The 288358-nt window shown below is 38.2% G+C and overlaps 5 protein-coding genes and 2 long non-coding RNA genes across 11 annotated transcripts in view; 4 read left to right on the forward strand and 3 right to left on the reverse strand.

Annotated features, from left to right (window-relative positions):
• trappc9 (trafficking protein particle complex subunit 9) overlaps window positions 1-667 on the forward strand; it is a 250150-nt gene extending 249483 nt beyond the window's left edge. For all 3 annotated transcript variants that reach the window (XM_042506368.1, XM_042506370.1, XM_042506369.1), the window contains one exon: window positions 1-667. This exon is cut by the window's left edge and continues 1093 nt beyond it. The gene's annotated coding sequence lies outside the window, so the exon portion shown is untranslated.
• Window positions 668-25569: 24902 nt separating this feature from the next.
• kcnk9 (potassium channel, subfamily K, member 9) lies at window positions 25570-71839 on the forward strand. Its single transcript, XM_042506670.1, has 2 exons — window positions 25570-26185; window positions 70964-71839. The coding sequence occupies exons 1-2, from the start codon at window positions 25570-25572 to the stop codon at window positions 71836-71838; spliced, it is 1491 nt and encodes a 496-aa protein (XP_042362604.1). The 3' UTR covers window position 71839.
• Window positions 44092-113558, reverse strand: LOC121957879. The gene is made up of 3 exons (XR_006106797.1): window positions 113486-113558; window positions 81806-81852; window positions 44092-44232 (listed from the first exon to the last, which is right to left on the reverse strand). It is a non-coding gene; the product is annotated as an uncharacterized LOC121957879 (long non-coding RNA).
• On the forward strand, window positions 92474-164326 carry col22a1 (collagen, type XXII, alpha 1). 3 transcript variants are annotated; one of them, XM_042506667.1, is made up of 62 exons: window positions 92474-92631; window positions 95363-95511; window positions 96363-96929; window positions 100942-101022; window positions 110191-110302; window positions 112097-112220; window positions 112473-112748; window positions 112858-112938; window positions 115189-115305; window positions 119911-119964; window positions 120074-120127; window positions 120226-120279; window positions 121275-121328; window positions 121442-121486; window positions 125101-125154; window positions 125266-125319; window positions 125846-125881; window positions 127340-127369; window positions 127835-127888; window positions 128045-128098; window positions 134089-134142; window positions 134926-134979; window positions 135082-135135; window positions 135245-135298; window positions 136423-136476; window positions 136605-136649; window positions 136730-136792; window positions 137634-137687; window positions 138293-138334; window positions 138476-138508; window positions 139023-139076; window positions 140170-140223; window positions 140311-140364; window positions 141150-141203; window positions 141328-141381; window positions 141822-141926; window positions 144267-144311; window positions 144852-144929; window positions 145027-145062; window positions 145147-145200; window positions 146600-146644; window positions 147794-147829; window positions 147921-148034; window positions 148318-148371; window positions 149177-149230; window positions 149374-149427; window positions 149554-149607; window positions 149783-149836; window positions 149965-150018; window positions 150138-150191; window positions 150282-150326; window positions 153571-153624; window positions 156108-156161; window positions 156338-156391; window positions 160321-160392; window positions 160491-160526; window positions 160614-160658; window positions 161382-161561; window positions 161650-161716; window positions 161799-161981; window positions 162833-162910; window positions 163006-164326. In XM_042506667.1, the coding sequence occupies exons 2-62, from the start codon at window positions 95421-95423 to the stop codon at window positions 163197-163199; spliced, it is 4722 nt and encodes a 1573-aa protein (XP_042362601.1). In that variant the 5' UTR covers window positions 92474-92631; window positions 95363-95420; the 3' UTR covers window positions 163200-164326. The 3 variants fall into 3 exon arrangements, with proteins under 3 accessions (XP_042362601.1, XP_042362603.1, XP_042362602.1); XM_042506668.1 differs by lacking the exon at window positions 92474-92631 and adding an exon at window positions 92917-92991; XM_042506669.1 differs by lacking the exon at window positions 119911-119964.
• On the reverse strand, window positions 119674-129814 carry LOC121957877. The gene is made up of 4 exons (XR_006106796.1): window positions 129642-129814; window positions 120454-120631; window positions 120040-120107; window positions 119674-119944 (listed from the first exon to the last, which is right to left on the reverse strand). It is a non-coding gene; the product is annotated as an uncharacterized LOC121957877 (long non-coding RNA).
• Window positions 164327-169629: 5303 nt separating the features above from the next.
• On the reverse strand, window positions 169630-208174 carry LOC121958267 (collagen alpha-1(IX) chain-like). Its single transcript, XM_042507155.1, is given in 39 exon segments — window positions 169630-169832; window positions 171942-172028; window positions 172543-172737; window positions 172827-172881; window positions 174050-174196; window positions 174406-174438; window positions 174543-174587; window positions 174700-174735; window positions 174868-174939; window positions 175468-175521; window positions 175675-175728; window positions 175838-175891; window positions 176018-176062; window positions 177855-177868; window positions 177871-177907; window positions 178207-178260; window positions 178357-178410; window positions 178500-178565; window positions 178670-178723; window positions 179774-179827; window positions 179934-179987; window positions 180238-180291; window positions 182578-182634; window positions 182809-182847; window positions 183528-183599; window positions 184373-184426; window positions 184531-184554; window positions 185194-185229; window positions 185331-185375; window positions 185467-185538; window positions 187751-187786; window positions 188356-188445; window positions 188865-188882; window positions 191124-191204; window positions 191548-191944; window positions 196390-196519; window positions 197917-197988; window positions 201400-201485; window positions 208146-208174. Coding segments are annotated over 39 exon segments (2859 nt in total).
• Window positions 208175-214493: 6319 nt separating this feature from the next.
• fam135b (family with sequence similarity 135 member B) lies at window positions 214494-275427 on the forward strand. Its single transcript, XM_042507153.1, is given in 21 exon segments — window positions 214494-214547; window positions 226844-226940; window positions 232437-232516; window positions 243752-243891; window positions 248179-248249; window positions 249237-249410; window positions 251043-251169; window positions 258414-258573; window positions 260616-260665; window positions 261470-261533; window positions 261536-261624; window positions 263859-263932; window positions 264008-264162; window positions 264811-266794; window positions 268730-268896; window positions 270087-270178; window positions 270288-270385; window positions 272682-272833; window positions 273004-273114; window positions 273687-273800; window positions 274972-275427. Coding segments are annotated over 20 exon segments (4185 nt in total). The 5' UTR covers window positions 214494-214547; window positions 226844-226863; the 3' UTR covers window positions 275178-275427.
• The last annotated feature ends 12931 nt before the right edge of the window (window positions 275428-288358 follow it).

The raw sequence follows: 288358 nt of genomic DNA on the forward strand, positions 1-288358 counted from the left end.
TGAGTTGCACTGTCCAATTTTGTATTTTGCTGAAGTTTAAACTTTTCCACAAAATAGAAGCTGTATGGTTTGTATTGTCAATCATGGAACAGGAATTGATGCTACATTTGTTTTTTTATGAATTAATTATGTAAACATCTTTCTTTTCAGTGTGTGCTTTGCTAGCTAGCTAGCTTGCACACTAACTGATAGTCAGCTGACTGCTAGCTAACTGGGCAAGTCGCAATCAATTACAGCTAGGTCATGAAATGCAAATAGTCATTTTGCTACCAAGTTTCTGGCAACAACTGAATATGTCCACTTTTCAGTGCAGCAGAGCACTAATATCATCATCATCACACTTTTCCCTATCCATCACAGTTTAATTTGTTAATCACAGTGCCATTTATTGAGTATAGTTTTTAACTGGTATTGCGACTGGCAAAATAACTTTCAAAAGAGAAGGAAAAAAAATTATTCTGCAAACCAACACTGGAAAATGTGGTTAACCCGAATCTATAGCCAGTTATGTACACATAAAAAATATTTATTTCTACTGCTGTATGCACATTTTCTCTTTCTCTCTTTGTGCCAGCTGACACTGAATTACTGATGAATCTGACTGTCTTAGATTAGCCTATCATTACGTTTGACTTCAATTGTTGTAAATAAATGTCAAAAGAATTGACCTTTGTTTGTTTTGATATTATTTAACTCTTAACGTTTGTCTGTCCCCGCCATTATAGCTCTGTGTTCATCTTCATTTTCTGCCTGCTGAAATGACCTTTATCACCTCAGCATTTTGGGAAGCTCAAGTCTGACATTCACTTAGACCAAAATCCATAAACAGTGATTACCCGGCAAAACATTGCTGACTAATAATCCTTTTTAGCATTTGTTTGTACAGGGACTGAAAAATGTGCTGGTGTCCAGTGAGACTTTACAAGTCAACACAAACATTTTCTGTTAAGCTTTCTTTGACATTTTCAAACATCGGTGCATTAAATAATGTCACAATTGAAAAAAAAACCTTAAGTGGTTTATTAGTATATTGTGCTTTCTGATGAACTGGAAATTAACCAGTATACCCACAGAAATACTTAGAGTGCTACAAGTTATCTATCTGGGATTCTGTCCTCCAGTAACAATCTGACTTCCTTTAAGGTTTCAGCTAGTCCCAGCATTAGCTAATATAGTAAACTCAGAGCAGCCACGCCCGTAATTTTGCATAAATTAGAAATAAGCTGTAGAGACTGTTTTTTGTACCAGGCTGTACAAAAACCGCAAAGTTAAGCATTTTAACATGAGGGTCTATGGGGACTGACTAACACTTGAGGAACTGCAGTTTTTGTCACTACAGTGTTGGCAACAAAATGTTTTTCCTCCAATTCTGATTCTCAGTGATGTCTGAAGAATTTCTGATAGTCTTTCACAACACAGCGTCACATAAATTTTTTGCCCAAGTTGAAATATTTTAACTAACACAGACACATTTGGTGTCTCTCAGTGCTACATTTGCATCCATTCTTGTTTTGAGACCATAGTGACTATGTGTGGGTAGAGCTCCAAAAGAGTCAAGGACGGATCTGACTAAGAAGCTGAGGCAGACAGTGTGTCACTCAAAGCGACCCCGGCATTAGTTATCCTTAACTTTCAGCCTTAATAAAAACATAAACCTGTGAGTTATTAAAAAAAATTCACTCCAGTTGTCAAAAATCAAAATAATCTAAAAAAAAAATCTACATCAAAATTCGTTGTAGAGCCCAAAATCATATTTTGTACTGGACGGTAAACATGTTTATTCATGCTGTTAAGTTTGGCATTTTAACATGAAGGTCTATGGGGATTGACTCACACTTAGAGTCTCAAGTGGCCATTAGAGTCACTGCAGTTTTTGCCACTAATGCATTGGCGACAAAATGGTTTTCCTCCGTATCTGACTTCAAGTGATGTCAGGTGAATCTGAACAGTGAAAGGCTTTCGCAACACAATGTCACATGAATTTTTTGCTGATTTATGAACATGTTTTGCTGTCACCCAGCGCAAATTTGCATCTATTCATGTCTTTTGACCATAGTGATTATATCTGGCTAAGAGGGTGGAGCTTTGATGAGTTGAGGGATGGATCTGCCTGAGAAGCTGAGGACACTATCAGCAAACAGCTTGTCACTTTAGGTGACTCTGCCCTTAATTATGCCTTACTTTAAGCATTAATAAAATTTAAACGGGGGAGTTATACAAAAATTCTCACCCCGTACAAGTTGTCATGAATGTTGAAATTAGTTAGAGACCAAAACTGTTTATTGTACCAAGTTGCACATTTATTTCTGCTTAAAAGTTGGGAATTTTAACATGGGGATCTCTGGAGATGGACTCACACTAGGAGCCAACCCCAAGTGGCCATAAGAGAAACTGCAGTTTTTTGCAATTAGCATTAGCTTCATTTTTCAGCCCTTGAGGTTGCCACTTTCCTCCATCCCCATACTGGTGGACCAAATATGAACTGGGTGATAAGATGCCAAGGGAAGATTGGACTTGTCGACAAAGCTAAAGTGTCTGTGTGGGGGGAGAAATCCGAGGGTTTCATGCATATTTTTAAAAAAAAAAGAAAAAAGAAAAAAGAAAGAAAAGAATAGAAAAGAAGCTTATAATGAGAAAACACTTGATAATGTTTGGGCCTTGTGTGAAATGAGAGCTGAGTGTACTAAGGACAGGATGGTATCAGTAGAGTTTGACCCCCTGACACCTGGTTTGAGTTTGTATTTGTAACAGTATAGACGAGATAAAAGAATGCTGTTTTTGTAGATTTCTTTCAGCATAACTTTGTGTATTTTATCTGGTGTTCCTGATATGTGCACCATCATTTATCCTTGTAATAGCGTGAGAAATGGTGAGCATTTTCTCTCTGTATCTAGTGATGTGTCAGGTGAAGGTCACATTGGAAGTTTGGCGCCAAACAGCTTTTCCACTTGTATTAAATGTGTTCGTTTACATATGTGAATAATACATCAGTGAATCCACAGAGTTATCAGTTATGCATACAACACAAACAATTCCAAAGTCATGCCCTCCACGCTTATTAATTTGTTTATCTATTTGTTTATTTGATTAAGAATAGAGTGCATGCGTGTGGGTGTGTGTATGGTTTCAATTGGCTTAAAATTAAAAGCAGCTCTTGAGTAAGTAGACTTGTGCGTGCAACAATAGAAGTGGATTGTGTGATGTGAGAGTGTGGACCCTGGGCTGCTGTCAGTACAGGCCAACAAAGAACTCTGTATTTATGCAAATTTGATCTTCTGCATATTGTTTACTGACCCTTACAACTGTCTTTTTCGGTTAAGGTCACTCTGTTTTATAAGCCTAAATTACAAAGCAGGGCCGAAATTAAGAGTGTCCTATTCTCACTTATCGAAGCATAGATTCACCTTATTCACTCTAATTAAATCCTCGGATCTGGCATGGAAAGAAATGGACTTCAGAGCGACAAAACAAAGCCATCTAAAGCAAAAGGTAAGCACTCTGTTCAGAGATTCACAAACATTTTTATTACGCCTTTCAAGAGTTAGCAGGCAAACATTGCATATATTATATATGCTGTAATGCATTTTATAGTTTCCTCCCAGTACTAGTTGTGTACACCACACAGATTGGCAGAAGGGAAAAGTACTGTATGTCTTTTCTACTTAGTTACGGTAGTTATGAACTGAAATAAATTATCCATCACGTTCTCATCCAAAGACGTCACAAGTTGCCGCTTTGCTGTGGACTTCCATGTCTACATATTATGCTTTATGCATCCCTTTGCGTCTTCTGTTGACATTCTTGGATGCTGCTCCTGTGATGCCAACAAAAGCACATGGTGGGATTATGCTGCATATGGCTGTGTTTAAGCAACAAAAGCACATGGCAACTGTGTTGGGACGTCAACAAAAGCACATGCTGGTATACATGGTTAGGTTTAGGCAAAAATGGCATGCTGTACAAGAAAACATCACATTCAGACAGGAAGCAAACACCAGACTCCCTCATGAAAGATTTTTTTATTTTTTGAAAATGCCTGACAAAGATCTGTTGGATTGAGATGTTGCACAATTCAAATTTAGTTAAAATTTGCTTTACAGATTACAATTTCACCGTCAAAAATTAAGCAAATGCAGAGGTGCCAAAAACTGCAGTTCCTCTAATGGCCACTAGAAGCTGGCTCCAAAAGAGAGTCAATCCCTTTAGACCCCCATGTTAAAATGCCCAACTTTCAAGCAGAAATAAACCTGTTTACAGTCTGATATGACGGTAAAATGCCAAACTCGAGGCTTCAAAACAGGAGTACATAAGCCAGAGGGTGATGTCAGAGTGGCTACACCCATTATATTTTTACAATGTATACTAATACTTCATTTTCAAGTGAAATTTGTAATGTAAGATATTACTTGTGTTTTCTATGGGATACTTTTACTTAAATTTTATATACTTTTACTACTATAAATTACCTTCTGAGCAGGCTTAAATTAAAGTTTTTGCGTTAGATGTTAATGTTAAGTTTAAAATGTGTGTATCGGATCACATGGTTCTTCAACACGTTACCACCGCTCCAAACATTACGCTGACCTCCCCAGAGCTCAGGACACCCAGAAGAGACAGAGCATCTTGTCTGGAGTTTAAATAAGGTTTCTTATCAGAAAATCACCACTAAATTATTAGCCGCCTGCCTTCATTACCTTGCAGTACACCTATAATTCTGATCGTAATCGGTATAACAATCATCCATCAATCTGTGCTGATGTGTTTCCTCCCACCTGATATTATATGGTTAAAACAGTGGGGAAAATGAGACGTTTGAGAGCAAACAAGAGCCTTTCGTTTAGTGCCGAAGCAATCCCCCGAGGTGGTGCCTTTGACAGTATAGTGTGTCACTCTGCATGAAAACTCTCATGCAAATGAATCTCCAAGAAGCCAGAGTTCAATTAAATCCCTTTTTCCTCTCCTTCAGTATAGAGTGGTAAGTCACGTCCATTCATACACTCTATCTGCGACCTTGCTATGCAAATGATCTCAAGAGTGGCGCGATGGAGGGGTTACGGGGGGGATTAAGGTGTGTGCTGAAGAAAGACGAGCGATTTGACACCTGCGCTGCTCTTTCACTCTCATCGCCTGTAGCACTGCCAGAGGAGCGTGCAGGAATCCTCAGCCGCTGCATGTTTACTGATCCACTGTGACTCTCTGGCTTAATTACTACGCTATCTGCCACCGCACATGAGCTGCTAAATATGAAATAAACCCAAACCTGAACTCTAAAATGTGACTGCAGCTTGTGGGAGAGTTTCCTCCCAGTTAAAGTCCACATGAAATGAAAAATAAACTTTTTTTTCAACTTTGTTCACTTTATAACCTTCCATGTCAGAGTAGCGTGCGCCTTTATCACAATAACACGAGTGCGACAAAATAACCCGAACACAAATTCTACTCCAATGCCACTGTCTGATTAACGACAACTTGAGAAAAGGTAACGAAAAATTAAGTGATGGCAGCTGTAGATGAACTTGAAGCGACATTACTTTCCCTGTGCTGCTTTCAGATGCCTTTAATGTATTTAAAGTATTTAAACCTTTGGACCATGAGCACTGATGCAGTTTCTTTCAAAAACATGGAAAAGGAAAAAGGCCACGGGCCATGAGCAACGTTGTAATCAGTGTTTCACAAATCGCAAGAAATTAGAAGATTCAGAATTTTTTTAAAAAGGAAGGGAACTATGTCTATGAAACTAAAAAGGAAAAATACTTATTCAAGATTATGCCATTTCTGTGTTGTTTAAGCCACATAATGACTTTTTTTTTACATTTGGAGCGATGACTTTTTTCACCATTTTTCCCTGTGCTATAGTATGGCTTTTTTCCCATTCTATGCTTTGGCTCAAAACGCTCAAAATATTAACTTTTTAGACCATTTATTCATCAGGGTATAATATAAATGACCTAAACATGCTGTGCTATGATTTTTTTAAGCATTTTTAGCGAGGACTTTTTTGACTATTTTCCCTGTGCTATAGTATGGCTTCTGTGGTTTGTGTGTTTTGGCGTGCTTGTGTGTTTTTTTTGTCTTCTGTGTTTCAGGGGTTTGGGCGTGGCTTTCGGGTGCTGGAGCTTAGGGCACAGTCTCCTCAACTGCGCCTGATCAGTAATCACATCCTTCATGGCATTTAAGCTCCAGCTTCGCTCGACGTCGGCACCAGATTGTTTCCACTGCTCCTGTGGTATATTGGCCGTCTCTCTCATAAGATTTTCTGGTGTTTTTGTGAGACTTCTTCTGCCTCAAGCTTCTCGTACTCATCATGTTTTTTGTCTTCTTGCTTCCAGTGCCTCCCATCGAGCTCCAGCGCCTCGCCGCCCAGCCCCTCGCCTTTGTGCTCAGCCATCCACCTTCACCACTCTGATGATTTAGTGATTTACTTGTTGAGCATGTCTTCAGGCTTCATGGTTTACCAGTGGACATAGTTTCAGATTGTGGGCCCCAGTTCTCCTCCCAGGTCTGGAAGGCGTTTTGCCGTTCGGTGGGCGCAGCAGCCAGCCTTTCCTCAGCCCCCAGACCAATGGCCAGACAGAGTGGGCTAAGCAGAACCTGGAAGCGGCCCTGTGATGCGTAGCTGTGCAACATCCTGTTTCCTGCAGCACTTGTCTCCCATGGATCGAATACGTCCACAACTCTCTCTCCTGCTTTGGTTACCACCCCCCTTTGTTTCCTGAGCAGGAAGGAGCAGTGGCCGCTCGGGCTGTGGCCAACCATCTCCAAAGGATCAGGGGAGTTTGGTGGACGGTCCGTGCGGCTCTCAGTCGCTCTGCCGAGAAGAACAAGCGATTGGCGGATCTCCATCGCACCCCTGCTCCGGATTATCACGTGGGACAACAGGTGTGGCTTTCAACACGTGACATCCCCCTCCAGACAGAGTCCTGTACGCTCTCGCCCCATTTCACAGGCCCTTTGAAATTGTCAAGATTGTGAACCCGTCTGCTGTGAAACTGAAACTGCCTGCTTCTATGAATATTCACCCTGTGTTCCACGTGTCTTTACTCAAACTAGTGACTTGATAGTGACCTCAGCCCTCCAGCCGTTCCCCGCCGCCCCCCTGGCTCATTGGCGGTCACTCAGCTTTCTTGGTCGCCCGGATTCTGGATGTTTCCAGTACTTGGTGGACTGGGAGGGGTACATACCGGAGAAGTGCTCGAGTGTCTCCTGGGGGCTTATTCTCGATGGGTCCCTTCTCTCTGGCTTTTACTGCCTGCGTCCCCGTAAGCGAGGTGTCCGCCGTGTGGCTTCCCGTAGGGGCGAGGAGGGGTACTGTCGTGGTTTGTGTGTTTAGGAGTGCTTCTGTGATTTTTTTCTCTTCTGTGGTTCAGGGGCTGGGCGTGGCTTCCAGGTGCTGGAACTCAGGGCACGCTCTCCTGCGCCTGATCAGATATCACCTCTTCATGGCATTTCAGCTCCAGCTTAATCGGCCGTCTCTCTCATGAGATTTTCTTTTGTGTTTTTGTGAGACTTCTTCTGCCTCAAGCTTCTCGTACTCATCGTGTTTTTTTTTGTCTTCTTGCTTCCAGTGCCTCCCATCACCACTCTCAGAGGATGGTGAGGATCCTCACTACCCTCTCAGATCCTCACCATCCTCCGCTTTATCGGCCTCATCATCACCTCCTGCCTCACCAGCCCCCTCCACCTCGTAAATCCCTGGCTACCTTCCCCCCCAACCCATTCCTCAGTTCCCTACCTTGACTCCATTAAAATCCTGTTCATTGTTAACCCTACCCGCTCTTTGTTTGCTCTTGGGTCCACCTCACACTCACAGTTCACCAGAAGCTGAGCACCTTTTTTTTTTTTTTGCAATTCTGTAATTTGGCTCAAAATGCTCAAAATATTGACTTTTTGGACGTTTTTTCATCAGGCAATACTTTACACAACCTAAAGATGCTGTACTATGACTTTTTTTAAACATTTGGAGCAATGACTTTTTTGACCATTTTTCCCTGTGCTATAGTATGGCTTTTTTGCCATATGTGTACTTGTACTTAAAACATTCAAAATATTGACTTTTTGGACAGTTTTTTCATCAGGCAATACTACTTTACACAACCTAAACATACTGTACTATAAGTTATTTAAGCATTTGGAGCGTGACTTTTTTGACCATTTTTCCCTGTGCTATAGTATGGCTTTTTTTTTTTTACCATGCTGTACTTTGGCTCAAAACGCTCAAAGAAATGACTTTTTTGGAAAGTTTTTTCATCAGGGACTATACTTTAAACACCTAAACATGCTGCACTATGACTTTTTTAAGCATTTGGAGCGATGACTTTTTTGAACATTTTCCCTGTGCTATAGTATGGCTTTTTTTTGCCATATTGTACTTTGGCTCAAAACGCTCAAAATGTTGACTTTTTGGACAGTTTTTTCATCAGGCTATATTATAAACACCTAAACATGCTGTACTATGACTTTTTTAAGCATTTGGAGCGATGACTTTTTTGAACAATTTTCCCTGTGCTATAGTATGGCTTTTTTTGCCATACTGTATACTTGTACTTAAAACCGCTCAAAGATATTGACTTTTTGGACAGTTTTTGTCATCAGGCAATACTTTACAAACCTAAACATGCTGCACAATGACTTTTTTAAGCATTTGCAGCAATGACTTTTTTGAACATTTTCCCTGTGCTATAGTATGGCTTTTTTTCCCCCATACTGTACTTTGGCTCAAAACGCTCAAAGAAATTGACTTTTTCGAAAGTTTATTCATCAGGCAATACTTTAAACAACCTAAACATGCTGTACTATGACTTTTTTTAAGCATTTGGAGCGATGACTTTTTTGACCATTTTTCCCTGTGCTATAGTATGGCTTTTTTTTTTTACCATGCTGTACTTTGGCTCAAAACGCTCAAAATATTGACTTTTTTCAAAGTTTATTCATCAGGCAATACTTTAAACAACCTAAACATGCTGCACAATGACTTTTTTAACCATTTGGAGCGATGACTTTTTTTAAACAATTTTCCCTGTGCTATAGTATGGCTTTTTTTTTTTGCCATATTGTACTTCTGCTTAAAACGCTCAAAATATTGACTTTTTGGACAGTTTTTTCATCAGGCTATACTTTACACAACCTAAACATACTGTATTATGACTTTTTTAAGCATTTGGAGCGATGACTTTTTTGACCATTTTTCCCTGTGCTATAGTATGGCTTTTTTTTTTTTACCATACTGTACTTTGGCTCAAAACGCTCAAAATATTGACTTTTTTCAAAGTTTATTCATCAGGCAATACTTTAAACAACCTAAACATGCTGCACAATGACTTTTTTAACCATTTGGAGCGATGACTTTTTTGAACATTTTCCCTGTACTATAGTATGGCTTTTTTTTTTTTGCCATATTGTACTTGTGCTTAAAACGCTCAAAATATTGACTTTCTGGACAGTTTTTTCATCAGGCTATATATTATAAACATCCTAAACATGCTGTACTATGACTTTTTTAAGAATTTGGAGTGATGACTTTTTTGAACAATTTTTCCCTGTGCTATAGTATGGCTTTTTTTTTTTTACCATGCTGTACTTTGGTTAAAAACGCTCAAAATATTGACTTTTTTCAAAGTTTATTCATCAGGCAATACTTTAAACAACCTAAACATGCTGTAGTATGACTTTTTTAACCATTTGGGGCGATGACTTTTTTAAACAATTTTCCCTGTACTATAGTATGGCTTTTTTTTTGCCATATTGTACTTGTGCTTAAAACGCTCAAAATATTGACTTTCTGGACAGTTTTTTTTCATCAGGCTATATTATAAACATCCTAAACATGCTGTACTATGACTTTTTTTAAGCATTTGGAGCGATGACTTTTTTGACCATTTTTCCCTGTGCTATAGTATGGCTTTTTTTTTTTTACCATGCTGTACTTTGGCTCAAAACGCTCAAAATATTGACTTTTTTCAAAGTTTATTCATCAGGCAATACTGTAAACAACCTAAACATGCTGCACTATGACTTTTTAAAGCATTTGGAGCGATGACTTTTTTGAACAATTTTCCCTGTACTATAGTATGGCTTTTTTTTTTTGCCATATTGTACTTGTGCTTAAAACGCTCAAAATATTGACTTTCTGGACAGTTTTTTCATCAGGCTATATTATAAACATCCTAAACATGCTGTACTATGACTTTTTTTAAGCATTTGGAGCGATGACTTTTTTGACCATTTTTCCCTGTGCTATAGTATGGCTTTTTTTTTTTACCATGCTGTACTTTGGCTCAAAACGCTCAAAATACTGACTTTTTGGAGAGTTTTTTCATCAGGCTATAATATAAACAGCCTGAACATGCTGTATTATGACTTTTTTAAGCATTTGCAGCAATGACTTTTTTGACCATTTTTCCCTGTGCTATAGTATGGCTTTTTTTTTTACCATGCTGTACTTTGGCTCAAAACGCTCAAAATAATGACTTTTTTCAAAGTTTATTCATCAGGCAATACTGTAAACAACCTAAACATGCTGCACTATGACTTTTTTAAGCATTTGGAGCGATGACTTTTTTTGACAATTTTTCCCTGTACTATAGTATGGCTTTTTTTTTTGCCATATTGTACTTGTGCTTAAAACGCTCAAAATATTGACTTTCTGGACAGTTTTTTCATCAGGCTATATTATAAACAGCATAAACATGCTGTACTATGACTTTTTTTAACCATTTGGAGCGATGACTTTTTTGACCATTTTTCCCTGTGCTATAGTATGGCTTTTTTTTTACCATGCTGTACTTTGGCTCAAAACGCTCAAAATAATGACTTTTTTCAAAGTTTATTCATCAGGCAATACTTTAAACAACCTAAACATGCTGCACTATGACTTTTTTAAGCATTTGGAGCGATGACTTTTTTGAACAATTTTCCCTGTGCTATAGTATGGCTTTTTTTTACCATATTGTACTTGTGCTAAAAACGCTCAAAATATTGACTTTTTGGACAGTTTTTTTCATCAGGCAATACTTTAAACAACCTAAACATGCTGCACTATGACTTTTTTAAGCATTTGGAGCGATGACTTTTTTGAACAATTTTTCCCTGTGCTATAGTATGGCTTTTTTTTTACCATGCTGTACTTGTGCTTAAAAAACGCTCAAAATATTGACTTTTTTGGACAGTTTTTTCATCAGGCTATATTTATAAACAGCCTAAACATGCTACTATGACTTTTTTAAGCATTTGGAGCGATGACTTTTTTGAACAATTTTTCCTGTGCTATAGTATGGCTTTTTTTTTGCCATACTGTACTTTGGCTCAAAACGCTCAAAAAATGACTTTTTTCAAAGTTTATTCATCAGGCAATACTTTAAACAACCTAAACATGCTGCACTATGACTTTTTTAAGCATTTGGAGCGATGACTTTTTTGAACAATTTTTCCCTGTGCTATAGTATGGCTTTTTTTTTGCATATTGTACTTGTACTTAAAACGCTCAAAATATTGACTTTTTTGGACAGTTTTTTCATCAGGCTATATTTTAAACAACCTAAACATGCTGTACTATGACTTTTTTTAAGCATTTGGAGCGATGACTTTTTTGAACAATTTTTCCCTGTGCTATAGTATGGCTTTTTTTTTTTTTACCATGCTGTACTTTGGCTTAAAAAACGCTCAAAATATTGACTTTTTTCAAAGTTTATTCATCAGGCAATACTTTAAACAACCTAAACATGCTGTACATTTGGAGCGATGACTTTTTTAAACAATTTTCCCTGTACTATAGTAAAATTTTTTTTGCCATATTGTACTTGTGCTCAAAAACGCTCAAAAAATTGACTTTTTGGAGAGTTTTTTCATCAGGCTATAATATAAACAGCCTAAACATGCTGTATTCTGACTTTTTTAAGAATTTGCAGCAATGACTTTTTTTTGACCATTTTTCCCTGTGCTATAGTATGGCTTTTTTTTTTTACCATGCTGTACTTTGGCTCAAAACGCTCAAAATATTGACTTTTTTCAAAGTTTATTCATCAGGCAATACTGTAAACAACCTAAACATGCTGCACTATGACTTTTTTAAGCATTTGGAGCGATGACTTTTTTGAACAATTTTCCCTGTACTATAGTATGGCTTTTTTTTTTTTTGCCATATTGTACTTGTGCTTAAAACGCTCAAAATATTGACTTTCTGGACAGTTTTTTCACAGGCTATATTATAAACATCCTAAACATGCTGTACTATGACTTTTTTTAAGCATTTGGAGCGATGACTTTTTTTGACATTTTTCCCTGTGCTATAGTATGGCTTTTTTTTTTACCATGCTGTACTTTGCTCAAAACGCTCAAAAATACTGACTTTTTGGAGAGTTTTTTTTCATCAGGCTATATAATATAAACAGCCTAAACATGCTGTATTATGACTTTTTTAAGCATTTGCAGCAATGACTTTTTTGACCATTTTTCCCTGTGCTATAGTATGGCTTTTTTTTACCATATTGTACTTTGGCTCAAAACGCTCAAAATATTGACTTTTTTCAAAGTTTATTCATCAGACAATACTGTAAACAACCTAAACATGTTGCACTATGACTTTTTTAAGCATTTGGAGCGATGACTTTTTTGACCATTTTTCCCTGTACTATAGTATGGCTTTTTTTTTTGCCATATTGTACTTGTGCTTAAAACGCTCAAAATATTGACTTTCTGGACAGTTTTTTCATCAGGCTATATTATAAACAGCATAAACATGCTGTACTATGACTTTTTTAAGCATTTGGAGCGATGACTTTTTTGACCATTTTTCCCTGTGCTATAGTATGGCTTTTTTTTTACCATGCTGTACTTTGGCTCAAAACGCTCAAAATATTGACTTTTTTCAAAGTTTATTCATCAGGCAATACTTTAAACAACCTAAACATGCTGCACAATGACTTTTTTAACCATTTGGAGCGATGACTTTTTTGAACAATTTTCCCTGTACTATAGTATGGCTTTTTTTTTACCATATTGTACTTGTGCTTAAAACGCTCAAAATATTGACTTTTTGGACAGTTTTTTCATCAGGCTATATTATAAACAACCTAAACATGCTGTACTATGACTTTTTTAAGCATTTGGAGCGATGACTTTTTTGACCATTTTTCCCTGTGCTATAGTATGGCTTTTTTTTTGCCATACTGTACTTTGGCTCAAAACGCTCAAAATATTGACTTTTTTCAAAGTTTTTTCATCAGGCAATACTTATAAACAACCTAAACATGCTGCACTATGACTTTTTTAAGCATTTGGAGCGATGACTTTTTTGAACAATTTTCCCTGTGCTATAGTATGGCTTTTTTTTTGCCATGCTGTACTTTGGCTCAAAACGCTCAAAATATTGACTTTTTTGGACAGTTTTTTTCATCAGGCAATACTTTAAACAACCTAAACATGCTGCACTATGACTTTTTTTAAGCATTTGGAGCGATGACTTTTTTGACCAATTTTCCCTGTGCTATAGTATGGCTTTTTTTTTTACCATATTGTACTTGTGCTTAAAACGCTCAAAATATTGACTTTTTCTGGACAGTTTTTTCATCAGGCAATACTTTACACAACCTAAACATGCTGTACTATGACTTTTTTAAGCATTTGGAGCGATGACTTTTTTGAACAATTTTTCCTGTGCTATAGTATGGCTTTTTTTTTTACCATGCTGTACTTTGGCTTAAAAAACGCTCAAAATATTGACTTTTTTTTTCAAAGTTTATTCATCAGGCAATACTTTAAACAACCTAAACATGCTGCACTATGACTTTTTTAAGCATTTGGAGCGATGACTTTTTTGAACAATTTTCCCTGTACTATAGTATGGCTTTTTTTTTGCCATATTGTACTTGTGCTTAAAACGCTCAAAATATTGACTTTCTGGACAGTTTTTTCATCAGGCTATATTATAAACAGCCTAAACATGCTGTACTATGACTTTTTTAAGCATTTGGAGCGATGACTTTTTTGACCATTTTTCCCTGTGCTATAGTATGGCTTTTTTTTTTACCATGCTGTACTTTGGCTCAAAACGCTCAAAATATTGACTTTTTTCAAAGTTTTTTCATCAGGCTATACTTTATAAACAACCTAAACATGCTGCACTATGACTTTTTTAAGCATTTGGAGCGATGACTTTTTTGACCATTTTTCCCTGTGCTATAGTATGGCTTTTTTTACCATATTGTACTTTGGCTCAAAACGCTCAAAATATTGACTTTTTTCAAAGTTTATTCATCAGGCAATACTGTAAACACCTAAACATGCTGCACTATGACTTTTTTAAGCATTTGGAGCGATGACTTTTTTGACATTTTTCCCTGTGCTATAGTATGGCTTTTTTTTTACCATGCTGTACTTTGTGCTAAAACGCTCAAAATATTGACTTTTTTGGACAGTTTTTTCATCAGGCTATATTATAAACAACCTAAACATGCTGCACTATGACTTTTTTAAGCATTTGGAGCGATGACTTTTTTGACCATTTTTCCCTGTGCTATAGTATGGCTTTTTTTTTACCATGCTGTACTTTGTGCTCAAAACGCTCAAAATATTGACTTTTTGGACAGTTTTTTCATCAGGCAATACTTTAAAACACCTAAACATGCTGCACTATGACTTTTTTTAAAGCATTTGGAGCGATGACTTTTTTGAACCATTTTTCCCTGTGCTATAGTATGGCTTTTTTTTTTTACCATGCTGTACTTTGGCTTAAAACGCTCAAAATATTGACTTTTTTCAACAGTTTTTTCATCAGGCAATACTTTAAAACCTAAACATGCTGTACTATGACTTTTTTAAGCATTTGGAGCGATGACTTTTTTGAACATTTTTCCCTGTGCTATAGTATGGCTTTTTTTTTACCATGCTGTACTTTGGCTCAAAACGCTCAAAATATTGACTTTTTGGACAGTTTTTTCATCAGGCAATACTTAAACACAACCTAAACATGCTGTACTATGACTTTTTTAGCATTTGGAGCGATGACTTTTTTGACAATTTTTCCCTGTGCTATAGTATGGCTTTTTTTTTTTTACCATGCTGTACTTTGGCTCAAAACGCTCAAAATATTGACTTTTTTCAAAGTTTATTCATCAGGCAATACTTTAAACAACCTAAACATGCTGCACTATGACTTTTTTAAGCATTTGGAGCGATGACTTTTTTGAACAATTTTCCCTGTACTATAGTATGGCTTTTTTGCCATATTGTACTTGTACTTAAAACATTCGAAATATACACTTTTTGGACAGTTTTTTCATCAGGCAATACTTTAAATAACCTAAACATGCTGTACTATGACTTTTTTAAGCATTTGGAGCATTTGTACTTGTGCTTAAAACGCTCAAAGTATTGACTTTTTGGAGACTTTTTTCATCAGGCTATAATTTAAACAGCGTTAACATGCTGTAGTATGATTTTTTTAAGCATTTGGAGCGGTGACTTTTTTGACCATTTTTCCCTGTGCTATAGTATGGCTTTTTTGACATTCTGTACTTTGGCTCAAAACGCACAAAATATTGACTTTTTTTCAGTTTATTTTAGATGGTACACTTTGAAGAACCTAAACATGCTGTATTATAAGTTTTTTAAGCATTTGGAGCAATGACTTTTTTGACCATTTTTCCCTGTGTATGGCTTTTTTTTTACCATACTGTACTTTGGCTCAAAACGCTAAAAAAATTGAGTTTTTGCAAAGTTTAATCATCAGGCTATACTATAAACAACCTAATCAGGGTTTTGTATGACTTTTTTAAGTATTTGCAGCAATTACTTTTTTGACCATTTTTCCCTGTGCTATAGTATGGCTTTTTTTGTCATACTGTACTTTGGCTTAAAACGCTCAAAAAAATGACTTTTTTCACAGTTCATTCATAAGGCAATACTTTAAACAACCTAAACATGCTGTACTATAAGTTTTTTAAGCATTTGGAGTTATGAGTTTGTTGACCAATTTTCCCTGTGCTATAGTATGGCTGTTTTTTTTGCCATTCTGTACTTTGGCTTAAAACGCTCAAAATATTGACTTTTTGGACAGTTTTTTTCATCAGGCTATATTATAAACAGCCTAAACATGCCATACTGTACTTTGGCTTAAAACGAAAAAAAAAAAAAAAGACTTTTTTCACAGTTTATTCATCAGGCAATACTTGCCAACATGCTGTGCTTTGAAGTTTTTAAGCATTTGGAAGGATGACTTTTTTACCATTTTTCCCTGTGGTATAGTATTGCTTTTTTTGACATTCTGTACTTTGGTTGAAAACGCACAAAATATTGACTTTTTGGACAGTTTATTTATCAGGCTATATTATAAACAGCCTAAACATGCTGTATTCTGACTTAAGCATTTTGAGAGATCATGTTTTTTACCATTTTCCCCTGTGCTATAGTATGGATTTTTTTGCCATCAGAATCAGAATCAGAATTAGAAATACTTTATTGATCCCCGAAGAGAATTTGCCTTTAGTTACAGGTGCTCCCATTCAAAAGTCTTAAAAGAAGTGGGAAAGTGTAGAATATATCAATAAAATTTAAACATAAGAACTAATATAAAATAATCTAATCACTAAAGTATAAATACTAATGTACATTTTGTTCTTGTTTCTACCATGTGATAAATAAAACAACAGATTACCAACATTAGAATACAGCATTTTACACATGGATGTAGTTATTGCACCAGATTATTGCACATCAAGGTAGTTATTAAGGTAGTTAGAGTCCAGAGTAGACTAATTGACTCAGAGTGTCTGACAGTGAGGAGATGTACAGTCTGATGGCCACAGGCAGGAATGATTTCCTGTGGCACTCTGTGGTGCATTTTGGTGTTATCAGCCTTGTACTGAATGTACTCCTGTAACTGACCAACCTGTCGTGGAGTGGGTGGGACATTGTCCAGGATGACATGCAGCTTGGACAGCATCCTCCTCTCACACACCTCCGTCAAAGAGTCCAGCTTCACTCCCACAACTTCACTGGCTTTACGGATCAGTCTGCCACACTGTACTTTGGCTCAAAACGCTCACAATATTGAGTTTTTGGACAGTTTATTCATTAGTCTATACTATAAACAATCTAAACATGACTTTTTTAAGCATTTTGAGCGGTGACTTTTTAGTCCATTTTACCCTGTGCTATAGTATAGCGTTTTGTGCGATATTGTACTTTGGCTCAAATCACTCAAAATATTGACTTTTGGACCTTTTTTTGATCAGGCTATAGTATAAACTGCCTCAACATGCATTACAATCACTTTTTTCAGCACTTCAGGTGATGACTTTTTTGACAGTTTTTCTCTGTACTGTAGTATGGCTTTTTTCGCCATCACATACTTCGTGTTAAAACACTTAAAATATTGAGTTTTTGGACAATTTTTTTTCAACTGGCTATAGTAGAAACTGCCTCAACATGCTGTACTATGAGTTTCTTCAGTTTTTGTAGCAATGATGTTTTTGACCCTGTGCTATAGTTTGGCTTCATTCTACATATTGTAATTTGGCTGAAAATGCTCATAATATTGACTTTTTGGACCTCTTTTTTAATCAGGCTATGCTAGAAATATAAACTACCTCAACATGCTGTCCTATGACTTTTTTCAGCCTTTGGAGCGTTGTCTTTTGTGACAATTTCTCCCTGTGCTATGGTATGGCTTGTTTCCCCATACTGTACTTTTGCTTAAAATGCTAGAAATATTGACTTTTTGGACCATTTTTCACCATGGTATACAATAAACTGCCTTGGCATGCTGTACTTTGACTTTTTTCAGCATTTGGAGCGGTCACTTTTTTGATCATTTTCCCCTCCATTTGCTCAAAAAGCTGAAAAAAGGCATAGTACATTAAGTTAAAGCAGTTTAAGGTATAAAATGTTGAAAAAATGGTCCAAAAAGTCAATATTGTGAGTATTTCAAGTGAAAAGTACAGTATATCAAAAAAGCTATACTATAGCACAGGGAAAATGGTCAAGAAAGTGATCATTCCAAATGTTGAAAGAAGTAAATCTACAGAATTTTTAAGCAATTTGTCGTATAGTGTGATGAAAAAAAGATAAATATAGTGTTTCAAGCAAAAGCATAGTATAACAATAAAAGCCATATTATAACATGAGGAAAAATGGTCAAAAAAGTGATCATTCCAAATGTTGAAGAAAGTCCAAGTACAGCATGTTGAGGCAGTTTATTGTATAGAATGTTGAAAAAACGGTCAAAGAAGCAAATATTTTTCGCGCTTTAAGCCACAGTATAGTACGGCAACAAAAGCCAAACGATAGGAAGGGGATAAATGGTCAAAAAAGTGATTGATCAAAATGTTGAAAAACGTCATAGTAAAGCATATTTAGGCAGTTTATGGTTCTGCATAATGAAAAAACTGCCCAAAAAGTCAACATTCTTGGCATTTTATGCCAAAGTATGGTACATCTAAAAAAAAGTATACCATAGCATGGTGAAAAATAGTTAAGAAAGTCATCACTCAAAATGCTGAAAATACTCATAGGACAGCATGTTGAAGCAGTTTATAGTATAGCCTGTTCAAACAACGGTCCAAAAAGTATATTTTGAGGGTTTTAAGCCAAAGTAATGTATGTCGAAAAAAGCCATATACTAATATGGGGAAAAATGGTCAAAAATGTGATTCCTCCAAATGCTGAAAAAAAAGTCCTCGTACAGTACGTTGAGGCAGTCTTAAGTATATCATGCCGAAAAAACAGCCAAAAAGGCAACATTTTCCAGCATTTTAAGCTAAAGAATGGCACATAGAATAACACCATACGCAGGGAAAAATGAACTAAACAGTGATCGCTTCAAATGCTGAAAAAAGTCATGGTGCAGCATGTTGAAGCAGTTTTTAGTATAGCCTGTTGAAAAAACAGTCAAAAAAGTCATTATTTTGAGTGTTTTAAGCCAAAGCATTGCATGTTGCAAAAAGGGGAAACATGGTCCAAAAAGTCATTGCTCCAAATGTTGAAAAAAGCCATAGTAAAGCATTTTGAAGCGTCTTACTGTGTCATTTTTTATGATTTATGGACATCTTATTATACTACATTGTTTTTCATGATTTCTGGACGTTATACTATAGCTGTTTTTTATGATTGTTGGAGAACATACTATACTATATTGTTTTTTTTCTTATTTTTGGACAACAATTATTAGACAGCACAATGTATGTTTTTATAGTTATGCTAATGACACACAACTGTACATCTCTGCCAAACAAAATGAAGCTGCAGCCATAAACTTTACTGCTACCTGTCTTTTATCAATAAATAGATGGATGAGGTTACAGGTCTCAGTTTAATCCTAGCTTCAGATCTAAGCTTCAAGTGCCACATTAAACTGGTGACGAAAATATAATTTTTTTCACCTCAGACACCTAGCTAAGCTGCACCTATTTCTAAATCAAGCAGATGCAGAAAAGTTGATTCATCCCACATTTTTACAAGCCTCTCAAAGTACAGCACTGGAATTTCAGCTCATTCAAAACTCTGCAGCTCATCTATTAACCAGAACTAAGAGTGGAGAGCACATCAGAATAGTCTTAGCTTCTCTGCGCTGGCTTCCTGTGACATTTAGAATTGATTTTAAGGTCCTCCTCTCTTAATAACCTCAAACCAAGCTTCACTGTTAACTCCCTGGTAAACTATTCACTTTCTGCTGTAATCTGCTGCTGGTTCATTGGAGGTTCTCAGCAACAGCTAAAAGAAAATCAGGGGGTGCAGCCTTTGTCAGTTACACCCCAAAGCTTTGGAGCACACTACTTATAGATACAACAAGAAACAAAAAGCAATCTTCCCTTCTATGTGATACATATAAATCAATAAATATGTAAAAGCCAGTCAAGTAGAAAGCTTGTTAAAGTTATACAGAGACAAATGCTTATGTTTGATTATATGCGATAACGACACCAATTGTTGTCCGATGACAGAATCACACAAATCATTGATTCCAATTTAAAGTAACAAAAGAGTTAATGCGCTTTTTATATGAATCATTCAAGTTAAGACGACTGGATTCTGCATGTATTGATTTTGTTGATCTATATTGTTTACTGCGGAGCAACACGTTGCAGACACCTAGTTAGCACTGTTGGCATCGATGTGTGTTTGAAGAACGACACCTCGCCACAGAACATACAGTGCAAATCAGTAAGTGAAAATATTGGCCACAGTATGGATGTAAATCCTAGTCCAGTTTGTGCCGCCACCACGTGACCAGTGAAGCACTCGGCTGTCAGTCACTTCATCCAGCTGGGCCGAAGCTCCAACTTCTCTCATTCATCACTCCTAATTGTGCATGTCTGATGTCTGTGCTGTCACCTTAGATCATATAGAGAAACTGTGCCGTCATGCAGCCCTCATAAAAGATGCGTCTGTGCAGGCAGAGCGACCACGCTGTAAATTGGATGTCATTACCATGGAGACTAATCTAAGCAGTTGCCATTATTAAACTTTTCTCTCTGAGCTTCTCCAGAAATGCATTAGGAGTTCTGTAGGTGGGCTGAGCGGGAACTTGAGATGTGAGAAAGGGAGCTAAATATAGAGCGACTACAGATCCAGACGCTGTTGATTAGCGGAGCTGTTTAGACTCTAAAATGGCTGCATTTATGAAACACTGTGGTCGACTGCGTGCTCTCAACTTCTTAATGAGGCAGGCTTATTCCTGTTTGTGTTTACAGTAAGTTTCATGGAGAGGATGGACAATTTGCAGTGTTCTATTTTAATCCTAAATTTAATCTGACGGAAAAAAAGGATCCCTCATATCCTCCAGAGGAGGAAATTACATCATTGTGTATGAAAACAGCAGCAAACAAAACACAACATATGTTATTCAGAAGTTGATTAGCTTTTACAATTGCTTTTCTAAATGTTCTGTTCACTCTGGAGGAATGATTTGACTTCTAACCATATTTGGGATGCAAAAAAAGGCAATATTTACCTAAATAAAATAAAACATTTTCTTTTTTTCTTCTATCTAATGTGATGTCACCAACTCTGCCCAAAATCCCTTAATATCAGACTGAGAACTTGTATCTTTGTTCCAGGCAAAAATATAAAAAGTATAAGTAAAACGAAAATACTGGATAATGCTTTAGAGACATTAGTTGAAGTTTTGGCCCTGCAGGACAGCCATGATATAATTTTATCGTTTTATTCTCTAATTATCTTCCAAAAGTGAGAAAAGTATCAGTACATTTGCAGCCGCTTGAATGAGTCAGAGACCGTAGAGACAACTAACTGCACTCTGCCAACTAGAACCATCTTTTCACTCTTAAAAAGAACCATTAAAGAACCCTTTCTCCAAAAAGGCAAGTAGTTCAGGGTAGATCCTCTGCCGTTAAGGACAAACCCTTTTGGAACCCTTATTTCTAAGAGAGCGGCATTAAATCTGCGCAGTATGGTGTTGTTGAGTCGGTGGACATTACTTCCACTTTTTAGTGACACTAAATATAATGAGCATGGGAGCTTTTATAGCCTATTTACCATTTTCCCCTGAACCTGTACAGCTGTTACTGTCCAATCAACTGTAATGAGGTAGCTAAAACTGTGGACACTTTACATGTATTCAAGGGGATTTTCTCAAAACAGAAACTTTTCTTCCAGGTTCTGCTTCGTCCTAAGACTTTAATAACTTTAATTTAAGTTTAAAAATATAAAGAGCCTTCTCCACACTCATTGCCTCCATAACTTTTAAGTGCAGAACACCGTTTGCGGAGTTGTTAGATATCACCCAAACCGTTGTATGAGGATACATTAATATGAATTTTCACTGAGGAGAAAGTCACCACATTTAACCTTAATAACTAATCGTACAGCAATAATAGAATTGTGGAAACAGTAGGAACATTGTAAAAGACTGCAAATCACAACAGCACCAACAGACGAACAAATACAAAATAAGAGGTGTCCTACAGTTTGTTGCTGCAGTGCATGCTGGGAGGTTTCCTTCAATATAAACTAGAAATTTGAAGCTGACTCCAAAATCAATGTTTTATATTGTTCCTCTTACACCATTGTAATATAAGAAATAACACTTAAAACTCAAAAACAAAACAAAATCCCTCTAAGAAAAAACATAATGAATAATAAATAATTTAATTTGTCGGAATTACAAGAAATGAGTATGACTCATGTGCAGCAGCATTTTTATACATAAACCGAGAGATAATAGCCTTAAACAGAGTCTTTGGGGGGTCCTTTCACAGCCTCAAGATTATATCATAATCAGGTTTTATCTTACTTCAGTTTATGTTGCGCTTAGGTTGTGCATACATTAGGGTTACAGGTAGAATATTTTCACGGTATGATAACTGTCTCGGGAAATATCACAGTTTCAGGATGTATGGATATGGTATTACATAATTGCTATTATTAATAGTACAATGATCCTTAAAGGAATGAAAATTTTTTAAAGCAAAATGGTGTTTTTTGTGGGTTTTTTTTGTTAGTTAAACAGATCCTATTAACTTAAACTTGACAGCATTTATGTAAAAAGACGGACAAAGTCGTGCATGTGAGATTCTCCATTCAGTTGCATTTTTCTCTCAATACTGCAGACAATCTAAAGTTGATATTACTTATAATAAAATAATCTTGGAAACTGGTTGTCTTGGGGAAAAAAAGGAAGTTCATATAGCTATTAATCTTAGTTTATGTTTAATTTATATCTAATTGTTAAGTTAACTTAAAATGTAGTTTTATTTACTTACTTTTGTGAAGTTAGTGCAACTTAAAAATAACAAGTGAAATGAAGTATAAATTTGAGGTTGACACCAACACCATGTTTAATATTATTCCTCTAACAACAACATATAATAATTCAAATAAGAAATAACAAAAACTGTACAACCCCTGAAAAAAACAAACCCTCAGACTACAAGAATGAATAATAAATAATTTAAGACTGTTGGAATTACAGGATATGAGCATGACTCATGAGCAGCAGCATTTTTATACATAAACTGAGAAAATAAAAGCCTATAAAAGTGGGTCTGGGCCTTTTTATGGCCTCAAGATTAGATTGTAATCAGGTTTTACCTTAGGGACTGTGCTCTATCAGAGTCTTCTTGATTTCTAATATTATGACCCTCTCTGGAGCTACAAATATTTTGCCTTGAGCCTCCTCGAGTGACTGGGAGAAAATGCATGACCCTCCCTTGACCATAAATAACCATATTTCACAGTCTGTAGATGAATGCTGTGATATTGGAGTTTTTAAAAGCATTTTCAATCCCACTTGCAGGTTTGGGGTTCACAAAACCACATTACTCCCAACATTCCTGTCTTTAAGAGGCTGTACCAGGCTGAGTACAGAGTGATTATACCGGCATCATCTGAAACTAGAAGACCTAAGAAATCTATTGTTGCCAACCATGTCAAGCTAGCTTCTCTATAAGGAAGCAGAATAGCACTCCAAATTTAGTCAAAATTTTGGAATTTTTGAAAAAATGGCAGAGCCATTTCACAGGGGTCCCTTGACCTCTGACCTCAAGATATCTGACTGCAAATTGGTTTGATGGGTAAGGACAGTTACTTGAGTCCTTATATGGACTTCATAACTGTTTTTAAATGCAGAATAATGGAATAAAAAAACGTGATTAAAAACTCAAATAACTATAGAAATTCTTGGAAACCTGAGCAAATTGGTTTTATTTACTTCTGAAAAACATGGGAAGAAGGAAAGTTAGCAAGAAATTCGTATTAAGCAGAACATTACCTGAAAATTTGTTTAAAATATAATAAAGAAAAAAGAAAAAAAAAACAATTATGTAATATAATTTCTAATATATAATAAAAAAATATTCCCTATCTTTTTTCCTGGACAATATACCCTGCTTAAATATATATATATATATATATATATATATATATATATATATATATATATATATATATATATATATATATATATTATATATATATATATATATATATATATGTATATGTATATGGAAAAAACCCTATACTAGAATGATCATATTTTCAGTTACAAAATAATGTAACAGAATTGTTAATAATACTTTTTAAACACCTAGTCCAAGTCTTCTTTGCCTTGTTTTTATTGATTATTATTGTTAATATTATTATTATTATTATTATTATTATTATTATTATTATTATTATTAATAATAATAATAATCCTTCAAATTATTGTTAACTTTCTTCTACTTTTTACTAATTTCTTGCAAATTTTGGGTCATTTCTTCTTTTGTTGCTTAGTTCCGGTAGTTTCATGGTGGATTGTTTATAAAAAATCTATTTATGTACTCCTCCCTGTTGCATGCATCCTCAGAGTGCGCATACAATAACTTGGGCTGCACTGAGCGCGGCAGTGCATCTGTCTGTCAGCCTTCAGCACCTGGGACAGCACAGGGAAAGCAGCAGCAGCAGCAGCAGCAGCAGCAGCAGCAGCTTGGAGCGTTGTCTCCTTTCTGCTGCTGCCGGAATGTTAAAATCATTAATGTGAGCACCTGAGCAAACCCAGTCAGCCCCCTCTGTCCATATAATGAGTAGGAGTGGTCACTGTGGGAGGGTCGCACGGTAAGGTGGACACGGTGGGGGAATGCAGTCACTTGCACCCCAGCAGATTTTTTTTTTCTCCGGCGGAGAAAGCTTCCAGGCACATACTCAGGCCAGAAAACTGGATGAATCGTGACACTTGGGGGGGGGGGGGGGGGGACGGAGACAGGAGGAGCAACGCCCACGATTAGAGCCTGGAGTGTGTGGAGACATAAAATGTGGAGCCTTCAAAATACAGTTCGTGACACGCATGGTTAACTCAGAAGCCCCCACACGACGAGGGAGAACACGTATTTTTTTTCTTCTTCAAAATCAGCATAAACTCATCAGCAGACAGCACAGGAGAGGAGGTTTGGATGTGCGCAACGGAGCATCAGTGCCGCTGCGGGCACGGAGCGCGCTGTAGCGTTTTGTGAATCCGCTTATTCGATCTCTAAAGTATCTTCCTTCTTTTTCATCCTTTAAAAAAAAGATATTTGGGGAAGGTCTTCCTTGCGATGGAACCTGTTGTCGAGGATGTTGTTGCGTGCTTGGAATATTTTTTTTCTTCTATTCCTCCAACAAGTGGTGAGTTGATCCAGGAATAAAGCACGTGAAAAAAGGAGAATGTGAAAATGTTTGATGTGCGCACTGTGTGAGTCCCAACTTGATGCGATACTCCGTGACCCTCCCGTCTAATCGGCGACTCAGCACATTTCTGATGAGGATGTCCGCTCTTTGCGAGGAAGATTTAAGGATTTCACAGACACGGGATTTTTGTGTGTGTACTTGGGGGATAGCTGCTAAAAATAGCCTGAATGCTGATGAGGCTACAATGAACAGGTTGGTGTTTAGTTGAAACTTAGAGACAAGAAAGATGTCCACTTAGGACATTTTGAAGACGAAGTCAGAGGAGCACCTAAAAGGAAGGATCTATCAACGATTATTATTATTATTATTATTAGCTGGAAGATCTATTATTATTATTCGATTGGAAGAGTTTATTCAGAACACTTCACTTGAGGAGAAAAGAGACCAACAGGCGATCTTGGTAGCAGCTTGTTGATGGCACTGCGCACCGGGAGGACTTGGTTTGGGCAGGTCTTGCGCAGGGTCTTTCGGCTGCAGGGCTCCTGGTCCAGGCGATCGAGCAGTCTCTTGTGTCTCTCCGCAAACCAGGAGCAGGATCTGGGGGTCTGTCACCGGGATCACCACAAGGCGGGAGACTTCCACCACTGCTCCGACTCCGGCGTGCACCGCTGTCACCGTCACCGGAGCGCACCTTTCTGCGCCTCCGCCTCCTCCAGGCGCTGTGCACACGGCTTTCCCCACGCCTGCTGCGCCTTCCCGGGGAACCCGAGGGGACATGAGCCCCTCGGTCGCCGCTTCCTGTTGGCCATGAAGCGGCAAAACGTGCGGACCTTGTCCCTGATCATTTGCACGTTTACATACCTGCTCGTCGGGGCCGCAGTCTTTGACGCCCTGGAGTCCGACTTCGAGATGCGGGAGAAGGAGCAGCTGGAAGCCGAGGAGAAGCGTCTCCAGGGGAAATATAACATCAGCGAGGATGATTACCGCAAACTGGAGACCATCATCATGGAGGCAGAGCCCCACAGAGCCGGGGTGCAGTGGAAATTCGCAGGGTCCTTTTACTTTGCCATCACGGTGATAACCACCATAGGTAAGTCTCTAAAGCAACTAAAAAGCCCCTATAATCACCACAGGTGCCTCTCAGCGTGTTATCACTGTTGCGCAACAGGACGTGGTTTATCATGAGCACAATTACATTTTCGACTAATAAACCGACCCGTGGGCAGCAGTTACGCGAAAGCCCATGCTCATATTCAGTCACAAACAAGATTTCCACTGAGACCAAAGATAAAGTTTTAAGCAACACGTTGCAGCTGCTCTGAGGGGAGTTGTACTCGGTGGAACCCGAGGATATTTCTACTAAGAATGACGTAGCGCGCTCAAAATATTCTTAAAACACACTATCATTTCCGTCTCAGCTCTTTATGATTCAACTTCGCCAGTGCGTCACCAAGACGCAGTTTAAAGTCTGACAGAGTAAATGAGGGTGTTAGACACGCCGAGATTTCATCTGGAAGCTGGCAGAGGGGAGATGTGCAGGAGGATGACGAGGCTCGGTGAGCGGGACTGATTCAGAGCGCGCGTGAGAGAGGCAGCGGGCAGAGCGGTGGTGCTGAATGGACAGCTCCTCTGAGCGGCGCCGCAGGAAGGACGAGAGTTCAGAGTGAAATGTTTTTGACATTTAATACAGTGTTTTGGCCCTAATTTCTTATCTTAGACTTGCATTAAGGTTTAAGGGTGGTCTAATGGTTTCCTGCAAAGAGGTGTTGCAAGCTGTAACAAGATTTACCGGAAGTAAATTAAAAAAAAAAAAAGATGCACGAGAACAAAACTAAAAACCTTAAGAGGACAAACCTATCCATTTTTTAAGAAATGCATTTCTTGTGATTCCCCCTAAAAGGAGATACGTATGACATCAGTTTGACGTGATTTTGCGATGATGCGTTTGCGTCATAAAGCTTTAATCTGCACTGTAAAATCACAAGTTGATCTTACTAAAAGTAATCTTGGAAACTGATTTCTTTGAAAAAGTGAAGTAAATATAACTACGAATATTAATTCATGCTCACTTTATATCAAATTGTTAACTTAAAATGTAGTTGTATTTATTTAATTTGTGAAGTTGTTGCAATTTCAAAACAACACGTTTAATTAAATCAATCTTTCTAAGTTGAAGCAACTTCAGTAAACACAGTTTACTATGCTGTATGTCTGACTATTCTATAACCAGCAGAAAGAATATAATCATATTTATTCATTTTTTAAAAGTTTACTCAAAATAAAGTTGTATTTAACTAATTTTAGAAGTTGTTGCAGTTTAAAAATGACAATTGAAATTAATTGTTTTTTTATAAGTTTCAGTAAACTAAGTTTACTATGTGTATGTCTGTATTCTGTCTGCTGGTTGCAAAGTAGTATGTCAAATTTAAAACTATTGACGTTTCCTCAAAATGTAGCTGTACTTAATTCTGTGAAGTTGTTGCAACTTAAAAATGACAAATGAAATGACCTTGTTCTTTCTAAGTGTTAGCAATTTCAGTAAACCACATTAGTCTGAACTAAGCTGATCATCACAAAGAGGATTTCGTAATGATGAAGTTAGCAGATCTGCGAGTTCTGTTTTGTTAACATGTTTAAGAAAATGCAAATATGTTTGACTAGTTTGCAACCAGCAGAACAGATATATATCTCAGCAAACTTGGTTTAATGAGGTTGCTATAACTTGGAAAGACTGATTTTAATAAAGTAATCCTATTTAAATTTCTTTAATTAAAATCAACTTGTCAGATTTTACAGTGTGAGCAGGAGGGGTCCACTGAGTTTCTCTTTGTTTACGCTCCACAATCACACCACATTCGTTCTGCTATTTTAATCACTATACCAATGAATGAAGCAAATTAGTTGGAGATAATTGAATTCCTTCTATTACTAAAAACAAGTTAAAAGTCAACGTTTCAATCAGCTGACTTCAGATTAGAGTGGCAGGACATTTAAAAATTAACTTCCCTCCCTGCAGAGGTCACAGAGAAGCGCTCTCTCCATTATGGAAGTCAGATAGTGTTATTCAAGATGAGGACTTTTATCAGAGTGGGGGGGGTTAATGTACTAGGCCTGTCCTCCAGTTTGCCAGGCAACACTTAACAGGGACGGCTGCACCGAGCAACTGAAGGTGGATCCGCTGTTGTTTCTAGGCTACAGCAATGAGAGCCATTGTAATATTCATGTTGTGTGAAGTGGTTACATTCACTGCGGCGGGCTGGGGCGGCACTGTAGGAAACAGGACGCTTTTATGCATTAACATTCTCCCAATTGTAGTAAGAAGAGTTCACAAGACAGTCAGACTTTCCTGCAAAATGTTACAGGAACTGACCTTACTTTTATGCACTTGTGAATAAGAAGTTTTAGGAATTGTTTAATCACAGTGATTTCAGTCATTTGGTAAGAAGCAGATAAAGAAAGGAGAAAACAACTCTGGCAGAACAAGCTAGTTTTCTTCCTGATTTCAAATTCCAAATTACAGTGTTATTGAAAATGAGTGTGAGGTAATATTGTTTATAAAATCTCAGTGGAACAGTGTCATGCTGATATGAGCATTTTCTGTTATAATTTACCAAATTACTGTCTAAATGAATGAATTTAAGGAGATTGTAATTAAAAACTCACAAACTGAGTTTCTGTTTGAGCTGTTTTACACATTCATAGAGTTGTAAACCATATAAATAAAAGAGGAAAATAGTGTATTGCATTGGACATCAATTTGATATATGCCATATGATATATGATATGCTTTCAATGCCATTTTGAATACATACAGCATATTGTCATACAAATCAGAGTAAAAGAAAAAAAAAAACGTTTTACTGCTATTAGATAGACAAAATATCCTCCACAGAGGAGGAAGAACATCTCAATTTATCTTAAAAGGACAATTGTAATCTTACTTTATCCTCATCTCATTGAATCCAAACCCCATTAAAAATCATAAACAAACGATTAACTGATCCTACTAATATTATGTGCCATACAGCTCAATGTTGCTCAGAAACTGGTAAAAAAAATATCACTGATACACACAACTGTACTAGCAATTACTTCACTGCACACATCACATTTAGACAAAATATACATCCACTCTTCTGCTGCTAAATATTAACTATAGAGCAGCAAATTTGTATCCAGCTAAATATAGTGCCAAGAAATGCATGATTTGAGTAACATGTATCAAAAACTACAGTGCCCAGCTGATTTAAGAAATCATTAAGTCTATTTTAAAAATGAAGCTATAGATCCATGAGCCATTATTTAGGAGTAATATCTTTGGTAGGAGAACATGGTCTTAGGGCAGAAGGCCCAGAGCAAACCGATATACAGAACTAGTGACAACTGCTGTGTCACCTGACTTTGTTTGTGTCTCAGCCAAAAAGTTGAACACAATGCAGCCGACAGCCAACTATCATCTATGTTCTGACAGGAAATAAAGCAGTACCAACAGGTGGTGGTAGTCTGATTTTATAAGTCAGAGAAACCTAAAGACCATCTTGATAATAGTTAGCCAGTTAGCACATTAACAACACAATCCAATGCTGAAAGAGGAAAGCAAATTTGTCGTACACCAGTGAACAATAACACAAAACGCCATGAGACGTTTCAGCTAAAAAGCTCCATTGCTAAAGAAAAAACAATCTGACCTCATACAACAAGTTTGTTTTGACATCCCACCCTCTGGCTTTGTTTATTTTCACCACATTTGTTTCTCTTCTCCTGCGCTGATCTTATCTGATTTCATTCATCAACGCACTCTGTTGTCTCCAAAGTTGATTCAATATAATGAATCGACAAAAACAAAAGCCAACAAGGGCAAATGGTGTGGGACACAACAACTAGCGCGGCAGCCGATCGTTGACATCGTTGGTGTGTCAGTACAGCCAAGTTCTCACTCAGACTTCGTCAAATACATCCACTGTCAGTGCTTTCGACGTACAAGCATGGTGCCAAATGCCACCAAACCGGAACGCTGCTGGACGGCGTCAGATGAGAACAGGCTCAGAAAAACTAGTGGCATTATTATTATACACTAGTGGACAGCACTGGGCACGTCCACATGCAATACTCACGGGCAGCATCACTTGAGAACATGGCTGGATAGAAATGATCGCGTGTGCATGAAATGCTGAAGGACAGGATTAATGAAATGATGCTGCCAGTAACAACGCAATTTAAGGAATGCAAGTGTAGGGCGGGCGGATGGGGAGGTTGATGGTTCCCACAAATAACTGACTTTTGTGCGCGTGTCCAGAGTTCGCTTCCCCTGTAGATGTGAGGGTTTTTTTTTTTCACACCATACCATATGCTTCTTTTGCATATGGTACCTAACCATTGTAACAGTTGCATTGGTTGCCATGTGCTGCATCATCCCATCATGTACATTTGTTGCCATCATGGTATGGCATCCCAGAGCAGAAACAGCTGACGCATAAGGATACTTAAAACGTCATGAGTAGACACAGCAGCCTTGCTGTAGTGTGAGGCCCACTTTATGCATAGTTTATTGAAAAACATGAGGTAACTCTCCTTAAACCCCCTGGGCAAAGCCACCATCATTAGCTGAAACAGCACACAGTCATCTGATCATATTCCTGCGGGTAGGATGAGTTCAGTACCCTCAATGATATTACTGTAAGTCTGGGGCAGATGGAATTCTCTGATGCCTCAGACCATGAAGTGAAGACAATCACAGGAAAGTGTCTCAATATCAGTTTGATAACTTTTTCTGTGATTTGCCTGACCATCCAGACTGAATAAGGCCGGCCTATTTCATCTGGCAGGTTAAATCCAAAGCTCACAATTATTTGCAGGTCATATTTGACCCAGCCATCCATGTCTTTAGGCAGTGGAGCTTTGATTTGATGAGTTCACTCAATGATCGGAAGACCGTCCTCAAATATCTCGTTCAGTTGACAGCATGAGATTCATCACCTCACACTGCCACCTGTTAATGCCTCAGAGGGAAACATTTTTCTTCATAGAAATAATGAAACTGCGTTTATTCTTCTGCAAATAATTATTTCGGCAGCTAAAAGTGAAAGAATCGAATGAAACTTTGTGCAAAATGAAACTCTGCTGCAAAGATAAGGGAAACAAAATGGACTATGTCAACTATGAGCTGTTTGCGGAAACTAATTAAATTTGGTGTCGTCGTGGGACAGTAAAAATGGTGCAGAGATGTTTATTAAGATATGGAGCCACACGCTACCACACTCAATGCCAGTTGTGTACATATACAACAGAATAATTTGCAAAAAAAGATTAAATACCCCACAAGAAATGCAACAACACAGCTCACCACAGGAATCTGAGAGCCAACAGTATGTCCACAGAGAAAGCCGTGCACATTGATCATCCGTTCACTACAAAAAGAATGAGCTGTAACTTTCCTTTCCACTAAAGCTTTCTCCATTGTTATTATCAACTGGACATCCTATTGTATCAGCAAGACAAGATAGAAGCAGCATCAGGTGTCTGACAGGTTAAAGGAAAACCTCAATGGATGAGCAGAGGAACACAACCAAATAGAAGAGTCACACCAATGTGACTACACTCTCCAGCATGATCAAACCAGCACTGGAGAGATAATATCTTTTGGAAGAATGTGTCATGTTGGTTTTTGGGGCGCGTGATCATTCCGAAGTCATCACATACTGCCACTTGCAGTGCTTTTATTGTTAAAAATGTCAAAAGCCACCTTTTGCATCTGCATGATATGCCGCTGGATGTCATCAGCTGGGAACCTGACCGGATGGCCGGACATAATATGTAGACCATCAACATCAGTTGAGACCCAGCTGGATGGTACCTGTCCCATCTGCATGATATGCCGCTGAACGATGGCAGGTTGAAACGTTGCCAGTAACAAAATAATAGAAGGAGCATGAAGGTCCCTATAGGGTAGGTGGAAGAGTCCAACAAATCCTGGACTTTCATGCAATAGTCCAATGTTAGCTTCCTGTCCTAATGTGATGGGGGTTTTTCTGCACCTTCCGATGTGCCTCCTTCCCTAATCCTAACCATCTGTGCCGGCGTGTGCTTTGGTTGACGTCCTGGCATCAGTAGCCATGTGCTTCTGTTGCCTAAACAAAACCATGTGCTAGGTAATACCACCATGTGTTTGTGTTGACATCACAGCAGCGGCAACCTGGAATGTAAACAGCAGACGCAGAGGGACACCTGGAGTGTTATATGTAGACGTGTAAGTCCACTGCAAAGCAGCAATATGTGATGACGCTGGGATGAGAGCGTGTTGGATAAAGACTGTATTAGATGGCTGACAAGTAAAGGAGAACTTTAAAAACTTAGCAAAGAAACACAATAAAATTGAAAAGTCAGCAGTGTGTCTGATTTCACAGCAGTTGAGAAAATATCTATTAGAATGTAGTCCATCCAAACTTACAATAGTATTTACATGTAGATCTATTGTCACTTCAGCAACCTCATCTTCTCTTTCTCGCACTAAATAAAAAGAAAATCGTCTTTTTCACAAAATAAAGCTTTCTTCATTAAGACAGTACAGAATGTGGTACATTTTATGGGGATGTAAATAAACTAAAAGACTATAGAGTGAAAAACGTAAAGTTTGACAAATAAAGTTTTAGAAGTGATTTAAAGGCTGATTTAAAATTCTGCTAGACTCATGTCTTAAGGGATGTTGAGGCTGTTTTCTCAACTTAAGTCACAAGAGCTTAAGAGTAGTGGTAACATCAATAGTAAATATCGGAGGTAGAAGTTATGGCAAAATCATCTTCAGTATTTTAGTAGCAATAGTATTGTAGCAGCAGCATTAGTAGCAGCAGGTGTTGCTGATGAAGTACTGATATAGTTGTCACTGTAGCAGCAGTAGTAGTAGGGCACTAACAGTAGTAGTAGTAGTGGTGGCAGTGTAATGGAGACCTGGGGTTCCATTTCTTAAAAGGCTTTATTAATATCTATGTTAGATGATGGACATTCCCACAGATGTTGACACACAACTTTTGCAAACTTTTTTTGCTGGGTAGTTCCAGAGGGGGATTGAGGAAGCATGGGCGAACTGACTCTCCTGGCTGTATAAGAAGAAACCTCAGCCAGCAGTCATCACACTTTAAGGCATTTTATTGTTTATTGTTTTGTGCTTCTGCTCAGTGTCTTCTACAATCAGTATCTCAAACAGCAAAGTCAGACAAAGGCAGTACTTGCCTCTTCCTGGTTGTCTCCTCAGCAGGGGGCAGGGCCAAAGAGTGAGGCAGGTCAAGGCACCTGAGTAAGAGCACCAGGAGCAAACCATATAGATTAGGGTGGGGGTATCTGTGCAAACAATTAAGTTTGATGTGATTATTTTATGCTATTGAATTTATGAAAAGGAATGTGTATTTATATAAAAATTAATTCTTTGCATTCCATTTTGGTATGGTGATTTTATGAAAATATGTATTATTTCATATGATGTAGATCCCACCTAAATGGTCTTGTCCATTTAATTACATACAGGAGGGAGAATATGTAATGCAGGTAGTTGCTTTCTGTGTATATTTCGGTGTGGTGTCTTGTCATGTCTGTATGGAAGACCATAAATGCCACAATGGTTGCTTTGCATTTCATCTTTGTTTCATGACTCTTTGTGAGAAAACTTAGAGGCAACGCTGCACAAATCTGACAGGCAGCAGTAGATGTAATAGTAGTAGTTGTAGTAAGGCTTGGGTGGTATAAAATATTTCATTCCTTTACACCTTCCTGAAATTACCTATTTTAAGGTTTTCAGACTTACACTAAATGTTAAGAAAACTAATATTCTCACACGTATTTTCAGTTTTAAGCTGAGAAATACAACTGTACACTGTTTGAATTCAGCTTTCTCTCTGTCATGGAAGACCAAAGAGGCTTAAGTGCCTGCTTATCTTTATCATAAAACACACTTCATTTTAACTCAACAGACACAAAATAAACTCGCACACACCATCTTGGTTACTCTTTCTAGTAATCTAGTTAGTAGCAGCATTGGGGGCTGTATTTATCATTTTGTATTAAGGTTTTTGTCAGGTCTTCATTGTACATGTACAGTAAAGAACACAAACAAGACTTACTTTTAATCCCATCCGTCTGTCCGCCTGTCCGTCCGTCTGTCTATCCATCCATCCATCCAAATCAAAAAGCTCTCAACTAGGAATCAATCCGCCTTAAAACATCAAGAACCAGACAAAAAAGTTAGCACAACTTAACTGAGCGACAAAAAGACATTTTGCCACAGATATACAATATATCCAAACTGAATGAGGCACTTTAGTCCACTAATAATAGTGGCAGCAGCCGCAGTTTGTACCAGATTTCTTTGTCTTTAAATATGTGGCAAACAGAAACAGTATCCTGATGTTGGTAGTGGATCTACAGGCAGCAGTAGTGTTAATAGCAGTTATAGTGGCAGCAGTAGTACTTATGGTAATAATAGTAGTAGCTGCAGTCTGGAAAAGGTGGAATCTGAGGCCTGCATTTTAGATTTTGGATCCGAGGCAGCACACTCTCTCATGGAGGATTAAAAAAAATCTGTAATCCCCTGCTGCAGGCCTCACCTGACTGTGCTTTATTGATAAAAGACTAAACACAGTAAAATCTTCAGTTTTAGGGAACTTCTGTTGATATTCATCAGCATTCTCACCATAAAGTGCTCCAAAAGACAGAAAAAAAACCAAAAACTGTCAGGAGGTCTGAAACTGGTGCCCTGCTATGATCCTGTTAGCACATGTCATACCAGCTGTCTTCAGGCAGCCATCTCAGTTGCCATGATGAGACTGTAAGCACCCTCGGTAGCACCCTTTCCACCCAGATCGACCCTACAAGTTGACTATATTTATACCTGTGACTAATTGCGCTCAATGTGAGAGTTAGTGATGACAGTATGTGGTGAGCGGAAGGTGTTCTCACCCAAACTCTCAGAGGGAGAAAAGGCACCGCAGCATGTAGGAGTGCATATATAGACCTACCTTTGTCCCAGTGTTGAGCCGCTGATGTTGCCAGGAGACTAGAGACAGCTTCAAAGGTGAAAGTCATCTCTGGGAAATGTCTGGAAATATAAACATGTATCTATATATACAGTATATGCATTTTAGGGTATGACTGAGCCCAATTATGGTTTTAACCAGTAAGTAAATTACTGAAAGAGCTCAGTGTTTCCTTAATAACTTCTTGAGAGACCTTCTGAAACAGCATTGAAACTGTCACCAAAACATCAGCAAAACTCTTCCGAGAACCCAAACTAATGAAGTTTAATCAGAGTGAGCATCACTTTAAGACGGTTTTAAATGGCAGACAAAAAGTAATTGCTTTTTAATGAAGATATTTTTCATTACAAACAATGATGAAATGAAAAATGTGTTCAGATAATTCAAATAAATTGCAAATTTTGTTGTGGCTGGAGCCTCCATCACTTAATAAAACGCCAATGCTGGACAAACATAATGGCAAAAATACAACCTCAGGGCCACTGAAAAAGTATGACGTAATTAGAGTAACATGTTAACATAGCAGTGTTTGCTTAGCATGAGTGATAAAAGCTTGAAAAGAAAAAGAAAAAAAAAAAACTTTGGTTAAGGAAAAATCACAAAAAACTACGAACACAGTGACTGACAAACAAATATAAAGACGCAACAACAATGAGCCTTTTCACTTTTTTGTATCTGATGAAAAAAGACTGAGAATGATAAAGTAAGGAATAATGTGAGAAGCCAAAAAAAGTAGCATTTTGTCCGTAAAAGTTTATAGAAATTGAGAATAATGTATATGTAGATAAGTTGTAGATAAGAATGAGCCCATTACAATTTTTTTTTTTTTTTTGGAGGAACATTTGCACTGGTTTGGATCTGTGTTTCCTGCACACTGACAATTCTTCGTCCAATATTCACTCTCATTTTAGCTTGGTTTTGTTCTCCGCCACCTCGAGTAAAATATTTTTCTGTTTGGCCTCCAAACATCTCCAGTTTCTTTTTTTTCCCTTTGAATAGCCAGAGGTAGGGCAAGTCACACATGTGTAAGACATGAGGGAGTTTCAAGCAGCTGGTCTGCAGGGCCCTAATAAATTGCAATGTTTGTTCCCATTGCATTGCACTAGAAATCATGTTTCAAAAAGAAAGCGGAATTTCTCGATATATAAAACAATGCAAATATTTAACCTAATAAAAATAAGTCAAGTTGTTTTGAATCATATGTCTCAAGTTTTCACCTCTAGAAATAGCTGCCTGGAGATCTCAGGCTGCTGAGAACAGAGTTTGTGAGGAACTGAGGTGGAGTGTTGAATGATAATAATCTGTGGATTTGTCAATCTGAGTGAAACCTGTCTGAATACACGTTAATCTGATGATTCATTAACATAAAAATATCATTTAGTGCAGCTTTAATGTAATAAAACTGACACTGTCAACAGTCAGTGTCAACAGCCACACAAGAACGAGGAAATCCTCTGCCTTCACATGAGTCAATGGTTTGAAAACAGCATGATATTATTTGCACAACAGTATAGTAAAATGCCTCTATTTTGTATTGCTGTACAAGTCAATCTCTACATTCTGGCAGATAAACTCATCAGCCGTCCTCTCTAATGAAAGCCCTTTGCTTTACTAAAATGAGTCAGATGCCGCGTTGCTGTCGGACCTATTGTGCAAGTCACAGTTTCCATTACACTGCACAGCAAGTGCCACTTACAGATTTCTTTAATTGCGTTCACACATTATATACAGTTTATGTGTTAGTAGGACGAGTCCACTAACAGAGAGTGCACTATGAATCAACCAGCTCAAAGAAGCCATCATCAAATAAAAGGCTTTTTATAAATTACAGTTTGAATGTATTTCAGTAGATAATAATTATAGATCCTGCTGTAAATGATTCTTTAAGAAAAAAAATCTGTATTCCTTAAACTCTCCATATTTATTTATTATATTGTATTTTTATTCATGTATTTTTAGAGAATTAATGCACCTTTTGGTGTATAGCTTCCAATCCAGTTCAACACGTCTGGTTACAACAAAACTGGCCCCTCGGCACGGAAAGCAATGACAATCTACACGATTTAGATGTGATATAAGAAACATTTTTGACTAAAGGAAATGATATGGTGTTTATAAGGGTTAGGGGATTGAAATGTTTCCATGGGTCTATTTGCACACAATAGACGCGCTCTGTGATTTGTCTGTTACTTCACACGGGGCCGCAGGCTGCTGAAAGCTGCACTTTGCTTCTGCTCAGCTGTTGTCCTCTGGATGATAATACACACTGTGATCTTGATAGGGATTGTTTGGTGGAGTCCTGCAGATGCGAAGCATGTGGACAGTGATTGCTGTGTGTTCATGTGTGTGTGGAGGGGTAAGGTGGGCTGGAGGGTGGCTCGGTTTGGCGGAACACACAGATTGCCCATCTGCGTAGCATTTTGACAAGGACTGATTGAAGAGCCTGGATGTATAATTTCACAATGCAAGAGGGCAGTTTTCCTGGCAGGCATCAGACTCTTCTTATTTCCAAAGAGAACTTGTTCAGTCCCTCCAGGATTTCGCAATGTTGCAATCACAACAATTCACATGAAATCACACAATTCCTGTGAATTCTGCCCAAAATTGCAACTTTGTCCAATCATCGCAACTTCACTGCAAAATAGGGCTGTACACAACTCAGAATTATGTTTGTCAAATCAGATACGACCACTCAATTCAAATATGTGACTTTTTTCCCATAGAAAGTTTTTAAGTTAGAACAGAGCTCAGCGTGACAGCGGCATTCATGTAATTTAATAAACAAGCTAACAGCGCTAATGATGGACTGGCAATGTACAACAACACTTTTTGTAATACAGTAATAGAGGACTGTCAGCATCTGTCAGCATGTCCATCCTGTTCGCGCCTATTTATTTTGAAGAACCACGGCCAATGAGGAACAAGCGATGTCAAACGGTGCAACGTCATCACTCAGTCACAGGGTTTCCTGTTTATAGGCTGTAGTCCAGCCAACAGCCAACAGCCCCCCCACTGCTCAATTTGTAGCAGTTTCAGACTGACCCTGACTGACAATTTAAATCTTCGATTCTCGGGGGGGTAGCCCTACCACAAAATTTGATCAATTTCATTGCACAGCTATGCACAGCGTATTGATCCACTGCTGTGACAGAGACACACACCTTCACAGAGATGTTAGCAGCACGTCTTAATTTAACCAGCATTTATTGACCGTTATTGACCCGACTGGGTTGAGCCATTTTGGTGTCGCTGTGAACAGCACCAGATCATTACACTTAAAACGTGAATTTATCTTTGTCTGTCTCATCTGTAATTTAGCCTATTCTTCATTTAGATCAATGTCTTTATAATCAGTATTAGCACTGATATTGCATCATATCATGATGTCAATCTTATGTAACTGTTACTTTAAAAAAGTGCAAATTCTTATGATAAAAAAAAAAAAATATTGTTACTTGCATTGCAATTTGCTGCCAAATCATACTTTCCGGACGCCAAAAAAGCCAGAGAATAAGCCCACTTACTCATCTGAATTTTCTTGATGACATATAGGCTGTAACACCCCGGGTTTCCCATTACTTAGTATGGATTATGTAAATCTCCAATGCATCAAGGACACACAATTTCACGATTCCTTTTCTCCAGCAGCGCGTCAATCAAATGATTGAGCAAATTTTAAATCCAGGTGATTTGCTCCTTCATTATGCAGGAGAGTTTCATAACAGCTGCATATACCATGATTAACAGCTTATGTCATGTTTTTAATGGAGGAAGAAATCCTCAGAATAAAGAAATCATTTGTAAACGATGTGAAGGTTTTTTTTAAAAACAGATTTTATGTTGTTTTTGAAAATCTTTAGCAGTTACCTAAGCAAAACAAAATGAGCACATTTTTTTGAAAGCACTCAGATTTTCATTTGAATGGCAATAAAACACCAACTCAGTTTACCATACTTCAATAAAACGGCAGCCGCTCCTGCTACAGCGTGCCATTAACTCCTCTTCAGTCTTATTTTTTAGACACATTTGACTTTTAGGAATTTATGCAAAAACATATGGTTTCTCTTCAAGGATTACTTCATCAAAATGACTAAAAATCCGCCTGCAGGGGCATCAAGCAGACAGAACATATCTGTCTCTGAGATTTAAGCCTCCAATATTGAGCAATGGCTGTGACTGGGATTTGAAAGCACTGACAGCTTTAGATAGACATTATATCAATTTGTATGTCCCAATTACTTTGGATAATTAGAATGTGTTTTCAATCGTGTTTTACTTACTTCTTCTTTTTACAATTGCTATTTTTATGAAATATTTATCATAGAATAAGTCCTCCAGAAAAAAAGTTTACAATGAGATAGGAAGGACACGTTAAATTTGTCAATAATTTGAGCTGACAATCAAAATTCCTTTTACCTCTTTTTAAGTTTACCTAACAACACAATCATTATATTTTAGTTTTTTTTTATCCACCATTTCTATCCTGAATAATGTAGCAATTCAAGTACAAAGATGACATTTTTTTTGCATGATCCCCAGATGGTGAATCCTACACTGACTTTGAGATACCATGAATTTTCCTTTAGCTCATCCAGGATTTTAATAGCTTTTTAAAAAAATATTATTATTTTTTTTTCTTACACATTTCCAGTTAATTTGGGGGTAATTTCTTGTCAAGCTGCCCATTGTCTGCATTTGCAATGCAATGCATGTTTTTTTTTGGTGGTGGTGGGGGTACAGTGTTAAATCTGCTGTGAGCATATCTCTGCTGTTCTGCTGTTTCAGACTTCTTCCATGGTGGATTGTTCTTGTTACCACATCGTCTCACTGTGGAAATTATTTTTAATTATTTAATTATAGTAGCTCTTACAACTGGCCACAATGGACCACGGCAGCCCTACAGATCGCTCATGAATTCCCAGAAGTTTTAATACTATTACTTTCATGAATTTCCCTCAGGAAGCCAAATTCCCCAGGGATTAAATATCTGTGGGTGATCAGATTTTAGAATGTGGACACCAAACTCACTGTGTGAAGCACAGCCTATAGCACATTGTCTTTTTTTACTTCACTTTAAACTAATTTCATTTTCATTTTAATTTATTTTACCTGTCATAAGCTCTGAGTGGTTGATGACCCTAAACTGTCTGAATGTGTTGCTGTTTAACCCTTTGAAACCTGAGCAAATTAGTTTGATTTAATTGAAAAATGACCGACTTGGCCATAAATGTCCAACAAAATAAAATAAAAAAAATTGAGAAAGGTGATAAAAAAAAATAACCTCAAAATTAACTGAAAAAAGGGAGAAGGGTTGGAAATTTTTTAGAAAAAAACAGTAGAAAAAATGACAAGTCTATATTTATATCTACAATAATTTTATATAAAATGTACGTTACAGGAAAATATACATATATAGTTTTAAATCATTATCACAACTTTTTGGGGGTTATATTTTTGTTTGTTTTTTGTTTTACACTTTTCATTTGTTTTTTGTGTGCTTATTTTCAGGCACTTTTCTTGTAGCTTTTTTTTATTTTTTTTTTTATTATATATTTATTCATTTATTTTACTAATTTCCTGCAAAATCTTGGGCCATGATTTGGTAAGTTGCTCATTGCCCTCTCCCCATGCTTTTGAAAGAAATCAAACCAATTTTCACAGGTTTCAAAGGGTTAATGGCTCTGAATGAAATACTCCTTTGTTTCACCAGTATTTGCAGTATGTGTGCGGAAATAACGGTGTTTTATACTTTTTTACAGTTTGATTCAGTACTTTAATGGGGAAACATTGATTAAAGCAAAAATAAGGGAAGATTCTTGTGTTGTTATCCCCTCGATGCTTGTGCTACATTACCTGGACGTATCAAGCAGAATCTATCAATGATTAATGGAGTGTCGCCAAGGTGTTTAGCGATTTTGTTCACTCGAGATTTTATTTCCATGTCCCCAATTTGCGAGATCAAATCTGTGCTGTAAATCAACACCTTGCCTCTTGGCAGCTGGCTGTGATGTCTTCTAATGCTGGAGGGACTTGTATTCGCCTTTCTTCTTGGAACAAAAAAACTTGTTAATATATTGTCTTACCGCCGCTTATTGAAAAATGATTTGAGGCGTTCACCCGAGTTGCACTTTGTAGTCAGTAGATTATTTTCACTTTGCTGTAGTGTCCTGCTGGGAGCTTGATGGAGTTCTCCACACAGATCGATGGGAATGTGTTCCTGTGGTGCTGATGCTCTCTGTGGGAGTCAGTGGCTCTGGAGCCGGCTGGTCTGTTTTCACCGCTCAGAGGGTAAACTGTGCACACAAGGTCCCTCAGTGCAACTCTGTTTGTGCCAGCGGCTTTAACTAAAAAAAAAAAACCAAATGACATGAGATATTATTAGTCTGAGAGAGATATAAAAGACTAAATATCTGCTTCTTGAAGGGGCAATGGTTCAATTATACACATCAAAGCCACTTAAGTCGTCACAAGAAATAACACTCAGCCTGTGACGATGGTTGTAATGTGTTGTCTGTGGCTCTGAAGGAAGCCTCCCCAAAGTCCGAGAAAATAACTGATGATGTCATTAGAGGTTAGTTTCAAATGAAATCATCAAGGACAGTCTTGGCTTGGAGGCAACAAATTTATAACAATATCTTTGTTACACACTAGAAGTGTGGAGTGTGAGGTTTAAAGATGTCATGGTGCATTAGGGAAAATGTAGGATACAATGTTTTTTTTTTTTTTGGAGTAAGGGTGATTGACTGTAAACTAATATTGTGATATTTCAGATTTGCGATAACTATAACGGTTCTTGTTGATACTACGAAAATACTGAGAATATTTTGTTGTTAATTTCAAGAACATACAAAAAAAACTGAACAAAAATACTCTTTCTGTTCCTTATTGTAAAAAAATAACAGGAACTCATAGTGAGATTTAGATTCTGTGCTGAATAAAATAATAATATCACGACAACATGAATTCCATCAAAAAGTACACATCTAAATAGCTCTAATAGTACTGTTGACTTAACTTAATCACAACTAGACTTCCCTGCAGATCTGCAGATTTTCCAGTGACTCTGACTGCTGATAAATTCAGGACAATTCAATTCAAAATGTTAAAATATAATAGGTATAATTCATTTAGGCTCTCAGGCATTCTGAGTTACTTTCAAATATTCTCCTGTAGATTAACCTTTTCCAGTTCATGTTAAGACTACAGAGTCAATACACATGTAGACAAAGTTTTGTGTCCTGTATATTCCATCCATTAATTCAGATAATTATACTAATTCATAACCCCTGGACTTGGATAGATCATGTTTGTTTCAGCAAGATTTCTGCTTATTAAAGGTGTACAGAGACGTCATTATCTGTATTCAGATAACTGACAGGACATGGGTGAGGTTAATACCGTTAGCCTTGTTAAAACTGGTTAATGTTATTTTCTATCAAAATATCTAAGGGCAACTGTCTTGCCTTCAAAGCACAGACATCGATCAGTCAGACAGAAAAAAAATGCTTCGTAAATCAAAAGATTCTGTTTTGCATTGTTAATAGAAACTACTACAGGACAGATGCATTGACAAAAATCCTTCAGGTTAAGAGATTAAATTTAAATTCCAATGATGATGTGTTTGCATATCTTGATATATTAACATTACTTTAGTTTCCTCAGGAAAGGTGAATTACTACTTCAAAACAGCACAGCAATACATTTCCTTTTTTGTTTTTTTTGTGCCTGATTTAGTTTTTTAGTGTATTGTGTGGGGGCAGTGACTAATGTGGGACTACTGAGCTCCAGTGTTTTTCTCTCTCTCCAACATTAAAATGAACATGAATGGTGTTGAGTCCAAGCAGGGGTGCTATGTAATTGAAATCATTTTATCTTGTATTGCAGTCAATATTCATCTGTTTAAGGTGTAATATCTTAAACAGATGAATATTGACTGAAATAAAACTCATTTTTTTCTCTAATATATTTGACTTTGCAATGGACTGCATCTCCATATTAGGCTCTAGGTATCCGTCTGCTCTTTACGTTCTGGGATGCTGCTACTGTGATGTCAACAAATGGTGGGATGATGCAGCACGTGATTATGTTTATGCAACAAAAGCACATGGCAACCAACACCAGGACGTCAACAAACGCACATGTTTGCACAGATGGTTGGGATAAGACAAAGAAGCACATGGTTAGGTATGGAAAAAAACCCATCACATTCACACGGGAAGCAAACTCCGGACTCCTCCATTAAATTCCGGGGTTTGTTGGACCCATCCACTGCATCCTGGGGGACAAAACCTTTGCCACTGTTGCCCAAACCCTTTGGGACTCCGTCAATCCAAACATCCGCAACCTACAAATTGCTTCCCCAAATCTAAACTGTGATATCCTCTATAGTTCGTGTTTGTTATTCTGTTTCATGTAAGCATCTTTCAGTATTTTGTATTCCTTATTTTGCATTTGTTTTCTTTTTTGCATTTCATGTAAAGCATCTTTGAGTACTTAGAAAAGTGTTATATAAGTCCTAGAAGTTATTATTATTATCATTATTATACCTCCTGCCCACCTTATAATATGTCATTACTGGTAGCATTTTAACCTGACGCTGTTCAGCGGCGTATCATGTGGACACGACAGGTTCTGTCCAACCATCCAATGGCGTTTAATAACTCTTTGGTAATCTGAAAACAGTCTGAATAAAGTGACTGTGTAGCATATTTAGCTTGAGAGCACTGTTCTGTTCTCACTGCTTCCTCTAATGTTGTTAGTGTTCTGTCACATCATCAGTGGCTTGTGGCCAGCCGTTGTTGAGTGTACGGAGACAGAAGTCCTTTCCATAGAAATAAAATGCCCACAGAGGCTTCCTCTCACCCTCACACTTTCTTGGAGGATTCAAGTGTTGGCGACTGGCTGCTCCACTCCAGCGCAGGGCGAAGCAGAGCAAAGCGGGCACAGTGGGCTCATCCAGGCTCAAGTGGGCCAGTGTGAGAGTGGGGTTGGTGAGTGGTGGCTTGATGAACCGTAGTGCCTCTTCGTGTTTTGGGGGCCCGGGGCCAGGTGGTGTCGTTCTTAAGCAGCTGTCACAGAGGAGCCATGTTGGCTGAAAGATGAAAATGGAGGAAGACTGTGGCAGGAGAGGACAGAGGAAGAAACAATCAATAAATCAAGGGTTTATTGGGGATAATTTAAACCTTGAAAATCTGAAAATTTGTTTGAATTTTCTCAAAAATGGGGAAAAAGGCAGTGACTAACTTGGCAAGGAATGTCCCTCAATAAATGAGGAATAAGTAAAATAAAAAGTGACAAGAAATGACCCAGAAATTATTATGATTATTATTGTATTTTTATTTAATTGATTAAATTAATGATTTTTAAAAGGGGGTATATTTATGAAAATATCAAAGAAACTAGGGGGAAATAGTAAAAGAAAACACTATTCATAATATTTCTAATTCTTTCTTTAATTTTATGTCACAGAAAAAAAAAAGCATAGAACTTTTCAGCACTTTTTAGGGATCATTTCCTTGTTTTTTTTTCTTCATGTTTTTTGTGTGCTTATTTTCAGATAATTTTCTTGTTACTTTTAACTTACTTCTTGCTGATTTGTGGTTCAGGCCTTGTTAAGTTGCTCATTACCTTCTTTCCACGTTTCTGAAAGAAAACCAATTTGCTCAGGTGTCAAAGGGTGAATAGAAATAGGCATACTGGTGCTGTCCTGTGACATGATATTATTATTTAGGTTAGCATTGTGACTAAGCAGCTCTTTCAAAATCACAGTCGTTGTTATTGAAGTTCCTTCTAGCTACCCATAAAAGTAACCAGAACAGCATGTGCTGTCCAATGCACCGTGCCAGCTCTTACACGTGAACAGTGAACTCCTGCACTCTGCAATTAATAAAACAAGCACACCTTCTACCATCCTGGCACAATGTACAAGCGCTGAATGTAAAAGCAAATGCAATATTTGATAAAGACAGTGATCCACGTATAGAGAACAGTTTTACCAACAAACTGCAGTACAGTAACTACTTTATATTACTTAAGACCTTGATGTTCCAGCTTCTTAGCTTACTAATCTGAAACAACTTTGCATTAAAATAAAAATAACATGAAGGACATCTGCTGCAAATGAGGCCTGCTTATTAATTATACAAAAATATTAATGCCGTTATTTCTTTGAAATACTGATGTGAACATGCATGCTGCTCTATGTAAGGCTGTATATGAGGCAAGATGGAATCAAAGTAGAGTTTCTGAATTTGATACATTGCAGGGCATTTAAATTCATACACTAAATGTTATTTAGTGTTATTTAAAATAAGTCTAATGTATTATTCTTGTTTATTAAATTATGCGTGTTTGGGGCCATGTCTCAAAGGAAAACTTTAGCTTTACAACTTGGCCCTTATTCTAATTTCCTGGCCGTCATTAATATTGGTTATAATAAGTTTGTGTTTACCAGGTTAACTGCTGGAATCTGGGAAAGTCGCAATATAAATCAAAGAAGTCACATGGAGCAAGAAACATGAGCAGCTGGGCAATCGGATAAGCAGGTTAGCCAGGCTCACTTGAGGAGTAAATTAAACATATTATATAATTATTACCCAAACCGTTTAGACATCCATCAAAGTTTGCAGTTAATAGATATTATAACCAACAGTTTGTGTGTGCTCACTTTCAGTTTAGCCCCATATAAAGTGGTTTAGATGGTGTGAATACTCAGCTTGTTTACAACCATCACCTGTCTGTTTTCTCTAGTTGGGTCTTTGTTGTAGCGACCTATTGTTGTTGCCATGTTGGCACTGGCATTATTTTGAGTCAATCACGCATATACTGTCATGACGTTGTTATTGATAAATAGTGGATCAGATTTGTGCAGAAAATTATCCAACACAACTGCAATATTTCCAACTGTTTTGATGACATTTTATGAAAACTACAGCTGTTTTGGAAAATTAATGAGCCCTTTTACACTGTTAAATCATACAAGTAGATTTAAATTATAGAAATCTAAAAAACCGACTGCCTTGATAAATGGAAGTAAATATGACTATTAGTCTTAATTAATGTTTACTTTATCTCTAATTCTTGAGTGTACTTAAAATGTGGTTATTTTTACTTAATTTTGTTAAGTTGTTGCAACTTAAAAATGACAAGTTTAATTTAATCAATCTTTTTTGAACGTTAGAAACTTTAGTAAACCAAGTTAAACAGAACTCGCAGATCTCTGAACTTCATCACTGGCTAAATCCTCTTTGTCATGATCTATCTGTCATGTCCCCAGAGTTAGGCCACATCATGTGACTCCTCCTTAAACCAAATTTTGCCACTTTCACCTTGTATATAGCTAAAACATAGCTACAGTGCCCCCTGGATGGGACTAACACTTTGTTTTTGTTCTTTTCATTGGATTTGCTGACGAAAAAAAAAATAGAATAACACCATCCTCTGAACATTCTCAAAATACACCATCCTGTATTTTGAGAATGTTTTTTTTAAGGATTGGTGGATTTTTTAGACCTAAAGACCTTTTAAGCTTTATCACCTGAATCTAACGGATATTTCCCAGCAGTGGGAATCAAGCGGATGCTGCAACACATTTGACGTCATCAGCTCGTTGCATTCTGATCCACTCCGGCCCGCCCGAGGCTGTGAGTCAGCATGACACAGTTCCCAGCTGCCAAAACACTGTGTGTTCCTCCTTGCAGCTCAGGCACGAGACGGCTTTGCATCTTATTGTTATGCTCATACACTATGTTCCTGTAGTCTTGCTTCCCTCTCTGACGCGATGTTCCCGGCACATAAAACTCCCGGGTATTTTATGTAATTTTACAGTGGGTACAGGAGGAGTGCGGATGACCAATGCTACTCCAGCACTACCACCTGCTGTTAATTCTCTCCTGCTGGACCCTGACAATCATCTTCCCTCTGTAGCTCGGCACTGTAATGCACTCCCACACGGTCTTATCACAACCACTTTATTCCATCTGTAGAAAGAGTGGGAGTGTGTGGTCTCCTGTATGAGTTATTGCCACGGAACAGCAGCATGAAATCAGCGTTGGCGGCTTGTGCACAGTGTGTGGTCCGCTGGCGTTTTTTGATACACGAGTAGTGTCTCTGATACTAAATGCGGTTCCCCCGGAGGGTGGAAAACAAATACAGTGTGAAAGCTCAGTGACAGTAGAATTACATAGGTCGGAATAAAACAAGTAAACCAACAGGACGAAGGCTGTAATTGTTAGAACATCACCTTCAGCTTGCATGGCATTGTTGTGAATGCATGTTGACATTGTTAAAGGGATACTTCAATTATTTTCAACCAGCTTTGTATCAAGCGATGCAGATAGTAAGTGCAAATGAACTGTGGGAAACTTCCCTCCATCTACCCATAGTCTAGATATCCCTCCTCTACCCCTGGCAAAACTCAACCAGATGACGCAAACTGATGCAAAACCAGTCATCCAGCAGAGCTTTTCTGACTCTCTGGTTGTTGCTCAAACTACAGGCTCTACTTTGCATTTCATGTTGCCCGCCACCTATGCTGCCACTGCAGACACAAAGAGTATGGAGCTGGATCAAGAGACAGACCAAATTCCCACGTTTTGTCTCTTAAACTCAGACTGAAATCTAATCAAACGTTACAACGAGGTAATGCTGGCTATAAATCAAAATTATGTTAATTCACTGCCTATTTTTTGCCTAAAATGTTAACAAAAAGTGCCCTGTTAAGCTGTAATAGCAAGAAACTGTGAACAGGAAGTGGGCATCACACTGCTTCCTGCACAGTAAGACCGAATGGACGGAGATCAGTCAAACTCAGCAGCGCTGATCAACTTTAAAAGATTACAAGATACCAAGATTCTGTTACTGCATTGCCTTGTTCTCCCCTAAATGTTTTCACAAACATATTTTAGTGTACTGTTTAGCTGTAATATGAGATTGCCATTGTTTCACACACCATGCTGTTCTCACAAGCAGTTTGTACGTTTTTCTATGCAAAGTAATGCACCTAAATTTGTACATATCCCAAATATTTTGCAAGGCTGTGATCATGTGACCAATGTGCTCACAGGCGCAAAAAAGGAGGCAGTCCCAAGTGATCTTGTCAGGTTGCGGTGATGGATGGGCACAAAAAAACAGACTTTCTTAAACTGTATGTTAATTCTGTCACTTCAGGTTAAGGATGTTACATAATTTGTGGGGCGACAATTTCCATGATATCATACAAACTGTTCTGCATGCATTTTCATAGGAAATCATACCACCTGCTCTATGAGAATATGTTCCACATGTACAAATTCACATGGTTTTCTACCTCCTGAGCAAAAGTTTGTCTCATTGCTCATTGTCGCATTGATGGACTAGTATTATTAAAAGGCCACCTATCCATTAGTGAAAAACGTCTTTAACTGTAGATTTATTAATGCATGACAAATGAAAGGAATACAATGTTCAGCTGAGTTATTATTATGCAACATGATATGCAACATGCGCTCTTCAAGACTGCGCAGTTGCGTGCTTGCTGCAGCATTATGCACGCAGGTGTTCAGTCTGTGCTCTGTAAACCTGATGATTTATGTAAATGCAAAGCCTAATCAGTTCCAGCATGTGTATTATACATGCTGCAGAAATAACTGGCATGAAAAGTGATGCAAAGTCGACAAAAGTAAGGAGGGAGAGTCAGTGCTGTTCTGTTTGGCTGTCCTAAGTCCTGGGAGGCCAAACAAGCTGTAGCATAGAGCCAAGAGGCAACCAGCTGACCATTAGCGAAGGCTGCCCGGCTGCTGTGGGTCAACATTATCATAGACAAGCTGGGACTAACATCACGTCTTCGTCTTGCAAAAAAAAAAAAAAGACCCGAGACATCAGTTTGAGATGACCTTTTGACTAGAGCAAAACACATCCCTGATACAAGTGTGTCGGCAGAGAGGCAGCGGGGCAAAGCAAGCCAAGTGGTGTCCGTTTCTCAGGGGAGGTGATTTTAGCGAGAACAGCGCAAGGGGCCTGTTGCTTAGCAGCACTCAACAGCCGTATTTCCCGATGCTGGGCAATGAGCTTCATTAGGTGAGGCCTAACAGGGGATGTAGAGTGACACCTGGTACAGCTCATTGTCCTGCCAGGAGCAAGGCTGCAGGATGTGACTGTGACGTGACTTTAAATGTCTCAAGAAATTGTAATGATTGCACATCTGGATGGTGGACTTAGCTGCAACGCAGTGCACAGTACAATGCGCTTGGTGAAATGTTCTCTACAGAGGTTTAATTGACATTTTATACCAAGTGCAAAGAGATTATGCTTTGAAGTTAATGGTAGTTATCAACATTGAGCAGAGCCGATGCTGTGACTGTGCTCCAGGTTTGCCCTGATTCAACAGTTCATCTGGTAGAACATAATGCTGCAATTAATCTTGCCCGAAGCACTTTTTAGTGGCGTTTGTATCTCTAACAACAGAACTGGAGAGGGAAAAAAAAGTATCCTGAGGTGGAGCGATATCATTAATTCCATTTCTAAAATTATTTTGTATTCATTCACTTAGCCAGCATAAAAACACTTAACGGGTCAAGAAGCCCTAGACCTGTGCAGTGTACCTTCCACATAAAAATATAAAAGACAATGTGGACATGAACAGATTAAAACAAATACTTGTGAACACAAACTAAATAAAAAAAAAAATGAAAATGAGCTGAGCAATGCAGATACTTTCCATATGCATAAAATTTGAAATTAAAAAAAAAAAAAAAAAAAGTCAATTATGATTTCTAATTTAAATAGTTACAATAGTTACAAGCTCTTCATTATTCTGCATTTGTGCATCTTACCATCTCAGAGAATACTGGCCATGTCTGAACCAAGTCAGTTTAGTTTCAAATCATCGGTAATTATTATTGTTATAATTCTTTTTAATTAAAAGAATAACTTTACCCATAAACAGTGGTCATTTTCATTGGTAATGGTCTTGTTTGCTTGTGTAAGTGTTTGTACTGTATATTGTATTGGGTTGTACATAAAAAAGAGGATAGCTGTTATATTACAATGCTTTTTATATAAAATTGGGAGTTGTTTATATTGCACTGGGTTTTTTTTTTTTAATTTGGATAGCGATTTTTATTGTATTGGGTTGTATATAAAACTAGGATAGTTGCCCATAATGTAGCAGGTTGTATATCACATTTGGGAAGGCATTTATATAGAATGTGAATGTATATATATGGGTAGAAAAAAATAGGTTTGCACTTCTTACTCCTACTTTTTAAACATATAATAATATTTAAGTTTGAGTGACTTGATTTTTGACTTGATTTTTTTTTAACTTATTGAGATTGACTTACAGATTTTGTATAAGTCTTTGTAATCTTTTGTTTTTGGTTAACTGAACTGGGCCAAGAGGCTTGTTTGCTTTTGTGTATTTTGTTTTGTTTTGCTTATGGTTTTTTTCCACATGATTTTCCACAGATTTATTTACATGACTTATTTATATGAATTTCATTCATTTATTCATTAAAATGACCATTTTTATGTTAAACTGCTCATTGCATCTTAAATTCATTGTCGTTGTCGCATGCCTCCACAATGAAAGGGGAATCCAAAAAGGAGAACATTCTTCATGAATTGAGGTCATTGGGGACCATGTTAAACAAAAACCAAACTGTACCAAAATATCTGTTTACAGACACACACAGCTAATGCAGCATATTCCAAGTCTCAGTGATCCAGTCATATGTTCAATATTTCCCAAACACATGCAGTTATGCTATAACGTTACAATGTGAAAAACTTGCGCCTATGAGTAGCGTGCAGTTGCGAGTTCAAACACATGCTCATGCCCAGGCACAGTACTCAGCCGTGCATAAAACTGAAGCTACTCGTTTTAAATTAGCTTTTTTTTAATTCAAGGTAAGACACTGTGGGTAAAAGATATACAAATTATGATTTTGCAGGGGAAGTATTCCTCTAAGAATAAAATACAACACTATTGTGAAAGGTGTCACCATACACTAATTAGGAGCACATATACATCCCTACTCTTATGTTTTATACAAAGCTTGATTTTAGGTATTGTAATCTTGCAAATATCTGAGCATAACTGCATGTACAGTATGTACTAAACAGAACTCCTTCAGTGACAGAGAAATAACAACAAATTGTGTTTCAGTCTGTTAAATGAGGAACAAAGAGTGAGGTGTAACATGGTGGAGAAGCTCGCTCCTCAGTGATGAAGCAGGAATCCATACGGCTCGGGCACAATATTGTCAGCTAAGACCAAGTAAGCCTCCGCTGCATAGTGCTAATTACTGGCCTTTACATTATTGACAGGCCATTGACATTTTCCTTGACTGTTTATTGGTGAAATAACTAAAATTGGAGCAACTGTTGCTGGAAATACCTATTGCTTTCGATCCCTTTTGTCCCAGGAATCTGGCATCTAAATGACTTTAAGGGAGGGAATACGTTTTGCTGGACACTGAAAGGATTCAGTAGGAGATTGGATGAGGCGGTGTTGACTGCATGAAGCCCAGAAACCACATGGTCAATGAGGCATATTATCAACCCTGGTAACTGAAGTAAAACACAATATCTGTATATGATAACTTGGGTCTAATGTTTGTAGTTTTCAGTTGTATTGGTTATGCCTTTAAAAGTACTGTTTACATTCTGAGCATTGATATAGCAGCAGACCACTATTTGCTACATGAAGATATAGTGGAGTTAGAATGTGTGTTTTGCAATCTGAGCTTCTCTGTGGGTTGTTGTTAGTGCATGTGTGTATTCCACTGGCTCATTGCTGCCACTTTGCACTGGGCTTACAGCTAATTTCCACCAGATCCGTGTTCGGTCCGGCTCCGATCCGCCACGGCAGACGGAGCAAATAGATCACACTGTTGCGAATCGACTTTGTCCTAGCTCCGGCAGTCCAGACTCTTGTGGATCAGATACGCAAGGCTTCTATTTTTAGCAGATGCCGGAGCACTTTGCGTCAATTCAACTAAATTATGCACAGAGCAGACAGGAAATCAGACAGAGACAAAACATTACAACATCCTATTAATTTTCAGAATAAAACATTCTGTGTTGACCTCCTATTGTACTTCAGGTAACAACATCAACAAAACGTCACAATGGGTGCATCTAGTCCTGGAGTCGACAGGTCAAAGGTTTTCAGAGGTCACTACCAACAACATGGACCATGTTGCTGTGTTTACCACACATACATGACCACGCGTGGTTCTTTAAATACCACGGGAACTCTGTCTCGCCACTCCAGCTGATTGGGCAGTGCTGTGCCGTGCCGCACTCAAACCGCAACCAGTGGGAGTTGATGGAGGAGGGGGAACGGAGCAAAAACGCAACTTACGCAATGCACATGCAAGCAGTGGAACTCTATGGTTATATTGCACTCATACTGCAGTTACCCCTAATATTGTGACAGCAGCATCAAGAGTAACACTTTAGCGAGTTAGCTCTGTCAGCACTGTTGGCATTGTTTAGGCTGCTTATTGAGTTAGTAATGTTTGGCTCATCCATGTTGAGAAGCATCTGCACATCAAAGATATGCTCTAAATGTCACATGAAGCTCCTATCAACAACTGCTATTGGTCTCTACACAATATCCTTACTGTTTATTTTTGTAAGGTCACACTGGTCGCAGGATCACAGCCTTTATGATTACATGTGTTTATATGAATTCTGGTCTATTACTTTTTATAGGTAAATGTACAAACAATGCATGTGAACAACCTACACCTCCACATGTCAAATAATATGTAATGTTAATGCCAAACAGTGGTTATCATTAACAAAAGTCTTGATTGCCAAAATTCCGTAAACAAGACACAAGTAAAAACAAGCTAAAAGTGTCCTTTAAAGCTTCTATTTGACCACTCATTCAAATTGGCAGTGACAAACGGCAACAAAAGTAACTCTTTGAAAGCATGGACTTTCAGTAATCCTCTAAGTGGCATTAAAACTGCACACAGAACATTTCTGAACTTTTTTGTAGTAAAGGATGCATTTTTATTCCTTGATAACACAGCTTTTTACTAAATTACCACCTAATGTGGCTTCATTATCATGAGGACCAATGTAGCCCACAAAAAGAGCCCACACTGTGTGCTTCAAGGGTTTGGCTCCCTGAGGGTTAACACGGGTTTTACTCATTAATTCAGCCATCAAAACAAAGCATACATTTTTGACCTGAGCAACGTCTCAAACCAATTCTGCGGTTTGGCCGCCCGCTGTGAGCTCGCATGATCGCTGCAGCATGCCGCTGACAGCTCAGCATCTCACAGTAAAGTCCTCCAGTCATGTTTATCACTATAGTAGCTCCCTCTCAGTCTGAGATCAGTGGCACGGACAGAGGACATCACAAACCGTCTTCAGAGGGGAGACTTCAAAGACAGCTCACAGCATGCATTTAAAAAGGTGGAAATTAGTGAAACATCCTTTCAGATGAAATATGGAATTATGATTTGCCTTGAAGGTTGCAGAAGCATGAGTCACCTTTGTTAATACTCATCTCCCCTGTGGTGTTTTATCACTGAAATTGCTCTCAGACAGCATTGAGCTGGGAGCTTCTGAAAAATGCAAGATTGAAGAGCAGTGCTACAATGACTATCTGATAAGGTGTTGGGTGACTCATTGTTGATTAGTAGTTTTCAGGTGATAGGTAGGCCTCTAAGTCCCCTTTGTGAAAGAATGTGTGCATGTGCATGTGTGTGTGTAACAATGCATATAAGACTGTTAGAAAGATAAATAGAGAACTGTAGGAGCGAATCTAAGTTGGCAGCAATGCTATCATTTCAAATAATTCGTATTTTCAAAAGATGCTCTGTTATTCCATCTTATCATCACTGTCATCATAACCAGAACTTTTTAAAATATGATGCCAAAACTAGACATATCATGTCATTCATACACAGAAGGGGAATTATCTCCAGATAAAGGATGACAGATGATATTGTGAAGTGATCCTCAACTAATCTCTCCTGATCCTGCAGCATGTGTCCATTAAGGATGTTTAAAGTTGACTTACCACAATAATAAGTAATGTTCAGCTAATCCCCAGAAAAAATACTAGCAATGTGCATTTCTACAAACCACGGATATATTACATTTGTATGCTATTATGTAGGACTGTAACTTTACATTTGTTTGAGTGATTAGAAACCAAAAAACACTTAGTTATAGTTAGAAAAATATTAAGTAAAAAAAAAACATAGGCAGCACAATTCCCACTGACAACATGGTAATGTACCAAAACACTTTCCTTTTTCTTTTCAACTATTAACATTTAAATTTGACATTTAAATTTAAACATCATTTAAATATCACTAGAAATACAGCAATTTTGTGGTAGAAACAACTGCTTTTCATGCCACTGTCTCTGTTGGAAACAATTTAACAGGTCACAAAAAAAAAACCAAATAAACACTAGAACTGCAGTGATATCTTGGCAAACAGAAAAACCTTCCTGCTCCACCATAACTATTGGAAATTACACGATCACAATGAGTCACTAAAGACATTCATGTTTGGTGGCTAAAAAGCAGCTAGAAATGCAGCCATGACTCGCTAAAAAACCTAAAAATCACCCATAATTGGTGGCTTAAAAGCCGCTTAAAATGCAACAAGATCTCATTACAGAAAATTGTTTCTTGTGGCAATATCCCTGGTGGAAACACAATTTTGGGTCACTTAAAAACACCCAGAATTGGTAATTAAAAGGCTGCTAGAAATGCAGCGATGTCTCGGTGACAAAATAAAGCCTTTATTGCCACTATTCTTTCTAAAAACAAAAACAAAAGAAAACGTGGTGATGGGTGTCTAAAAAACACCCACAACCAGTTTTGTACTTTGTTTCTCCACCTCCCAATGACAAAGTTAACTCATATACTTTATCACTTTGAAAACGTTGATATGATTCATATGAAATGTACAAATGTTTGCAGAAACATACAAATGCCAACATTTTCTCCTGGCGACTGCGCTGGAATATTAAACCACATGCATTTGTCAAGACAGTTGTCAAGTTTTTGGCCCCTTCGACAGCTTGGCTGACTCATTATCAGCAGCCAGAACAACAAAACAGAACAAAGGGAGGGACAATAAATAATTCAGCAAAACTTGAAGCTGCACATGACAACTAGAATGTGTTCTGAGCAAAAATTTCGGATGTCTTTTTCATCATTGTTACTCTGTGGATATATGTTTCATCATTTAAGAGAACTACAGCCAAAAAACATCAACAATTAGCAGCAGTCCAGGCTTCAGTGAGAATGTAGCCCGAGTCTGTGTTGTTCTGCTGATAATCAATCTGAGCAGCTATAATGTTGTGGACCAGATTCAATTGGCTAAAAGGGTTATTGTACATGGTGTATGAAATGTCTTCAACTGCCTAGATGTTGAGCATACAAATGTTACATAACTGAATCAAACAGCACTGACACTGTCAGCAAGATAAAAACTACCTTAAAACACCTCAGTCAAACAGTGTAATCTGCTGTCTTGCTGTTTACTTCTGTTGTGCATTCTGCAACAAACTCAGGTGATGATGCATACTTAATTACAATGGTTCCACTCAAAACTGTGGCTGATTTGCTAGATAGCACCGGAGTTTCAAGAATCCCTAACAGAACTGAGGCAAGAACCAGAGTTGATTGACAGAAAAGGAGTATTTGAGGCAGATATGCCTACAGCACACACAAAGGTGCTTTGAGCTCAATGCTAACATGGTCACAGTAACAACATGCTGATGTTCAGTAGGTATGATGGTAACCACGCTGACAGTCTTATTTTTGCAAATTAGCATGCTGACATAGCTCTGAATAAGAACCACAGCTGCTAGGAGTATCATGGTTTTCCTGGTATTTGGTCATAAAGATTGTTAGTCAGAAGATTCGTAAAGTGTTTAATATCATTCTGTGGAGACATGAATGTGCATCCAAAATCTTTTACAGCATTCTATTCAATATTCCATTGTTGTGACATTCCACGCAAAACCACAAGTTTCATGGTGGTGCTAAAGTAAGAGACTATGACTATTTGTCCACATTTCATGGCAATCCCTCCGACATTTGTTGTAATGTTTCAATCCGGACCACAGTGGTGAAATGCACAACTAACAGACTAAAGGCTTATTTATACTCCCTTTATGTACAAAAGCTAATCACATTATAAAAGATCTCACTAACCATCTGCATAAGTCCCTCCAGCTACTACCATCAGGTCACTGCTACAAAGTCCTCCTGGCTGAGAAAAACACTAAAAAAAAAACTCCTTCAATCCAGCTGCCACAAACATGTTAGTAATCCATATTTACATAAACACTATGCCACTTTGCACATGGCAGTATACTGTGATTTCTATTCTGTCTAAATTATTGTATGAAGTATTTACTCTGTTTTTTTAGAAACACATGCTGCATGGTTATTGTCTGAGTTGGTGTATGCTGAGACTACGTCTAAGACGATTTTCTGTCATGACAGACAAAAACATTTTCTGAATCTGAAAAATAGATACGTTCGTTTCAAACGCTGTAAACATCACTGCCCTCAAAATTACATGTCCTTTTTGACAGCAAAGATACAGCCAATAGATGGAACTAGAGGTCAGAGTCACACCAAAAACAAGGCGGTGGAGGACGTTGTAGTGATATGCCTTTTAACTGCGGCAGTGCTGACAGACGCTGACAGTGGTTTTTAGGCCATTAAGTTAATTATGACGAGGATGGTGAAATCTTTTCACAATACAACAGGTTCATTCTGCTATTTTTTAAATATGTTCATGGCCATGTCTTGTCTGAGCAGCACTACACTGCCCATACGTTCTCTGGTGGTAATGCACCATTTCATCTAAATTCTTTCGCTTTCAGAAAACAAAAATATGGACAAAACAAACAAAGTACTGACAGAGAGCTCTCTCCGTCTCTGTATCTAATGTTAAACATAAATGAGCACAAACACTGTCATCCTAGATACCCAAGTGTGGCTAAAAATACCAGATATTGAATCTCAATCACATATAAAAATACAGGGAGTTATGAGATCACCAGTTTATCAGTCTTACCCATGATGCTCGTTAGGCCTTTGTCTTATTACTTCTGCCTACAAAACCCTGTTGTCTGTGGCTGTTTCCTCTGATTCTGCCTCTGCCATCCCGGCTCCTTCTTTCCTACTTTCTCATTACCATACTTTGTGATGGCATCTCTTGCCTTGTGCATTCTGTGTGTCCCATATCTTGGTGACGTGTGTCTGCTGGCTTCTGTTCTTCATAGCCGTAGGGGGTTGTTAGTTGCGCTTCCCCACTGAATCCTGCACTGCTGCTCAGATTCATCAGGGAACACACTCATGAGAAGAGCCTGTTTCACAAAATAGCAGTATAACCATTCATGGAATTAATGGATCCGCATCCTCTGATGCAAGTGTCATTAAGAGAATTAGGATAGACATAGCGGGACTTAGTCATGAGATGGATTACATACCTAGCATGCATTGGCTGTACCTCAAGATTTAAGGAATTCTCGAAGGAGTAACGTCTCCCACAGGCAATACTGAGGATTACCAGCTCCTCTGTATAGGCTGCTCAGCTTGTAGCTCAGACTCCCTTTTGTGTATCATCTACCTTGTCTCTCCAAGAAAAAAATTAGCTCTCAAGAGCAAACAGACAACTGAGGGACTACAGATTTGAGGCTGCACAATCCTTGTTGTAAATTGACTCTGCAAGGGTACGCTCACATTTCCTAATACAGCTGGCTTCACATCATCTACTGAGCACACAGATAAAACAAAATGACCTTACACAAACAAATTTTATTCATGTTTATTTACTTTTTTTTTTTTAATTGCTGCTGCGGGCAGTCACACACTTGCTCATTCAGAGACCTTGAGAACTTCCAGGAAATGTGTGAATAAAGATGCAAGCAATATATGTAGTTTGGCAGATGCTTCTTAAATCCTGTCATTGCATATGCCTCAATATTCACGTGGGGTCTGTGTTTGTCTTGTATTCCTAAACTGACGCATTTGTCAGGTCACCCTTGGGCATATGATTTGACACTTGGAAGAATCCATAAGAGTTTAAGGTAAAATGGAGATGTTTATCTGACATGAGTGTTTCCTCTCTAGAAACATATTCTCACTCCCAACTTGCCAAGTACTGTTATTTGGTCAGTGGTTATACATGACAACTGTCAACTTACACTCATTACATGCAGTGTCTTTTCAAAATAAACTTCTATTTTCACTACTGTATTATAAATACCATTTGGTTATTTATAGCACACTTGCAGCAAAGACATGTCAGCAGAACATCATGCCCATTGAAAGTGAAACTTAACCATTCATTCTACTGGATCAAAAACTTAACTTTCACTTATTAACAGGTGCAAACAGTAACTCTCAATGTATTTTCTACAAAAGAGCCAATAAAATAAAACACACATTAAAAAACAGTGTGATATAATTGTATGATAGTGATTAACAAGAAAAAGAAGAAAAAAGCTACCTCATGTGAAACAGATCTTGTCCCTATTTAGCCATCATGATAGTAGTATTGTTGAACCACAGCCATGAAATCTTAACCTAAAATAATTTCGACTTCAAGAACAAAATGTGATATTTTCATCACAGTCGGTATTTTCTAGGAGAGAGCAGCTAAAAACATTAGCGAAGCAGAAGCAATGTTTTTTGTTTTATTCCTTATCCATGATTAAATTGTTTTCTTTCTGTATGGCATTTAGCACTTTTTGTGTGTTCCAGATAAACCGAGAACATTCCTAAGCCAGAGTCCAATATTTCACCGCTGAAAAACTATAGTTGGAGTCATTTTTGTGTTAAATAAGTCGGTCGTTGAGAGCCGCAAAACAACATTTATGAAACCATGCTGGATGATGACAGTAAGGTGAATCTGCTATTTGTATGTCTTTCCCATGTTACTCTCTGTGATCTTGCACTTGCACATCTGTGGATAAAAGCACCGGACGAAACACTTAAAATGTAAATGTGATCTTTCCGTGCTGCAGGCGGGCATCTCTGATATCGGTGGAATTGCCTCTTTGTTGGCGCACAATTTTATGTTTGACATTTTTCCCCTTAACAATAGAGCTAAGACAACGAGCAGCTGAAAGACCATAACCGTTATGGCACCATAACAAAGTGGGATTGTGTGCAGACTTAGTGTTTCAAAAAGCACTGATAGTGAAAGGTCCCTTGCCTGTGGTAGGTAACCATGGTTTTCCCACTTCCCAGACACATTAAGCTCTTGTCGATGACGTAGTGGAGACTCAGGCAGAGAGCTGAACAAGGTGTTCTCACCTCTGTCCTCCCTGCTCTTCTTGACCTTCATTAAAATGCCATGGCCTGTGAGCAATTAATGCTGCTGGGGCACCTGGAGTAATATGAGGCAGATTAACCTACGGATCAAATAAGCGTTGATTTAAGCAACTGCTCGACACTTGTAGAGTAACTACCCAGGCTGTGTGTAGGTACTAATGAGGGACTACCTTGATAGTTTTATGAATAATGGATGGTATGGATTAAATAACAAGCAATGCATGAAAATGAGTGAAAAACAAAAGCGAGGTATCCTTTCCCTGCTGTGCTCTCTTGCAAAATAAGGTATTCAAAAGGTCAAATGTTAGGCAAGTGTGTTTCTATTTTAATTAAGTGTGAAAATTATATACTGTATTTATGCCTAAATTGGGTACATTGCAGTGGTTTTGCTTTAAAAGATTTTACGGAAAAATTAAAAAGTAGCTGATGAATTTAAAATGCATGTGCATCCCTTTGTATCATTCTGTGTCCCCTCTCCAAATTTAGAGGTGTTCGCTGATCATGGCACAGGTGAAGCTTTCCATGAGTTCTTTTTTTCCTCAGCAGCAGTTCGTGACTTAAGCGGTGGTTATTTTATTAGAGCCGGTCAGGTCAGATTGATTGATGAGACAGGCAGCTGCTGTGAGTGAATGCAAACTTATAGACCCAGCAGAATGAATGATTTAAGTTTCACTTTCACTGAACCTGGCATTCAGCTGCTCCATCTGTGCCCAGAGTATGCTGTGTGCTCTGTGAGTGTGGTGCAATGCATAACCAAACAAATATTTTAGTAGCGCTCTTGATGATCGGTCTAGCTCCAAAATTTGAAAATCTTTTTTTGGTAGCCCATGATTTAATTGTGGCTTGTCGCAATAAATAAATGTTGTAATGTTGTAATTAAATCAATGTGAGGAAACCCTGGTGTAACTTAAAAGGGGTCACTGGTATTGACAAAAACTAAAGAATAATCACCTCTCAGCTCCAATGAGCATTTTAGCATCTTTAAGCTCAATGTTTGGATTTTACACCCACAATTTTAGTGTTTTGGTTCATCAGCCTTGTTGAAATTAACACTCAGCTTAACAGGAAAAAAGCTTGAACAACCCCCCTGTACACCACCTGTACAGCACCAAATGGCTTGCAGGCAAAGTTGGCACCTAGCTGCTAGCATAAAGCTACATTGGAAAAAAAATATGAGTGATTTCTGCATTTATGTTTTTCTCTGTGCTTTTCTCTCAATTTCAAAATTTCGGTGCATTTGGATAAAGCAACATTTACATCCAAACCAGAATACAGTTGTGAGGTTGTTTGCTTGTGTTAAGGGTGGAGTCAATTTTAGACAAAGACTGTAGTATCTAAGATGTTAATTACCAACCAATCACCAGAATAAATGTGGTCATTGTGCATTTCTGCAAACCATTACTGTCTAGTGCATATGTTGAAACTCACAAAAGCGATTGATTATGGCCTGGAAAAGATCAAGTTTTGGCTTAAAATTCCCACTTTTCATGGCACTATCCCCACTTGAGAAACACTGATATGACGTACGAAATGCACAGATGTTACATATTCCTGGTTTGCAGAAATGCGTAATGCCAACATTTATTGTGACGACTGAGCAATATTTGCATTTCGTTACTATCTACTACTATAGCTCTGTTCCACGTGGGCGAGGACGTGGAAGAGGGAGAGTATCTGGCATGGTGTTGCGTGGCTTGTTCCAAACCTCTTTGTTTATTTCTTTACAGAGCCAGGGCTATGTATGAACACAGCATGCACAGAGAACAGACTGTAAGCAGACCATGAAGGGATATTAGCTGAATTTGACAAACCGTGTATGAGATAAAAAAAAAATTGCACAGCCTGCACCTTCAGACTGTGATGAAATCTTTATACACAACATCTACAGGTATTTTTAACTTAGATTTCTCTTATTTTGTAATGGATATTTAATGTTGCAGAGAAATGATTTCTACAATTCAGTTGCTTTTAGGGATTAATGTTGAATCACTTGGTAGCAGATGAGAGGCCGCTGGATCTCGGCGCCTGAACTCAAGATGTAGGCTGTTGGCTAATTCATTAAGCCATTACATGACCGTGAGATGTTCCTTTTTTTTCCTTCCAGTACAGAGAAAATTAAATATTTATGATATAATAATAGAATGATATAATAATTGGATTTAGGCTGCCGGCTGTTTCACTTAAGAGTATGAACAACAATGACTCACACTCGCTCGCACAGACCTATGGAGATCACATTGTGGGTGTGGGCAGACATTCAAAATAAGTCATAGTAAAGTGGATTGGAGCCAAACAAAGGTTGAGTCATGCAGTTTATGATAAGAGCTGCCTTGGTATATTCATAAATGTGTCAAACATTAGAGGCACTTGGGGATATGACTGTGGAGAGCCACTGGGGGTGCGATACATTTATTCAATTATAGAGTGAATTTTGTGACAGCTGAGAAATAGATGGCTGCATTTGGTTTGAAGGAGATTATGTGGCATCTGTTTGAATAAGTAGCTTTGATTTAGGGAAATATTTTCATGTATAGTCAAATCTGCTGTTTGGTTTTCAAGTATTATCTTGGTTAATAATTATAAGCCCTTTAAGATACACTGTTAGCCATGCTACAGACATTCACGGTCCCCAGAGGATACATTCACAATGACTATAGTGATCCCCTGACCTTTCTTCTAATCAACATGAAGTCAACATTTTTTTTCAGTAACATACGAACTGATCTCCATTATGTGATACAAATATTTATGGTTGTCAGAGGATGAATCAGTCACGTTTATTCATTCATTTGGCGGACACATTGCTCTGAAGCAATGTAAAAGTACGGTAAGATCAAAGCTACGGGAGCTCACAAAGAGTGCTTCATGGAATAACTGCCTCAACACCTGGTTCCTCAAGAGCTACAAGGCTTGCAGGTGCGTGAAGCAACATGTGAGTGTCTAGAAAAGGACTTTAAAAAAAGAGCACAAGAAAGATCAAGAGATAGAGAAAGACACTACACTACACTAAATGTTTATATGTGATTGAGAAAGTATGTATATGGCATGTGTCTTAAATGCATTTCTGTATTTAATTATCTGTTAATTTGCTTTGGGAACAATGTAACGTAAACATTCATGCCAATAAAGCTGATTAGAATTAGAATTTGCATTTGAAAGAGCATGGTGGGTGGGTACTCTCAGAGGAGGCAGGTCGAGCAATTTTTGAAGACGGACAGAGATTCTGCTGACCAAATTGAGCTTGATCGCTCACTCCATCAGCTAAGGAGCATACAAGGGACAAGTTTGTATTGAGTTTTTTTGTCTTGCAGTGATGGTAGAACTTGTCCGTTTGTAGATGGTTTTGAACAAGGAGGCTCATAGACCAAGTGGGTGTCATGATTTTGGACACTATTTGGCTGAGCATTAGTGAGTTGAATTAATGCGAGCACCCACAGGGAGCCAGGGGAGTGATGAAAAGTGGAGCAACATGAGCTGTTTTTGGCTGGGTGAAGACCAGACGTGCTGCTGCATTTTTGGACCGTTTGCAGAGTTTTTACTGTGCATACTGCTGGCCATGCCAGAGGGCTGTTATAGCAGTCAAGACCAGAGAGGAATAATCATAATGACTGATCCCCCGACTTTTAATCTAACACCACCAGCAGGTCAAATTCTTTACTTATGCCGTTAAAATTCTCAACAACTTTTGGATGGACTGGCATTAATTTTGCTCAGACATTCAGGGTTCTAAGCCCTGAAGGAAAACGTCTCCCTTTAGACTCTTTAAAAAACTGGAAAATAGTAACTGTGATGTCATCTATTGGTTTGTGGACTCTGGTTCAGAGTTCAAAATTTTGCCTGCCGCCATCTTGGATTTTTCAAGCCAGGAGTGACTATATTTGGACAAGAGAGTAGAACTTACCCTTACACTAGCTGGTAGCTTTGTTAGCATGGTGCTATTTCAACTACGGTTAATTGAGATAATGATATTTATTTATGCTTGTGAAAAAAACAAGTTAAAACTATTAAAACCAGGTGTAAATAAGTAAGTAAGTAAGTAAGTAAAGTTTTATTTATATTGCACTTTCTAAAACATGCAATTAAAAAAGTTAAAGTTAAATTAATGAATCAAGTTTCAAGAAGTTTCAATATGGAACACCAAGCAATGAGAAACTGACAACACAAAAACAAAACAAAAACATAACACACAGAGTTGCTCTATGTCTATAGTATTATGTATTTAGGCAACCTGAAAAACTAAACATTCAACTCTTTTGGGAGTGTTTTTGTACTACCAAACCCTGAACAAGACTTTTTTAGGTAACCAAAATGTTACAAGTAAGTTTCATGAACTGAAAACACAGCGACAGCTACATCTATGCCTACAGATGATGAGAAATTATTGATAGAGACTAAAATAGTTTTTTTGTACCACGTTGTAAACATGTTTATTTCTGCTGTTAAGTAAGACATTTGAACATGGGGGTCTGTGGGGATTGACTTGTTTGTGGAGCCAGACTCAAGCGGTATTTCAAGGAACTGTAGTTTTTGGCACTTCAGCATTACTTGTTATTTTTCTGCCCCAGCGTTTGCAGCTTGTTCTCAGACAATGTATCCCAATAACTATTGTGATCCTCTGACTTTACCTCTAGCGCCACCATGAATTGACATATAGAGCTGTTAATGATATTGCTTGATTGACATTTGGTACATGAATTCATGTTCTCCTTTGGGGATCTCCTTCTTTTCATTAAGTGCCACCATAATGTCAAGATGTAATTTTTATCTTAATGTTTTGGTTTACAACATGAAAAACTATTGACACCCAGCTGTTCTTTGTGCTCAGAGCTCATTAGCAAATGTTAGCAAGTTAACGCGCTAAACTAAGACAGAAAACATGGTAAACACACCTGCCACATGAGCATGTTAGCATTGTCAGCGTAAACACATCAGTATGCGGTCTCACAGAGCTGCTATCGGGGCTGAACACGTGTTCTTTAGTGGCTGGAGGTTGTAGAAAAATAAGACTTTGACATGGAAGTGTGTTTAGCTACAGTTTTTGCCTCTACCTACTCCCAGTGACTCTAAAAATATTTTCTTGAGGCACCTTTGTGTAGACGTGTTATCACACTTCCCACTCTGGTTTGTTCAAACATTTAAAGAGTGACTCAACAGATGTGCAGTGAAACAGAAAATGTTCCAATTGAAATGTTTTGAGAGAGAAACGGTTGCACTGGACTGACCTGGAAAGCTGTTTATTTTAACTAATACTAAGGTACAAAGAAAATGATAATTTTACTAAATTATTTTGTTACTAATTTTTTTTTGTGTGTCATTTTTTAGCAGATGGCCAGCAGATTTGGTTTTACTCCACTTTTGAATGCCAGGATTAGGGAGAAATGCTGACAATGATTTTCATCTGCAGTTGTTATTACAATATGTGTTTTTTTAGCAATCAGTTGTTGTATTGTTTATTATAATCCAACCTCCTCAAATATTAAGTTTCACAAAAGGAGGCCCAGAAAGATTTTTTTTTTTTTTTTTTATCAAAAATCTGTTTTGGAGACAATTTCTCAAAGACTACTAGTGAGCTTCCCCACATCAGAGTTACATGCTCACAAACTTACAGCATCTCAATTAGTCGATTGCAGAGCGCCTCTCTGTTGCAGACACACTTTGTGCCTCTGGCTGATAAGACTTGGTGTGTTTCTGCAAACAAATCTTGTCTGCTGCAGCTGGCAAGAGAATATAGATTGAAAATATGTTACGTCCTCCTCTTTAGGGTGCTTGCATGGCTGTCCATTTTCCAAATGTGTCTTATTATGTAATGTTTGAGTGACCAGGCCTTTTCTTATGCTTTTATCGTTCATTAAAGAGCGTGACTTTCTTTCCACTGCATACACACTGCACTGAACACACGTTTTCACCTGTGCACTCATGAGCACAAAAGCACCTGTGCGTGGCAAGGCTCTGTGTGGCAGAGCAAATATGTCTGTTCCCAAGACAACAGCAGATAATAGAGTCATTATAACAGGACAAACAGATTACAGAGTGCAGCGGCGCTGCAGAAAACCACACATCCCATCAACAACTTCAAAGAAATACTTTAAGAGACTGGCTCAGAAAAAAAAACAAACAAAACATCTTTTACTTATTTAGCGCTAAGCAATTACTTCTTGTGTGCGTTTTGTTTCACGAGAGACCATAGTTTTGCATCTGAACTTGTGCAGTAGTTGATTTTCCATAAAGAAAATAAAAGTTACCAGTCTAGAAAAGCAAATTGAAAACCTTAAGTCCAGTTTAAAGGATTTAGGGGGATATACTGGATATATTCTTTAATTGTATAATTACCTGAAAATAAGAATAATTGAAACTGTTTTAATTCAAGTTAATTCAATTTGAAGAAAAACACTGATTTGTGATGTGAAACTGCTTTATTTAGAGAACTCTAAAAAATTTGGCTCCAGGTAAAAAGCACCTGAGCTGCTGAACAGGGTGGCAAGTTGTCCACCCTTTGGGAGATTGGTGGTTCAATCCCCAGCTCCCCCATGTCAAAGTATCCTTGGACAAGACGCTGAATACCAAATTGCTCCAGATGGCTGTTCTACCATTGAGTGAAAGTTGAAAAGGATACTGAGTAGCAAGTGGCACCTTTTACAGTAGCCCTGGCCACCAGTGTATGAATGTGTGTGTGAATGGGCAAATGTGACAGGTGTCACAAGTGTTTTGAATGGTAAGAAGACAAGGAATGTGCTATACAATGTAGGTCCATTAACCTGAGTGAACAACAGTGAAGAAATTCTTCAGATGGTTGAAATCTGCAATCGTCACCACTAGTTGTCATCTTTATTGATCTATTAAAGACAGTAGCCAAGCGGACATTATCTGGTTCAAACACATCACAGATGATAACTTGTAGTTAATATCCACTCTGTAGGTCTGCAGGTCGTTCCTCTGAGACCCTGCTAATCCATGTTAATTATCCTTCTACATATTGCTTTGGAAATTGCAAAGACACTAATCTGAAACATGAGCTGCTATGACATCACTGTGGGCATGAGTTCAGAGCTTTTTATCTATTTGATATACTGCTTTCATGACACCCTGTGTTGTTGTTATCGCAATGCTATCAACCATCAGCACACATTGTCAGGCAATCATCTGTTTTAAACTTAAAAAGATTTTGGCAAATCTAACAGGAACACATAAGTGTGGTGACCCTGCAGTTGGCGACGGTTGAATCAATACTTAATACACTCCAGTGTGATTGCAGCAGGGGAGAAGCTGTTTAGAGCGACAGTCACACAGAAACCTCAAATGACTCGTCTAAACAGAAATAGTCTTTAGCTGGTATGATGTCTTCTAAGTGTGAGACATTATGTTGAGAGATTATCTGCGGAGGGGATTTGTGGTAATCTGCCCGCGCAGTTGAGTCGTCGCGCAAATCGAATGAAAGTTGTCGTCTCTTCCCAGCTGCCACTGTAATTCATTATGTCCTAATTACTGCACAAGAGAAAATTCAAGCAATAAGAATCAATATCAATTAATTTGCTAATTTTGAGCAAGGAGGGAAGAAGACAGATGGCTGGGTAGAATACAAATATGTCCTGCAATGTAATTAGAACTGACAAACAATTTTGGGATGCCAAAAGCATGTTTTGCTGCATTTCGCACGATCTTTACTTTGACCCCGATGGGTTTTTCACAAGCTGCATGCAAAGGTGTCAGAATAAATTGTGTGAGAACACTGTAGAGACTACTACTATGAATTGCTCATGTCTTGCAGAAAAAATAGAATCACAGAGTTAGATCATAAAAAAATGGAATGGAATGGAATCAGCTATAAAACACGGAATATCTTGGAAAAATGGGGTTGCAATCGACAAAAACAATGACAAAAGTTTCCTTTACCATTATGAGCATTTTTTTCACAGAGACTTGCAAAAAACAACAACTTGGAATAAATGTTTGGGTTTTTTATGGGCACATAGCTTCTGTCCTCTGCTATCGCTACCAAGACTTCCCTCTATTCTGCTTATGTTGTCTCCAACTTCAGCATTGGTAGGTTTGACAGGAAAGATATGCGACTGCTAGCTTGATCGCAGTCTTTTTTTCTCGGTCAGCCAAGCTAGGTCAGTTCCTGATCTTTTGTGCTTCTCGGGTCGTCCAGACTCCGGATTCAGCACCTGATGACTCTGCATCAAGGTAGCCCTCACACATATCTCCAAGGTCAAATGGATGTCGTCTCAAAAGCTCCTTTACTGCCTGTTCAAGGTGGAACTGCTGCACAGTTATGCCACCTTGCTGTTCTATATAAAAAGGTATGATTGCAAGTGATTTCGCCTTTAAGCTGCAATAGGACGTAGTGACAGCACCAAAACGGTTCCTAATAAAGAACAAAACAGCCGGCTGCATGGGACCATGGGCAGGATGAGCATGATGCTTCAAGGATGTGATATGTATGTGACCCACCGCAGGGGACTTAAAAAGCAGTAGCAGGTAGCAGCTACCAATAACCATGTCCTTTTTTTTTTTTTTTTTAAATAAGATGTTAATAATGTGTAAACACATTTGTAAAAATAACATTTATTGGGTTGTATTAATTATTATATTAATGCATTCACTAAGCTATGAGGAGAAGTGCAAAAAATAGCACAATGTTGTATTATATCCAATTCAGTCATGTTTGTTAGATTTTTAATTAATAAATAATCTAATTTTTAATTTTCTTATTCATTGATTCACAATGTGACCAGACAGTCTTCCTGATGACAAAATGTGCTTTAATCATAAAATTTTGATAGAATGAGGATGGAAAACACAGAATTTGAGAAAAAATAAAGTGGATTCTAGAAAAAATTTAGACAGATTTAAAAGGCCCTAGATTTGCATCATATTTGTCTTGATTAGCTCATTTCCACAAAGCATATTACTTTTATTATCCCTTCTGGTTGCATGAGAGAACAGTGGAGAATTGTGTGTTTAAGGCATTTTTTAACAAGGTTGCTGTTGTTGATAGAAACCTGTGGAAATACCGTTATGCGCTCATTGTCCGAGGAATTAACTCAGCTCATCTGCAGTCAGTGCACAGCAGTGACATAGTGTGCCGCCGCTGACCCGCAGCTGATCCTTCACCGTCCTGCACAGACCTCAAACTTCAAGGCTCCACCAGTAATACCACATCTTTCACCACAGTTAAATGCACTTTACATTTTTGTTTCACATTTTCCAGACCATGCCACAGCATTTTAGATTGTTTGCTGGCAGCCCACATTGTTCTATTCATTTCAGCTCGCTATGAACTATGAAGACTGAAACTTACTTTAAATACTGTAAATAATCCACCATGTTGGTTTGGTCTCCAAGGTCAAAAATTATCTATCACTGTTATGCATCATTGTGGATGCAGATAATAAAACCCACAAGTGCATTTCGAGACAATTTATCTTCACAATGCTCTGTGATAAACATAAATGGATGGCATAAGCAGGAAGGAAGGGAAAATGTAAAACTTTTGGAAGATATTTTGAAAATGGTTATTGGTATGGCAAAGTGTTAATGCTCTGTAGAGCATATTTCCTCACTGGTGTAACACCAGGGCAGGGGGTGGTCAGCTGTGGTCTGCTGTGTTTGTGTACACATGGCATTATAGTGCCGCAAAACATCACTACTGCTGCACAGGATGTAGAAGATCAACACTAGCTGGCAGGGAAAGCAGGATTATTAGAGTGAGTGAAGTTAGTTTTGAATGTCAGTAACAGCTATATATAAATATATGGCTTTCTCCCACTCATTTCAGATGTAGCAACATCTTGGGTTTTTTGTTTAAATGTAATAAAGTTTGGGTTGCAAAGGATGAGCACCATTATATATGGATAAGTGTTTAGTCATGGAGATACGATTTGGGTTTTTCTTCCACTTCCATTTGTTTTTTTAGTATTGAAACAGCATCAGATCTCTTCAACAGATTTTGCTTTGAATTAGGCAGCTACTTTCATACACTGGGTCCGAGATACAATCTATAGATGTTCTTTTTTAGCAGATACAAGGCTAAAGTGGATACCTATTAGTTTTATTTTTTATCATAGATGGAATAAATTACTACTTAGAGTCCCCTTCCACTCAAAATGATGTTTTTTTTCTGTTTATGTCCCCTAAAATCAGTGACCTCTACTTTATTGACTTGTATCAATTCAAGTTTGTAACTTGAGGTATTCTTACATTCCACTACTGAACGGGGCAATGTCTGTACACAACAACTAAGGTCAAGTTAAGACGGCAATCTAAGGCCAAGTTAAGACGGCAATGGCCCTACTAAAGACAGAAAAGTCTTTGCTTTGCAGAGATGACATTTTGTGTGTGTGTGTTTATGTTGTCCGATGCTCCAAAAATTATTAAAAACACTTTTCCTGTATTTTTAAACTTGGAAACAGGTCAATTTGACCCGCAACATAACAGGAGGGTTAAATGAATTTGGAACTCTGAAACTTTGTCAATTTCAATAAAGGAAACTGATACAATATAGGATCAATTATATAAATATCACATAATTAATTCTACCTTTCATACCTTGATAATGCATTTCTCCTCACAGTACTGGTACAGTACTTTTCTTTTTACCTCAGGCTGATAATACACATTGTACATACAAATAAGTGCCCTGGTTGCTCCTGCCAATAACATTGCTGCAGTCGAGTCGTTATTTTTTAAAGTGTAACTAAACACATGCTCCAGTGGGCGGAGAGCCATATGGGAAAACACAAAATCAATATCTGAGAGCGTAAAAAAAATACGAAACTTGCTCAGGACATGTCAAAAATGAATAAATAAATAATGCCATACAGTACACCAAAAATATTATGACTCCATTTGGAAGGCAGTTGTTGAATTGATGCACATGCCAGCTGAGGGTGGGCGTTTGCTGGCTATGATTTTAGTGTTTAATGCTCACAGTTATTGGCCGTGGTAGAGGAGCAATAATCAATACGACACTCTTTCTTTTTGTTTTTTCCCAGCCCTGCATATTCAACAGCTTCATTCATACTGTAATCTCCTGCAAAGCGCATCAAACAATTTGTATTGAATTTGAAAAATTAAACCTATCACAGTGTATGGATCCTATTGTTAGCCCCACAGGTTGATTTTTCAAAAGTCTGTTTGTGTGTGAGTCAGCAGTTTGTGGGCTAAAGATAAAGTTTAATTAAGCTAAAAGCTTCATTGGCTCTCCCATGACTCCTCTCAGATCCATCCCACAAACTCTTCTACCTCACCGGAAACTTCTGACTAATTGGACTGCCCCGCCCGCCATAATCTTTGAGTCCAAATAAGATTAATGAGCAGACACATTTCTGTGGCATGCACCTATTCAATACTCCTTTTGGCAGCGCTTGCAGACTCTTAAGAAGATTTCTTGCTTGGTCATGTTTGTAAACAAAAGCTGATATGGGGCTTTTTGAGTAGTGAATATGAGGCTTGCAACGCCACCGCCGCCTCGCAAGCGCCCGGTGAAATCTTTCACTAATGTGTGCTGTCTGTCTGCTCTCTTCTCAGGGTATGGGCATGCAGCGCCGGGGACTGACGCAGGAAAGGCCTTTTGCATGTTTTACGCCGTCCTGGGAATCCCTTTGACTCTTGTTATGTTCCAAAGTCTGGGCGAGAGGATGAACACTTTTGTCAAGTACCTCCTGAAGCGCATCAAGAAGTGCTGCGGCATGAGCATCACCGACGTGTCCATGGAAAACATGGTGACTGTAGGATTCTTCTCCTGCATCGGCACGCTTTGCATCGGCGCCGCTGCCTTCTCCCATTACGAAGACTGGAGCTTCTTCCAGTCTTATTATTACTGCTTCATCACATTAACAACTATAGGCTTTGGGGACTTTGTGGCCCTTCAAAAAAACCGGGCCCTCCAGAAGAAGCCCCTGTATGTGGCCTTTAGCTTCATGTATATCCTGGTCGGCCTGACGGTTATCGGGGCCTTCCTCAACCTGGTGGTGCTCCGCTTCCTGACTATGAACAGCGAGGATGAGCGGCGGGATGCCGAGGAACGGGCCTCGCTAGCCGGCAACCGGAACAGCATGATCATCCACATCCAGGACGAGTCGCTGCAGCAGGGCCGGCGGCGGCGCGAGCCATACCGGCCGGAAGTGACTGATTTGCAGTCAGTTTGCTCCTGTATGCACTACCACTCGCATGACTTCGGCAGCTCTGGGGGAGGCCTGGGCTGTGCCTTTTCCCATCAGAACTCATTCAGCTCGCAGCTGAATCCCAATCAGTACTTTCACTCGGTCTCTTATAGGATTGAGGAGATCTCACCCAGCACCTTGAAAAACAGCTTCTTCCCTTCGCCCATTAGCTCGGTGTCTCCGGGTCTCCACAGCTTCACAGACAATCACCAGCTCATGAGGAGAAGGAAATCCATCTAAACCCTTACACACACAGGACTAATGTGTCCATGTTTTATACACAAGGTCAAACATTTCCAATGCTGCTCCTTACCAAATCTTATTTCAGCACTTTTTTTTTTTTCCCTTTTTCAGTTGTGTGTAATATACAAAGTATTCTTGGGAACAGATGAAGAACACTGTGCAGAACAGCGTGGACACAATGGGATGCAAAGCATGAAGCATGGATGTCTATTTTTTCAAGAGACTGCTCCATTGAAAAACACAAACGACCTTCCTTGTTTCAGATTTACATGACAAAATTGATATATTAACTTTGGTTACATACCAAATGATGCACACTTGAGGGAAATGCTATTTTTCAAAAGGGAGTATGCTTGTTTCACCTTAACTTGAAGAAACTTTTACCGTTATGTACTACTCCATTGCCTCACTGCAGACAGAGATTTTAAAATGACTTAAAGCATCAGGTATTGTTTTCTATAAGCAATCATATATTCCAATGATTTCACCACACATCAAGCCAAAATATTGTTGCCAATATTAGCATGTGCATTAGATGTCATTTAATGAGTGTGCCATGGTTTTGTGACATTCTTTAGTCTGTTTGTAGAACAGCCGTACAGAGGTGTCTGCTTGTCTTGGATTCAAAGGATCATGCTGCTGTTATTAATCTTTCACCATCATCTGGAATCGGATCTGGCCACAAAAGCTTTAATTTCACCTACGGCCTTTTTCATAATGACATGTAAAATCGATCTAAAGGAGAATCCACTCTCGTCTCTGCTTTTAAAGAGATTTGCCAATTATGGGGTCTGTATTAATGGCTGGTTTTGTACTTTTCTCTCATTGGCACTCATACTGAATATAAGTTCCAATAAAGTACACTCCTCTTTACACTGATTATTTATCTCCGATATTATAGGTTTTTTCGATTGATTACACCAACCGTATAGGGGTAACTCCAATGTAAAAGAGGCCAGCTTCCTCATTTACAGTAAAGACCAGAATAGACCAGAATGCAATCATTCAGTGATTTATTATTCCATTAAGTTAGGGGACACACAAGACCGATTTAAAAACAGAATAATGCAGCCGAGGCTGAGACATTCTGACTTTTAGTCGCTATACTCTTACAAATAAGGGTTCTGAAAGAGCTCTTCCTGGAGGGCTGATGTTCTATCTAGATCCATTTGTTTCTAAAGAACCCTTTTCCGAAGAAAGGAGTTCTTTGTGAGACGAAGGGTTCAATTAAGGGCCATTTTCACCCAAGGAACTATTTTTGGCAGACAGAGTACTTCAACGTTTGTTGAAAGCATGGGTGTTAAAATATCCTCACTTCAAAATACTCAAACGTTTACCTATATTTCAAAATATATTTTGAAATTCAGATGTATCTGGAATCCCCTTAATCAATCTATTTTAATTATGTTCTGCCACAGTTGATATCTTTACTTTCATTTCATGACATACAATACCACATCTGACATTTTTTTCACAGGTAACTGGTACTTGCCATTTTGTGTTTGTTCTAATTTAGAACCATATTTCGGTTTGCAATCCTACTGCACCATTGAAATAGAAAAGAATCCCCCATAGCGTTATTTCACTAGAGCTCTTCCCTCTAATTATATAATTTTCAACCATACATTTAGAGTGGTGTGCTGGACCACATGAGCCCGGGAGCTTCTTGAAGCCTAAGGCTGCTGGACATGGTTCCCTTGGCCCCAGGTTAACTTGTTAAACTAATACCATGATTACTGGACGAGAGATCTGTGGGTCATGTAGTCAATTACTATTTTTAGAGCACCCTTGGATTGGTTCTAGATAAAACCCTTGGAATATAAAAGGACTTCCAGGAGAATCCCGTGAGTGGGTTCTTGTTAGCGCCCTAAGAAAGTAGAAAGGTTATGGACAAAGCACCCAGAGAAGGTTCTGGATGGAACCAATATTCCATAGAGGGATTTTCTGTAGAACCTCTCATAGACAGTTCTTTGTGGAACCTTTCACAGATGATTTCACCTGGTCCTCCAAAAAGGTCCCTCCTACAGGGATACAGTAAATAATCTTACATAGTTCTAGTTAGTGCCTTCATTTCTAAGAGTGCAGTAAGGCTCAAGCTCTAAAAACACTAGATCCTACTGTCTCCATGATGCAACTCAATGGCATCCTTCATTAGACCATCACTGCCTCCTAAATGGCAACTTTTTGCAAACTGTACATCTCAAGTTTGTCACGCAGTCTGTCGTTCAAAAAAATAAAAAAAATAAAATACAGCCCAAGCTAAGATGACATCACAGTGACATCATCTAGGTTATTTTCTCAAACTCACCACACTATACAACTCAGTATGCACTCAGCAATACTCCTTGTGACGAGAAAACTGAATGTCGTGTAAAATGTCATGTGCCCCTTCAAGGCGACCTTGCAGAAATGGTCACATGATCAAGACATGTTCTCTACAAACTACAGTGGCCAGGTAGCTCAACACAACCACCTATGGTTGGGTGCAACAAGTTCTCTGAGAGGTATTATAGAAAATGTACCTGATGAGTCAAGTTGAGGGAAGTGAATTTACAAGTTCTTGGAAAATTATCAAATGACTGAAGTTAATGAAGTGATGATATAAGACAGTGTAAGAGGATCAGAAGGTGGATTTTTCCTTTAACCTGCAGCTACCAAAGTGCAATTAAATGACTCCAGCTGAATTTCTAAGCAGTTTTAATCAAAGGACTTGCATGATTATGCTCCAAAGTCCTGCATAGTGTATGATGCATGCCTGTAGTGGCTGACCCTAGGTCTGCTGATGAACCCTGCTCGGATCTAACCACGCAATACTGGGAGCAGAACTGTTTGACGGAAAAGCATGCAGATCTAAACTGACAACATTGGAGGTTTGGGTGCACTTTGGAGCCATTAGGGAGACACGACCTGATAAAGGCATCAACACGGAGAAATAGTGAGTGTGAGTTAATGTGAGGGGACAGTTGGAAGATCACAGATAAGAAAAAGTTAATAACATCAGTATGATCCTTTCATTTTCTGTAAAATATCAGAAGAAGGAAAAAGGATAGGGATTTTTTATGTTTGAAAGACCTGATAAGTGCATGAACTTTGTATGATGAATGGGGAAATAATTTAATAACTTTAAACGTATCTTAATGGCAAATAGTCTTAAGGATGATTTACAATACGAGCTGTTTCTTTTGCCAAAGTCCTGCCATTCTTAAAGGGATATACTTTTGATTTCAAATGTTTCATTCAAACAAACTGTACAATAATGTTTGTTCTCAGGTTTGAATGAATCACTTTTTTGGGGGGTTTTTCTCTTTTAACAAACACAATCCCACAAGTGCAAGTGCATTGGCCAAATAATACAATGTACATATCAAATCCTCACTTCCAAATAGTAGGAATTTTTAGAGAAATGTGACTGAGATGCATTATCTCACTGAGGCCTGATGCAAATATGTACAATGTGGAGTCAGTTTGCATTATAGGCATCATTTGAGACAGGGTTGGAAAATATTTGGGCAATTCTGGATATGTGTGTTGATTACAGACCTGTTTTAAAGCTCAATACTAGCTGTCAAAGACAAAATATTCACATTCATCATTGACCTCCGAAATTAAACAGCGCTACATGGAATTTTGGCCTTTAAAGCTGCAAATGTGAATTGAGTTTATGTGGTTTGCAAAGATTGGGGTAAAGGGGGGCTTTTATAAGTAACGCAGGGTTGGCACCTATTTTAGTTCTTCTGCAAGCTATACCATTTGAAATCAATCAATATTTCTGGAAACCAACACCATTTGTGGACCTTGACTTTCAGGAAGTATTACCTTCAGTTTTTTTGTTTCAGCCTAGTGTTTAACAGGCTTCCATTAATTTCCTGGGTAGCTGATCATGCCTCACAAAGGGAATGCCACTCTGTTTGGACAAATGGTAAAATGCCATGGATCCCATTCAGTCGTGTCAAACCTAAGCAGGCGTGGAGTCTGAGATAAGTCCTACAAGCATTGTTTCATTATTGGAACTAATACCAGCTTATCTAAATATCCTGTACAATATGTTTATAACAACCTTTGGAATAAAAAGGCCTTTTCACGGCTGAGATGCATATGTATTTTTACACATTAGCATACGTGCCTTGAAGAAACAGCGGTCAGTGTTTCTGTTGAAAGTGGGCACATTTAAATGCAGCGGATCTGTTTGTGCTTTAGCAAACCTGTTGGAAGGTTATGGAGGTCTGGAGTGCAAATGAGGTTAACGTATAGACAGATCTAAGACCTGACAAATGAGTTCATATGAGGAGATGAAAATAGACATCTGACCTTACACCTACCGTCTATAACCATGTCCACACCAAGCGCCAAAGCAGACTAAATCTCTCCCTTATTTTTACAAGACATAATTGTCCTATAACAGCTTGAAAGATTGTTCCAGTTCATTGCAACTTGGGCCTTCTTTTTTATAGTTTTGGCCCCTAATACTTTTGGCCTACCAGTAATTGCTGAGATATGGGAATGCCACAACATTGCTAAAAAGACGTCAGATGGGTAAAAAAAAAAAAAAAAAAAAAAAACTGGATGATTAAGCAGGTTCAAAGGTAATGCTTCCGTGATCACCAATAATAATCCGGCAAAAAATCAAATCAAAATTCCAAAAACAATGGATGAATGGATCCTTATAACAAGTATTGGCAGTTGAGCTAAGGGCTGATCATTGTCCAAAACAATTAAAAACACATGGATGAGTCACACTGTTGCACTGACCTTTCAAGTGAACATCTGTGCATTTGAGTAACATTCACTAAAATATAGGACAAAACTGAGCCTACCTGTTTTTAAAGCTGCATTAATTGATTATTTTTGGCCACTAGGGGGCAGTACAATAAGTAAAACCCAACGTTGACATACTGTCACCACAGATTGTATATTATAATGGATGTAGCTACCGTGATGTCACCTAATAATTTGTGGGCTCTCATTTTGAAGCCTCCGGTTTGGCATTTAGCCATCACCATTTTGGATTTTTGGAGCTAGAAGAGACCATATTTGGGCAAGATGGAAGAGCTAAACCTATCTCTCAATGCTAGCTTGATAAGCACTGTGCATTTACCGCTATGGTTAAATGTGATAATGCTAATGCTAATTTTTCTAGCAAAAAAAAAAGAGGCTTAAAACAATTAAACAATATGTACTTACTAGGAAAACTAAACAAGACTTAAAATATTAAAATGGGTGAGATATGAACAAATATATTCCTGTGTAGTTGTCACAAATGAGAAAATAAGCTATTAAGACTCAAACACTTTTTTTGTACCAGTTTAACATAGTGGTCTATGGGTACTGATTTGCTTTCAGAGCGAACCTCAAGTGGCCATTCAAAGAACTGCAATTTTGGCACTTCCACGTTGACTTAATTTTTCAGCCCTCGGAGTTTCTGATTATCACAAGGTAGAAGGTAGATTTACGGATTAAGTTTAATACGATATTGGTCTGATATTGACATTGCTCTGATTGGTTGATTATTTGTGATCACACTTTCTTGAAAATTGGTTTAGATAATCTGTTTTAAGGTGTGGCCGTTCATTTCTTGTTCTCTGGACTTCTTGTTCCCAGGTTTCAGCTATTACTTAGGTGAATGCAATGTTATAATAATTGCTAAGAATTAAGTGCAAAACTAAGTCCCACATTGCAATAAACTGGAATTATTCTTTTAACATTTCCAATACAGACAGGGTTGAGCAAATACCTACTTAAGATATGTTTCACTGATGGTGATCAGTGTCGTCTACCCTCCTTCAGTTCAAACTTTTCCAAGCAACATTTTGGGGAATGTATCAGCCATAATGGATCTTTTTTTTCTTCCTTTTTTGAACGGAAGCAGCAAACAAATGAACTCATTTGCTTTTCATGAGCTGCAAGTCAGATCATTTCTCCCACCCCTCCCACACATATTACTCAGATTTGTCTACCATCATGCCAAATGTCATATTGATGGTCCTCGACTGAATGTTACTCTATAACACAGATGGCACAGAGAAACAGCCACACACGCCATTGCTCTCAAGAGACAAACAGTGGGACATTTTATTTTCTTGAGCGTTTCCCTGCCACGCGGCATCAAACGACAGAAAGGTGAATTTATTCCTGACAGTTATTGGTTTGTTTTTCGGCATTTGTACGTAGCTGTGCTTGGCTTCCAGGCGCTGTTTACTGCATGTGGCAGTATGTGCAGGCCATTTCTCTGTCAACAGTGCCATGTTTTCCGACAGGGACAAAGAGACACAAATTGCACTACTATCTGTGTAATACAATATAATAGAACGGCTGTGTTCCATAACTTCTATTTGTGAAATATCCTTTGCAATAGGTTCTTCTGTAGGATTTGATGAACAAATAATATCATGTACCATATTCCTTACAGGAGATTATATCCCATCTCGTTGGCATCCATGTGGTTTGGCGGTTATGTTAAACCAACTGACGTCTTCTGTCACAATTTTGAAACTGATGTCTGTACAGTACACTCCAGTGTGGGTCCCCCTCTCTTTTCACCACACAGAGAAGAGATTGTTGAGAATTGTTCAGAGTGAAATGAACATTTTACATAACATTTTACATTTGTATGTTTTCTTTTGGGTTTTTTTTTGGTGCGTGTGTGTGCATGATTTGGTGTGAATGACTTACTAGGTTACACAGCCTGAGTGAAGCCATGACACACTTGAATAAAAATGATGAGCCTCCTTCTGAAACCCTCTGTCTTCTTCTAACTGTCTCACATCTCAAGCTGCTCCACTGAAAAGTTTAATTCACAAATTTAATCGCAAATTTTCATTGTTAAAAAAACAGTACAATTGAAGCCTGGAGTCATAGCATTACATATTCATTAAAACAACCGTTTCAATGATTTCTAAATGTGCCGTAGGCCAGTTGGTCTCAGTTTAAATTGATTCAAAATCAGCTCTCAACTTAGTTATACTTTAAGAATTCATTTAAAGTTCCTCTTGGGTATATTTTATTTACAAAGCTTTGACTAATATTTTTTTCCCCAAATCACACTTTTTTTTAAGTCAAGGTTTGGACAAGTGTGGCCTTCTAACATGTCAAGCCCTCCAAGATGATCTGCTTATAACTACAAAGAGACACTGCAAGCTAAACTGAGAGTCTTAATTATTCAGCCTTTCAGGCGAGAATCAAATAAAAGTAGAAAAATCTTATCTGAAAGAGGAAAAAAAGAGATAATTTTATGCAAACTCAATCACTAAAGGTAACATTTATTCCCTAGACAAATCACTCTGAAGTAGTCATGGGTATTTATCAGCTACAGCTCTGGTAAGCTCTAATCAGCAGTGATAGAAATACTGCATTACAGGCATATACAACACTGGGTACAAAAGCTACCTTTTGGTGATTTTGCACCATCACGAAATACCGTCTGTCTCTGTCCAAGCAGTGCCTGAATACTGTTCTAAATTAGTCAGCACTGAGTTTGAAATAAAGACAGAATTAATGACAGATAGAAACTCCTTGGTGCTTCCCACTGTTAACTATCACTTTTTTCAGGTTTGTTTGTGATGCTGATTGTGATACACCAATAAAGAAAAAAACAGAAATGCATACTTGAGTACAACAGAGTTGTGTACACGACTCTGGTCTACTGGCAATGGAAGCAGTCTATTGCCTATGTTTAGCCTATACTTTGGTTATCTCACATTTAAAAAATCTGCATGCTAATTTGGGTTGGAAAAGGGTATTATTAACACAGTTTAATTATTTAATTCTTCTTGAATGCTTGTAATTGTAAGTTTTGGCACAAAAATGCCCACTGTCTAGAACACTGCTTAATATGGGCACAACTTGATGTAAAAATAAGTCTTGAAAACCTCATGTCAAAATGGCATCAAATGTTATGTGTCACAAATTCTGACTGAATTTGACTGATCTCTGCTGTCCAGTCACCTTCTTCTACTCTCCAAGTAGCCCGGGTAGTGCAGCTGGATGTTCAGTAGGTGGGAGAATGAGCCAGCAACATCCCTTTTTATCTCTTCCCACACCGCAATAATTATACTGTCAGCCGAGAACGTCAGGCAGCGCAGAGGGCGACACAATAAGAACAGTGGCAGAGGGGCGTAAAGGCCATCACTTGGCGTCAAGCCTGTAATTTTGCATCTTAAATGATCATGTAAGCGGAGCCAAGTTGTTCTGCAGCGGGACCGTCTCCACCACGCCAATGATATGATGAAGCTTTGCAATAAGCAGGTGCTGACATGCCGCTTTTTTGGGGCCCGAGGCCAGAGAATGAGACAACGGAAAACAGGAGATTTTCAGCCGTGATTGAGTCTGTCTGATGAAAAATGGATCTACTGTAGGAGGCACAACTGCCCGCTAATACCAGTCTCATCCATTGCAGGAAAACTCTGCGACAGTCTGCCTCTAAATATAATAAATGAGAGTGACGTGGGAGCGATGGAGCTCAAATTTAAAATAAGCTGCTGTCTTGAAGTGATTAAGATCTGCAGATATTCCTGCAGGCAACACACACCACATCATTGTCTTATCTGGCCTGTCTGAGGATATTTATTCTGAAAACTATTACCAGAGCCGGGACTTTGAAGGGAATTTGATCAAAGTTTCACATCAGTGAAAGCTGACAATATTTAGGACATCTGTCGGATATTGATTTGCAACACCTTTATCGACCATTCAGTCACTTAGAAGGTTACAAATCCTTATGTAACACTTAGTTTAAGTCCCTTCTCTTATTCTTTGTGACTGATTTGATTTATTAAGTGGAGAAAAAAAGAAATAAAGGCTTTAACCTGGATTCATCTCATTAGGTTTTTTGATGAAACAATGGGCATCTACAACATATCCTCATACAATGCTTCTGCTGATAACCTACAAAAATCCACAAACTATAGTTCGTATGATATCCTTACAATTACCCCCCCATCCTTATTGTGGAGTTATATAATTAATGTAACGCAACGTAGATTAGATTCAGATTCAGACAACTTTATTTATCCCAGAAGGGCAATTTAGTTTTACAATCTACCCAGACCAAACACAAACTGACAGACAGGAACAAGCAGCACTCGGTAGCAAGTCAGAGACATCACTACATGGGCAAATACGCACACTGGCACCTCATGTGTTGTCAGGGTAAGCCAATCAGAGGCAAAGCAAGGCAAAGTAAGACAGGCCATTTTTTTCTCTATCCTAGGATTCATAAATTACTCCCATTAGTGCATTGGTCATGTGATCACAGCCTTCCAAAATACATGGGTTATGCACAAATTATTGGTTCAAATTTGGGTGAGTTACTTCTCATAGGAAAACATGCAAACACTTCATGAGAACAGCCTTGTATCTCAAACATGCATCGGTGTAAATACAAGGCTACAAACACTATGCTGCTGCAGTATTTCACATTTCAGTTTTTGCTGTCTATAGGGTAAAACCTTAAAGGGATAGTTCACCCAAAACTGAAATTTCAGTCATTATCTGCTAATCCACATGACAATGGTAAGTTAAGTTTTATAGTCCACAAAACACTGCCACACAGAGGTTCATGGGGAAAAGGCACTGCACTCATCTCCTGATTAACTGAAGCAAATGGTGTCCAAGATTCATGTGTTGAAAAAATACAAAAATAAAAGCACAAAATGTCTCCATACTGCTGAAGTAATCAAAGTGCCCTGTAGCCCCCATGTGCCAAGTTGTTTTGAAAATCGTCACTAGTATGTTTTTAGCCATGTTGTAGCCTGTAGCTCCTTCTGTGGGAGCTGTGTTTACCTATGTGTATTACTCTTTTCAAACAGTAATTCCTCACACTACTTATTAGATTAATTTTCTGTTAGAAAATGTGGAAATTGTGTCCTTTGTACTCAAAATTCCAACTTTGCATGTTTGTCTCTGTGTGAATGTCAGGTAAAATCCAGTAGGTGTAGCCTAGACTAGATTGACTGCAAATGATTCTTACCTGGGGGTCTTCTGTTGCTTGTGACTGGTACTTTCCAAAGGATCTATCTGAAAGACAGAGAGTCAATTGTCAGAGATAGGTGACATTTTACCCACCACATATCCAGCAACGAGATTTATTAGTTCTCTATCACTCGTAGCAGCTGTCCACAATTAAAATTCAGTTTTGGTTGTTTAGCCAGTGTGGAGATACAGCTATTCTCCCCGGCCAAGTATTCATCTTCAACTTTACATTGTTTTGCATTAGTCATAGTAGGACCAAGAAAAATCCTATTCTCATCATCTTTCCTCTCAACAAAATCAAAATGATTGGAATATTTCCAGCAGCTGAATCAAAGTGTGCCCATTGGCCAAATTCGCTTGCTGCTTTGTGACATGCACCCAGCCAACATTTGTATGTGGGGCCCATGTGGGTAGTAAATGGGCTGAAAAATTGACCCTATATGAGATTGTTTAAGAGTTTCATAATGGCCCCGTGCCAATTGCCCACATGGGTGGGTTTACTCAAGTGGTTCTCAGATAAGATGCCTATTTGGGCCCTTACCTGCTTGGACAATCCCCCATAGCACCCATTTTAGGGCGCATTATTTAACACCCACATTGGCCCCACATACAAATATTGGCTGACAGATGCGAAAATAAATCTGCAGATGTGATATATTGTGGACATTTTAAATCGGCAGTGGGTTGACAACAAAAGCAACATTATGAGGAGTTATTTCTTTTGGGGGGGTAACTGTAAAAATATTACTGAAATTTTATTTGTTGCAATACTTTTTTATAAAACATGTATTATTATTAATGTAACGCATTACTGCCCAATATTAATGAGCAGTTCAGCCAGTGATTTTTTTTTTCTTGAAATGTATGAAGGATTTTTATAGGTCCGAAGAGGTGAAAGTATTCAGCATTTTGTAATAAAAGAAGAAATAAGCAAAATCATAAAAGACAAAATTCGTTTTGTGAAACACACTTATGTGATGACACCTTCAATAGTTCTTAGGATGCCTTGAGGGGATCCAAGCAAAAATGTAATTGGAAAAACAGAGTATATTGGGATAACATATTTATTTTTCATAAACAGGGGCAAAATATTGTGTGAGAAGGCTTTAATGTCTCAAAAAGCAAACAGAAACTGAACGGAAGCCCTGAAGTCTGGGTGAAATAGCTTCACACACAACTACAGTCAATCTACATTATAAAATGTGAAGGTAGACTGGGCTCATAAAAGACCATTTCAAAGGGTTCGACATGAGTCTCTGTTCTGCTGATCTCCACCAGCGTCCTGACAGCTGGCTGTGTTCAACACGTAATGATGATGAGGCCCCAAAGCTCCACTGTTAATGCTAATATGCAAAGGAGGTCTCTGGCACCATCTAGTGGCGAATAAAATGCAAAAGCTCCTGCTACATTCCACTTCTTCATTTACCCTATGAGTAGCAACTTGCCCTTCCTCTTATGTCAACATAAAGTTACACCATGCTGCCCGAAGACAACAAACTGGCCATGCCATGAGTGTGCACGTTGGCTGCCACTAAGCTGGAGATAATTAGAGATCACTACTGTGACCCTAATCTGCTTAATGACATTAGGGCTGCTAAAACCTATTCCAACTGCAGTGTCACTACCTTTCACTCAGGTGGCACAGACCAAACAAGCAGTGTTGCAAGAAGCGATTCAACTTCCAAAATAACATAAATTCAAGCAGGAGATGTTTGCCAAACCTGTGAGTATCTGCATATCACTAACAAATAGTTAACTAGTGTGAAATGGTTTGACACAAATGGACACAGCTAGTGTTAGTTTGAGTGAGGGAACATGCTTGTTATTGTACAGTGTGTACACTGTGCTTGTAATGCTTTCCATTTTGATAAAGGAACCGATATAATGAATCTTCTCTGTATTTCACCAGTGGTAAAATATTAATTACCTGTATTACTAGAAGTTGGGGAACTTTGGGCACTGATTTAACATTTAGAGCACTACGAAATCTTTACTTTGGGATTGGTCAAGATGCATGTGTTTATGTAATCACAGGATTCTCCATCCCAACTATGTTTTAGTATCACTGCCTAACAAGCATTACTCTATAATGGGTTTATGTTGTAACTAATGGGTTTAGTAATGCTTAATACATCATTTGTAAACGCCTTTTAATCAGCAATAGGCAAAAGTCAAGGGCAAATAGTTCCCTTTGGCTTGTGTCCAACAAAACTTGTCGTTTTAGCTTGTTCTTCAATTCATCACAAGCAGGCCTCCAATGGACTGCTCAACTGTTTATGTAGCCTCAAGGAAATTGGTTCCTAAATAGCTTTGCTTGTGATCCTAAAATCTGAAGGAATATCCTTTTACAGGTTGCATGTTTGCAAGACTGATTTGTAGTCATTTGTAGGCCTGAAGAAGTAAGATTACAGTGGAAGAAAAACATAAGTTTGCAGTAAAGTTTGTAAAATAATTTTGTGCGGCAAAATTTCAACTTGATTTCATGTCTGCTTGTCATATGTTGATAGTTGGGCAGGAGCAGCCTTTTGGATTGTATCTTGGTGAAGAGTGTCTGTGTTAAGGTTTAGGCAACAAAACTACTTGGTTAGGGTTAATAAAAGATTGGTCATGTCAGCCAACTCACACAACTAAAGACTCATGACAAAATAGCTCAGGGTTGACTTTTAATTTCACATGGGAGGAGAAAACTGGTCTCCTGGGTCAAAGTTTGGACTTGTTGGACTCATCCCTAAGTGAGAAGCAGATGTTCTCGTTGTAATCTCGACCGTTTATGAATTTCTGATAATGATGCCTATAGGTTTGCCACTGGAATTGGTTGAAAGCCTGTTGCATCTAATACAGATTGGGCTTTTGTATCTGCAGCTGAGGAAAACTGCCCAAGCTGTGTTTTTTGTCACTTCTCACTCGGAGCGGGTTGGTGGATGGGTCCAACAAGCACAGGACTTTGACCCAGGAGATCTGTGTTAGTTTTTCATGTGAAACTAAAAGTCAACAAATGATGTGACCAACATCAACCTCAATTTTTTTTTTAACCCCAACCAAGTAGTTTTGTCGCCTAACCCAAACTGTCAATCCCCTGCATCAACATGCAACACAAAAGGCTGCTCTAAGCATCATCATTGTAACTCTAGGGCTTTAGCCAATGCGTCAAAATTTGACTAGAAAGGATGACATCATTGACATTGTTGACACTGGAGTTGGTTGAAATCCCAATGCATCTCATACAGATGCTAAAAGGCACCTGACGCTGAAGGCCACTACATAAGCAATGTTTTTTGACACACTGGAAGTGAGACCAGGCTGAGAATTTAGACTTTTTTTATTGTCTACGGGGGAATAATTCTGTGACTCCATCATCTCATGACCATTTGTAAGTCTGGAACCAATGTTTAAAGCATTTGGGCCAAAATAAATTTGTTAAGAACTGCGGACCATGTTTTTTACAAGGTAAAAAAAAAAATTTAATCCTTCAGCGATAACTTTCTTATTTTAAATAGGCCATTTAGTGTTCAGTTGTAAATGTTAATCAATAGTTATTATAGTTAATAGAAAGAAGGGCTACTAGCCCTTTATATAATATGCCTTGTTAGAAAGTGGTGGTAATCTTTCTTAAGAATACTACACTTGTTACATTGAATGAGTCTTTTTGCATTATTGTAGTATATATATTTCTAGGTAGGCCACATTTCTAGGCCACATTGTAGTTTCTGTAATATTTATATGAGTCACTGATGTCTCTTTTGTTCAGGGGGCTCCCCAGCAAGAAGAAATGTTGAGCATCCAAGTTAAAAATACCATGTTGCATCTGAACGGTCAAAATCTCAGACTGGCAGCTAAAAATGGCCGCAATTCAAAAACACCTGGCCTCCATCTGTCAGCGACACATGGAAAGAAGGCAGTGGGTCAGCTTACGTCCTGCTCGGCGACTCACGAGGGCACGGCACAGTTGGATTTGCTCAAGTCACCCAGGCCTGACTCAGAGAGGGAGCTGGAGCATCGCAAAGTTAGACGCCCTCTGAAGCTTGCCCCGCTACAGCTGCCAGAGGAGGTGAGCGAGGCTCAGAAGCAAAAACTTAAGTTTATCCAGCAAGAAGCCAAACCTGCTTCCTGTAAGCTGGATGTGATGGCGAATGAGCCCCATATAAGGAAGGCGAAATCCTGTGGCAGACAGAGACTGGTAAAAGCTGCAGTGTGCCCTTCTGCTTCCACTGAGCCACTCAAAGCCCAACAGCAAAATGCATCCTCCAGGCCACAGCTGACACGCTCCATCCCCACAGAGCAGAACGGAGACAGGCATCTGGAGGATGTGGTGTGTCGAGGCACCCCAGCTCCTTTCCGCAGCAAGCCTGCCCCTCCCTTACTTTCTCTTAAAGCTCAGGCCGCACGTGGCACAGAGGTGGCATGCAAAACCCCCAGCACCCTCCAGCAAGATGCGGGGTGGAGGCGGTTGAGGCTGAGAAGAGCACAATGCCTAGAAGAGGATCAGTGCAATTCAGACACGTCAACAGGGGGATTATCTGCAGATAAAGGCAAGCTTGCCCAAGGTGGCCAAGGCAAAGGGCAGCGAGCGGAGAGGGCTCCGAGAGTCCAGCCGCATGCTGGAAAAGGCATCAAAGAGCCTCCTGCAGCCTTCTGGGAGCATGGAGGTGTCAGGAAAAGCCATCAAGAGGATTGCAGTCAGCAATCTGCAAGATGCACTCTGAATCTGCAGGCAGCTGAAGGTAGAAGCAGTGAACGTGTGCTTGATGGTATGAAGCCAAGTGCTTGTAACTGGAGATTAAAGAGGAAAAAACCCTTGATCACCAAGCATAACAATGCAGTCACTCTGGAACGTCTCCAGCTGTAATTACATTGGATATTTCACTTTTGCAGCTCAGGACATTGTGAAATGATGTCAATCTTTGAGAGATGCACTTGATGAGTCCCACTAAAAACAGGCTTATATCCCAGATTGGAAGCTGATTTATAGTCCTGTGATGTAAAGGACTGGAATATAATATGACTTAATAATATGTTTTGCTCGGCAGGTGTAAAAGCGTAGATAGGAATCAGAAAATGCTTTCAAAGCTGTGCCATTATAAACTGCTTTACACAACATGAGCAAATTAAGTTGATTTTAGAACCTTATTCTCAAGAGTTCCATCTCACAGTTCAGTCTGTAGTATTGAGATAAATTATTTGCACTAGATAATTAAAGGAAATGGCCCATAAAGTGTATTGTCATGAATTCTCTAAGGGAAAAAACAGCGGCGTAGCAGAGGTGTGTTTCAATAACGTTCCACTGGCACAAAGCCACACCGATCTCAAGTTCATTAATGGTCCGGCTTGCTTCCTTTGTGCTTCGAAAATAGAAAATAAATAAATAACTGAGCAACATTTCATAAAAGTGTATGCCAGGCTGCTCTAAGTTATGGATTGTCCCATTTCCAAAAGCTATTCCCCAGATCGAGTATGCGCCGATTCAATTAGGTGAAGCGGGCACGGCACAAAGCAAGGCTGCTGGCACATCACGGGGAGAGTTAAATCACTGTGGATGATCCAAGATAATGAAACAGCACAGAAAGTCTTCAGAGAAAAACTCTGTTATTTAACAGACACTTAGCCAACTGATTAACCAGGAGTCGATATACATCCCAACTTTTATCAGTTGAATCCTGCTTATAGTAATGAGTAGTATGATGTACAGTATATATACCATTATACATGTTAAACACACATAACAACCAATATAACACATTCTCACACATTCTCAAATATGGCAGCTTAGCCAGTGGCCCGATGTTTCAAACTATGATGCTGTAGGCACCCCTCTAGCATCATATTTGGACTAAGGGGCAGTGTGTCAATTTCTTCTTGTTACATGCATAGTGTCTTTTCAAAATAAACTTCAGTGTTCACAGGGAATTTAGGTTTTATTACCAAAGCTAATTAAGGTTTAGGCAACAAAACTACTTGGTTAGGTTAAGAAAAAAGATCATAGTTATGGTTAAAATGAGTATGGTTGTTACGTTACTTAACTTATGCAAGTTAACGAATACGCTAGAATGTCCTAATGGGATTGGTTGGCACAAATACACATGATGACTTTAATCACACCTAATTTTAGAAAACATTTCTTAATATTAAAACATTTTTTAAATAAGTGAGACCATAAGCTTTTGCTTGCTGCTGGTCAGAATATCCTAACATAAATAATGCCAGAGAAATATGGCAAAGACTGAAAAGTGTGCCAACCAACCCCGGTCTCCCCTGCTCCCTAACATCTGTAAACACACAGTGATGATTAACATCAGTGCAGTCATGTTATGACATGTCCACAAGCGTGTCACACGAGTCATTTACTAATAATACATCAGGTGAATTTGATTCTATTTTTTCTGTTCTTATTTTTTGTTTGTTTGTTTGGAAGGATGGTTGGGGTTTTTTGCAACACATTGCTTTTGCTGCTTTGTATTTATAAATACTGACTTTTTTGAGTTGGACAAACATTCAAGAGATTTCATTTATTTTCTTGTGAGTCCATTTGCTTTCTGAATAAAATGTGTTTACTCTTGGTGCATCCCTTTGTTATTGCCAGGAGGGTACTAAAGGCAAACAGAAGTCTTTGAATTTCCTCGTTTAACAAGGTCTTAGTATCACAGTCACTAATTATAATTTAAAATAGGTTTAAAGCTTAAACTGACTTTTATAATTTGATCCATTGTTAAAAAAAACAGAAAAAAAACATTGATTAAAGCAGGCTCTTGGGCAACCTGCTATATCTTTGAACTTTTCAAACTCTGCAGGAAAAACAGAAAAGTAAACAGTAAAGCAGAGCAGCAGATTTTTCAGCTTCCAAGGCTGAGAAACAAAGTCAACGTAGAAGTGCCAAAAACTGCAGTTCCTTGAATGGCCACTTGAGGCTGACTCTAAAAGTGAGTCAATACCCAGAGACCCCTGTGTTAAAAAGCCAAATTCACAGCAGAAATAAACATGTTTACACCCTGGTACAGAAACTGTTTTGGGTTTCTGTAGCTATTTTCACAATTCATGACAACTGTAAAGGGGCTGAATTTTACATAAATCACCCCTTTAAATGTTTTTAGGGCTTTAGGTTATTTATAATAAAGCGTATGACCACTGTCAGTGACAAGTGGGCACCATCCACTGACAAACTGCTACCATTGTGACAATGTCATCAGGTAATGAAACCATGGTGTAAACCCAAATCCGCAGAGTATATAGAGTATAGGCAAAGCTGTCACTGTTTCAGTGTGTTTTCAGTCTGTTTTCAATCTTATCTTGTTCAGCATTTGAAAAGACCCTCTAAGGAGTTTTTCAGCAATTACATTTTGTTTTAATGGTTTTAAGCCTGTTTGCTAGCAAAAGTTAGCATTATTACAGTAAACCATAGTTGTAAATGCACAATTCTAGCGCTAGGGTTAAACCCACCGTCCTATCCAAATATGGTATCTGCTGACTCCAAGAAATCCAAGATGGTGATGTCCAAATGCCAAACTTCAGGCTTCAAAATATGAGTCTACAACCTAATGGTTGACTGGCTATGTCCATTATTTTCATACATGGATCTATGAGTGGCATACAAAATGTAAAGCACTCTGTAAAAATTTGAGTTTACTAAATTTGAGAAGACAAGCTGAGGTATCTTTTTAGTAATTTGAAAACATTTTTTTCAACTTGAAACAAATATTTTTTTCCCAGTCTATTTTGTACTTTTGTGTGCAAATTAGTACAAAGAGAATAGCCTGAAAATGAGCAAAAATAAAATGGAAAATTGCTTAAAAATTATACTAATTCTGTGACATGGTTTTTAATATGTAATTATGATAATGCTGATATAATAATGATAATGTTTTTCTTTTTTCCCTAGACATTTTCCCCAAGTTGAGGTAGTTATTTTGAATGATACAACTTTTAATGTTTTTTTATGGTGTAATCTATACTTTTTTTTCAGAGAATTATACTACTGTGTTAAAATTGTGCGTGGCTATTACTTCAAAAGAGCTTAGTCTGCCCTGCTTGGACACAACTCACACATGAATGTTTTCAACATATTTTGGAAGAGGAGCCTCTCTCAGACGTGGGAGGTTGAAAGCTGGCTGTCAATCAGATGACAGATGGCTTTCTCCAACACTGCATGCTGCTCGCAGCCGCTCGCTCACCCTACAAGCTGGTCACCTCTTTAGCCCTCGCACATAAGGCGACAGACGGTTGCTTAGACTGACACCATCACTCATAACATGCATCTGCCTCGAATCATCAGACCGGCCCACTTCCCATCCACTTCACATGGAGCCTATACATAGCCTGGCCCGGGTTCACTTTCCTTGGCTACAAAAGCACTGTAAATAAGCCTGCATGTAATGGCTAACTTGTCTGTTGTCCGTGACATTCAAATATTGACACTGTGTTTTAGAGCTTTTTGGTGTCTCTGGAGCTCCACAGCAGATTTGGGTGTATTTTCTAATGCAGCAGAAGCATGTGGTGACAGCTGTAGGAGCACTTTGAAGAGGGAAGTTTAACTGAGTGTTGCCAACATGAGAATTGTCATGCAGAGGACGTTTGAGGAGAAATACGGTGTGTCTGCCAGACAGGGAGCTGGTGTGTTTCACTGCAGCTTCCTCTCCTGCCAGGGAGCATAACCGCACATGATAAGGACATCAGTGTACACAGAAAGGTGAATTACAGTCTGCCTCTAAATTCCTATATCAAATCAGAACACGCAGATTTAGGGGTCAGCAAACGGCAATGACTCTTCTATCAAGGAGGATGAGTTAGTAACTAGGAGAAAGCATCTCCAGAGGCCCCTGGATAAGAGATTAACACAATGTAATAGTATCATGATAGTTAATCCTTTGAAACCTGAGAAAAATGGTTGAATTTCTTTCAAAAACATGAGAAGAGGGTGTTGAGAAACAAAGAAAATAATAATTTCAGAAATGTTTAAATTACCTGACAAAAAAAGACAAGACAAGGCAAGGTAATTTCTTAATTATTTAACTTGTCTTTTAAAATTCGGTCAATTTAAAAATGTAAGGCAGCCCAAAAAATATGTTTTAAAGTTCAAACGAATAGTTTGTTTTGTCTTTTTTTTCCAGAAATTTGTACTAACCTGAACATGAGTAAAAATAAAATAAAACAAAACATAATAAAATAAATTAACATAAAATAAAATAACCTGGACACTTGCTTAAAAATTCTCATAATTCCCTTACATAATTTTATTTATGTAATTATGATAAATAGCCATAAACATATTATTCCCTCGCTTTTTTCTTTTTTTCTCCAGATATTTTCCCCCTAGCTTTTCAAAAATACTTTTGTTTTTGTGTATTTATACAATATATTGCGATAATATGCTGGATCGATGTAAAAAATATAAAGTTTTTGTAGTTTAGTCAACTTTCACTTTTACTCTATAACATTTCCTAAATAAAATGTATACTTTTACTCCAATACAATATCAAAAGTTTTTTTTAAATAAAAATGTTCAACAATAATTGATGCTGGATTTATAAGGTGGTGTAAGTTATGAAGAAATAAACTTCATTATTCTCAAAATACTGACAACTTGCATTTTTATTAACAGCATTTCTGTGTACTTTTACCTGAAATACTTACGTACATATACTATATATCAAATAAAATAAAAAAATAAAATATATAAAACTACTTTTGATACTTAAGTACAGTAAATATCAGATATTTTACAACTCAAGAAATATTCTAAAAAGTGATTTTAACTTCTACCAAAGTCATTTTCTGGTAAGAGATCTGTATTGTCACTTAAATATGGCTTTCGGGTACTTCATCCACTGCTGGTAGACACTGAGAAACTGCAAAGTGAAACTGAAAATGTGACTTTGCATCTATGAGTTTGTGTTTGCTTGTTGTAAATAAATAATAAGATCTCCAAAGTGGATATTACAGAATATAACTTTCATAGTCTCTGAGGAAATTGGGATATTGCAAAACAACAACAGTAAAATGTTCAAGAAAACAGAAAAAGGACAAGAAATAAATGGGGGAAAATCAAATAAAAAAGTAGACTAACAGCCAAGCAAGTGAAGAAATACAATAAAAGTCATATAATTCATACAAAAAAATATAAGAAAAAAAATGAAAGATGTGCGTCCTGACACAATTGTAAACTTGCCAAAACAGCACGACATGAGTAATAGAGATCACAGCGCTTTACTGTAATCCAGTGCGAGGACAGACATTCAACACAAAGCTGTGAGCACCAGTGTTCTGTAATCATTTCCCCAACTTAAATACAGCCCTTCTCCATAAGTGTGTGGCTGGTTGAAGCCAACGCAGCCCGGCCCACCACCAGCCCCAGGGCGGCTCCGCTGTGGCTATCACAGTGGCAAAGGCCGGACAGTTGAGGCGGTTGCCAGGAGGCCGTGCCTTTTTCTTTGAGGGCGACACTTCAGATGGGCGCAGCCATAAAGGAGAGAAAATAAAGGACAAAAATATCCAGAAAGTTGCGTCTATAATTGGCTGCGCCTGCTTTTTTTTTGTGTGTGTGAGCACGGCCCAGAGAAGAACAGTAGAAGCCAGTGAAACCTTACACTCCCCCCCTCACAGTTCCCTCCTACTCTGTCCAACCCAAGGTTTCTGAAGCTCACCTCACTTCACTTTTTAACAACACTCTACACTGGACTGTCACCCTGGATTCAATAATTTCATTTTGATTCCGGAGCCTGAGGGGGACATATTTTTTGGATTATCACCTGATAATGATGCTGCCCCGGTGCTGATTCAGGGTGTGACTGCTGGAGGCAGAAAGACACACCTTAGTAACTAAAAAGTGACAGCCCGGTTAAGAAAAAAAAATATTAATCATTATATATATTTTATATTTATATGCATATTTCACTGCTATCTTCCTTTAAAACAACTCTCATTTATTCCTAAGCAGTTTTGAACTGCTGGCAAGAGTTTTTTTTTTTTTTTGAGTATCTGCATGCTGTTCAGATAGTCTATCAGAGAATAGACTTTTTTTTTCTCTTCTTCTTGGGTTGCACATGGAAAAAAAAAGAAAAACAGAAACATTTTCTGTTTTTTCCATTTTGGGAATGACAAACGTGGTGCTTCTGTTTTAGACATCTACATTGCAGTCCCAGGTCTACCATTGGGAGAGGAAGTGGAAACGGGCCTGATGATACACACTCACAGGCTGTAAGGATTCTGGCCTCAGGTTCAGATGTTGACAGAGACACCCCCAGCTTGTGTTCAGCTTTACCTCGGATACTGAATCTGCTTGTAAAAACTGCAGATTAGCTCAATGCAGCGCTGGCAGAAGACATACAGTGTATTTAAATGTAATTAAAGATGAAAGACAGACAAATTAGAATATGTTAGACTCATGCAAAGTTGGGTGAAGAGGATTAAGATCCAAATCATGTTCAGACACTTTTATAGGGCGACTTAGATTTTTTTTTCTTTCCACTTAAGTCTCGCTGGGCTGAATTTCTCAGATTTTAAATGCACTCTAATTGGGGCAATTAGAGCGATTCCACTAGCGTGCTGACTCCGCTCATTAATAGAACCAGTGTAACCACGTAGCAGAAATAACCCAATGGAGAATCAGATAAGGAAACTCATATCTGGAGGCCAAAGCTCTTTGCTTTATCCACAGTGAATAATGCACTCTCTATTTCACAGCCTGTTCAGGCCAGGCCATGGCCAACAGGTAGCTGTTCTTAAATTAACTATTTCCTGGAATCACTCTACTGAAATATCTTTTTATTTCAAAATCATACCAGCATATCATCATAATTACACGTATTACTCCCACATAGTACTCCTACTTCAATTCAGGCCCTGAAATTCCACTGACCTTGTCAAAAACAGTTTAAAATATGCGAAAAAAGGCAACAAAATATTTAACTTTAAAGAAGGAGAAATAATGAGTGTTCTCCAGTTACAAACAAAGTACAACTGGGTATAATAACTTCTTAGCTCTAAATCATATTATATTATATAAATGATTAACTTGACTTTTTGGAAAATAAAAATATTTGCTTTTTTAGCAAGTAAATCAACACCATTCTAATTTCTTGTTGTTAAACATAAAGCTTCAGCTTATCTTAGCTTAATTTAGGTTAGCATAAAGACTTGTGCCAAGTGGAAACAGATAGCTTGGCTCTGTCCGACTACAACAAAATCTTCCGACAAGCACTTACTCAAATAAGCACAATGAAAGTCAAGATGAATTGAAAAATGTCATTTTTAAACCCATTTAGATCACATTTCTGGCTATAATGTGCTCCTGTTTAACACAATGTGCCAAAAAAAAAAAGTCATATTCCTATGCCAAAATCCAACCATGTTTCCTTCATGTCAAACAAAATATGACGTGCTTTTTAGCATTTTAGGTCATTTACTTTATTTTTTTTAACTTTTCTTTGTTTTGTTGCTTATTTTCAGATAATATGCTTGCAAATTTTTGATCATTGCCTTCCAGTGATTCTGATACCCTCGACAGCAGCCTGTAGATTTGGAGCCTGTAGAAAACAATATATTTACTGTAAGAGCACAGAGGGCCTGTGAAGGATGGCAAAGAACTTTGCAACACTCATATCAGTACTTTCCAAGTTCTGCATTACTCAGACCTTCCTCAACCTCCCCCAGCGCCCCCCCCACAATGAGACACTCTCCCCAGCAGGATGAATCCATGTTATGGCTACGGTCAATGCCACATCAGCCCTGAAGGCAGCCATCACAACCACTGGTGTACAATAGGAGCAAGAATAGTTTTGTGTTTATTTGACAGACACAACAGCCACATAAATGAGACCAACAAAGACAGACTGAGAGGTCCTTTGCAACATGCTGCCGGATCAAAGCTGCACAAATGTCACTCTAGCAGCTCCAAATGACAACTAGAAATACCTATGTGAATTTCAACATCTTTAGAAACATCAGTGTGGAAAAATCATGTAGTGCAACATCAGCAAGCTGCACAGTCCTAACAATATTCTTTTCCTTTCTTGTGGGTGGAGATGGTAGAAGAAAATTGTTTGGCAGCAGGTTCCAACAATCTTTGGTGCGTCCAGTTTTCTCTGGATTTAGAATTCACTTGCTGTTGTAGAGAGATGTTGTTGTTGTTTTTGCTTTGTTTTAGGCTTCAATTATCACATCTTGAGAATGGAGAACACTTCCTGCCAGCTTCCACACCAAAAATAACAATAAACAATAAAAATACTGGACAATGAGGGGGATGATTTTTTCTCTCTTGTTAGAGTTTCTCAATACATATAAAGTACCAAATGCAATCTGAAATCTGCTTTCTACCAGTTCCTTCTCAACATGGAGATGTGACAGCAGTCTTTGTAGGAGGCTTTTTTTACAGCAATCTCTCTGCACTACAGGAAGTACTTCATCCACTCTGGTTTCACCGTTGGAGAGAAATGATTCCAGATCCTGTTTGCCGAGCTGTCCCTTGGCAAACTGCATGACAATTCTTAAATGTCGTTTAATTCTGTTTTACATCCATAAAGTAACTAACTGTAGTGAACTGTTGATGTTTCCGCTGACCTTTCCACAGACTGGACAGCTTGATGGTGGTAATAAGTTAAACAAAACAAACTCGAACCAAGGCCGAGATGGAATTACGACTGGGATTTAGGATCACCCTGGTCTTGGTCACCCTGGCCTTGACTCTTTCCGGCAAGAGAGTGGAAGCACAGAGGGCAGGTAAGGCCATTAAGACTGAATATTTTAATATAATACCACTGCTAGAGCTTACACCATTCAGACACAACATTTAAACCGCTGACTGCTGAGGTGAATAACAGTAATCATCCTGTTAGAATGCAATGTTCTTGTGGGAAATTTCTGATCCTGGCATTCATGTGAAATCCACTAGATGCACTCCCCCCAGAGGGACAATGCACCATGTAACACCTCAAGAACTGGTCGGGAATGGCTCGAGGAATGTCACAAAGAGATCAAGGTGTCGACCTGGCCTCCAAATTCCTAAGATCCCAATCCAATCAAGTGTTTGTGAGATGTACTGGTACCCCTCCTCAAAACCGAAAGGGTTTCAAAGGATCCATGCCCTAGTGCTAGACACCACGGGACATCCCTCAGAGGCCCTGTGTTCTTGCCTTTGACTTGTTAGGGCCAAGTTCGGTCCACGAAGGCCCCATTGTGGATCGAGGGCACCTCTGGGGTACTGGCATGTCCGTCAAATTCTCGATTAGATTAGGATCTTGGGAATTTGGAGGCCAAGTTGACACCTTTGTCAATGACATCTTTGTTATGCTCCTCGGGCCATTCCAGAGTAGTTTTTCCTGTGTTACATGTTGCATTGTCCTGTCCCACTGTCATTAGGGAGTGCCATATCCATGATGGGAAGGTACGCGGCCTTCAGTGATGCTTGAGTGGATGGTGCCTCTCGACTGGCCAAAAGTTTCACATCAGAACATTGAACTGTAATGAGATGATCAGTGTTATTCACTTCACCCACCAGTGGTGTTAATGTTCGGCCAATTAGTGTATATTGACTTGATGTGACTAAATCCTCCTGTATTTACTCATGACAGGATGTAAAAACGTTCACTATGACTTGGCATTTATCTTGGACACCTCATCCAGTGTTGGAAAAGAGAACTTTGAAAAGATCAGGCAATGGGTGGCCAATCTTGTAGAGTCTTTTGACGTGGCACCTGACAAGACAAGAGTAGCTGTGGTTCGCTACAGTGACAGACCCACCACTGAGTTCACCCTAGGCAAACACAGGACCCTGGAGGAGGTGAAGCGAGCTGCCCGTAACATACGCTACCTGGGGGGAAATACAATGACTGGGGACGCTATCAGCTACACAACCACCAACATCTTCACGGAGCGTAATGGAGCTAGGCCCGCAGCCAGAGGCATTCAGAAGGTGGCCATCCTTCTTACAGATGGCCGAAGCCAGGATTATGTTCTGGAGCCCTCGAAGGCGGCTGCCAAAGCCGGCATCAGGATGTTTGCTGTGGGCATTGGGGAGGCTCTGAAGGTGGAGCTGGAGGAGATTGCTGCCGAGCCAAAGAATGCCCACGTCTTCCATGTGACAGACTTTAATGCCATTGACAAGATCAGAGGCAGGCTAAGGAGGAGGCTGTGCGAGAGTAAGTCTGCCATCAGGCCCGGTGCCAACACATCACTCACACTGCACGCTGCATTGCTGCTGTTTGAAGCCTCACTTTGAAGAGCTTGCCTCACCCTGAATGTGCACTTAATCAAATTGGACTCTTATTTTAACCCTTAAACACTATTCAGAGGAAAAGACCCTTACCACAAAACCCCACCCCAACCACAAAGTGCTAAGGCGCATGCATACAGTGCTATCATGGCTTACTGAAAGCAAGAGGGGGCTGCTGCAAAAACTGGCTTGTAGATGACAGTTTTCTAACCAAGACATTTCTGTGGTGTAGCTGCCTTTTTGACTGCTGCTTTGGTGCAGAGGTGTTTAGCACTGGAAAGCCTGTCTTATGCTAACCTCAACATTTTTTTTCTACTGGTGTGCTGAAAAAATCTTTCAACACATTGCAAGGGTTATAGAAGTAAGGATAACCCCAAAAAACCTACATAGACAAATAAATTAGCTTAAAAACAACTTGCAAATACAGCTTCATGTTGTCGAATAGCTGTGAAGAGAAGCAGATAACTATCTGACTGTTTTCATGGACAAGATGGATGCTTTGCACTCCAGCACTTAAATTCCTGCCTAAAATTAGCCAGACAGGAAAGAAAAGGATGCCACGAGTCTTACCGCAAACAGTAAATACAAAAACGGAAGTGACATGATTACATGGTTAAGCACACAGACAAGCAAAGACAAACTCTGAACCATCACTGTAATCTGGCTCTAAACTGTCAAGTTTGACGAGGCAAAAGTAGAGATTCCTCTGAAGGAAGTGTTGATTCAGGAAAAAAAAATCCTTTCTTCTTTTTTAAGGGCATATCGTCTTGCAGAGTAATACTGGTGCAAGGACAGCATGGAGATTTATTTTAAAGCCACTAAACTTTGACCTTGCTCCTTGACTCCATACATTTCCAGTCTGTCAACTAGTAATGCGGGTTATATATTCAACAACATGCTCTACATGCAGGTTTAGAGCTCTGTAGGACTAACCGAAAGCTAAATTTACTCAGTCAGAAAGTTCCAGTGTTTTCTTTCTGTAATCTCTAAAATCACCACGAGCGAGTCTCTAAGTATATCAGTGGTCAGTACAACTGGCTAGCTGCGCAAGCCAAGTTATTTTCACCCAGAAAATTATAGCTCTAATGTTTCAAGTGGGTCTGGTGCCGCCGCTCCAGTGTCCATGTCGAACATTTTCACCTTTTAATCTATAGGTTTAAAAATGGATGCTACTTATTATGTGCTGCGCTGATTCATTAGAGCATGTGTGGCCTTGCTTACCAAAACATACAGCATACGCTCAACCTCACGTGACCTTAGCAACAGAGAAATATCACAAGCTCTTGTCTAACACCTGCAGTGTGTTTAAAAAATTCAGCAGCCATAATGATGACAGGTAACATGGGTGACATATGAATTAAAAATGTATCGGGGCCTGGCTGCAAAAGAGAAAAATGGTGGTATCAGCTTCTTGCTGATACTATGAACCTGTGTTGGACATTCATTTCCAAAGGCAGGTTTTAACATTGCTTCCATTTTAACTCACAGCTGGATCCCTAAATTATAGCTCTAGGGCCACGAGTGCAGGGAGTAGTTCAGCTATCTAACATGCTAAGTCTCAGGGCTGAGCGACAACACCGTCTGTAAAAAAGGGGTGACGCACTTCCATTCATTCACAGCATGGTAATTTTTGGTAGACTCTCTGGCTTTATAAACAATAAAAACCAAGTATCTTTTCTGAGATCCTTAATTATCACTTCAAAAAAGACTAAAACAGAAAGGAAAAAGGACTCCTTTAACTGCTATCCAAACTGAAGACAGAAGACAAAAGACAAATTCTTATCAGCTGGAACAGGAAATAAATCATTTTTCACATGCAGAGATACCACTTGTAGAATTACTTACAAGTATGCAAGTGCCGGGAGTTAAATTAGCTGCTCAGATTTTCCTATTAGGCATGGTCTGGGCTTTGCATGGAGCAGAAAAACAAGAGTCGTGGTCATAATGAACACGGCACAGGTTAAAAGCCGCTCCGACAGGAAGATTTTTATAGCCGTGATTTAAGAAGATTGTAGGGTTTGATAGTAGATGTTTGACAGATGCTTGATCTATTATGGAAGTTGGAGTGTCTCACTGTGATATTTTTGGGCCGCAGATAATATTTAGGGCTGACAGTTGGGACGCAGACTAATTGTCGGGCTGATGCGAGGGTTTAATGAGAAGTTCGTCTGAACAGATTGATTACAAACTGATGACAGGATCCTGATTTGCTGTCGCACCTAATCAGCGATGTGAAAATGTATCGTCCCATGTGGGATGGGTGAGAAGGTTCTTTTCAAATTCACCTTGGCATATTGGGAAATGAATACAGGGGAGCAGAACAAAGTCATTTTTGAACAAGTTTGTCTTGATAGATCTGAGATGTTATTTGTACAAAACACACCAATTATTTAGAGGGAGTGGGACATTCTTACTTGTTGCAGCCTCAAGTGGAATGTATTTTTGGTCACTCAAATGGCAAAAAAGGAGAAAACATTGTTTATCACCCTTGTAGTATTGAGACATACAGATAGTTTTGGATTATCTATCAAGGTTTGGTGATATCATCTTCTGATTTCTTACACCACTCAAATGCAATGAAAGTAATATAAATTTAGTTTATTGTGCTCACAGACATGGCTAAGGGTTGATTTATAGTTGTGTATCGGGCCCACATAGAGCCTGTGAGGTGTTTTCACAGGTGGCCCACAATGCTGTGAGCATTTACTAGTGCAGTAGTTTACGTCACTCCACAATTACACGTCCAAAACACGAGTCGCTGGTAGGGTTTCTGCCAGTGTGATGAGTTAAATGCAGTCAATTTTGATTGATTCAACTAAAACACACGAAACATTGTTTGAAAGTGACAATACTGAACAAAAGTACAAAAGTCAGCTCCACTATAACTCACAAGGTTCACAGACAAAACATGTGCCATTTTCTTGGCATGTTTTGCCCACAAATACAACCTGCTAAAGTTATTATTAGCATAAGCCTATGATATGTTAATAAGCCCAGCAGCTTGTGGACTATATGTCGGTATAAATCTTACACAAGACTTAAAATGCAGTTTTGCGGGGGGGTTATTGTCTTTGCATACTGTATCCTATCTGTAAAATTAAAGTAAATAAAAGGTTCCAATGAGGGAAATGGTTTCAGTTTAAAAAAGAAAACAGGAAGTCTGCGTTGCTGTGACGTTTAGTTACTTCTGGGAGGGAGCAGGCAGACAAGGGCATAGAATACATGTTTCCTCCAGAAACTTAAGGATGCCCGTTTTTTTTAAATGTAAATGTTAAGTGCTGTGAGAACCACAAACAAAACTCACCACCTCTGAGTGACATATGTTTGTTATTTTTGGAAATTTGTATGAACCCTTTAAAATGTCAGCCACAGCCATATTGTTTACATCTAATAAAATAAACAGGATTCATATCTGCATTCCTTAGCAGTAAAGCTGGTATCTTGACACAAATAGAAAACACCACTCCTACCAATAAAAACTTAACCTGCCTGTTTTGGCTTTCTCACTGTCATCACGGTGACTGAAATATGTGTGTGTGGAAATATAAAACTGTTACTGCTTCTCGGGCTTGTGGAGGTGCCTCCTGCTCCTGTAGAGCTACACACTCCACACCCCAGACATCAGACGGGAGAGATGGAGGGCAGTCTGTCTGCACCAGTGCTCTTTAGATCACATATCAGTCCAGAGGCTGTGTTCAATGAGATCACCGTTTCCTAAAACAATCCAACAATTCACACTTTTTTCACCTGACCCCTCATAAAGTTCCAGAATGACTGCTCCTACTTGTCATGAAACAATAACACAGGATTAGATATCCAACAGGAAGGTTACCCATAAAAGTGTTTGAACAATTCTCTGTGCGTACCTTATGTTCCCACAAGATCATCAAATTCTGATTTATAGCGTGTCTCACTGAACTATTGTCCTCTCTCCTCAGATGTCCTGTGTCCAAACATGAAGGTTCAACCTGATCGCTTCAAGCCCAACAGCACCAGTTATGGTCTTGAGGAGGTTCCAGGTATGTGCAAACTGCTGCTTTTCTCACGATGACAAGTAGAGCTGGCAGTACTTGTCAACCACAAAGTCAGCTCATTGTTTTTCAAAGCATATCCTACACACACCACACTCAGCGTTTTATATAAAGAGACACTTTTTATATGCAAAGATCTTGACCATTTTTGCTCACAATTTCCCCCACGTCTGATTGGAAACGGATTGGTTTTATTCATGACTTGGAAAGTGCTACCTTTCTGCCACATTCATTTTCTGTCTTGTTTCACATTATAAAACTCAATATACTTGCAAAAACCAAACTGCGGGCAGATTAGAATTTACTTGCATTTTCCCATTTTACATCACAGCTAATGTTTTGCAAACCAAGCTGCTGTGTTTAAGATGAACTTTGTCTACGGTTGCAGGCAGCCATTGCCTTCTATCAATTTTCATATGACATACAAAATCAACTATTAGACTCTTTAAACTTGCTTGACTTGTGCAATCTATCACACTGAATATTATGTTACTAGCGATGAGTGAGTACACTATTATCTTTATTTTTTTGACCAATTAATTTATCTATATTCATAGCTGTACTCAGAATGGGCAGACTTAAAAAGTAGGTGAAGTTTAAATCAGAAATTGGTGGGACCCAACAAGAAGTTGATATTTTCAATCAGGCCCCCAGGAAAAGAACCAGAATTTGAAACCAATTTGATGTAGTGACGAAACTTTGTAACTATGTTCCATCCCAAGTCCTCACATATCACCACTTTGCCAGTGGACTTCTGCATCTATATTTTACGCCATTGGTATACACCTGCATCTGCTGGTGATGTTTTGGAATGGCACAGCCAATGCCAGTATGTCAACAAACATAACAACATAACATAACATAACAAGGCTAGAATTGGGCAACAACAGCACGTCGTTATGTTTAAGCAACTAAAGCACGAAGCAACCAATGCCGGTACGTCGACAAAAACACATGGTTGGGATTAGGGTACAAAGGTGCAGGTAATTAGGTTCAGGCAACAGAAGAACATGATGAGTTTAAGAAAAAACATCATAGTTTGGCTCTACATTCATGCGGCAAGCAAACACCAAGCTCACAGGTGAAAGTCCTGAGTTTGTTGGACCCATCCCACCTGCCCCATAGGACTCTATTTTAAGTTACAGACAGCGTTTCAACCTTATGCTGTCCAGTGGCGTATCATACAGCCTTGATGAATCAGTCCGGCTATGTTATCAACTGACACTGCCCACCCCTGTATTATATTGCCGTGCCTGGAGCCGTCCGTCCAACCAGCAGTGTAGCATGCCACCACAAAAGGTGGCTTTAGGCATCATTCTTACACTGAAATTACTGAAAAATCGGCAGTACATGACAACTTTGGAAAGAGAACAGGCTGGAGATGCCATTGGGCTCATAAATACATTTCCGCATAGACTTACATTGTAAAAGAGACATCAGTAAACAATGGCTACATTATCTGGCGCAACCCTAGCTAACCGAGCTAGTCATTCCTGTCAAAGATGGCCCCAAAGTCCCATTTTTGAGAATAAGCCTTTTTACTTTCTTGCTGAGAAAAGCTTACTAATGACCACAGAAATATTGTGTTTGTCCAACTCAAAAGTTTTAAGTGTAAAAAACAATAAGCTGGCCATTTCCCCTTGCTTCCACTTTTTATGCTAAACTACTTTAAGCTAAGCTGTCCATGGTAGTTTTTATTTATTTTACAAACATGTATGTACAAACTTGTCCCCTAACTCCCAAAAAGAAAAAGAAAAAAATGTATTTTCCAAAATGTCAAACAATTTTCAAAGGCGGTAACATTTGCAACTGTTTCTTTAAATGCTACTGTGATTTTCAAGTTCTATAGTTGAGATAGTTATCTACTAAATAACACGCATTACTAGTGCTCCACTACTTTTTTTATTTGATTTTTTATTTAACGTAGCCCAAGCTGCTGAGTTAAAGGTTTCTCAGAACTCTTGAATAGCGTTTAACCAGAAAGGTCGGATGTTGTTATAAGAATGTCTTTTGGGGGATCTGAGTTCCTGTCTGTGTCTCCCACCCACATCCATCACACTGAGAGAAAAAACAGATGCACTGGCATGACTGTTTGGACTCCTGCTAGGTTGAACTTCATGGAAAGAGAAATGTCAGAGCGGTGAAAGCTGTGTTTCAGAAAGTTTGACTCTAAACAAATTTGGCAGGGGCAGTAACACCTGATAATCTGGGTCAACTGATATGGCTTTTTTATTGCAAATTAATGACATTTTGCTGATTCTTTCATGCAGGTATTTACTTTGTTTTTTCCCTCCAAAAATAGTAATCTTTGTTTCTTAGGAAATATATTCTTGTCAGGCTTTTAAATCCTCTATAAAAACAGCAATTCATGGATCAATAAAGCTCTGCGGTTGGTTACTCAAATTTAGCTCAAGTTTAACTGAATTTTCTGAAAATTGGCAAAGGAAAATATGAATTTATTTGCTTTTCCATCCAATACTGTTATGGGAATATTAGAAGTTGGCTTAGCAAGACAAGCAGTGGTTGAAAAAATAGAGCACAATGAGATTATGTAATTAATAGAGCTCTGTCAAACCTCAAAATAAGGAAAATAACAGATGTATAGTAATGGAGAGCACACTGTACAATGGAAACAGAGTTTTGAACTAATATTGCAGCTATGAAACACACATATTGAAACCATAGACTGCATATAATGATGGATTATGCGTCTTCACTTTCCGCTACTGTATAAAAATGAAGCAAAAATATCATGGCTACGGTATGGGGTTTTTGTCATCTGAGCAATCACAAGCCGAGCTATTGAATGCAAGCACACTAATTGGGGAAAAAAACTCTTGGGCAAACATCACCATAATAAGAACAACCTAAAATGACAGATTTTATCTTTGTGAAAAATGCAGTTGAAGTGAACTGTGAGATTTTAGTTTGGCCCATGTTCCATACCTTTAACAAGGTATCTGAATTGGTTCAATTTGTTTTGAAAACAAAGGAATGTACCAAGTTAAATTTGATAATTAGAAAATCATCCCAAAAAAGTATGTAGTAAAGTAAAATAAAGTAAAATAAAGTATGTCCAGAAAACTATATTTTTAATTATACTATTTTTGTGTTTTAAACTATGTTACAAAAAAATATAAATACATACATACATTTTTCAGCTCCTTTTAAGGTCATTTCTTGATTGTTTTTGTTTAATACTTTTTTTTTGCTTATTTCCTGGAGAATTTCTTGTAACTTTTTAATACATTTTTTTGGCAAATTTTTGGTTTTGGTTTGGTTGCTCGTTGCATTCTCCCCATGTTTTTGAAAGAAATCAAACCAATCTGCTCAGGTTTCAAAGAGTTAACATGTAGGGGACAGAGTTTATGACCTATACCGCAGCTAGCAACCAGGGGGCTACCCAGATGTTTTGGCTTTACTTTTAAAGGAATTGTCAGGAAAGGAATTTATATAAAGATGTCATGTCATCTTTATATAAAGTCCATGGGCTGGATCCTATCACAGCACGAGGCAAGGTTCACTCTTTAACAGTTACCTGTCTATCACAGGTCACTTCTACGGACAATTTAATCTGATTCATTTAACTTCCATGTCTTGGGACTGAGGGAGGAAATCAGGGCACCTGAAGGAAATCCATTCAGAAACAATGTGCAAACTCCGCACAGACTGCAGATTCACTGTCTGTACTTTTTGCTTTAAGGTTGCTGTGTCAACCATTGAGCCAAAAAATTTATTTCAAATTGCCCATATGCATGGGTTTTCTCAAGTTCGCCCCAGATAACACGGCCATTTTGGGCCCATACCCACGTGGTAGCCCCAGCATAACCCATGTGGGGCCCACTTAGGTAAATGTGGCCAACTGGCATGGGACCATCATGGAACCCACTGACAATCCCATACAGGGCACAGTTTTCAGGCCACTTATACCCCCATGGGCCCCACATACAAATGCTGACAGGGATATACTGGAAATATTTAAATATAATACAAGTACATCAAGTAGTTACCACTGAAGCTAAGTAAGGGCTGCCCCTGCTGATCAGAGAACGCTTTAAGTGTGATGTCAAAACTTCAGACTTGTATAAAGTTGTTTCTACAAATTAAAGTGACCTCTGGGTCAAAGTTAAAGAACAGCCCATAATGGGTTATTGAGCAGAATAGAGCATTAGTATAGGCTTTCAGATCATAGCTGTCAGCTTCACTTCCCACTGTCGAGACATATTATCAGATAATCGCCACTGGGCAAGTGCTAATTATGCTAATTATGGCTTTTCTCGTGAACCTCAGAGGAATTAGAACTTCAGATAAATCACTGAAACCCACTCATGCTTCTCGCTCAGATGTACCACTCTGTCAGATGTGCTGTAAGCACTCTAATTGGAATAAATCCTTTTGGGCTGTGTTTTGTTTGTTTTTCCATTACAGTTCTTGTTCCACAGGGAAATTATACGAGGAAATCTCTTCTTGTAACCAAAAGTTAGGTTATTGTGGAATAAACCGTAAACATACTGGATACTGGACTGATTTATCTTTCTTTTACATTTAGCTACATGTACCACAAATGAAATGGTGCTCCCTAGGAGCTACTAGTTACTATAATTACTTTAAATCCTTAGTAACTGTTATAATGTAAGATCACTAATTTAGAAATGGACTTCTATATCGTTACCATTCTCACATTATGGTCCAAGGACCACCAGGAGAACCCACGGTCCTTGGAGGCTCACAACTTTTTTTTATCTAGTGGCTAAAACTGGAAAAAGTGTTGCATCCTTTTATATTTCCACATCTCACTGGGAACTAAGGGTTTGCTTAAACCAAACCAGAGTTGGTGATTGTTGGAATCATAGAAATACAAACCACATTTAAGAGACAGTTGTATTTTGTGTGTTTTACAAGGATAAAATTACTATTTAATTAAATGGTGCGATTCTGGTTAAACAAGGATGCTTCACTGTAACGGAAAAGGTCTGTCTCTGAAGGGATCCTACCAATATTTTGTAAGAAACTTCTCATAACAATCTGAGCCCGTCAATGGAAAAAACAAACTTTTACTTGCCCTGAGTGTTTATATTACAGCTTTTTAAGTTAGCTAGCTTTGCCAATGGCTAGGGAGGATATTCAAATTATTTCACAGCACCCTCGTTCAACACCAAACTCAAAACATTCTGTTCCCATTAGTCACTTAGACACAATATTATCCTTTAAGTCTTGATTTTTAAGCAGTTCACGGTAGAAAAGGCTTTGTTTTTTTCCCTCAGCTTAAAAGGATGCAACGTTTTGAGGGCGATCCCTTAAAAAACGGCTTTATATGTAAGAATACTTATTGATTTTCTCTACCTCCAGTATTGCACAGACAGCTGTGTCATCATAAGATCTCAGAGCAAAAACCTGCATTGGGTCCCAGACCGCTGTTATCAAATGGCGGTCTGAGGTCTGAAGCTCCCTGACATGACAAAGATGTCTGGGGTTTTACCCAAAAGTAGTAAGTCTGTTACTGTGGCCACACTTTGAGAAATACATTGTCAAACTTATTTGAGTAAAGTGCTTTTTTCAGATTGTGGGTGAGCAGAGATTTTCTCTACATACACAGAAGTACAAGACAAACAGTATTTATCGTCCGTACACCAGCAGCTCCTGCAGGCTCCCACTTATAATTACACAACAAATGTTCTCGATGCTGGTGCAGCTTGATTCTCCGTGAGAAATGTCAAGACTATTTGCCACTGATTATGATTTGACAGCCAAGAGACCTGCGGTTTGAGTCAGACTTGTATTTATCATCTGCTGTCTAGTCTGACCCCTCAGGGTACTGAGCACGCACAGGAGGCTGCAGAGTGTCTTGTGGCTCTGCGCTCACTATCGGCTGCACAACTGTTGCCATCTGCTCTGATCAAAAGAATGCTGTGTGTGTGCCTTTGCCTTTTCCCAGTCAGTGAACTCATCTGGCTTTTCCCGCAGATCACCCCATTGGTCGTTTTTGGCTGTCCAAAATAACTTTTTGGGTTGATTATACGCTATCCACTGCCAGTCCAAATTACAGCTCTGTGCTGAGATGGCCCCCAAACAGCCACAGAAACGGCGCGGTGAGTGAATGTGCACGATGCAAGCGTGGGGACAAAGAGAACCCAGGCCAGCAAAAGTCGCAGCTGCACAGCTTCCTCGAGCAATAAACCTTTAGCGAGACTGATTTGCAGCAAAACATCCCATTTGTACAGCATCAACAATGCTCAAGTCACCTCACCTTTTACTTGCTAAATTATTATCACTGGTCATTGCACAAATGCAAGACTTCTCAAAGTAAGCTGAGCCTTTTAAACCCAGCTTCAATGGGCACATTTTCATTGGTCGTTTTCAGTCAGCTGCATGTATTCTGTTGTGGTTCTGCAAATATGTCCGTTTGTCGTTTAGTATTAAAAATGGGAAAAAATGTTTTGCAAGTCACAAGTGAGTCTTAAGTCTTTGCACTCAAGTCCCGAGTCCTAAACTTTAAAATGTCAAGTCCTTAACTCTTTGAAACCTGGAGCAACATCACTTTCCTTGTGCTGCCTTCAGATGCCTTTCACTAGTATTTAAATCTTTAAACCTTGAGCAAATTAGTACAACTTCCTTCAAAAAACGGGGGGAGAACAAAAGCAATGAGCAATTTGTCAAGAAATGTTCCATAAAACTGCGCGACCTCCGGTAATGTAAAAAAATATTTTTTTTAAATCTACTGAAAAAGTCTCAGGAAAAAGAAAAAAGTCAGGGTAAAAAATATATTTTAATCATCATTATTACATATTTAAAATTATGTCACATAATTATTATCATCATTATTTGGGCACTTTTCAAGCATTTTTTAAGATTTTTTTTTTATTGGATTTATTTGTCAAAACACTGTGTTGCTGAGTAACTTTTTGCAAGTTTGCAGTTTTTGTAGGGGAACAAAGGGTTTTTTTTTGGTGTGATTTTTTTCAACATGTCCTCAGTTACAAAACATTAGCTCTTCATTATTCTCTCCTGAAGCTAAACTGGTTGCTGTCAGATCTTTTTCAGTTTTGTCCAGTCTAAAGTCACCAAATCTGTGACTTGAAACTTTTTCAAGTCCATGTCATGTGACTCGAACCTGCACCTGTTGTTTCAGATATGCTAGTTTTCTAAGGCTGTTGTCTTACCACAAAGCAAGCATGTAGTTATGCTATAAAACTGCTGATAAAATTCATGAGAACATGAAATAAACACAAAACTAACACTTTAACCAACAAGTGACAAGAAAGAAAATTAAGTGACAAGGTACACCATTTATCTTTATCCAAGTTAGGAAAAATGCATTTGTTTACTCCAAGTTTTAGGCTTTGGCATCTTTTGTGTTAACCCTCCTGAAATGTTGTGGGTAAATGTGACCTATTTTAAAATATGAAAATCTCTTGAAAATATTTTTAATAAATATTTTTTTCAGCATAAAACTTTTTCTACTGAAATGAATCCACTTTTAACTTAAGTAAGCAATTTAAAAATGAAAATGGTTTGTATCATAGAAGTACTGATAGGGTCAAATTGACACAGCAATGACGCTGGGAAACTCAGAAGTGTCAAATTTAGACCATTTGTTTCTTTGCAAATGTGAAACGTAAGTTCCTATCCTGAAGAGAGAAAATGCTTAAAAATGTAAATCTTCTTTTCTTTTTAAAGTTACGTTACATGGTATTTTGTATCTATGTAATTCAAAATTTCATTTAAAAAAAAGTAAAAATATGTAGGCCTATTTAAAAAAAAGAAAACCTGACATGATCTGTGAGAGGTGAATAACACCACTGCATGTAATATTTATTGAATTGTTAGTAATTGTGTTAGTAATGAGGTACAAAAAATGTTTATTCTGATTTTTTGATCCTAACAACTTCTGTTTGATTAAACATGAATCCGGTCACTCAGAAATAATCTTGCTGTAATGACAAATGAACATAACAAGTACAGATTCATAAGTACAGAACATTCAAACTATATTATAAAACTCTGGTTATTAATTCCCATATTGATACTAAATTTATGACAAAAATACACAAAAAAGATGAGAAATCCTAGGCACACTGTTGTTATGTTTTTAAGCAAAGGCAGAGACAGCACCATCTCCTGTCTAGTCGAGGTGACTGTCAAACATACAAGGAAATAAAACTGTATCCAAAAAAAGAACAGAAGTGTATAAAAAATGTTCATTTCAGCACAGAGACATTCTCCTCCTGTGGTGAGTGCATAGTAATCTGTTATCCCTAACAGTGCACCTGAGAAACTTCACCGTTAGACAGAGTATGTGGAGTGATGCCTGCTCCCTCCAGTCTGTTGTGATGGCTCTTGTCTTTAATGTTATTTTTTACTCTGTTGCTAATGGCGCAGGGGCAGCCTGTGTGTCTTACCACCTGTTTCCAGGCTATTTCTAATGACCTCCACTAAGCTTTCGCCAGACTCTCACATTACCACCTTAATGTTCCGGTTTCCTCTTTGGAAGATTAGTGCACTGCTGTTAATATTCCCAGCGGAAACCTCGCATTTCATAGACTGTACTGCATCACTAAGGCCATGCAGGAATATGTTCTGCTGCCCTGGTCCTGTTGGCTCATTAATGGCACAGTCTGCTTTCAGAAGAGCTCAATGCACACAACATAACCACCAGCTTTCAGCCAGATCTGCTGGACAAACTGGCAGCATTAGTGCTGTACAGGCTCTCATCCTGCTGGCATTACCATAGCTACAGAGTTTGTTTGTTGTACAAGGGAGTGCCCTCTCTAAACCACCTAAATATGACCTGTGGTTAGACCACTTTAAACTGCACGCTGCAGGGCAACATACACACACACGTGCACACACTCTCAGACTCAAACACGAACGTTAACAGCAGCCTTTTTTTTCCTCTGGCGGTAAATCAAACAAATTTTGAGTGGCTCTTTTTTCCAGTTCTTCAGTAATACTGCATTTTTAATCACTCTCCAAAAAGCCACAAACACAGTGGCTGCAGGGTGTGGTGGGACTGACCCAATTAAAACCTCAGTATACCCCAAGAAATCTGACAAAGCCATAACTAAACCTCAAGACTTAAGAGCCCTGTGTGCGTATTTATGTGTGTGTGAGAAACTATCTTGAGTCCAACTGGGCTATGTTACTGTGTTGCTGCAGGGTTTGACCTGATGGAGTACTTCAATGTGAGAGATATTCTGGGAACCAAAGTTGATGAAGGCTCGAGCGCTTACGTTCGCCTTGGTACTATGCCCATTGTACAGCAAACAGAGTAAGTGACCACCCTGTTATACAAGAAACAATTCTTTGCATATTTTCCTGTAAATATTTGTGATGATGTAACTTCAATTTAAGGCCAGAGAGACCTGTTAGGGAACCCTGGGGGAAAAAATTTTTTTTTTTTCTTCTACGCAAAAATATACAACATTGATTAAGGTTTTTAAGCTACAGTTGGTGATAGTTAAAATTAACTTTTTGTCATATTTCCTGAAACTGCCACGGCAGCCACAAAGAAGTAAGTATAGCTTGTGGAAAAAAAAATAAGATTCCTCCTCCCACTCACTGTGCCTCTAATGGCTTTTGCAAAAATCATGAAAACAACCAATAATAGCTAAGGGGTCTCTAATGCAGCTGTCATCATGTCAAATAAGTGCTTGTGAACTGCAATCACACTGTCAAAGTAGGCAGCACTGATCAAATCTAAATCAAGAGTTTGATACTGCGTTGCCTATTTCCAGCTTCAAATGTATTCAGAAAAAAACTTCAGTGTACTCTTTAGCTGTAAAATGTGTGTTTTGCTCTGTTTCAGCTCAAAGGTTTTCAACACTGTTGCCAGGTTGCAAACTTTCTCCTTTTACATCTAAAGAGTACATAGAAATATATATAAGTGTACTGTTTTGCTTTAAAATGAGAATTTTTTTGCTTAGTTTCAGCTCGACTGTTTCCAACATGTTGAACTTTCTCATTTTACAGTAAAAAAGTATGCTACATTATGTGTCTGTGTACTGTTTCTCTTGTAAAAGGAGAAAGTATGTGGCCACCATGTTGAAAACAGTCAAGCCCTGAAGAATCACACCCAACACCTAGAGCAAACTTTGTTATTTTACAGCTAAACATTACACTAAAATATGTTTCAGTGTGCTCTTGAGCTGTAAAAGGAAAAAGTTTATACCTACCTGGTTGAAAAAAGTCAAACCCAAACAAATTACGCCCACCACCTGGAGCAAATTTATTCAATTTACAGCTTAAAAGTACACTAAAATATTTTTCTGTGTGCTCTTTAGCTGTAAAAGGAGACAGTTTATGGCCGCCATGTTGAAAACCGTCGAACCAAAATGAAGCACTGCCCACTGGCACTTTCCACTTTTATAACTAAACAGTACACTAAAATATGTGTCTGTTTGCTCTTTAGCTGTAAAAGGCAAATGTTTGTGGGCACCAGGTTGAAAACAATCAGGTCAAAACAAAGCACTGCCCACCCACTTGAGCAAACCTTCTTGTTTGACAGCTTAACAGTACACTAAAATATGTTTCTGAAAACAATTAAGGACAGTAATAGGCAAAGCACAACAGACTCTTGATTCATATTTTATCACAGCTGCCTAGTTCGACAGTTTGACTGCAATTAACAAACTTGTGACATGATTGACCACTGCGCTAGAGACTCCTCATCTCTGATTGGTTGATTTTGTTTTAGTGCTGTAATTCTATTGGATGCATAATGAGGAGTAGTAATAAGTTTGTTTTTTTTCACAGATTATCTGTCTCATGTACTACTGTGTGGATGTAGTGAGAGTGCCAGCAAATCTGACAAAAAGTTATTTTTTTAGAAAAATGATAAACTACACCTTCAGTTAAATGTGTAAAGCAATGTCACTCTGCTTAGGGAAGTAGGAACAGTATTTATAGACAAAGCGGTTACTAGGTGAAACACAGACACTGTTTGATTTTGAGTTTGTAATTCAAAGTCTAAACTTTGATGGGGTCACTGCAAATGTGTGTTTATCACACAAGTCAAATAACGCACAGTTTATGCTAGCAATAACAATGTGCTTTTATTCTGCAGGGATGTGTTTCCTCAGGGGTTGCCAGATGAATACGCCTTTGTGACGACATTCAAATTCAGGAAAACCTCGAGACGTGAAGACTGGTACCTCTGGCAGGTTTTTGACAAATATGGAATCCCACAGGTGGGTCAGCCAAATGTAAACTGTAATAAATGTGACTATTTCAGTCAATTATAAAGAGTAGGCTCAACTCAGTGACTATTCAGATCCATATCAAATTATGTGCACAAAAAATAAAAATGGTATTTTTACTTCTAAAAAGCAAAGGTTTGCGACATTTCTAAACATTGTGCCTTATATTGGCTTTAATATTTACTTGACTAACATCCTATATTTTTCAGCCCCTATCATTAACATTTTCCTCTGACTTGTCAGGTGTCCATCCGCCTGGACGGCGAGAACAAGGGGGTGGAGTACAACGCTGTCGGCCTGACAAAAGATGCTGTCAGAGCTGTGTTCAAGAACCCCGAAGTTGAAAACCTGTTTGACCGCAGCTGGCACAAGATTGCCCTCAGTGTGGAGGCCAAGTCTGTGTCTCTGTACCTGGACTGCAAACACATCCAGACTCTACCCATCGAAGACAGGGAGGATATTGATATCCAAGGGAGGACGGTGATTGGGAAGAGGCTGTATGACAGTGTGCCAATAGATGTGAGTCTCTGCCCTGCATGTGTGGTAGTTTAATATACTCACACTCCTTTAGCATTGGCTACTGAGGTTGACATGTTCATCTATTTTTTTGATATCTGTGTCCATGCAGTTTGACCTCCAGAGGATGATGATTTATTGTGATTCCAAGCATGCAGAGCTGGAAACCTGTTGTGATATACCCAACGGACCTGTGAGTAGTAATTGTTTTCTACTTGCATTCGTCTTGTCTTTATCCAGTGCTACCTGGATACTTGGATTTTTAGCTTAAAAACAGCAAAGTAAACATGAACATTTAATTTTTGGCTTCGTTACCTGCTGTAGCTAACATGCACCAAGGCTACTTTTGTAAAGCAATTAAATACTACCAGTATTGCAAATTTTTACCACTTCACTCTACATGTTCCAGGCAGAATTAATAGAATTTTCTTCAAAAAACAATTCATACACTCGTACAAATTAACAAAAATACTCTCAAGCTTCACTTGTGACCCACTAAAGTGTGCACTGGTGTCTGTAGCTGCAGAGACCCTGCCTGTAATTTCTTATTTCGCTGTGCCGGGACTTCAGTGGTTGTAAACCTTTGGGCAGTGGCGTTTAGTCCCAGTATATTATAATGTGCAGGGTGTGAGGGCTGGACTCTATAAAAACATAACAACCTCAGGGCTGTACTAAGATGCAAGTTCAACAGAGCCAGGCTTTCTTTGCATGAGCTGGCTTAACAAAGCCTCGAGCCTCACCTGGTACAGTGTGGACCCCATGTAGGCTGAACGCTTGGCAGTGGCACAGGTTCAGGTCCTTTGCTGCGTGTCATCCTCACTCTTTCTCCCCTTTTTCCTGTCACTCTCCAGCTGCTCTGTAACAAAAGTGATACAAAGGAAAATTACTAATTTTTGGCCAATTTTTGGCAAGTTAAATGAATTTGCTAATGGAATAATATCTGTGAAAACGCCAAAAGACTAATCCATTTTCAAATTTTCAATTGGCTATAATACACCAGAAGTGTAAAACTGACTTCAGGATTGAAACACAATTCAAAGTGGCAATGTTATGATATGGTTTATATAACACAGTTCATATGCGAATAAACGTCCCTCAGTAATAATATAATTATATATTTAACTATTAACTATTTGAAACCTATGCCAATTCAAGAAATGGTCAAAAGATTTGCAAGAAATTAGTGAAATATTACAAGCAAATTACCCGAAACTAAGCAAAAAAAGAAAATAAAAGGATACAAATAAATGACCTTAAGAAAGTGTGAAAAATAAAATGTTATTTTCTTGTCTATATATATAATTAGAAGAATCACAAATATTTTTTTTCTGTATATGTTACATTTTTTTTTTTAAATTTTTCCTTTTCTGAAAAATATCTAATAATCTCAACAGTCATTTTCTTGTAATCTTTTACAATTTTTTTTTTTTTTTTTGCAATTTTCTGGACATTTCTGGTCAAGTAAATCAAGGAAACTTTTGTTACACAAGTTTTAATGCTTGTTAAAGGCGTCTGAACACAGAACAACAAAACTGATGTTGATCCACATTCTAAAAGGTTTCACTGTGCAATGCTTCCTGTGACTTTATAGAAGACTTGAAGAGCCAGTCCAGGCATTTTGGCTTGTCAGCAGATGACACTTCTGTAAAGTTAAAAACTGACAGTTAAATTCTGTTAAATTCCGTTGTGCGTCTGAAATGGTAAGTGTCCTGATTTTATGGAAAATATTAAAATTCACCTACTCTGTCCTATCATGAGTTTGTATTCTGGTGCTGCTCACACTGACACAGAAATGGCTGGACACAGCCAATAAACCTGTTAATAACCGTTGGTAAAAATGATCATTCTTGTCATGTGTGTGACAGCTGCAGCAGCGGTTTCACAACCACTGAAATGGCATTTGTCCTCTGCAAAAAAAAAGAAAAAAAGAAAAGAATCTCTGAATGTCTAAATTCAAAACAAATACTCAAATAATACAATATATGAGTCCAGCTCTAATAGAAAACCCTGGCTTTACCTTCAAAACAGCCCCAAGATACCACATCATAAGCACGCATCTAAAAGAGGCCGATGACCTCAGGGAGGAGGGGTCAACTTTAAATGTTGTGTTTACAACTGACAAATCCAACTGATCCTGCCCTTAAGCGCAGATAATTACCAAGATCAGCTAAATGCTAAGCTAAGCTACTTAACACATAGATGTGAGAGGGGTACTGATCTTCTCATCAAACCCTTGGCAGTAAAGAGTTTGTGTATTTACCACATTATTTCAATTTTAAAAAGCAATCAGCTGCAGCTGCCCTGATGACTTCAAAAATGGTAAACCAAGTGATGTTGCCTTAAAGTCATTTTTTTAAAGCCAGAGTGGTTCAGTGCTAATCAGACAGTCCTGACATTAGTTTAGTTTGACTATTAGTTCAGTAAATAAATTTGATCATTTCAGTGCCCAAAGAAAGTTGTCACAGAGGCCCCGCCTGTGCAGATCCCCACTCCAACACCAACCAGTGTGGAGCAGCAACGAGGCCCTCATGTGAACTGTTCCTGTCCTGCAGGAGAGAAGGTAAAGCACCTGCTTTTACCAGCCTTTATCCCTGTCTATTATTTTCACAGATGAGTGGGAATCCTCTCTGAAATGGCTTTCGAAAGACGTCTGTATTTTCATTTTCTCACAGGGAGAGATCGGTGCACCCGGTGCTTCAGGTCCTAAGGGTGAAAAGGTCATCTACCGTTGCCTTTAGTTTGTGTGATAAACAACTACACTTTCATTATGTTCCAGAGATGTTTGTTCTGCTGTTTTATTGTGTGTACATGCGTTTTCAGGGTGACACGGGCCTTAAGGGCGCCATCGGACTGCCAGGAAACAGAGGAGAGAAAGGAGACTCTGTATGAAAACTTAAAGTGTGCACATTTACAAGAGTAGTTTTGATTTTGATGGAAAGATAACTGATTGAGCTTCATTATCTTTAGTGCTGTTATAAGTTTCTGTAGATCATACACATTTCATTTATTTCACATTGCATGCCTTCCAGCAATTATCCCTGCTTTTCTTCCCGCCTCGATAATAATTGATCCTTATTGATTAATTATTTGCAGGGCAGAGTAATCTCTGTCAAAGGTGACAGGGGTGAGAAGGTAAGTAAAGCTGCTTTTCCCGATGCTGCATGAGAATCATGTTTACTCAAATACATGTTGTCTCCGTGCATATGTTATATGCATGTTAATCTTAAAGCCTGTTTTCTAATTTCTCTCCTTTTTTCCCTATCTTTCCTTCATGTTTTTCTTTAATCTGGTATTTTACATATATATTTATTTTTTTTACCTCTTTTCTGCCAGGGAGTGGTGAGGAAAACAGCTGTTATTGTCAGAATTACAGGACAGGTTACCACAGAGGATATGTAGCAGCGAGGGCAGGCTTACGCAAACGCCCACCCATTCAGTTCAAATCACAGCCTCTGCTGCCTGGCAGTGCCAGCTGGGAGTCTCACGTTATAATTTATTTCTTGAGACAAAATCCTCCGCATGCATCATTCAAGCTGTCCAGAGAGGGACACTTAAAAACGGCCACAAGAGGTCTGGAAGCGAGACATGCTCTTCTCACTCGTATTATCTACTTTGGTTGTGATAGTTTTGAGGATGCATATGTAATTCTGTTGAATAAAACAGGTGTATACTCATAAAAATAAAGGCACTAACTAGAACCAAATGAGATTCTTTGGTGTGTCCCCATAGGAGAACCCGTTTCTGTTCTTTTTTGGTTCTCTCCTTTCATAACGTTCCACCTGGAAACCCTTTCAAGGGTTCTACGTGGAACCAAACATAAAGGACAGCAGTGGATGAATACCCGAAAGCCGCTTGAGTAAAAGTACTGATATCTTAACAGAAAATTACTCAGGTAAAAGTTAAAGCCACCTATTAGAATAGTACTTGAGAACAAGTCTTAAAGTATTTCATATTTACTGTACTTAAGTTTCAAAGTAATTTTAATATGTTCAATTTAAAAGTATTCAAAGTAATTGTACAAGTAAATTCTGGCAATAGCAAGCAAGCAGTAAGAATTTTAAGAATAATGTTGTTTGTTTCTTACCACCTTAAAAATGGAGCATATATTACACTTGAGGAAAACCTAGGTCGTTTTTGTAACTTAACGCATTTTAAGAACAAAATCCAGTTTCACCTTCCATCTCATTCTTTCATAAGTTTGTCAATTCCTTTCTCAGTTCCTTTCAACTTTTCTTGTAAGTAACCAAAAAGCTCAGGGGGAAATGTAGTGGAGTAAAAATTAACAAAAATATCAAAACTTAAATCAAGCACGGATACTTAAAAAAAAAATTTAAAAAAGGTTCTACCCAGAATACCTTCCATGGTATTATGGTTCCACCTAGACCTCTCTTTCAAACCTCTCTGCAGGTTCTATCCAGAATCTTTCCACCTTCTAAGGGTGCTAACAAGCACCCACCCCGAGGGTCCTAACAAGAAGCCTTTCATTTTCTAAGGCTTTTCATCTAGATTTAACACGGGGGTGATTTAAAAATAGTAATTGGTAACATAACCAGCAGATTTCTCCCCCAATAATCTTGGTTTTAGTTTATTAGGTAAGCCTGGGACCAAGACAAACACGTCCAGGAGCGTTGAGCTTAAAGGGCTCCTTAAGGGCCGACACTTACAGAGCAACCTGCAATAATCCTGGTTCACAATCGTTGTTTTAGGGGTTGAAATCACATGAAATCACTACAACTACAGCCTTTATCATTTTAATAGTACAGTAGATTTTGGAACCTAAACCCAGCACCAAATTAGAACGGCATATAGATTGCCAAGTACCAGGTACCCATAGAAAGAAAAAGACGAATTTCAGCAGACCATGCCATGAAATGATAGTTATGATCTCCACTACAACAGAGCACAGGTAAAATGAATTAACTGATTTGAAAAATTAATAAATGTTTGATAAACTGAAGGTGAAGATCTTTAAACACCCGTGCTTTCAAAAATCCTTGAAGAACTCTTTCTTCCAAAAAGGGTATTTTGGATGAAGAAGTTTCTTAAAAGAAACCCTAAGTCTCGCAAAGAATCCTTGAAGAAGCCTTTGATTTAAAAAGTTTTCTTCAGTAGCAAATGGTTCTCAGTCAAACCTCAGCCTTTTCGTAAGAACCCTTTTGGAATCCTTATTTCTATGAGTATACAGAGAAGAAAAAACAGTAGGGATCAGTAAAGCAGTAAGACTGTCTGTCTTACTGCTTTACTTTACTATAGACAGCAAAACTCATCTCATGATAAATTGATTTTCATCTTGTACTTCTTGTTGTTGGAGACCTTCCTGCTTTGATAAAACGGCATTAAATCAAACTTTAATGCAAAGCATCCCTGTTGCTTTTCCATTTTGTACTTTCTGCATGAGTGTCTGTCTTCACTTTCTCCAAGAGAAGGCTGCAATTTGTCATCGCAATCTTCTCCAGAAGCTGATGCAAAGACATGACGTAAGCCAACTCGCTGTAGTTAAAAAAGGCTATGTCGGTCATCGAGTCGCATGGGGTGAAAGGGAATTCATCCAGCGTTGACTTCCTCTAATTGCATCTTTAACTGATGAGAAAAGGCAATTCCCCGTGTAGCAGTGTTGTTACAAATAATGTCTTCTTCATTATAGGAGCGGGGGCCGTCCTCCTAATCTCCGCCGTGAAAGAAATGACGTGTGTTAAAATGATATATGCTCCTAAAATAATTAAAGGGCAACCTTCTGTGACTTGTAAAGCGGTTTATGAAGCAGAGGGAAGTGTTGCGGTGGGCAAGACCTTGCAATTTAACGGCCATTACTTTTCACTCAGTCCAGCCTTTGGATTCCACAGGATTTCTTGGCATTGCTTGACATCAGTGTACAAACTAAAAGCTGTGAAGACAATGGAAAGCCATTGTTCCTTGAGTGTCTGGTTGGATGTGCGAGCAGACCATAGCGGGTCTTGGTGATGGTGATGATAGCTGTTAGCATATTCTGGCTCCCCAGCATTTACTCAAAAGTTTCTGAGTTTTTGTGTATCTTGATTTGAATAAGTCTTTTTGTTCTCAGTGTAATGTTAAAGGGATAATTCTGAGTCTTTTTAAGTGGGCTGTATGCGGTACTTATTAATAGTCAATGTATTGTATACAGTAGATGGCAGTCGGTACGCCCCCAGTTGTAGAAAAACAGGCTGGAGTCCAGCAACCTACTTCTATTGAGAGTTTCAGCATTAAAATGTGTTTAAGACACTTAAAGAAGGCCCTTCCTAAAAGAAAGAGTTTAAATTAAAACAGACACTATATTGAAAATATTTTCACTGTTTTACCTTAACCCTCTGAAACCTGAGCAAAGTGGCTTGATTTCTTTAAAAACATGGGATGAAGTCAACAGTTACAAGAAAAATGAAATTTATCAGCAGAAAAAAGAAAAAAAGGTCAAGTAAATACATACATTTTTAAAAAATACAACTGTAACTAATTATTGTAATAATAATAATTACAAATACAGTCTTACATTTATTCCCTTTTTTAGAACTATGTGCTTATAATTTCTCTCTTGCTCTTTAACGCTTTTTTTTTTGGGGTCATTTTTTTTCCTGATTTCTTGTTTTTTTGAGACATTTCTTGCCAGTCAGTGCTCAGTGCCTTTTAAGCTATGTCTTGAAATTTTTTTTTTTTTAATAAAAAAAAAATGCTCCTGTTTCAAAGGTTTAAATGAATGTGAAGCATCTGAACACAGCACTATAAATGATTTCATTCCAGGTTTTAGGTGGCTAAAATACATTTTGTTGCTGACCCCCATCCACAGCAGTACATTGCTTTGCTTTCATGTCAAGATTCCAACCTGCTACTCTAATTTGGGTGCCTGCCAGACATCTACTGTATGTAATACACTGACTATGGATAAGTACCCCATACAAACCCACTTCAAAAACCCAAACTGTCCCTTTAACTTCTCTCTTTTGTCCAAATGTCTGAATGTTCGATTAATAAAGTCCATTAATTCATCGCTAACATTTGTTCCACATTAATCCTCCAGCCACCGTGTACTAAAACCATGTTGTGTGATGCTGCCGGGTCGATATTCGTCGCCATCGTCGCCTGTATTACTGGCCATCCTGCATGCTTATGTATCACAAAATAGTCACAGTAAACACTTGCCTTCTGTTTACAGGGCGATACAGGGAAGATAGGTTTGACAGGTGCTCCTGGACAAAAAGGAGAGAAGGTGTGACAACTTGCAACCTGGATGTGTGGCGGATTGTTTTAAAATGTTCAATCTTAAAAGCAAAAATGTACCTACTCGTGTTAATCATGTGTTTCCAATCATGTGACAGGGACTTGGTGGTGTGCCAGGTATTGATGGTTTGCCTGGAGACAAAGGAGACAAGGTAAGACATAAATGTTCTGATGTTTTAGTAAAGGGTTGAGACACTTGTGCAAATATGTATGTTTTCATCTTTTTTTTTCTTTTTTTTTGAATTAATAGGGCGAAGGAGGAGTGGCTGGAGCTCCAGGGCTGCCAGGTCTAGCTGGACAAAAGGTGTGTGAATATGATCTTCCCATTTTTTTCTGAAAGTCATTAACAAGTGGGTGCACTTGCATTTGGCACATCATTATGTTGATGTAGGGGAAAAAAGGTGCATCTTTGGTCCTGGATCTCAAAGACACATTTGTTCTGTTGTGTGGGCGTACATACGTTTTTCTGGGCAATTACCTCTCAGCTTGTTATCGATTTCCTGTGAAGAAGGGGGCAGTTTGGTTGACTTTCCTTTGGATGAGGCAGCAGCTGGTGAAAGAGCCAGGAGGGGGAGGATGGAGGGGGTGCTGGCTCAGGTTTGGCCAATGGGCTGTGACGGGCTGCTCAGCCCAGGGCTTGAGGGAGTGATCGCCTCCTTTTTAATACAATAAAGCGAATACTCAATTAGTGAAATGCCGCTCTCATGGCAGAGGGTGAGACTGAAGAAGCATGTGAAATATTTTAAGAAAATACAGTAAAGCTTAGCTCCTAACCTTCACTTTGACCTGGTATATAGAATTACCATTAAGACGAGATGTGAAATTGCCATAAACACAACTAGGCTGCAATCCTTGCAACGAAGCCCTACTGGAAAAATTAATTAATTACAACACGTAAGTGAACAATCTGACTAGGACCAAGGCCAACACAGCAATCTCATTTTTTTCACAAAAATCATAAAACTAAGCTTTATATAAGATCCGTGATTAAAACAAAAGAAACATAAATTAATAGCAAAAGACACATTTCTTTCTTTCGTTTACATGAGAAAAGAGTGAAAGTGAGGTCAGAGGTCAGAGTTCAAAGTTCTTCCTTTGGGGGGTCTTGTCAACTGACAACTGCTGTTTCTTTTTTGGGAGTTTAGGTTTCTCAGTTGGTCAGTTACATTTCTTACATTGATTCACCTCCGACTCAGCAGTCCCCCAGTTGGCCTTCACTGTATTGCTGAGTAGCATTTTGGAGAGCCCCAAGTCAATAAACTCCCACTAATAAAATGCTGTTCCATTTATGTTTTATAGGGAATTCAAGGGGATCAAGGAATTCCTGGCATGCCAGGACCAACAGGTGTCACTGTGAGTATAATCTGAATGCATTTCTTTAAGTGTTTGTTTAGGATCTGATATTGAAAACTGATGATATTCATTTTTTTAGAATCGCATTATGATGTTGCTGTGTTTTGTTGTAGGGTGAATCAGGTATTAAAGGGGAAAAAGGAAGTCCAGGAGCCAGGGTAAGTAACAATGAACCAGTTTCTTCAAATAAGAAATCAAATCTGACTTGTTGAATGAAAATAGATCACTGTGCGACACATTTATGCAATTCCATATTTTTTAAACATTTTTAAAAATTTAATTATGAATTACAAGAATAATATAAAAATAACATACAATATGATAAAATGTATTCAACTAATACATTTTCTGTGCACCCAGTCAAGCATAAATCTTTTTCATTTGTACTTCATTCAGGTGAGAGGCAGTTAACGTTGACAACGTCATCGTAACATTATTACAATATTAATAATTGTATATGTAAATACATATAAGAAATCTCCAAAAAGTGCCCTGTAAAAGTGCATGTAGTTGCATTGAATGCACTTTGTGTGTGTTTATGCTTGTGCAAACAGGAGCATAGGTTTAAATTTATAAAAAGTTACCCAAAATAAGGTTTAAGTTTATCACGGTATTTGTTGAAACGTTAATGAGTTGCAAAAAGAATTCAGCTTAATAAACGAATGTCTGGAGGACATTATACTGCTTGTTTGTCGCTGTTGGATTATTTATGCATGCTTCAGCTGCAGCCGTTTGTTGCTTTTGAGCATGGTACAGTAATTATTAGGGCAGTTAAACTGATGTTGCTTAACTAAATACTGGTCAAATATATGGGGCGTTTTTTTGTCTTTGGGCTGGAAACTATCAGCTGTATCTGGCAATCCTGCATGGGAGCTACAACTGAAGCTCTGGCGCAACACTTTGGTGTTCAGCATCTTGCTCAAGAGCACTTGAGTTGAGTTGCTGAGCGACAAGAGGAAGTCACTTATTTACTTCCCCAGTCTGTGCTTTCCCAACGTGTCCCGGGATTTGAACCATGTTCGATCAAACCTGTACAGAACACAGTTCATGCTTCAAATGCTTCGACGGGGTTAACTTCTGAGAGAGGCCATTCTTCTCAGAGGGACTGAGAACTGAGGGGCGTAATGGTGCAAACAGATGTGGCTTCCTTGATTCGCTCTCCACACTTCCTGTCTGGGACCCTGTGGGGGTGTTTGGCTATAATGCAGTCCATTCAAGGCCTAAGCTTTGTTGATGTCTGCAATTTTCCTCTGAACTACTGAAATCTTTCCTTTATTTGCTACCAAAATGATTTTAGAGAGCAATAATAAATCAGTGAAAGGTTATCTTGCAGCATCAGAATGGTTTCCAACTGATGTCAAGATGTTTTTGTGATCATGAGCTCAGTGATACTACTTGTAACAGATTGAGTAGAAGGATATGAGAAACACTTGTAACACTACTTGTGTCATGCTGACATGTCAGCTTCAATTTGAACGACTTTACGAGGGGTCCGTATGAAGCAGTAAACACGGAATCAGTGCGCTGATTGCTTTGCCACATGGCCTGAGGATGTGAAGCAGGTTCTAGTCATACTGGAGCTCCATTCAAACATGCTGATGCCAGGTTTGTCTGTCAGCCAGTAAGTCAGTGAGCAAATATCCTGTAAGTGAAAACTGGAAAAGCACTTTCCTCGTTAAGTGATAAAGGAAATAGGTGGTCTAGAGGAGGCACCAAGGGTTAAAGTCAGGGCACTGTTTGCTGAATGAAAACTCAAGGATGTGTTTCAGGGTACAGAGTACTTTCTGCCTATTTTAAATCTGCCTTTTATTAGTTATGCTAGCCGTGTGGCTTGAGGGATGCCATTAGGTTCATTAATTGCAATGAAATTTGGTACAGGCATAAATGGTCCTCAGAGGATGAACCCTGATATACTTGCTTTATAAAGCCGGATTTCCACCAGATCCATGTGCAGTCCGGCTCCGCTCAGTCACGGCAGACGGAGCAAATAGATTGCACTATAGTCTATGTGTGAGTTTCCACAGGCTCCGCTGCATTGCGGATCGACTCAGCTCCAGCAGTCCGGAGGCTTGCGGATCAGATACGCAAGCCTCCTGTTTTTGCCGGACGCCTGATCACTCCGCATAAATTTAGCCGAATTTAACACAGAGCAGACAGGAAATCGAACAGGTATACAACATCAAAACATCTGGTTAATTTTCAGAATAAAACACTGTGCTTATGTCTGATCATATTTCACTTAACTACATCAATAAAACGTCAAAATGAGCGAATCCAGGCCTGGAGTCAACAGGTCAGAGGTTTTCCGGGGTCATTACGAGCAACACAGGGAAGAGAAGTTAATTATGTAGGTGGAAAACCACAAAATGATTTATGACACCACACATCCTTTTATAAGGACAGCCTTAGAAAGGATTTGGCGTGGAGCAACTCATTGGGAGTTATGGGAGAGAATGGACATCACGATAATTAATCCACGGAGTGAATGGAGTTACTACTTTTTTTTTCTGTAACGATATACTGTGCGTGATTCTGTAATGACCGCGAGAACTCCTCGGTCTCACCACTCCAGCTGATTCGGCGGTACAGTGCCATGCCAGACTCAAAATGCAACCAGTAGCGATTGACAGATGACGGAGCACAGAGCAAAACGCAGCGGAGCCGGTGGAAATGCTAGATGGCAAAATAAAGCAGTACAAGCATACATGGTTTAAAAAAGGTGGTTATACATACATCATGAAGGTGCAATACTATTAAAAAACAGTGCACATGAGGAAAAAGGTAACACCTGAACACTTGCTCTATGCTACACAAGTTCATTAATGACAATGTTTTGTTCCTGCTTGGATCTTCATCAGGTCAAAATCTTTTCATTTTGACCATCTGAAAATCAAGAGCCTATACACATTATTTTTTTGTAAATCTAAAACAGCATTACTGATATTGAAACTATTTTTTGTGTCTTGCTGTTAGTCTGCCTGACAGATCTTCCACATTTAAATCCATTATAATCAAGATTGCTTTCATTGCAAATCGAGGATTCCCATCAATGCCAAGTAAATGTGGTCTTCAAAACATTTACTCAAATATACTAGATTTCTTTAGGGAAATAGCCTGGATTTGGGGGTTTTGAGAAATAATTTGGGGCTTAATCCCCAGATGCCACCCTCCCTACTGTGCCCCTGGGGCCTACCAAGCAGAATATCTCAGTGCATTTTAAAAAGAAAACATTTGTTTTAACTTAAAAAAAATAGTATCTGGGCTGCCTAAAATTTTCAAGTTGACGGAATTGGAGAAGAGAAGTTGAAGTTATTTTTTCATAATTCAAAACAAATAAACTTAAATAGATAAATAACCTCGTAATTTGTATGTAATTAAGTCCTTTAGTATGCAAACTATTAGTTCATAAAATAAAAATAAAAATGTTCACAGAGCTACTAGCTTGGCTGAAAATCCTTTTGCGTGTTTTTTTTTTCTTTTTATTTTCATTTGGCTCACAACTAAGCAGTCTTTTTCCTTCGCTATTCTATTGATGGCATTTCAGTTTCTTGTCTTTATCTGTGTAGCGATAGCAGCTTTCCCTTCACATGCTAATTATGCAAATCTTTTAGCTATTGCAAGCAAACAGTAACACACACATCATTGAACAAAGTGGGTTTTTTTCTTTTTTTTCAAAAAATACTGACTGAATACAGAATACTTATATCTTTTTGTCTTCAACAGTTTACAGTTACTTTATAAATGCTTTATTCTACACTTGTTTCCATTTTAGGGCGAGGTAGGTTTGGATGGATTTCCTGGCAAACCTGGTGTTCCGGGGAAAGATGTAAGTAGTGATGCTCTGATTTAGATCCTGCAGTTACAAAGATATTAATCTGAGACAGACTTGGTGAGTCACCTTTGTGTTAATAAAGCTTTGTTGTCTCAAACTGATTAGGGTTTGAGAGGACTGGCTGGTGCACCCGGAGCCAGCGGACTAAAAGGCAACAAGGTATGCCCCCCACTCTCTCCTGTGTTATATGCAAAACACCTCACTGACTTGATTAGAAACAATTCAAAGAGGATATTGCCATAAGCATAATGTTATTAAGGCAAGCTGATATAAATCATTTCAAAGAGGTCTCATCAGTTTCCCAAACTACTGTCTGCGCTCTCCAGACATTCCTCAGACTCCTCTGTGCACCATCAAAGTCAGCCCACTCATTTGTCTGAGAAAATAAAAAGCAGAGTTCATTTGTCTGCCTGTAATTACTGACTTTGATGAGCCTTCCAGCAGTGAACACATGCTTCTACCACACCCATGTGCATGCACAAAGATGCACGCACACGCACAAAGAATTCCCATGGTAATTTATCCACAAGTTTCACTTTCCTTTAGGCCTACAATAAGTACACACGTGTCATCTCATAAATTATGGTCGCTGCCGTATCATTACCATATTGCTCTAGGTGCATTACCCTGTAAGTCGCTTGATTCTAATGACAGGGTTTTTATCTTTGTTTGAATTACATCACAGGGGGAGAGAGGCCTTCCCGGATTACCTGGGGATGTGGTGAGTACCAGAAATAGACCAAAAGGATAAAGAATTACAGGCTTGTTTGGTGATGAACAACATAATGGAGTGATGGAGTCAGAATGATAAACAGCTTTAAAATGCAGCAGCCCAACCCCAAATTAGACAAACAGCAAAAAAAAAAAAAAAAAAAAAAATGCTAATCATGGACAAGACTGACCTGCTGACCGAGGGAGGGGTGCTGTTCTCTAGACAGATGAAGCAATAGATTTTGTGGATTAACTTATCAGTGGACTGACAGAACATTTATCAACAGCTATCTTGGTGATCAATAGTTGACGTTTTGATCATAAGAAAGCGTGCCATATCACATCACAATTTAATAATGTGTGTTATAATGCATTTTCCTTTTGTGGCTATGTACCTAAAGCTGCCCTTTTTGCCATGTAATCTACATGTGGTTGCCATATTGTTTTTTTCTTCCTTTTTATTACTTGTTTTTTTTTTTAATGTGTTTATTTTGTCTTATAGATTAGTATTATATTTATTAAAAAGTCTAGCAAATTTCAGTCATTTTTTTCTAGAAAATGACTGAAATTTGCTAGACCTAGCTTCTAAAATACATGTATTTTGATATTTCTCTATTAACTGCTAATAAAAACACTCTTTAGTGGCACCTACAGCACTAAAGAGCATTAGGACAGCAGAACACAGTCTTCCAATATGTTTATTTTCTTAAGCCAAAAAAAAGGGGGTAATTTGACAGAAGAAGCCCTTATCTTTTCTGTATGAAGCTATAGGGGTTTTTTGCCTCTGCACTAGCAACAGGTTCTGCCTGAGGCATTAAGTTTTCGGGTTGTCTGTCAGTCTGCACGTCTGTCCTATTCTTGTGAACTCAGTATCTCAAGGAGGGAATTTCTTGTTGTTCACTTAGGACTCAAGACTGAACTGCTTAGTTTTTGGTGGTCAAAGGTCAAAGTCAAGGTCACAGTCACCTCACATCCATCCTTTTCTCATGAACGCATCATCTCAGACACATTGATGGAAATTCAAAATTTTCAAATTTGGCAAAAATGTCTACTTGGACTCAAAGATGAACTAATTAAATTTTAGCTGTCAAAGGTCAAGGTCACTGTGACCTCGTAAAACAAGATTTTGGCAAAACTCATACATTTATATGCTAATTATGACTAATTTCATAAAAATGTCTAAGAGGATAAAATATTGAAGTCCAAAAGGCCAAAGGTCAACTTCACTGCATCATAAACAAAATATTTCTGGACATTTTTCTGGTTTTTATTTCAAATGTACTTCGAAACACACACACACACACACACACACAAAGAAATGTGTGCGATAACCATTTTCAGTTGTATTGACCATGGTCTCATTTCCTCACAATGATGAGACAAAGGTTGCAAAATGAATCTGTCAGTGACTTGACTAATTTAAGAATAACATAACTTAATATTTATTGATCTTTTCTTTTAATTTCAGGTTCAAAAAGAAGGCTTACGAGGTGAAAAGGTGAGCAATCATCCCCATGTATAAGGGGCTTTCCTTTCCAGGCCTATGTCGCCTTCGATCGGAAACAATTATGGCTAGTGCAGTGACTGCAACAGAAATAAACCTGCTAATGTTTCGTACAGCCATCACCATGCTTCTTGGAATCACTCAGTAGAAACGCAGTCATCTCCGATTGTGTTTTATCGACATTTTGAAAATACTGCTCAAGTTTTGCACAAATGTGTTATGGAAACATGCCTAGTACCATAAAAATCACGTCATGAAAAATGCAACAAGCAACACAAAAACAACTATATGCACCACTATGGACTATGAAAACACCACTGTACATACAGTATGCAGTAAATGATTTGTTATCTTAACAATTTTAACAAAACACTGAAATCTGTAACCGTAATCTCACATAGTCATAAGATATATGACTATAATGCTATGATATCTATTCATATATTTGATCTGTTTCAGGGAGATGTTGGACCTTCTGGGCCTCCAGGGCCCGAGGGCCCCCCGGGGCCTCAGGTAAGGATCATGATTTATGACTCCCTCTTTCCTGCTGTTTATAGCTTTTGGTATTTTGTTGTTGTGGAAAAGCCACCTTCTCAGATGTAGTGCTGAGCAGTTCATGAAAACACCAGTGGTGCTGAGTGAACTGTAGCTGAGCATTTTATTCCTCAGGGTCCTCCGGGTCTACAGGGCCTACCTGGGGAGCCGGGAGAGTTTGGCCAGAGGGTAAGAATCTAATTTTGATGGAATATTTTCTGAATATGTCTTTATCATATAAGAGCCTATACTGTAGCAGGAGATGCTCAACAAAGCGCTACTCGCATACGTGGAGCACATTTTAACAGGTCTTCTTACGAACATTTCTCAGAAGCCAAACTGATCCTGAGGGAGAACAAATCTTATTTGCTGAGTTAAAATAGTGGGCAAAATGAGTGCAAGTGGCAATCCATCATTCTTTTTTTTATTTATATATCTGACATTCATTATTTAAGGTAACAAGGCAAATCTGCACTTTAACAGAACCATAAACTTATAAGTTTGTATGGCAAGACTCCAGTAGGGAATTTTCTTGATGTGACTTGAGTCTCTGAGGCAGTACCTCTCAGCCTGCATACAAATCACGCCCAGTTTCTTGGATGGCAGACTTTTACACCAAACACCAAGCCTAAATTGAAGTATTTTACTTATTTTGCACAATGAATGAATATTGCATACACTGAAAAGCATTGTTTTTCATGTCTCCATCTGCTGGTGGGCCATTATGGTGAGAGTATGCATAATATGATGTTAATTCCACTACACAAGAGACTTAATGATCATTAAAATTAGATGGGAGAAAAGTGGATAAATCAATTAGTTTTTGTGCTTAAACCTAAGAATACCTTCACCACAGCATTGTTGGGAAACGTGAAGTTTCAACCATCCGCTGCAAAATGCATAGATTCAACTTATCCATGTGGCGCACTTGCTCAGTATCAGCTGCCATGACATGCAGCACTCCTGGTCCTTTTACTGAAATCCCAAATAATATTATCACTCACTTAATAGTATGTCTTGTTTTAACTTAAATAAAGATAAAGTATGGTGTATTTACTGTGTATTTGTAACCTTTAATTTTATTACTGTAATCCCTCAGCATTAAACCATCTATTTATTACACTCACAAAGAGACAAATTATATGAAATTATACTATTTACTTACACCACAACACTTTTTCAATCACTAGTGAAAACTGAAATTCACAGCTAAGTGACCTTTAAATCCGACTCAGGGAAATACTATTTAGGACAATTTTGGCTAGATAATATGTTAACATGTATTTTTAAAGTACAGTTTTAGTCTGCTTTACACAATAATTCCACTTTTTTAACATCGTATGAAATTACAGAATGTTTTTATCATAGAAGGGGAACTGAAGCAGTTAACAGCTTCCCAGTAGAAATGGATTCCCTGAAGAAAGGGTATAGCGATGAAAATACTCTCAATATAGCATACACTTTTCCTGGTATCGCTTATTTTGGGTGAGACTATTTTGAGGTGGCTAAAATGCGTTTCATTGCTGACCCCCATCCACAGCAGTACTTTGCTTAGCTTCCATGTTTCTCCAAACTGGGGGCGTGTCCACTGACAGCTACTGAAAGTAATACACCGACTATGGATAAATACCCCATATAACCTCACTTCAGAAAAGCAAAACTATTGCTTTTACAAAGCTGTCCCAATAATTTATTCACTCACAGGAGAAAAAAAACATAGTGGGATACTCACAGTTCAAAAGTCTCCGTAGGCAAACGAGAGTCCAATCACAGTCCCAGCGGCAATGATGAAGGGCAGCAGCTGATCTCCCTGGAAGCCAGAGGTGCACCTGTGCTTTCCAGGTCACATGGGGCGCTGTCTGGTGACCTGGCTTCACAGTCCACACATCCAGCGCTAGCCATTGTTTTATCAAAGTGTGTTCCCCCTGTTAAGGCATAATCCCAAAGAATTCAATTTTTCTTTGAAAAAACCATACATGATTATGTTATAATAAAGTAACTTAAGTTACGTTAAAATAAAACAATATAAAACAGAATACAGTGTGGGGTGCATTGCTCAAAGCTGTAGTGTTAAAATGACATTTAGAATAATATAAAACATTGGCATATAAAATGTGCAAAATTATTATTTTTAAAAAATTAGGGGGTGTGGGAAAAAGGGGATAACAAATATTTTAAAAAATAAATATTTACAAAAATAGGTAAAAGGTACACAAAAATGTGTAAGTAGTTTAAAATAAAATTACATAAATCGTTAATTAAAAATAAGTGCTAAAGTAATTAAAACACTTAGATTCATAAGGGCTTGAAGTCTCAAACCAGTAAAGAATGGGGGACACGTATCAACAGGGAAACAATCTTTGACAGAGCACCGGTCGTTAGCGACATGCTAACAGGTACGCTAGCGGAAGACTACAACCTACAGAGTAGACAGTTGTTCGCAGACGCGCTGTACGGCAACAAACTACTAGCTGAAGGACAAACTTTTTGCAACGGAGTTCAACTATCACAAAACGGTAACTTGACTCACTTTTGACAGGACAAACACACACTCGCTGCAGCGCTGCCGTCTCGCTACAGCCCATGGATCTATTAGCTACTCCCCCGTCACTCGCGTATGCGCTATGGATGTAAAGATATGCGGGCTGATTTAGACCCGCCCACCAAGCAATCAAAAGTTCAGAAACATGACGTCACTCTCTATGGACTAATCAGAGGTAGAAAAAAGGCGTCACCTCTTTTTGACGGAAGTGCCTTCTTAAAGGGAAATGCTTAAAGGGAATTTGTAACAGTTCTTATATTAACGTTTCTGCTTCCATTAACCCTTTGAAGCCTGAGCAAATTGTCAGAAGGCAAGGAGCAACGAAAGAGGAAATGACTCAAAAACTTGCAAGAAATTCGTAAGACGTACAAGAAAGCAAAACCAACAAAAACAAAACAAACAAAAACAGAAAATAAACTTAAAATATATACATATACTGTATATACATGGTTAATCAAGGCTATGAAAATGTGCTTTAAGAAGTTTGCCTAAAATTCTAGAATGGTCGTAAAAATCCTAGAAACATCCTGAAATCCAAGAAGTGTCTTAAAATCATAACTTCCTAAAATCTATGAAATGTCTTTCAGTCCTAGAAATGTCCTAAAATCCTACAAACGTGTATGGGGCTGCCCCTGGTCCCCTGTTATTTTCCAAATTGGCTCTCAAACAAAGCGAGTTGACTTGCCTTAACCTTACCACAAACGAGAGGCAGAATCTCAAGCTTCTGCTCCCATGTCAGGGTCCTGTCCTGCACTGTCGCCCAAAGCCAAAATGTTCCCAGTCAAAACTTATTTGTCAAAACAGATATTGTGTACATGTAATTCAAGAAGACAGGTTTGCATCAAAAGGGAATTTCTTTATAATCACAAGAAAGTATAGTAACCAGCTCTTTGTCGGAGACTATTTTTTTGATTGCATTAGACCCAATCTTGTAATGATTAAATCACAAAACAATAATTTTGTGATAATGAGAGAAAAAATATTCATAAGAGCTATCTCATACGTGGTGTCATGGGATTGCTTTTTGCCGCTCTAGTCCGCCGAGTTTTGACTAAAATTAGACTATTTTGCCTCCAGAGGAGCTCTTGTAGAACAAAACTAATCAGCAGTAATTGGAAGTTTATACCGCGCTCCCAGAACTACACTTGTCATATTCCAATGGGATTATTTCAAATGAAGAAAACTGATATTTATTCCTCATGCTAATGAGAGCTGATACTGTGGCTGTTATCAGTGCTTGTAGAATTATCTACAAAAACTGTCCCTTGTCTCTCATCTCCTTCTCCCTCCGTCTCATCCCGCGCTGGTCCCATCACACCGCAGTGTGTAATTAAAACAGGCGCTGTGGTTCTACACAATTTGTTCTTCCAAAACATTAACAAAGATAGTGACCTCCATTCCCTGTCTCTTCTGGGAGCAATTAACATCTCATCGGCAATATGCTGGAATCAACATTTGCAGCTGTTCAGCTGGGCAGAGGAGGCAACAAACCTCCTCTGGACGTACATGAAAGACTTATCTTTTTACCACTAACTACTGCACTTTGTCCTCAGCCAGACAAGATTTGAAGCAGGAACACTCAGCTTGCTCTACCTGAAAAATGACAGGAGGCCAGGGGTCAATCACAGCTGCCCAATAGGCCTATATTTTTCAAGGATTTTAGGATATTTCTAACATTTCTAGGACTTTAGGACATTTCTAGGGGTTTAGGACACTTTGAGGAATTTAGGATGTGTCTAGGATTTCAGGACATTTCTTTGATTGAAGCATGTTTCGAGGATTTTAGGACATTTCATGGATTTTAGAGCATTTCTAGGATGTTAGGATGCTTCCAGGATTTTAGGAGGTTTCTATTATTTTGGAATGTTCCTAGGGTTTTAGGATGTTTCTTGGATTTTAGGACATTTATAGGATTTTAAGGCATTTCTAGATTTTTGGGATGTTCCTTGGATTTTAGGATGCTACCAAGATTCGGCAGGGGATCCTCCACTGGTACTTTCTTGAAGCTCTATTTTGACGCATTTTTATGCACTCTGACACCTTATGCATACTAAAAGTATAAAAAACAATTTTCAGTTTGAATCACTTTAAAAATTGCGATTTAGAAAATAGTTGGGGGGCCACCTGGGACCAGATGTGGCCCATGAACCATCAGTTGAATATCACTGCTTAATAGTTTATAAGCAATCACATTGGGTTCAGATTCCAGAATACCTAGAAAATCTCCCTCTGTGCAGCTCTGCTTTTATTTTGTAATATCACTGGTGGTCCAGCTAAAGCATTTTATAACCCCACGGGATGCTTTCCAAGTGGATCCTAAAAAAAAAACAAAAAAAAAAAAAAACAGACGGTGAGGAGCTTGACCTATTTTCTCCAGGTTTGGGGTTGTTATAGCTCAGCTGAAGATGCTCAGGGAGAGAGTGTGAGTGGGGGGTGAAGCTGGGCTGAGAGCTGTGATAATAGTGTGGTCTCCTCTGCTGCCAGCGCAGATAGAGCTGGCTGTATGGTTGAGTTGGTATAGATTGAGCCACTCTCACCTCCGCTGCAGCAAAGCTCTCATCAGTGGTGTGTGTCACTGCTTCTCGGGCCTGTCTATTCACCTCTGTCCTGATATAACAGCTGAGGGCGGCTTGAGCTGCAATGTGAGCTTAGTGGGCTGCAGAGGAAAGCACCAACAAATATATGAAGAAAGATAAATAAAGAGCCAGTGCTAGGATTTATCTGTGGACAGTCACATGATAATGGTAATGCAGCAATGCAATGAGAAAACATAGTATCCACAAACAGAATTTGTCCTTTTCGCTTTGTTGTCCATTTTTACTTTTTTTAAGATTTTTTTTTAACTATTACGAGTCCTTCAGGATTTAATGCTCTGTTTTGCTATATCTGCCTGCCTCTCTACTGTGATATTCATATTGAAATCAGCATAATAAATTAATTTACAATATAATACGTGTGGATATGCAATTTAAAGAAGTTTAACCCTTCAAAGTCCTCACCAAGATAAAATAGCAAGGGACTATAGGGTACTATTGCATTGGAAATTACAACATTTGGAATTGGCCTTAATGGTACATTAGATAGCAGAACACCCAAACTGTTACTCTTCTGGTCACAAGAACAACTCCCAAACATATTTTGTCCCTAAATTTACAGTAATAACAATTCGTCAACCAACTAATTAACCAAATACAGTAGAGAAAGGGAAACAAAAGATGAAAATAGGAAGAAAAATAATAAGGCTATTAAACATTTTAGGGTTAGGAAATAAGAAGCAGTTGACTACTGCCAGTATCAAACAAGATTAGGAAAGAAACTGAAGGTAAAAATAGTAACTTAAAACAGGTCAAATTCACCCCGAAAACAATTGGAGGATTAATGTGGGTTACAAAATATTGAACATTTTCACAGCCCTCTCTAACCTGCCAAATTTGGTAGAGAGTGGCTAAATATAAGTGTGCTGGGTTGAAAAATACAAGAACGGGCCAAAGAAAATGCTACAGGAGGTTTTCTATCCATCCATCTATCTATCTATCTATCTATCTATCTATCTATCTATCTATCTATGCTTTTTAAAAAATGAATTTATGAATATATATTTTTGAATATTTATTTATTGAATTTAATTGTCTTTCAGGGAAAGAAAGGTGAAAGTGGACTGCCTGGTGTGGACGGCCTCCCTGGACCTCCTGTAAGAACAATTTCAATTTCTTAACTTCATGAATATAAACTGTAACATACCTGTTTAAAATGACTTCTCATTAATGTACGGCTCCTTTTAGTGCTTGTTTTTTTCACCTCAATGACCTCTCAAGGAGAACCGAGGGGAATTAATTTGGCATTTTAATTGTGTGGGTTTGCTCAGTGTTTGATGTGACTCACAAAGCACAGAATAACTGCTCTCTCAAAGGTGTCTTTACTGTGTGTTTTAATAGAGGGAAAATAAAAAGGCTAGATTAGTACCAACAGGTTATGTCAATTAATTTTGCAAACTGCTCCCTGGAGCAAAACAGAAATACACCTGTCTGCAAATGGCATTCAAGGCTGGCTGGGCTATAAATGGTGCTGTGGTGCCTCCCTCTAGTGGCTGCTCACTGGTACTAATGAACACTGGTTCTTAACCCTTTGAAACCTGAGCAAAATAGTCTATATTGATTAATGATTAGAATTGTTATAATTGTATTTATTTAAAATTATTTTCCCAAAAAAGGTAAAAAAATAAAAAGTATAAAAATCCAAACACACACACACACACACATAAAGTTAATCTTTTTTTTCTTTCTTTCTTAACTTTTTTTTTTTTTTGCTATTTTCAGCCAATTTTCCTTTCCACAAATCAAACCAATTTGCTCAGATTTCAAAGGGTTAAAAGAACATTTACCATCCTGCAAAAGCTCACATTACCCGCATATTTATGAGATGTTGATCAAGTGGCATACATTTTCATTGATATTTTTTTATGTTTATTTTGTAGGGTCCCCAGGGTCCACCTGGGCCGCCAGGGAACCAAGGACACACTGGACCCCCTGTAAGAGATGAGAGATAGACACAAACATTCTCAAATATGATGATTTATTTTTGGAAACAAATACCTGCTACAGAATAAATGACCTGTTCTCTCTTTTTAAAGGGTCTGCCTGGTGAAATAGGATTTTCAGGCAAACCTGGAGAGATGGGAAAGCCTGTGAGTCAGCTTTTTGTTCTTAAATTAAATCAACCGTTGTGTTCACACTTTGTTGTAATTTCTCTGCTCATGTCAGTAAATGTCAAACTTTTGTCATTCATCTCCAAAGGGTCTTCCTGGTAAAGACGGTCTGGACGGTCTTCCTGGAAATGACGGCACCATGGTCAGTACGACCTTTGCAATGACTTTTACTTTTTTTTGTTTTGCCTTCCGTGTTCACAGCGGTCACAATTTTTGTGACACAACATTTTAAAGGCTCCAGTGATGATGTGTATTGTGAAAGGGGTCGATTATAGTGACAAAATTGCACAGAATTACTATCCAAATCTGCAGTACCTCTCAGGTTTATGGAGCTTGTTTTGTGACTTTTAGCTCAGTGTTTTGGTTTCAGACCTTTTAAAAAAATGCAAAGGAAGATTTTTTCATTTTTAGTAGGGCCATTCTCGTCTAAACGCAGCCTAAATCATTTTTAAGCACTGGGGAGGGAAATATGTTTTATTTTGGCTCATGAGAAAGACATACTTTAAAGGGTTACATTTAACTTGTTTTAAATGCCCTCTGAACCGTAAAAGCCTGTTGGTGGATTTGAAAAGCATGTTTTTGTTCAGAAATCACCAAAATCATGTTATTTCTCAAAGCCAGCAACTGTTAAACGTCTTTTTGGTTATAGTGAACTATTTGTACTACCAGAGGAGGAAAGGAAAAATATCTGTAGCTTTGAGGAGGTTCAAGATTAAATTAAAAAAAGAAAATTGAAATCATGCCCCTGCCTGCCTACTCCTCTCATAAATAAACTACAGTCCCCTACAGTACTAAGTAGGTTGGAAAGACAACAGCAAAGCTAAAAGGATGGTGAATACTGGAGTTATGTTCTGCAGATTGCCAGAAACACAACTTTAAATAGATTTTAATGTTACTTTGTGCAGACTAGATGCACAAGTAAGCAAGCGTTTGCTAATATGTTAATTTTACAAGTTGTTGTTCACCTTGTTGAAGACCCCTGGTGGACAAAAAAAGATGAATACTGCTTTAGGTTTAACCACTGAGAGCACTGAAAGATTAGTGAGGCTATTGACTTCCAATGTCTACTTACTAAAATTGTAATTCTAACAACAGCTGGCTAAACAATATGTTTTGGAGAAACACGTGTTGTTCAAAACATGGACATTTATTAGACATAGTAAATTTCAGCTAAGTTTTTGTGGATTAGTCTTTACAGTATCTGTCTGACAGGCAGGTTTTTTTTTCAAAGTATGACATCTAAATGGAAATCTTGTGTCTGTAAAGGGGCCCAGGGGAGAGCGTGGGACAGATGGTTTTCCCGGCAAGCCTGGACCTAAGGTACCGTGACTGCGCTGTATACCTAGAAACACAACAGACATGGCTGAAGACATATGCAGCTTTTTAAGTTGCATGTGTGTTTCCATATGCAAATCTGACATTAACGTCCAGGTGAATCTTCTCCCCAGGGTGATGACGGGCCTCCCGGACCAAGAGGGCCTCCAGGAGAAAGAGTTAGTTCACAGCTGCTGATTTTTTGTGGTTTGGGATCTTTTGTAAGAAAATTAGTTTATCATGTTTTTTTTCCCCACAGGGAGAATCTGGTACACCTGGTCAACAAGGTGTTGCTGGAGAAAGAGGAGAAAGAGGTTTTCAGGTTGGTTTGACATTATTAAATTGTATAAAATCTACAGCCATGCATGGGGAGACGTCCTTTAAAGGTTCACTATATTATTTCGCAACAGAAATCATTTCTGGTTAAAGAAACTTGAGTAAAACCAACTGTTACTAGGCATAGCTCTTGACTTCCTACTTTCAGTTAACCCTTTGAACCCTGGAGCAACATCACTTTTCTTGTGCTCTTCTTTCAGTGGCCTTTAACAAGTATTTAAATCTTTGAACCCTGAGCACACTGATGCAATTTCTTTCAAAAACAAAATGCACTGAGCAACTTGGTGAGAAATATTTTACAAATTGCAAGAAATTAGTAGATTTAGAATATTATTTTTTTAAAAGCTAGAGAAAGACTATATTTTCAATTCTCATAATTATATATTTAAGATTATGTTGCAAAATAATTATCATTTTTAAAATTTCTGTTTTTTATTTTTTCAGGATGCAAAGGGTTAAAAAAGTACTTTTGATATTTGATTTTTGCTCTCTTTTGAGCTAGGGAAAACCCATATTTCTAATGATCGTAACTGCATATTTAAATATATGTTACAGAATAATTAGAATTTTTAAAAACTTTTTTCCAGATCATTTCCTTGTTTTTTGTCTGACTTTCTGGTTTTTTTTTTAATTTAAAAAGAAAAATTCTTGCTAAGATTTGGGTCATTTCTTTTGTTGATCTTTGCTTTCTTCCCATGTCTTTGATCTCAAGCCAATTTGTTCAGGTATCAAAGGGTTACAAAAGTTCATATTTGTGTATATTATACTGTAAATGGGGTTTGCGTTTATATAAATAATTCATATTTTGATTTTCGGCTCTCTTTTAGGGAGAAAGAGGACAGGATGGACCAACTGGGCCAAAAGGTGAAAAGGGCGACAAGGTAAATAAGAAATATGAAATCAGGGGCCTCATTTCTTAGTCTAAAATCCTATTTGAACTCAGTTTCGGGGAACATTTGGGATTTTTGGGAAATCATATCTTGTTTTACAATAGGAATTTAGCAATAACAGAACTGTCCTAACTTAAGGATTTCCCTGGTTGGGATGACATAGATGCAGTACTTGATTCAAAACTGTCAAAAATGGCAGGTCAAAGGTCAAAGGCTACGGTGACCTTGCTTCCGTCTTATTTTCTTGAACATGATTTCTCAATAATTGATGAAGATAAGATGAGATAGGATGTTTGAGATAGGACAAGACCTGGCAATGAGTTTAGGACTTCTGCTTCTGTAATTGAAATATGTTTTTTCCAGTCTTTGAAATTTAAGTTGAGATAGGCCAAGCAGTAAGTGCATTTTGCTGAAATGAGGCCCCTTTTTCAAATGCTCTATAAGGTAAAATTAAATATCAAGCATATTAAAAAACAAATGGAATCTCATGGTTGTATATCCCACCATGTTACTGTAGATACAGTGGTCTCCTGCAGCATTAGCTGTAATAAGGTCATTTGTATGCAGACAGTATGAACTTATTGTCTCTTCCTCAGGGTGAAGTGGGACCGAGGGGACAACCTGGTATTCCGGGAGATGTAAGTACAATATCTAGTGTGTATGTTAACACACCGTGCAGTCACAGCCCTGCAGTGTATGATATAACCATGATGGAGGGAATGGAGTCAATATGTGACTGAGTATTCAGTTACATTAATATCTCCTTTTTTTCTTCATAGGTGGCAAGTGTCATCCCTGAACCTGGTGAACCTGTGAGTACACTTTTACAAAAAATGTCATTATTCTTTGAAAAAAAAAAAAATATTGCAGACCACCTCTCTTATGGATTATTTTAATTTTGAAAATGGATAGGTTTTTTGTTTTTGTTTTGATACTTCAAAAGTTTCTATTTGGTTTTGTGTATGACAAACAAACTTAACTGGTTTAAATGTTAATTTTTCATCATTGTCTTCCATCCATTCAAGGGCGTAGCAATTATTTCAATACTGGGCAGACACACATGAAAAGGATTTTTTGGTGGTCTTCTGCAAGAAAAGTTTAAACATTGCACTTTATGTCTTTCTTTCTGGAGCCAATTTAAGACTTTTCTGTACTAAATTATCCTGTGATTTTGTCCCTCAAAAAGTTTTCTTGTGTTGCTTTAATGCCTTTTGCTTTTTCAAATAAACGTGCTAAATATTGAGGGTGACGTGTCCCCTGTATTCCCCCCAAAAACCTACCTGTTTCTCTTTCTTCTTTTTCATTGGTTTTTTTTCTTGCCTCTAGGGAAAACCTGGAGAGAAGGGAGAGAAGGGGGATCAAGGGAACCCAGGAGAGATTGTGAGTGTTTTCTCTCTATCTTTTGTCTTCCTTTTCTTGATTGAACAAAACTAACTCCTGGCAACACGCAGAGGGGTCCACTAGATGTCAGTAGAGATCCAGTGTGGTGATAGTGAATCAGTGCTGCTACAATACGGTAGCTCAGGGGCCATCTTTAACGGGGTTAAGTAAATTAAACTGTAAGAGACAGTAATGCACTGGCCTGATTCTCTATTTATTGCAGTTAATATTCACTGTATTGGACCAGAATATGCGTAACTCATTGCTATATTTAAACTGAAAAAGCCTGGGAAGCATAAAAATCTTTATCTACAAAAATATATTAAGTACAATAATTTAAAACACTGCTAGTATCTATTTATCTTTATCTTGGATGTTCCTAGACATTGTATGAAGGTGATGGTACTGAGTTGGCGACAATTTCGTGACAGAATGCAATAATTTTTCATGCATGCATGTTGTTATTATCTACAACCTTCATTGCACAATCCATATTAATTTCACATCATAGTTTCAGCAGAAATGTGACAAAAAGAATGTATGAAAATGAAATGTAATCTACATTCAGCTGGCCACCCACACTGTTAGGGTTTGATATTTACTGAATTTAGGTTGTGATGTTAGGTGACCAAATTTCAGTGTCAATGTCTAATGTTCACGTTAAATTATCATAGAATGTTCATGACAGATGATGTTGATATTTTGTTCATTTTAACCTTTTGGAACTGCAGCAAATCAGCTGGATTTCTCACAAAAAAGGAAAAAAGACAATGAGTAACTGAGCAAGAAATAAGTAAAAATCCCAAAGAAAATGACCTGTAATTAGCAGAAAATAAGAAAAGAAAAGTAAAAGAAAATACAGGATATAACCTAAAAACAGTGATATAATAATAATATTAATGATAATGATTGATTATTTTCTAATGATTGTCTCTTTTTTTCACAGCTAATTTTCAAGTATTTTTTTCATCACCATTCGCATTTTTTTTTAACAAGTTTTGGGACATTTCATGCCAAGTTGCTGAGTATGTCATATTCATGAATGGTGACAGCTGGTTTGGCACTGTTTAAATATATGTGCCTTTTCTTGAAGGGTCAAAGAGGGTTACCTGGTGAACAAGGCTTTAAGGGACCACCTGGACCAGCGGTAAGATGCTCGTCATCCCGTATCTCCCAGTCAGTACTGTCCAGAGATTTTAGGTGTGTTATGTCTAATTTGCCATTTTTGTTTAAGGGACCAAAAGGTGACACTGGACTAACGGGAGAGACAGGACGTGTTGGAGACCCTGTAAGTTGTCTTATAAAATGACAATAAGAGCTGTCAAACAATTAATTTTTTAAAATCTGAATTACTTGTAGAAAATCAATAGTTAATCATGATTAATCACGTTTTTTTGAATCATGTTTACTATTTCTTTAGTTTTCATTTCAACAGTGAAAAAAGCATATCCGCAATGTGCGGATGTGCCTTTTTCCACTGTTGATAATGACTCAGCTTCAGCACTTCAGTCTAAGTCAAAATACTGTGTGAGCAGTGTTTTTCCAAGATTGCTGTGCATTTCAAAACAGGTATGTCCATACTGACAAGATAAAGCAATTCTCACCAGATTTTCTTGATTAGGAATCAAATGACAGCAAAAAATACACGGGAATAGCATGAAGTGTCTGTGAAGGAGAGACTCGTAAACCCATAGAACCAGTTTTTGTTCTGATATTTTGAGCTCACAGGTTAAGAGACCCCTGTGAAATGGCCATGCTTTTTCCTATAGCCAAAATTTAGCCTAATTTTGGAGCATTATTTAGCCCCTTTCCTGAGAAGGTAGCATGGCATGATTAAATGGTAGCATTGAGTTCCTTGACGCCTCTAGTTTCATATGATAGTTTCCACTACATCTTCTAAAATACAGGAATGGTGGCAGGCGATTAACGCTTAATTTTAAAAATAACATGTTTTGTACAGACCATAATCACGCCATGAATAATGCCCTAAAGCTGACAGCTGTCAGTGTAATACACATTTTACACCAAATGGGTAGATGTAATGAACTATAAGGGCTTATGTGTTTCTCCTAGGGTCCACCTGGCATAGCTGGCCCTCAGGGTCTTCGTGGATTACCAGGAAATGTGGTAGGTCTTTTCAAAACCTTTATTATTTTGTCAATGATGCCTGCTTTCTGTCTCTCTTGAACTGATCAACAGCCAGTGCTATCAGATCAATTCAGTCCGGAACTACCAGCTGTCTGTCTTCTAGGGTATACCAGGGACCATTGGGCCTCCCGGTCCAGCTGGACAGAGAGGAGAAAAGGTCAGTCATCTATTTTTAAATATGTACATATGGTTGGATGTTATTTTCAAAGTTTTCCGACTATGTCCAGCCTGGGTTTGGCAATGAAAGGAGAAAATAAGTCTGCAGAGAAGAGAAGAGCGACCTTGTGTGTCCTCCATTATTGTATCAACAGAGAAGTCTCTGAATGCATTTCAATCCCTGCAGCAGCAGCAGCAGCAGCAGACACACGTAGCTGTGGAGTCTCACAATTCAGCAATGCAGAACATTTCCTACCATCTCTCATGGCTTTTTCATTCTCTTTGTTCTCTTAGATTTTTCTTTGGCTTTTTCAACAAGTTACTGCTGGGACATTTGATTCTTTTCCCACCACGCCATTACTGTTTACTCACCTTATTTATAGGACAACTCGACTGATATCAGAGGATGAAGTTCTTTCTTTATTGTGAAATTTATTTTAGGGCGAACAAGGTAAACCAGGACAAGCAGGTCCCTCAGGCCCACCCGGAGATCCCGGTCTGACTGGACCCCCTGGCCCACCAGGAAAGGGGAAAGAGGGACAAAATGTAAGACACATATCTTTTCTATCAAATTGTATTTACAATTTGTATTGTATTTACAAATTGTATTTACAATTTGAGTACACTTCAAACATACTGTTTTTTGAGAATATTGTTTGCTATATTAAAGGGTCTGTCTGCAACTTTTTTCGTATTTTGCCAATGGAAACTCTCACTCCAGCCTTGCAGTGGCATAGGCTACAGAGCTAACTAACTGATTAGAGGCAGTGATAGACCAATAACTCCTGAGAGGTAAAATGACTGTTTTTGTTAAAGGGGTCTGGTGGTTGTTGACAGGGTGGTAGCAAAATGCAGTTTTAGTAGACACTGTATTTAGATTATTTTTACTGCTTTACCTTCCTGTCAGACAGCACTTTACGTCTGCACAAAGGAAGCTGCTGGTCCACAGCTGCCTAATTTCGTTTAGTTTTGTTTGTGTTGTCGTGTGACTTTTGGAACCAAACTATGGCGTACATGGGTTTATGTAGGTTTATATAAGTTTTTATGTAGCATGATCATAAAACAGAAACCTGCAGAGGCCACAGGGGGAAAAGGTTCTTTGAATCATATTTTGACAAAAAAACATAAGATTTGAATGTTCTGATTCAAATACATACATAAGGAACACAACTAAGAAACTATAGAATGACGTAAAATCCTCAAAAAATAATGGAGTCATCCAATAATTAAATTTTTGGTCACATTTTTGGTAAATTTTGCCCTGTGGTGTTTTTTACGACCATCAGATTTAAAGAATAGGTGACACAGATGTTTATATGCTGTTTCCCATTATTCACATTGTCACTAGGTGGGTTTCCATTACAGATTTGCACAAAACTTATATTTTTAAAAAAAAGCAATATTTTTAAAAATGTCAATTAAACACAATTGCAATATGACTGCGTTTCCACTGAGTGAGTTGTCTGCGACTTCTCCGCATGTGATATCATTCCAAGACACACGGTGGGGGATATTCAAAACAATAGCAGTTTATTTCTATTGCAGCCACCGCACCAGCCATCATTATTTCCATCGTGTTATCCATACCTGTTTTTAAACTGGCTATCTGTGCATAAAAGCGAAAAAAGTGTTTTCAAAATGGTTTTTGGCTTTTTGGAATCTCTTGAAATACCACCTCATGTGAGTGTAAAGACTCTTTTTTGATAGATGGGAGTTGTTTTTTTTGTTTTGTTTTGTTTTTTTGTTTTTGACTGGTTTCCATAAGGCGTATTTTATAATTGTAAATTGAATTTGCGCAATTTGAGGGTTAATGGAAACACACCTACTCTTGGGTTTTGGTCAACCAGAACCAAAAAAGTTTTTTTTCCCATGCGAAAAAGCCGATGTACCCTATACTGTTACATTTAGCACCTTTATTTCTTAGAGTGTATACTCCATGGTCTTATAGCTGCAATATTCAATCAATCAATTCTCGATATCTTGTGCATCATTTTGTTAACATATTCCAGTATTTAGTATCTTTGGAAGCTGTGATATCTCAACTAAACTTTGAAATAAAGTCCTGTAAGTTTGTACAGACAGGTCCACCAGCATGTCAGAGGTAAACTTCAAAATTAAATTTCCAACTAATGCAGTGCTGTGTATGTTTATAAGTCAGTGAAACAGTATTTTGATAAAAAAAAAACCTGGCATGTTCATCAGTTCTCTTTGTATTCCACACGTGTTCTCCTTGTAAACATCTCCCAGCCTGTGATACATGTTGCACTACAGCACAATCTGAGCGCCTATACGGCAGGAAACCGAGCCTGAGTCTGCACATTTTGTGCTGCAGCTCAACATGTTTCCTCATCATTTTTCACCCCAGACATGTGGCCGTCCTGCTGACGAGGCAGCAGCAAACAGGAAAAACATTGTTAAGACATATCACATTAAAGCAACACAGGAGTGCAGCAGATTTTGGCTCGCAGCAGTTCAGTTTTTTTAAAAGTTTTTTTTTAGACAGCAGCAAACAGGAAAAACATTGTTAAGACATATCACATTAAAGCAACACAGGAGTGCAGCAGATTTTGGCTCGCAGCAGTTCAGTTTTTTTTTACAGCAGCCAGGTGCGGCCCCGGGGCCTCGCCGGCTGCACACAAACAGCAGCTCAGACACACTTTCAGCTCTGAGTTTTTGATTCAAAAGAAGCTAAATTCTAGTGTTTGAGAGTTTGAGCAGTTTAAAGTTTTTTTTTACAGCAGCCAGGTGCGGCCCCGGGGCCTCGCCGGCTGCACACAAACAGCAGCTCAGACACACTTTCAGCTCTGAGTTTTTGATTCAAAAGAAGCTAAATTCTAGTGTTTGAGAGTTTGAGCAGTTTGATTAATGTCATTTGTGATATTACAGGGGGAGCCAGGACCACAGGGAATTCAAGGACCCCCAGGGCCAAAGGTAATGTCTTTTTAGAAGTGTGTGTGTGTGTGTGTGTGTGTGTGTGTGTGTATGTGAGCTTTGTAGGTTGCCTGAGGTGTGTTTTTTATCATGCACAGGTGCTCTTTTGTTGATGTGAAAAACTTTTTTTTTTTCTTCTGGCACGGATGAGAAAAACAATTCATTTTTGTTGAAAGCAGCAAAAGCAATTTCTATGTCCACTGCACTGTGACTGTTGCTCTGATTATGAGTGTGACGAGCGTGATGTCGGGATGGGGGCACAGACTGCGAGAGGCTGGATGGACAGGGACATTTGCTGGATTTATGGTGTCAAATCGCTCACCCTCATCACCGACACGTTTTCTCTTCTGAGTACCAAAATGTCAACTGCTGATTGTTTTTTTCTCTCCCTTTTTCATCACAAATTAAAAACAGGGTGGTATTTCTGGGATCAGCAGGCATCGCTGAATGGGACACTTTCTGTGCCAAGCAGGACTCTTAGCCAAACATTAAGGCACATTATCTAAGGGTGGTGAACTAAACTTTTTTTTTTTCTCCTAGGGCCAACCTGGGTCACGGGGAGAACCAGGGTTACCAGGGGACAGGGGCACACCAGGAGAAGGCAAAGTGGGACCATCGGTATGAGCATCAGTGCCATCCAGTGTTGTACTTTTATCCTCCTGTGCATTTATTTATACATTTTGAAACATGCATTGTTTGTTTTTTTTCCGTGTAGGGCTCTCCAGGAAAAGATGGGGAACCTGGACCTGCTGTAAATATTTTTTAAGTCTCATACTGCATATTTAAATGTCTATAAACTGTGTTCCTCGAATATCTGTATTTATGTGGATTCCAGGGCTTGAGGGGTCTACCAGGAGTTGCCGGTCCTCAGGGCCCAGCAGGACATAATGTGAGTCCAAAACTAAACTACTACTACTACTACTACTAAAAACAACAACAACAACAACAACAACAACAACAACAATAATAATAATAATAATAATAATAATAATAATAATAATAATAATAATAATGAATAAAATAAATATGTCAGGGATGATAACAATTGATCAATTAATTGGTTGTTAAGAATTTAATCAAACATCTAAAATTTGATTGTCGATGTGCAATGAAATGCTGCCAAAGTATATGCAATATGTTGCTTTTAGCTTTGACCTAGGAAAAAATGCATTTGTTATTGCTTGAAATAAATTACGTTAAAAAATCATTAAATAATTATAATAAAATAATTAATCAATCGTTAATATGACTGATTAATAATTATTAATCGATTAATAAGAGCGCCTACAATTTGCAACCTTAGAATATATAAGTAATTTGATTTGCTGTGACTTTCTCATTACAATGTTGCTATTATCCATGCCACGATGTTACATCCTTAATATGAAGTTCCGTTATTAAGTTAGAGAGGTTAGGTTTTGGCACCTAAAGTCACTGTGGTTATGTTTTGGAAAAGAAACATGGCGAGGACCTTATGACTCAAAGTTCACACGATTTCAATCATGCGTCTCTGTTGGAAAAGAGACACATTGCCACCTTAGAAATATGCCTGTGGTCAAAGGAGAACTGACATTAAAAACAAAAAATAAAAAAGTCAAATTTGCTATGTATGAAATTGCCATTTAAAAAAAAATGAATCAAATCAAAGTTTTTTATTTATTTATTTTTTTACATACACAGCTCTTTACATACAATTATGCAGTCCAAAATGCTTCTCAGAGCAGGATTACAATAGCATAGAAAAGGTATATAGCAATGACAACAATAAAATGTTTATAATAAATAAGAGAACAAATAAACACAATATGTGCTTATTTTATATGAACTATGAATAAATGGGAAGAAAAAAAACATGCAATGACTAATTCTGAATTTTCTTTGGTGTTTTTTTGTCATTAACATATGATGATTTCTGAGTAATTTGTATGCTGGCGTTATTCAATAACACAATAATATTATACTGTCTGTTTTGCACTTTAATAATCCCCACTTCAATAATCCCCTATTATCCATTTAAGGAGCTGAAGAGCAGCCAATCACATAACAAGATCTAATATGCATGCTTCAATTGAAAAACTGCACTTTTTTTTTTTTTTTTACAGTTTTTATTTATTTATTTATTTTTCTACTATATAATTTCATGGTTTTATCATTCATTATGTTTTTATTTATTCATATGATTATTTATTTCTCACTGTCTCATTTATGTATTTGACATGGAACACTGTGGGATTTCATAATCCACAATTTATTAAAAATGTTTTTTTTTCTCCTTGCTCCAAATGCAGGGTTTACCAGGACGGCCGGGAGATAAGGGAGCACCAGGAGAGCCTGTGAGTACAGAAAGTGTCAGGGAACAACCTGTGCTGTCTGAGGAACTGGTTGCACTGAATGTTCTCTCCCTAAATGCTCATTTAACCTCTATATTTCACTTTATATTCAATGTGTCCTCTGAATAGTGTATAAAGAATGATCATGTATAAATCACACACTAAGTTTCTTCACATGCACAATTTACGCAGTAGTTTTTAGACTGATCACTGAACTACTTAAAGGAGAACTACCAGAGGGCGATTTGTTAACTTTTAACATTGGGGACTACAGACAACCCTCCTCTTGGGTCTATTTTATTTTTTCTTTGTGTGCCCTCCAACAGCGAGAAACTCTGTGTATAAAATAATTACACTCTGTTAAGAAATTATCATCTCAGTTAACCCTTTGAAACCTGAGTGAACTGGCTTGATTTCCTTCAAAAACATGGAAAGAAGGCAATGCAAAAGGCAAAAAATAGCAAGAACTTAGTAAAAAGGTTACAAGAAAATGACCTGAAATTAGCAACAAGGAAAATAAAAAAGTAAAAGAACAAAAACTTTATTTTAGCTGAATTTAGGGAATTAGTGCCATATTAAATTATTTGTTTTCTGTGCATTACATGGTTGATGACCTACAAGCTTTATTAGACACTAAATCCAGGTGGACCAAAAAAAATCCTGAAAGTGGTGTTCATTTTTGAAGAATATCTTTCTGAACAAAACGTGGAAGCATCATAAACGTTTGTTTACCACAGAGCTTATTTTCTGCAATGATCCAAAATCCAGTGGAAAAATCCTGTAGGCTTTTCGAAGAGGGAACCATGGCAACTTTGGCTGTAGTTGGCCTACAGAAGAACCTGATCCGAAACAGAGAGTTTATAGAATAAAGCTCATTTGGGTACAAAAAAGAAAATAATTTTGTGGGTCCAAAAAATCAGGGTCATAAATGAAATAAAAATAAATATAAAAAAAGATTTAAAAAAAATCCAAAAGGTATGCTCTTTTGGTCAGGTCAGGTTTTTTTTTTTTTTTTTTTTAATATTTTGAAAATTTATATCTACTTAAGAGAAATCTTTATCTCACAGTATAGTGAGGCATACTGAACAGAGAGCCCCTTACATATCTTACATTCTCCAACTGACAATTTCTTTTATTTCCCATCTCCTTTAGGGAAAGGCAGCAGACCTCTCTGAGCTGAATCTGAAGGTAAGTAGCATCTCCCTCAGTCTTTAAAGAGAAATGACTTTTTGTTTGGATCCTGAGCGTAATCACTTAATCAAATATATCCATCTTTCAGGATGTTTGCTCAGATTGTCCTGCAGGTCCACCAGGACCACCCGGCCTCCCAGGAGTCCCAGGGGATAAAGGACACACTGGACCACCGGGGAAAAATGGTCAAGATGGTTACCAAGTAGGACACAGCCATTAATTTCCAACCTTAACCTCCTTTCTCCTGTGATGTAAAGACCATAATCTGTACAGGAGAGTTATAAAGTGTGTGTCTCCAGCATATTAGCTCTCAGTGAGCAAGAGGTCCGAGCTGCACCTTTGTCATCATCAGTCTCAGTGGGCGTGACGGATGGAGAGTGCTCTGTGTGCATCATTAGCCGGGCCTCCTCTGGGGGCAGCAGTGAGCGATTAGGACCTCGGTGCTCGGCAATGTCAGAGACTGATGCTCTGCCGTGTCATTACAGGGACCCCCGGGAACAGCTGGAGTTCCAGGGCCCCCTGGAGCCGACGGAGCAAAGGCAAGTTTGCACACTAACTGCACCCTTATTGCTCCCAAAAGGCCAAACGCTAATTAGTTACTTTTGTCAACATTTTTGTGCCTCCGTGCTGGCGATAGCTGGGGCCCGGGGCATTATGTTTTCAGGTCTCCCATCCATACTTTCATCTCTGCCTTTCTTGTGAATGTGATATTTCAGCAACGCCTCAAGGGAACTTCTTGAAATTTGACACAATTGTCCACTTGGATGCAGGATTGAACTCACTAGATTTTGGTGGTCATAGGTTAAAGTTCACGGTCAATGTGACCCCGTGTGTCTCATTCTTGTGAACAGGATATCTCAACAATGCCTTGAGGGAATTTCTGCAAATTTGGCATAAACGTCCACTTGAACTCAAGAATGAACTAATTTGAATTTGGCGGTCAAAGGTCATGGTCACTGTGACTTCACAGAACATGTTTTTGGCCATAATTTGTGAATGTGTATGGTAATTTTGACAAAATTTCACACTTGTGTCTAATAGGATATAATGAAGTGATAGCATTTTTTATCCAAAAGGTCAGAGGTCAACTTCACTGTGATATGATAATGTAAACTCTAAGTTCGACTTGACTGAGGCATACAACTGCTAGGCGTTAATTCAAAACACCCTAAAAATGTGTCACATCATGTTTTCAAAACATAATAATTGCTACATTCTCCATCTTTGTAATATTTTGAGCATTTTGAGGTCATATTTTCCTATTATAAAAAGTTTCTTAGATTAATTCTTTTCTCTTGAAATGTTAAACTTCATATGGTCTTTTTTTTCTCTTTTTTACCATAGGGTATAAAGGGTGATCGAGGACCCCCTGGAGGCCCTGGCGACAAAGGAGACAAGGTATATTTGCTGGTTATGAGTCATGAATCTCACACTTATCTGTTGCTTCACCTCACTTTACTAGATTTAAAAGCACTCATTAAAATATTGCCCGATATGGATCACATTATTATTTTTCTAATCACCTTTTTCTGCATTAATAGGGCCACCCTGGACCCCCTGGTCATCCCGGTGCTGCTGGTTTAGTGGGTTCACCTGTAAGTTACTGCTCCTTCTTCTTGAAATGGTCTAAAGCTTTTTGCAAACAGCACAATTTGTTTGGTCTCACACCCACACTTTCTATTTCCGTTGACCTCCACTGACACTGTCTCTTTCCTCTTCAGGGTAACGATGGACAGCCTGGCCCCGTTGGCCCCCCAGGACCCCCTGGAGAAAAGGTCAGGCTGCACTCCATGTACTTTTCCCCTCAGAAAACGTATTACCCATGTGTCATTATTGTACAAACCTCTTCCCGGCATGTAGGTCAGCCAGCCCTGTGTGGTAATAGGGGCCATTAATCATTTCTTTTTCTTTGGTGACGCTGACCTGTTTGTGTTTGTTTGTTTTCACCAGGGCAAAGAAGGTCTCAAAGGAATCCAAGGACCACCGGGTCTTCCTGGCTTGATCGTAAGAGAAATGATTTGATGTGCAGCATCATGAATGTACATGTAGTTCCTACAGAGTGGTGTAAACAGGCTGAGTTGAACAATCTTTAAGGTTATGGACAGTAAATGATCAATTTCACTGATCTGCAGGGTCAGCCTGGAAAAATGGGAAAAGACGGCAGAACAGGAGAAACAGGAGAACCTGTAAGTACACGGTTTACCTTGTCAGTGATCCACCAACCACAAGATGCTGTCTGTTTTTAAAAACATTTGATCGCAAAATGTGGCCAGACATTGATGCTCTATTTCTGTTTTCATTTCAGGGCAAGCAAGGTGAACCTGGACCACCAGGAAACCCAGGACTCAGGGGACTCCCGGTAAGTAACCACCAGTATACAGATTTGATGCAGCGAGCTTGCCGGGCCAATTACTAAGACTAATTTGCTACTGTTTCTCATCGGATACAGGGCTTTAAGGGCCACAGAGGAGAACCAGGAGCCCCTGGAGCTAAGGTGAGTTTATGTTTTGCATGTATCAAAGGACAACTACATTTTTTTTCCTGAAACACAAACAGTAGCATTAGTTCTTCAGCGCCATTCCCTAGCCAAATGACTCTCACCACGGGGAGCCATGATGAATTTCTGTCTGGTAAATGGCTCAGTTGTTGCTATGATAAAAACTGGGGGAAACATATTAATGGTTACCGAACAAAAGTGGTGGAATCTAAGTACATTTACTCAAGTGCTGTACCTAGATACAAATTTAAGGTACCTTTACTTTACTTGGATACTCTAATCTAATGCCACTTTCTAGCTTAGAGGGATGTTTTGTACTTTATGCACCTCCATAGTTATGTGATAACTTAATTAATTTACAAATTAAGAATTTTGCACATAAATAAAATGAAACTTTACAAGTGCAGCTAAAAGGATTAGTCAGTTTATTAGCAAATTAATTGGCAACTATTTTCTTAAATGTTTAAGTCTTTTTGCTTAATTTCGCACAACAACATTTCATGGTTTACAGTCTCTCAAATATGAAAACTTGCTGCTTTAATTATTTTAATTTATTAAATAGAACAAAGAACATTTCTGCACTGATAAAACTTATTTTCTTACTTTTCTTTTGTATGCAATTTGAATTTATTTGAGCTATTTGGGATTATAGGACCTGGTATGTACAGAAAAAAATTTATCTTTGGAAAAATGTTGTCAACAATTTAATTAATTGCCTGAACTTTGTTTTGCAAAAGCAAAATTGCAAACAATGTGTCATTTTGTCGATGGTTTGTAACTCTTTGGATTAGAGGTCACTGTTCAAGTCTAATATTGTTTAAAACTGTTCATATCAATGCCTGATTGTGGCTGTGGAATGGTGCAAATCTAAAAGCCCTTGTGATTTGTTTGTTTTATTATTCTGTATAGATTTTCCTTGCTTTGTATTTCAACTCTAAAATATCATGTCTGTCCGTAGGAACAGTCTTTCACACCCATTTGGCCTGTGAAAAATACAGAAATATAGTCCCAGTGTCCTCATATGAGTATTTCCTACTTAAAAACAGCTTGTTACTGTTGCTAAAATTGGTCAAACTATGTTCCATATCAAAAAACAAATGTTATTAAGTATAACCATACCATTTTATGGTTGATTTTATCAACCATAAAATCTGATCAGGTTTTGCTCACTTGTGCGGAGCAACGGTAGACTGACATGACAGAGTTGGCTGCCATCCTTTTTTATGTGTATTAAGTTTATTTTGCAACCACTATTTGGCACAAAAGTGTCCACGGATGAGGACAAGTTAAGCAAAATGATGTATAAGGTGTAACAAACCCAAAATTGAATGTCCTCATATGAGGACACAGGGTTGAAGGAGGTTAAATAGAGTTTCAATGCAGGACTTTTAGGTGTAACAAAGCATTTTACAATGCAGTATTCATACTTTTATTTAAATAGATCTAAATATTTCAGCCCCCCCAAAATAGCTTTGTTTCTTTCTCTTCTGTATGGTTTTGGAGAACATTACCGTTTTTCAGACTTGGAATCTCTGCGAACACGTAACTGAAGATTTTGGAAGGAAACATGTCTTTTTTTACTTTTATTTGACAAGGCCGAGCAGTGAGAGCTTCCACTTTTGGTGACAGCAGTGTTCAATTTGCACATTTCACTTTAAAAATGTCAGCTAGTGACAGTGTTTTACTCTGATTTGATGAGATGTGCAATTTTTTTCAGACGAGTCAATTGCGCTAATGGAACAGCTATTAGCTATTAACAGATAGCACTATACGGGCCAAATCATGTGGCCTGAAAGTTTTAAGTTGCATAGTGAATGTTATCAAATAATTTATTACACAATTTAATTTATTTAATTTTGATACTTATCTTCAAATGACCAAAAAATAAAAGAGAGAAGAACATTTTCTGTATATATCAGCATTCTTGGATATCTTTGATACTATCCACTGCATTTTGGAGAATAGCACACAGCCACACCGTGTTTGGCAGACCGCACTGCGATGTCAGGATATGTCTGACACTTGCATTTTTCTCTACAAACACCTTCTCTGAGAGAACCGCCGCACCTGCTGCTTTGTTTCTCACACGGCACCCGCCCGCAGGAGAGGTTTCTGCCACAGCGCCGTGACCAATAGCACGGCTCATTACAGACAGCTCTGACTGAGCCACAGCGAGGCGGGCGGCCTCTCAGCCTCGCAGACAGCAGACAACTTATTATAGGAGCCGTGAGGTGTTTCCATAGACACACTGAAAATTACCCTCCACTGCTCATAATTACTGTCACTAAATGTCAGTCAGTCGGAAATTATATTCACTATTATTCAGGAAATTGAAAGCTGATACATACAATTAGAAGTACAGATTTAGCTCAGTATCTCAGCACAATGTGGGAGTGTCACATAAATCCTTATGACGAACTCTGTGGGTCTTAAGTCCGCTGCTATCTGGTCAGTGAAGGGTCATTATAATAAGTTCTTTATTGTCGTATGCACAACAATTAGGCTACAGAGAAGCAGTCAAAGAATATCCTAGATCACTAGCTCCCTCCAAAAGTGCTCATTAAAAAAAAGCATTGTAAAAAAAAAAAAAAAAGGAAAAAAGGAAAGAAAAAGTGGGAATCTAAGATATAAGATAGTTCAGAAGTTAAAATGTAGTCTAGGGTAGAATAAAGCATCTCTAAAATATAAAGTAATATAAATATATCCTATACTCTATGGTAGACTAAATGCAAAATAGAGAAACTTAAACAGGGATGTAAATAATATACTTTATATATATTAATGAGACATGTATATAGGCTCTGCTTAGGCCTATGTAGATTGATATTGTGTACAAGTGGGCCTAAAAGGAGGTAGTATTTACTAATACTATCTTATAAAATGCCAAAAACAACAAAAGGCAGTAAAAAAACCAACTAAACATTAAGTACACTTGGCAAAATAATTAATATGGAGCATAAAAAGTAACATAAACTTTATATTTTTAATAGTTGTATGATTAACAAATTAAAAAAAAAAAGATATAAGGATTCAGTTTAATATTCTTGTCTTAGGAGTCTCACCTCTTTGGCTTTTGAGGAACTCACACTACAATAAAGCACAAGATAAAAACAGGCCAAACTTGATTTTTCTTATCCAGGACAATTTTCCTCAGAGTAAATCAAAATCAAGTAAACTACACCTTGGATTAAGCCTTAGAATATTTCTTATTTAGTCTGTTTCATTTTTGGCTGCCAAACAGGGAGAAGATGGAAAGCCTGGACCACCTGGACGTGACGGCAAACCTGGAAAGGAGGTATGCTCAGCATTATGTATTTATAGTTTGACTAGTTTGATTTATAGTTTGTTTTTTTTTTTTCTAACCAGCGTCAGCTTCTTTTCAGAGATGGGAAAACACAGTGAATCTCCACTGAACCAATGAACTTGGGTCATATGCTTCATAATAAATGGGGGGGGGGGGGGGGGGTGGCTCTGTGTAAACCTCTGTATTCTAACCTTATTAAAAAAAATCATCAGTTTACTTCATAGATACCTGATACTCTGCGAGAGCTCTGCATTGGATACTGGTGCTGGAATGTAACTCAAGTACTGTACAGTTTGTTATGTTGCACTTCAAAATGAGGACTCAAATGCAGAGGAGCAGGCAGGTGGTTTTCACAAAGAGTGAGCTTTCTTGCTGGTAAAAATATCTCCAAAAAAACAAGCAGACACAAAAGATACAAGCATCAAATCTAAATAGAAAAACCAGCCACAATGAATTGATGAACTATGCGGGAGGAAATTTTAAAACATAACAAATATATATACACCTAGAGCTAATCACAGGAACAAGACACAGCTGGAGGAGGTGGGCATGGGCAAAAGGAGGGAAACAGAGGGATTGGCTGACAACTAGGGAAACACTAGACTGAAGCAAACGAGACTAACACAGGAAAGGTGTGCAGGGAAGACTCTGGGAACAGGGACGGACTAATGAGTGATAGAGGACAGGTTGTGACAGAAAACAGGTGGGAAAACTGAAAAAGGCAGGAAGTAACATCAGACATGACACATGAGGAGTTTGAATTCCAGAATAAAACAGGAAATAAACTATAACAAAACCTAGACACATTCTGAAGTGCTTTTACTTTAACCCTTTGAAATTGGTTTGATTTCTTTCAAAAACATGTGGAGAGGGTGATGAGTAACTTAAAAATAGCAAGAAATTAGTAAAAAACTTACATGAATTTACTTAAAAATAAGCAAAAAGAAACAACTTAAAACTATTTTTTAAAGCATGATCTTTTTTCTATAACATAATTAAATTAAATTAAATATACAATCAAAAGTAATTATAAATATAGTTTTCTGAACATTTTCTCCCTGTATTTTTTTAAATTTTTTTTTGATAATGGCCACTAATACCACGCAAGCTAATTTAAGAAATGTCTAGGGAAATACATAACAAAAAACTTACTTTTATAAAAAAATATAAAATTATAATTTTTCAAGCACTTTTCCCAGGTCATATTTTTGTTGTTGTTTTTATACCTTTCTTATATTGTTTATTATTATCATTATTATTATTAATCATTTATTATTATTATCATTATTATTATATTATTATTATTATTATTATTTTTTTAATTTTTTAATTTTATTTTATTATAAAATAAAAACATTTTTTCCCCACAAATTTTTAAATTTTAATTTTCATTTCATTTGCCTTCTCGTGATTTTTTTTTTTTTGTTAATCAAGCCAATTTGCTCAGGTTTTAAAGGGTTAAGCTACTGAGTAATATCTAAAGTAATTAACTGAAATGAGCCCCACCTTTACCAGCTGCAACATTAAAGTCATGTACACATTAATGCATAACTACTTATAATCCAATAATATTGCATAAATCATTCTGAAATGGGAAATTCTGCATTAAGTACTTTACATTAAGCATTATCAGTATAATTTGATGCCAATACTTGGGTACTTTTACTTAGTACATAAGATAAGTACATTTAAGATTTTGCACAGATGGAAAAAAGTGGTTTCAATCATATTAAAAAGAAAACAATAAATAGGATTTACTTTAAAATGCCTACCTTAGCTTTCCTTTATGTATTTTCTTCATAAACTTAATACTGATATACATGCCCCCACACAAATGTTTCCCTTCTCTATTAAAATCTTCCATGCCATTCTTTCTTGTGCAGCATTCCTTCCTGGCTCAGTCCCTCAGTTCCTGAGAATAATCATTGCTGCTGCCTGGAACTCATCCTCCATTGATTGATGGAGAGCAGATAAAACTCCAGAGATTTAAAAAACTGTTTTGGACAGAATGCAAAATGTCCAGCAGACCACAGAATATTTAATCACCACTATATTACACCAGAGCTCCATTTGCAGCCATGTAAAATGTGATATCTTTTGACATTGTATGGGAGTTTTTTTCGCCATTCACCAGATGACAAACTGAAATCCCCCTCACGCACACATTCAAAGACTGCAGCACTTTTATTCCTCCTGTTTGTCGGGCGGCAGGATGTAACACTTCCCCCTAAAAAACCTCTCTACCTAACTCATCCTGTGGCTGCTGGGCTCAGAGACAGTTCAGTGAGTGTTCTCACGTCTCCTGAAGTAAGAATATTTTCCACCTACGTACTCCTTCACAAAAAGAGAGGGAGTTCAAGTTGAGCTCACTTCTACAGAAGAGGTTTTCCAATGAAGATTAAAGTTTTTCTCAGCATGCCCTGAAGATTAGATCGATTAAGTTCCATTGTTCTCAACATTTTTTGTTTCGGCAGGGCTCTATGGGACCTCCAGGCCGTGAAGGGCTTAGCGGGCCGAGAGGAGAGCCGGTGAGTCATTTTCAATCGCTTGCAGAACTGTCTGACACAAACATAAGACAGACGCAGCACAGTGTCAAGCAGACAGATAGATATGGACATAAAGTGGCACTCAAGTCGTTTCTCTTGCTGTCTACTCCATCAGTTTTCTCATGCTGTCTTCCCTTTTTTTCTCTCTTGCATCCCAGGGCAAACAGGGTGAACCAGGGCCATCGGGAAAAGCCGGTCTCCCTGGAACTCCGGTGAGTAATGCTTTCCTACCAGGCTTGGTCAGTATGTAATATTTTATTCCTTCATACATTTATAAAATTTCACCGAGATAAACTGTATATGACGGTATGAGTGTGTGGTGCTAACCCCCCCCCCCGTCCATGGATCTGCAGAAACAACCGAAAATACTATACTATGCATGACAGGCCAGTAGTTGGTGTGTAACTTTGTAATGACACACCATAGAAGAACACCATGCGCCTGCACATAAAGGCATTCTTCTACAGAGCGGTGAGTATAAACAAACAAGAAAACGATGGCGAATGCATGCAAAAGAATTGGCACCATTAATTGAAGCAGTAGAGTCAGCAGCACAAATGCAGCTCGGTAGTCTGCCATTGGCTATATGTATGTCTGAAGTGTAATGTGCACATGCAAAGTGTAGCCGTGACTTAACCTTTCTCACAGGATCTGCACATTGCCAGTTTACAAAGTGACAGAAGGGGCGTTTTCTAAAAATTAGACTCTGGAACCCGGTTTCAACAGTTTGTGTTTTCAGGCCCCAAAAACACTGTTGTCATGTGAATGAAGGACCAAACCGCAACAAAAGTTTACCGTTTCATGCAAGAACCGTGTAAATGGTCCCTAAATAATAATAATGCCCAAGCCCACTGTGCATAATCTGAAAATGCAATTTGTAACAGGCTCTTTGATAACAAACAATAGAAACACTTCGACATAATGCCTCAGTACAAACTGTGAGCCATATTCTTTGTTTCACAGAATGAACACATTTAATAGAGAGGTGCAAAGAGAAAAAGAAAATTTAAGGAAAAAGTAGCATTTTCAGAGCTAATAGAGCAAGCAGACACTGTACGTGGGATGCATAAGAAGGCGAGAGTAGGGTGTAAAGAATTTCCTAAAGAGATGAGCTGTCAGATCGGAAGAAATAGTGTCTTCCTCACCTGGGTGGGAACATCACTTTCCCTGGGTGAGCTGGGATTGAACGGAGTTGCACATGTTGCTGGAGAAAACTGATTGCAAAGTAATATCAGAGCACAGGAAACAGGTTGGAGTGGACCATCTCCTGGAAGCACAATGGCTATAATTCCCTCAGCAGGTTTGTGTGCCACGCAAAGGTTTTGAATTTCATAGGTGCATTCACGGATGAAAACCTACGCAGAGTCCCAGGTGACAATGATCTGAATCATCTTATGATGCAAAAATGCAGATGGAGTCGGAGTCATGTGGGGATTTGGAGGGCAGCGTGTATCAAAAAAAAAAAAAGAAAAGCTCAGGATGGGTATAAAAGTAGTCAATGTATTTACAAAGCCCCTTTACAGCTGGCATTAATATCATTTTATCCAGTGGTGTGGACTCGAGTCACATCATAACTTGGACTTCAGAAAGGCTTGTTTCACAAATTTAACAACTCTAGACTTAACTTGAAAAAATCAAAAATGACTTGTAACCAAACTGCAACCTCTGAGGCTGAAATATTAAACCTGTGCCAAAAACTGCAGTTCCTCTAATGGCCACAAGAGGCTGGCTCCAGAAAGGCCTCAATCCTCATAGACCTCCATGTTAAAATGCCCAATTATACATCAGAAATAAACATGTTTTAACATGTCTTAACCAGGGTTGAATCAACTGGTGGGTTGCTATGAGAACACCATCCCGATATTAATAATAACCACTGTACAAGTGCAATGCAAAGCGACGGCTAGCCAGTGGGATACACACATGCCCTATATTGATTGTGTGGCCAGACTGGATTACCACGAAAAAAGCTCTCAACTCACACAGAGGTAGCGTGACTTTATTCTCTGCTCAGGACGCCATTACTCCACTATATCTTTTCAAAGGAAAGTATAATACTATATTAACACTCTGAATGTTACAGAGAACATCTTTAAGGAGCTTCTGAAATATGAGCCTTGCACTTTACTGGCCAGGTAGCATGTCATTTCAAAGAGCTGTCACAGCCCTAATAAAAAAGCTTTTGGGGCCCTTGTACTCTATGTACTCTGACAATTTTGCTGAGCACACAGATGAGGTTAATTAAAACCAGCGAGGGTCCAGTGATTACTGAGTTTATAGGCTGACAGCGGAGATGAAGAGGAGGGAAGCAGGCAGAGGTCATCATGACAGATATAATACGCCCTATACAGTAGATAGAGATAGCAAGAGCGTGAGGAGAATTTTTAATTTGACATGTTGCCATCATTCACAACCAAACGTGTTGTGGGCAGAAATAGAAGGAGCTGCAAAGTAGTCAGTGGGTTGGAGGATGGTTTCTCGGGAGGAGGAATAACTGTTGCTAACTGGAGGGCAGACGTTATGCAGCCAGCTATCAGAGAGGAGTGGATGATATCAGTCAGCAGAGGGAGCAGATCAGCAGAAATAGCCTGCAGGAGGGATGAGGGCAGGAGCCAGATGCAGAAAGGTCACAGGAGAGAGTGTTTGAAGGTATTTAGAGGCAAAATCAGATATTTCTAAAAATGCTATCAGATGGCTAAATTTACCACACAGACAGAGGAGGGAGCAGCGAGTGTAAAGAAGCAGAGAGCTATTCAAGAATGTAAAGAAAGGTGAAAATGAGAAAGTGAAATACTGGGCCTCATGCAGCAACATTCTCTTGAATGTCTCTTATATTTTCTCTTAATTTTCTGGTAAGAGAAAATATAAGAGAAGTCAAATCCAGATGCACCAACTGCTCTTAAGCACCCAAATCAGCAATGATGAATCCCACTTCACCATAAGTCACCTATTAGCACTGGTAATACCGCCTGAACACTATAGTATAAGGGCAGGTTTAGTGCTGTGTGCAAAGACTCACATGACCAAGACCAGAGATATGACACCAAAAAAGTCTATAAAAAAGAACTTCTGCCATGTGGAGTTAATGTAGGCCTACTGTTAAATCAACTTAAACATAATCATGTAAATATGATTACAAGGAAATATAATATTAGTATTAAAGGTAAAAGTACACATGCAAAAAGGTTTAAATAAATGTAATAAATCAAAAATGATTAAAATAATTTAAAAAAATAATAAAAACAAACAATAAAAAGTCTTTTGCATGAAAAATGACTTACAAGATTTGAGAAATAGCTGCAAATTAATTTTCTAATGATCTGACTCATTGTTTCCACTGCACTTGTATATCTTCATATTTTTGGTTTGTGCACAAAAATCTTAATTTGTAAATTAGTTATAGTGGAGCAGAAGAAGAGAATAAAATGCTCAACAAAAATTAAAGTATCCTCTGATTTATAGTTAAATACAGTACTTGAGTAAATGTACTCAGTTAAGTTACGCCACTGGTCATTTGGAATCAATGCACCAAGTAAAGCAATATTTCTTTAGCCCTGAAATGTGATAATCCAGTTATTATAATTCCCCTAATACTTCAACTAAATTTGATTAAATGATATTCATGCATTTTTAAAATTTTTGTCAAATATAAAACTTATTTGTCCTTGTGTTGGACAACAATTTGTGGACTCTGGACCACTTGTAAAATGTTCTCTTACCTAAGAGAAAAGCAAAAATAAGAAAACATTGATGAATCCCAAAAATCAATGGGTACTAACAAAATAAGAACAAATCCTAGATATGAGCAAAAATAAGAGAAAATGTGTTTGTATATTGTTTCCTGAGGCCCATTCTCTCAGTTCTGCAAACATGAATACATTTCTTGACTCTGTGGTTGCCACAGCCAGCTTGTCTTCAGGCCCGCACGTCCCCCTGTAAATATGAATTTTAATCTCTACAAGCTGGCATGTCCCGCTGCAAGATTGGTTTATGAGATTTTCATCCGCTGCATGTCGATAAGAACTGCAGCTAAATGTTAATCTATCTGAATCCTCAGTAATGAGCGAGGCTTTTAGAATACAAGTACAGTATGCCACATGTGTGCCATGTGATGAGCGGTCTTGTCTCTGCTGTCCCACAGGGTCTTAGAGGGGACAAGGGAGAGCCGGGCAACCCTGGATTACCGGGCTTTAGTGGGCCTAAAGGCCCAGCGGTGAGTGGGAGATTTGACACACTTTGATTCCGAGATTAATTTTAGCTCACAAATATGACCAGCTGTGTAATGTAACTTTGATCTTATTTTTTTTTCAGGGGCCTCCTGGTCCAAGCGGCCCCGAGGGAAAACAGGTAAACACTTGGTGAGACCACAATAATTAACATGATGCAACATATACAGAGTTCTTGCTAACATTCTGTGGTTTTGGTGTTTTGTAGGGGATGCCAGGCAGAGTCGGTGATCGTGGACTCAAAGGAGAAAAGGTGAGTATAAGAAATGGAAACAAATCCATTATTTAAACAGATATTATGGTAATATCAGACCGGATCAACTGACTGATACAACTGAGAGATGCAAATGTATCAAAACTTAGTCAAATGGCAGCAAACAGTCATCATACTCCAAATCTCTGATGTCCATAGATGTCCTCAACAGAAAACATATTAAAAAATGTGCTTCTCATAATTTCCTGTTTTGGCTCATAATTATCAGATTTAGACTCAGCAAACAGCCGCTTTACCCTTAGGGCCCGCTTTAATATTACACACACACGTATCCCTCTGCACACAAATTGCGCTTTTCAAAATCAAGCTTTAAAAAATGTTGACACACACATTGACACATTGATATCATTTTCTACTTTCGTTGAGTTAACAATTTATACAACTCTGACTTGCATTTTGCTGCTGCTGAAATCCTTTGAAACAGTTACATAGTTTTAATTTATCCTCACTTTGGACTGATGTTTTGTTGCTTGGGTTAAAATTCAATTGTCATGTGGTTAATCTATGCATATGGAAAAAAAAACATTTCTTTGTATATTTTGTTGGATAAAAACAACTATATGAGAACTATAGATGGCAGTGGAAAAGAATTTAATACAGAAACTAACAATCTAGACGATTTATACCAATTTACAAAACTAATTTGGTTATGTTGAAGGTCGTTCAAGCTTGATCTTGTACAACTGCTGTCCTCTAATCCAGGGAGACGCGGGTACAAAGGGAGATAAAGGTCAAATAGGAGATCCAGGTATGCCTGGAAACCCTGGACCCCCTGGCAGAAAGGGCCACACGGGGATGATGGGCATGTCGGGACCACCAGGAGAAATGGGACCTCCTGGGCCACAAGGACCTTCAGGAAACCCCGGAGTCCCAGGCCAAAGGGTGAGTCAAAAAGAGGTCCTCAAAGATTTCAAATTAGGAACAGATGATTTAAATGAATGATTACTGATTAACGTTGTTTACGTCTCAGGGAGAGTCGGTATCACTGGAGCAGATGAGGCGGCTCATCCAGGAGGAGCTGGCAAAACAATTAGATGGTGAGAAGACATTTATTTAGTTTCTCGTCTTGCCTGTAGACCTCAGGGGAAATAATAACCACATCTTTTATTTTGTCTCCAGCCAAAATGGCTTACCTCATGGCTCAGCTCCAGCCAGCTCATGTGAAGAGTACAGCAGGCCGTCCAGGACCCCCGGGCCCTCCAGGTAAGGACGGCAGTACTGGACGACCTGGCCCCCCTGGAGAGCCTGGTATGCCTGGACAGAATGGAGGAGAAGGACCCAGGGGACCCATGGGCCCTAAAGGTAGGACAAACCCTCATAGAAGTGTTGTTTGTGTGTGTGTGTGTCCTTTTTGAGGTTTTCATTCCTGCACTATTTCTGCAGTGTTTACCATTTCCCAGTTCTCAAATCGGTTCAACTTGACGTCTCCAAAAGTATTTTATCACTGAAACCACTTTCTGTATTGGCAGAGACTAAAATCATTCATTGCATTTAAAGCTGACTTCAAACATTCCACATCGAATACTAGAGACCAGAGAGAAAATTTTGTGCCAAAATTGGAAATTTTAACTTGGAAAGTAACCTCTTGCATCTTTAAAAATACATCTGAGGGATGTTTGACATAAATTCAAAGGGGGAAAAGGTAACGCCTGAAAACTTACTCCATGCCAAACAAGTTTAATGAAGACAACGTTTCGATCCTGGATCTTCGTCAGGCCGAAAAGATGAAACCACACGTATATTTATACGTAATGCACAACAATAGGCTGATGATCTCTATGGTGGCAGGTGTTGTTAACACTCTGAACTACTAAGGACAATAAAACAATTGATGATCAACAATTGAATAAATATATAGAAAATACATAGAAAAAGTACACAAGGAAAGATAAACAGTGATATCAAGTCCTTTGCACAAAATATCAATAGATAAAAACATTGTATCAAGATTCTTTATACTGAAATTTATCTTTAAATCAAAATAGTGGTTTAGATGGTAAACCACACATAGCCGCATTTACACCAAGCGGTATAAATGCGGCTCATGTGTCATCCATTTCAACAAACAGCGATGGTTGTTCAGAGTTGTTGAATAATAATGATAAAGGCTGAATATATGCAGTAATCATATATTATTTTCCCCTTTCTTCCAGGTGAGAGAGGATCCAAAGGAGATAAGGGGGAACCGGGTATTGGCGAAAGAGGAGAGCAAGGACCCGCTGGCCCGATAGGTAACAACAATTCTATTACTGACTGCCTTCATCCATCATCATTAGGTTGGTTTCACTCAATCTGGAGTCTCTAATTATTCCTCTCACTACTACAGGTCCAGCTGGTCTGCCTGGTTACGGTAAAGACGGAAGCCCGGGACAAGCCGGAGCCCAGGGAGAGCCAGGAAACCCTGGCCCCCACGGTCAGCCCGGACCTCCAGGTCCTCCTGGCCAATGTGACCCCACCCAGTGTGCCTACTACGCCAGCCTGGCTCAGAGACCCCACACCAAAAATGTCAAGGGGACTTAAGAGACACAAAGAGCTTGAAGTCCAGCTGTATTTATGAACTTGGTCTGAGTCAAGAACATTTCTTTTAACCTCAAGTACGGAGGGCTGAAGCAATATGTGCTGCCGGTCAGATTCTTTGTTTTGTTTGTTTTTTTTGGTAAGAAGCTTGGGATGGATGGGAATGAAGCATCGAGGGACTATTTTGGATTAAATATGGGGTAAAGTGGGCAGCTAAAGAGTTTTTTTTTTTCCTCACTCGCATGCTTCCTGTAAAATATATAGGGAGAAAACAAAGGATGATGCAACTCCCTCCTCTCAACCCCCCCCCCCACCGTCGGGAGGGAAGATTTGGGAGTCTGATATCGTATCATGTCATCAGTAATTATCTCAAAAGTTTGGCTAGGCGTTTTCTCGCAGGAATATGTCTCCACCACAGGCTTTTCGCCTCACACCATTTTGCATCAATTATTCGCAGCCCGCACCGTCCAACCAAGCAATACCTGTCAGTTACCGCTCACTAAATTGATCTCTTGCTAGAGATCCTCTGCGAGTCTATTGGTAATTACTCAGTCAGGGGAATTATCTGTTTTATTGTCATTGATGGGAAATGGGGAGGACAGACAGTGTGAGGAACAGTCTCAGATACCAATAGTGATTTTGTGTAGGAGTGTTAATGAGTTAGTGTGGCGAGTGATGAATGACCACTTTTGTTTGCTGCTTGCCTCCGAGCTGGTGGCGGTGTACTTGTGTCGCCTTGTTTCGGAGAGCACTGGCACCCCAAAAGCAGGAAGAGAAATAACTTTTAGGAGAAAAAACAATCCCCTTTCAACAAATTTTACTCAATTTACAATTACTCAAACACATCTGATTTATTTAAAGAGATTTTATCCTGGGAATAAACTGGAGGCAGCAGAAATCACCTCTCTGTCAAAACTCTTAAATTAGAGTCTTGGCAATGTTGTTGCAAGCTTTTGGACGGATTTTAAAACTTTTATTCCAAAATTCAGTCTATTTGCCTAACATGGAAACCCACGCTTTCAATCATTTTGATTGAATTTGTTTCAGTTAACCCTAAAACCTAAGCAAACTGGCTTGATTTCCTTCAAAAACATGAGAAGAAGGCAATGAGCAATAAGTAAAGAAATGACACAAATTAGAGAAACAAAGGAGAAATAAAAAAAGTACAAGACAATTCACAGAAAATTATTTTTAAAAAAGAGTAGTATGAAGACAGTATGCAATGGAAATGACCAAAGATAGTAGTTACAAAATTTTTAACTTTATTCTAGATTTGTAATTATGATAATTATTAAGTTTTTCATTTGTCCAGAGACATTTCTTCCTCCCTTTTTTCTTTTTTCTTTAGGCATTTTCCCTCAGCTTTTTAAAAATAATTTTCTATATATACAAATTCCTTGCAAATTTTGGAACACTATTTACCAAGTTGCCCACTGCCTTTTTTCCATGTCTTAAAAAAATAAGGCTAATTTGTTTAGGGTTCAAAGGTTCAAATACTTGTGAAAGGCATCTGAAAGCAGCACAAGGAAAGCTGTGTTGCTCCAGATTTCAAAGGATTAAAGGTGGATATCTAATCTCAAAATGAAAGCCATTTGCATTTGCTTGAAAATCTGTTAAAAAACACCAAGAACATGACATGCATGCATAATTCATACATACCATGTAATGATTTGTTCCATGCTCACCCACAGAATACCCATTAAACCCACAAAGACAGAAGTCAAGATGGGAAGAAATGTTAGATTTGTACTTTTATGTTTAATGAAGTGGCTGTGGCCATTCTCTGTTTGAGGTGTGCATATGCTTGGGGCAGTAAACAGTTTTGAGGAGGTGGTATAATTGCAGCCTTTGTTCACCTGTCTTGAAAAGCCTCTTGTTTCGCACCGCTCTCTCCAAATGTGTCACTTCCTTTCAGTTCGGTGAGGCTTATTAAGTGCCTACGCTGTGGCAGGGCCCCGGGCAGCTCTGAAAAGACATTGCCTTTCTTATTTGTCCCCTGGAACCTAAAATTGGAGAGTTGCTTCCCTGCATCTTGATGACCACTCCATTGTGTTAACCGTTTGAAAGATGTTTCGCCTTACGTCCCTCATGGACCAATTACACCTCTCCCCAACCTCAGACGTGCTGCTGGTCATCTAGAACTTTTTAAATAGACTTCACAAAGAGTATTGCGTATGTCTTCCTTTCAAAAACATGAAGAAATGCATCAATAGACACCAGGGAAAAAAGGAAGTAGTAGTTTTCAAAAAATCTAATGAGGGTTTGAGACATACAATATGACCCACAGGTCATTTTATCTCTATATGGGCCAGTCATACGTACCATCTTTTGCTCAGGTTACTTAACAGAAAGTCATTCATGAGGAATGTGAAGTTGTGGCTGTGAAACAACTTAGTTTTGTAGATGGTAGTAAAGAAGCTTTTAGTTTGACCAATATTTCTCAGCTTCTTTGGAAGCAGGAGTCATTTCATTGTGTTAAAGCCAGGCTAAGTGAGTTTTGTTAAAAGAAATAATTCATTCTTCAAATGAAAAGTTGAATTCAAAAGTAATAAAATACACCTTGTGTAATTTGGTACATTCAGCGGTTGTGTTGGCATAGGCTCACTTGTTCCAATTTGACCAGTAGCTTATAGTGGCTTATATAGAATGTTGCAGGAGTGACATTTATTTGTAGGCTAGCCCAAAAGTTAGCGTTGTCTTGGTTCCCTTGTCAAAAAGCTAATAGAATGTTTCTATTGGATTTTAGATAATTGTAGAAAAAAAGCTCTGTGGCACACAGAAGTTTTCTGTGTTTTCAGTCACTAGAAGTAAAATGCTACCGTTAGGCTAAACAGACTATACTACGGCCACATAACTGTTCATCAATTTTGTCCCCTAAACAATGACATAAAGCCACATTAGGTGTGATGATGTTCTGTAGTCTCTTGTTTGCAGGCTCTTGTTTAGTCATTTGCTAGCAACTGGCTTTTTTTCAGACACTTAAAAGCTTCAAAATACATGAGTGAGACATTTACTGACATATTTTACCAAAGCTCGTGTTATTCAGAAACCTTATTTCAGGCAAAAAAAACAAAAAACCCCATTGACTTTCAAGTCGAGGGAACCAGGAGTGCTAAAAAGCTAACTCTCAGGACTCATTCCTGCACCGTTTTATTATTAATTAAACATTTATTTTACCATAATTTTGTTTTTTTCCCCCTTATGTGTACATATTACATATTACAGGTTACATGGAGTTCAACAACCATATCAAGGTGTTATTTTTCTGAAAGACAGTTGGCTAACTGGTAAAGGTTGAAGGTTTGGCATTCAGCAGACTAGACCTACTGGCTTGCATTAATAATAAAAATGGCTAACCAGCAAACTAGTTGCTAACATTACTTAGCCCATACTGTAAATATAGAACCTCTACGATTTGACTCAACAAGTAAGATTGTTTTGCCTTCAGAGCAGCTCTGTTCATGAGAAATATCCATATATCAAACTAAAGCTATGTCGGAAAATGTTGGAGCTACATCCTTTTTTCAAAGTGGTAGACAGCAGCTTTAAGTGCAATGATGTTCAAATTTACAGTAGGTTCAGAAGCTAATTTGGTCCCAAATGTGTGCTTGGAATAAAAGACCTGCTCTGTCAATGATAAATACCATTTAATGTATCTGTTAGCTAATCTTTTTGTCAGTGATTTATTATTGATCAGTCAAACCGTATCAGTATTGCCCTTTCTTGGTTTTGTAAATGCTTGGTACAGTTCCCAATAGGCTCTGTGTTATAGGGTGGGATGTAAAGGTGCTGCACACAGCTTTAAATTTTGTAATACATATAAGCCAAATATCTTTCATTTTCAAATTAGCTGTTTGTGCTAATTGAACTTTTTTTAAGTTATACTGATAAATTATTTACGTTTTGTTTTAACGCATTAACTAAAATTAATTTCCCTTGTTTTATTTTTCCCCCGATGAATTGGTGCTAAGATATTTAAATTAGTAGCATATTGTAAGTATTGGAAAGACACATGTACTGTACTGTATAATAAAGACGGGAAAGGATTCATTTTGTAATACACGCTTTGCTTTGTTTTTTTTTCAATGCTTGTCTCACATCTGCTTAGCTCTGTCACTATACATTAAAATCCATCATGTGTAATATCTGTATGATGAATATGTAAACCTATCACCAGTCTTTTGCTGAAACATATTTTGAACCTTGTGCACCCCTTTTACTAATGCACACAACTTCCACTGGCTTCGAGCCATGATAAGATCTATTAAATCAAAGGGACGTCCTTGGGATGGCTGCTATGCTAACTCTTTTCAGCAGCTCGGTAAAGGTCATATTTGATCTGTGAATGTATTTGTGCTGTGCAGACAGAGGTAGGGATGATGTTGACTGTCTTTTTGTAACCAGGCAACAGTGAAACGCCCTGCTGAATCCAGATTATATCCATAACAACCCAGGGACCTCGTTTTCATTACAAAGCCATTTTACTGTAGAGGGGCTGTGGAATCTCATTGATCTACCACCTTGCCGCGCGCATACCAATCTACTTAATTCTCTTTATTATGCTGTAAAATAATGTGACTCACTGCCACTTGCATAATTTTGAATTTTAATACTGAAAGCTGCAGCAGCTTTGAGACAGTTTATGTTCCATTAAATGGGACAAGGCCAAAGCCACAGAGTCAAATAGGGGGGACCAAATCTGCTGGGGGATCTAGAGGAGGATTTATTGATAGTGCCGTTACCATTTCTTAATGTCCTAACTGTGTGAATGTAACTTAGCCAATATTCTGACAAGAATTTAGCATAACACTAGGAGATGTTAAACATTCACAAAATTAGGATTTTCCCTACACTTGACAAAAACTATCACAACTGACAGTGATATAGACCACGTCCTGCTTCTTCAACAGGGGTCTGTGGGGATTATCGCAAGGGTCCACAGATTAAATGCAGGAGTTTTAATTCATGATTGTTGTGGGGTTTTTTTGTTTGGTTTTCAAAGATTAAAATATGCCTTTAAAAAACATTACTTTTAATCAATGAGATAAAGCAACCTAAAAAAATATATTTAATTGATAGTACACATAGGCCAACTGTTACCCACGAGCTAGCTCATGCTAAATCATTGAGTAGTATCCAAAATGGTGAAGTTACCTACTTAGTTAACATTTACATACTACTGAAACATATTAGTAAGCTGCATTGTTATTCAAAGTGTATGGATGAGTAACCTTTTTAGCAACAAACTCTGACATAATAATAATAACAAAAAAAAAAAAACACTGGTAAAACCATGCTACAACTGCTGCTGACTAAGCAACTACAGGCAAGCGCAAACAAGAGAAGAAAGTATTCAGAGAATTACCTCAAGTGCAATTCAATTTTATACAATATAGCCTAGGTTGTAGGGGTCCCTGGTTTGTCTTTTCTTGAGTTAAGGGTCTTCCATTTTTTAATAAATTTAAAGTAATGAATTAGAGAGACACTACAGTGTTTGACACTGATTGACTCATTGCAGTTGACCAGTGGCTTTGGTTGGGGTGCGAATTGGACAGATCAAATACAGAACTGCAGTAGTACTAAAACCAGTAGTGACACTAATAATGACAATTTGTTAAGTTTATCAATGATTATGATGAAATTTGCTAATGTTTAATTGAGACGGTGGTGCATGGTTGCCTGTTGTAGCATTCTTAACAGTATTATCATTTTAAGTATATTTGAATAATGGGGGAGATAATTACTGCCTCGGAATTGGAAACATATCACAGTAATGGGCAATGCTTCCAAAACATATCACTTTATTACATTGTTTGAAACATTAATATGACAAAATTCAGGAATAAGAAAATCATCCAAAATGAAAAAGCACATTGTTGTAGTTTTGTTTTGGAGGCAAAACATAGTTCCACTTTAATCAAATTGTTGTTTCTGGCTGGCTCATGACTGCAGTGGAGAATCAAGTGGGTCATATTGGCACCTGGTAGACTGTTGACTTTACATGTAGCTAAAACAGTAGAATCAATGTTTTCAGGGAGCTTATTCAAGAAATGAAAAAAAGTACATGCAGAAGAGGAAACAGTACCTTTATAATATTTTGCAACCTGCTTGTGTTTGTTTTGCTGCAGATAAGGGGTTGTGCAGTTGTAACAGATTTGTACGGGACAGCTCAAGGGCATGCGTGCCTGTCGTCAGCTGGAAGAAGTTGCTTTGCCGTCAGTAGCAGCTAATCTTTGATCATCAGATAAGCTAAAATCACATACAAGTTCAAATGTCTATACAGTATTCTACAATTGTGCCTTGTCTCTGTTTCCCTTTGCGTCTCTTAGATCCGTGGCTCACATGGACACATTTGAGGACTCCCAAAGATCACCATGCGTAAACGTGGTCACCGTAGGATGAGATCTGGAGTGTGTCAATAAGCAGTGATGTCTCATGGGTTTTTGTAACTGGCGGACTTCTTTCCACTGACCATGTAGAAAGGTGGAAGTCTGCCTGTACAGGTTGATGGATCACAGAGTCCGGGAGGCCCAGAAGGTCCCCTCGGACCGGCCGCTCCCGGGACACCAGGACTTCCTGTGTCACCACGTGCTCCATCTTTGCCATCTTTGCCAATGCCAGGGGGGCCTGGTGCACCTGAGGAGGGGATACAAAACATGTTAAATATTATCTAATATATAAGTCAAGATTAATTCATTTTAATTTAAATTCATTTGCACTAAGGAATTAGATTATGTGCACATTTGTACTGCCATTTTAGTTTTGACTGAGATTTTAATTAACAAAACAAAAGATGGTTATTTGATTGGTGCAACATCTGTGTGGTTGGGTACCAAAGTAAGTAAGTACACATAAGAATCCAATGGCCAAAAGCCAGCTAGCCAGTTGAGGGACTAAGGTTCTGGTTTTGGCAGAGGACTCTAAATACTTAACACATTCTCATCCCAAGTCGTCACATGTTGCCGCTTTGAAGTTGACTTCAGCATCTACATAAAACGTTTCCTTCTGTGTCTGCGTTTACATTACAGGATTAAGTTACCGTGATGTCAACAAAAGCACATGGTGGGATTATGCTGCACATGGTTATGTTTAGGTGTCAAGAGGACATTGCAGCCAACACCGGGACATCAACAAACGCGCATGCTTGCTTGGATGGTTAGGATTAGGGGAAGGAGGCACATGGTAAAGTGTAGGAAAAAAAAATCATTCAGGGGGGCGAAGAGCTGCGAATAAGAACTGAGATACTGCTAAAGAATCAGAGTTCAGCCCCAAAATATATCTTTTCAACAACAAACTCTTAAGCTTCCATCCACAATTTTAGGCTCTTTAATTGGTTGTTTATTGCAGGCATGCAGGCACCTTGAAAGCTGTTAAGTTCTAGCCTGAATATTTAAGATACACAGGCCTTCAGTTTGATTCTTTACTTGAAACAAATATTTTCCAAGTCCAAGCTGCAGTAGCGTTTCAGCTTTGAGATACGAAACATTTTCTGTGGGAAAAATAAATAGAATTTCCTTTATTAAGGTTCCCAGTGGTGTTTGTCAGGCATTTTCCAGTCACTGTCACAAAGCTGAACAAGCAATATCTATAGAAGCACAAACACATTCATCTCCCAGGTTGAAACAATCAGATTGGGCCAACCAGAGCAGAGCTTACTGGTTCTCTCTGACACTCCCACATGGGGGACAGAACATGTGTCCATGAAAAGCCCCATACAAGTTTCTAGGGATTTTAGGATGTTGCAAGGATTTTAGGAAAGTCCCTCAGCTGTGGAACTCCCTGCCCGAGGATCTTAGACAGGAAAACTCAGGGACCTCTTTTAAATCTCTTAAAACTCACTTTTATCATTTGGCCTTTTTTCAGCTGATGGCATTTACTGTTCCTTTTTTTTTATTATTTGACCTTGTTTTAAATCTTGTACACATTGATTTTAGCTTTGTTGTAAGGAGTAAAGTAAAGTAGTGAAGTACTTTGTAACTTTGTTTTGAAAGGTGTTATATAAATAAAGTTATATATTCTTCTTCTTATTTTTGTTTTCTTTTTCTTTTTTTGTGGATTTTAGGACATTTCTCAGTTTTTAGGATGTTTCTAGGATTTTAAGGATGTTTCAAGGATTTCAGGACTTTTTCTGGCAGGTGCAGGGGATCTTCTACTGGCACTTAAGAAAAATAAAAATAACATGCTCTATTGTGATGCTGTTTTATGCACCTTGGCACATTATGCACACTAAAAGTACAAAAACATTTCCAAGTATCAATTACTTAATTTTTATTGTGAATTAGAAAATGGTCGAGGGACCACCCAGCACCCTATTGGAGGCCAGATTTAGCTGTAGGTTGAGTATAACTGCATTAGGGCCTACTTTAAAAACATCTGGGAAAAGGGTTTGTCTTCGGTTGTGATGTGTTCCTGTCATTCGTGCAACATAGAAGTTAATGGTAGACTACACTGTTTTTCTTTTGCTGCTTCTCTTGTACATGCACATTTGGATATTCATGCACAGAGACAAATATTCTCAAAATATTCTGCTGATCCACACGTAGCTTTAATACACCAAGAGGAACAGTAATATGACAAAAAATGCAGGGAAGAAGACAGCTGCTAACAGAAATAGTATTATTATAGTAGTTTATATTTCCTTAAAGAAAAAAAATGGGAAGGACCCAACTTTCAGGTCTGGTTGTTGATAAAAAGAAACATTCTCAGCAGCATTGTGGTCTCATTGTGACAAGAATGCAGCCTTACCTGCTGCACCTGGTGCTCCTGGGCTTCCTTTGATTCCTACACCGTCCTCTCCCTTGTCTCCCTTTTCTCCTTTTTCCCCAGCATCACCTGCAGAATACAAGAGCATGCAGAGGACGCACACATTAATGCTGAGATGAAATGGAGAGGCATACTGTTTTCACAGTTGCCGGGATGTAATTAGGAAACTTAATGACTCCACTCTGATTCAGCCTTGTTTGGTGACTCATTGATTGTATAATGTTATGCACGGGTGAATCCCTTCCATCCGCAGCGTGCCCTGCGTGACTTCTGTCAGCACGTCGTGGCAGTGTGAAGACAAAGTCGCACTGCTTTGTTTTCTCTGAAGGCCTCACTTAATTTCTTGCTACAACATGCCCTGTGTGAGCCCTGGATGCTCTCCAGGAAAATAAAGCAAAAGCAAAAAGCTATCACAGCAGCACAGCTTATCTATCACAGTGCTGGTGAAACACATGCAGCGTTTGCGAACCACTTAGGGTGAAGCTACAGATTGCTGAAAGCAGCAGCTCTGGTTATCTGAGGACTGGCTTTGCTGGACTTCAGCACTGAGTAGTGAAGAATGGATTTAAAAAGGCTCACTGACCTTTCTTGCCTGGTGCACCTGGAAGCCCAAAGAAGCCTGGATGGCCTTTGGGACCTGCTTGCCCCGGTGCCCCTGCTGAACCTGCTGCTCCAGCTGGTCCTGGGGGTCCTGGAGGTCCTGCTGGTCCTGGAGTACCAGGGGCACCGATGGCTGCTGGCTTCTTTAGAAAATCTTTCATGAACTCTGCTAATTGTTCTAAAAGGAAAAGGAAGAAATCAATTTAAAACGGGAGAGGATTAAAAGTGAAGAAATGGATGTGATGAACTTAAGTGAACAAGCTGCACCTTCAACAACGGCTGAGCACATTTCCCGAAGCTTCTCATCAGTCACTTTTGGGCCCTGTCGATGAAGGAATGAACATTAACACTGCACAGAGACTGCTAGCTGTTCCAAGAGTTGTACATTTCCACTCATCACTAATCTACACTGCATCAGCAGACCACACACACTGAATCATGGGAAAAAAAACCCTTTTTTTTGCTATGTTCAGATGCATTTTACAAGCATTTAAAATGCACCTGAAGCCCCCCAAAAACCCAACTAAACTGGTTGGAATTTTGGAAAAGGCAATGAGCAACTTGCCAAGAAATGTCCCGCAAATTGCAAGAAATCAGTGGATTTGGAAATCTCTGAAACTCAACTAGAAGTATATATAAATTATTTTACAAAATTATGATAATTTTCAGCACCTACTCCTGCTCCAGCTTTCTTTTTGTGCTAAGTTTCAGGTAATTTTTTTCTACTTTTTGCTGATTTCTTGTTAATTTTAGTGCCATTTCTTCTTCAGTTGCTTATTGCCTTCCTTCTATGTTTTTCAAAGAAATAAAGCCAATTTGCCCAGGTTTGAAAGGGTTAAAATAGACCAGCAGCTCCGTGTTTAGTAAGTTAAAATTATTGCTTTTGTCAAAGTAATCTGGCTTTGAAGAGATCATATGTAAGTTTCACTTTCTGCTCAGTTTGCCATCAGAAAGGCCCATGTGTTTGAGAGGCACTGAAGTCCACTGAGTGGATAAATGAGACTTGGATTATACAGCACGAGTTATTTGCTCTATTCATGGATTCCAGAGTTTTCCTTACAAATGTAATGAAGAAGGGGTAAGTAATTGGTATACAAATGGTCATTTGTGAGTTGAAGTATGACTTTAAGTGTGGTAATATGCAGTATGATGGGTGTTGTTAGCTAGCCAGCCCAAATCCCATTTGTTTGGGAAATTAATGCAATCTCCCCTGAGTTCAAGACATGTCATCAAAATATATTACAGCTGAGGAAAGAGGAAATTTGCTTTTCAAATATTCAAAAATGACATGACACATTTAGCATACACAAGTTACACAGGGACCATGTTATCATCTTCCTTTAGCCTTTTAGCAGGCTAACAGTTTGCTAATTATCACAAAGTACACATGATTCTGCTGTGAATGTCAGTAATTTTAAAGGTGTTTGAACATAAATCAAAGTGACTTGAGTAGCATGTGTGTCCTGTATATTAGCAATGGTAACACTTACAGGGAGACCTCTTGGACCTGGTGCTCCAGGAAGGCCTGGTTCTCCCTCCAGCCCTCGAGCTCCAATTGGACCGGCCAAACCCTCGTGGCCTGGCTGACCTGGTCTACCTGCTTCCCCTGTAGCTCCCCGTGAGCCCTTCTCTCCAGGCTTATGATTGAAAAAACAAAACAAACAAAAAAAAACCTTGTGAACATCTCTTTTTTACATCAGCAATCTACATTTTGCTTTTCAGCCTCTAGCTACATCTTAATTCCATGTTTGTTTTCTATGTGAGAATAATAATTTCATTGTTAAATATCGTTGTGCAACAGAAAGAGTGTGAAAATGTGTGCAGTACAGACTGCAATTCTGAGTACCTCTCCTTTGTTTCCAGTGACTCCAGGAGGGCCCTGAAAACACACAGAGATCAGTTGACTTCTTAGATTTACACCGACAGACACTGCTGCATTATCTGCTCACATGATTTATCAAAACAACACTTAGCTTTACGTACCTGGTCTCCCTTGACGCCAAGATCTCCTGCCATACCCGTGTCCCCCTGTATACAAAAGTAACGTGGTGAATGTGTAATTCTTGGACCAGTGACATTGCTGTGAGAGGTCATATAAAGACATGATTGAAATAAATACAGAGATTATAAGAGTTCTCACCTGACTTCCTTTTGGTCCCATTGGTCCCATAGGTCCCTAAATAATGCATGGAGATAAAAAATATTTTATGTACCTGACTTCACCTAAAATTCTTATCATTGTGGATTTTTAAATTTTTTTTAAAATCATTTTAGATTTTTTTAAGGAGTTAAATGAGATTTGTCTAACCTGATCACCTTTGTGTCCAGTATGACCCTTCATGCCTTTGGCACCAGTGCTACCTTTATCTCCTTTGTCACCCTGGAAATACAACATTGTATTTATATGAAGTCTTCATTTGATTTCTTATTTCCCTCTAATAATACATATGGTGTTAACCCTTGAAACTTAAGCAATGGGTTTAATGTCTTTCAAAAACTGCGAGGAAGGCAATGAGCAACAAAAGTGGAAATCATCCAAACATTAGCAAGAAATGAGTACAAATTACAAAAAAACAAGAAGGACAGGACCTGGAACAAAACAGACATTTTTTCAAGTTTTTTTTTTTTTTTTTTTTATTTCTTTCCTAGAATTTTTTTTGCTCATTTTTTTTTAATCCATTTTTTTTTTTTTACCCCTGGACATTTTTCCCTTGCTTATTTAAAAACATTTTCTAAATCTACCTAATTTTGCAATTTGCACAAAATTTTTTGTTTGATGCTCATTGTCTTTTTTTTTTGAGTTTGAAGACGAAATTAAACAAATTTGCTCAAGTTTCTAAGGGCTAAATACTTAGAATGTCCGAACAGCAGCACAAAAAAGATTACAGAAATTTCAATAATGTCTCACTTGGATGCCTGGAGGACCTGCAGGCCCCACTGGTCCTTGTTTTCCTGTTTCACCCTTGAAATTAATTATAGCTATGGTTAATATATCAGCTCCAGTTTACACATCAACTGAGTAATACTAATGTACCAAAAATCCATTAAACACAAAACTCAATATAACTGAAACCTTAAAATGACCTGCTTACAACTGGGAAAATTTTTAACTCACAGTTGCTCCTTTTTCTCCTTGTTTCCCATCTTGTCCATCCTTTCCAGGTTCGCCCTGTATGAAAACACACGTTGGCTTTGAAAAATCCACTTGCAGCACATGCATCAAAACAACAGATGGATATAATGAGATTGAAACAGAAGGCTTGATCGGAAAATCTTACAGTCTTTCCAGGAAGTCCAACTGGCCCCATGGGTCCTTCTGCACCAGTATCACCCTAAACCCACAACAAGAACTTTTTAATTATCAGTTCAGTTCACTTGCGATGAGTGAGTGCTATTAATGGTGTGGTAATAAAACATTTTTGAACATGCCTTGTTAAATAGAAGGTTATTTAAAGTACCTTTATACCAGCGGGTCCAACTACTCCCTGCTTCCCAGGAAGCCCCTAGAAGCAGCAAGACATCACATCACACAGAAGAAACAAAAAAATAATGTATCACTGAAGAAATAATACTGTGTTAAAAAAAGTCAATGAGGTAGCTTAAGAAAAATATAACTTTTTCAATCTTTATAAGGCACAGAATCCAAAGCTATACCAGTGGCTCAGCCAGGCTTTACCAATGCCTTGTTCATAGGCTAGTTATGATATTTATACTGGTTATTAGCATTCACTCTTAAAGGAATTAACCCTTGGGTACTGTCTGGTACAATTTACATGCTTTTTATTCTTCATTTGTTTTGAAAACTTTGGCTGTGTTCATGCATATGCACACATTTTTGCTAAGATTGTGTCCAAAATACACTCTGTAAACAGAATTGTTACATTCACATTGTTAAGTGCAAAAAAATGCGCCATTGAAACCCATTCAAACTGCAATTTTTGATCCCACAGCCATCAAACATAAAAAAACTTTCTTTGTATTATTTCTGGGTGTAATTCTTCTTTTGCCTTGGAATTTGTCATTTTTACTATTTTCCACCTGATGATGTAATATATATATATATATATTATATATATATATATATATATATATATATATATTTTTTTTTTTTTATATTTTTTTTTTTTTTTTACCACATTTGGCATATTAAGAAAAAAACATGCTATTTCCAATAGGTGCACTGTCACAACCAGTGTTGCTGCAAATCAGTGACATATTCCAGGCTGTGATCATTCAAAAGAATCTACTTTGCATGTAGTAAATTGAAAATAATGTTTTTTTTTCCTCTAAATACATAGTGACATCATAAAAAAAAAAAAAAAAAAAAAACATTTAAAGGTTCAGAATTCTGAAAATAATGAACATTTGACATTTAGAACTGATGTTGATTAAAAGAAACTCAACAAAAGTAGAAAATAATATCAATGTATAATTTTTTTTAAAGCTTTATTTTGAAAAGCACATTTTGGGTGTGCAGAGCGAAACGAGTGTGTGTAATATTAAAGTTGGCCCTAAGGGAAACTCAGATGTTTCTGATGGCTCCAATATGTTCAAATTGACACACACAGTAATAGAAAAGTGCCTGAAAACAAAACAAATATGGCTGTATCACATCAGCCAAAGACTACTGTTCAGTGTACGAGGGGAGTTCAAAAAGAAATGCCCGTAACTCAACTGCAAGCAGAGATTTTTTTAAACTTGTTAAAATTTGATGCATGCATTTCTTTCTGGGTCTTCTTGAGATCAATATATTACAAAAAAAAAGGTTTTTGGAATTTCAGTCCTGCAGCACAGTTCAACATGTCAAAGTAATAAAGACTAGCAGACGCACAGTGCCACTGTTATAGTGCCAGCGTATCCAAAGGTAGCACGCAACTCTCTGCTAACTCATGTGTAATGGTTAATGTACATTTCTTTGAAAGCTATTTGCACAGCTTCTTTCAGAAGATAAGGACGTAAAAACACACTGTTCTTCTTCTATATATGGTGTTTGTGGACTCAGTTTTACCACTGAAGCCTAATCTTTATCCTCAGACCCACTTAGAGGCAAAGGTGACGCTCTCCTGGCATTAGATTTATTTTCCTGCTGGTTGTGTGACTTTAGTGTTTCATTGATCTGACCTGCTCTGTGGCTTCACAGAGAAGCTTCCCCTCCATTAGTGTCCTGTGCTTTGACTTCAAAATCTATCCAGAGTCATAATTACCAATATAAGAAATAACTGACAATAACTTCAAGGTGCAACATGATATAGAAACGATGGATACACGATGGATAAAAAAATAAATCGGACTTACTGGAATACCCACAATCCCCTGACACCAGAGGCTCCAGAAGCGCCAGGTTCTCCCTGTTGAGTACAAGTTGATACATATGAGTGTAATGATACATTGATCAACATTAGTACAAATGCAATGAGTGCAAGCATGCATTGAGTGAGTTTCTGCGTACCATGATAATTTAAATACTTAAAAGTGAAAAAATCTTGGACCAAAAATCAATATGTGCATTTTTAAAATACAAGAAATTTTTTTTTAAAATACAAAAAATACAAGAAGGCAACAAGCAACTTAAAAAAGTTGCCGAATTACAAGAAATTAATAAATTCATAAAAATAAAGGAACAATAAGCATTTGTTGTTAATGTCACCTTTGCTCCATCAGCTCCAGGAAGTCCATCCATGCCATCTTTCCCAGGCTCTCCCTGTAACATCACACCACGCAGTTAGAAGTCAGTTGCACTCTAAACAATAGCATGCTGAAGAACCAATAAGGTCATTAGTCCCATCACTGTACTTACAACATCTCCTTTTTCCCCGGCAGGACCCTGCTCTCCTGGAGGTCCCACAGCTCCCTGATCAAAATCAAAGTTTATTTTAATCAAAACAGTTTTCTTAGATAATGACTTGCGATATAATCCAAAGGCAAAAGTACAGAACTCACTTCATCGCCCTTCGCACCCTCCAAACCCTGACGTCCACGACTCCCTCCACACCCTGAGAGAAGAAACTTGGTCAGAAGCAAGCCTGAGGGTTGCTTTCAATTCAAAACGTCCTTAAGAGTAAATGCAAAAGAGAACATGGCCTAGAATGGATCAAAATAAGACTGCTTACAGGAGCTCCAGGAGGACCGGTGGGTCCTGGGACGCCATTAAAACCAGGCAGACCCTGTGAACAGAGGAGTTGCTTTTTATTTGCAAACATAATGCTAGAAGTGATTATATCAGCTACATATTCAATAAATTTTATCCTTATATTTTATGAAGAGCACCAGCCGGCTCTGATTCCCCGGCTGTCGAATGCTGACGCTTTGCTAAGCCCCTCAGCGTGCGATATCGATGCCAAAGGCACCCTTTAGTGTCTTCATGACACACATCAACTTTCAGCTAACTCCAATCCAAACCACCTCCATTGCAAAATGAGAGAAGTCGAAGTGGTATGAAAAGCGAGAAGGTTTACGCAAAGCAGTAAGAATTAGTCAGTGTGAACAAACTAGGTATAAATCAATATACTAAGGATTTATCAACAAGTGTTGCTTTGGGAAAACTAAAACATATACTACAAAAGGAAAGCAGGTAACTTTTGAAGATATATGAGGGAGATTCATGAACTGAAGACCAATAAAACCAAAGGCAGAGTTGGGTCACATGTAATCGAGATTTCTGTACATACATATATATATATAAATATAAACATACATACATACACATACACACACATATATATATATACCATATATATACCATATTTGCTGCCAAGGCTATTTTATTATATGTAATATCTATTATAATTGAAAACGTCAATAAAGACATTGGGTTTTTTTTAGGTTTGTTTTTTTTTAAAGAATTGGTCAAACAAAACCAGACTTTCATCCAGGAGAGAGCAGTTTGTGTCCTTTGTGAAACCAAAAGTCAGTATTATTTTAACATTATGTAATCTATGTATGGTCGATGCAACTGTATTAACATCATGTTGTAATACCTAACAAACATACCTATTTCAACCCAAAACATTATTTTCTTGTCTTAACTTTTCTAAGTATTTTTGTTTCTGAACCCTAACCGAAATCACAACATTATCCACGTTACATTGTGCCTCAGCTGTTTTTCCCATAGACTTGCTACAGGGTGCCCTGTGTGTCGTGACAAAGTGTCTGATAAGCTGGGAATGAAAATAGGTTGGAGTCCCTTAGAAAAAATATTTTGTGGTTTAACTCACTCTGTCTCCCTTTTCTCCTGTGGTTCCAGGGAATCCAATGGGACCCCTTTGCCCCTAAAACGACAAAAGAGTGTCCTTTAATAAGTTATATAACTTTCCTCTTTAAAGACTCACACAGTTCTGTAATAACACATTGTAACTGAGGAATGAGCGTCCCTACATCATCTCCCATGCGACCTGGTGGCCCCTGAGGACCCTGCTCTCCGGTGTCTCCCTGTGGAAACAACAACATATTAATCAAATTGTGAGAATGGAGAACATCACATTAACCTGTTTATCAAATTATTTATGTGCAAGTTGATCATGGTATCAATCTCTTTCCAAACTCATGACCTATGAGTGGAAATGCCAGTTCGCACAGTAGTTGGTTGGAGCAAAGGAACTTCATTTTGTCATTTTGTCGAGTGTTAAAGTAGGGGAGGAATATTACGAGGAAGTATTTTAACCTCACATGCTACACATACCTTCTCTCCAGATATTCCATCTTTTCCAGGCTCACCGGGCAAACCTGCGTGTCCCTGAAGGCAACAATCAACCGCATTAACAACTTTGTATTGCGAATAAATGTATTATATTTGGCCTTCTGATTCTCACTTTTGAAGTTAAAGCTCTAATTGTGTTCCCTCCGACCAAAGTGGATTTAATAAGTAATTTTTGGTGATTTACTATTCTTCTCATGATCTATAACTGGACTAATACAGCCACACTGGCACTTGTGTGAGGCTGTACTGCACAGCTGTGTTTGATCTAAATGCTAACGTCAGCATGCTCAAATGCTGACAATGGCAATGTTAACACAATAATAAGCAGCAATAACAATGTTCACCATCTTAGTTTAGTGCATCGACACGCTAACATTTGCTAATTAGGACTAAAAACAAACCTGAGGCTGACAGGAAGGCCATTAGCTGTACAGTTATGAACTAAAGCATTGGACAAAGTGAGATTTTGACCTGATGATGCGTTCAATGAAAAGTTAGAGAATAACTAGTAGCTCATATTTCAGCCTGGACCCTATTTTTACTTTTTTTTTTGTCTAAGTGAGTAATGGAGACAGCAGTTTTTAAAAATGATCCAGTATTGTGTGAGAACAACAGGGTGCCTTGCAGGTAACTGAGCACAGTCAATTTACATCCATTAAAAGTGTTTGTTTTTGCCACTGACAGATTGTTATTCTAAGTGTCTGGCAACATTATGGAAAGAAAACTTACAGAGATGGACCTTTTTGTCCGAGTAAGGCCTTTTTTCGTTTAACCAGAAACATGGAAATCATTATTGCAAAAACCATCAGACTTCATTTAAATAAAAAGGAACTGTATCAATGTAAAACACAATTAATTCAAAGTCAACCGGAGCAAAATAAAACTCACAAAAGCCATCTTGGTTTGTCTCCAAACTTCTGAAACAATCACCAATTGGTTCGCGTGGATTTATTGTGTAATACAGCTTGTATAACATCAACCCTGTGATGCACAAACACCATTGTTTTCAGGATAACCTGGGCTATTAGAATATGTTGCTGCAGTGATGTCACATGAATGTAGAAAATGGAGATGGGACTATAAAGACAAAATAAAACTGAAATTAAATCTCACAGATTTTTACAAAAATCTCTGTCTTTTTGTTCCTTTAAACTATTCTCCTAGTGTTGAGACTCAGGAAGTAAAAAAAAAAACAAATAAAAAATCCCAAAACATTATTAGCTATGTAGTTTACAAACTATTCACATTTCCTTCAAAATAGTCCAAACACTTTTTTCCACATTTTGTGTGCTCACAGAAACCCCTGATTGGTCAAAAGACTCTGGCAGAGCATTATGGGAGAACTAATATGGCTGTTAGCATCAAAGCAAGTGATGATAAATCATCGATTATGGATAAAATATGAACAAAAAGACAATAGATATTAGATCTATGAGTATGGATTTATTGCACAAAGTCCCCGAAAAGATGCACAAGTTCCAAGCTGGATAAGGAGTGTTTGGCGACGGCAGGTTTTGGGTCTTTTTCTGGTTGAACAAAAAGGATCCCACTCTTTGACAGAACGATAGACCTCTCTAAAGATCCTCAGCATGTTACCTTACAATGTTGTCAGACACTTAAATAATCTGTGCCTGTCAGTGGAAAAAAACTAGCACTTCTGATGGACATAAATTGACAGTTCCCAATTGCTCTGTGTGGATATTTTACAGCCTGTTTTGTCTCGCTCATTATTGGAACAGTATCAAAAATGTTGTTCCCATTAGTCATTTAGACACAAAAACATGAAAAAATAGTGTCCAGTATATTTTTTAAGTTGATCTTGTTTTTAAAAGAAAGCAAACCATTTTGCTCAAGTTTCAAAGGTTAATGAATCACCAGGGTTATAGCGAACATCTCCATTAGATCCAAATGTAGCACTATTAACATTTATTGGATGCTTCTAATGCAGTGTGCAGATCTTTAATTTGATTCTTGCCTTGGTTTGTTTTTTTGATTCAGCACTTGTATAAGTCCTGCGGATGTGTGTACCTTCCACCTTGCTTGTTCCTGTCATTATTATTTATTCAATGGTTCTTCAAAATCTACATTATGCAGATAAATTACTTCACTCTGTCAGTTAAACAGTCGTCATTTTAATTTAGGAAGTGACTAAATTCATGATGATAAATGCTTTAAGTCATCTGAGCTTTGTCAAAACTGCAGAATGAACCAACAGAGTCTCATTCGAGTCACTAACTCACTCATAACTAAGTCACAACTCAGTCTAAAGTGTTATGTAATCCAAAAAAAATAAAGTTTTTTATTGACATTGACATTCCTCACCTTCATCCCTGGCAGCCCAGCCAGTCCCTGTGGTCCAGCAGGACAGGCGGCAGGACACTACCAATGAGAGACGGGACAGACGGAACAGACAGTCAGATAGTCAACAGACACGACTGCTGCAGAGCCTCTTAACTTCAATCAGTCAGTTTAATCAGAAATTCACTGTCACCAGTCCAATTGCCATGCATCCAGGAAACATTTGGCAAGTGAGAAAGACAGTAAAAGACTCACAGCTTCCCCGCTTCCCTCATTGCTGGCACCGGGCGGTCCCTAAAACACAGCAGAGTGACATCTAAAAGAGCCGCGGGGATTTAGATGTCGACATAAATCCGCCGGCAGAAATTCCCAGAGAGGTAATGTGAAAAGAGTGCAGCGTCACCAATAAACTCAAAATTTCACTTGGAAATTTGAGTTTGAGAGGAAATTTATGAGTGCCTGAATACAGATGATGATATTAATGTGCTCATTAGGTGGTCAGTATGCAGTTTGTGGCTGATATTGAGGTTCAATGGAAAAAAAATGCAGATACAGAATTTTCCATTTGAACAATTTTAGAATGATAAACTCAGTTGTACACTAAATTATTTTAGATTGTCTGGAGCCTCTAATGATTTTCCACAAAAGGGATGCACGGAATAATTTAGCATCCAAATGTCTCTGCCTCAGTTTCAAAGGCTTTTTCCAAATAATTCATGTTTAGTAACAATATTCTTGTCATTGTTGGCATGTCAAATACAGAGATATCAAGTAATAAGTAAGTAGCAATAACTAGCTGTAATCATAAATAACAGTATCTGCACATAAGCTTTCAAATATGGAAGATTTAAGATGCCCAAATAATAATAAGAAAGAAAGAAAATGAATGACATTACAGATTTGTGTATTGTATGCAATGTATGAAAAATAAATTAGTGGATGTTAATAAAATAAGGGTTAGTTCTTCTTCTTACCACAGGCCCTGGAGGACCAGGAGGGCCAGGAGGACCTGCGATGCCAGCTGTCCCTCTGGGTCCAGGTGGACCCTGTAAGTACAGGAGACATTTAACATCAAACACTTGAAAGAAAGCTATCATATCATATGGTTATATCATATGTATATGTATATATATATATATATATATATATATATATATATTATATATATATATATATATATATATATATATATATATATATATATAATATATATATATATATATATTATATAATGTAATAACGTATTTGTTATTTGTGGTTGTGTATGTTATTGTTTAGATCTCCAGAGCAAATTGTGATGTTATATGGCACACTTGCTTTTGATTAAAATGTCAATAAAATCACATAAATCTGTTTTTTAAAATTCCTTTCATTTCCTTTTGATTATTGATGTTTTTTCATGTGTTTATTTTGTCTCTTATAAATTATTATTATTATTATTATCATTATCATTATTGTTTATGTAAAGTACAAGAACTTAACAGTATTACAATACATGAGTAGTTAATGTGCTTGTTCTACACATAAACCCTTTGAAACCTGGATTGACATCAGTTTTCTTGTGCTGCATTTAGACGCCTTTCAGAAGCTATTTACCCCAATACAAAATAAAATATATATATATATAATTTTTTTCAGCAGTTTTTTAGGTCATAGGTTTCCTTGTTTGTCTTTTTTTGGAGGAAGGGCTTATTAGCAGATAATTTTTACATTTCTGTAAAGCTGCCATCTTCCGATGCGTTTTAAAAAGAAATCAAGCCAGTTTGCTCAGGTTTCAAAGGGTTAATGTACTGAATTGTAAATGTTTGTTATGACTGACCTCAGGCCCGATGTTTCCTTCATCTCCTGGGGTTCCTGGTTTTCCTGGTGGTCCCTGTGAGAGACAGACACACACAGTACATTCACTGGATCTGTAACCAATGTCAAACCATTTCAACAGTGTTTCAGATTTAAACAGCTGATCCTGCAGTCACGTACAGGGGGTCCTTCACTTGCTGGGCCCTGTGAAACAACAGACAGAAGATACAGGTTAGTAGTGTTACTTTCTTCATAGTTAGTTACAATGTTATCGACATGCATGTTGCTTTAACGCTTTGAAACCTGGATTGACATCAGTTTTCTTCTACTGCGTTCATACACGTTTTACAATCTATTTAATCCTTACCAGAGCAGATGATTTTTGCCTTTTTACCCATGATTTCTTTCTAAAACATGGGTAAAAAGGCAATAATCGACTTGGCAATAATATTCCACAAATAGCAAGAAATTAGTAAAAGGTGACAAGAAGATTGCCTAATAATTAGTTTTTAAAATAGAGAGGAGGATTTTTAGAAAATACTCCAACAGAATAGGGTAAATGTCCAGAAAACTATACGAATATTAATAATAATTTTATATTTGAAAATATGTTTCACAAAATACCCCATATATATCTATTGTAATTTCAGCATTTTGAAGGGTCTTTTAACTTTTCTTTCTTTTTTTTTTTTGCTTATTTTCAGGAAATTTTCCTGTAACTTTTTTCTAATTTCTTGCTAATTTTTGGACCAAACATGCTTATTGACTTCTGTCCATGTTTTTGAAAAAATCAAACCAATTTGCTCAGGTTTTAAAGGTTTAATTAAAGATTTCTACACTTACAGGAGCACCTGGAGGTCCAGGAAAGCCAGGGAGTCCCTATAGTCAGAAGAAAAAAACAAATCATTAACATTGTCTGTGTCTAATAATCATTTTTCTAATGAGTGAATTATTTTGGAGCAATGTAAATTAGTACTTACTCTCTCACCGACAGGCCCTCTGGGACCCATTGGACCAGAAGGACCCTGCAGACACACCAACACACAGTCACACACAAACAGCACTGGCAGAAATTAGAAAAGAGCGTGTGTCAGTGGATGAAGTGATGTTTCATACACTTGCTCCTGGATGGCCAGGCAGGCCTCGCTGTCCAGGAAGACCGATCTCGCCCTGCTCCCCTTTGCTGCCCTAGGAAACAGACACAACAGGAATAAAACAGCTTTATCATCTCCCTGCATCTCTTGGCTCTGTTGCTAAGATACACAGAGGCAGAGACAGTCAACATTTAATCAATGAAAGGTGGGCCGCTCTGGTTGTTTCTTAGATCAGCAACATCTCGAGCTTGTGTAAGGCTATGCAGATAACAATGAGGTTGGACGGGAAAAGGAGCGATGACAAACGACGGAGGTACCAGTAAACATGTTGCCTCCCCTTAACCCTCAGGTTCAATCAGGAACAGTAATAAAAAAGGTCCGGGTCTGTAATGTATCAGCGCAAATACATTTTGTTATTTGTGTCTGAAAGAAGAATGTTACGTCACTAGGAAGACAACTAAACTGGTGTAAAGTTCATTATAGAGTGCAGTACATTGATCATCTGCAAAGACAGACATCTCTGTGCTGGATGTCTTTTCAATAAAACGACTGTTATGGTTGCTTGAAACGTTAAACTTTTGTCACGGTTTGGCCTTTCATTCACATGACAACATATTTTAGGGGCCTGAAAATGCACACTTTTGAAACCAGCTTCCACAGTGTAATTTTTTTGAAAAACGCCACTTCTTCTGTCACCGTGTAAACTGGCAATTTGCAGATTCTGTGAGAACGGTGACGACATGCCTGCACTTTGTGCATTACATTTTAGATAAATAGCCATGCGCAAGGGGACAACAATAACAACAATGGCGGGCTACCGAGTTGTGTTTGTGCTGTTGAGTTTATTAATACTGTCAGTTATCGTGTGGCCATTCACTGTTGTCTTCTTGTTTGTTTATACCTTGGATGTATTAAGAAAGTCTAGATATAGTCATGGATGCTTGGCCCCGTTCATTCATGTGAGAGCTGCTAATTGGTGCATGAAGTTAAAAAAAAAGGGTTTTTTTTTGGGAAAAGAATACCTGGATCGATGGGCTCATGAGGCTTGTGCACTAGACTTACAACAGCAGAGCACGGCCAGCTGGGTAACTTCCATTGGCGGAGTGACTGATTTCCGTTTCAACACTTTGCTAGCTCAAATGGCAGTCTAAAAAAATTAATCTTTTAGACTTTCCAAATGTTATCCAAGAAAAGAGTCATTTCGCAATCACAAAAAAACAATATCCACTGATTAACAGACTTCTCTTCACTGGCTCAAAATTTGCATTAGAGCCATGCGCACATCCTGAGGGCTTTAAAGAAAAAATAAAAAAATAAATAAAAATAAATAAATAAAAAAGTGACCCCCCTGCCACCCTCCTCCTCTGATAAATAAAGGACAGTCCCACAACAGTGGCATGGAAGCTAAGCGATGTCCTGCTGTGGACGAGGCTGCAGCAAATATAGTGTACACTTCAGTTTAATGTAGACTATATTTGAATATTTGCTCCTCTTTATTTTCCACAGCAACTGATGAAGGCAGTGGCAGAGCAGCAGCTCCGACGTTCAGTGGAGTAAAATGATGTTTTTGATAACTTTACATCAAATTCCTGTCAGTAAGGCCTGTTATAAAGCAAGGTAAAATAGTGAAAATATCCTCACTATAGTGTAGGCTACACTTAAACTGATATTGTTTTGTTTTAGGAGGCTTAAAACTAATTGTTGAAGGCAAGTTTGCTCAGTGCTATTTGGTTATATTTTTAATGATGGTTTTCTACCCCGAATTTATTGTAAATAAACAGTTATGATTGTGATTTGGTTCTATTTTATAGACTGTATAAATAATAGATGTTTATTGCATTTAATTGAAAGAGGACATATCTCCACATGCCTTGGTTAAGTTGAACATACTTCCATCAAATAATTGATTCTCCTACAGTGCTTGTATACTGGGACAAGGACAATAGTCTAATGAAATGACCTAATCGAGCTATGACAATAGCTCGACTAAACTGTGCATGTAAACATACTGAGTGTGAACTTAAACGTGTGTTAGATTCAGGAGAATATTTGGGTCTCTAGTAATTGGTTGGGGAAAATTGATGCGATGTCAGACTGAAGATGGAAACAGTGTGATGAGTTTGCAGTTCTGTCTGATTTCAGGCAAGCTCAGGTCATATTTTCTTACAAATCAGTTTTGAGACTCTGTAAATGTGTGGCTACAGAGGTAAAAGAAATGGTTTTCTGGAGATATCACACAAAAAACAGAGAATAGATCCACAAAGTTTAGTATTTTGTGAGAACATTATTCAGAATTTCACACTTACAGGAGCACCGGGACTGCCAGAAGAACCTGGAAGACCCTGCAGAGACACATAAAATAACATAGTTAAAGAAAGTAGAGACATAAAGAAGAAGAATAATGGCTCTATGGTAACCCTGTAAAACCTGAGCAACTCCACATCATTTATTTAAACAAAAATTGGAAAAAGGCAATGAACAACAAAAGAAGAAATGTCCCAAAAAATACCAGAAAATAGTGAAATAATAGTTAAAAAATAGTTAAAGTTAAAAAAAACAAAACAAAACAAAATATGAAAAAACCTGAAAAATGGGCATAAAATATATCATTATATAATATATAATTTTGTAACCATTTTAAATATGAAATTATGATGATTATAATCTATTTTTTCCTAGCTTTTTTCTTTTTTTTCCCTTAAGACATTTCCCCTAACTTTTTAGAAACCATTTTTTAAATCTATTAATTTCTTGCTCTTGCTCATTGCCTTTTTTTCCTCCTTGTGAAAAAATCAAACCAGTTTGCTCAGGGTTCAGAGGGTTAATAGACCTGATTCAGAAAACAAATGACTTCAGGGGTTTGTGGAAAGAACACAGGGAGAAAAAGAATTATCAAGAAGGAAACGCTTACATCTCTTCCATCTCTGCCGTTTTCTCCTGGGGGCCCTCGAGGGCCCTCTGGGCCAGGTTGTCCTGGGGGGCCTGGGACTGATTTGTCAGGCTGAGAGTGGAGACAATGAGTCAGCAAATGACAGTGAAAAAGACTTAATAAAATCTATAAATATAACTTTTAAAAACAGAATTTTTCAATTAAAAAGACATATACCTCAATGAATTAGACTCATCAAACCATTTATGCAAACTTTACATCATACCCAATTTTATTTAATATATATATGTTTATGTAAAGCTAACAGAAGCCTAAATGTGTCTTTTTATAGCCTGCGGGCATGTTTCTGATTTGAGACATTTCGGGTATAATTCTATATTTCTGTGCTCCAAAACAGCAAACAAGCAAAATCATTACCATAAATTAGATTTAGAACAAAGCAATGAGGTAATTAGGCAACCCAAGCACTGAAGTAGATTATTGGCTCAAAATTACAAAGCAAAAAGAAAGTAGAGAAGATCGATAAATACCTCAGCATTGGCATACATCTGAAGAAGCAAGAGAAATCAGATAAAGGGAGAGTTAGTGAAAGTAGTCACACCACCCTCACCAAACGTGTCAGCAGAAGCCTGCTCATAGTCATAGTAGTGAGTAGATATCATGCTGTCATTTGAATAAACAGCCCATAGTACCAACACACCCCCCCCATGTACAGAACCACCTCACAGCTCCGATGCAGGAATGTTAGCCTGAGATCTAATAGAGCGCACCACAGGCCAGGAAATATTTCTGGCTACAGTGAGAAGGAATATTTGCATCTTGATACAAGTGACTGAATAAAAAAAAAACCAACAACACTCGAGCTGATTCTAATTCATGGTGCGGCAGACTTTCTGCAGAATGAGATGTGAGACAGCAGAGTGGCATTTTCATTACAGGCTACAAGTATTTCTCTCAGGCAGAAATCTCATTAACTGTGCTAAAGCCACATTCAAGTCAAAGATAATATTTGGTCATGAATGCTATAAACTATACACAGCCTTACGTAATGGGTGTGTGTTTTCATTTCGGGATAATTCTGTCCAAACTTTTCTAGTGGATACATCACGTTGCATTTGCAGTCCAATGTAAAAGTGTCAGTCAGTCCAAAAGGGATTGCCACTCTTATACAATTGTGCCCTATTGGCAGTAATTGTAAACTCTCTGTAACCCATAGGGACTGTTTGGCACATATTACATGCTTTTCATTTGTCTTTTTTTTTTTTTTTTTGGTTGAAAATTTTGGCTAGGGTTAGGGCAAATCTTCGCGAAATTGAGTATTTTTGTTTAATCTTGTAATTTCTAACGCAGCTCCTATTATAAGTCTAAAATACACAGTGTAAACAAAGCTGTTACATTCATACTGTTAAGTACAATTTTTGATACCACAGCCATCACAGCATAAAAAAATGCAATGTTTTATGTCTGGGTGACATTCTGGGATTTTGTCTTGTAATTCATAATTTTTTACTATTTTCCACATGATGATGTCTTTTTTAATTTATTTTTTATTTGTACTTTTTACCATATTTGGCATATAGAAAAAACACCTGCTATTTCCACTAGGAGTACTGTCACAATCAATGTTGCTGCTGATCATTGACATATTCTGGGCTGTGATAATCAAAAAAAAAAAAAAAGAAAAAGAAAAGACCAACAAAATACTTTGCACGTAGCATTTTTAAAATAGTTAATTTTTTTTCTCTACTGTAGTATATTAAAATAATTATTATTGTCATCTAAAAACATAGTGGCATCATGACAAAAAAGGGTTTAATTTCTGAAAATTAATGAATATTTGACATTTATGATTAGGACTGATGTTGGTTCGAAAAAATAAACTCGTTAATAAAATTTCAAGGCATCGTCACGGCAAATACAAAAAGTAGGAATAAATGTATGAAAAAAAGCTATTTCCATAGATTTTTCAGCATAAGCTCTATTGTTTGATGTTACTAGCTCGCTGTGCTTTCTCAGCAACATGGGTGGAGAAAAACTGATTTTAATGGTCCTAAACTGCAGGAAGCAGGTGTTAAATTGTGTTCCTGTCAGCTGGTAATCAAGTAGGAGCAGGTTGTGACTGTACAGGGAAAGTAACTACAGGCAGGGCAACATGTGTAAGTTGTTATACAGCCCATTGCCAAGACTTTTAATTCATCCTGTCCAAATTTTTGTTGGGCAAAGTCAGTGCAATAACTTCTCAGTCAGATGTAACCATGCAAAAACTATGTTGTTGTTAGGCGTTGTGTGCTACTTGTTTTTATGTTCCAAACCCTGCCAGCTAACATTACCGCAAGTGTTATTTTCTGTGCTGACTTTCGACAAAATGCTAACCACAAAAATCTTGCACTATGCACACAATGTGTGTTGGCTTTCCAGTCTCGCATGTTTTAAAATTTGATCAAACTTCCTCTTCGTTATTAAAGCTCGCCACTCAGCCAAGCAGTGCTTTGGCTCCATGCGCTGAGGTTTTAACACAGCCAATGAGATCATGTCTGCCTTAACAGCTCTGCTTCCAAGACATGTTTGTTTGGGGTTACAGCTCCAATCTGCTGATGTCCAACTTGCAAATTGTTTTGGATGAAGTGCAACCTCTGGATGTGCTACAGGAAACTGCTTGGCAATTTTATACATCTGCAACTCCATCTCAGCATTTCTGCCCTTGTTTTTCTCTCAGCGTGCTTATCAACCTGAATAAAAACCACAAACCACAGCTGATGCTGAGCAGATCCGAGTCCTTGTTACTGTACCTCGGTGGCAGGCAGCTCGTTGCAGCTCTCTCTCTGGGCCCTCTTCGGGTCGCAGTGAATCAACATCCACTGGAGTTCAAACTGAAAAGAGATGTTAAATGCATTCTTCAGTCGTGACACTGGCTAAGAATCTTGAACTGCTTCTTCATGCTGCAGTTATTTCTTTGTACTTTTGAATCAGCTCTCTCTATGGGTTGTTGAGCTCGATGTTTCGCCAATGTTATTTTCTGCAGGGATTAACTTTTTCTTTTTTTTCCCTCCCCTGGAACCCAGCTGAGCAGCTTTGCTGTGACAGCAGCACTTTAGAATTATAGCAGAGCTCAGCACACATATAAACCTGTTTGTTCACAGAGAGCACCATTTCTGATAAGTAGACTTAGTGAGCGTGATTAAATGCAGCCAGCGATACTCCATCCTCGCTTACCACCACGGAGGCGTCGGGATCAGTGTCCAGCCTGCCAATGAGAGTGTCTCCCTCTGTGTTGATGGGACCTTTGCCCTTGATGGGCTTCCGATCCACAGGCTGGCAATCCACGTAAAGCGTGACCTGCTCGTGCTCCACGCCAATCATCACTTTGTGCCACTTGGTGTTGAAGAGCACAGAGAGGCCGGGGAATGTGACCGTCTGGAGGTTGCCGTCTGCGCCCATTAGGAAGTACTCCAGAGCCTGCTGGTCGCCGTTCAGCCTCATTCCGGCCTGCTTTTGGCCGTCTTCGTCCACTATTTGCCAGACGTTCCACACCTTGTTCACAGTATTTTTGATCATGCGGAAGGTTACCATGAAGGAGTACTCATCAGGGAAGCCGCGAGGGAAGTTCAGCCTGATGGGGAAAATGAGCACAGGGGTTCAATCAATCGATTAATCAATCAATCAAATTTGATTCATTTAGCACCTTTCAAACAAATCAAATGCAATTCAAAGTGCTACGCAGTTTGACTGAAGAAACAAAAACAAGAACAACATAGCAATTAAGCAAAAATAGATCTTGAAAAAAATGGATCTTAATAAATAAAATAGTTATAAACCATAAAATTGTAATGGTAAGACACTACATAAACTAAAAAAGATAGGCTTTTAGTATATGTTTAAAAGTATAAATATTTCCGGAGAGTGGGGGTGTGGTGAGAGATGGGGGTTATAATTAAATATTATTAAAAAACGAGGGAAACATTTCCAAAAAATGTCTCTTAATGTTATATTTAAAATTATGTAACAGAAAAAAAACAAAACTTTTTAGCACTTTCTTGAACTCATTTTCTTGTCTTGTCTTTTCTTTGTTTTCTTCTTTTCTTGGTTTTTCACTTTTCTTTTGTTTTTTTTCTTAATTTCAGGTAATTGTCTTGTAACTTTTTAACAATTTCTTGCTAGTTTTTGGGTCATTCTTGGTAGGTTGCTTGTTGCCCTCTTCCTATGTTTTTGAAAGAAATCAAGTCAGTATGCTCAGGTTTTAAAGGTTTTTCTATGGTTAAGTATCCCATACATCCCCACTTCAAAACATCCAAACTACCGCTTCAACCCCTTCAGACCTGAGCAAACTGAGTCTTTCAAAAACATAAGAAGGCGGCAATGAGCAATGAAAGACAAAATGACACAAAAATAAGCAAGAAATTAGTATAAGTAAGTACAAGAAAATTATCTGAAAATAGTTTTTAAAAAGAAAAAGAATGTTAAACAAACACACAAACGAGGAAATTATCCAAAAAAGGTGCTTAGAAATACAGCAAAATAATTTTAAATATGTATTTATGATAATTATAAATATAGTTTTCCCTAGCTTTTTTTTGCTCAATATCTTTTCCTAGCTTTAAAAAATGTTTTAAAACTTTTTAAAAAAGTTTTCTAAAACTGTTAAAAAACTACTAACTAACTACCTTATTGCAATTTGTGGAACATTTTTAACCAAGTTGCTCATTGCCTTATTGAAAATTATTTTCTCAGAGTTCAAAAGTTTAAATACTTGTGAAAGACATCTGAAAGCAGTGCTGTGCTCCAGGTTTCAAATAGTTAACGATGAAGTTTCTGCATGCACACCAATCACCAACAACATCATCAAATCAGTGGTCAAAAATTAACTTAAAACACAAATAAATTAAAGCTACGTGCTTCAAGGAAACAAGGTGTGCTATTATATCAGAGATACTGTGAAAGAGGCTGCCTCAGTGCATAAATCATTGCCCCAATTACAACATGCAGCCCTGGTTAGCATCCACAGTCTGCTGCTCTCTGTGTTTTTAACAAGCCAGATTCTCAGTAGGTGGTGTGCTCATAGATGGGCGCTGCAGCCGGACTTTTACCATCTTGTAAATGATCAAGGTGAAGCAATAAAAAAAAGAGTTTCCTGTAAGCCAGTAAAGCAAATGAAGACCACTCTAGGTTTGCCTGAGGTGAGAAAGTCTAAACTATGTGCTGCTTTTGTCCTGCAGATAAAAAAAGGGAGGGTGTGCAGCATAAAGCTGGGTGTCAGGGATGGACTTCAAAGCACAGTCTGTGGCCATGGGACTGATGGAGGAAATAAACATGTATTTACATTCAGTGTGACAGACCCGAGTGGTGTAGGCGCAGGGTGCCAGCGAGTTACATAACAGCTTTTAAGGAAAGCTGGCCTGCAGGGAAAGATTAGCCAAAACAGAGTGGAACAGGCACACTGGGGAACACCAGGGGACGTCTTTGGTTATGTAAAGTGGCAAAGCCATTAACCTGCACACTCTGTACTCAAACTAGTTCAGTGAAATTGTGCTTTTGGCATGTTTTTCAATACCTTACTGAAGCGCAAATCACTGAGATCTGCTCTGATATTGCTACCAGAGTTTCAAATCGTAAGCACTTTCTTTAATCAATTATTGGTCAAATTGATGAGCGATTAATCGTTATTTGAAAAAAAAAACAAGTGTTTTTCAAACAATACCCTATGATTTTTTTATTTACAATCAAAACTCACAGAAACACGTTGCATATAATTTGACAGCATTACATAGCAATTAAATTTCACATGGTCGATTAAATTCTTAACAACAGCAACTTCTTAACAACTGATTAGTCAGTCATTCCTACACAGGGCTGCATTATAGACTGGGCAAAGTGGTAAGCTGTGACCCAGGACCAAAGACCTCAGAGGTCCCTGAAAGCAGCAGGTTCGATATGTGTCATTTGGTTTGTGATTATTTGACTATTTCTAAAGATGGGGCATTCCACTAACTTGTCACAAATTTAGTCATGAGGATTGCTACTCAGTTTGTCTCTTGAGAGACGTCGTCAAAACAAACAAGCTGCAACCTCTGAAAAAAGATTCCAGTGTGAAAGTGCCAAAAACTGCAGTTCCTCTGATGGCCACTTTGGCTCCATATGCCAGTCAGCCTACATAGACACCCACGTTAAAATATAAACATCTTTGCAGCCTGTGTAGAAATGACTGACTAAACAACAGCAACTTCTTAACAAATAAAAATCTCTCAAGCTTTTTTTTTTCATATGCTGCTGTCAGACTTCCAAAAGTATTAAAAAAACTAAAACTAAAAGTAAAACTAAAGTAAACCCTTGAACCCTGAGCATATTGGTGAAAATTCTTTCAAACAATGGGAAAAAAAGCAACTGTAAACCTGGTAAGAAACTGCGTGAAATAAGTAGATATAGAATATTATTCTTAAAAAGCTAGAGAAAAAACTGGGGAAAGACTATATTTATAATTGTCATAATAACATAAAATTATTTTAAAATTATTATGCTCCACTAGACACCTTTTCCCCTGGTTATTTTTTTTTTTTTGTATTTTATTTTTCTTTCTTTATTTTTATTTTCTTTTTATAAACTTATTTTCAGGCAATTTTGTTGTACTTTTTAACAATTTCTTGGGTCATTTCTTCTTTCTTCCCATGTTTTTGACAGACAGGAATCAAGCTAATTTGCTTGGGTTTAAAGGGTTTGAGCTATTTTCCTCGTACATGACAACTGATAAAGGGAGCGAAATTATATATTACTCATTTGATTAAACTTTATCAAGGCTTAAAGTTCTGAATTATTGAGAGCGTTGCCAATGTGAGCAACAGATGGGTGCCATCCGTTGACAAATTGCCTGGCAACAGCACTGGTTAGGTAACATAACCATCTGTCACTGTTTCAGTGTGTTTTCAGTTCATTTGAACTTTTTGGTAGGAGAAAAAAAAAAAAAGTCTTGTTCAAGTTTGGTTGTACTAAAAGAGGCTCTAAAGAGGTTCCATAACAACGCATCACAGTGCAAGCCAGTGGGGCTCGGGTTTAGATCATGAAAAAATGTCATTATTATTCAAAGTCTCTGTCAGCTCCTTTAAAATGAAAGAATGGATAAACTGTTTAATCAGCCAGTGAGCAGATTAAATAGTCAAAAAAAGCATTCAACTGTGCAGCTTGTTAACGGGACATTAAAAAATATATATATTAGGATTTTTAAAATTTGTTGTTAAATCATTTCCTAGGATTTGGGTGGGTGTGCCAATTTTAGATTAAGGTGGTACAGGCACATCAGGCACACCTGCTGCTGGTTTCAAGACATTTTTACATGAATTCATTAAATAACGTGATGCTTGTATTAAAAATCATTTACATATAAGAAAGGTTGTTTTTCACTTGATATAAGCAACTTCATATAGGACTATTTTTTTAAGATGAAACATACCATTAGCCTGAAACTAACCAATAGCACTAATTAGCACAATGACGTAATCATTTTACCAACATTTTTCAAGATCAAATTTTTTCCAGAATATGTGATCTGTTGCATAATAGGAAATGTAGGATTCACTGATTTTAAGCTTAACTGATTAGGATATTACAACTTATTTTTGCCCCAGGATCCCCAAGCAGGTCGATCTGGCCATGTTGCTACAACTAACATTTATTAAAAACTAGGAAATTGTTGACAGGAAGGTAGTGCTGTCTTTGTTCACGCCAAACCTTCAAAAGAGTACATACAACAGAAGATAAATCATTACCAAAAAGGCATGGTGAAATATTTTGACAGCACATTTCCTGCAGATCCAAAGGCCCTAAAGAAATATGCTTTTCCAATCCCCCACTTATACACACACAAACACAGAAAAGCCTCTCCTCTGCCTTTGTATCTAAGAGACACTAAATACGTCCAGACATGTTTTTTCTCCACCAATTATATGCTGCTCGCCATGCAGGAACATCTGCGGCAGACCTGTAATAATGCAACACCTGCACCAAGAGGACCACTGCTGCCTGAGTGTTTTTATCAGTTTTCTTTTAAAGCCTCTGTACTGTACTTACATGGTTGGAATTTGGAAGTTGGCCTCTCTGTCGAGGCGGTAGGCCACCTGGTGGGAAGTGGAGCCGTCCACCTTCCTCACGCCTTTCAGTGGGATCACGTCCAACTGGAACTGTGTGATCAGATCAAAACCTACGAAGATAACATATAATACATATAGCAGCTGCACTAAAAACATCTTAATTCTTGCTCTTATTACAGAAAGTAATGGCAGAAGTAGCAGATATAGTTATAACATAAGTAAACGCACAGCATTAACATTAGCCTTTGCGAAAATAAGGAAACCCTTCAATGTCCTGCTCAACCATTTGGTAGAGCACATTTTGAGTCACTATATCTTAAACTTGAACTCTACTTCATAAAGCCTTCTCTACCATTCAGTTTAGATATGCTATGCAAAAAGAATCCACTAGATGCCACTGTGTCTTTAAAAAAGTAACAAAAAAGCTCTACGGAGTGGGATTTTCAAAGGTAGGCAGCCGCAGATGTATTTAAAATGCTAAAGTTTCAGATGTCTTACTGAGCCATTGTTTAAGATTTATACAAAAAAATTAAATCTAATAAGGGCAATTCATTTTTATTTCATTTAAAAAGCTCAAACAAACAGTTGATTTGGCCTTTAATGGTAAAAGTGAAGCTAATCTAATCGCGTTAAAATTGACTATTTGCTAAGAAATTAAAAAAAAGCAATCTGATCATCACTAGATTGATACATTCATACATGGATACATATATATATATATATATATATATATATGGTATGATATTTTACCGTCTGAAGCTTAACCAAATGGTTTATAATAACAGTAGTAATACAATACAAATTTTATGAAATTCTGAAAAAAGGATGACTATTCAATGCTGTTAATACCAAATATTACTAATTATTATTATTATTACCAATTCCATGGTCACAATTTAATCTGTGTAACATATTACAAGCATTAAAATAGTACATAGTTTGTAATTTAAATATTCACTTTCTGTTTTATATATATATATATATATATATATATATATATATATATATATATATATATATATAATAGAAAAGTGTGATTTAACTCCTTAACTTTCCTCACTCAGTAAGAGTATAATATATTTATTAAAGGACACGTTTTTATTTTTAAAAAATGCAAAGAAAACATTTTCCATTGCTTCTTACTGAGTGAGGAAAGTTAAGGAGTTAAATCACACTTTTCTATTCAACAGCATGTCACTTTTTCAAACCACCAAACAGCATGAGCGCAGATGTGTTTGAAACACAGCAGCGGTGAGCAATTACATTCTTGCTGAGTTCAGATTGTTCCGACTCAAATTCCGTAAAGCTCAAGTGGAACATTTTATTTGCCTCATTTGAAATCCAGAGGTGTTTTGAGGCAAGAGGCAGCCCACCCTAATCAACTAATTTAACTCACCGCCTTTCTTTAGATAGTTTATTTTCTTTTTTAGAGATTTATGAGGTTTGTGGTTTTACAGCAGCTTCATCTGCTGCTTTTACTTCTGTTCAAACACAAGCTGACTTTTACCTGGAAGGTCATCTTGTCCGCTTCTCATTGGTGGGCAGACGGTATCTCCATCCAATCGGTTGAGATCCAGTTCTGTTGGAGCAAAGAAAAAAAAACAATAATCTTGTTATCCTTATAACACTGTGCTGTTAAGAAAGTTAAGAAATGTAATATATTATCGGTCAAGTTAATTCAGTTTTAGTATTCCAGGAGACAAACACAAGGGAGAAGCAAGGTCTTTAATGTCAGAGCGGATTAGCATCACGATGTACTGCGGTGCATTTTTAATGAGAGTTTCTTTTACAGTACATAACACATTCACACATTCAAAAAACACTGATCAAAACATTGTTTGAGATTTATGATGCAGACCGCTCAGACACTCCTTGTGATCCAAATATGTCCTCAGAGATGGAAACATAACGCTGATTTATGTGGCAGCCGCTGTTGCATGACTGGGTCCACAGCCATATGTCATCCAAACATTTCAGAAGGTCAATATGGCAGCTGAGTCACTTTCCCTTTTTATTTATGTGTATGATTTATCAAGACAGGAGTCTGCTTTGGTGAAAACGGCAACCTGCAATTCATCACGCAGCCATTTGATTTAAACTGTGATAGTTATGGTTTCTTGCGCCGAAAAAAAAACAATTCTTTTATGTTGGCTGAGTTTTTGTTTCACTCGTGTACAAAATGAAAGACTGGCCTAGTTTTTCAATACCGCGAACAAAGGGATGGTAATGCGTGAATTCAGAAAAGCCTCGAGTCAACAGGATAAGGAGTCAACACCTGCTTAGTACAAGTTCTGCAGGTCCGAAGATGTTTAACAGTGATTGGCTAACCAATTCATTGGTTCTTTTGAGTGAATGCATGTTTGAATCCAACCTTATGAGTTTTCTGTCAAACATGGTATCATGTTTTAAAGTGACCCTGTTACAGTACCTGCATGTTTGACAGCTGTTGCTACCTGCCCCACATTGCATTACCAATACTGTAAAAGTTTATATTAATAAAAAATTAAATATTCATTTTAATGCATTGGTTCAGCATTTCACTTGTATGTAGATTGGCTGCGTGAGCTCAATTATTGTTACAGAAATGACCAAAACTTTGTCGTTCCTTAAGTAGTAAGTAGCAGAAATCCCAGTAAGCTTTGGTTGCATTCATGTGGTGTTGGAATAATCTGAAATATGAGTTTCTGATCATATTTCATGGTTAACCCTTGGAAACCTTAACAAACAGGCTTCCTCCCACAAATGTCCCCTTGTTGAACTTCTTGTATTTTTTAAATAAACATTTTATTTTAACAAAATTACAAAAATGCTTTTTTCTTTTCTTTTTCTTTTTTCTTTTTTTCTCCAGAAACTGCTTCTAATAACATCTATCAAATGCTTTAAATCCAAAAATGTAACTGCAGATCAAGTATTTTCAAGAGCAACAAAGCTGCAATAATAGTATTAATTGTAGCTGAAATATAGCCAGCAATGAATTATGTTCAGTTTAGTGGTCATATTATTAATTTTCCCTCCCAACATAAAATCAGTACTGTAAAATGTAAAAACTTTATGACTCCTTAGATGTTTCTTGATGTTATCAAATTGTATTTACCTGAAAGGATCCCCTGCTGTGGAAGGACTGACAGGATATTCCTGAGCTACAAAACATTTCTTGCACTCTGTCAGCCATCTTGGTTTTGAGAGATTTGTGATGCACTTACAACACCTGGCCAATGGGTGGCAGTGTGTAGCATGATGCATCAGGGTCCACTCTCCAGGCTTTTATGAAATTACAGCATCAAAACCCACGCATATACAAGAAAATGGCTTTTAAATAGACTGACCACTATGCCTGGAAGGGTTAAATAAGCACAAATTTGCAATTATCTGTGACCATGCAAGCTTATGGATTCTCCTATTGCTACATCCCCCTTTAGCTAATAAGCATGAACGCAAACACACACTTTAACACTCAACCACACTTGACCAGGGTTCCTGCAGCTTAAGGTAAGTAAGGTTTAAGATGTTTTAAGACTATTTTTTAATGCCACTTGGAATTGAATTTTAACATTTCAAATAACCTATATTGAAGGACAATTTAATTTTGCCCAAATGTTTAGTATATGACATAAAACATGACATGCCTTTGGTCCTGTGAAAAAGTTAGATTATTTGCATCAAATGTTGAAAGAAAAAAAAACCTCGTCAGAATGACACACATGGAAGACAATGAAAAATGTTTTTGTTCAACCAATCGAAATGGGAAATACCTGGCAATTCTGTCTGATTTTCTTGGCAATTTTTTGTTTTTCACTCTGCATGTGAGATTCCACTGCTTGGATACCCATAATGATAAGTTTAAGAAGAGGATTTTATCAAATTATTTAACAAAAAAATAGATGTTACCAACTATTTTGAGATTTTACAATGCAATGTCAGAAGAAAAAAGATGAATAAAATCCTACTTGCCATTTCTGAAAATTTTTAAGACTTATGAAAGATGAATTTAAGTCATTTTAATACCAATTATGGCCTTATTTTTAGATTGACAAATTCAGCGCCTTTTAAGACTTTTTAAGGATCCGCGGGAACCCTGTTGACCTTCATGCCAAATTTAAGCCTATTAGGGGCAAAACCTGTTGCTGCTAAAGACTGACCAACCAGCTGACAGAGCGAGCTAAAGCTACTTATCATAGCTATAAAACTAAAAGAATGAACCGCCACTGGGGCATTTTAAAAGTGTAAAATCAATTTCAGGGATGAGTCAGAAGAGGGAGCTGTCCCTGAGTAGCTGGTGTGAAGGGGAAAAGCCTCTCGAAAAACTCCATGAAACAAGGATGTTGACAGCCAGAGGGCCTCCCCATGCAGTCAATAACCTGAGTCAGCTCGTTTACAGCAAGCAGTGTGAACACAACACATCTGGAAGCCGTTCGGAGATCCCGCATAACTGCTGAGAAATGAGATCAAGTGGTGAGACGGTATTTATAATCCCATATTTACCACCACTAAACACTTGTCTGACTGTGCATGTGGGCCTCAAGTTGTTAAAGTTACTGCTTGCCACGGCATTACGCTTAGAAAGCCAGTCGTTAGTGCAATGAGCGGCAGATGAACCGCAATTAAGGTCTCACGTGCAGCTGCATGTGCTCGCTGTGATAATGAGGGGAGTTTGGGGAGAGCACCGCACCTACTGTATCTGGCACTCGCTGTGTGTTCATGTTTACTGTGTCCCTGCACAGCAGCGGAGAAAGGGCTTGTTGTTATTATCAGAGGGGACATTTAATCTGATTTAATCCTACAACACAGAGCAGCACAGTGTGACTGCTATTTCTGGCCTTTGCTTTGAGAGTTCTGATAAAGTGAACGACCTCGCAACGGTCAACGCGTGGACGTCAACATTAGCCTTTGTCTGTGTTTACATGACAAACCGTTTCACAATGATGGTGGCATTCATGCAAACATATGGTACACTGATTTTGTTATGTGCATTGCGCTGCGGGTGACTTACGTCCAAGTGCTGGAGCGAGGAGGAGGGACAGTAGGGCCATGCAGACAGGTGAGCACGCCAGCATCGATGGACGCCACGGTTGCTTCCTGTGCAGGAATGATAGAGAAAATCAGTATTCAGCCATGCATCTTATCTTCTTTGACAGTTTCTTTGTGTCTGGATCAATAAAACACCTCGAGGATGACACAAAGCACTTAGCTGGTGTCCTCTGTGTTCTTCCTGAGCACATGAATAGATGGAAAAACATCATGTCTTCAAATTGTGTTTGCTTTGCATTCAAGTAAAAGATAAAAGAGATGACTGTAAACGGTGTATGACAGTGAACTCAAGATGAGATACAACAGTTTTGTCTGAATGAATAATGCATGTATAAGACAGAAAACCCCTGCTATTTCTGCCATGTTTATGATGCATTCTGGGACAGATGGTCTATTAAGCAACAGACTAACCAAGTTACAGTAAACAATTAATTTTCATTCATTTTCAGAATTTTCTGAAATCCGTGCCCTGGGATTGTTGTTTTACCCTCTGAAACCTGGACAAATGGGCTTGATTTCTTTCAAAAATATGCAATGAAGGCAATTAGTTGCTTAAGAAGAAATGGGCCAGAAGTTAGCAAGATAACAGTAAAAATTACAACAAAATTACCTGAAAATTAGCAAAAAATTGTAATTTAAATAAACAAAAACAACAACAACAGGACATGTCATGGCAGAAAGTGCTTTACAAGTATTTTAAAATAATTTTCATTTATAATAATGATTTGAATGAGTTTTTGGACATTTTTTCCCTAGTGTAAAAAAAAAAAAAAGATCTAAACCTAATAGTTTCTTGCAATATCTGGAACATTTCTTGCCAAGTTGCTCATTGCATTTTTTTTTACATTGTTTCTAAAAGAAGTCAAAACCAATTGGATCAGGGTTCAAAGGTTTAAATACTAATGGAAGGCATCTGAATGCATCACAAGAAAAGTGACGTCAGTCCAGATTTCAAAGGGTTAAACTTAGCTAAACGACTAATCTCAGCTCATTTAGCTCATTTGGTTTGATATTTTAACCATAGTGTGAACTATGGCTAAAATATTAAAGGTCCATGATTGTCCAGAGTCAGATTTAGTTCTTTAAAGCTAAATATGCTCAGTCTACAGAAAAAATGCACACAGTCCCTGTGCAGAATCTGTTACTATAAATGGACCATCAGGACTTCTGTGAAGTTGTGATGTCACAACTTTACTATATAAAGATAGAAACTGCTGCAGTGCTGTTACAGTCACTCCCTGGCTGCAATGACAGTGCCAAGACACCAAGAGTGACCAGTGATCAATCAGAGCAGGCTGACCTTTTTGGATAGGGAGGACTTAAAGAGGCAAGCGTTAAAACAGATGGTTATGCCTGTGTTCCCTCTGCCTCACTTACTGTCTACAAAGCTGGAAAATTTGCTGATATAGCAGGGAGTCAGGAGCCGACCAACCACAGAAGGTCCATCTCAGCTACTGAAAAGTGGAGATAAGGGTAGTTAAAGGGAAACTTTGCCGATTTTCAACCAGCTCCTTGTCATCGCGGGTAGTGTTTGCAGCGCTGCAGTGTTTGGTGTCTGTGTAGTGTTTGAAGGCAAACAAACAACAAATTCCATGGACAAATTAGCGGGTAGCTCCACGTGTTTGCAGCATAAGGTGGGCCAAACACTTTAAATCTGCACATACTACCGACACTGAGATGATAGAGCTGGTTGAAAATCAGAGTTTTCCCTTCATCTACCAACTGGAATTCAGCCAGTGACTGTTAGTAAAAACAGAGAAGCATGGGGTAGACATGTAAACATGATAGAGTAAAATAGGGTCATTGACACCAAATGTCCTGTCTCTGAGGAGATCGATGAAAGGGGGTAAAGTTCCTCATTTTTTTTTAGCAAGGGTGGTGTTCAAAGACTTCGAAGAACTCAAGCTGTTTCACATCTATAAGATGCCTCATTGAGCCAGCACCCAACTTCCTGACTCGCTGCAAAGGGCTGCCTGCCAGCCGATCACAAGCCCTTGACATCTGGCAGCCTGTTGTTAGCACTGTTAACTGCTAGCATTTGGCTCCGTCACTTCCATGTTGAGAGCCGTGTGCAGATAATGTCTTAATCATAGATAGGCTCTGAATATTGCATAAAGCTCCTTTAAATACTGGAGAAGGTGGATGATTAATGACAGCAACACTACATGTGCAAGCAGTGGTACATTTTATCCACACTTTCACTAGCATTTGCACACTCTCCTTCTGGAGCTTCTTTTGTGTCCTGAGTTGTGACATCTTTCTGCAGCAATCCCAAAGCCACCATCAAAGTGACTGATCGTGACAGTGCCGACTCTTCTCCAAAGGCAAAGGTTGTAGCTCATCAATCTGAGATATGAATGAAGCAGGGATGGTGTTACTGAGGGCGTAACCCATCTCCAGCGTGTGAACTCTCTTGCAAATGTGTGTGTGCTTGAGGAGTGTGTTTGTGTGTTTGTGTGTGAGTGCGCTGCCAGTGAAATGACTAATGGCTTAGTCAGCAAGGTCTCTTCAGAAAAAGTGTTGGGCTCTAACATTCTGCCCTTCACGTTAAAGGAGCATCTTCAGAGGACCAGGGGGACTGACTGTCTGCCTTTCACGCCCATCCATCTACGGTCTAGACGGGTGCAGCTACAAGTCACTGATGAGGTGTGACAAGAAGAAGTTTTCTATGGTTAACCCTTCAAATCTAAAGCCACTGGATATCAAGGAATAGTTTGACAGTTTGGAAAATACTTTCGATGGCATTTTTGACGAGGGTTGGATGAGAATAACAATACCACTCTTTTTTGTCTTTTAAAGATGACAGCCAGGAAACATTTAGCTTAGCTTAGCAGAGGTAAAAATATCCACCCATGGAGCCACAAAATATATATATATATATATATATATATATATATATATATATATATATATATATATATTTTACATAAAAGAATAGTTCACCCAAAAACATATACCAGTATGTAAATTTTAGAAGTTTCTCACCTCCACAGGCCTTGTGTTGTCCCAGAAAAAGATTTCAATTAAATGGCATAAAGGAGAGCCAGGCTCCAGAAAATTAGTGTATGTGTAAACAGATTTTTGACAGCGTCTGAATGAAAGACAGCCAAAAAACATTATGAAATGTCAAAAAAAAAAACGTTTCCAAAAATGCCTATGCAGCAATTTCAAAGTGTCTGGTGTCCATTGATGGTTTAATGAAATTCTAACTATTTTTGCTAAACTATTGCTTATGAAGGCATTTTTGGATTATACGTGTATAGCTTGCTTTGTGTAGCAATGGATACAAAAGATGTAAGACACTTGGATAATGCAGCACATGAATTTTCATAAGATTTCAGACATTTTTCAACTTTTTTGCTGTCTTTCACTCAGTCTCTGTCGAGGTCTGATTGAATTGATGCTATTGTTTTTTTGCCCTCCTTAACGCTGATAGAAAACTTTTTCAGGGACCATAGAAAACCTATAGGGAGGTGATTAGACTAGCATATAGGCTACTATATTGGCTACAGTTCATTGTTTTAGGATTAACTATTCCTTTGTACATATAAACCCTTTGAAAGATGGTTCAACATCACTTTTCTTGTGCTGCTTTCAGACGCCTTTTACAAGCTGTTAAACGTTGAGCAAATTAATTTGATTTCTTTTGAAAACATGAGGAAAAATGGCAGTGAGCAACTTGGCAATGTTGCAAGAAGCTAGTAAAAAGTGAAAATTAAAAGACCTGTAATTTTTTTTTTAAGGAGAACATAAAACATAGGAAAAATGTACAGTAAATTATATTTATAATTATAATAATTGTAAGTGTTTCAGAAAAAAGTATACTTTTTTCATTTTTTCACCTTTTAGGGGTTTATTTTAATTTTTTTTCTACTCCTGTTTGTTTCTTATTCTTTTTTGTACTAATTTTCAGATAATTTCCTTGTAACTTTTTTTTACTAATTTCTCAGGACGCCATTACTCTACTTGATCTTTTCATAGCAAAAAGCAGTTCAGTTTGCCATTAATGCACTGAACATCACAGACATGGCCTTTAAAAGTTATCCAGCCATATCCTCAGGCTAACTCTGAACCACTAGCACCTGCTGACCAGCGGAAGAGAAAAACATAGCCCATGATTTCTAGTTTTCTTACAATATATGGGAAAAAGTTTTAAAAGTGCAGTAACCTTTAGGACATGTACAGAAGTGAGGACATCATCAGTGGTTTCACTTTGAACTCCAGAGCCTGACAGATGAGCGCAGTGAGCCCTGCCACATTAAGAAGCCACAGCCTCTCAGCTCTGCCACAGGTCTGCTCTGCATTGAGATTTTATGCTAATGCAAGCTTTTCTTTTTTTTTTTTTTGTCAAACTCTGCACCGAATTTTAAAATGACCTTGTAAGTGCTGAATTCTTCCAAAAGGCGATTTTTTTCTTCTTGGTTTGATACAATTTCAACTATGTTTTTGAGTTGTCTTAACACGCCCAGAATTAATTGCAAATTAATGCCATTTAAGATCTTCAGACTATTAGTTTGATCTCTAAGCCATGGTCAGTGTTTATCATTTAGAAAGGAACAGCTGGTTGTGATATGAGAGTGGTATCAATTTTGTCATCTATCCCTCAACAAGAAAACTTAAAAAAAAAAACAACAACAAAAAAAAACAAGACAAAAAGAATAACTTGAAAAAATGTTTTAAATAAAACATATATCTATATTTTTTCTTGACATTTTCCCAAGAATATTACAAAAAATAAAATCAAATAATAAATCTACTAATTTATTATAATTTGCAGGACATTTCTTGCCAAATTGCATATTGCCTTTTTTTCACCATGTTTTTAAAAGAAATAAAACCAATTTTTTCAGGGTTCAAAGATGGAAATACTTGGGAAAAGGTGTCTGATTAAGCACAAGAAAAGTGAGGGGATCTCTGAATGTTTAAGCTTCCCACTTCTTACAGTTTTTAGTCGCCCACTTGTAGCTCCGCATATACCAACTGCAAAGCAAAGACAATCAACAGAGGCTGTTCCTTTTGTACAAAATGAATTCTTTTCAGGTGACATCTGTGCGCACATTTAAGCTAATACAGCGACAACCTCCCAAAAACAATTTGCTGCTTGAAGGTTTTTTGGGAACGCAGGCGAACAGATCCTGAGGGGGAAGTTTTTACTGTAGGTAATGACATGAAAAGCCATTTGAAGATTGAAGGATTTGGAGTTGACAGCTGTCTTAATGTAGGCTTTAAGCTGCACACACTGCTTCTTACATATTTCCTACCATCATACTAACATGAAATACTGTCAGTCATGCACCCATATTACATTTGCTGTAATTATAAGTATGTGTAATCCACATCCTGCAAGATTAAAGGTTGTGTTTTATGGTTTCACACAAGAGACAAACTGTATTTAGTCAAATTCTTGCAAAAATTCCCAAATATATTCCAGTAAGTATCCTGTCATGAAATCAATCAGTCAAGTCAATTAGGTAATGACATGTCATCTACTTTCATTCCTGACATTCATCAATGTTTGATGGGACTTTCCCTCTGCCGCCACCCATGCTGTGATGTCCCTTAGGTGCTCCAGGAGTGCTGAGAGCACAGCCAAAACTCCTGGCACGATTTCTGCGCTCTCGTTTGTCTTAATTACCCCAAAATGGATCTCTGTTGAGCACAAAGCAATCAGCGGTACAATTCAGTAATATTAACCCTATGAAACTTGGAGTGATAACCCTTTTCTTGTGCTGCTTTCAGATCCCTTTTACAAGTATTGAAACCTTTGATTTCTTTCAGAAACACAGGAAAAAAAAAAAAAAAAGGCAATGAGCAACTTGATAATAAATGTTACACTGATTGCAAGAAATTAGTAGATTTAGAAAATTATTTTTAAAAAGCTAGGGAAAAATGATTTTTATAATTTTCATGATTTAATATTTAAAATTATGTTAGAGAACGACATTTACTTGTCTGTTTTTAATTTTACTTTCTTTTTCTTTTTGAAACTTGAGCAAAATGGCTTATAAAAAAAAAAATATATGAAAAAAAGGTTATAAGCAACTTGAACCAATTGACAGAAAAAAAATAGCACAAAAAAGACAAGAAAAAGGAAAAGTGAAAGAAAAAATGCTTAAAAAATAATAATGTACATAATGTCAGCAAATAAGTATGATACATTCTGGAAAATTTTCCATAGATTATTTTTCCATGTCATTCATTTGTTAGTTTTTTGTTTTGCTTTCCTTTCTTCTTTCTCTCTGTCTTTTGTTGGGTTTTTTTTGCATTTGTTTCTTTTTCTAAAATACTGTTTGGTACAAAAATGTACAGACAGACTTTGAGCAAATAGATGTGTGAAAATGTTCTTACACATGATGCTGCGGTAGGCGTTAATGAGATGTTAATTCATTCAGGCTGTTTCCTAACAAAGTGAATGGAAACACTGAAGCTAAAGACCGTTTTGCTTGTGAAATGTCCTGCAGTGGAGATGGGCTGCATGTTTGCGTGTGTGAGCCAGATTAAAAGGCAAAAGGCCAGATTCTTTAATCTATACAAAACTACAGATCTTACTGCACTCCAGGCTGCACAGACCAAAATGTTTCCTCTTCCTACATGAAGATTAAAAATAGATTATCGGTGCACCCCCAGTGTGAAATGGGCTTTCATTATTATGGAAATTACGCAAAAAACTCAAAGACAAAAGGTTGCTGATGCTGAAAGATGGTTTACCTCTTCAAACCAGAGCTGTGGAAGGCCATGGTTTCACTCCACTCCTGGACGGGACGCAGTCAGGGCTCAGCAGCGAGGAACAGAGGTGAGATGCAGGAGCAGAAGGAGCCACGGACATGAAGTCAGTCCTACCTGCACATGTTGAGGACTGACAGAGAGGAGCGTTGCAGGGGGATGCTCAAACATTTTCAGAGGACCACATAAAAAAAATTTGTTCAGTGAGTTCCCATTGGCCAGGAGTGCTTCAGGAGGTTGTGGCTACATTTTATTACCAACACTTAAAAAGATGCAGGAGCCCAGGGGCCTCTATGTGTAACACCCCCCCCCCCCCCCCCCCCCCCCCCCCCCCCCGCTTCTGCTCTTTATGGTGCCTCCTAATGACACGTATGCCTGTATGTAATTCTCTTAATAATTATCGTCAAGATCTGGAAGAAGCAGCCACAGAGTGATGAAATGTGGATTTCAGAATCACGTGTACTCATCAGTGGAGGTGAAGAATACCTGTTAGCACGTAGTGTTGACATGAGGAAAGCCTTGTTATTACCAGGAGGGCCTCTGGAAAGACATGCTGTTTGGATCCTGGGTGTTATGTAATTGATTCTGTGGCGTTTGATCCAGGGGTGCTCCCAAGAGGGGGCCATGGCCACCCAGATACATCGTTGTCCCCCCTTGCAAAAGTAAATGGAGACCAACATTAGTACTTATATCATCTAAATTGCAACATCTTAAAGCCACTATAAAATGTACATGTGTAATGGAAAATCAATAAAGTTACACAATTAAGGAAAATTATTTTTTTTATCTCCGTATGAAACATCAGCCTGCTCTCACGGCCGCTTTATTTTTTATATATTTTAATTATTATATAATGTATTTTCGATTTTTTTAATATATATAATAAGTTACTCTACATGAACAGCATGTTAACATTAATACATGTCACACGTGGTCAAAAATTGATGTTTAATATTTAACTTAATAAAAAAGTTTCTTACCAATGAACAAACATTAACTTTTTTGCCATATTTATGCATTTATGATGTCTCATATTATAAAATAATGTTAGCAATGTCAGTATACTGGAATGCTTTAAAGTGTTAGCTAAGGTTTCTACTCACATATACTTTAAGTATGGTGTAAAATGACAATCATGCACAATCATGGAAACTATTGTTGCCAGTGGGCCAACAACAGATGTAGGAGGATACCCAGCGCGTCATATGCAGATGTGAAAGCCCATGAAAAAGCAATATTTTATGAGTTGGGATGAGACAGGAAATGCATAGTTTTTTTCTTATGACATATGTACAGTCTTTTTTTTAGAAATGAATTTACAAAGTTGAAAATCTTAGGAGTTTAAAAGTTGAAAAACTTGCTGGTGGGTTTCAAACTAGCTGGTGGGTTTTAGGGTTCAGGCGGAATTTAAAATAAAGAGAAAATACAAGCATTTAAAGTGATATGTCCCTTGCTTAAGTCAAATTACTGAGTCCCTCCTCAGTGCTTAAAACATATTTGACATGCCTACCCTATTTTGCACCATGCCCTCCCACCGCATAAATAGCAAACAGTCCCTTATGGTTTTTGGTTTTGGTGTGCCACCCAAGATATTTAGCAGCCCCCTCCAGCCACACTTATGAAAAAATTCTAGTGGGCGCCATTGGTTTGATCTGTGACTTTTACTGAACTTTAGAAGAACTGAGAGCCCAAAATGAGCTTGGACAGACTGATTACTTACAGGAAAATCACATATGGCCAAATCAAAAAACATTCTTCATTTTCACAAATTTAATTTGCTTTAATCGACAATTTGACATTTCATACAGATGTGGCTGTCTCATCCCAGAAAGACTCGTCAGCCCTCAGCCATTGTAAGGAGGCTCTTTGCCTGTGGATGCAGAACTCTCATGTAATGTAACAGCATGAATGTAAACATTTTTGCAACACCTGTTTTAAAGGAAAGGCAAATTGTGATCTGAAACAGCGATAATAACTGCTGTCCAGGAGCATAATGATCACTTTAACTTGGACATATTTTTATGAGGGTGCATGCCACAGCATAAAATGTAAGTATTTCTCCAATATTTGTGTTCCTCAAACTGTTTTGCTGCGAGTATATAATGGATTATTGGTTTATTGATCCTGCCAGTTGCTGTCTCTGCTATGTGATATAATATCAGCAATCAGTAAACTCACAGTCACCTGATACTCTGTAATTTACTACAACCAGTAATATAAAGGTCAAGGCTAAAACATTTGTTGCTGTATCATATTGCATGAATTGATTGTTTTTTTGCAGCTCTACCACAATGGTTGTGTGAGAGAGCTGTAGGGAAAACATGATCCAGTGACTGGGCCTCCTCAGAGATCTGGCACACAGATCATGTGTCCAGCCTAGATAATTGAGAGCTCATGCTCTCAATGAGAGAGCAGGCAGACAGTGCGGGCAGCAGGCAAAAAGAGAAAACAGTTTGTGATTATTCATTCACGCGGCAGGCCCCATGACTTGTACACTTGTGACCTGCAGTCACATACGCCAAGGTCCTCCAGTCAGGAAATGTGCAGGAAATGTTAAAACAGGAGTGTTAAGGTTACAAAGCTACAATATGAAGCTGTTGTCCATCAAAATGTATGTAAAGGTGACAACTTTGCACCCTGGTAGGTTTTGGAATCACTAATAGCTCTGCCGTGTCCATTGTGGTGGGTGTAGATTTATTTTATAAGAGGTTACAATGAAAATATGTGTACCAGTGAGGATTTATTTATAAAATTATTAATTAATTTAACCCTTGGGGCACGCTTTAATATTAGACACACTCGTATCACTCTGCACACAAAATGCACTTGTTCAAGAGTAAGCTTTAAGAAATATTATCTATATATTCTACTTTGATTGAGATTGTTTTTCTAACATCAGTTCTAATCATAAATATCAAATATGAATTAATTTTCAGAATTTTAACCCTTTAGATGCCAGGTTTTTGTCAGGATGCCTCTATGATTTAGATGAAACAAAAAGTAATTATTTTCAATATACTACATACTAGGCAGAGTTTTTTTTGATTATCACAGCCTAGGATATGTCAATGATTAGCAGCAACATGTATTATTTAAAGTTATTTTTTGCTGTTGTGTAATGTCAAATACTCACACTCACACTGCTCTGTGCACAAAATACGCTTTTCAGAATCAGGCAATAAAAAAATATTGCAAATTAACATGATTTTCTACTTTCACTGAGTTTATTTTTTTAACCAACATCAGTTGTTTTTTAGTAAACTAAATGCTAAGTAGATTATATTTTTTTTGAAAATCACAGCCTAGGATATGTCCATGATTAGCAGCAACATTGATTTTTATGTTTTTTTTTTTTTTTTTTTTTTGTAGCATCAAATACTCTTCACTAATATGTTTTTCAATACGTTTCATACGTTACAAAAAAAAGGCAAAAGGACACAAGTATGTTACCCCCAAAACTTCTTTTTTTATTTATTTATTTATTTTAAATAAATTTCGTTAATCCCACAGACTGTATAAAATTAAAGAGCCATCATGATGCCATCGTGAAGGTTTTTGGATTATGACGCCTCAAGTTTGGCATTTTTGCTTTCATGATTCTGGATTTTTGGAGCCAGGAGTGACCATATTTGGACAAGACATTACATCACCAGTTCTCTGCCAAATGAAATCAAAAGCAAAATGCAACTAAAATGCAGCTAAAACCACAGCAATCAGTGTTATCCTCTGCGGCCTTATTTTTATAGACCAGAAATAATCATCTGAGTTTGATATTAGACTGTGTAAAAATTTGTGTCCTTGCTGTGTAACCTCTGAAATTTTTGCCATTTTTTTCCCCCTCAGATTGTTTGGTCATCTGGGCTCTGGCAACTGTCAGACAAAAAAAAAAAAATCGATGGCGCTTCTCTCTTAATCAGGAGTGCTTGGAGCTTATGGCAGAATGCCATGAGAGAAAAGCAGCAATTGACTTTGGGTTTTTAAGGAGGAAGGTGAAGCTGGGAACAGAGGAGGGAAGCAGTCATTGTGCATGGGTGAACTTGGTGCATCAGAAAGAGAAAAAACCCCAAAGACACCAATGGAGAAAACTCATTTCCTATTGGTAACTGTAAAACAAACAGTTACCAACGCCAACAGCTTATGGGCTGTGGACATTTTTATTCACTTGTAGTTACATAACCCTCTCCTCCCCCTTATCTGAGGAGTGATTAGTCTGTGAGGAGTTGTTTAACCAGGACAGATGGCATTTTAATTGCAGTACCTGACTGCCAGGAACAAACAATGCAGAGCTGGTTAGTGGTTGTCTACCCATTGTTACTTTGCTCATGTGCTGTGTCTCCAAGAACAAAATCTACATTAGATATGTTTGACTTCATATTTGATGACTTAAAATAAATATTTACAGTGGACAACACAACACAAGATTTCATTGTACTTTTAGCATGGCTGGATTAACCTGCCAGGATGCCCAGGGGCAAGATGGAGTTGTCGGGCACCTTTTAACTCTTTGCTCCTTCCACTGTGCAATGTGTAGCCCTCTTTTTTTTTCCTATGCGGAAATACTACCTGGTAGGGGTATCAGTTTTGGGTAGTTTTGCTTTCGATAGACCAACACCCATTAACTGGTAACTAGGAGGAGTAAATATTGTAAATAGTACATATTGAAATTAAATTTTATAATATTTGACAACACAGCAAGGTAAAAAGAATAAAGTTCATTAGGCTGTATCTGTTGGATATGCAAACAACAATGGCTTGCTAATTCCTTTGCCAAATAAATATCATATGGTGATCACATGTCTGCTGTGTTACAGCTGGTCCTTAAGAAGCCAAATAAATCAATGAATGCAGGTTTAAGGTCCCTAGGCTCACATTGGCTGATTGCTCTTGATTGTGTTTGAGTGGTGCTTATTGCCAAACAAATTTTCATTTTAAATTCGAACAAACCCCTTGACACACAGAAGTCTTTATGATTTTTGGAAATAGTCTCATTTTGTGACATTGTAGATAGATACAATTAGTGTAACTTGCAACATCCATCTTTTTCTGTGGTGTTCCCATGGACAAAAAGATAGAGACTGGAATAAAAGGCAAGTCAGAAAATAATGGTTGAAGTTCTTTCACTTCAGTCGCCAGTAGAAAATGTTGCTATTGTACGTTTCTGCAAACCACGGATATGTTACATTTGAACATTTTATACGCAAGGTAGTATATGAGCTGACTTTGTCATCAGAAAGTGGTATGGTAGATGGTGTATCACCTGGGCGAGATGCCTGTCAAGCTGCAGACCACCATTTGAGATTAACAAGTAACAACACCGTTTGTTTTTTAGTGCGTCAAGGCTGTGTTTCCAGCATATTTTTGCACTGGGATAGTAATACAAGACATCACCGCATTTCCTGCCAGGACATAGCCACAAAACGTTTTTTTTTTTTTTTTTTCAGAGAAATCACTGTATTTCCAGCCAGTATTGTGCCATGAAAAGCGTCTGGTTTTTAATAAGGCTTTGAAGGCTTCTCCAGCCATAACGGCATCATCAAAACAGGTATTTTAAGCCAAAATGTTTTCCAAACCATATCCAAGTGTTTTTTTGTGCTTAAACCAACAACAGCTTAACTACAGCATTGTTGAAACTTAATCAATGTATAGTTTGAACCTACTGGCAAAATAAGAAAAATGTAGCCTAATGTGAGAAACATAGAAAGCCAATTTTTTTGTTTCACAAATTTTATTGATTTCTTCTCTGAACAAAGTTAATGTAGCCACTTTTTTGTGACTGTGTGAGACTGCATAGTCAAAAAAGTTTATTTTTGCCTCATGTACATGTACTCATGGCTTGCATCCAAGTCACGTGACACCCGCATTTATTGCATTGATGTTTTGCCAATAACACTCATCCTTTCTGGGCATGGTCATTTCTGACTGCACGCTTTTAGAGGGCAGGTTGTGACGTCAGCTCGTCCGCTGGACGCACACTATAGTGCAGCACCAGGACACACACATGCAGTCACACACACACACACACAAACACTGACCGGTGCTGACTATTAATATTCAGCTTATGAAACTACCCACAGTCTCTATGTATTGTGTGCAAAACGCGGGGCGGGCCCGGAGGATAAACAGCAGATTCCGCGACAGACGCTGCTGCACTTTCCCAAATTGAAAACCCCGTCAGGAGAGAGAGAGAGAGAGAGAGAGAGAGAGAGGGGGGGGGGGGGGGACTGCAGAACATACAGGCTCTGGATGAATAACCATGGCAACAGCAGCAGCAGCAGGAGAAGCGGTGATATAAACATTGCAAACCGCGCATCCCTCCGCAAACAGCGGTCTGCTCAGTAAAGGCTGGAGCCGAAGCCTCTGCGGATATAACGCTTCATCGCTGCTAAGGTGAGCCAGTTTTATTCTGCATTTGACACCCTGCTGCTGCTGTTGGGGTGCTTATTGTCTGCATGTGCGTGAGGAGCTCGTTGTTTGAGATGACAGCAGAGAAAGCTGCTGCTTGGTTAAGAGGGCTGTCAGGCTTAATGAGGCTGGATTTAATAGGTAACACAGAGTGTTATGGGGGATTTAGAATAATACACAAATCAGGCATCTATATGACAGCTGTGGGTCTTTGTGTGACTATTGTATGTGTGGTCACTGCATGTGTCCTTGTGAGACCTAACAACACTCAACGCTGAAGTTAACAGAGCAAAAAAGGAGTATTTAAATCAAACTGGCCTTTCAAAATAAAGGTATTTATGAAAAAATATGATCTAAATGAATGCAGCATGATTAAATTTAAACAAACTATGCTTGCAACTGTGCTGTTTTTGCATCAATGTTTGTCAGAGCTCCTGCACAGAACAGTGTGTGCTGTTTATTATCAGTATTTCACAGATGCTCTAGTCTGAAATAGTCCCACACGCTGTCTGAAACCAACAAAGCAAAGCTGCCACTTCAACATGAAACAATGCTGAGTTGTCACAGCAAAGGCTGCAAAAAAGATAAGAGCAGAAGCAAACAGCGAGGCAAGGTTAAACAGATCACGGTTAATAAGCCCATTGGTACTGTAATGTGGCACAACCTCAGGCCCTTGTGACTGATGGAAACAGCTCAAGAGCAGAAAACCACAAGAACAGATGAGAATGTGTCTTTTCAAAGCAAAACTGAACAAAAGTCATGTCCATATTCACACTTTTTGACTTTGAAGACCTCATATGACCAGTCTTTGGTTCTCATACAAACAAATTAATAGTGACTCAGAGTTATGAATACAAATGTTGAGTCTGTGCATGGTCCTGAGTGTAGATTGCACACTCCAGCAGCTCTCCAAACACCCAAAAAAAACCCTGAGGTAGTGAATGTAGGATTTTCCACTTGGTTACTTTATCAGCCCCCCCCCCAACAATTTTTGCAGACAAGCCCTTTGATCATAAGACAATCTCATTTGGAGATAGCAAGGATGCTGGTCACATCCTCTCAAAGTCTGAATCATTTAACTTGATAACTCCACTTTTTTCTGCCTTTGCAGGGATTTGGCCTCATAATTTTGACAACAAAGAGCCTAGTACAGCATCATGGAGGGTTTTAGCTAATGCTAGATTATTCCCCTCACATGATTGCTGGCTCGGTGCTTCTCTTTAGAGGACACTCTGTCTCTGCTTACCCAGAGTGCAGATTCCATTTTCTTTAAAGCAGACAAAGAAAAATAAATATTGTTAACTTTTTGTTTACAGTGTAGCACAACAAACAAATTGCATAGGGAATTTAAATTCAGGGAGGGAATGGCGGACCCCATCACTAATAATTTGGGGTGTAAACTGCTAGTTTCATTACACTAAAATTTTTTATTGATTCTTTGGACAAACAATACAATATTTACTGACATCACAAATTCTGCCACAAGTTTATCTAGATTTGTTTGAATTCAGGGACCTGTGATTGATATTACGATATCAGTAGACTAAATTTTCCCATTGATGATGTCTTAGCTTCTCTGTGTGGAGCTATAGGCTGCTAGCAGTGTTTGAATGTTTAGGAAGGCATTGCTCTTGGATGGAAATTCCTTCTCTTTAAAAGAAAACATAAAGAAAAAGAAATGTTAACTTCAATTTGTGTTAACAGCGCAGCCAAACAAATACAAATTGTATTTAAGCATATTTTGTGGGGAATTGGATTTCAAGGAGGCAATGGCGGGCTCTGCCACCAACAATTGGGGGTGTCACCCATAAGTTTCATCACAATAAGATTTTTACATTCACTATTTGCATAACAATGACACATTTGCTGAGATCACAAAGTCTGTCTCATTAGGGTTTAGAATTGTTTCACTTCAGGGGCCTGTGATTGATATGCAACAATATCAGTAAATATCTTTATCGACTTTCTCTCAGCTGCTTGCCATTATCTGCCTGGCGGTAGGCCACAGCAATGTTTGGCTATTTATGAAGGAGGTGTTCTTGGATGGAAATTCCTTTTCCGTAAAAGAAGACATAGGAAAAATAAATATTGGTTACCAAATCTAAATATTGGTAACTTTAATTAGTGTTCTCAGTGCAACCAAACATACCCATATTGTAAATAGTCAGAAGAGGGGAATTTGAATCCAAGGAGGAAATGGTGGACCCCGCCACCAACAACTAGGAGTGTAAACCACAAGGTTCATGACATGATATGATATTATATTGATTCTTTGGACAACTATGCAACATTTGCTGCTATCACAAAGTCTGCCACGATACAATTTAGATTTGTTTCACTGAGTTTTTCTTGGCTGCTTGCTGTTATCTTCTGGGGGCTAGGCCACTGGCAATGTTTGAATGTTTAGAAAGGAGGTGTTCTTCGATGGATATATCTTAAAGCAGACATAAAGCAAAAGAAATACCGTTTACTTAAATTTGACAGATGTTAATATCTTTGAAATACTTCAAAACCTCGACAGAAATTCATAACATTTTGCATCGCTTCCTTTCTTCGCTTGAAGGAGAGTGTGCTGTAACACACTGGCCCTCTGTCACTTTATTTGCCGATAGTCCTTGTCCTGTTATTGTGTTCTGCAGAGGCAGTTGGGTGGTAATGAATGGAATAATACCTGAGATTAATTTCCGGCCCTCTGAGCTGTGCACACATACAGCAGCTCCAAGTCGTGGCACACAATGACTCTGTTACAATGACACCTACGCCTACTGCAGAATCTGCTCATTCCACATGCAGTCACTATGAACATTTTGCCTCTCCGTCCTCCCTGAGTTGAGATGGGAGATGTCAGTCAGCATTCCCAACTGAGCTGACACCATCAGGAGCAGCTGGGAGGGGAGGAAGGCAGCTTGAGGGCAGCCAGGAATTTTAGTTTTTCCTTAAGGTGGAGGAAATACTGCACAGTCTATCTCTATCCCTCCAAGAAAGCTAACAGCTAGCTGTGTGTAAGTGTGTGTGTGGCCTGCATTAAATAGTAATCAGACAGCAGATGGCTGTTTTGTAATGATTAGTGTTTAATGATTCACTGCAAGTAGAAAATCAGAAAGAGATAGTTAGTAAAAATGCACAAGCAGCAAATCGTAAGCGTTAGCTCAGCTACAGGTTGTGCAGGATTGTGTGGGAGAACAGCATTGTGCAGCTTTCAGAGCACAGCTTGCATTTTAACTGGGGTTTTTATAACAATAGACAGGCGAATGGGGCTCAAGGCATCCAAACTTCATTGGTATTGAAAGAAAATACCTTCTATTGATCCATTGATTGAGTGTTAGTGTGTTAACAGCAGCATGTTTACTATGCTTCAATACAACTTGATTGCTTAGCAGTCTGTCATCGCAGCTGCAGCCTGAGAAATCGAAACACACAGCTCAAGCTTACAGCTATTATATAAAGATTTAAAGTTGTAATCCCTAAGATTTCAGGTTGGTTTGGCAACATTCATAGTTACAGGTGATAATCTTCAAATGCAGTTTAATATTACGATTTCCAGAATTCTGCGGATAGCAAACACCTGTTGAGTGGCTCCTTTGTTAGAAAAACATTTAAGACCAACTGATATATGTTGTTACAGTGCAGCCAAATGAACACACATTGTAAGTAAGCATAGGTTTTTTAAATTCACGGAAGAAATGGCGGACTCCCCCACCAACAATAAATGCTATAAATCACGAGTGTCATCATGATAAAATATTCTATCTTTTCTTTGGACAACAACATAACAAAGTCTGTCAAAATAAGATTTCAATTCAGTTCAATTCAGTTCAATTCAATTCAAATCAGTTCAATTCAATTCAATTCAATTCAATTCAAATCAGTTCAATTCAATTCAATTCAATTCAATTCAGTTCAATTCAATGACAATAACAGTTAACATCTACATTGTCTTTTCCTTGGCTGTTTCCCATTATCTACCTGGCACTAGGCCACAAAACACTGTTAGAATGTTGAGGAAGGAGGTGTGCATGGAAGCAAATGGTGACACAGATGTGCCATGGAATTTCCAAAATAATAGTGTATCTTAAAGATAATGACATGCATTGATGTTTTCACTCTGCATCGGTGCTATTGGATCATTGATCATTGAATAATTACGTAGATCCAGATCAATATATCATCACACTACCATTACACTTCATTAAAACTACTGTATGGAAAGGCATAACAGAATGTAAATGCATTTAAGGGTTATAGCTAATAAAGGCAACCATTAATAATATCAAAAATGTCTTTCAATTTAATGAAAATGTAAAGGATTGTATTGAAACTTTTGAAGACTGTAAGAGAAATAAAGGTATCAGACTATTTTAAATTACTTGGACTCTTGTTCAGTTCTCTTTTCTACAAAATGCATTTCAATAGAGCAGTTATTTAAAGATAAGTCATCTAAAATTCACCAACTTCTCATTAACATTAACTTCTCAAACTATCAAAATGTCTCTCTATCTTTCATTTAATTGATGAAACAGCGATCTAGGAAACATAAATTATGATGAAGAAGTAAGGATTTCAGGAAAAATAGGAAATTAATGTTACTAATAGCTTTTATCAAGAACAACAACAACAACAACAAAAAACAAGAAAAAAGAACCCAAATAAGCAAGCAATATGAAAAAAAAAATAAAGAGATGCAGGGGACAAACTGTGATAAGGACAACTTATTCACAGTACAAAAAACCCCACAAAAAAACAACACATTTCCTTTAAGTGATAATGGGAGGGAAATTACTGTAACCATTTGTTAGTTATAGCTGTAAGCAAATACTCATGTCTTACTAAAGCCATCTTTCAGGTAGCTGGCCTTGGTATCAGGAAACTACAAACATGCGATGTGAGCATTCACTTGCCAACATGAAGGTGTAAGTTCTGTTTCAAAGCCCTGCTAAATCCTGTTGGGGAAATACTGGACCCTGGCTGAAATATTCTAAAAATAGGCCTGCTGGTATGAACCCAAAGAAGGTTTTTTATCCGTAAGATGCTACTAGGATAAGGCTGCCAGTACTCTGTTTGTTTCTTTTTTGTCAACAAATCAAAAAAAAAAAAACAACAAAGATTGATCTCACTAACAAGTATTGTCTCAGTAGTCCCATGCATTTGACAAATAAAACATTTGGAATTTGTTTTATAACTGTAGAAAGGCAAGAATTTGCCTGGGGCTGAGTGCCACGCTGTAACCCCACATTGCCCTTTAAAGACATTATCTTCTGCTGCAGTTGATGAGTTGTTTCATCATTATGATCATGATCATCATTGTCATCATCATCAGAGGAAACACAGTGTGTCCTATGTAGATGAATGACAGCTGTAAGCCTTTGAAGCTGTCAGTGTGGGTGTTTTGGTCTGTGCCTCGCTGATTTGATTAACTTATTGATGGGTCTTTGTGTTCTAGCCATAGATTGTAGATTGTTTTGGTGGCAAAGGAAGCATATTAAGTCCCTGGACTGTGAGCTTCCATTTAATCAAGCACGCAGTGTTCATTCTCCTCCTTACTGCCTACGGTAAAACATAACTGGAGTAGTGAGCAGCTCCCTTTTTTTGAAACCACTGAGACGGCAGATAACAGATAACTGGGACGTTACAACTCTGTGAATTAGGGGAGCAGTGAAGCAGCTTAATCAACGCCGAAGATATCACAAGCTGCGCACAATCCAGTGTCTTGCAGTCTCACATCAAATGGCCTATAATTGACTCACAATGTAATGACGGCCGCCGTCATCTGTGGTCACCCTGACACAGGCGACTCTTTTAGGGCTGCAAGAGTGTGTCAGTGTGACACGACATGCAGAGTCAGCAAGAACAGTTGTGTCATTTCAAGTCTCCTAAGGCCATTTGTAGCAGGGGACAGCTAATGTACAACATTAGTGTGTTTCTCATTGTACTGCTTGCTTTACATAAGTGCAGTCACCTTCCTTTTCTCCTCTAGACTGCTGGTTTTGGGAGGCAGAGGTTCCGGTTTTACTGAAGATTTACTGGGCCCCTTCTTTCTCCACACTTGGCAAGATTCTTATAATAAATCTTATCAGCATAGGTGTAGGAGAGGGTATTCTGCCAACTGTGAGGACACCGTAGACGCACCCTTTTTGCACAAATGAAAGGCTGGTGTTGGAAAAAAAAAACAGCGGAATACATCTCTGTGCTTATAGGATGTGACAAATCAAAACTGACTGTTGGTTTAATGACATTTTTTACATTTAAGGAAGCAAATCCCAAAGCAAAAAACTTACAATGCCCTTACCAAGAGTAAATTAACCTAATCCTTTATTCCACACAAGTCAACTGAAACTAAAAAAAAATAAAGGTGTGGTTGAAAAATTAAACATTTTAAAGAGCCTTTGGAAGGGGCGGTTGATGGGTCCAACAAACCCCCGACTTTCATGTTGGTTTAGCTGCTTTGATTTCAGGATCCTTGTATCCTGCATAGGTTACCTGCAACACTGTAATACAACAGAGCCATTGTCCGTGTCATTACTGACACCTGTGCCTATTAAGACAAGTCAAACTGTTTGCTATGAGAAAGGCTCATTGTGTTTCTCCTTGTAAACCAGGCCACATGCAGCTTGGGCTACAAAAAGGGAAGATGGTGATGTAAGTCAATTCAATTCAGTTCAATTCAATTCAATTCAATTCAATTCAATTCAATTCAAATCAATTCAATACAATGCAATTTTATTTATATAGCCCATTATTACAAACCACAGTTTGCCTCAGAGGGCTTTATAGCATACAACATCCCTCTGCCCTTAGACCCTCACATTCTCTAAGGAACCCCCCCCCCAAAAAAAACCCTGTAAATTATGCTGGCTTGGCCAGTCTTCCTTGTTTTATGTAACAAATGTGGGATAGCTTGTCTGGAATTCAGCCTGGGAAATTGTAATCTTAGAGGTTATCCATCTAACGTGTATGTTCGCTTGATGACACACAAGAGTTTACCCTATTGTTTACCCTATTCTATCAAGTTAATGTTACACACTAGCTAGATACAATAGGGTAAACTCTTGTGTGTCATCTAGCTAACGTGTAACACTGTCATTACGAACTCGTCAAGTAGCACCGCTTTGTCAGTGCTGTCGGTGTACAAGTGTGACATCAAAAGCCGCCTTCCGTGTCCATATGCAACGCGCACGGATGTGTCACATGATAACATGGTCAGACAGAACCAGTGGCATTGCTGTCATATATTGTTGCAGTGCAGCGGGTGCGTCCACATGCAAACATTCACAGGCAGACGTGGAAGGTCCTGACATGTGATGAGTTCGGAGTAAGAACTTGTTGAATAGTTACGGCACTCTTCAGATTTTAAACTAATAGATATCAAGAAGAGCCAACTTCACACGTACTAACTCACAGTTATGGTTTAAAAAATGTTTGATATGCCATTCTGATTTTAATATTTGCAGGATCATCGTAAATGGTGGAATGTTGATGTTAACAAAAGCATCAAGAATGGTACCACAAAATGTTTGTATAATGTTAGCCTACTCTAAAATAACATTCTGTGAACATTAAAATACCTGCCAAAAAAAAAAAACATTTTAAGAATATTTGGGCATAATGTTCTAACCGTGTTATCAAAAACATTTTTAGAAGGTTATCACCAAACATTTTTAGGATGTTTTTAAAGGACATTACTACCTATAGAGAAAACATTCTGAAAACTAAAGAAAACTTGCTGCTGAAAACATTACAGGAACATTGCATTGTTACATTCTAAGAACATTTTTAGAACCAAAAACTTCTTGCTGGGTTACCAGTCTTGATAACTATGTTGGTTGATATTGATAAGAATATTGTGTATCATCTTGTTTATGGAATGACGCATGTTTCATAAAAAGTATGGATAGTCTTCATAGTAGTCTTATTAACCTGAAGCAGTCAAAAAGTTACACTGCCACAAAAGCTTGATTGGGTCCTCAGATAGCTTAGAGGACTTTTCTTTGTCTGAGTGATCTTTCATGCTTTTTTATAATTGCGAAAGTCCTCTTCACAAATTGATATTATTTTGTATGAGGGGTTTGTTTTGCACATGCAGAACAAAATATTGTATTCAGTCAGACTGAAAACTAAAAGGGCAGAAAGAGACAAAGATCCCTCTGATTAACAGCTGAATAAGAGGAGATGAAATCAGCAGTCAGTGGTGAAAGAAATGGACAGCTTAGCATCAAAATGTAAGCAGATTTAAACAGAAACAGGATCTTGTTTGAGTTTCAAGTGCGCAATAATGTCTCGCTGTTCTTAAAGCTGTTCGGAAAACTTAAAAATAAAGATAGAGGTTTGGTCTAGGGTTAACACTATTGGAAGGAAATATCAGCTCAACAAACTATAGATGGAAAAATCACACTCTGAATCTTTTTAATCTAGCCACTGAGTCGACTGCAAAAGGGCACAAAGAAAAACTACTTACCAAAATGCTTGAAAATCCTTGAATTGTACTGTTTGGGTTAATGATAATCTTGGTTTATGCTTTTCTGGATTGAAAATTTGAAGATATAAGGTTATTTGAGAAAAAAAGGAGAAAAGATACTGTGACACTGTAGGGAAATCAACTAAAAGAAATTCTAGTCTTATTTCTTCTTTTCGTGCCAAAACTATTTCAAAAGTCAATAATATATTTGGTGTCTGAAGTTTTTAGTTTGAGTTAATTATTCTGAACTCCTGAATGGCAATGTATTTTACAAGGAAGTAAAACTCTTGTTTAAAATCAAGTCAGCCTAATACATTACAAAAGTCAGTTGGAAACAGTGTCTTTTACTAATTTATCCCTTTGAAACCTGGATCGACATCAGTTTTCTTGAGCTGTGTTCAGATGCCTTTCACAAGCTATCTGACCCTGTAAAACCAGAGCAAATTGGCTTGATTTCTTTCAATAACATGAGGAAAAAAACCATGACCAACTGCCAAGAAATGTCTCACATATTCCAAGAAATTAGTAAAATGTGACAAGAAAATTACCTTTAAAAAAAAATGTTTAAAAAGAGGGGGGTATTATTAGAAAAAATATACAAAAAATAGTGGAAAATGTCTGAAAACTACTATATAATAATTAAAATTATGTAACAGAAAAACATATAGCAAAAAATATGTAAAATATATTTTTTTAAGTACTTTAATTAAGGTAATTTTCTCATTTGTTTTTGTATTTTTACTATTTTTTCTTCCTATTTTGAAGTAATTTTCTTGTAACTTTTTTCATTTTTTTTTTTTTTGTCATGTTTTGTCAAGTCATGTTAAGTTGCCCTTTGCATTCTTTCCATTTATTTGAAAGAAATCAAACAAATTTGGTTTCCAAGAGTTAATGGAGCTCATATTGGATTAACCATATAGGCCATTGTAGATTGGTGGTAATCACGGGATATCTGCAAGCAGGAGTTAACTGTAATTAGCAGCATCTTCTCACAGTAACCAGGTATCTTTGCTCTAGTGAATGAAAACCAGTCTAGATAAATCTCTTTCGTTGTACGCTAATACCTGTGTGGTGTGTAGTTGCGCTTCTGAAAGGTGTTTCACAGCTTGCGTGTGCACGTTCCTCTCTAGTGATGACTCCCAGTGTCATCTTTTACAACACTTACCGGAACACTTACCAAACGCTGCACACATACAAGGATTGTGTGTTCAAAGCATTCAATGAGGGGTTATTTGAGACCTTTTACTGTAAACAGTGTCAGTGCTTCATCTCTTTATAATTGGTGGCTCATTTTTTTTCCCTTAACAGTTTTAGCTTCCACAGCGCTTTCTCTGAGCACTGCAGAGTATAAGGTGCATGTTTTCTCTTAATGGTTTCAGTGGATTTACAGTAAATTGGATGGCTTGTGTGTGGATGTGCTGGGGATTCACTGAGCTTTAATTGCTGCTACTCACTGCTCACATGGGTATGAATTGAGCTTCAGCGAGCCTGAGATGTGTTGATCAAAGGTTCTTTTAGAGATATCTATGGTCTGGTGCATTAAGGTACACTGAGTATTTGCTTGCATATGTCTCAATGAGTTGGTGTTTACATGGGCCTGTATTCCTTGGCCTGAAAGATAAAATTCATGATAGTCATTGCTAAATACCATGACACACTGAGCTGAACCCATAATCCTAAGCACTAACTAGGGCATTGCTGCCCCCTTCCACACCTTCTGCTCTGGCAAAAATAATTGGAGGCTGACATATCTGAGTGAAAATGTGACTTTCCCACAAAATGTTTGTTCCTTACAATCAATGTAGGGAGTTCTGGGTACAGTTGCAACATTTTATGATTGCAAGAAGTCTAATTCCTCTAGAAACATGCTAAAGTGCTGATACTTAGAATTTTCAATATGCCAATATGAGAAATAAGGTTGCTAACGGATTCCCCAGAAACAAAGCGCAATCATTGTATTTGATTATTATATTAAATACTACTAAGTAAATACCATAAAACTTAAATTAATAATCAAAGGCTATTATTTGCATCAACAGGCTAATATTTGGGGCAGGTGTCAGTCTTTGCTGTGTAACACACTGAAATTCAATCAAAGTGTTTATTCTAACCTCTTTTTTTTATGTATTCAGTATTACTTCCTCTTTGGTACTTATGGTTTCAAATGAACTGATTGGTTGAATCGTAGAGAATCTTACCAAGCTAACCATGTGTGCAGCATCTCCAACATTTATATTTTTATGTGTTATCTAAGCAGCTAACTAGCAGGTAGCCAACAACCCAGTTTTTAAAATTCAAACAACTTCTTTAAAAATGAACTCCATGGTAAGCCTCTAATTGAGCCTTTATTTGTCAATGTATGTAGCTACAGTGGGGTAGTAAAAGGGACTGGGTGTCTAATTGGGGTTATATTTGAAGTTTTACAGTATATAATGCTATAATTTTATAGTACAACAATGCATGTTGTCAGAATAATATGACTATTGAGATTGTGTTGCAACTGTACCCAGGGTTGGGGTCACTTGCAATGCCTGACTTCTTCCATTCAAATATATGTTGTGAACAATACATTATAAGGAATTATCTTTAAACGGTATGGTTAATTAGACAAATGTAAGTTTAATATACTAAAAAGTTTGGTGTAGCCCAAATAATCTCAGAGTAACTGAAAGAAGCACAGAAAGTGTTGGAACCATTCTAATTGTCCCCAACTCCTTCAAATGTAAGCTGCAAATGTGTCTTTTTAAGTGAATGGACAACCAGCCTGTTTGAAGGACAATTAATTACCTAACACTTTTATTAACAGATGCAGAAAACATTAAAACAGGCCTTTTGTGGAAGTCAAGATGTTAATGTGTGTTAATGTTAATGTTAATTATTGACATAGTTCTCTATGTCTAGCCTACATTCTTCCACAGCATAGTTGAATCCCTGAAATTGAGTTGTGGCTTTTGGTTGTGTTGCCTTCCCAAGACTTTCAATATTTATATTCATATTCATATATCATGGGTTTAGATGTAAGTACCTCTGTAACAGGATTTTTTCTTTAGCAAGATCAAAGTCGTCAGAGCTATGTGATCACAGAAGAGGTTTTTCAATTCAACTCAACTTCAAGTGCAAAACAAGTAAAAACTACAGCAACAGGCAGAACAAATTGTAGTTGACAAATCATTCTTTTTTAAGTGTAAATGGCACCTTCTAACGCAAGCTGTGTGTGCACCATTAAATTTACATATACAAAATGTCCATTTTCTTGTCAAACAGGATGAGGAGAAAATAATTTTCGTTGGATTTTATAAACTCATCAACATACAGGAGTCTTGGGAACAGTTTGTAGAAATCCTGAAATTATTATTTAAGTATAAACAAGATAATCACTAGTTTTGAATTTGATATTTAATTAAAGGGCAATATATTAAAGCTGCAAAACTATTCAGTGCATAGATCTGATCCCTCTAATTATACAGGTAATAATAACAATGTACCGCAGGGCTGACATTGACAGTAATAGAGGCTGAGCTCAAATCTGCTCACAGCATCCCTTCTTAAGGCTGATGCAACAAAGAGAGCGGCTGCACGTGCTTTTACCGTGAAATAATTAAATCATGGTGGTGCTCACTTCTCCACCAGAACAGTGATTGTGGTATTCAGGTGATTGTCTTGGGTCTTGTAGTGTTCTCCACTCTGAATTGTGAAATTCATATCCTGTTAGCAAACAGAAATTAACAGTGCGAGTTAGTTTTAGAATTCATCACGTCTTTTCTTTAAGTGTGGATTGTGCTCGTTCATGTCACACGTCATATTTACTGTGTTTCTTCTCTTTTGACAGGTGATGAGTGGGATTATATCATGTCTGAAGTACAGGGAACACTGGAGTTTTCTGTAGAGTTGCACAAGTTTCACAATGTGGATCTCTTTCAAAGAGGGTAAGCACTTTATCTCTGCAGAAATCACATTACACAGTATTACCTGGCAACTCAGCACACTCACACAACATACTTTATGTTGATGACGAATCTTAAAATGTTTATATTAGTCAAAGGTAGCTGCTTTTTTTTCCTTTGGAGCTTTTCTCGACTAAAAAATCACCTTAACTGATTAAAAAGAATACTGTTATTAATTCAGCACTTACATTTCAACATTGTCAGATGCAAACCTTGTATCACTATTTTCACTTTTTTCATAAATTAATCCTATTAGTCCCCCTCTATGTCTGTCAGTGGGTTTTACCATTTGTGGAGTGTCTTGAAACTGTGCTGATTGTAAAGATCTTCTGTGCTGCCAGGTGCTGCCAGGGGGAAGACATGTGTGAAGCATCCATGCTTTAAACTTTATCTGCAACTTTATTGTTTCACGGAGGCATACAATAGCAAGGAAGTAATTCTATTTTTTAATGGAGCTAGGTTCTAATTATTGTGGGTGCAATAATAAGCTCCAAGAAAGACAAATTATAAGTTTAACATCTACTTTGAGTACAGTAACACAATATTACAATATTCAACAATAAGAGGAATCACTGTACAACCCCTCAAATGCAACTTTTGTACATACATTTTGTGTTCTTTTTGTCATTTTATATATTTAGATTGCTTCTATTTTTTTTTAATCTTATGTCCTATTCTATTTAATTCACTATTTTTATTCTCCCTGTATGTTAATTATTTTGCACCAAAGCACCAACTCACATTCTTTTTATATGTAAATGTACTTGGCAATAAACCAGATTCTGATTTTGATTCTGAAAAATAAAATAGTTCAAATATATACTGCCTATTTTGTACTTTTCCAGTTGAATTTTCTGTAATATTCCATGCCATGAAAAAGATCCATGTTTATCCTGCTGATGCGTCTGCAGGAAGATTAAAACCTCTCATCTGGCCAGCTGAAACACCAGCTTTATCAAAATGATTTTCCCTCTCCAAATGGGCTGGGCTAAAGCTTTATCATGGTAATCCCTCCAGCTGAGTGCACTAATATGTTTGTTTTTACCGGTTGCCACGTCACTTCAGACAGAGACCTGATGTGACTACTGAGAAGAATTGGATCTCAATGTAAAGATGAGGCGCTGCAGAATAAGAATAGTTAGTTACCAGGACCTATGCATCTCACCATCCAGCAATGTAATTACTGAAATCAATACAAATCCCTGGACCAGAGTGGGAGACCATGCAGCTGTACACTTTGAAGGGCCTGGCTTTACACTGATTGCATTAAAGATTCTGATTAAATCTACATTCGATTTAAAAGAAAGCGATAAGCCTTTAGTTTTCACTAAAGGAGGCAAAGTTAGAGTCTTAGATTGTTTCAGATACTCATATTACATTTTCAGCGGCATTCTCTTAAAACTGTAGGTGGTAACTTTTATAAATCTAAATATTTATTATATTTGTTGAAACTTAGCACGTAAAGTTACATACTTAACATAAAGTGATGAAGGTTAAGTTAAGGCAAGTAGAGTTACATAGCTTAGATTTTAGTAAGTAAAGTTACATAGGTTTCAGAGAAGAAACAAGAGGATGATGTACCTTAAAATAACCTCTGTTAGTTTCACATGGTTCTGAACACAGGTCTCATGGGGAAAAGTCCTGAGTCTGTTTGACCATTCCAACACCTCAACTTGCCTCATTAGGCAGACTTTTGGTCTTTATACTACTTCCTTCTTTACTCCCATCAGCACATTGATCACGTGATCACACAAATTACTGGCTCATGATTATGTGGGTTAAATATTGTGGTGCAGTACTTTCAATGATGGGTAAAGTCAGTAGTACCATGGAGGATATACGCAGGTATACGGGGTAAACCCGACACTTTTCTTCTGACTGTTTACAGTATACCCACCTATCAGCTAAAACGTTATTGAAATATGTATAGGAGAATATTCACACTTCCTCTTTATGAACTTACCTATCTGCCTAATGATACACCAACCTCATCAATTGCCAATAAACCACAGGGTACTATAAAACTCAGTCCAGGCATTTGAGCAAACAAGTTGTAATGCAGGTATGAATGGCAAATGAAGTGGAATAAAAAAGTGGCTGGCTTAAAAATATACTCGAGTAAAGAGTAAAAGTACAGTTTTATATGAAGAAGATGAAAAGTATTTTCCTTAAAAAATATACTTTTTTACTCATGTGTATCTTCTAACGCATTACTACTCACCTCGATTACTTTTTGTAAGTATGCATATTAACAGTGCGTGAGAACAGCTTGTTCTCTGCCTCCTCATAGGGCTTCTAATGGCAGTTACAAGAATACTGCTTGTGAATGAAAGCAACCAATCACTGCTGCCTGTTAAACTAGGTGGCCCTCATTAAAAAATGAATCAAGATTGTGTTACTGCATTGCCTATTTCTCGCCTCATGTATTTTCTGAAACATATTACAGTGTACTGTTTAGCTGCAATATGAGAAAGTGTTTGACCCGGTCACCCTATTGAAAACAAGTCAAAACAAAGCACCAGCTACCAGCCTTATTTTAAAGCTAAACAGTGCACTGAAATGTTTCTCTGAAAACATTTGAGGAGAGAAATAGGCAATGCAGTAATTTAATTTTGATTCATATTTCATCAGCGCTGCCTAGTTTGATAGTTTGACCACTGTTCTCAAGCAGTGGCTGTAATGTTTGACAGCTGTGTCAGAGACTCCTCAGCTCTAAATGGCTGTTTCCGTTCAGAGTAGATTTTGTCAAATGCCATTATAAGCACTACCAGGAAGAGGAGAAACAAGTTTTTTGTTTTTTTTCACAGAATAACTGTCTCATGTACTTGTATTTTATAAAAGTTACCAACTGTAGCTTTAATGCAAACCATATTATTCTTTTCTGCAAATACAGTGTAAACTACTGCTATGTCCAGTTGTCCTCCAGCATCTTTATACCAAGAAATATTCACAGGTCCATCTTTTATTATACAATAAATAATAATGTAGTTTATTGAAAATTAAACATGAGCATTAGGTCTGTTACCTCTGCTCTGAGAGGTAGCCCATTATTTTCTAACCTGTTACTGGCCACTGAGTTGATCTGTTTCATTCCATAATCATCCCTTATTTATTTATCAACCTTTCAGAACCTTTTCCATGCTCTTTCCTGTCAGGCATCCATCTTTAGGAGCACTGTTGCTAACACACACTTATGTGATGACTGTGTTCATAGGCACGCTTTGGTCTCTCAGATTGCCAATGTGTCCCCGGAGAGCCGAGATGTGCTTTTACACAAAGCAGCTTTGACTCAAACTGTCAGAGTGACCTTTTCAAAGACATGTTTTCCATCGCCGCCTATAGTCTAGAATGTCATGTAAATAATGCTTATTTAAGTCAGTGAGACTGCTCTATTCTGTTTTCCATTTTATAGCTCTCTGCTGATACTCTATTTCTTATGAATAAAATTACTTTACAAGCTGTAATAATCCTATTTCCTGGGATCAATACATTTTCATTTTACTCATAGCGTTTGCTGGCACTATAGAAATCTATGCATCATTGCTCATCTGATCCCATGTACAGTATACTTTACAGCCTTTGAATAGAGGTACATTGTTATGTCTTCTTCATTATTGATAACCATTTGCCTGTAATTCTTTAATTATTTAGCTACATTTGAACAATTCATGGCTAATTTTCTTTAACATGACATTGTTAACTTCTTGTCCATGTCATGAAGAGCATTTCTTAAAAGCTTTCATGTTGCACTGGTCAATTTTTATGCCTCTGTACCAGCAAAAGCTGTGGCTGGAGGCGTTATGTTTTCATGGCTGTCCATCCATCACCCTGAGGAAATTTCTTTAAATCTGGCACAAACATCCCTATGGGCTCAAAGATGAACTGGGTAGATGCATGATATGTCAAGAGCACCCTGGGGGAATTCATTCAAACTGGCACAAACGGCCACTTTGACTCAGTGATGAACTTATTTGATTTTGGTTTTCATATGTCATAGGTCCATTGCATTCCTGTAAATGTGATATCTAAAGAACACCTTTAGAGAATGTCTTCAGATTTTGCACAAACATCCTCTTGGTGTCACCAGTGGACTTTTTTTTTTTTAAAGAATTTGCCGGTTAAAGCTTAATGGTCAAGGTCTTTAACCTCACAAAACATGTTTTTGGCTATAATTCAAGAATTCTAAAGCAAATTGAGATAAAATTTCACACAAATGTCTAATAGGATAACGTGATGTAGTGATTACATTGTATGTCCAAAAGGTCAAAGGTCAGCTCCACTTTGACATCATAATGTTCTGCAAAAACACTTTTCTGGCATTTATTCAATGTCATAATTCAGGGACAGAAGGGGAGACATTTGGTGAGATACTGAAGTGGTGACACTCATCATGGGTGCCCACATTGAAACTGTGCTGACTGTGCAGATCTTCAGCAGTCTTCAGTGGAGGATGTGTGTAAAGCATCCATGTTTTCACAGACAAAATGTAAAGTGTAAGTGGAACTTGACTAGTGTACATAGGCAAGCAACCACAACTCAGTAACTCTAGTTTTTACCCCAAACCTGTCTTGTCAATACTAAAAGAGAGCATCCTGTTTTCCATCTTGACATGACACTTGATTGCATATGTCCTCAAAATGGGATGCACCACTTTAAAAGCATACATAAAAGGAATCACCCTAGTGAATTAAGTAATATATAGGTTTAAATATTAACATTTGAAGAAAAACTACAAAATGCATTTCTTGATGAAAATGCCTGTGAATGCTGAAAGCTGAAATGAATTCAAAACCATGGCTGAAAATGCAGGAAAAAAGTTTGTAAATATCTGTAAATCTTTCAGAAATGGAAGCTATACTGCGTTACCTAAAGAAGTTGAAATGCACCACTAGAGAAGCTGGAAACTAAACTGCAATAGTGCCAAAGGAGGAAGTTCAAATTAACTGAAAAGTTTTAAGATAAATGCTTCATACTTTAAAAGGCAAAAATGAAGAAAAAAATACATTTAAGCTTAAACACCCTTAAAACAATGCCGAATCAGCATTCACAGTAATAAAGAAAAAGAATAACAATACTAAGAATGCTGAATTAGCATTCACAGTAACTACTTTTAAATATAGTAAAAAAAAATCCAAGTCAGGGTTCTGACCCTGATAATGGCACACTAGCACATATTAAATTTTTGTGTCAAGTCATCCGTGAAAAATGTCTACCCACAGTAGGTGACTAACTACAATTTAAGACTGTGAGCTGAAAATATCTGTAAAATAGTAGTGAGCATGAATACCCTGGCTTTAGAGGACTGGATTCAAGCAACCTTTTACTTTTCTTTTCTTTTACCTGAACACCAGCTTGTGTGTTTTACTCTTCACATTGTGAATTTTCTTGACACCCCCAAGGCCATCTGCAAACATCAGTATGTACATTTATTTCATGCAGTTTTAAGTGTGACTGTTCTGTCTGTTTCCTCTCCCTCAGGTTCTACCAGGTACGAGCAGGGCTCAAAGTCTCACCTCGGGTGCCCCACAGGTTGATAGTGACAACACAAGACAATGCAGGTACTAAAACATCCCTACACACACACTCGCACATAGTATTTTTAGACATCACATAGACTTTACCAGTCAGACAAGGTACAGGGTACAAGGTACAAGATAGATTTATTTTGTCATTTTTCTTAAACATGGTTTAAGTAGAAATGAAATTAAAGCTGACCCTAAATCCCGCTACATCTTTTTGGTGTTGATTGGAGTTGAGGATTCTAACAGCCTGGGTAAAGAAGCTGTCTCTATAGCAACTCTGTTCTTATGCCGTATGTTGGTTTTCTCTTATTTTTTTAACCCTCACACTGATACATTCATTCAGCAAACGCCACTTTTTTGATGTGTGTGTGTGTGTGTGTGTGTGTGTGTGTGTGTGTGTGAACAGACTAAAGATTTTAGGATTTACAGTGGGCCCCTGGGCAGAAACATATAGAGCCCCCACCTTCCCTCCATGCAGGCATTTAGCATCTCTTCATGGTCATTTTGTGTGTCTTTATGTCCATTTCTCCATTTGTTTCTTTTGTGTGTCTTGGTAGTAGTTATTTGTTTCTTTGTGTTCATTTTGTTTCATTTTATTTTATTTATTTATTTTTTCTCTTTGTGGTTGTTTTTGTTGCTTTGTGTGATTTCTTTTTTGGGTTTTTTTGCAGTTTTTTTGTCTCTTTGTGGTAACTTTCTATGTCACTGTAGTTTTTTTTGTCTTTGCAGTTGTCCTTTTGTGTCTTTGTGGTTATTTTGTGTCTCTTTGGGGTCATTTTGTGTCTCCTTTAATTAATTCGGTGTCTCACTGAATTAATTTTGCACCTCAATGTGGTCATTATTGTCTCCTTGTAGTTTTTTTTTCTCTTCATGGTCATTTTATGTCTCGTTGCAGTTGTTTTTTGTGTCTTTGTGGTACTTTTCCACATATCTTTGTGTAAATCCTGCACACTTGTGTATAAGACACCCTCTATCATCACTGTGGTATCACTCAGTGATACAAATCAAACAAATACTCCCCATCATACAGTATCCATACTGTAACACTGTAACACTGACTGGTCATTGGTTAAATTTTAATCAAATGCCACCATTGGCCTCAAATCTTGACCAGTTTGTGTTTCAGCCACGGTGCTCCATGTCCAAAGGGGACTGAGTGTGAGAAAAACTCACTTGACACAGGGAATCATTTCATGACCACAGTTTGCGTCTGAATTACACACATTGTGTTGTTCATGCTCGTCTTTGAAGTCTGCGTGAAAACAGTAATCTATCACAGCGTCTTGTGTTAAAGACCACGTTAGCACATGGAGCGCTTGTATTTTGTGCCATTCCTGGAACTAGGAAGCACAATTTTACAGTTTCATGTGATTGTGGATATTTTCTGCAATGTTCTCTAAATTGTAGTCATCTCACAGATTCCTTCCTTAATGTCTTGGCTGTATTTCTGACATCTGTAGATTCAAAAGAGCTTCAATTAAAGACACAAAGTTCTAAGGCTTTCCTAAAAGCAGAGCAATCCACAGAGGAAAATAAAACCATATATTTGAACATCTGCTTATTGAGGTGTGGTGGATTTACCCAAGAATGCACCAGAATCCTTGGTTTTCATTCTGGGTAAAATCTCGGAATTAAAATAACCAAATAGACCTTTTAACAAACTGTGCACAGTAAGTAATTCTATCGGTTCCCATTGTCCCAGCTATCAGAATTATGCATCAGAGAATGAGAGCGGTGTCTGGGAATTTTAAGTCTCTATCTTGTCTCAGCGATTTTAGACATCTGGCAGTCTTTGACTGACTCAAAATCTTTTTTTTTTGATAAATATTGGGGGAGCTTCCTTTTATTTCCCGCGGTGTCTCAAGATATTTGCACTTTGTTAAACAAAGAAAGCTCTATTGGAAATTCTTTTCTCCTCAAGGAACATTTGCCTCTGGTCCTATAATGAGGGATTTAAGACTTGTGAATATGACATAACAGACTCAGAGTCGCTGGATGTTTTGCAGTGCAGCACAAAGCCCTATGGAACAGGTAATCCGGAAAAAGCCTTACTTCAAAGAAAACTAATATTGATTTGTGCCCAGAGATTTAAATTGAACTCATTTTCAGTTGTAAAAGCTCTTTCATCAAAGGTTTGTTTCTTACTTAAAATACTGTAGATAACCAGCAACAATACATGAAACCAACAAGGTAAATGGTAATAAAAACAACACTTGCTCATGCTCATGCTCCCTGCAATTTGTATTCATTATTTTCTAAATACAATCACTTGCATATGGTTTCTATCATAAAAGGTTCCTCAAATGTCTTGTCCTCTTTTGTATTCATAGGTTGTGACACAGTGTTTCTGAGCCTACCCGAGCGTTAAAATCTGGATCTCTGGCAATGCAGAAAGCTGTTTCACTGGCAATACTGATTCACAGTAATAATGGCTATTTTTAGCTTGTCATGACTGGAGCACTGTGTGTGTGTGTGTGTGTTCTGATCAAGCTGTACGTGTGAGGACCGTTGCCTGAAAGTGAGGCCCACTGTATTTGTGAGGACATTTTGGCTTGTGAGGACATTTGGATTTCAGGCTCAATTTGAGGTTATTTTAAAGCCAGGACATTTTTTTTTGTTGTAGCTCTTGTGGTTTGGATAAAAGCCACTAAGAAGATAGCGTGTCAGTTCTCACAGCTATAGCAGAATCAACGTGTGTGTGTTTGTGTGTGGTGGCAAGGACATGCTGATTGTGAGGGTGAGATGTCTGAAATAGGAGTGTAGTCTGTGTCATTCTGAGAATTTTCTCCAACAGGAATTTCCTTTACCTCAATAGTTCATGGATGGAGAAAAATCCCAAATTGCAAAAAATAATAACAGACAGCAATGGAAATGATAAAAATACCTGTCCAGTAGTCTCTCTCCATAGTCTATTTTTAGGGTGTGAAATCCTGTAGGTGCATATTTACATGATGTCAGGTAGGGAAAAGAAAAGAGAGCATAGTCCAGATGGAGGAGGCTTCAGCAAAACAGAATTGTGCTACTGTCGATTCTACCAACACAGTACGTGTAAACAGACAAATTTGCTTAGGTTAACATAATATGTATTTGAAGCTCATTCTTAAGCCTGATATCAAGGGAACTGACCTTGAGTGAGTCACCTAGCACGGGCAAATATCCAGCATTAAGAGGTATAATTTACACTTTGTCATGTTTATGCCCTTTAACTTACTACCACTTGAGAAATTAAATATTTTGTAATGTACACTTATTTGCTTTATTTGGGTTCTGACAAAGCAGACAGCTTATTTCTTGGTTAAAAAAAATCATGTAAAAACATAGCAAGCTATCTGCCCAGCACGAACAGCAGACAGACACAGTTAGCAGCTACTTGGGGAACACAGTGCAGTGCTTAGCTCTTCATGGGTTGGTGGAGACCAAAAAAAGAGCTAAAAGGAGAGTATATATTGAACTCTTGAAAAAGCCTGAGACACAACTCCACATGACAGATAATGTTGCTCCATGTCTGCCTGAAGTATAAACAGCCTACTCAAAATTTACGACATCAACCTAAATGGTGTAAATAGTTTAATAGTACTTTCACAGGTTGTTTCTGCTGCCAAAAAACTAAATTAAATAAAAACACTAATCCAAGATAACGTATGAGCTGCCTAATTTAGCGTAAAACCTGGTAGCAGCAGTGAGGAAAGTGAGGAAATAACACATGCCTCCCAGCTTTATATGGCAATGTGTGTTCAAAAGCTGACAAATTAGGACATCTTATGCATTTTTGTTTAGCCCTTTCATATATAAAAGTGTAAAATTGTAGTTTTCTTGGGTGATATGTTCCATGATTCCAGCGTGGAGATTAAGACGAAGGCAAAACTGAAAAAAAAAAAAAAGACTAGGGAACCAAACTACAAGCAAAATTAAGGAATTTATTAACAGAGAATAAATTAAATGTTTACAACAGAGGCTTAAACGCAACAACCGCAACTGCAAAACAAGGTTGTGCTCTATTTAACATATAAACAAGATGAAAATTAAACATAAAATACAACACTAATAAACACACTCCCTCTGGAAGGAAGTAAAGTTTACCAACCCTGGCAAACCATTTGAAGGGTTTTACAACAAACACACAGCCCTATTGTCTTGTTGCTGACTGGCCTACTGGCACAGTCTGTATGTCTCTGCTGTTGTTTTTATACTCCAGGCCCTGATGAGTGGTTGGAATCAGCTGAGCATAATCACTCACTAGTACTGCAAGGCAAGGAAACCGTGGAACCTGAAGGGACACAAAGGGAGCAGAAAGAAAATACAAAATGCACCACACCACGACATGTAGCATAGGGTATACCTTTACTTGGGTAGCTAGAGAAGAATTGCCCAAAACTGCAAATGACCACTTGAGGGTGGCTCCAAAAGAGAGTTTATGTTAAAATGGCCAGCTCTACAGCAAATATAATGTTTACAGCCTGACTATTAAGACACAAAGTTACACATAATAAAGGACGGGGCCACTTGAGAGAGGGGCTATCTGTGAGGCATCACCACAGTCTACGAATCAGATCCGCCCCTTGCTCCTCCTCAGCTCCACCCTCTAGTCCAAATATAGTCACTTTGTTAATTTTGATAATTGGTTGAATTTATGTTGTGACATTGGGTGACCAAAATTCTAAAAAAAAAAAAAAAAAGTCTAATGCTGACCTTAATTTGCAGCATGTTCCCATACAAAGTTGTCACAAGTGTTGCTGCTTTGTTGGTGCATTTACGCATCCACATATTATGTTTTAGGTATCATTCTGTGTCTGCTGTTTATGTTCCGAGATGCCACTACAGTGATGTTAACAAATGCACATGGTGGGATGATGCAGCACGTGACTATGTTGAGACAATACAAGCACATGGCAACCAACTCCAGGATGCCAATAAATGCGCATGCTGGCACTGATGGTTAGGATTAGGGGAATGAGGCAAATGGAAAGTTAATACTGTACTCCTGCATGAAAGTCCGGGGTTTGTTGGACCCATCCACTGAACATTTCAATCTGACGCTTTCCTGCCGTCCGCCTGCCTGCAGGCATATAATAACACTGCAAATGGTTCTTGTCTGGCCACATTCACACCTGTCCAGCTATGTTTCATGCTTGGCTTTTGACATCATGATTTTTACACTGTCAAGTGGCAGTATTCTTCTAGCTTGGAATGAGAACGGGCTGCAATTTGAAGAATACAGGAGACAGATGGGAATGATATTTTGTTGGTTTTAAGTTGTGTTAATAAGCAACCAAAATCCAGAAGTCCCATGCCAATGTCATCTTGCCAGCAAGACATCACAATGTTAATGTCAACACAATTTAAAATTTAATGTTATAAAACAATTAAAATATTGTCAACCCTATTTTAATTCTAAATGGAAATTTAATGTCAGTCTTATGTCATATTGACAGATACTGCCAGCGCGATACATTCCTGCTATATGAAATATATATTTCTATATTCGTGTCTGTGCCCTGCAGATGATACATTCCCATATATTACTGTTTGTCAACTCTATACAGTGTCATCTGCTCCAAAGCATTGCAGCATAATCCACTGACTGCAATCCTAGATTTTCCTAGGCAATAGTTTATTTGGCAAATAAGGAACACTGCAGCAGTGTGCATTAGAGTGGGCATTATATCCATATTGTAATTGGAAGGCTGTAGCCCTCCCCTCTCATCTGCAGCTCCTTCCGCAAGGTCATACATGTGTTAAGCCTGCTCACCTCACATGCTGAATCCTGAGCTTAAACGCACCATCAAACACAGGCACAGGAAATAATCCCTAACTGTGTTCTCTGTAAAAGTATGTATGCTTGACATTTCAATTGCCTGTGCCCCTCAGACAAATGAATTGTGAGAGAAGGATCGTGCCACACACTCAACTGAAGCATTTAATGACTGTGATTCACGCACAACAGCGTGGCGATTGTAAAGTCAGAATGTGAACAGAGAGAATTGTTGTTTAAGGTTTCTCCTGCTGCACAGACTTAGATACTCCCTAATATTAGTATCATGAAGAGCAGTTATGTGTTGAGTGTTGTGTTATACTGATAGGGAGTGAAGACTAGACACACACACTCACATACACAGCAGATGTGGAGCACCAGAGCCTGTAAGCATATTATTTCTAGCACAGACTTACCATGGCTAAAGCTTAAGGACATTTTAACATGTGCAGGATGTGATAACTCCCCAACACCTGAGAGAACTGTGGTGCACCAAAACAACAAAAGTGTGTGAGTTCGATGTGCTGCTTTTAATCTTACCCACTGTAAACATGAATGGAAAAGCTAAAATATTTTCTAATAATATTATATCCTTGAGAACAACAAGACGAGTGTGGAAATAATATCAAATACTACAAATACTATACAAATACAATATTTTCATAATGGCAGCACACTTATGAAAACAGTAAATAGCCATAGTTATGATAGTTCTTTTGTATCTAATTCAGCATAGTTTGAATGCTTCTATTAACGCATGATGACATTACCAAGATGCAACTGAGTGTTTGCCATTATCTGGTCTGATGTTGAGCAACTTTTGAGGCTAGTGCTCAGTACTTTCATCAAAAAGAGTTGATGTCACTGGTTAGCAAACTTTGTATACAGATTGCCCTGTGACTCAGGCAAATGTGTATTTTTCCTAGAATAATGATTTCCTTGCCATTTTCTGTTTCAAATTGGCAGGGGAAACATCTTCCCACTGCCAAAGCAAATGTGAAAATAAAAACAAAATATGTAAATTATTAGCTAAGCCAATCTCAACCCACTGCCGTAACTTAACCAACCCAATCATCAAAGGCAGGTAAGAGTACTAGCCAATCAGAGGAAGAAGAGTAAGGCGGGTCATGTCTTTGCTTTCCTAGGAAAATAACATTTCCTTGACTTACATATGAGTTCCCTCTACCTGTGGTTGTGCAGCCTGTTCTCATTTTGAAGTCATGAAATGCCACCTCTTTTGCATTGCTTTCAGCATATGATTCCAATGCCAAAAGCCACCTTTTGTGTCCACATGATAAGTTGCTGTATGATATCAGCTGAGAATGTGGCTGGACAGAACTGTTTGCGGTTTTATTTCGTGCCGGTGGATGGTTGGACAGCACCTGCTGTGGCAGCATGATTCGCACAGACAGTCGGTTTCAGTTGAGAATGCAACAAGTTCCACTCCACCGGGTCTGCATAATACGCCACTGGAGTGCATCAACATGAAATGCTGCCAGTAAAGAGGTTATATAAGGAGCCAAAAGGTCTGTATAGGGTGGGCTTGAGGGGCGGTGGATGGGTCCAACATACCCCAGACTTTGATGTGGGGAGTCCGGTGTTTGCTCCCTGTCTGAATTTTTTTTCGATACCTAACCATCCATGCCACTATGTTGGTTTGTTGACATCACGGCGTTGGTTGCCATGTGCTTTTATTGCATAAACATAACCACTTGCAGCATCATCCTAGCGATAGCGACATCCAGGATCAAAAAACAGCAGATGCAGAGGGATACCTAAAACATAATATGCAGACATGGAAGTCCACTGCAAATCGGCAATATGTGACGACTTCGGATGAGCATGTGTTAGGTTGTGCTTATCCTATAAGTGCCTCTTGTTGTCACAGAGGCTGCTGTATACCTACCTAACAATAAAAAATCAAGTAAGTTGCATAAGATTGTACAGATGCTGCTTTCTCCTTGTATGCAAACGGCTTTACTATCAATGTCAGCAGCAAGGCAGCTTTCTTATCAAGGTCTTATCACTTCTGCTCCCTCTGTACATAATGTAACGTTTAATCAATGCCGTAAAACAACCTGGCATTTAAAACTACTGTATGTGTGAGTGTGTGAAAGTAACAAGGGCAACTGCAGCAGTTACACTTCATTGATTTAGTCACTTTGGCCACACTGAAGGGCTACCCGGCATCAGAGAGAGGGCATGGAAGCACCTCGGGAAGATGACGTGTCCTTCACAGGTCAATCATTTATGCTAATTCCTGTGCGGCTGGCAGTGTCTAATCCACCTAACATGACATGAGACTTGTCAAAAACAAAAGTATCAAAGTCATGTTCGTCAGACTGTGAGGCAACAGCGCTGACACAGAGTCACAACTCCATACACTATATACCCAGAGGGGATTATGCCACCTCTGTCAAACATCCACCAAGTCTTTGACAACAGTTCCACACATCCGTCATCCTGGCTGGGGCTGCTTGATACTGCAAGTAGTGACAGCGTTATCAGGAGTAGGCCTGTGGAGATACGGAGAGTGAGAATGAGACAGAAAAGAGCACAACCTCAGCGGGGGGTCTCAAAGACCTCTCATGGCTCGCAGCTGGACGATAGCAGAGCTGGGGAGATTGTGCTAGGAGCAAAGAGTGTACAGCAATCATATCACACACACAAGTGCTGCAAGATCGGAGATGTTGGAAAGCAAAACACATAACTGTGTCCACCTGCTTGCATTCTTTATGTTAAGATAAGCAAACCGGACACTGACTTTTGCTTCATATTTGACAGACTTGAGAGTGGTACTGACCTTTCCATCAAACTTCCAGCAAGAAAGAGAATAAGGTTCAACCCCAACACACCAAATGCCCTACCTCTTAGCCATTACCCCTCTGTTTTGTGCATTCATGTCTAGTGGTAGAAGGGTTGGGTACCCGACTTGATACTTTAAAGGATATCAGTGAAAGTACATTGGTGCTACAGAGTATGTTTTAGGTTGCTACCTGAAAGTGCATCTGGGTGTGAACACCGGGTTAAGACAAGAGGCTGAAGTGCCCTAAAGCTGGCAAGCCAGGAGTTTAACCTGAGACAGGAGACGGAAACACTCCAAAGCTCCCACAGAGCTCTGCTACTGCTCTGTCAGAGCCAAAACTAGGACTGCAGCACCAATCTGCCGCAATAGTTTAGGCATCTGTTCTTTTTTCTGCTGTATATTATTTTAGTGATAGTCTAGTATCACTGCCAGATGAGCAGACCACTCATTCAAGCAGATCAGAGACAGCAGGTTAGCTCTATGTGTGATGAGAAAAGAGCAGAAGGGCAGAATTGCGTTTTAGTCTACTACATCACTGCTGCAGCTTGTTATAAAAAAAAAAAAAAAAAAAATTAATAGAGGAAATACAGTGCCAACAATGGTACTGTTGGGTACCAGTACCAACCTTTTGAGTTTTAGGTTCTGGTATTGGTTCAAATGTGAACAGTACCCAACCCTAAGGGCTGGGGTGTCCTGATTATCATTGGAATATAGGGGTAAGGTAAAGTGTTAGGACCATATGGCCCCAACTAGAGATTTGTCAGAGTCAAACTCCAGACTGAGTGTTAGTGAGAAATCATCAACAAGATGGCTGCACAAACAACAAAGGAAACCCACAAATCTTTGTGAATTAAGATTTTAAAATGATAATACTTATTGTATTAGTTTATGGTCAGTGTAATGTAATGTGGTACATTACTTTGCAGAAAGCATCACAAAAACAAACAAACATGCTGATGTCTCAATGGCTAACTCAATAACTACCCAACAATACATGGTTATTGCTGATTTGTGTGTTACAGTTTTGACATATTTTCATGTCGCGTTCCCCCTCTTTTGTGACATATGACACCCATAATTTAACTTAAATTGAGCAGCGAAGTTGCTGCAATTGTTTCCACTCAACTAATAGCAATGCAGACTGGCAGAATACCACTAGTGGCCTGGTAATAAAAGTGCTCATTGTTATGTGATGAGTTCTTTGATCCGTGGATAAAGTGACAATTAAGCTGTGAATGAATAGGGTCTTGAAGGCTTGTCCAATTTCATAGGGGAAAATTTTAACCACTCCCTCCTGTAACTTTGTTCTGATGGGCATGGTTCTGATAGATGTAGAGGTAGAAACAAGAAATAGGATTGGGGTTAAGTGTATTTTTCAAAATTACCAACTATTTGATGAAGGTTACCTGGACTTTGAAAGGTTCATGATTGACCATGCACAAGTCAGCAAGCAATGTAGAAAACATAGACGAGATTTTTCTTTGTTTTGGTCATTGTGGTTTCAGCAAAAGTACTTTTTTATGGGGAGGTGCTATTACCACCATGCCCAAGGAGAACAACCTGGTAAGGTCAAACCCACCAGGGACCCCCCAACAGAGCTCCCAGGCTCTTAGAAGCACGCAAGCCTCTCTACTCTCTACAAGGTCACAGCACATTTATCAGAGCTCATTGAAGCCTTATATCCCGTAAGGGATAGAGAGGAGCAACCAGAAGCAGATTTTTCATTTTGCAGACATTTCATTTGCAAATATGAATAATTTGTTCTATACTTGGTGTTATGGTGTCTTGTAGGGGTGAAAGGATTCATCAGTCTGGATCAATATTGTTTTAATGATCAAGGACCCAATGTTATCTTTGCAAATTGTATACAACGATAAATATTGTCATTAAAAGGTATGCCATCATTTCGGAATTCCAATGGCACATCTGTAACATCATCTATGTCAAGGGGCACCTCCTTCCTTAACATTCAAACAGTGCTAGCAATCTAGTAACAGAAAGACAGTGGTAAGCAGCCAAGGAAAGTACAGTGAGGTTATTTAATGATATTGTCTCATATCAGGCCCCTGAACTGAATTAAATCAAAGTTGTACTGTAGCAGACTTCATACTGTATGTAGAAAAATTAATATAATATTGCATTGTGATGAAACTTGTGATTTACGCCCCTAGTGTCTTGCTGGCTCACTAAATATTACTAACTCTATTAGGCTGATTTCATCACAGTTTAAAAATTGGACACATAGAAGGCAAAAAGCTGACTTCGGAGTGTTACGACATTGAACACAAATTAGAATAAGCATGCTTTAATACTAAGACACATTATTCACAAATCTCAGCACATGTTTCAACATCTGAATATACACAGTTGGATCCTTCAGCAATCCCAGTAAACATTGGCAAATGTCAGGTCACAAGGCAAAACTAATTATGCAAATCTGGGTACATCTTCACAAATCTGAACACATACTGCAAATATCAGGTGATGTATTTATCAAGTGAGAGGCCTAATTGGATTTCTGCTTATGAAAAACAGTATTTCTGAGACAATTCCATATTTATACAATTAAAAAAAAGATGTTTGTGGTATAAAAGCTCTGCATTTTATGACATTACTGGGTGTTATAGTGAATAAGCACTACTAATAATACTGGTGTAGCAACAAAATGGTTGTTATTTTTGTAACTTATGCATGTTGTTGTGTCCCTCACTAGGAGAATGCAGCTTCAGCTCTGCAGGGGTTTACGACGGCACCGTGTTCAGCCGGATCTTTCAGATCCTTTACAGAAATGAGGAGATTACGGTGAATGACTGTATGATCTTCAAAGTCCACCTGCTATTGGACGGAGAAAGGGTGAGTCATGCTGGTGACATTTCCTGCACATGCATACAAGCACACACACACACACACACACACACACACACACACGCACACACACACACACACACACACACATCCTGTTGAGAGCAATGGGGAATGCCATGTGGCTCCTTCCATGTTATCAGTAGCCTGGCTGTAAAATGCATGACAGATAATTACAGTGACTACAGCTGTATAATAGTTGAATTAAATGACCATTAATTAATGCATTTTATCGTCCACTGTTTCTGGTCCCTATCCCCATCATCTGATACAAACAATGCTTCCTTTTCATGGCAGATAGATTAGAGCCAGTTAATTAAAGCAGAAATCTAACACAGCTATGTAATGAAGAAGTCTTATAATCATGCTGAATAATGGAAGAGGAATGCTGCTCTGTCATTTGCCAAAAGTTAGAAGTGTCAGAGTTTGTTCAGTAGACTTCCACTGTTACTTGCTTACTGAATCTGTTGCTAACTGTAGCAGAACAAATATGAATCTGTTTTAAAAAATACAGCTGTCTGCAAAGGCTGTGGAATGATGCTTGGGGTTATGTTTACATGCAAATACAATTCACCTTTATTCCTGTCAATTTTCTTCCATTTAACAGCTAACTATTATCTGTTGTGTTGTGCTGTGAGAAGTTCAACTAAGTGTGATGTTCCCTCAACAGAGTTTAGTTTAGGAGTCTGAAAAATACAGGATTATGAGAAAATAACAGACAAAAAAATGCTCAGCAGGAAAGTTTATTTCTTCTTTTTTTAAAGAAATCATCTTGCACCTCTGTAGATTCATCTTTCAAGCTCTGTGCAAAGGTTCAGAGTTTGACCCCCAGACTGAAAACTATTGATTGTTGTGCTTCACAAACTCAGCATAGTCCCTCCCTCAGCAGAAACTGTAGCAAATATAGACACAAGCATATGAATGATAACTTAGTGAGTTCTTCACTACAGTGAACCCTTAAAGAGACTCTTGAAGGGGAAATATTTTAATTGAATGAGGAGGTGAAAGCCTTTTGTTTGTTGGATAATGAAGGCATGATCCACACTACTCTCTCTCTGATTGGCAACTCTTTGCCTTTGTTGGTTTGGTTGGTTTGGAGAGGTTAAGAGAAATAGCTTTGGTTAGGGTAAGAGCAAGAATGTCAGGGTAAGCAATCAGAAGAACATTAAGGGAGGGTCATGCCTTCGCTATCCTACAAAACATAAATTCACAAGGTGCAATTTCGGAACCGATCACTTGTCTCAGGGAGCACATCATTTTTTTTTTTTTTTGAAGGTTTAAAACTCGTGAAAGGCATCTAAAAGCAGCACAAGAACTGTGATGTTGCTCCAAGTTTCAAAGGGTTAAATGTGTATGTAGCAAGCGGATGACTGAGCAAAGACTTCCTTTTCCATGTGACAGTTATTGTTTATATTCTGATTAGCAAACTGAGACACAAGAATGAACATTTTTTTAGCAAATCTCTATAAACAGATATCTGTATATGAATGTAGATGCATTTTTTAAAAAGCTAATAAAAAAATAAATCATTGTCAGACAAGAGTCAGTGGGTTCCGAGATTGTGTTTGGGCCCATGCCTTCCATCCTTTTTGCTCTCCACACAGACTGCTTATCTGCACGCAAATAAAGCCCATTCAAATGTGATTGATAACCACATTGGAAACCACAACTCAGATATACAGACATCGATTTATAGAGATTACAGCCTTAGCAATCATTGGTCCCATCAAGATGGCCATGGGTCCACCCTACCCTATGTTTGCCTAGTACAGAGCTGTTATGCCTCTGAGACAGCAGGCGTTATCCTCACATATGGTCAACCTCTCTGTCCCATTTTCATGAACATGATATTTCAAGAATGCCTTGAGTGACTTTTCTCAAATTGATAACAAATGTCCACTTTCACTGTTAGAATAACCGATTGGATTTTGGTGCTCAAAGGTGAAACGTCAAGGTCACTGTGACCTCAGAAAACATGTTTTTGACCATAAATCAAGAATCTATTCGACGAAATTTGACACATGTATCTAATAGGACAAATATTGACATTTTATATGCAAAAGGTAAAAAGTTAACCTTGCTGTGACCTCATAATGCTCTGAAAAAAAAAAAAAAAAAAAAAAAAAAAAAAAAAAAAAAAAAAAGCCGTGTGGTTGGGTCCTTCTGCTAAGCAGTCAAGCGGCAGTTTACGCCCTTGTCTGTCCTGACGCTCCCGGAAGATGTGCAAAGCATCGTCATGTAGAATATGTAGCTTCTTTGCAGCAACATCCATATTTAAAGCATTTTTTTACAGCTATGGCTACATGTGCGTCAGGACAGACATGGACGTAAACTGCAGCTTGACTGCTTAGCAGAGGGACCCAACCACAAGGCAGCCATTCAAATTTCTTTTTAATTTGAGTTATTAGAGGTTTTGTAAAGCTGATGAAATAATTAGCTAGAGTTTTGACCCCAAAAGCAAAATAGTGTCTGGGGCTCCTAAAGGGCTTATGCAGACATAGACGACCCAGAATACACAATACTAATTCTTAGCTACAAAGTTGTGGATAAGTGAATCCTCTTTGTTCAAAAGAGTTCCGTCCTAAACATTCTAGACACAGTAGCAGTATGAGGATTATTGAGTTCAACAACTTGCCTCTTGGAATTAATTTGCTTTAATTGACAGACAAATGTAAATTGCCTGTGCCCCGGACTGCCCATGTCGAAATGATCAGGCATGTAAACCGGTCAGACAGTTATTGATGTACTGTCCTTTATGGTTTCACCGTGGGGGCGCCCCCGAAAGTCCTCCCTGCCTGTTTTTGTTGTTGGAAGCCACCAGAGCTCAAATTGATCAGCAGTGACAGCAATGAGACAGGCTCAAGGCCGGGATGTGGGGGAGTTAAGATGGCCCCCGCCCGGAGCTAATCATCCATATGATAGCCATGGCTTGCACATTGACATTACCCCGCACTGTCGCTCAGCTGCTCTCTGACATGATGTCTGGAGAATGATGCCTGGATTACTGTGGAAGGATTCAGAATGTGGATGGTCTGTCTCCCATGACTCCGTAGGACTCCTAATTTTAGAAGATTTCATTAAACATAGACATTCATGTGGAGGTGTGGAGACAGAGGAGCTTTAAGGCATATCAGATTTCAGCTGTAAGCTCTCCCGAAGGCTCTCTACTCATTAACCTTCCGGAGGTTATCTGCCGCTCACAGCTACAGATAGCTCAGACAAAAATAGCCCCTCATTTCCCCTGTGTACACCCCTATGTATGCTTAATCAATCACAACATCAATATTGCACAGAACTGCACAGATTTGTATGTTTGCCGTACAATATGTGTGCACATTTTAGACAGATGTAAGAAGAAAGAACTGTGTTTAATTTATTATTATTTTATTATTATAATTTAACTTTATTGTAATTAGCAACACAGCTCCTCAGTCTTCAAAAGTTTTTGGCACCGGCTTTGTAGGTTGGCCCTACCCTTTTGTTTTTCCATTTTGCTTTTTCAAATTCAAATAGGTGCCGTGTATTTCCATAAGCCATGGTATTCTATGGCTCTTTGAACATGAGAATAATTCAGTTCTACATCAGAGTAAAAGAAAATCAGGAATACAGTTTGTAGACCAAACAGAGAACACATGCATGTCATTAAGAAGAACAAAATCAGCATTGCAAACAAGCTTGGTCAGATTGGGCTCCATGCCAAATGGCAGTATTCATCTACGTCATACTGGATGTATTGTAAATGTCAATCGTGTGCTTGTTACTCACTTTTTATCAATGCTCCTCCTCAGTAATATGTTTTTCCTCATTTAACGCACATGAAATAATGAGTGAAAAAATAAAGGAAAAACCTGTATAAAATGAGCTTGGAAATAAAAAAATGGAGATGATTCTTCAAACACCTATCAGAGATATTGGAGTGACTTGTTGGATGTGCTGTCTCCACTTCCCATCATCAACAATATTTTTGTTGAAATTTCTACTTTGTACAAAGGCGCTTTGATTTTGAAAGCAGTATCGTAAAAAATAAAAAAAAATAATGAAAAAAATAGATAGAACCCTGTAAATTTTCATGTTTTCTGCGCTTGCCCTTAAATTTTACCATACATGTATTGGCAAGAGATCACTTTAGAGATAACAAATTTTGAATAGTGTATGGAGCACATAACCATCATTTTCATCTTAATTTTCATTTTCTATTTATGATTATGTCCAGCCCTTCCATGTTACTGTGATCTAATAATGTTCAGGCATTAACAAAACTGTACCAATGTCTTGCAGGTGGAGGAAGCCTTGAGCGAGGTGGACTTTCAGTTGAAGCTGGATCTTCATTTCACCGACAATGAACAACAGTAGGTTATTAAGCAGTTTGTAAATGTATGTATGCATATGTATGTGTTTTTGTGTGCGTGTGTGTGTGTGTGTGTGTGTGTTTGAGAGAGAGAGAGAGAGAGAGAGAGAGAGAGAACAGTAGACTTTCCCTTTGTGCAGCATTTATGCAAGATTGAGAATGCAAAGTGGGCATGAATAAGGGCTATTATGTCTTTTGGCTCATAGCCACCTCTTTAAGTACCTGATCACAACTTCTGTGCTACCAATACATGATTACTGTGATTTGGCTGTTAGCTTGGGACAAATAGAAGAAGAAATAGGTAATTTGCATAAACATATATTGCAAAAGGCACTATTTTTGTTGGGTTATAGCACATCAGCTCCACATTATAAAGGGAAGTGAGTGTCATATTTGTTTGTTTAAGTAAACTACTGTTTTTGTCATACCTGTGTGATTATAGTCCTTGTCAATTCTAAGAGGACTGAGTTATGGAGCCCTTTCTCATCATCATAGCAGGCTTGGTTTTACTCAGTTTGTAATAGAATATCTACTGGGTGATCCTTTACCATCCAGTCTAGACTCTTTTTCTCAGACTCTATCTTTCATAGCTGTGAGAAAAATAGACAGATCCTTAATGATGTTAGATTATTGGTGAACAGGAGTCAACATTCTCAGACATCTTTTAAAAACTTTGGCAAAAGGCAAAGACATTCAGCAGTAAAAGTTCCCCCTCCTGAAACAAAGAGCTGTTTCTTTGAGTACCAAGGTACAGACTCTCCAGGGTTAGAATTAAGAGATAAAAACATTCCTTTTTATTTGCAATAAAATTGCCTAATTTGCATTTCATTAATCTTTACCTTCTGCAGTTTTGCATCAGCGGTGTAGCAATGTAATAATACAGAGTTAGAATAGTACAGAGTTTAACTGATTGTTGGACAACCACCTTAAGAGTTTGTGACAGTATGTCATTTTGTGTAACGTCCGTCTCTCTTCTTCTATCCCCCAGGCTGGCAGAGATAGCCACTGTCCCGCTGATCAGCAGTCGAACCCTCAGCCTCCACTTTCACCCACGGAGAGGCCTCCACCACCACGTCCCTGTCATGTTCGACTATTTCCACCTGTCCGTCATTTCTGTCTCCATACATGCTTCACTGGTTGCCTTACATCAGCCGCTAATCAGGTAGGAGTTCACAGCGGGTTTGCAAGCATTTGCATTTGACAGACCTTGAATTCATACAAAGACCTTTTGATATGAACTGATCTGAGAGCTCTGACTGTTCACCTGTCCTCCTTAGTTACTGCTCTTTAGCCTGTCAAGCTTTCCTCTCAGGCTTAAATCTAGTTCAGAATGATGAACAATGTTTCCTTGATTACAGATGGAGGTAGACAAAAGCAGCCTTTCATTTCCAGCCCAAAACTGTCTATTTTGACAGCTAAAATGGATGGCATATTTAATCAGCTGTAGTAATCTATCAAATTAAGCTAACATTAGCTTTATGAGTTGGTTGCAGACACCTGTCTCTGGCTGACTTTTTCCATGTAATCAGCTAACTTATTTTCTTTCTAACCTAACCCGTTTTGCTGCTTTGCTAATATAACATTATGTTTTTCCAATTTTTACATTACTGTAGGAGATTCTTTAAGGATGATGAGTACTAAGGGACGTGTTTGTTGTGTAAGCTAAAGCTGCTAAAAGTGGTGGCAGAGGTGGGGGACTCCAGTTGCACATTTGAGGACTTGAGACTCTTGGAGACTCTTTGACTTGGTTGGATTCAAGGATTATTTTATTGATGATGCTTGTAAGTGACATAACCACAACATCCAACATCCGACTGCATGTGAATGGTAAGCTTATTGGTCAAATGTTAGAAAGAAAGCTATCAAGACTTGCTAAGACATAAAGGTCAAGACTTGATCATTGTTTGTGACTTGCATTTGTGTGACTTTCTCCCACCTGGTCTGGTTGCTGGAGTATAAATTTCTCCAAATCTAATTGAGCGCAGGACCTAGCCGCTAATGCATGTAAGCCTAAATTCTGGTAGCATCCAGGACTGCCCTCCAAGCAGTTGATCAGCAGCGTATGTGTTAGCTGTTTGTTTGTTTGTTTGTTTAAATTCTTAAACTGCAGTAGATAGAAAGAAATGTATCCTAATTAGTTAATGATGTCCTCTTTGGCTCTGAAAGTAGGCTAATGCATGATTAGTTAGCTAGTTACCAGACATGCTAACCATTGCAGCTAGCATTAGAGCAGGTAAACCAATTCCTTACTCTTTGGTCATATAACTTTTGGAAAAGACATCATCAAAGGCTCAAAATGTACACCACTTCAATATTTGAAGAAATCTCCTGCCTGTTGTAGCCTGCAGTAACTTGCTTTATTTGCTAATCTATAATTAGACAATATCTGTTTTAAAGAATGGTTAATTGGAATATTAAGACTTTCTTGTTGATTTAGTATTGAATTATAGATCTTAGGAAGATGAAGAGTTCTAAATTGAAAACTATATTTTCAATCCATAGAATCAAAAATAGAAGAAATCAAGAGAAGGGACTGCTGGCACTGGTTTTACTTCCCTCCTATGGTTTTGGCAGTCACAATTAATAGTGTTTCCTTTAGCTGCTTGAATGGTTAGTTTTCCAAACACTTATCTGATGAATTCATCTGTCAATATCATAAAGTCAGTGTTTAGCCATGCATTACATAGATTACTGCAGCACTTGATTGATTGGAACAGTAACAGCTCCTGTATCAGCTGATCTGTCTGCCTACACACACACTCACGGTTTGTCCCTGCATGTGTTCTCTCTGCAGCTTTGCACGTACAGGGAAGGGCTCCTGGCTGGGGAAGGGCTCGCCAGAGAGCCCGAGCGACCCATCTGCCATGTCTGTAGAGAACCTTGTGTTTGGAGCTGGCTACTGCAAGCCTGTCATCTCTGAGGTATGTTAACCTTTAGTAGCTCAGCCGTGTTCAAATAGAAAGTCACACACAGTAAGACCCTGTTTTGTCTCACAAAGCTGAAAAGAGCTCAAACTGAGCCAGTCTGTGTTCAGATGGTTGTTGCCTTTTTTTTGTGAGCAAGCAGCTAAATGCCAAGCGATGACGTAGACATGATCTCAGTTTAGGGACAGAGGCCGGCGGATTTAGTTGTGATTTGTTTTGGCATGTCACCCAGAAGCAACAGGATTCAGCCCAAGAGCTGAGCACAGAGTCATTCTGATCTGGATTACTGATCCTGGACCTGTCTGTCCATTGGAATATGTCAATCGTTGGGGCTCTGCAGAGTCTTAGGGCTTACCAGAGGCAAACATAGAGATTATTACCACATAGCAGCATTGCTTTTCATAATATCTGATTAACCCACCTGCCCAGGCATGCAGGCTCCAGGCTCAGCATCTGGAAGTGATAGCAGGCCTCTCTGGAAGTGATGGTGTTGTCTTGACACCTCCCTCTCATCTCTTTCTGCTCATTTACAGTTAGGCTGCACAATAGTATGATGACAGAAGGGATAATCAAAGTAATTTAATTATAAATATTGATCATGATTATCTATGTCTTACTTGATGGGAATTAAATTATTTTATGATCCTTTAATTACCTAAACATACACTTTAGGCTTTTTCAAACCAGGAACAAAACATAAAAGCGAAAATGCAGACTATTTTTCACATTTAGAAATTTCACAACAACTACAACTAACAAAGTTAATGCCAAGTCAAGTCAATTTTAGTTATAGAGCCCATTATCACAAAACATGGTTTGCCTCAGAGGTCTTTACAGTGTACGACATCCCTCTGCCCTGAGACCCTCACATCACCCAAGGAAAAAGTCCCCAAAAAGAACCCTGAACGGGGAAAAAAAGAGGACGAAACCTCAGGAAGAGCGGTAGAAGATGATGAGGGATCCCTCTTCCAGGACGGACAGACGTGCAATAGATGTCGTAAATAACAAATGAAATACAATCATGGCAAAAAGGAAAGAGAAAGAGAGAGGGGGAGAGAGGGGGAGAGAGGGGGAGAGAGGCACAGCAATCATAGAAACAGATGCATGTCATATTACAATAACGATAGGTGCGAAATCATTAATTGCACTCTACGATGATGTTGAGGGTGATGATAAGAGTCTCATGCACATGTTGATAGGGAGGTGTCCAAAGGCATTATCACTGCATCGGCGCAACCAGGACCAGACCACGATCAGGGCGAGCAGGGAGTACAGTATCAGTACAGCCACAGCACAAGCACAACCAAAGGCAGGGTCACAGCATCAGCGCAGCTATCACCATGGTCAGGGACAGTCAAGGTTACGGCCAGGATCCGGTAAAACTAGGAAATAAGGGAGCAGGAATGTCAGCTAATGCACTTAGAAATGAGTGGTTCTCTGTGTGTTACTGTTACAACAAAGTATGTTTACCCCTCTTTTGTCAACTACTTACCCTATTTTATTAGGCCTTAATGTTCATTTAACAATAATGTATTCAACATTATTATATGACAGCAGCTACTATATTTAACTCAATTGTAACTGCAGTTCATTTAATAAGTTTGTATTTTGATAGTTAACATTTGTTAAAAATATTGAGACATTAAAAATTATTAAGATATATATTTTGTATATAGTCTTAAAATATTGCAATATTATTTTAAAGCCATATTACCCAGCCCTACTACTCACCATAACAAGAAGGTTAAACTGCTATATTTCTCAGTTCTGTTTATGTTCGTTGTCAATCTGTTATTTATTTGTCAAACAGGGCACTATTTTGCAAGATCAATTTCAGTATTGTTGTGTGAGAGAGTTATGAAGTTATGAGAAAATCTACTGCTCAGGTGAGCGAAAGTCATTATGTTATTGGTTGGCTTGTTTTTATCAGCGTTCAGACTTCAAAACAAAAATCAAAACAGCTCCAGAAAAAAAACAACAACCTGAACATACAAATGTTTCGGATGTTTCAGATATTTGAAATGCTTTGGAAAAAGCTCAAGCACTGGAGTTAAAGGTGTAGTGTTTTTTCTAGAATATAGTTCTTCTAGAATATAGTTATACAAAAATCTTCGCAATTACTACACCCATTCGTGGCCACTCCCACGTATAAACGCTTTACCTTTCCATTATCACAACACGCCTACATCGCCTTCAATTGGAAATAATGACGGCTAGTGCGGTGGCTACAATAGAAATAAACCGGATAATGTTTTAACATCCATTACCATGCTTCTTGGAATGTTATCACATAACATCAGTCATCTTGCAGTTTAGTTTTAGTGACATTTTGAAAATATCGCTTAAGTTTTACGCAAATCTGTAATGAAAACCCATCAACAGATTCAGATAGTGTACTTAGTACATACACAAATATACTTCAGTACAACTTTTTTCATCCTTCCATTCAAAAGCATCTTTTTAACAAACAAAAATCTGCTTAGAATTTATATTTAATGTGGCTTTGGGACACAGTTTAGGTCTTTATTGGACTCTTCTGGACTGCATGCCATTTTAAACTATTTTCATTTTATTTTCTTGTTGCCATTATCTTCAACCAAAGTCTCCCGTTTGTAGTTTTCTCTTGTGTTTGCCAATTATTCCAACGCATGTACAGTTGTTAAATCGTCGGTTCCACTTTTTCCGTCCTTTCATAACACGCATCTCTCGGGTCCCTGTGTCACAGTCACAGTCTACACTGTAAATCTTAATGAGCGCCCCGGCTGCCCCCCCACCCCCGCCTCTCCCCTCACTCCTCCTGGTTTTTACTCCAACCCCTGGCTGGGCACTTTAATAAGCTCTGCGTTTAGCCAGGCGGGGGGGGTCGTTTGATCACAGTAATGAGTTCTGCTCACAAGCGCCACGTACCACATAGCTGCAGGTGAAATCTGCAACACAACGCCACCGCCTCCTTCACCCTTATTTATTTAGAGCTTTTTACTTGGGGCTACACAGCATTTTTCAGCACTTTACCCCTTAACACCACAGCTTTTCTTCTAAGTGTTATGTTGTTATTTCTGTAAGAAAAACAATCACATTGTAGATTTTCACTGATATTATCTGTTATGTCTCAAAAGGAAGGGAAAAAAATCCCTCAGTGGTATATCAAGCTATTTTCAGAGAAAATGATGCTGTGAGACATCTGTGAATGTTTTTGGTAGAATTACACAATACAAAAATGTTAACATTTTGGTTTTGCTCCCATTTTTCACAGGTTTAGGTTTAAGATCCTTACTGCAGTCAGTAATTATATTTCTGTGAAATTCTGGTTGCAAATTTGTTAAATTCTGTGTCAGTAAGCACTTCTCCTTTTCCAAGATAATCCATCCACCTGTCAGGATCATTACTACACAGATGTGCCTTGGGATGGTCACAATAAGTGCAAGTTGATCACACAACACAATGCCTCAGATGTTGCGAGCTTTGAAGGAGACTGCCATTGGCATGAAACGAATGTTCATGAATGTTTCCAATAATTTGGCAGTACATCCAACCAACCTCACAATCACAGACCACATGTAGCCACACCAGCTCAGGACCAACAGTCACAAGGCGGGTTTCCAAGACAGATTTGCACAAAACTTGAGCCATATTTTTCTAAATGTCAAAAAAACACAATTGTGAGATGACTGTGTTTCCATTAAATGATGTTATGTGACTTCTCCTCTTGCGATAACATTCTAAGAAACATGGCAATGGCTGATCAAAACATTAGTAGGTTTATTTCTTTTGCAGCCACCACTCTATCCGTCATTATTCCAATCGAAAGCAGCGTAGCTGTGTTATGTGAACGATAATGGAAAGGCAAGCCCCTTATACGTGGGAGTGATAACGCATTTCACAGAGGAATTGTGGATTCAAAACTTTAGATGATCCGCTCAACTTTTGAAGAGTTCTGCAATGCAGTAACACCTCTTGTAGCACCTGCTGCATCATGCCTGAGGGAGCCAGTTCCTGCCGACAAGCACATAGCCATTTATGAACTGGCTACCTGTGCAGACTACAGTGTATTGGCTGAAAAAATGAAAAAAAGTGTTTCCTTTTCAGTTTTGCAAAATATGTTGTTTTTTTTCAAATTGCCTGAAATACCACCTCATGAAAGTGTAAAAACGTTTTTGCTATAAATGGTAGTGTTTTTCAAAACTGAAGGGTTTCTGTGAGTATTTTTACATTCACAATGTCAATTTACACAATTTGAGGGTTAAAGGAACCTGCCTAGAGACGTCTCAGGACAGCCCATCTAAATGCTCGTCCTCACAAGGTTCTGGACCTCACAGCAGTTCATCATGGTAACCATCTTGTGCAGTTGTGAGGTCGGTTGGATGTGCTGCCAAATTTTCAAAAGTGACATTGGACGTGACTTGTGGTAGTGAAATGGACACTCAGTTCATAGCAACAGGTCTGGTGGAAATTCCTGCAGCCAGCAGACCCACGGCATGCTTCCTCAAAACTTGTGACATATGTGACATTGACGTTGAGATCAGGGTTTGCATGATATCCTACAAAAATGCGCACACCACAGTTTTCATGATATCATTCAAATTAGGGGCCCATGAATGACTTTATGACCTTTACGCACAGTTACCTACTTAACGCACAGATATGGAGGTTAGGTTTAGGGAACAATAGTTAGTATGGTTAGGTTTAGGAGGAGAAACACGATGAAGATGTACATTAAAAATGACTCGAAGTTCACACAGTTTTGAACATGCATCTCCAGGGGAAAGCCCCGGAAAGTCTTGTGTTTACGTTCCTCTTGACAAGAGCATGCAGGACTGCTTCCCTGTTTACTCCTGTTGGCACAGTGATCAGGTGATCGCAGCCTTTGAAAATACACAAATTTGGGTGCATTACTTTTTTTTGTCAGGAAATGCACAAGCCATTTATGAGAACAGCCTGGTGTGATCAAACTGCACGTTTTAGAGAGACCATCCCAAGACACACCTGCGTAGTAACGATGCTGTTTAATCAGCATCTTGATATGCAACACATGTCAGGTGGATTATCACCAGAAGAGGTGCTCACTGACAAAGATCTTTGAGAGCAACACAGATTTGAGAAGAATAGCTCTTTATTGGGTGCCTGAAAAAAGTCTTGCCATGCTAACGAAGTTACCCCTTTGATACCTAAGATAAATGGTTTGATTTCTTTCAAAAACATTGGAAGAGGGCAACAAGAAACTTAACAAGAAACAGCGAGAAACATGCTAGAGAAAATAACAAAAAAAAGAAGAAAATAACCTAAAGAAACTGAAAAATAGGACATTTTTCACCCTTTTTTTTGTATCTAACAATCTTCCTCGACTAATTTTCGTTTCACCTTTCACCTTCACTTTTTTTTTTTTTTTTTTTTGCAGGTTTTGGGACAGTTCTTGCTAAGTTGTTTATACAGAAATCAAAGCGATTTTCTCAGGTGTCAGAGATTTATAGGCTAATGCATCTGAATGTGGCACATGAAACTGATCTAAGTGTTAAAGGAAGAGTTAACAATGCAGAAATCATGTGAAATATGGATTTCTCTCTAGTGAAAAAAAACTCTCTCTTCTGACAGCAGCAGTCACACTGTGATGTTGAACTCCGAAAGTTGCAGTGACAGCACCAAACAAAAGCTGAAACTCTGATGTCAGATGACATCAAGCTGAGAGCACGTGATCCCGGACGCTATGAGCGTGGTGAAAAACTACACTTTTCAGATAATGACTAGTTCATACTGAAAAATAACAATTTTTCCCCTGCCCTTCGCTTGCAGACTGATCCAGGCAAGCCTCTATAAAGGTAAAAAAGATTTATGAAAGTAAACATACAGATGTTCCCTGCTGGTCCGGGTAGACTGCAGCGCTGCAATTACAGAGTGCACACAGGTGTGATGATAGGGCCCGGGACTTGACTTGCTCAGGGCAAATTATAGTACATCCCCAGATACTCAGGCGTTACATGCATTTCAAAGCTCAAAACATCCCAACCATGGAGAGGTGTGTTTTTTTTGCAGGTTATGGACCGACAGACAACGGCAGTCACTGGCCACATTCAAGGCTCCCTGACTCCACGTTACAACAGCTGATGTGTTCAGTGATAGTTGTCTGGTCAGAAGGCCATCAGCTCTTTATCTAACTGACAGACATGATTATCAAGTCTGTGCTGATTTGTGGCTTGTGTTACTCTCAACACACATTGTAAACTGCAATGGAGAACTACATTTAATGCTTCTACTGCATTGTTAGAGAGCCATCTACTGGAAACAGGCTCCATATTACAGCTTATATGAAGCCAACACTCAAAAACCACGAGGTTGAGCTACAGGATTTAAAACATTTTTTTCTTGTTTCTTTTTCTCCTCAACCCCAAACTACATAAAATTAAACCTTAGCGCCTTGGATTCTGGGTCAACTTCCTCACTTGTGAACTGTAAAGGTTGTAACAGGGATGCGATACATCCTCCTGAGGCCACATACACGTATTGATCTGATTTTATGGCTCACAGCAAGCTGTGTTTAGGGGCCATTTGCCTCCAAAGTCGTATTTTATGTTGCAAGTAATTATCTAACTGTTCCCATTCAGAAGCACGTTTCTTTTAACCCTTGAAAACCTAAGCTACTTGGTTTTATTTCTTTCAAAAACATTGGTGAGAGGCAACAAGCTACTTAAAAAAAAATTGAAAAAAGTTAAAAAGTTAAAAGATTACAATAATTACCTGAATATAAGCCATAAATAACTAAATAACAAAAATAGATAAATTAATACATTTAATTAAATAAAAAGAATAAATGCAAAAAACAAACAAGAAAATGACCTAAAAATTATATTTTTGTAACATAATTTTAAATATGAAATCATTATACCTTACAAGTATAGATTTGTGGACATTTTACCCTTTATTTTGATAATTATTTTTTAAAACTAATTTTTAGGTCATTTTCTTGTCACCTTTTACTAATTTGTAGGATATTTCTTGCCAAGTTGCTCATTGTCCTTTTTTCCTCATGTTATTGAAAGAAATCAAACTAATTTTCTTAGGCTTCAAAGGGTCAGATAGCTTGTGAGTTTCAAACGGTTAACACGAGTTCAGTGACAAGCCCATACAATTGTTGCAGTTGTGAACTCTGAAGGTCAAGTACATGTCTGTTACTAAGACAGGCCGTTTTCTGAGAGTTGACAGCTGGCCTACATAGCAGCTGACATTTCCTGTGTGTCTCGTCTCTGTAGGGGAGCTTTTATGTGCCCAGTGAAAACTGCCTGCAGAGAGCTCACACGTGGCACCGGAGGCTCTGTCGCCTCCTGTTGGTGGCACACAGGGGCCTGCACACCTACCACTCTGCACTGATGAAGGAGATCCCACAGCTCCAGCAGACTCCACTCGACTCAGGTGAAGCTCTGCATTATTTGTATATCAATATTCATATTAATGTTTTTATTTATTTTTTTTTAAATAAAATTGTAAAGGACTTTAAGTAAATGAGTTGTAATATTGGTTTATTAATGATCTACAACTGATATTGATATTTGTTCTTCATGTCGCCATCAATTAATCCAACATGGTTAGGAGTAGTGGTGAAAGACCTTAAGTTAAAGTACTAACAGAAGAAAGTAAACATACTTTTAATAATATAAAATAATTGTAATAACAGTATCATAAGTGGTGTAAGTAGTGTGTATTGTCGCCATTCAGAGTATTATTATTATTATGACCATGTTGTTATTTTGTTACAACTGACACATTAACGTGTAAGCAACACTCAAATGTGAGGTAATTGTATTCGTATAGTGGAGTATAAGTATAGGGAGTGAATTCCAGAATATCCCTATGTACAAATACTTTAAAATTGTACTGTACTTGAGTAAATGTCTGACCTACTTTTTACCTTGCAGACTGTATACAAAGATGGACATCACACCCCCACTAACCCAAGCTATGCTTAAGTGAGGTTAACATATCCCAGAAATGGCCGCTGCCATCTTGTGCTGGTGATGTCATTCACAGCTTGAGTCTGCGCAGTAGCGATATCTGCGGTGGAAAAATTCTTTGCCAAAACACCAGTCAAACCAATCGCAAGCAACCTGAGTGAACACGAGTACAGGGACTGGCTGTCACAGCTGTCAATCACGAGGAAAAATACCCTTTTTGTGGAATTTAATTACTCATTAAAACTGAACTGAAGTAAAATCAATCAACAAATATCAGGGTGATGAGAACTACCTTAAGTGACAGAAACCATCTTTGGGAAAAATGTATTTGGCATGTACTTTTAATTTTTAGTTTGGCCTATGACCCATTAGCTAACATAAAGGGGGCGGGCTTTATGACCTATACTGCAGACAGACACCAGGGGGCGATTGAGATTAAAAAGCTAAACTTCTGGGGAGCTGTCCGGTTGTCCATATTTATACTCAGTCCATTCTTTCCTCACTGGTTAATATTACCTTCGCAAAAGAGGTCATGTATTTGGCTTGGTTTCTGTGTTTGTCTATTTGTTAGCAGGATTATGGAAAAGTTACTGGCCTGATTTTTATGAAACTTGGTGGAAGAGTGTTGAATGGGTCAGTGAAGACCCCATCAAATTTTGGAGGAGATCCAAATCACGGGGCGGATGCACGAATTACATTTTACTTTAGTTTATATTGTAAGAAAGGGCATTTGGTCTAAGTGCCAATCGAGTTTAATATAATTTTGTTTTTAAAGTCACACAAGTTAGAGCATCTTTAGCTTCTGCGTGGTGACATTTTGCTCTGAAGCAGAATATTTTAGTGGCTTACAATTAAAAGAGGGATTTAGATCAAATCCTTTGCGTTGAATTTCATTGCTAAAAAGTGGGCAGATCAAATATTTAGTGTAGTATAGTGGGATGGACTGTTGGCTCCACACACACCTCCCTTGTGAGATCAGGAGGAGGACTAGGGAGAGATGAATGATGTGGATTTCAGTCTCATTGTTTTCAAAATTAAAACAAAGTTTTTCTTTAGTTGCCCAAAGTTTCCTTTGATTGGATGAACTTTTGTGAACACCCCTGAGTGCAGGATGAGTCATCAAACATTTAAAGAGAGAAGAGAAAAGACAGGGATTGTGATGTAGAATTTTTTTAAATTTTTTTTTCATATAATTTGCATATAAGAGGAGATAAATGATCAATTAGCTCAGGATTAAAAATGGGAAATATATTTTAATTTGAATCACTATTTAATCACTCTGAGTTTTCTCCTTCAGTCTCAAAAATTATTGGATTATTTTGCAGATTTGTGTTTTTTTTTCTTGAAAAAAAATTGCTCTTAAATTTGGCCCTAATATAAAAAAGATATTCAAATTTTTGACTAAAATCTGTTATTAAGGCTGTAGTGACCCTGTGCTCCGCTTGCACAGAGTGTATTTAATTTCATTTGCACTAAGCTCTGCAAATATCTTGTCTCTCACAGAGGTGCTGCCTGTCGAAGAGACTCTAAATCAGCTCACAATAGAGTTACAGGTACGTTTATTCCAAATCCTCATGTTAAAGAGCCACATTAAAGTTTCCGATGTCTTTTGCTCAGCACTAAGGCTATTCTGATTATGATTCTAACTTTATTGTGATATTCAGGTTGTTATTATTTATCTTTAACTGTGTTTTTCCTGTTTTTAAAATATATGTATATATAATGCATCAAATCAGTCAGTGGCGGAAAAGAAGTATATTTTTTTTGGCATGCTAAACAACGTAAGCCAGCAATACACAAATAAATTAAATTAAATTAAGACAAAATAATAATTTATATTATTATTATTATGGTTGTTGTTGTTGTGGTTTTTTATTAGTATTATCATCACTACATATTTATTTATTTACTTATTTATTTTACTACACTCCAGGACAATGGATTTTTTCTGAGACGTTTCTAAGGTGTCATTAGTTCAAAGCCAACTACAATATTTTCTTTGGTGAATACAATTTAAAATGTATTTGTATGTATAACTCATAAAAGATCATTGAGACATTAAATAAACATGCCTTTCTGTTAACTCTTGATTTTTTAACATCTTGTGAAGTGTATGTGCAGACTGGCATGATAGCTCAGTTGTTATTAACAGCCTTTTACACAGAGACAGCAGGGGTTTTTCGATTGATGAGTTTTCTCTACAATGCAATCCATGCAGGCGCTCTCTTGTCTGTTGGTATAAATATGTTAGCAAGAAAGGTAAGGATCCGAGAAAAGAATGTATTCTAGGAAGACTGATGCATTTGATGTAACATATAGGAATCTATTTTTTTCTGACCCTTCTGTTTCCCCATCAGCTGCAGGAAGGCCACGAAAGGGTCGCAGAGCAGATCAGCAGGGACGTGAGCCAGCTCTGCTCCCAGCTGCTGCCCTGTGGAGCCGCTTCCTAGAGGCCGCTGTGCTCAACCCCCACATCCTCTCCTATCTGGCCCAGGAGCACCACACGCTCAGGGTGAGAGTGGCACTCCATCAAAGGCGTGCTTATAACCACGCTCAGATGTCAGCCTTTACTGTGTGCTCTCTGAGCCACAGCCCTGACAGTCTTCATTCCAGAGTGCAGTGCTTACGACTGGTACAGATATGATTAAATGTAGACATTTATATCCTCAGCACCCACACACACAAATACAAAAATAACACAGAACAATGAATGGTTTTATAACCGCTGACATTAGCTTTGCAAGTAGTTCCTTAAGGCATGTTGGGTTGCGTTACTGCATAAAATTCTCTGGCACCACACTGGAATGATCTCTCTGGGCAAACATATGAGCAGGGGTGGAATTATAGGGGGGTGGGGGTGGGGTAGGACACAGGGGACATGTCCCTGCCTTATTTTTAGAAGCCAGTGTTGGACCTCTCACCTTTTGTAGTTAGCAAACAATATATATATATATATATATATATATATATAGTAGTTTGTTAACTGTAAAAAGTGGAGAAGTCCAGCACTGCTTTCTAAAAAAATGCACTATATACTGCACTATATAAGACAAAAAAAGGCTTGGAAGTTGGATTGGTGGTTTGTATCTTTTAAATTGCAGCAAATAATGAATGCATGGAAGTGGGAGCAACTTGAAGACAATTTAAAAAAAAGTGTTTAGAATCTTTAAAAGTAGTAAGTATGTATGTATGCATGTATGTATGTGTGTGTATTTCCTATTATTTCTTGTTATTATTAAGTATTTATTTGTATTTATTAAGTGTCTCTAACAGTGTAGAGTATTGAGTTTGAACATTTTAAGAGGACATACATTTTTCTATCTTAAATTCTATATGGTTTAATGGGGTTAAAATCTTATATTTTTAAATATTTCTCCAAAATTGATAGATAAAAAACAGTATTACTTTATTATTTTGTACACTTTGTTACATATAACATACGCATTTTACTGGTTTTTATTAGTCATTTTTCTTTATTGCACTACCTTTATTGTTTTGATGCCTGAACTTTGCCAACATACTATCATATATGGGCTTACAAAAAAGGTGTTTGTGTGAATTTCCTGTTTATGGTAAATTTATATTTGAAGTCTTTAGGCTTTAGTTTTATGATAAATGCATATTTTGACATTCATATTACTTTTGGGGTGGGTCAGTATAGTGATCAGTTTTGTCACTTTTTGCTGTGTAAAATAATTTTGTCACAATCATTAATTTCACACTTTGAACATTCAAACTTTTGAAATATGCTCATGTTTTGTTCTAACTCAAGTGGAGGAGTTAGGGGCATCCAGTGGTGAAGCTTTGGATTGCAACAAAATTAAACTCCTCTTGCACAAAGCGTGTAAGAGAACAATGGCGTCCAATGCAAAATGGCAAAAGCATGAATTCTAGAGCCAGTATTTGGTTGTTTGTTCTGGGCTAGAAACAACACGCCGGACTCTGTGGAAGAGAACCCAACCTGTATGTAGATTTTTGTATTTTTGTAGAAGTTCTCATTCTAATATAAACACAACAATTCCTAGTTGATTACACACTTATTAAACATAGCTATGAATAGAATTAGTGTTATTTCCGCCAACATATCCCTCTAAATTATTCTTGACGTTTTATTGATGAGGAAGAACCTCCATGTTGAACAAGAAACAAGTAACATATTGTGAGTGGGTGACCAAACTCTGTCGAGTCAGAGTTTTATTTGTGACCTGTGAGCACTACAAAGTGATTTAGCCAAATGATACGATGCCATTCTAGACCTCAGAGGCTGAAACCCAGCTGAGCAAAGTAATATGATTTCCAATGCAATGCAATCTAATCACTGGACTGTTTAATATGAACATTCTCTTCACAGTGGAGTAGCTCTCAAGGCTCTCTTGTGGCACTGTTTCGTCTCAGTTGTCTGAAAATAATGAACATGTTTGCTTTGGTATTAGATTACCTCGGAGGGATACTGTCATGCCTCTGCCCACCAGTGGAGTTAGGATTTCAATTAACACTTATTCTGTAATTATTGTGGGGTGAAAATACACCAGAAATAGTGTTCCTGGTTATTTGCCCGTCGCAGCGGCAGACTTTCAAGGGTGATGCGTTTCTAATTGGAGCTAAGGAAGAAGAAAGCTTTTGGATCGAGCTTGTGTCACAGACCGGATGAAGGGACTTGAAGCTGTCTTTGTGTGCAGACCTTGAATGCTTGACTCAGTGCGACTGACTGTTAAAAACTGCTTTGTCTTTTTCTGCTGACATCAGGTCAGGAGGTTCTCAGAGGCGTACTTCTTCACGGAACACCCCAAAGAGATATCTCTGACATTTCAAGAGGAACTGTAAGTATCAGTCTTCTTGGGGAAATAGTTGATTCTTTGAACGGAGAGAAATGTGATATGCTTCTGCTCCTTCAGAATCAATAGACATGGCCAGATAGCTGGAGAAGTGCGGAGCTCAGACTACCTGACCAAGATGCCTCCTTTACCTGTTGAGTGCCTGGACATCGATGGAGACTGGAACAGCCTGCCCATCATCTTTGAGGATAGATATGTGGAGTCTCCTCAGACAGGTAATACAAAAGATGGCTGGAAAAAATTATCTTATTCACACGCCTGATATCGAACAGAATTGTCAACTGGTTCTACTTCATTTCTATCTTCAGTCAAACATTTCATCCACTCTGACCAATTTTCATTTGGGGGTGGAGATTTAATTTTACCTTACCTATCACTAGAGGCTGACATTTGTACCTGAATCTAACTAAATAATTTTAATTTTTCACTGATGCATGGCCATGTTAACATATTAGTTTTGTTAAGGCTTTAGGGGTTAAGCAGAGTAGTCAAACAAACTACAATGTCAGGGAATATTGAGAAGACATGGATTTAGAAGTGACTTGAAAGCAGTGTCTATCTTGTCTATAGCGGTTGCTATTGTTATTATCTCTCATTGGTTCTGACGCACTGTTTAATACTTGACAAAAGTTTGACTATGGCGTCAAACCCAACTGTAGCTCTAATTGGCTAATTAAGTCCTCCCTTGGCACTCATGGGATCATTTTTATTTTAACTGAGAAGAAGACGAATCTGCCAGACGATTCTGTCAACTCAAAGTCAGTGGAGTTGGTGGATTTAAAGGTCTAGAACCAGGCAATGTAATCACCATTTTTTTTGCATTTCAAGCCAATAGATATACTGCAATGTCCTTGTCTTTGCAGAGTGGGTATCACGTGTGCCAACCACTGATGGGCAGATCAACTCAGGTCCCGCCATCCCTCATGCAAATGGGATTTTTGAAAGAGGCCAGGGAGCCACTTCACCAGCAAAACCCCAGGATCCCTCAGACAGTGATGACTGCATGGACCTGCCCACATATGTCTCACTCATGGCAGAGCAGAGTAAGACCAGTACCAACATCAGAAGTACACAGAACCTTAATCCTACTGAGGATGGTAGTGAAGCGTCTTTAGCAAAGTTAGAGAATTTGAAGGAACCAGAGGAAAAACCAGATCAGGATGAGGAGAGATGTGATCCAGGTCTGAGGCAAATCTCTAAGCCTTGTGATGTGGATCCATCGGGAGGAGAAGCAGTCTTGGCTCACTCCTTGAACAACAATCTCCTCACTGACTCTAATAACATCAGTGATGAGTCTCCTGCTCATCGCTTTACAGAAACTACCGTTCTAATTTGCAATGCCGCTAATGACAGCAATGCACGAGAGAGTGAAATCAATGATGAGGAGTCTGATATTGCCATGCCATTAAATCACTCCATGGATGATGAAAGCGAGGACCTTCCTCTAACCAGCTTACCCATTGCTCATGCACATCCTCCCTTCCCCGGTGATCTCAGAAGAGAGATGAGCCACCGTGGAGGCCTGGTCGGCTCCAAGATCATGAAGCGCTCATCCTCAGTTATTTCTGACTCAGGTATTGAGAGTGAGCCCAGCTCGGTGGCCTGGCCCCTTGAGGCCGCGCTGCGAGGTCGACCTCCTTTAGACTTCTCCAGCGAACGGGAGATCCCTCAGCAGATAGTGTGTCGCCACCCAGTCCACCGAAGCTCTCTGGAGGGCCTGCAGATGGAGAGCAACGGTAGCCTCCCAAGTGGAGGTATCCAGGCCTCGCTCACATCTATTAGCTCCCTGCCCTATGAGGAGGACCAGCAGCAGAGGCAGCTCAGCAAACTGACAAAGTCGGTCTCTGCACCGCAGATAAGCAGCCCTGAAGACACCGAGGAGGATCATATGCAGCTCAATCAGGACACAGATACTAAAAGCATAGTGCTACACCAGGAATCAGTGAATCTCAACTGCTCTTCTTTGAACAGCAACACGGATTCGGCGCAGTCTGATTCATCGCTATTAGATTCAAGTTCAACGACAAATTTTGGCCATATAGTCAAGGAGAATATTAGCTTTGAAAAGTCACATCCTTCACAGTACCTGTCAGAGACATACAGAACCAAGTCAGTGTTAAGTGATGTGTCTGAAGTGTTGCTTTTACAAGAGTCTTTTGAGAGCCCTCATGTGAAGGAAAGCACTGTTATTGGCAGCCAGGGGGAGAATATGAACCATCAAACACACATCAGTGGAGTGAGCGCCTCAGTGGAGGATGTGCATCTCGTTGAAACGGAAGCAGTGCCCTGCAGCTGCGGAAACAAACCATGTGTGCATAAAAGTGCGGCAGCTCAGGAGAGAATTAACACTGGAGATGATTGCCAAAGTTTCCATCAGCCTGAACTGCTTGGTGTTGAAGGCCAGGAGTGTTTGGATCCCTCACGAACACCTCTGGAGCCTTTGAGGCTTCACACCAATGACCTCCCCAGCAGCACTATTGCACAGAGGCCGAGTGACCTCACAGGGCTGATAGCCAATAATATCGCATCACCTGTTGACCTCGATGATTTATCAGCCAACGAGAAAGAGCCTTTAGACTGCCAGACTAAGCCCTCTAAGATCCCCAACTCAGGGCTGGCCTTTGTGAATAAGAAGATGGTGGAGGTGGTGAACATGTCAGTGTCCTGTGCCCCGACCTGTCTGCCATTTTCTTCTGTTCTGAGAGACTCTCCGTCCATCAGTGGAATGTCTGCTCGCCAGGCTACCTCACCTATCACCCATCAGCCCCTGGGTTCCTTTGGCATCATCTCCTCATCTTCACTTAATCCCCTAAACATGGACGATGAGACCAATGAACGAATGCTAAAGTGAGTCAATATTTGAGCTATGCTGTGTGTTAGTAAAAGACGATGTGTTTTAATCAACAATGTTGTTACATATTTTCAGCTTACCATACAAGACTGCTTTGTGGATCAAACTCCATGGTCTCTTAACCAAAATTTAAATATGTTGCCTGTGCATAAACAGGATGAATGTCATTGCATTTTTGTCTAACCACATTAGCTGGCTGGTTAATGTCTCCAACTTATTTTACAAGCATGGACACATGTCTTTTGTTGCTCCATTGCTTGCTAAAGAAAGTTATCATTTAGGTATCTGCTGTTGGAGGAACGTGCTGTTGGTAGAAGATTGATTAGCAGGCAACTGGAGCGCTTAAATTTATCTTTAAATGTCAGCATTGGCCAGTATAGACAAATTTAGTTACTAACTTAAAAAATAACAGTTACTAGTGACTTAACTTTATATACAACTTAGCTTGATAGTGAATGTTGCCATGGCACCTTGTGTCTGCAGTGGTGTAGTGGCAAGGTAGATGGATAGCTTACCAAGGAGGAGGTGGGTATAGTCCCCTATGGGTTATATTCCAGTGTTTTTTGGTGGACAGCTAGGCATACTGTAACGAGCCAGAAAAAGAGGTGCATGTCTGTATACCAGCACTTTGAATTGAAATATATTACAGTAACCCAATGTTACACATCTTACTTAATTTAATTTAGTTCACAAGCTACAAGGATATATTCGCCAAAATGAAAAATCTTAAGGAGTCATACAACATACATACATCCGGTTCAACCAATAGAAATGTGGACAACGCCATAAACTGACCACATTGTAATCAAAGAAGGTCTATAGTCAAAACCTGACATCAAGGATTCAAACACTTTGCTGCCGCTCCTACAGTTATCATGTTCAGGCCCCTTTTTCTACCCCTGTGGGATCAATTTGGTAGCAAAGCAGCAATCCTGTCAAATTAAACAAGTGACATCCGTATTTTGTCAGTAGTGTAATTCGAGAAGCTTTCAATCAAACATTGGCCCATCCTCCGAAAGGCTTAGAGGCTAAAATGAACACTAAAATAGAAAAAACACCTGTTTTGACTCATTTTTCACAGCAAAAGGGGGTGGATTTTGTACTTTCAGTTGGACATCAAGGCTGCAATCGAGCATGTTCAAATAATAAAAGTAGTTATCAAATGTTTGTTCAGGCAGCTGAGAATAATGCCCATCTGACTGGGGTGTCAGTAAGTAATGTTTCAGAAAATGCAGGCCCTCTTCCAAGGAAAACTTTGTTGGAGTGAGATTATAATCCACACCAAGGAAACAAGGCCAAGAGACAAGGTTTTATGGCTATGTGGAGACGGCTGTTGACATCTGGTGCAGTAGCTGGCAGTTACTCATGCTTGGAAAGCCTAGCATAACAAAATGAAGTGAGGGCAAATACGAAGCAAGGAAGTCAAGACGAGGTTAAATGCCTCCTGAGAGTGTTAAATCACATCAAAGAGTGCAGACAAATCCATCACGATTAGCTCAAAGTACAGGAGCTGGAATCGGATTTGTTTTGACTCCTTCATAGCTGAAATCTGTAACATGGCGGGATGACAGGGCAATAAAACTTTCGAGGAGCTACTCGAAAGTCTGCGGGACTTTTGTTTATAAGCCTCTGTTTGTTCGGAAGAAGGCAATGTGAACTGAAATTAATCAAATGCAAAAAATGCAAGGCAGGTTTCCCATGATGTTTTGGACCAAAGGGAGAAAACTGTAGGTGTGATTCACCTCTAAGAGATGCATTCTTAGTGTTATACAAACTTTTCTTCTCAGATCAGCATTTTATGTGTGTAACTAAGATTGTACATTATTTGCTTGTCTTTGTACATTACGGGAAAAGGTCTTTTTCAATTTATTGCTAACAAACAGAATATAATCTGTTTGTGTTTTTCCAAATGTCATTTCCCTTTTCTCCAGCTTCTACAAAGCCAAAGAGGAGCTGCTCAAAGAGTTGAGCTTTCAGGCCAGCTTGTACAGCGACCTTCCTCTCCTGGCATCGGATCTGCCCTATTTCCCCCCTGAGGAGGACGACGAGGAGTTTGAGGACGGCATACACCTTGTGGTGTGTGTCCACGGGCTCGATGGTGAGTCTGCATAGAGTTTACGGTTCTGGTTCACCGTTTTGAGATGCTGTGGCATACTTTTTTTTTTTAAGAAAGTGTGAAAGTGCTAGTATCCTATGAAGTTAGACAACCCAAGGGATCCATTGTTGAAAAACATGTAGGCAGTTTACCTTGAGTACCTTGAACTGTCAAGATATCTTAATAAAAATGGGTTCTATGTGTACCCGCAAATTTCCCCCAAACTTGAGAAAGGCTTGTTACCATTAATTATATTCTTTTATATGAAAGTGTTCCTTCAAATCAAAGCTGTATTATTAAGGGAAAAGAACAACCAGCCTATATGAAGAATAATTAATTGCCTAACATGGGGGTCCTCAACTTTTTTGTTTTTTTCTTTTGTTTTCTTTTTTTTGTGTTGCTTGCGTGTGTCCCTTTATCATCATATCACATTGCCTTTCTAAATGTGGACGTTTTTGCGGGTTTGTGAACTGGTCATATTTTCCTCAGCTGCAGTTTGGCGAGTTTTAGTACAGGGTGGAAATCTGTCGTTCTGGTCAGAACTGATCAGCTTTTAGACCCAGCTCAATAAAGTTAAGTTTCACTTTCACCACACCTGGCATTGTGCTGCTCCCTCTGTGCCCAGAGTACACTCTGCACTCTGAGAGTGTGGTGAATTGAATACCCAAACGGTATATATGGTACAGCTTCAAAAATACAAAATCAATGTGTTGCAGCAGATGTTGTCATCGAGGTGGGGTGCCACAAATAAATGAATGCTCAGGGAAACACAGGAAAAATATTAAAAACACATAGAGACAGGATTGTTGTGAGACTCAAAATATTTAATTAATTAATTTGCACAACAGATAATTTGTAATAATAATGATAAAATATGAAACCAAAGGAAATGATTCCTGAAATCTCCATATTGACATAGTTTTCAAGCCTATTGCTTGCTCATCTGGCCACTCCGATGAAAAAATGTCTTCAAGAAACTAATAGCTCTTAAGCTGACACCTTCCCAGCATGCTGTACATTTTTAGACTTTAGTGTCCTATTAGCAAAGTTAATGTAATACAGTCTCTGAGAGTATGTCCTACAACCTTAAAATATCACTTTGCACTATGTATTCTGTGAATACTAATTCTAGCCGTCTCTTAAAAGATAAATGGGCCAGAAAGTGTGTGTATAATTTTCTTCTTTGCTTCCAGGAAACAGCGCAGACCTTAGGCTGGTGAAGACTTTCATTGAGTTAGGCCTTCCAGGATCCAGGCTCGACTTCCTCATGTCTGAAAGGAACCAGGTACAGTTGGAATAAAGCAAATTGATAACGCGTACAGTCATTCTTTTTTTCTCCAAAAAGTGCTTTAAGGCATTTTGCAGAGCGCTAATAACAATACTTTTCTCTGCAGACTGACACGTTTGCAGATTTTGACACCATGACAGACAGGCTGCTGGATGAGATCATACAGCATATCCAGCTGTACAACCTCACCATCGGCAGGATAAGGTCAGTTGCTCAAATTTAACAACACATTACTGACAATTCAGCTTTTGATTGATCATTTAACCCTTTGAAACATGGATCAACATCAGTTTTTTTGTGCTGCTTTCAGACATCTATCACAGTAGTTAACCCTTTTACCCCTGAGCAAATTGGTTTAAATTCTTGAAAACATGAGAAAAAAGACACTTAACAACTTGTCAAGAAATTGCGTACAAATTGCAAAATAAAAATAAAAATAAAGAAAATGTTGATTTAGGAAATTATTTTTAAAAAAGCTAGAGAAAAAAATGAAGAAAAAATATAATTAAATTACTTATTTTATATTAATAAATATTATAGTCTTGTTATTATTTAATAACTTTTTTTGAGGTAGTTTATTTGTTTTTTTATGCATTTTTTGTTTCCTTTCCCTTTTTTGTGACAATTTTCAGGTAACTTGTACTATTTACTTATTTCTTGGAAATTTTGGTGTCATTTCTTTACAAGCTGCTTATTGCCTTCCCATGTTTTTCAAAGAAATCAAGTCAATTTGCTCAGATTACAAAGGGTTAAGTTATATCATTGGCAATCATCAACTCAAGCAGCATTCTCTTTGGACAGTAGATGGCAGCAGAGACTACGTATTGATACTTGGACTCAGCACGAGTGCCTACACTCATTAGAATCACTGTTTCATGATAATGTATTGACTGTACCAACCCAAAATGGATATCAGCACAAAATGGATGAAAAGCTCTTATCATTCAGTGCCAATAAGTTTCTGAATCTCACTTGATTGACTGTACTCTTTTATGTGGTACTATGTTGCCTAGTTCCCGTCAAATTAAGCTATTCATCTTCCTGCTTAATTGCCCTCGATGTGCCAGTTTATTATTTATTTATTTTTTTTTTTTGCAAGAGTTTCAACCCAAGTTTGTTAACTTTCCTTGTTGTGGCATATTCTCCAGAGAACAACTATCAAAGACAAAAGCAATGGACTGCCACAACAGCATCTGGTTCTTTTCACATTACTTCTATATTTAGTTTGGTAGGAGACAGATGAGAAGGAGCAGACATGGCGATGAGGGATTTTGGGTAAAGCTGTAACAGTGCAGTAATTAAACTAAGTGACAGACATATAGCTTCATGAATCTAATATTTCCCACTGCTGGGATGACTATTAATTTGTATGCTATGTCCTCTATGTTAGCATCATTAAGTTGTCATTTGCCTTTTAGGATGTTTAACCCTTTGAAATTTGGAGTGAGCGACATCACTTTCCTTGTGCTGTTTTCAGACGCCTTTCACAATATTTAAATCTTTGAGCCCTGAGCAAATTCTTGCGATTTCTTTCAAAAACATGGGAAAAAGGCAATGAGCAATATGGTAATAAATACGTCACAAACTGCAAGAATTTAAAAAATTCAAAAAATGTGTTCTGAGAAAGGAAGGGAAAATGGGAAAAAGAAAAAAGCTAGGGTAAAACTTTATTTAAAATTATGTATATTATATTATATTAGCAAACAGGATTCGCAAGGTCATGACAAAGCCTGGAAAAGTCATGGAACATCACATTCACATGTTTCAGGCCTGGAAAAGACATGGAATTAGTAAAAAAAAAAATCACTTAAAGTTTTGGAAAAGTAATGGATTTGTTACAGTAATCTTTCATGGATAACCCTTCATGTAATCTAACAGAACAGCAAATGCACTTTATGGGGCTGAAAACATGTAGCTTCAATATGCATCGATGTATGATGATTTTTGTCTCTTCATTTTCTCCCCTTATTCTGTCTCTCTCATTATGTATGCCCTCTAGCTGAAAGAATTGTTGAAATCCTGACTTGTTTGAAATATGCTGGGCAAGCATGGGCAGAAAAAAAATATAGGTCCTTGAGAAGTCATGAAAGGTTTGAAATTTTGTTAATGAAAATGTATGGGAACCTTGTACAAAATTATTATAATTTTTGTGTAAGTAGTTTTACTATGTAACTTCTGTTTGTTTATTATTTAATTTTTATTTATTTTTTACTATTTGTCAGGTAATTTTCTTGTACAATATTTGGGTCATTTCTTCTTTTGTTGCTTTGTCTTTCTCAATTTCAGGTTTCAGGGGGTTAAACATTTAAAAACTTAATGGATTTTCTGTAATTGCCAGCTAAAAATCTTAAAATAGCCCCAGCTGGAGCTCTATGCAGAGGAGGCTATAATAAGATATTGAGCCGTGTCATAGGTCAGCGCTGTTGGAGGCGCTGTTTTCTAGCCACCCACTCAAGTTGCAACTTTATCTCTCTGAAAGTAGTTTGTCTCTGGCCAACAGCTTCATTGGCCACTCTCTGGGGAACATCATCATCCGCTCTGTGCTGACGAGGCCTCGCTTCCGATGCTATTTGCCCAAACTGCACACTTTCCTCTCGCTGTCGGGCCCACACTTGGGAACCCTGTACAACAACAGCACATTGGTCAGCACAGGTGAGGCCACCAAACTGCACACTGCAGATGTGCTGTATTTACAATGCTGCACAGCACTGCATTTCAATGGTTTGTGCTCTCAGCAGCATCTTTTTTATCTAAAAGTATCACCCATACTTCTATGAAAGAGCAGGAGTCCTGATTGTGTTTTTTTTGTGTGTTTTGCTCAGGTCTGTGGTTAATGCAGAAGCTGAAGAAATCGGGCTCCTTGCTGCAGCTCACCTTCAGAGATCACGTCGATCCACGGAAAACATTCCTCTATCTCCTGAGTCAGAAACCAGGTAGCGTGTGAAAGTGAATTTGAAACACAGACAGTATATTGACTGCCTCACTTTACAGAATATTACTTGAAAGACAAGTCTATTCAAATATTCATGGAAATGTTGTCATCTTGTCCTTTTTGTCAAATTTCTGTACGTGTCAGCTTGCTAACACTCAAAACCCCTGCCAGCGTGCTGCGAGAGGCCTGTGAGAGGCCTCCCCACTGTTTGAGTGGAACAAAGCAGTCGTTTGTCACACAGGCTTGAAAAAGATAAGCCTGAAAACACTATTTTACCCCTTCAGAGCTGTGGCAGGCTGACAAAATGATCCAAACCCTGTCATTGGAAACCCACCAGCACACTCTCTTAAAAGCATACTGACAGGAGACTTAAGAAAAAAAAAAACCCCACAGTTTTATCGTATCAAGCCTGTCATTGTACTTTGTGATTGTACTTTGCGTTTTACAACCAATTCACTCCTTTCCTGTGTCTTCCTCTCTCTCCACCTCGCTCTCTCAAACACACACACACACACACACACACACACACACCCTCTGCAGTCTCATTTACTTGTGTGTGTTGTGTCCTTTTAGGGCTCCAGTTCTTCAAGAACGTGGTATTGGTGGCGTCTCCACAAGACCGTTATGTTCCCTTCCACTCGGCCAGAATAGAGATGTGCAAAACTGCTCTTAAGGACAGGACCACAGGTCAGAAGTGCATGTCTTCATGCTCTATTGGATTCTCTTCTCCTCTCCTTCAATATTTACAATATTTTTCAATATTTTTTAGCCCCAGGGAACCAGATGAATCTGCGAGCTCATGTTTTATTGCTTTGGCAGATGTGTCTGGTCAGGACAGATTTCAGGCAGACTTCAGAGGGGTCATGCTAATCACAACTGTTTATTATTATTAATATTACCTATATTTAACCTTGAGAGAATCCCAGAGGGCTGGGCTTATTTACAATGATGTCATGTATTGAGATAAAAAAACATGCAGTTAATAGTTAATAAAAGATACATGATGCAATATCATTAAAAAGTATATGAACAGACACAAGATGCAAACTATAAAAGCAGATCAACTCAGTGCAAACCCTAGGGACTTTCAGTAAACGCTAATGATAACATACATGCTGAAAACAAAAAGGCCATTTTTCTGAAAATTCGCTACATTCTCCCACAAAGACGCAAATTATTATTTAGTATTCAGAATGACATCATCAAACCTTCCAACAATTTGCAAAGCAATGACCAGCCCTACTCAACCAGTCGAACTCTTTATGCCCCAACCCAATCAACCCAACCAATGATGGCAATGATGGGGAACCAGGTCTAATCATTCTGCATAAATGATAACCATGTACTTCTGACATCAGTTAAAAAAAATGGCACTGTTTTTTCACAACAGACCGTCATAAAAATGCTATCGCCATGGGACCTTTTTCAGACTACTGAGGCTTCAGAATTAAGGGCTGTAAGAACAATAAGCCATCTCCAGCTAGGTTAGCTAATGTTAGCAAGCTTCAGATAGATGAGTTGTTCAGCAAAAGTTACATAGGCTAACGTTAAGTCCAACTAAACACGATTGGCGTGATCCTACACCTACACACTGCTTCTAAAAAAAGCACTTTGCTTTTTTTCAAGGCTTATATGATACAGCCAGCAGTTGGTTACCTTAGCTTAGTTTAAAAACTGGAAACAGCTGTCCTGGCTCTGTCTGAAGGTAGAAAAATCTACCCATAATTATCTCTTGTTGTTTTAATCTGCTACCCAAAAATGATGCATACAAAGTTGTATTTTTGTACGGCTATATGTGCCAGACAACAGAAAACTCCAAAAATGACTCACCGTAACTTTCTTAATTTCTGCACTGAAGGGCCTGTGTACACTGAGATGATCAACAACCTCCTGCAGCCACTCGTGGAGGCTAAAGAGTGCCGGCTGATCCGCCAGAACGTGTTCCACGCTCTGCCCAACACAGCAAACACCCTGATCGGCCGCGCCGCCCACATCGCTGTCTTGGACTCTGAGCTCTTCCTGGAGAAGTTCTTCCTTGTGGCAGGGCTCAACTACTTCAAGTAAAGGTGCTAGTACTGCAGACTTGCTGAACACTTCCTGTCGGTGACTGATGGAGCCACTTTGAGCGATAAGGTCCTTATCTTCACTTTGTACAGTATATTCAGTGTATATAATCCTGATATCCAAGAGGCAAGGCCTGTATATCCAATTTGTTAGGGTTGTTAGCAGCTGTTACAAAAAGATCAGTGTATTGTGACTGTTGAAAATGCTAACTCAGACGTCTGAGTTTGACGTGTAGCCATGCAAAACAAAACATCTGACATCTGTCACAGGATTGATTGTAGATGTTTTATGGCCTTATTATTAACTTGAGTCAGTCAGAACACTAACAGATGCTAATTGTGGTTGAGAGCATTTAACTACTTTCCCTTTAGAGTTGGTTTAAAGCCTTCAGTATGGCTGCTTGATTGAAGTCTTATTTAAGGGGGTAGACCGATGATAGTCTTGGATTATCCTTAGAGCCGAAGCGAGAAGAGATTGGCAGCATTTATCCCGTTGATTGTACAAGTATTTTGTTGTACAAAACATAAATGTTCCTTTCTACAAAAACAAATGTTTTGTTTAATTTTTTTATCTGCTTGTGTATCCACAGTGTAAGTCGTTCATCTGAATGTGATCTTTTGTGTGATGTTGTCTTTGAATCTATCAAAGTGTAAAACGGCGGCAAGAGTGTGACTCCATACACCCCTATAATTTAATTTATGGAATATTTCACACATTTATTTTCAAAGTATGTTAAACTGTACATCAGTTCAGTCTGACTCTGTTGAGTTAAGTATAAGTATAGTTTCTTTGATTCCAGATGGCTCTACCTGCTGTGGTAGCTTTTAGTTTTTATTTATTGTGTGCACTGATTGATTGAAAGGTTGATTGACTAAATTAATTTGTTACTGATCATTTGCCAAGCCTTGACCACCTTAGTTACTGATGCTGCTGTGCCTGTCAAGCTTTTAGACTTGCACAGCACATGATCATTTAAACACTGGTGGCAAATTATTACAAAAAAATTTAAAGGAAATGTTGAAACAGTGCATCCATGATTTAGCTCCAGGTAGAGAAAAGGTGCTCCTGATTTTGCTCAGTCCAAAATATGGTCCAATGGGGGACAACAGAAGAGGAAGGACTTCTGTCTTCTACATAATCTAAAGCTTGACATATATAGTCAGGTTGCCAAGACATGATTGGACAATTGCTGTTCGGGGGTGAATTTTAGCAATTGCCAATTCTTTAACTAAGACTAACAGTATTAAAGCAAATCTACAGCATTCAAATTCCCACCATAACACAGTTTAGGTTAATGACGTATTTAGATTTTGTTTCTTAAATCTGACAGGGAGACAGAAAACAGGCTTACTGATATAATTAACAGCAAATCTACTGTATGTATAATGTGAGAGAAACTCATTATCCATGAGTATACAGTACAATCTTATGGTCTAATGACCATCACTTTCTTAATGAGCCATTTTAAATTGTAGATTAAAAATGGTCCACACAAGGATAGGTTTCATAAGGCACTCATTATTTTTTTAAATGGCTTAAATCAGGGTGTCATTGCTTTTGTTTTCTGGAAAACTGGATAATTTTGCATAACACGGACCCGCTGCCAAGATTCCGTCATTTTCTATAAACCGACATCAACATGATGCATGATGGTAGCAGGGAAGAGCATCGCCGTAGCACACACTGTCCCTGAACGCATAAGATGACATATTTTGAGCATCTCATCAGCTAAATCAAACATATGTGTGATTTTTTCCTGCACAACCTTTGCTGTCACATTCAAGTGTGACACAAGAGATGTCGTTTTGCAGCACGCTGGGTGAGGACTGTTTTCTCATCACTGAGCTGTCCATCAAATGACGTTTACATTTTGACATGAGAGAACTGTTATCATTGTGTCACCACCGACGTCCCATATCCAGCGATGGCTGCGCGTCCACTGTATATGTAGTCATGTACATACAGAAAGCTATATTTAACCTTTGCACTGGTTGGATGTCAAGTGCACTTTATTGTCAACCTTGAATCAACCTCCACTAGCTTTAAAAAATCCAAACAGCTATGTGTTTTTTTTCATTTTTTTTTTTAGTTTTTACATGCACTCTTTAAATGTGAAGGCTGCATCCTGCAATTAATGTAAAAACTGACCATGGCTGTCCGTCTCTGGCGCTCAACCATTGTACTGTCTTCAAAGAGTACAAAGGATGACATCGCAAAGTGCTCCTTCTTTTTTGTTCTCCAAGCTGTTGCCGTGGCGCTGCACAGTAAGCAGAGTGTCACTGTGATTGACTCTAATCAAATGGGCTCCTTCAGGACGCAGAGATCGTTCTCAAAAAGCCACTAAGCAAAGCTGCGTAAGCAATCTGAGGGAGCTGCCATGCATCATTCATCATTTCTCCACCCCCTACAACACAAGCACACACTGTATATGGATGAGGCTTTAACTTGTTTGCGTTTAGGGCCCTGTGTGTTTACCCAAAGGGGTCAGCAAGAATCGATGGAGGGAGAAAGTGTTTGTGGTGTTGAGATTGGCCCCCTCAAGGGCAAATACAGGTTTTGGAATTGTTTCATGGGATGGATAGCTGTGCACGTCTTGAAGGTATTAGATCCAAAAAAATTGTGTTTGTATTGCGCTATTCTTTACGCGTTTTGTTTTGTATGACTAAATGTGTCTCAGAGAGTGTTAACTGTACATTTATGTCGTTGCCACGACTGAGAGTGAATTCAGAGGTGATCCATAAATCCAATAGATCCTTGCAAGTGCTGTCAACCTTCAAAACTAGCTGACTTGAACCTTTTTTGTATTTGATTGCCCTTTACTGAGAGTCCTGTTTATGTGTGTGTGTGTGTGTGTGTGTGTGGAGGAGGGCGTGTGTGTGAATTTGTGTTATCATTGTCTGCTTCATGTGTTTGAACTGAATGTAAAAAAGGAAAAAAAAAAAAACAACTGTTTGACTTCACTGTGACAAACATGTATTTATTTCATCCTGCACTTCTTTTTGCTGAATGTAGAACCTGTAAAGTTCAGTAAATACTACTTCATCCGTGCCAATACTACTCTGATATTTTTCTATGTTGCTGACTGTACTGTATGTATTCCTTAGTAGCTTGTGTTCTATGTAAAAATATAAATACAAATATAAATATATAAATATATTGTTCCTTTTGAATATAGATCTTGTTTGTGTTTGAATAAATATTTATGGTCTCAGACAGTGAAAACACTATTTTGAAAAACAAAGGAACATGATTAATACTTCCATAGAGCATAGTATTATTATAACATATATTATGTTACAATAAAATTGTTCCTTTTGAATATAGATCTTGTTTGTGTTTGAATAAATATTTATGGTCTCAGACAGTGAAAACACTATTTTGAAAAACAAAGGAACATGATTAATACTTCCTTGGACTGGGTAAAAATAAAAGCATACTAAATATGTCGTATAAAAACACAATTTCTAATGTAAAGAAAACATTCAATTTAACTGACATTCATTTATTATTTATTTTTTATTTAACCAGAAAGAAGGGACTAAAACGTATGTCAACATATGCTTTAAGTAAACCATAATAGACTTTTAAACAAGAACGGGTTGCAAATTTCATAGCTGTTTGAAGAAGTTAGCAGAATTTACAGCCAAAACACTGATTTTTCTGTCTGAAGGTAATTCTTTGGACCAACTCTGTACTTTAGCCTATTTCCTAACATCAGCTTTTTACTTGCAGCAATTGCATTCAAACCTCAGAAATCATGAAACTTTTCTTTGCCGCAACAATCTAAAAGAAAGAATCCCATTGGCTTTTGCCGAGGGAACCAGGCTAACCTCTGCGTCTGCTTTCAAAAAACATGTCATCCCTGCAGCACTTTAAAGGGACCCGGTGCTCTGATGGGTAATCACTGAATTTATCAGCCACCTTGATTAAGAAAAAAAATCTCAGGTCAGTCGACAAGTTTCTTCTACAGCTTTTAACAGCATCCCAACGTCTTAATATTTGGACAGATATGGCTCAGCTGTAATCACAAAACTTGAGTCACCTAACAGATCCACAGCATATTATCACCCAGTATTTTGTAACAGCATTTATACTCATGCGCACAAGTAATTTTAAAATACAATGAACAGTTATAGTGGACAATGCTGGCGCAGATGATGATGATGATTTAAATGAACTGCAGATTTGGTTTTTAACCTGTCCAATCATATAATTGTGTTGACCTATTTGGATTCAGTTGGAAGCTTCATCACATACAAAAAAAAGAAGAAAGAATTAACCCAAGTTTGGGAAAGGGAATTATACACGTAAATACTATCAGAGGAAGACATAATGATTCCTATTTTTTTGTATTATAAGGAAAAAAAGCAAGCCATTAGGTAATATGATTGGAGTTATTCCAATTTTCTTTCTTTCTTTTTTTTTTCTTAATCTGAGTAGAATACCTTTTGAGACAACATTTCGGACAAGGCTGGTTTTTGTCTATAAAAGAAAACAATAATGTATTTGTCCATCTGTCAATACTGTCCAGCTTTTCATTCTGTCTATAGTTCTCAGCCCAAAGCCCTTTGGATCTTACTCAAGACTATTCAACTATTTAACTATTAAAAGAGAACTAAGACGCCTGGACACTGCAGTTTTTAATGTTACTCAAAATAGGAGGTAATGTTGCATTTGTCAGGAACTATTTTCAGTCATGGATTAATACACATTTAGCACTCTGGTGAGTATTTCTGGCAGCTGGACAGCTTATGTGGGGTCAGCTCAGAACAAACTGAAGTTCATCTCAATATTGGAACATGTCAGTCAACAGTGGAGCTTGACTGCACAGACGTATGAGCTACATCAAGAAGCACAGGCAATATTGTTATTTCTCTTTGTGTTGGATTTGTTGAATATAAGAAAAATGAAGATTATATCACACTCAAAGAAATTATATGGTCAGTAATCAGATTTTTACACAAAATTGATAGTATAGCATGTCATTAAGTGTCACCAAAAAATCATAGTTTAGTATCTCATAGAGTAGTATGCCTTTAAAATGCCATAAATAGTCATAGTATCTTCAGTCAGTAAAATATCACAAAAAGTTATAGTTTATGGTCATAGTCTGTGTCCTGATTTCTTCATACTTTTTGGAAGAAAGGACTGAGTGTATGTTTATAATTCAATGAAGTTGCCTTTATTAGTTTGTCTGTATTTGTTTTCACTTGATTATCTTAGAATTAAAATAACTGTGTTTTCTTGGTTTTTAAGTTTCCGTTTACTATATTTTCCCCTCCTGTGTTTCTGTGCTGCCTCTCCCTCGCTTACTCATCCACACAGCTGTCCTGCATCAGCCTCATTAGTCCTTCCTGCTCCTCAGTTTCTCTCCACCAATCAGCTCCCTGCCTGTTCTTCTGTCTCATCACCTTATTCCCCTTTAATGAGCTTCTCCTCCCTTTTTCTCCACCTGCACTTCATCCCCTCATCAGTCTAGTTTGTACATCCTATAAGTCCTGGTTTTCACTTCAGTCTTTGTTAGATCCTTGATTTGGTTATGTTATGTGCTGTTTGTTGTTTCCAACCTGCAATTAAGATCAGCTTGAGATGTTTGCGGCATGTGGATCCACCTGCTCTGCAGTATATAACAACATACTATAGTCTGTCATAAAAAATGCCACAAAGTCATACTATAGTCTGTCATTAAAAATGTCATAAAGTTATAGTATGCCAATAAGAATCTCATGAAAAGTCATAGTATAAGCCATGTGTGCTCTTTTCACTCGTGCAGCTGTGTCCAGGTGTGCTGCATTACCTAACGAGGTGCACTGCTTGGAGAGGTGCAGCTAGTCTGGGAAAGAGCTGCTTTCCTCCTCCTGTTTCAGCAGCAGGGCTTCTGGTGTTAGGACTGCTGCCTCTCTGCCTTGTCTTATTTGCATGTTTTTGTAAAACATATGGTAACATAGATGAGATGTGACTATGTATATGATTAATAATTATAATCTGCACAGACACTTAAAATTTGATCACAAAAAAGTGTCTTGTGTAATTATTTTGGGTCAGTGATGGACTGTTTTTTTGCCCTACAGGGCTGCCCAGGGGTGGGGTGCAACATGTCATATATCACAAAGTCAAAGTATAGTATGTCATAAAGAATGTAACAATAAATTACTGAATAGTATGTCATTAAAAATGGCATTTAGTGTCATAGCATGTCATTAAAATGGCATAAAAGTAATAGTAGCCCATATTATCTCAGAAAAAGTTGAAAAATGTAAAGTATTAAGCCATTAAAAATGTCATAAAACATAGTATAGTGTAGTAGTAGCATAGTATGCCATTAACCTTTCATTAATTAATCACTTTTCTTGTACTGCTTATAGACCCCTTCACAAGTATTTAAACCTTCAAACTCTAAGCAGATAGGTTAGATTTCTTTTGAAAACAAAAGAAAAAAGCAATCAAGTACTTTGCAAGAATTTTTTTTAAAAAATGCAAGAAATTAGTAGATTTGATGTTTTTTTTTTGTTAATGCAAGGGAAAAATGTTCAAAAAGCTAAAATAATCATAATTATATATTTGAAAATATGTTACAAAATCATTTATATTTTTAAAAACTTTTTTGAGGTTTTTTTTTCTCAACTTTTTTGGGAGGTGGGTTGCTTTTTTTTAACAAATGTTTGGCACATTTCTTTGGGTCATTTCTTTTTTAAGTTGCGGGTTAAAATAAGTCAGTGTTTTTACTTTTCTGTGCAGCCCTTAACTACATTCTGGCTCTCAAAAATGGCACTCAGTCACTGAAACTTCGAGAACTGCAGATATATGATTTTTGTTTGAAAATACTCTAAAATGTTGGTCAGTTTTGTTGAATTAAGAAAAAAAAGTGAGTAGTTGAGAGTTGGGTCTGGGGCCAACTTTTTAATAGGTAATTACGGCCCTGCTGTCCTTTAAAACCAAGAAGGTAAAAATAAGACAAACTTAATATTCTATATTTTATGTGTATTGTATCAGTTCAGCACCAGATACTGTAGGTAATTACCCAAACATTATCAAATCTATCTTATAAAAACCTGACGGTCTGTTACCTAATAGTTCCTAACAGACCAATACAGACTGTCAGTGCTGTACCTGCAGACTAGTAGTGGTCCCACCCAGGCTGTCTCCCTGTCACTGTCAGTGTCCCCGAGTGGTGCTTGTTTCGTGTGCAGGTTTGTGGCAGTTTGCTGCCTCCCTGAGCCTCAGGGCCCGCGGAGGCAGATTTGTCACGGCCTTTAACTTCTGTCTGTGTATATTCTATTAACGAGCCCTGTTGTGGGACAACAATGACTTGCCATTTGTATTGTCCGTCGGTGACACGCGCAGTAAACGAATCATAGCAGCAATCCCCCGCTGACGGCCCATTTCAACTGCATCAATTTATGACTTCCAGGTTTGGGATACCCCTGAGCTATAAATCTAGGCCCCAACAATCCATACTCAATTTGATTTCAGGGTGTTCTTTCTCATTCCGCCGCCCATTTGTCACTGCATGTTGAACTCATGATCCAACAGAGGCTAGTTGGACTCCCTCCACTTGCTTTTTCCTCCTTTTTCTCCCTTCCCTGAAATCAATAGAGCTCATTTTTCCACCCCGACCCTAAAGACATCACTCCGAAAACTGATGAGGGAGCCCAGCTCGCACATAGTAATGCATTTCATTTGCTGCGAGTTAACAACAATTGGTTGGTCACATTCACTTATCATCAAATGCAATGAAATCACAGCAAATAAAAGCAGCGCTCTTGTTTACAGCTCGGCTCGAGCGCAAAACATCCCCCTGCGAGACCTATCTTATTCTGCATGTGTCGCTCCTCCTCGCCCATAAAGTGGATGGAAAATGATTTTGTCATTAAATCCATCACTCTGAGTTGATTGAAGCGGTGTTCATTCCATTGTTTGCCTTGTGAAGGAGGGAAACCATTAGTCCCAGAGTGATACTTTGGGCAGGCGTCGTCAATAAGCAAGCCGCCAGTGGGAGTAATTATTGCTGCACCAAACTGTCGGTGCTGGAAGGTAATAAGATCTCACATGGTCTCATTATCTCCCGTGATGCTGATGTGCAGGATTTCACACCTAAATATCAGAAAGATAAAGCAGCACAGATACAACAGAACCGGACTTCCAGTATTCCAATGATGTCTTGTTTTTTGTTTTTATCCGGAAGAGTAAAAGACGCTACAAACAGCCACAGATCTTTCCCCGCAATCACATTCGTGCAGTTTGTTTGTAGATCTTTTTCTGTGAAAGGACATTCTGATAACACCCTGGCACAAAGTTCCAAGAACAAGTGTAGTGTTTTATTATTGACCAGCAGACAGTGAAGACTAGACCCCTTTTTATTCAAGCCACTGCTCCATAACACAGAGTGACCATAACGGGGTAAGACAGGGCTGTAAATCAATACCAGTAACTGATTTGGGGCTTTCCAAACTCACTTCCTCTCAGTCAGTCAGTCTTGTCATTTGAATATCAAACCATACTCCAAAGAAGGAGCTTTAAAACTTCAAACTTGAAGCTGCAATGATGCTAATGAGAGAAGTTTGAGTGTGAAGACCAAGAATTAGACAGTTACTGGCCAGAAATCTACCATTTTGGCCAACTCTAGTATATGGTCATTATGTGTTTGGCTTCCTTTATTTCGACTGCTACACAATGTAAAATTTTTATGTTGTTACAAACCACACGATACATTTTGGAGGAAGACACAAAACTGTGGATGGCGTGACCCGTATGGCGAGATGTCTGCTAAGTTGCGGACCGATGTTCGGTCAAAACATCAAAACAAACATCAAAAACAGTTGTTTTTTAGCTAGTCAATGCTGCTTTTTGGTGACCCAACATGAACGTTTAACACACTATCATCCCAAGGCGTCACATTACCACTCTGCATTGGACCTCTGCGTCTACATATTATGTTCTTAATATCTTTCTGTGTCTGCTGCTGTTCCGGAATGCCACTACCATGATGTTAACACAAGCATGTGGGATTACGCTGCATGTGTTAACATCATGGTACACATGTGGTTATGTTTAGGCAACTAAAGCACATGGCAACCAATGCCAGGATGTCAGCAAAAGCACATGCTGGCAGAGATGGTTAGGATTAGGCAAAAGAGGCACATTGTAATCTGTAGAAAAAAACCCCATCATATTCAGACGGGAAGTTAAAAATGCATAAAAGTCCAGGTTTGAGCGATCCATCCACTGCCCGTCCAATCACCCTATAGGCGCCCTCACACGCCTTCTATCATGTCACTGGCAGCATTTCAACCTGAAGCCTCCCAGCAGGGGAGCAAGCAGACAAAAAAGGTGGCTTTGGGCGTCAGGACCTCATGCCAAAAGTACTGCAAAAGCAATGATATGCGATGATTTCAGAATGAGAATGGGCTGTGTTTTGAAGACCCATAGCATTTTTTTCAGAAGGCATAGTGCCACAAAAAGAATTTTTAAGCTATAACGCCATTGCCCATACCATGACCAAGTAGTCTTTGTGTCTAAACCTAACCAAATGTTAACCACAATGTTGATAAAATGTAAAGAAACATGAAGTTGCAATATATCTGCTTCACAAAAATGTGATGAGATAGTGGCTTGCAGAAACATACATTACCAACATTTATTCTGGTGACTCGGCTGTAGGAATATCATAAGTCTTGCACATATTTGGTCCTAAACCAAAGTTAAATTAAAATTTTGTTCTGATGATGGTGCCAGATTAAACGTCTACTGGTGTTTGGACTCATCACAATTGATCCTGTGGATGACACGAATGGCAATCCATCCAGTAGCTGCTGATATATTTTCGTTTGGATCACGGTGGTGAACTTGCAGATAGATAAGCACCCGCAGTGCCACAGAGTTACCATGGCCAAAAAAAGGTCAAAATCAGTACAGTACAGGCAGAGATATATTGACATCAATGCTGTATTTCAGTCAAAGACAGATATCAGCATTTCCTAATTGAAATCTCCAACTTCCAATCTCCAACTGTTTCAGGTGCACGACTCCAAACAAAATACAAAAAACAATTCTCACTGTGACAAACTGATGTTTGTCAAGTGCACAATCGCATTTGAACTACTTTAAATGTGGCTTCCTTTAAATTTAAAGTCACTGTACTTCTGAAATTGTCAGTGTATCTAAATATGTCATTCACAATCCTAATACTAATACTGCAGACTACAAATCAGTGTTGCACTATTCAAAATTGCATGCTGTGATTTTCCACTTTACCAACCAGATCCCTCCACCTGTTCTGAGAACCGGATGTCATGTTGCTGACATCATTTTGAAGTAAAATCTTCTTACTTCCTGTCATCTGGGCTGCTGCTGTTCATGCAGCACACCTCCAGCCTGTTAAAATGAAAATATCACTTATCCCTAATGGATTGAAATCCTCTCAGACAGTCCATGTCTACTCCAAAATTAGTGCCTTGTCTCCTTTAGGAAAAAGTACCCCTTCTTCACCAAGAAGTAAAATTTCAAGAGGGGCTCTAATTGCTGAAGATTCTTTGCAAATTCCTTCAAAGTCATGTCTTCTTTCAATTATTTGGTGCACTTTTTCCTATTTGAAACAACCCTTAGTCTGACTAAATTCCTTGTGAATGATCAAGAAATGGTGGCATCTTTCATTTATGTAACTACGCACATATATTGCAATATTAGGACACAGATATTCTCCTTATTTCCATTATTTTTTCCATTTCTTCACTTGTTAAGGCACATTTTCTGATATGAGTGGTGTCTCCAGCAGATGGTGCTGCTGCTCTCTGCTCTCACCTGTTATATGACACAGGCTGCGGTTATTAAAAGGTTTGGCAATGAAGCCATTTTGTCAGTTATATGAGTTTGTCTATAATATCACACTAAAAAAATACACTCAATGCCCTTTAAATTTTGATTGATTGTCTTATTGCATTGTATTTAGGAAAGTCCTGGTTGTACACTTTTAGAATTGGATTGATGAGCTGCAGAATAGTGTGTGTGTGTGTGTGTGTGTGTGTGTGTGTGTGCTGAGAGCAGGTTTACAGGTATCTCTATCCGCTGCCAGAGAGCTGGTGTAAGCCTATAGGTCAGACACATGTCTAATGAGCAGAGCAGTGTGAGAGACCTGGTACAGTGCAGGGCTATGGGCAACGCTATCGATCCAGAGACATTTAACATTTACTGTAGCATCCTCACTGGCAATAAAGTGTCAAGATGCCCTCTCCTCTCTCCAGTAAGTAGACACAGGAGAAGCAAAGACTTCTGATTAACCAGAGTGAGAATATAAGACCAAAAAAAAACACCTCCAAATCCATTCATCTAATGGTAAAATTCCATTAAGTGAACTTTTCCTTTCACCTTTCCTCAAGGTGACGAACCTTTTCTGGCGCCAGATAATAGCAAGTCGACTTCCAAAGTGATTCTGACAATACCCACCAATTTTGTAGCATTGCTGGTGAACACACTCCACCAGTCACATCCATATCATTTCTCAGATGGGGAGTGCTGTAACTGTAGAGGTCAGTGAATGCTGAAACCAGATATATCTGCGGGGGATGACAGGCTGTCAGGAAAGAGAGATGCTAACGGGGGGGGGTGGGGGGAGCAAGCAGAGATGGTTAAAACAATGTTGAACGGTGCATTTTAAGATAAATACTTTTTTTGGGAAATATGCTTATTTGTTTTGTACAGAGATGAGAACATTTCAGTGTCATTGCTTTGCATTTAGTGCAGAGCCAGAGTCAGGGCATGGCTAAAATATTTTACAAAACAGAGCCAGTAGCAAACAGAAAAGCCTCACCACTTTATTAGCCTGTAACTCTAAAGCTGATTAATAGGCCTACATTGAAGCTTTTCCTTTTTTCACTTGTACACAAACAGAAAAACAGGAATTTTAATAGAGTTATCGTTTCTTGTCTGCGCATGTCTGGACTCCAGTGGAGGTCATGTTTAGCTTAGCTTAGCATAAGGACTTGAGGCAGAGGGAAACAACTGGCTTTGCCACCTTTTTGTAACTCTACAGCTGATTTATAAATTATATCTCACTTAACATGTACTAATCAGCAAAACAACTATTTGTAGTTTTAGAGAAGCTACCACATCTTGTCTCCAAACTTGTCTCATTTCTCTAATTAAGGAGTTAGCCTAGCTTAGCATAAAGGCAAGGGGAAAAAGCTGGCTCTGTACAAAGTCAAAAATTGCAACAAACACCTTTGAAGTTTTGGAATGAACCTACATGTTGATGTGGACATAAACAGACATTTATGCATAAAAAAGTTTTAGCTTCAGTTAACTATTTTTTGAATAGCAGCAACTGGATGCAGTGACTGGGAGAAACTTTGTTGACAAAGCTTTGCTGTCTACTCATTTTATGTGCATTTTTCCTTTTGCACAAAAAACAAAGCTGAGTGGAAATGCCAAATTCTCTAAAAATGTCCAAAATATCTCCATCAAGCTTGAGGAAGTATAAAAGTTTATGTATTGATAAATGTCACTGCAAGCTCCAGTTGTTGTCAGTGGATGGAAAATCACATTTATTTGTATTTTCATTTGACAAATTTTTTGAAAATTTAGTTAAAATTTGCACCATTTGTTGGACCTAAACCCAACTGGAGTAAGGTTTCTCTGTGCCATCGTACCTGTACAGAGACCAACACATGTCCTCACCTACACGTCTTTAACCCTCACTTAAGGTTATGTGGATGCTATTTCTTAGCTTAAAGACATAGCTTTTGTATGTCAGTTCATTATTTATATTTTTTTACCAGGGATATAACATGCTAATCAATCACCTTCATAGGAACATTAGCTCAAATACAACGCTAGAATTGCTCAAAGTAGCATGTTATATATTATCCTTTTTCTTGGCGACAGGATTATCATGCATCATTTTTATCCTCCTTATCATCCATGTAATATGTTGACTCTATAATGACGTTGTCATCAGAACATGACCTTCGCATTTGGCCATTACAGCTCACTGCATTGTTAATGATGTGTTTTTTCCTACACAGCATGGTGACTGTATCTCATCCAAAGCCTTAGGGACACAAAACAAGCCACAGCATTTGAGTCTAGAGAGAATTTTAAAGCTTGTTTGGTTAATCGGTATAAAAAATGTAAAACTTCATATATAATATGAATCTGGTCTTTCTAAAGTAGCTGGGGGTTCTCTG

The sequence above is a fragment of the Plectropomus leopardus genome, chromosome 18, assembly GCF_008729295.1.
Source record: "Plectropomus leopardus isolate mb chromosome 18, YSFRI_Pleo_2.0, whole genome shotgun sequence".
Taxonomy (NCBI): Eukaryota; Metazoa; Chordata; class Actinopteri; order Perciformes; family Serranidae; genus Plectropomus; species Plectropomus leopardus.

Excerpts from the sequence above, each read along its gene's own strand:
- kcnk9 (XM_042506670.1), top strand. The coding sequence starts at position 25,570 with ATGGCACTGCGCACCGGGAGGACTTGGTTTGGGCAGGTCTTGCGCAGG. Across the intron at positions 26,186-70,963 it reads CACGGTGATAACCACCATAG|GGTATGGGCATGCAGCGCCG; the intron begins GTAAGTCTCTAA and ends CTCTCTTCTCAG.
- col22a1 (XM_042506667.1), top strand. The coding sequence starts at position 95,421 with ATGGAATTACGACTGGGATTTAGGATCACCCTGGTCTTGGTCACCCTG. Across the intron at positions 148,372-149,176 it reads CTGGAGCCGACGGAGCAAAG|GGTATAAAGGGTGATCGAGG; the intron begins GCAAGTTTGCAC and ends TTTTTACCATAG. Across the intron at positions 149,231-149,373 it reads CTGGCGACAAAGGAGACAAG|GGCCACCCTGGACCCCCTGG; the intron begins GTATATTTGCTG and ends CTGCATTAATAG.